This window comes from Pipistrellus hanaki (genome assembly GCF_964339955.1).
Source record: "Pipistrellus hanaki genome assembly, chromosome: 10".
In the NCBI taxonomy this organism is placed as follows: domain Eukaryota; kingdom Metazoa; phylum Chordata; class Mammalia; order Chiroptera; family Vespertilionidae; genus Pipistrellus; species Pipistrellus hanaki.
The window spans coordinates 55,499,229-55,773,385 of record NC_140512.1 but is presented as its reverse complement, the minus strand read 5'-3'; the positions used below and the strand labels follow the sequence as shown (position 1 = coordinate 55,773,385).

Here is a 274,157-nt window from a genome sequence, read left to right as displayed (position 1 = left end):
GGAGCCCAGGAAAGACTGGAGAGAATCCCCACGGCGCTGGGAGGCAGCGCTCTCCCCGCCCCCAGTCTCTCCCCGGCGAGCCTGCTGCTCCTGGGAGGGCGCCTTTCCAGCAGCCGCCCGGGGCCCCAGCCAACATTTCGTTCCAGCTAGTAACAGAACGGAAAGAAGAAAAAAAAAACAAAATCATCACAAATAAAAAATTAAAAGCAAGGGCCTTTTATTCTGGGAGAGAGGAGTTTAAAAGCACGCTTTCTTAGTAAGTCTCCAGAGACGTGCGTTTTATACTTTTTCTTCTTTTGGTGACGCAGACCCAGAAATCCGTGCTTCGGGTTAGGGGTTGGAGTGATACATCTTCCCGTTCACTGCCTTTGGATGAGCTCACCTGACAGGAGGGTCTTTTAGGGCCTCTTGAAGATAGAGACCAAAAACAAACAAACAAACAAAAACAAAAACAAAAAACGGGCTCACAGCTGGCTGGTGTGGCACCAGGAGGTGGTCCATTTGATTCCCAGGTCAGGGCACATGCAGATTGATGTCTCTCAATGTTTCTATCTCCCTCTCCTTCTGCCTTCCTTTCTCTGAAATCAATAAATACATATTTTTGATGGTTGGGAGGAAGGGAGTGGGGGAGTGAGATAGAGAAGGAGGGAGGGGAGAAAGAAAAGGGAAAAGGAAAAGAAAAACAGTGGTCCATAGAACCAGGATTCAAATCCAGGTTTCTTAAATTCCAAGCTGCATTTTTACTTAAGTCTCCACTGTCTCTCAGTATCTAGGCTTCTGGGCTTGGACAAAAGGTTGGCCATTTCTGCCCAAGCCCAGATCTTAAAACAATCTGAGCAAATGTTCAGAAGCTGGTAGTGTGGTTCAGTGTTTCTAGCTAGATTTGTTCCTCAGTGTCTCTGGTATCAGTATCTCTCTAGCTTTCTCTTTGGCCTGATGCTGGAGGGGGGGAAATTGCCCCAATTTAAAAAAAAAAAAATTTTATTGTTATTTCATGTTTCAACTTAATTTGCTCCCTGAACTTCTGTGTTTCTAATAACCGTGTGTGAGGTTAACGTTAGTATTTTAGAATAGCTATTAAGTCTAGGTTCAAAGAAGATTGTTGGGGTAGTGAATATCAGGCTGGATGGGCAGAAATGGAGAGAAAAGAAAGTAGCGATTTCCAACTGGTGGTCTGCGGACCACTGGTGGTCCGTGAGGTCCGAAAGGTTGGTGACTGCTGACTTAAAGGATGGTGAAATTTGGCTGGAGTGACATGGCAAGAAAGGTACCACTAGGTTCTTTTAGGGCCTCAAACCCTACAATTTAAGCAACGATGAGTCCAGAAGTGCCAGTTTTGCAGAACGTTCAATGAAATTCTGATTCTCTCTGTATTTGTTTTCTGTAGCTGCTGTAACAAATTACCACAAATTTAGTGGCTTCAAATCCATTTTGAATTTTGACTTCCCAGAAATTTTTTATCTTAACAGTTCCGGAAGTCAATTCCAAATAGGTTTGTCTGGGCTAAAGCAACATATGAGCAGAACTAAGTACCTTCTGAGGGCTCTAGAGGATCCATTTTTCAACTTCTAGAAGCCACTTGCATTCCTGGCCCCCTTTTCCATCTTTCAAAGCACATCACTCCAACTCTGCTTCCATGGTCACATCCCCTTTTTCTCTCCGACTCTCCCTTGTGCCCGATAGGATCGTGATGATTATATTGGGCCTACCCAGATTATCCAGACTAATCTTCCCATTTTAAGATTATTATTTTAACCACATTGATAGTCCCTTTTACCACGCAAGGAAATGTACCCAGGAGGTTTTAGGGATTAGGACATGGACATTTGGGTGGCCATTATTTAGCCTACCACATCCCTTTCTCGCTCGAATGCATGACTTAAGGGGGGAGAGGTAGGAATGAGCAATTGTTAGATGCTAGCAGAGTTTGAGGTAGGTATTATCTGGCCTTTGTTCTGAAAATTACTTAATATTTATTGAGTGTTTACTCGCTTGTCCCATCCCTAAGACCAGATATGTTACAATGTCAGGGACTAGTTTCAAAAAGGGAACACAGGAAGGGCACGCTGTCTCCCACCAGAAGAGTTCTCCTGATCCATTCATCTGAATGGTTAGAAACATCATTGTGTAAGCCCCACCCCCTAAAAGTAAATTGAGTAATTAGATGGTTCATCCATAGACAGAACACTTAGAGGAGGGAATGAAGCAAGGGATAATCATGCTCTAGAACTCAGGTTGGAAGTTAAGTCCCTCTCACCACCATGCCAGGAATCTGGTAAATAAATTAGATGAATGGAATAACATAGAGATTCCAGAAATGTTTTCAATTATCAGTACACCAATATACAGGTGTATTATCAGTACACCAATACACAGGGCAAGGGGATTACGCTAATTATGCTATGGAAAAGAAGTAACTTAGATTCATATCTCACCTCATACACGGAAATGCTTTCCAGAGGGTAAAATAATTAAATATTTTCATGCAAAACAAAGGGGGAAAAGAGAGAGAGAGAGAAAGAGAGAGAGAGAGAGAGAGAGAGAGAGAGAGAGAGAGAGAGAGAGAGAGAATATCATATTTGTCCTAGCCGTAGTGGACAGTTTTCAGTGCATTTGCCTAGCTCACAATGATTCTTCCTTTTTTGGAAACTGGCACCCTACTCCTCAAGCCAGAGGGGTGAGTCTTGAGGAGCCATATCTGTACTACAAGACAGGGTCTCCTAAACAGAGCTGACTGGATCAAGCTTGGGCACTCTATTAGTTTCCTAGAGCTACTGTAACAAAGTACTGGGTGGCTTAAAACAACAGAAACCATTATCTCACAGTTCTGGAGCCCAGAAGTCCAAAATTAAGGCATTGGTAGGGCCATGCTCCTTCTGGTGTTTCCAGTGGCGGGTTCTTCCTTACCTCTTTCAGCTTCTGGTAGCCCCAGGCGTTCCTTGGGTTATGGAAGCTATCTGCGATCTCTGCCTTTATCTTCACTCCTGGCTATCTTACCTCTGTGTCTGTGTCCTAATTTCTTCTTATAAAGACACAAGTTGTACAGAAACTAGATGCCCAGTACACAAATTTGTGCACCTTGAAAGGAACTGTGGGCCCCAAGGCTGCAGTGGGCACAGGGGCGGGTCTTGGCCCATCCTCCGAGCCCCCACCCAACCCCTCCCACCGCAGCCCCCAGTCCCCTGTCTGCTGGCAGTTCCACTCCTGCTGCCACCACTCCCACACACTGACAGTCCCAGCCCCATTCGCTCCCACTGATGGTGTGGAGTGATTGGAGCTGGCACCAGCAGCCAGATGCATCAGTGGGTGTGAGCAGCGGCTGCTGCCCTGATCACCCCTCAGGAGCAGGGGGAGGTGAAGAAGCCGCAGGGGCAATTGGGGCTGGCAGCCACCACTTGCACCTGCTCATGGCATCGAGCGATTGGGACCGGCAATAGGCACCAGCAGTGGGTGCAGGTGGTAGCTTTGGCGCCAGCTGTGGTGTGAACGGGGCCTGTGCCAGCAGTGGGTATGAGCGCTGGGCAGGATCACGGCACACAGCAGCAAAGAATTTTCAATAACCACCAGAGGCTTGTCCCGATGAGTGACCAGCACCCCACCTTGGTGTGGTGCCCCCACTCATCTGCTCCACCATGTTCTGTGATCTACCGCCTGCTGTCTACACCCATGTTCCACAAGCACCTCCTGGTGGTTAGCGCATGTCATAACTACCGGTTGTTCCATTGTTCTGCCATTTGGTCTATTTGCATATTAGGGTTTTATATATATAAAGATAAGGGCCCTCTCTACTCTAGTATGACCTCATCTTAATTCATTACATCTGTGATGACCCTATTTCCAAATAAGGTCACATTCTGAGGTCCTGAGGATTAGGGGTTCAACATATCTTCTTTTTTGGTGGGGAGGGGGTGGGACAGAACAATTCAACCCATAATGGGTATCTAGCCCATACACCAAAGAGTTCCTTTTCTGGAACTTCAGAATTGAGAATGAGATTCTAGTCACAACCTGGGCTGACTGGTCTGATGAAGAAAGAGGGGACAAGGGGAGGCTGAGGCTCAGCCTTCTTACACCTATAAACTAAGTAGCAGAGAAGGTCTGTTTACAGCAAGGAGAAGGGAACAGCGTGTTGGGAGGCAGAGACAAAAGGGATAGAAAAAGGGTAGTTCTGGTGGCAGTTTTCACTATGGTCCTACCTTTCTGCAGTTGTACAGCTGTCCTTACTTGGGCTCCCTGAGACACTGCTTACAGAAAAGCTTGCTTTGTTTGCTGAAGAAGCTCGACTTGGTTTCTGTGGCTTACAAGCACAGTTAATAGAAAATCTATAAACAGAGTAAGATACTATATTAGTTTCCCATTGCTGCTGTAACAACTCACCACAAATTTAGTACTTAGTACTAAACACAAATTTACTATTATACAGTTCTATAAGTCAGAAGATTGCTAAAATCAAGGTTGGCCCTAGCCAGTTTGGCTCAGTAGCTAGAGCCTCAGCTGGTGGGCTGAAGGGTCATGGGTTCCATTCCTGACAAGGGCTTGCATCTCGGTTGCAGGCTTCAACCCAGGCCCCAATTGGGGTGTGGCAACCAATCCATGTGTCTCTCACATCAGACACATTGATGTTTTTCTCTGTGTCTTTCCCTCCCTTCCAGTCTCTAAAATATCAATGGAAAAATATCTCAGGTGATGATTAACAAAATAAATAATCCTGTCATAATTGGTTTGGCTCATTGGATAGAGCGTTGGCCTGACTCAAGGGTCCCAGGTTTGATTCCGGTCAAGGGCATCTACCTTGGTTGCGGGCACATCTCCAGTGATGGTGTGCAGGAGGCAGCTGATCGATGTTTCTCTCTCATCCATCGATGTTTCTAACTCTCTATCCCTCTCCCTTCCTCACTGTAAAAAATCAATAAAATATATTTAAAAAATAAATAATCCTATATAATAAAAGCCTAATATGCAAAGTTCCAACCCTTCTTTTGACCAGTTGACCAGTTGCTATGACATGCACTGACCACCAGAGGCCAGACACTTCAACCAGTAGATTAGCTTGCTGCTGGGGTCTGGCTGATCGGGACTGGGCCAAATGGGCTAGACACACCCTGGATGAATCTGTGCACCAGGCCGATTTTGGCCTGATTCCTACAGGCCAGTCCAAGGGAGCCCACCGATACACGAATTCATGCACCAGGTCTCTAGTAAATAAATAAAATCAAGATGTTGGTTGGGCTGCATTCCTTTATGGAGTTTCCAGGAGAGAGTCTATTTCCTTGAATTTTCCAGCTTCTTCAAGCCCCTTCCTTCCATCTTTGAAGACAGCAACACAGGTCAAGTCCTTCTCACAACAGCATCTCTAGTTCTCTACAGACAGAAAAGGTTTGCTGTTTGTAAAGACTCCTATGATTAGATTGGGTCCCTCTGTATATTCCAGGCTGATTTCCCCATTTCAAGATCCTTAATCTTTTTTTTTTCTTCTTCTTTATGGAAGAGCATTCCAGGCCAATAAACAAACAAACAAATGGGGAACAGTATTATGAGGAATCACTACAGTGACTTATGTTTTACCAGCATTTGAGCAGGGTATTATTTTAATCAATTGTAAGGAGTGAGAAAAGATATGCCATGATGTCCAATATTCTTGGTATATGAGCATTATAATGTAGATACTGGACTAAATGGAATCATGACTTTTTTAGGAGATTAGTGGGAAAGGTTAATTACAGATGGGGTATAAAATACAGAGAATATTATTCAAGATCCTTAATCTTAATCACATCCATCTGCAAAGTCCCTTGTGCAATGTGAGGTCTCATATTCACAGGTCCTGGGAATTAGGACATGGACATCTTTAGGACCTATTGTTTTGCCTCCCCCAGATGCACAATAAAATATATCATGACCATTTGTAATAAGATAGGTGGCTGAGAGTTTAATGAGCTTTCTTTGCACTGTTTCTTTTTCTTATAAAGTTGTTTCATTCTATTTGAACTATTCACCCTGAAGCCTTGGCCTCCTAAAGGTCTTTATGAAGAACACAAGGTCAACTCTGTCAGATTCAAGGACCTTTATTTTGCTGCCTTCTTATAGTTGAAGGTTTAACTATCCCAGAAAGACACTAAATGAGGACATATTCCCAAAGGCCTGCTTGGATCCGGGAAGGAAGGAATAGAATGAGATAAATTCCCTGCTAGAGAATTGCATGTATAAAATGTTCTTACTGAAAAAAGGCAATTGAAATTCTTCTGAATAGAGAGACTGGGGTAGATTCCTTGATAAAGGTATTGTTTCTGGCAAGCTATGAATCTCGTTTATGTATATACACAATAAACAAAATGTACATCTATAGGAAGGCAGTTCACGTGTTCACTCAACAAGGTGCCATCCTACAGTGGAGAACACAACTTCCTGTCTTCCTAAGTGTCCTGGAGGAGACAGATTTATGCAAAAGATGTCATAGTTTATACATATATTATTTTGTCAGGTGGAAATAAAGTCTTTGAAGAAAAATAAAGCAAGCTATGAGAGTAGAGAGTGACAGAAGAGGTGCTATTTTGGGTAAGGCAGTTTTTTTTTTTAATGCCTTAAATTAAAAAAATAATTTTAAAATAATTTTAGACTCCCAGGAGATTGCAAACAAGTACACAGGGAAGCCCCACACATTTTTCCTAATATCCCCCAAGGTTAAACATTTTTTTGCAATTATAATAAGATATCAAAATCAAGGAATTGACATCACCAGTTATAAATGCACTTATTTGAGTATGTGTGCATAGCTCTATGTAATTTTATCATACGTATAGCCTTGTGTAATCATCACTACAATCAAGGAACTGAACGGCATCTATGAATTATACTCAATGAAGCTATGACAAAAAAAAAATACTCAAATGTATCAACACAAGAAATGTCATTGTTACCTCTTTATAGCCATATCCATCCCTCCTCACCATCACTAGCCCCTGGCAACCACTTATCTGTACCTCCATAATTAGGTTATTTCATAAACATCATATCAATAGAATCATACAGATCAGCTTTTTTCACTCAGCATAATTCCCTTACAATCCATCCAAGTTAGGTGAACCAATGGTTTGTTACTATGTATTTCTCAGTAATATTCCATGGTGTGGATGTACCACAGTTTGCTTAACCATTCACCTATGAAACAATATTTGATGAGTTTCAAGTTTTGAGCTATGACAAATAAAACTGCTATGAATATTTGTGTACAAGTTCCTACATGAAAATAAGTCCTCATTTATCTTGGCTAAATGCCCAGAAGAGTGATTGCTGGGTTTTGTGGTAAGTGTATGTATGGTTTGGTTTTGTTGTTTTGTTTCAGAAACTAACAAACTTTTCCAAAATAACTGTAATTTACACTCTCCAGTGATGTATAAGTGATTCAGTTTCTCCATAGCCTTGCCAACATTTGGTATTAATCACTGTTTTTCATTTCAACCATTTTGATAAGTGTGTTAGGATATCTCACTGTGGTTTAACTTACATTTCTCTAATGACTAATGATGTTGAATATATTTTCATGTATTACTTGCCACCTATATAGTCTCTTTGGTGAAGTGTCTGCCTGTTTTTGCCCATTTTCTAATTGTACTGTTTGTTTTCATGTTGCTGGTTTTGAGAGTTCTTTATATGTTCCAGATACTAGACCTTTGTCAGATATATGCTTTGTAAATACTTTCCCCCGGTCTGTAATTTATCTTTTCATTTTCGTAATAGTGACTTTTGCAGACCTAAAAAAAAAATGTAAAATTCTGATGAGGTACAATTTATCAATTTTTCCTCTTGTAGGTCATTCTTTTGGTGTCAAGTCTAAGAACTCTTTGTCTAGTCATATAGGTTCTGAAATTTTTCTCCGATATTCTTTCCTGAAAGTTTTATAGTTTTTGTTTACATGTAAGTCCAATGATTCATTTTGAGTTAATTTTTGTATAAGGTCTCACATTTAGGTTGAGTTTCACAGTTTTTTTTTAAAATATATTTTTTATTGATTTTTTACAGAGAGGAAGGGAGAGAGATAGAGAGCTAGAAATGTCTATGAGAGAGAAACACTTACCAGCTGCCTTTTGCACAACCCCTACTGGGGATGTGCCCACAACCAATGTACATGCCCTTGACCGGAATCGAACCTGGGACCTTTCAGTCCGCAGACCGACGCTCTACCACTGAGCCAAAATGGTTTTGGCGAGTTTCACAGTTTTGCTTACGTATGTCTAATTGCTCCAACACCATTTATTGAAAAGGTTATCTCTCCATTGAATTTCTTTTGCTGCTCTGTCAAGAGAAATTAGGCATATGTGTGGTCACATTTCTAGGGTTCCTATTCTGTCCCACTGATCAATGTGTGGATCTTTCTGCCAGCACCACACTGTCTCGATTACTGTAGCTATTAGTAAGCCTTAATATTGAGAAGTGATTTCCCCCACTTTATTCCTTTTCCAAAAATTATGTTGTCTATACTAGTGCCTTTCACTTTCCAAATAAATTTTAGCATAAACTTGTCTATGTCTACAGAGAAACTTGCTGAGATTTTGACAGGAATTCTGTTAAACTGAGAGTTTTAGAGAATCAATTTATAGGAAATTGACATCTTTAGTACAGTGAATCTTTCAATCCATGAACACAGTGTGTCTCTCCAAGGATTTAGGTTGTCTTTTATTACTTTCATCAGCATTTAATAAATTTTTAAAATATATTTTATTGATTTTTTTACATAGAGGAAGAGAGAGGGATAGAGTTAGAAACATCTATGAGAGAGAGAATCATTGATCAGCTGCCTCTTGCACACCCCCTACTGGGGATGTGCCCGCAATGAAGGTACATGCCCTTGACCAGAATCAAACCTGGGACCTTTCAGTCCGCAGGCCGACGCTCTATCCACTGAGCCAAACCAGTGTTGGCTAATAATTTTCATCATATAGATCATGTTTATATTTTTGTTAGATTTAAACTTAGATATTTAGTTTTCTTTGGAGCAATTTGTAAAGAATGCCTTCTTGAGGAGAGATAGTTGAACCGAGATTTTAGTTAACTTGAGAACATGAGTGCAAAGGTCCTAAGGCATGAGCTTGTTGGTGTGTGTAAGAATCAGCAAAAAGAACTGCATGTCTGAGATGGAATGAGATAGAAAAAGAGTAGCACCAAATGGGATCCAGGAGGTTACTAGGGGTTGTCAGGGCCTTTGTAGGGTCATGATGAGATCTTGAAGATTTACTCTAAGTGTTATGAGATACCATCAGAGAGTTTTGAGTGTAGGAATGATGTGATATGTCATTTTAAAAGGATCACCCCGGCACCTGACTGGAGAAGGATAAGGGGGAAAAGAGAACTCTGTTAGGAAGCTCTTGGGGTGGCCCAGGTGACAGATGATAGTAACTCTGCCCAGGTTGGTAACTGTGGAGGTGATAAGGAATAGTTGGAGTGACAGGGTTAGCAGATGGATTGAGTGTGAGATGTTAGAAAAAGAGAGGAATCAAAGATGACTCCAAGATTCTTAGCCAGTCGACTGGGTAAAGGAAATGATAGTGCCATTTATTGAGAAGAGGAAAACTGTGCTCTGCAGTACAAAAAAGGAACCAGAAAGACCTAAAATCTGATATCACAGACTGGAATGGGGTAAGACTACTTTTTCTTAAACCAGACACATTTTTACAATGTTGGCTACTAGTTGGGCTTCTAGGAATTATTAACATGGCACCATGGGAAAGATGGAGAGATAAAATAAGGGAAATGAAATTGACAGTTATTAAGCATTTAAGGACCAAGATTTCTCACGTTAATATTAATCCTCATTAGGTTCCTTTAAGCTAAGTAGTAATATTAATCCTCACCTGAGGATGTGTTTTTATAGATTTTTAGAGGGGGGGGGGAGGGAAAGAGAAAGGGATGAAGAGAGAGAGAGAGAGAGAGAGAGAGAGAGAGAGAGAGAGAGAGAGAGGAAGAGAGAGGAAGAGAGAGAGAGCGAAACATCCATGTGAGAGGGAAATATTGATTCATTGCTTCCTGCCTGCACCTTGGCTGGGGATTGAACCAGCCAAGGCCTCAAGGACACACATGGATATCCCACAAATAGTTTCATGTTCATTCTTTTTGAGTGGAAGTCTGCAACCTAGGTACATATGTGCCCTGACCAGGTATTGAATCTGGAAGTACCAGAAACCTAGGTACATATGTGCCCTGACCAGGTATTGAATCAGCTACCTTTTGGTGTATGAGATGATGCTCCAATCAGCTGAGTTACCTGGCCAAGGTTCTCTCTCTCTCTCTTTCTCTCTCTCTCTCTCTCTCTCTCTCTCTCTCTCTCTCTCTCTCTCTCTCTCTTAATGCAGAAAAGTATACATAACATATAACATGCTAGTTATTATTTTAACTATTTGTGAATCTGCAGTTTGGTAGCATTAAATATATTTACAGTGTTGTGTAACCATCACTACTATCTAGACCCTAAACTTTTTCATCTCCCCAACAAAAGCTCTAAACCATTAAACAACAACCCTTTCTTCCCTCCCATTTACCCCTAGTGAACTATATTCTATTTTCAGTATCTATGGATTTGCCTATTCTAGGTAGCTCATAGAAGAAGAATCATTCAATATTTGTCCTTTAGTATTTAGCTTATGTTACTAAGCATAATGTTTTCAAGGTCCATCATATTGTACACCATATCAAAATGCTGAATAATATTCCCTTGTATGTATAGTCTACATTTTATTAACCCATTCATCTATTGATGGACACTTAGGTGGTTTCTACCTTTTGGCAATTATGAATAGTGCTGCTGTGAACATTATTGTACAACTTTGTGAATTCCTGCTGTCAGTTCTTTTGGGCATACACCTGAAAGTGGAATTGCTGGGTCATATGGTAGTTCTGCATTTAGACTTTTGAGAAACCACGAAAAATTTCCACAAAGTTGCACCCTTTTGCATTTCTACTAGCAATGCACAGAGTTCCAGTTTCTTTTTTTCTTTCTTTTTTTTTTCTTTCTTTCTTTTTTTTTTTAGTTCCAGTTTCTTCACATCAATGCTAACACTTATTTTTCATGTGTTTGTTTTTTTTTAAATAGCCACCCTAGGAATTGTGAAGTTGTATCTCATAGTGGTTTTGATTGCATTTCCCTAATGACTTATGATGTTGAGGATTTTTTTCATGTGTCTATTGGCCATTTGTATATCTTCTTAGAGAAATATCTGTTCAAGTCTTTGCTTATTTATTTATTTATTTATTTATTGTTATTCCTCACCCAAGGATATTTTTTCCATTAATTTTTAGAGAGAATGGGAGGGCGGGAATCAAACCTGCAAGCCTGCAGTGTGTGGGCCAACATTCTAGCCATTTAGCAATATTAGCCAGGATAAGTCTTTGCCCCTTTTAAATTGGGTTGTTTGTTTTGTTGTTGAGTTGTTGGAGTTCTTTATGTAGTCTGGATATTAATTCCTTATAAGACATAGGATTTGCAAATATTTTTCTCCCATTTTATTGGTTGTCTTTTTTAATAGTATTCTTTAATGCACAAAAGTTCTTAATTTTGAGTAAGCCTAATTAATCTGTTTAATTGCCTATGCTTCTGGTGTCAAAGCCATGAAATTGTTGTCAAACCCAATGCTATGCATATTTTCCCTGAACGTTTTCTTCTAAGAATTTTATAGTATTAGCTCTTAAACTTAGGTCTTTGATCCACTTTGAGTTAATTTTTGTATATTGGGTAAGGTAAGTGTACAGCTTCATTCTTTTACATACAATATCTAGTTTTTCCTATCACTATTTGTTTAAAAGACTTTCCAATTGAATGGTATTAGCACCTTGTAAAAAGTCAATTAAGGGTTTATTTTTAGGCTTCCTGTTCTATTCTGTTGGCTTATATGTCGGTCTTTATGCCAGTATCATAGTTTTAATTACTGCAGCTTTATAGTAAGATTCAAAATCAAGAAGTGTGGTCTTCCTATTTTATTAGTCTTTTTCAAGATTGTTTTGGCTATGCCCTGGCCCATGTGGCTTGGTAGTTGAGTGTCAACACATGAACCAAGAAGTCACTGGTTTGATTCCCTGCCAGGGCATATGCCCTGTTTGCAGGTTTGATCCTGTAGGGGTTGTGCAGGAGGAAGCCAACCAATGATGTTTCTTTCTTTTCAGTGTTTCTATCTATCCTCCTCCCTTCCTCTCCTTCTAAAAAATCAATAAAAACATATATTTTTTAAAAAGATTGTTTTGGCTATTCAGGGTCCCTTGCAGTTCTATGTGTGTTTGAGATCAACTTTTCCATTTCTGTGAAAAAGGCTGTTGGAATTTTAATAGAAATTGAGGTGGCTCTACAGGTCACTTTGGGTAGTATTGATGTCTTAACAATGTTTAGTTTTCCATCCACGAACACAGAATGCCTTTCGACTTATTTAGGTATTTTAAATTTTCCTTCAGCAATGTTTTGCAGTTTTAGGTGTATAAGTTTTCATTTCCTTGATTAGATTTTTCCCCTAAGGATTTAATTCTCTTGTATGCCTTATAAATGGAATTTCCACCTTAATTACCTTTTCAGATTGCTCATTGCTGGTATACAAGAACACAATTGGTAACATCTAATTTTTGTAAAGGAAGAAGAAATAGGGACTTAGAATAAGTTGCTCAAAGGGTCTTGGCTAGTAAGGCCCAACTTATATCTAACTCCAGATCTATCGTGCTGCCCCTCTGGAGAGGCAGCTTGTCTAGTCCCTTTCCCATTTTTCCTATTCCTTCTGACTTGATGCTCTTAGTTGCAAAATAAGAAACATCAGAAAAAGAAAAAACTGCCAAAACCGGTTTGGCTCAGTGGATCGAGCATTGGCTTGCAGACTGAAAGGGCCCAGGTTCGATTCCGGTCAAGGGCATGTACCTTAGTTGTGGACACATCCCCAGTAGGGAGTGTGCAAGAGGCAGCTGATTGATGTTTCTAATTCTCTATCCCTCTCTCTCCCTTTCTGTAAAAAATTGATAAAATATATTTTTTAAAAAAGAAAAAAAGAACAAGAAATAACTGGCAACAATTATGCTCCAAATTCTAACCAGTGTGACAACTGAACCATAAGGCCTCAAGGACACACATGGATATCCCACAAATAGTTTCATGTTCATTCTTTTTGAGTGGAAGTTCCAGAGGCAAATCACAAAGACTCAACATTGAATGTGTGACTTCAAAATGCCAACATATTTTATGAGAATGACTCAGAAATCAAGAAGCTACTTGTAGCAAATCAAATACTGTAATACCTTGTCAATACAGGACAGCTTCTCCTGGCCCTGACAAAAGGACCGTGTTATGACATGTGCTAAGACTCTTGAGGAACTGGGTAGGGAGGTGGCTCAGGATCAGGAGAGAGGCCCTTTGCAGCCTTCCATGATTTTGAAGACTAGGAGTGCATCAAATCACGTTGAAGAGTCTCTAAAATACACTGGCAGTCTTGTTATGCCTGCAGGGGGGATCAGCTTTCTCCAGGACTCTGAGTGTCATTCAGGAACCACCAAGAAATTCTCTCTGGCCTGGTTCCTGTTGAACACTTTCCTTCCTTCCCAAAACTAAAACTGCTTCCTTCTATTCCTGGGGAAACAGACATTTCAAATGTGCAGCCATGGCTATTGCAGCTGCCATTGATGGAAACCTGGCCCAGTAGCTATAGACAGTACTATGAGAATGTTCTCAATCTGCCTTCCTGCTGCCCTTTGCCTAGGCCAGCAAGAAGCCTAGAGTACAGAAGTGTATGTACACACACACACACACACATACACACACACACACACACAGAGAGAGAGAGAGAGAGAGAGAGAGAGAGAGAGAGAGAGAGAGAGAGAGAAGCATTTAGGATACCTTCTTTCTTTTGAAGTGAAGAACATTTTGGCCATAAGATACCATCTTAGGATCTTCTCACTTCACTTTCTTTTTTATTTCCAGTGTAAAGATACTATATTACAATTATGTGGTTATTCCTCATACCTCCCAAGAAATCCCAGACAAGGAATGGTAGAGCCTTCATACTTGAAGAATTTTTAGGCAGAGAGGTAAGCACTTATGTATCAATAGGTTCCTCCTGAGAATCCTGAGAAAATTTCACAGGGCTTTAAAGCTGCCACAGTAACAACCACATTGAAAAATAAACGGAGAAAGTTCACAAAGCAAAACATCAGTGTGATATCAGACGACTTTCTCTGTGGCTCAGACCTTGGACAAGTTATAAAAGTCATTTCATTTACATCACAGGAAAAATTAATGGAAGTAGGTCATAATGTTTCAAATTATTTTTCCAGTGGGAATATTATGCCCCGATGACAGAGTCTATTCCAAAAATCACCAGCAGCTTCCTTCAAAATGGCCCACCCTTTCACCTTCATACCATCCTCACGTCACCTGACGAATGTCCTTAAACATACCAGTCTGATAAAAACTTTGAAGCTTTCTTCTAATATTTAAAAAATTTTTTTATTGATTTCAGAGAAAGGAAGAGAGAGGGAGAGATAGAAACATCAATGATGAGAATCATTGATTGGCTGCCTCCTGCATGCCCCCCACTGGGGATGGAGCATGTTGCCCTGACCTGGAATCCAAACTTGGTTTCCCGGTTCACAAGTGGACACTCTACCTCTGAGCCACACCAGCCGGCCTTGCACTGTTTTGTTATTGCCAACATAATTAAACCTTAATTCCTCTATATATTATTCAAGTTTCCTTGCCAATCAGTTTCTCTGTTTATCTCTTACTATGTCCTGATTGCCAGGCCAGTCATGCTCTGAGCCGTAGTCATAGTTTCCTCCGCTTATAATGCCAGCTCCACTCGCCTACACTTTTCTAACTCCTCCTACTCACATTTCAGGGCTGGATTCAAATCCCACCTCCTCGACTTCTACCCACTCTCCCTGCTACACATTCCTACAGCATACTCACTTCCCTGTGCACTTCACGTAGGCAGCTTATTGTTGAGTGATTAATATGCATGTCCTACTGCACTGGATGCTTTGTGGATACAGAGAATAGAATAAGGTCCCTGCCCTGGAGCAGGAGACTTTGGTGTAATGTCATATTACCATTTCTTTTCTTTTTTAAAAATATATTTTATTGATTTTTTACAGAGAGGAAGGAAGAGGGATAGAGAGCTAGAAACACCAATGAGAGAGGAACATCGACCAGCTGCCTCTTGCACACACACACACACACACACACACACACCACTGATTGAGGATGTGCCCGCAACCAATGTACATGCCCCTGACCAGAATCGAACCTGGGACCTCTCAGTCCACAGACCGATGCTCTATCCACTGAGCCAAACCAGTTTCGGCCATATTACCATTTCTTGAGGGCAAGCTTGTCACCACAGTCACATGCACAAGTTCTGCGAGGAAGTCATGCTTATCACAGTGCTATGTACATCCTTGGATTTCAGAAGGACTTGCTAAATTGAACTAAAGTCAGTCCCTCTCTTTCTCTCTCTCAATTGAGAATGATAGCTGAAGTGCAATTGCTAATTTGCTTATAGATGGCCAGACCTAACAGAACTAGTCCATTTCAGCTAGGCTGAAGACCAGGGTAGGGAGTAAGACAGGAAAAGCCACCCACACTAATATGTTGCCCCATCAGCAACTCAGAAAAGTTGCTCAATGCAAGTCCACTCTTCCTGGCTGGACCCCTGGCTCTAGGTGTAAATTGAAATCAAGTGCAGTGACTTGCAGAGGAAAAGGAGCTGGAAAAGCAAAATGAGCAAAGTGAGGAAGGAGAGCAGCGGAAGAAGCGTCCTCTGCCAGCCTGTGAGCAGCAGGGGCCATCGGAGATGGACTGGCTTCCTTTGGACCTAAACAAAGACACACCAGGGCTAGTCGTCGGGAACCACAATTCAGGTTTCACACACTTGTAGCAATGAAGGCTTGACGTTGGCACGTTTGGTTTCCACGCTCCTGCATCCACAGTTAACAGCAGTGGGGCAGCTGCCCGAGGGACTCTGAGGTCCTTTCTCACACAGGCCCCGAGCTGGAAGGATTTGGACAAGCGGGAACCCCAAATCCTGGTTTTTCTCCATGGGGCTACGGGACAAGCTGAAAGATCGAACCCAAAGCAGAAAAGACTGGCGAGTTGGGGATGGGGAGTGAGTGAGGTGGAGGTTTCCGCTAACTCCAGGCATCCCCTGTTTCTCCATAAACCAGAAGAGTTACTCTCTGCAAACTAGAAGAGTCCCTGCGCTGCAGAAGACCTAGTGGAACGATCCTCGGGTTAATCCAGGCGCCCGCTGAGTTTCGGTGCGGCTCCGGACACGATTCCCACCTCTCTCCAGCTCCGGGCGGCAGGCCGGGTCAGAGCCCCCAGCCCGGGCCCAGCGGCGCGCCCGGGTCCCTGAAGCTGGTGCTCCTCCTCTCCCTTCTCCCCTCCTCTTCCCTCTCTCTCCGCCAGTCCCTCCCCCGGCCGCGGCGGAGGGGGGGCCGGGCTTGGCTCGGGGAGGCCCGTGCATTCCAGAAAGCCTAGCGAGCTAGAGCGGCAACAAAGGAGCCGGGCGGTCGGCGGGGAGGAGTCGGGGGGCTGCGGCGCGCTTCGGCCGAGGTGGCTGCGGGGCCCCCGGCCGGTGCAGGGGCGGCGCCGGGGACCCGGTCCCTCACCCCCGGCCCGCGCCTGGCCTCCATCGCGGCGCCCGGAGGTGGTTTTTGATGGTGGGAGAGGGGATGGGGCTGGAGGCTGGAGGCCCTGGGGGCTCCCGGGGCTGAAGACCACTTGGGTCGCCAGGGAAAGGGCGAGGGAGCGGTGCATCCCATCCCGGGCCTCCGCCGCCCAGCATGGGCCCCCGGTTCCAAAGTTTGCGAAGTTGGGCGCCGAGGGCCCGCGGCGCGCGGAGCACCCGGGGGGGCCCGGCCCCGGGCTCGCGGGGCGCACAGGTCGCCTGAGTCGCCCCCACAGCCCCGAGGGTGGCGCGGGGCCCCCGGGGAGCGGGCGGGGGCGCGGGGCTCCCGCTGAGTTGGCGGGTTGGGTCATGGCCGCTGCTCGCCTCGCACGGGGGTCGGAGTTCTGGCTTTGGGGGCCGCTGCTGTGGCTGCTGTGGCTGCTGCTGCTGCCGGGGGGCCCGGGCCGGGGGATGGCCTTGAGCGGGAACGCGACCGGGCCCGGGCCTCGGGGCGCGGGCGGGGGCGCCCGGAGGAGCGCGGCGGGGACGGGGGCTCCGCCGCCGCTGAGCCACTGCGGCCGGGCCGCCCCCTGCGAGCCGCTGCGCTACAACGTGTGCCTGGGCTCGGCGCTGCCCTACGCCGCCACCTCCACGCTGCTCGCCGGCGACTCGGAGTCCCAGGAGGAGGCGCACGGCAAGCTGGTGCTGTGGTCCGGTAAGCGCGGGAGCCGCGGCGGGGCTGCGGCGCTGGGATGCTGGGGCCCCGGGAAAGAAAAGGCTCAGGCCCGAGTTTTGCAAAGGGCGGGACCTGCACCCGAGAGAGTTGGAGGAACAAAGTCTGAAACTTTGGGGCAGACCGAATGCAGGATGGGACGGATCCTCGGTGATGAGGAAGGAGCCGGCCTTTATGGCCTGAGCAGGGTGGGTGAGCAAAGGATGGTCAGGAAGGGGCTGTGAGCCACAGGGAAGGACATTTATTTTTTTAAATTTTTTATTAAATTATTATCTGTGTACATATACCATTACCCCCCCCCCCCCCATACATTCCCTCCCTCCTCAGAGTTTTGGGTCCATTGGTTGTACTTATATGTATGTATACAAGTCCTTCGGTTGATCTCTTATACAGGGAAGGACATTTAAAAATATATATAGTTGATTTATTTTAGAGAGGAAGGGGAAGGGATAGAGAGTTAGAAACATCAATCAGTTGCCTCCTGCACACCTCCTACTGGGGATGTGCCCGCAACCAAGGTACATGCCCTTAACTGGAATCGAACCTGGGACCCTTGAGTCCGCAGGCAGACGCTCTATCCACTGAGCCAAACCAATTAGGGCTGGAAAGGACATTTAAAAAAAAAAAAAAAAAAAAAGAGGAGATGCTCCACCTAAGTGCCACTCTGGAAGCTGGGTTCTCAGAGATTCAAGATATTTAGACCTTGGAGAAGAGACCGGGAAATGGAGTTGGAAAGGAGAAAGGAGGAGGATGTGGGTACGATTTAGGCATGGGGGTGGAGAGTGAGGACTGAGTGAAATTTATGAAGGCTAAGAAACCCCGATGATGAGTAATTAAAAGGCAACCAGAAAGTTCCAGAAATAATGTTTCGGGAGACAGGAAGTCCAGAGAACCCTGGTCTTGTTTTGCTTCCACAGGAGATTGCACGGTTTCCTCACCTGGAAAATGGGGACTCTGATTTTTGCTTGAAATGGTGAAGGAATGAGACTATTGGAAAGATTATTTGTGTGTTCTCTGGAAGTTTGGTTCCTCAAGCTGGTCAGGGCTGCGGACGGACATGTAAGCCTGGGATGTTGAGAGTCCGTGGAAACTTCCATAGTGATCTAAGGTCCCAGAGCCCTCACCTCAGGGTGGCATTAAGGTCGGCCTGAAAATCTGCAGACGGAACCCACACAGGTCCTTCCTTAGTAGTGTGGAGTGAATTATGTCCCCACCTGCCACTCGTCTGAGCCCAGGGCTTGAAGAAGTGCTCAGGACGGTGGCTGGCTGGCCTTGTCATCCCTTGTTTCTAGCCAGTGTGGTTCAAAATTGACTTGAAAAAGAAAAGAAAACCAAAAGCTAGGAGCATACCTGGCTGCCCCCTTGGATAGAGCTCGATGCCCCACATCTCCCATCTCCATTCTGCCCTGGCTGCTGCTGGTAATGATCCCGAGGAGGGAAGCGGGTCGAGGTTGCCTGTCATTGTCCACTCGGCCATAGCGTTCTCAGAGTGTTTGCGGGATGTTGGACAAAGCCATATGGATATATTCCTGGCTTGGCGCAGATGCCAAGTGAGGAACTTGGAGGATGGTGCCCATGTGGCGCTTCATGGTTTGTGGGTATCAGATCAGCATATTGGCAAAAACCATGTGTAATCAGTAGCTTTGAAAATCCATAAATTACCATAACATAAGAGCTGTGTAATTCTGCATATACACTACACCCACTTTATGGTAATATGTTTGTATAAATGTGTCACAAAGAGTAATGTACAGAATGTAAAAGGGGGCGTAGGTAGAAATTATCATTTTAATCTTTAAATTATATAAATGTAAAGCAGAAGACTGAAGGAATAAAAAAAACATAAAAGGTATAAACACTATTTCTTTTATTTTTTAAAAATATATTTTATTGATTTTTTACAGAGAGGAAGGGAGAGTGATAGAAAGCTAGAAACATTGATGAGAGAGAAACATCAACCAGCTGCCTCCTGCACACCCCTCACTGGGGATGTGCCCGCAACCAATGTACATGCCCATAACCAGAATCGAACCTGGGACCCTTCAGTTCGCAAATGGACGCTCTATCCACTGAGCCATACCGATTTTAGCAACACTATTTCTTTAAGCACTACCTGAAATAAGGCTGGAATTTAGGAGCCAGCTGTATGGACAATCCAAATACATCTCTCAGCACTAGAATCTTGCTCACACTGTGAAAGGATATTCTGTTTCTCTCTCCTTAAGTGTTTTGCAAGGGCCGGTGGTAGAATTCTCTTAAGTTAGATACATGTGTGATGCTGCCCTTCTGTTGTTACCATCAAGCCAAGGAGGAAGAGTATGAACCTCTTTCCAGCCCCTACTCCTGAGAGCAGCTGCTGAGTAGGCAGAAGTGGTTTTGGCAGGAACGTTTAGCAGTTAGAAACATCTGCTGGGTATGCAGGTTCAAACCTCACTCGCTGCGCCTCTGGTGGGGTAGGTTCCTGCAGAGGTGCCAGCGCTGAGCCCAGATCCTCAGTTCACTCTGAGCTCTTCTCTGTTGCCACCCATCATCCCTCAGCTCAGTCCCATTCCTATGTGTTTTGGTTGTTCTCTTTCTGCTTTGGGTCCTTCTGTGGGATGTTCTATGAAGTAGAGCCAGAAGCAGGTGTTGGTATGAGCTGAGTCAGTGGGAGACGGGGGGTTGGGGAGGGAAGGGGGGGGGGGGGAAAGGGGGGTAGAACAGGGTAGAGTGAACCTGAACCAAGAGAGAATCAGAGACAGGCCATCAGCTAGGAATTGCAGCTAGGGGCAAGTGATTGGTCCTATCCTGACTTAGTGGCCTGGGTTTGGCATTAGACACGGCCAGTGTCACCTAGCTCTTGTGGGTATTTTTGTGGGTAAAGAATGGAGATGATCTAGGTTGTCTTTCTCTGTAAACTTTTGGAAGCAGAGACTTGTTCTTCACTTTTTTTTCTGAAAGCCCAAGTTCTGAGTACACCCACCCACCCAGTCATTTATTCGTTTAGGTACTGGGTGCTTGCTACATCCTGGATCAGGTCCTGGGGAATATAACAATGAAGAACGCAGGCATGAATCCTGCTATCAAGGGGCAGACAGACCATTAAACAGGCTTTTGCAGTATTTGTGATAAAGTGGGTGCTGAAGGAACACAAAGGACTCTGCGGAGCAAGAGAAGACTTACCCCTCTCCCCGAGGAGAACGGACATTTTACCCCATGATCTGAGAAATAAATAGGACTTACCTGGCCAAGGATGGGTTGGATAGGAAGGGATAGGAAGAGGAAATGACAGGCACAAAAGTGAAGAGGTGAGAGGGATTGGTGCTTTTGAGAAAGTGTAAGAATTTCAGTAGAGCTGGATCAAAGCATGTGAGAGAGAATTATAAGAGATAAGACCTAGAAAATTAGAAAATAAAGGGATTCACTTCCCCTCCCGCATATTAAATTTGTATGTTGTCCTAAAGATAATAAAGCGTAATTGAAGGTTTTTAAGCAAGGGAGAGGTGTAATCATATTTGCATTTTAGAAAGACCTTGAGTGCTGTGTGAAGAAGCCATGGCTGGAGGAAAGACCTACAGGCTGGTTGCTTGTTCGGAGGACGGTTGAAGGAGTCCAGGTGCGAGAGGATGGTGGTCAGGACTGTAACCGGCTGTAGGAAGTAGATATCCCGGAGTTTTAGAGCTAGAACCAGTGGGTCTTGCCCATGAGTTGGATGGAGGGCTTGAATGGAAAGTGGTACCTTCCCTTTCACTAAGCCAGAGAATGCTAGAGGAGGAGGAGGTTTAGAAGAAAGCCTGGGTTTAGGTTTGGCCATGTGACCTAGACACACTTCCTGGACATCTATGTGGACAGACCAGCAGATCTGGACTAGTAGTTGCTAAAGAGAGGTGGCCACCATGTGCTTCTTTGGCCCAGACCACTGAGCCTTTGGAAGTAGGCCACTGAGTGAGGACGTTCATGGACTCAAGTTGGATAAATTTCTAGATTTGAATAGAACTCGGGTCTCTCCTGTGTCTTTTAACTTTCTGGACTTGGGATTTTTTTTTTTTTAAGATATATTTTATTGATTTTTTACAGAGAGGAAGGGAGAGGAATAGAGAGTTAGAAACATCGATGAGAGAAACATCAATCAGCTGCCTTTTGCATACTCCCTACTGGGGATGTGCCCGCAACCAAGGTACATGCCCCTGACCGGAATCGAACCTGGGACCCTTCAGTCCGCAGGCCGACGCTCCATCCACTGAGCCAAACCGGTTAGGGCATGGACTTGAGATATTTTAGGCACTCAGAATCTTCCACATTATAGCTTGAAACACCTCCTCTCAGGCATTCAGGTTGACCAGACAAATATAATATCCAGGTCATGGTCCATCTTTGGCCAAATCTGGTTTGGTAAATGGGGCAAGAAAGCAGAGAGGCCAGAGACTGGCGAGGGAAACAGGTCCCTGAGAGCCAGCACGTAGCCTCTTTGACCACTGCTCTGCTCTGTGTGTGCACAGGGTATGTGGCCCTGTCACCCCGCCAGGGCAGCCAGTAGGAAAGAGCCAAGTGAGAGGTGAGAGGAGGGATGTTGTTGGTGATGGTGAGTTATTTGCAGGGTCAGATCAGGAAGAATCTCCTTAGAGCTGTTCCCCAACCTGGCTGGCTCATGATCAGAATTAGTTTTTAAAGTATATATTTTGGGAAAGTAAAAAAATTGGGAACCATTTCCACAGGCTTATGTTTTTAATTTGGTTCAGATTTTTAACTTTTTAATTGTGAAATGTAGCATATATACCGAAAGTGCATTGAACACAGAATCACTAAATAACAGATAATTATAAAGTGCTATTTGAATCAAGAACTAGACTATGGTGGTGAGGGTACAGAGTGGGGGTGGGGGAAGTTAATGGGGGGGGGAAGGAGGGGACATATGTAATACTTTCCACAATAAAGAACTATGTTTAAAAAATAGTAAATAAAAAAGAAACAAAAACAAAATGTGCAGTTAAATTTCAACTTTAGATAAACAACAAATACATTTTTATACAAGTATGGCCCATGTAATTGTGGGATATACTTATCCAAAAAATTATTAATTGCCTAGAGCTGGGTGTGTGTGTGTGTGTGTGTGTGTGTGTGTGTGAAAGTGGCTGCTAATTAATATAGTTTCTTTTTGATGTGATGAATATTTTCTAAAGTTGATTGTGGTGATAGTTGCCCAATTCTATGACTATACTATAAACCCTCAGAAGCTCCCCCTTTGTCTTTTCCAATCTTCCCTCCCATTTTTAAAAAAGAGGTTTTTTTTATTGATTTTTAGAGAAAGAGGGAGAGAGTGAAATATCTATATGTAAGACAAACACTGATTGTACGCCTCCTGCACACCCCATATCGGAGAATGGAGCCCCAAACCCAGGCATGCACCCTGACGAGGAATGAAGCCAACAACCCTTCGTTGCACTGGGCGATGCCCAATCAGCTGAGCCATACTACTGGCCAGGGCGTCCCTTCCTCCTCTTTTGGAAGTAACCACTATCCTGATGTTTTTATAATCAATTCCTCTTTCCTCTATAGTTTTGCCATCTAGCTTTAGATCCCTAAACAGTATATTTCAAATTTCATGTTTTTGAATTTTATAAAATGTAATCATGCTGTGTGTATTATATGTCTTGTTTCTGTTGTTCTACATTATTTTGTAAGATTCGTGCTATCATAGCTCATTTGTTTCATTGCTGATCAGTTTGCCATTGTAGAATATACCTCAGTTTTATTACCCATCTTATTTTGTTGTTACATATCTTAGTTGTCCTCAGTTTGGGGCCACTGGGAATACCATTGCTGTGGATGTTCTTTTATGTACGTCCTGGTGCGCTTGGGTCAGGATTCTCCAGGAACATACTTAGAGATAAAAGGAAATGTATGAACTTTTAGCTTTACTAGAGAATGCCAGTTTTTCAAAGTGGTTGCACAAACTTACACTCCCAGTAGCTCAGTAGAATAGTCACTATTGCTCCACATGATTCCTGACCCTTGGTATTGTCTACCTTTAAAATTTTGCCAAACTAGTGGATATGTTGTGGTGTGTTTGTGGTTTTAATGTGCATTTTCCTGATAACTAGTGAGGTTAAGCACCATGTGAAATGTTTCCTGGCCGTTGGAGTTTTCCTTTTGTGTCTTGTCTGTCCAGATCTTTGGCCCATTTTTCTATGGGCCTAGCTGTCATTTTTATAAGATTTGTAGATCTTCATGGATGAATCCTTTATTGGTTGTATGCATTGAAAATTCTCTGTGTCCTTCATTGAACAGAAGTTCTGAACTTTAAGAGTCATTTATCAAACTTTTTATGTGTAATGTTTATTGTGCTATTTATTTATTTATTTATTTTTAGTTAATCCTCACTCACGGATATTTTCCCATTGATTTTAGAGAGAGTAGAAGGAAAAGGAAGAGACAGAGATAAACATTGATTGGTTGCCTCCCGCATGTAACCCAACCAGGGCCGGGGCTTGAGCCTGGCACTCCTCAGTCCGCTGGCCAATGTTCGGTCCACTGAGTCAGCTACAGCTATTGTGTCTTACTTTAAAATGTCCTTTCAGACCACAAAGTAATAAATTTATTTTCTTATATTATTTTCTCAAGACTTCATAGATTTTCATTCCATTTTAGGCATATAAATCACCTGGAGTTGATTTTTCTTTTTTTTTTAGAACTTCAATTTTATAGTCTCAATATAATTTGTGTTTTTATTTTTTATTTTAAAAATTATATATTTTATTGATTTTCTACAGAGAGGAAGGGAGAGGGATAGAAAGTTAGAAACATCGATGAGAGAGAAACATTTATCAGCTGCCTCCTGCACACTCCCCACTGGGTATGTGCCCACAACCAAGGTACATGCCCTTGACTGGAATCAAACCCAGAACCCTTGAGTCCATAGGGCGATGCTCTATCCACTGAGCCAAACCGGTCAGGGCTCAATATAATTTGCTAAATACAATATCTCAGCTCTGTCATAAATCAAGTGTTGAAATATATATTTATTTCTGGAATATTTACTCTATTCTGTAGATCTATTTGTCCATCCCTTGTCAATACCACACCATCTTAATTATCATATCTTTATAGCATGGTTCTTCAATTCTTTGAGTTATGAACCTATGTGGCAATCTGATAAAACCTATGGGCCCTTTTTTCAGTATAATATTTTTAAATTTTAAAGTAAAACACATAGAATTGAAAAGAGCATTTAGGATTATAAAGGAAATGAATTCTATTGAAATATAGTTATCAAATATTTAAAAGTTTGTGATCTAATGTATATGTGCTTCTTTAGTAATACATTATAAGATCTAGTATGGGTTTAATAACCGTTATAATACCGGTATCAAGGTGATGATGAGCAGTGACAATATTTTGAGATATCTGCAACAAAAATACAATATCCGATTTCCATTTGTGACAAAGCCACGGGTATTGCTAACAGTACTGTGGTATGTTGTTTACATTTACGATGGAAGGAAATGCTGAATTTCAGTTCGATGTAATTTTTCCCTATCCAAGTTCATGGATCTCTAAAGTCTCTCCAAGAATCCTTTGTGAACTTGAGGCTAGGAGCCTCTACTTCATAGTACAGCAGAAAATAATAGAGTCTGGACTATTATTGATCCTTTGAGCTTTAATATAAAAATATTTGTGGGTGGATTTGGAAAAAAAAAGACATCTTTACATTATTGAGTATTGTAATAATTTCATTATACTATATTTCTATTTAGATCTTTTATTTTCTCAATATTTTTACAGTTTTTCTGCAGAGAGTTCTTAAATAACATTTGTTAGATTTATTCCTAGATACTTGATAATTTTTTACACTACTTTAAATGATTCCTTTAACATTTAATAAATATTCAGCTGAAACCGGTTTGGCTCAGTGGATAGAGCGTCGGCTTAGGGACTGAAAGGTCCTGGGTTCGATTCCGGTCAAGGGCATGTACCTTCGTTGCGGGCACATTCCCAGTAGCGGGTGTGCAAGAGGCAGCTGACCAATGATTCTCTCTCATCGATGTTTCTAACTCTCTATTTCTCTCTCTTCCTCTCTGCATAAAATCAATAAAACATATTTAAAAAAAAATAAAATAAAAAATAAAATGTTGCCAAAACCAGTTTGGCTCAGTGGGTAGAGCGTCGGTCTGTGGACTGAAGGGTCCCGGGTTCAATTCCATTCAAGGGCATGTACATTGGTTGCGGGCACATCCCCAGTAGGGGGTGTGCAAGAGGCAGCTGGCCGATGTTTCTCTCTCATCGATGTTTCTAACTCTATCCCTCTCTGTAAAAAAATCAATAAAATATATTTTTTTAAAAATACAATTGATTTTGAATCTAGTAAACTAGCTAAATTTACTTTACACACGTAATTATCTCATTTATGGATAATGAGTTTCTTTCTCCCTTTAAAAAAAAAAACTCACCAGAGGATATTTTTTTCAATTGATTTCTAGAGAGAGTGGAAAGGAGGGAGGAGAGAGAAATGGAAGGGAGGGAGGAGGGAGGAGAGAGAAACATAGATGTGAGAGAGACACATTGATTGGTTGCCTCCTGCATGCACCCCCACAGGAGCAGGGAACCTACAACTGAGGAATCAAACCCTCAACCCTTCCGTCTATTGGCCCAAGCTCTAACCACTAAGCAAGCTGGCCAGGGCTGTTTCTTCCTTTTATAAACCATATATTTGTTAATGTTTATTGCCTTGTTGCATTGCTTAACACCTTCAATACATTGTTAAATAGAAGTGGTAATAGTAGCAGCATCCTTTATCCTTGACTTTTTCTGTGTTCTAAACAGAAAGCTTTTTCTACCTTTCACTCCTAAATGTGGTGTTTGGTGTAGTTTTCTTGTAGTTACATTTTATCAGGTTAAGGAAGTTGTCTTCTATTTCCTAATCTGCCAGTTATCTTTTTGTGATAGACCAGGAGCAGGCCAGAAGCCCTCAGGGGAGGTGACCTGGCAATCAGGGGAAGGAGACGCCCATTACACCTCTGCTGATGCCACTGCCAGTAGTGCTAGCTTCAGTGGCCCTGGTTACCCTGGGAGGCTGGAGGGCTGAGAGGACTGGGGGACTCCAGAGGTAGGCACTCTGGCAGGGCTGAGGGGACTGGGAGCCTCCATCTTGTGGCTGTGGGTGCTGCCATCTTTGAGGGTGGGACAGCAATTAGCATATTCCCTCCTTATTGGCTGTGGGTGCTGCTATCTTTGCAATGGTGTGAGGGTCAATTAGCATATTCCGTCTTTATTAGATAGGATGGATATTGATTTTATCAACTACTTCTGCATCTATTGAGATGATTATGTTTTTTTCTTCTTTAATCTATGAATATAGATTCATTGATTAAATTTTCTAATTTTAACCCAACCTTAGACCAACGGTTTTCAATTTGACTACTCATCAGAATCACACAAACAAAAAGCCTTTTTCAAAGTTTAAATTGTGGCAGTGTTATTTTAAATTTCTATGAATATTAAAAATGTGTCCCTATTTTTTTGTTTCATATGTTGTTAAAATAAAAAATAATGCAGATAAAGTTGATGTCCCCTTGCTTCCTGTTATCAATCTCATTCCCTGCTCTTCTTTGGGAAGCTTTTCTCACCTCAGTAATTTGCATATTTTTTAAACTTAATTACTTTAAAAAAATATGTAGTATATGCACATAGTACAAAATTCAAAAGCAACAAAAGTTAAATCTCTCCACTTGTGTTCTCAGCTTCCCATTTTCCCTTCTCAGAGGCAACCATCAACACTGGCTTTTGTGTGTCCTTCTAGACGTTGCCAGCATATGTACAAATGGAGGCGAACCCTTTGTTTATTTCTTCCCACAAACAGTAGTAGCATGCTCTTCGGGCTGTTCGCCACTCAACTACATCCACTTAACAAGATCTATTGGAGATAGTTCCATTTCAATGCAAATACAACAGTGTAACCCTGATTAATGTCCTATTATACTGATGTATGATATTTTTTTAGCTGCTCCTAATGATGGATATACATTCAGGTTGTTTCTACTCATTTGCTATTACAAGCAATGCTGCAATGAATACTCTTATAAATTGTCAGTGTGAACATGTATAGTGGAATTGCCAGTATAATGTTTTGATAGATAATGCCAGATAGCCTCTACAAGTATTTAGTATTCCTACTAAAAATATATAAAAGTGCCACTTTCTCCCACACTCTTGCCACTATAGCATTTTCAAATATTTTTGTCTTTCTCACCCTCAAGTTAAAAAAATTATATATCATTACAGCTTTATTTCACATTTAGAGCATCTCTTTATGCATTTAAAGGCCATTTTTGTATTTTCTCTGATCTGTTCTGTTTGCCTTTTGCCCCTTTCCTAGAGGCTTATGAATTTCTTATTGATTTGGAAAAGCTTTGTGCATATAGGAAAATTAGCTCTTTACCTGTAATATGTATGAAATATTTTCTCAGGATGTTGCTTATTTTAGGATTTTGTTTAAATCTTTTGTTTCATAGCTTCTGAGTTTTGTGTCATACATCAAAAAATCCTCTCCACTCCAAGGTTTCAAAAAGCATTTCTCACCTTTTCTTTTATTACTTTAATTTTTTTAAATAATGTAATTATTAGCACTGGCCAGGTAGCTCAGTTGATTAGAGCATTGTCCTAATACATCAAAGTTGTGGATTCCATTCTCAGTCAGGGCATACTGGTATATACAAGAATGAACTAATGAACGCATAAATAAGTGGAACAACAAATTAATATTTCTCTCCTTTCCTCTCTTTCAAAATCAATAAGTAAAAATTAAATATTTTTAAAAATAATGTAATTATTTTGATTCATCAGGCACTTATTTTTTAAAATATTTTTTACTTATTTCAAAGAGGAAGGAAGAGGGATAGAAACATTAATAATGAGAAAGAATCATTGATTGGTTGCCTCCTGCATGCCCCCCACTGGAGGTGGGTCCCATAACCCAGTCATGTGCCCTGACTAAGACTGAACCATGATCTCCTGGTTCATAGGTTGAAGCTCAAGCACTTAGCCACGCATCCGGGCAGGAACTTATTTTTAAGTAAGACACAAGATAAGGGTCCAACTTATTTTTTCGCTAGATGGCTCTTCCATTGTCATTTAAGATTTATGTAATAATCTATCTTATCCTTGGAAGTTTATTTTTGAAGAATAAAACAATGTTTAAAATGAGAAAAACTGAGAACAACAAATTACATATTTTTGAAAGAACCACAAATTCCTGAGGGGGGAAAAAAAACACACCCAGTATTTTATTAATTGCCTGATGCTTCTCTAGAATACATTTTACTCTAGTGAGCCCCCTCCCCCATTTTTAATAAACATCCGGTAAAATTCACCTTTTCTTTGTTGTGCAGTTCTGTGAGTTTAGACAAGCACACAGAGTGTATAATCAGCCACTACGTTCAAGACAGAGAACAATCCCATTACCCCGAATAGTCCTTCTGGCACTCCCTGCTGTGTGCTCCACCCATACCCATTCAGGCAATTTCTGGGGTTCTCCAGCCAGAGTGATAAGAGTTCCCCAAAGGATTCGAATTTGAGTCAGGTCTGGGTACCATTGCCCAAGATCATTGGCTTTTTTTTTCTTTCTAATTGATTTGAGAGGGAGAGAGAAACAACACACCTACACATGGTTCTCCTTATTTGTGCATTCACTGGTTGACACTTGTGTGTGCCCTGATCAGGGATCAAACCCTCAACCTTAGTGTACCTGGACGATGTTCTAACCAACTGAGCTACCTGGCCGGGGTAAACCATTGCTTCTTACGTGACAGGAACCTGCTCTGTGCCCTGAGAGAGGCTGTGTCACAGTGAGAGCAGCTGAGTTGTCAAAGGCCCGGAGAGCTAATAGTAATAGCTGACATTTTCTGAGTGCTTATTATATAACAAGTACCATGCTAAGCAGTTAACTTGCTGTCTCATTCTTCTCAACAGTTCCACACGGTAAATGTATTGCTCCCATTTCACAGACCAGGAAACTGAGGCTTGAGATAAAGTAATTTGCCCAGGATCACACAGCAAGGACATGGTAGAGTCAGGATGTGGGCCCAGACAGGCTAGTTGCAGTGTCCATGCTCCCTACCTCTCTACTATATTACTTCCCCCCAAAGAAGAGCAGTTACCTACCTACCCCCATTTCCCCCAGCCCAGCAGTGTGGCCAGCACCCATGTCCTCAAAAGTTTCTCCTAATTCAACTTCTTGTTTGGGAAATAGGTGTTCCTGAAGCAAGGAGGATTCAGGAGGGGCGAAGCAGGCAGAATGCTGAGTGAGCCCAGCCACTGGGGCAGCTGTTTCTGTCTTGCTGGCACCTCCTTACCTCTCTCTGCACTGGACACAGCCTCCTCTGTTTCTCTCCACCTGATTTCCTGTTTCCTCTTCTGGCCTTGGAGTACCTGGCTCCCCTGACTACCTCTTCCTAGCTCCTACCTGTTCTCTATCTCACCTCAGCTCGGTAAGAAGACCCAGGGTCTTGGGATCTCGGCAAGGGAAATGGTTTCGGGCTCTGGAGCATGGCCTGAGGGGGGCGTGCGGGGAGGGGTGGCACCCCACCACTCTCCTTCCCGCTGGAAGAGGCCCTGAAGCAGGGGTTTTAAATGCCCCAGAAAAGGTAAAATGTGAATCCACTCAGGGTTCTCAGCCAGAGGTGTTATCCTCCCTCGCAGGGCATTTGGAAATGGAGGCTGTTTTATAAAACTTTAATTGAATTATAATGTACATATAGAGAAGCCCGCAGACCATAAACTTAATGCCCACAAGGTGAATGTACCCAGGAATCCAGCACCAGATCAAGAAGGAGAGCGTGAGTGGCCTTCCAGAACGGTCCTCAGGCACTCCGCCAGTCACCGCCCCTGGAATGGTGCTTGGTAGGAGCAGTTTTGGGTTGTCACAATGACTCAGAGGTTCTATTGGCATTTAATTTATTTTATTTTATTTTTTGTTAATCCTCACCTGAGGATGTTTTTTCCATTGGATTTTAGAGAGAGTGGAAATGGGGGTCAGAGAAAGAGAACAGTGATTGGTTGCCTCCCGCTTGGGCTCCAGGGCCCGGGATGGAGCCTGCAAATGAGACACATACCCTTGACCTGGAATCGGGCCCTCAACCCTTCAGTCGGTGGGCCAGTGCTGTAATGGTGAGAGCTAACCACAAAACCAAACCTGCTAGGGCCTATTGGCATTTAGTGGGCAGGGTCCTGGGATGCTACATGTCCTGCCATGCATGGACCGTCCTGCAGCACAGAGTCGTCCTGCCCAAATGCCCTGTTGAGGAACACCTTGCTCCACGGCTCTGAGCAATAATGGCCTCTGTTGAGGCAAAGAGAGGCGCCTTGGGCCTGGGGAACCGGGGGTGCTGCTGTGTTTGTGGGTACGAAGGAAGACGGGTCCTCATTGCAATGTGTCCACACTGTCTTCACCCCGCAGGCCTCCGGAACGCCCCCCGCTGCTGGGCAGTGATCCAGCCCCTGCTGTGTGCCGTGTACATGCCCAAGTGTGAGAACGACCGGGTGGAGCTGCCCAGCCGCACCCTCTGCCAGGCCACGCGGGGCCCCTGTGCCATCGTGGAGAGAGAGCGCGGCTGGCCCGACTTCCTGCGCTGCACCCCCGACCACTTCCCCGAGGGCTGCCCGGTGAGTGTCTGTGGGGAGGCCCCTGCTCGCAGGCTGGTCAGCACCAGGCCCAGGGCAGGAGGGGGAGCAGGGGAGCCCAGAGCCTTCTCCCTGGGCAGCCCGAGCCTGCAGCCTTGGTGTCAATAGGCCAACACCCCAAACTGAAGTTTGTTGGCTGGGCCCATCTACCAGGGACTATCCTTTATTTACTTATTGATTAATTATTATTTTATAACTATTTATAACAATTATTATTTTCTAATAATAGTATAACATCATTATTATTATTTTTAATATATTTTATTGATTTTTTTATAGAGGGGAAGAGAGAGGGATAGAGGTCAGAAACATCGATGAGCGAGAATCATCGATCAGCTGCTTCTTGCACACCCCCTACTGGGGATGTGCCCGCAACCAAGTACATGCCCTTGATCGGAATCGAACCCGGGATCTTTCAGTCCGCAAGCCGATGCTCTATCCACTGAGCCAAACCAGTTTCGGCCTAAAATCATTATTTATAATAATAATTAATTATTATTTTATCCTCACCCAAGGAGTGAGGATATTTTTTACAGTGATTTTTAGAGGTAGTGGAAGGGGGTGGAGGTGGGGATGGGGAGAGAGAGAAACAGAAACATCTATGTGAGAGAGATACATGGATTGGTTATCTCCCACACTTGCCCTGATGAGGGGAAGGGGTTGGATTGGACCTGCAATCCAGGTATGTGCTCTTGAACGGGAATCAAACCCGTGACCCTCCAGTGCCCAGGCCAACACTCTAACCATTGAGCAATGCAACCAGGGCAACTCCCCCTTTCTATTTTAATAAAAGATAATTGTTCATCAAGTCCTTTTTTAGCACTAGCTCTGTCAGGTGTTAGGGGTTAACAGGAGTCACATGGAATCAAGACACATGTAAAACAGCTGGAAACCCCAAGACGGGATGTGCTCCAGTTCTGGGTGGTGAAGGAGAGCTCATAAGTGATAATAATTATAGTCCTCCTATATAATAAAAGCCTAATATGCTAAGTCCAACCATTCATTCGACCGTTTGATCAGTCACTGACCACCAGGGGGCAGACACTCTGACTGGTAGGTTAGCTTGCTGCTGGGGTCCAGCCCATCAGGACTGGGCGAGATGGGCAGACACACCCTGGAGTTCTCCCACAGTCTCTCCAGTTGTGCACTGGTGGAGTCCCTCAGCTTGACCTGCACCCTCTCGCAACCTGGGACCCCTTGGGGGATGTCGGAGAGCTTGTTTTGGCTAATCCCTGCGGGCTAGGCTGAGGGACCCCGTGGGTGCACAAATCCATGCACCAGGCCTCTAGTGATAATAATGATGGTAATAGCACTACTAGTTATTATTTCCTACCTGCTAAATACTTTTATAGCATTTTACACTTATTCATTCATTTACCCCTTAAATCCCACAATGAAGAGGTGTGTGTGTTAGATGCTGCTGAGTCAGCTCTGACTGGGAATGAGTGATGTCCCAGTCTTTTTTTCTCTGCTCCTGTAGACTCATGCCTATGGCTTCTTTATGGAGTCCGTCTACCCCATGCGTGGTCTTCCCTTTCCTCTGCCTTCTATTTTCCCCGGCATTAATGTCTTTTCCAAAGACCCCTGCCTGAAGTAGGACGGCTTCAGTTTTGTCATTTTTGACTCCAGTGATGTTTCAGGCTTAATTTGCTCTGGAACCCACTTATTCATCTTAATGGTGGTCCAGGGTTGGGGGGCATAGAGCTCCCCCTGAACACCATATTTCAAATGAGCCCATTGTTTCCCGCTATCTTATAGATGGGGAAACGGAGGTAACAGAAAAGTCAAGTCATTTGCCATGGGTTGCCTCCAGCGTCTGTGCCCTCAGCCCCTCTGCCGTGCTGTCCCTGTGCCCTGAGGAAACCAGAGGCTGCCGCTGAGCCTCCTGCCTTCTTTTGTACTGTCTTCTCTTCCTTGCCTTGTGCCAGAACGAGGTGCAGAACATCAAGTTCAACAGCTCGGGCCAGTGTGAGGCTCCTTTGGTTCGGACCGACAACCCCAAGAGCTGGTACGAGGACGTGGAGGGCTGCGGGATCCAGTGCCAGAACCCGCTGTTCACGGAGGCGGAGCACCAGGACATGCACAGCTACATCGCCGCCTTCGGCGCCGTCACGGGCCTCTGCACCTTCTTCACCCTGGTCAGCCGGGGACGGGCCTGCACATCCGGGGTCAGGGGAAGCCGGTGTTCTGAGCACTCAGCTGGCAAAGTGGGAAGGGAGTGGGACTGTCGGGGAGAGCGGCTGGGCTCTGGGTGAAGAGGGACGCGGGGAGAGGACGGCCTGGCGGGGGTCCCCAGGGCGGGGTCCTAAGAAGGGTCCTAAGGGTGTCTACAGCAGCAGAATAACCCAACCCCTCTCTTCTAGGCCACGTTCGTGGCTGACTGGCGGAACTCGAATCGCTACCCTGCAGTCATTCTCTTCTACGTGAATGCGTGTTTCTTTGTGGGCAGCATCGGCTGGCTGGCCCAGTTCATGGACGGTGCCCGCCGGGAGATTGTCTGCCGGGCAGATGGCACCATGAGGCTCGGGGAGCCCACGTAGGTGACTTGGGGACCCGGAGGCGAGGGGAGGAAGGCTGAAATGTGTGTTTGCCACCAAAGGGGCAGATTGGGCTTGAAGCTGAGATTTCGGGGTGAGATTCAGCTCTGCCTTGTTGCATCCAAGGTCTCCAGCATTAGGACCTCGGCTTCGGTGTTAGGACCTTGATGTTTGCATCTGTTCAAAGGGGCATCTTGCGTGACCTCTTCAAATCTGACTGGGTCCTGGGTCCAAGCCCTGACTCCTAGGGGACCTCCAGACCTTAGAGGCGAGGGTCTGGAGACAGGGTGGAGAGAGGGAGTGCAGAATGACCTCCCCAAGTGACACCCCACATGTGTGCGTAGCTCCAACGAGACCCTGTCCTGCGTCATCATCTTTGTCATCGTGTACTACGCCCTCATGGCCGGCGTCGTCTGGTTTGTGGTCCTTACCTATGCCTGGCACACCTCCTTCAAAGCCCTGGGCACCACCTACCAGCCTCTCTCCGGCAAGACCTCCTACTTCCACCTGATCACGTGGTCACTCCCCTTTGTCCTCACGGTGGCTATCCTCGCTGTGGCCCAGGTACTGAACCTGGTAGGGGGCTGGGGTCCCCAGGGGGGGTGGGCTTGGCTGAGGGGCCAGTGACCAAATTCGCCCCTCCCACCCCTTCCTGCTGTAGGTGGATGGGGACTCCGTGAGCGGCATCTGTTTCGTGGGCTACAAGAACTACCGATACCGCGCTGGCTTCGTGCTGGCCCCCATTGGCCTGGTGCTCATCGTGGGAGGTTACTTCCTCATCCGTGGTGAGTGAGGACCGGACCTGGACTACGGCAGCTCGCAGGCTGAGCACCAGCTTTGTGGAAGTAGGAGCTAGACGCAGCCAGCTCTGCTGCCTTCACAGTGGGACCTCAGCCAGGACTAACTGGGGATTGGCGCTAAGTGGAAGGTGCCCCCTTTGGGCAGACACTTGGTGTGGGACAACACCTTCGTGTTGGGCAGATAAGTGCACCCCTTTCCACGGCCTGTTGAGAGGAGCCTGGGCTGGTTCCAACCCTCAGCTCGTGGCCAGGTGCGCTTGTGTGGTGGGTAACCTACTCTGTCCACATGAGCCAGTTTGGGGCCTTCAGCCTAGCGAGCTCACTCTCAAGTTATATATACTCTCAATGTTTTGGAGTTGGTTTGTCATCTCCCTCCTGCCCACAGCACACACTCGCACAGTTTTCACAACATGCACAGATTCTCTGTTCCCTAATTTCCCCGTCTCAATCTGCCACCTCCACCATAAGCCTTCCTATCTTCTTAGCTCGTTTTTGTTGCGTGTTTTTTGTAGGTGTTGTTTCTTTTGGTAAGTTTCCATTTCCTCCCTCTGCAGAAGGTCAGCCTTCTGTGCAGCCCTCCTCCTTTCCCTCTTTTTGGCTGTGTCTGGGCCTCGGATTTACGTTTTGTGTCTATACTGTCCTGTTTGGTAACCACTTGCCACATGTGTTGAAACTAGTCCAAATTGAGATGTGTCACATGTGTAAAAGACACACTGCATTTCAAAGGCATAGCACACTCATTAATAAGCTGCAATTTAAATTACATGTTGAAATGATAATATAAGGAACAGTGGTATACTTTTTGTAAAATATATTGAAATCATTTTCACCTGTGTCCTTTTACTCTTAATGTGGCTTCTGGAAGATTTGAGATTACGTATGCAGCCCATATTATATTTCTATTGGACAGCACTGATCTCAAGTCTTTTTTTTTTAAATGCCTTTTCCAGCAGAACAGTTTGTGGTGGTTTTTTTTTTTGTGTGTGTGTGTTTTTTAATGTATTTTTATTGACTTCAGAGAAGAAGGGAGAGGAAGAGAGAGAAACAGCGAAAATGAGAGAGAATCGATGGTCGGCTGCCTCCTGCACGCCCCCTCCTGGGGGTTGAGCCCACAACCCTGGCATGTGCCCTTGACCAGAAGTGAACCCAGGACCCTTCAGTCCGCAGGCCAAGGCTCTATCCACTGAGCCAAACCAGCTGGGGCTCCAGCAGAGCCGCTTTGACCTGACTGCCTTACGTAGGGGTGGGCAGGCCAGACACAAGGTGATTTCTTTCTCTTCTCTACTGTCCATCGGTGCTCTGACCAGACTTTCACTTACAAATCACATCTGCCACCAGCTGTGCCCCATTTCTCCGGTGTCTCCAGTTCCCCAAGCTTGGTATGGCACAGAAGTAATAGGCCCGGACTGCAGTGCCATGAGAGACTTCCCTGCCACACCCCCTCCTCCCAGGAGAGTGGCCTCGCCCCACTAATATGAGGTGTCCCTTCTGCCCAGGAGTTATGACTCTGTTCTCCATCAAGAGCAACCACCCTGGGCTACTGAGCGAGAAGGCTGCCAGCAAGATCAACGAGACCATGCTGCGCCTAGGTGAGTGGGCCCCTGGGCCCTTGGCCTGTGGTACTATCCAGCCCAACACTGCACCCTCCTGGGGCCGTGGGACCTACAGGATAGGGTCTTGGAGGATGTAGTAAGCCAGTGGCACAAGTGAGCAGCCCTGGGCAAGACAAGGCTGGTGTGTGTGTGTGTGTGTGTGTGTGTGTGTGTGTGTGTGTAGCAGCTCAAAAGAAGTGGACCTGCTTAGGTGGAAGAATTCGAGTTCATGCCAAGTCTGCTTCCTCATGTCCACTCCCTCCCACTGGGCCTCCCACAGTTGCCTCAAGTGCCCTTCATGCCTTATGTTGGAGACTTCTGTTCTTGAACTGAGCCTAGCATGAATTCGCCCCAGACTCAGCTGTCTGTCAGGCCCTGGTGGGTCGAATACCCTCCTCCCCACCGCTGTGCCCACACCTGGGATTGGTAATCCTCTGCCCGCCCCGGCCCTCCACAGGCATTTTTGGCTTCCTGGCCTTCGGCTTTGTGCTCATCACCTTCAGCTGCCACTTCTACGATTTCTTCAACCAGGCGGAGTGGGAGCGCAGCTTCCGGGACTACGTGCTGTGAGTGCAGGGCTGGGGCTTGGGGACTCGGAGGCAGCTGGAGTCGGGACTGCAGGGGCAGCCTTCCTGTGCCATCCAGAAGGGGTCTGCCCGTCTTGTTCTGGGCACACAGATGTCAGTTGCTCGGTAACCTGCCAACATAGCAAACAGCCCTCAACTCTGCGTCCCCATGGTGGTCTGGCTGGTGTATTTGTAACTGCTAAGAAGCCATCTCGTGTTTTGGCTTCTCTGACCGACTCTGTTGTCCACAGAAGTTGCTGTCTCCAATTCTCACGTACTCTTTCACATGACTTATTGGAGAGCCCTGCACAGAAGTGGTTATCTTTTTTTTTTTTTTTTTAATATATTTTATTGATTTTTTTACAGAGAAGAAGGGAGAGGAATAGAGAGTTAGAAACATCAATGAGAGAGAAACATCGATCAGCTGCCTCCTGCACACCCCCCATTGGTATGTGCCAGCAACCAAGGTACATGCCCTTTACCGGAATCAAATCTGGGACCTTTCAGTCCACAGGCCTATGCTCTATCCACAGAGCCAAACCGGTTAGGGCAGAAGGAGTTATAAGCTTGTTAACGCTAATTAGTCTATGCTTTTTGTGTCACGATAAGGACGAATCTGAGAGATTGAGGCATCTCAGTTGTGGAAAGAAATGCAGCAACTACTGACACGAGGAACAGCAGTTCAAATGCCCATTAAAATGAATGCCAGTCCACTTGGACTGCTTCAGACTCCTTCAAGGCTCCAGCTTGCAGTTTGGGAGGCTCTAAACTACACCCGTGCCTGGGTCTCCGCCCCAGAGATCTGATTTCATCGTCTGGGGTGTGGCCCAGACATCAGTAGTTATGGAAAGCTCCCGGTGACTCTAATGAGTACCCAGGGTTGTGAATCAGTGCTGTGGGGCTTAGTGATCGTCTGGGTACGCACCCAGGAGATCCAGAAAATCTCACCCGTCTACCCCCCCTCACCGCAGGTGCCAGGCCAATGTCACCATCGGGCTGCCCACCAAGAAGCCCATCCCTGACTGTGAGATCAAGAATCGCCCCAGCCTCTTGGTGGAGAAAATCAACCTGTTTGCCATGTTCGGAACCGGCATTGCCATGAGCACATGGGTCTGGACCAAGGCCACGCTGCTCATCTGGAGACGCACCTGGTGCAGGTGGGGAGGGCAGCCAGCCCCATCTTAGTCTCTCATCCTAGGTTTCCCGTGTCTCCCAGCAGAGCCGTGGGCAGGTGTGATTCCTAAGGGTCTGCGGGGGAGCCCTAAAGCTGACTTTTCTGTGGCTCACCACTGCCCCCTGGTGACACCTGTCCTTGGGAGCACCAGCCAGGTGTGAGCCCCCTGCCGGCATCTTTTAAAAGCGCGGTGATTTGAGAACTGGGCACACAGGAGCCCTGCATCCTAGGCCTCCTTCTTCGCAGAGGAGGCCTCTACTGCGCAGAGTCCTTGAGGAACCTGAGCCCCTGCCCTCGAGGGGATGGCTTTGCTGTCTTTCTCAAGATTTGATGGGAAGTGGCTGCTCCACCTTCCCTCCCCACCCCTGCCGCTCTCAGGTTGACGGGACAGAGTGACGATGAGCCCAAACGCATCAAGAAGAGCAAGATGATCGCCAAGGCCTTCTCCAAGCGGCGCGAGCTGCTGCAGAACCCCGGCCAGGAGCTCTCCTTCAGCATGCACACTGTCTCCCATGACGGGCCTGTGGGTGAGCGTTGGCCTCTTTCCTCCCCGGGAGCCACCTAACACCTGCCACATCCGGGCCCATTCCCTGCCAGGCTGGTGTGGGCCTGGGGACTGCGTGGAAGGCTCTGAGGAATACGGTGCTGCCTCCCCTCCGCAGACTCCTTCCCGGCCCATCCCCAGCAACTCTGCCTCTCTGCTTCTGTCCTGGGTTCAGTGCTTGGTTTTGGTTCCCAGAGGACTCGTCTCCCTTCCCCTTCTCCTGTCTTCTCCAGCTGCTCTCCCTGGGCTGGAGCAAGTCAGGCTTTCAGGAGCTGGATTTCTGGCCCTTAGTGAGACCCCGCTTTTGCTCCGGGTGCCCCAGATGTCAACTGCTCTTTAATCGGGGATGGGTGGGGACCGCTGTGATCACCAGGGTGGGTTTTCTGTGCGAGGTGGAGTGGGAGCCATCTCTGGGGGGAAGTGAATGGAGCTGAGTGACGGAGACGTGGTTGGCTGCAAGGGACAGGCAACCACGATTCCTTTTCCTTCCCTTCCGTCCCCGCAGCGGGCCTGGCCTTTGACCTCAACGAGCCCTCCGCCGATGTGTCCTCTGCCTGGGCCCAGCATGTCACCAAGATGGTGGCTCGGAGAGGAGCCATACTGCCTCAGGACGTGTCTGTCACCCCTGTAGCCACTCCAGGTATAGGATTCAGGTCTCCGTAGGAAGGCGGGGGCTGTAGAGGCTGCGGGTTACCGGGGCTGTAGTATCAGGGGCTGCCAGCGGTGAGGAGGAAGGGAAGGCTGTGGAAGAACTAAAGTGTGGGGCTGAGGCCCTCGAGGTCTAGAATTGTGGATCCCAGACCTCAGCGTGGGGGATCCGAGGAGAGAAGGGTGATGTGGACAGAGCCAGGGTCCCGGGCTCATGGTCTCTCTCCCATCATCAGTGCCCCCAGAGGAAAAAGCCAATCTTTGGCTGGTGGAGGCAGAAATCTCCCCAGAGCTGGAGAAGCGCCTGGGCCGGAAGAAGAAGCGGAGGAAGAGGAAGAAGGAGGTGTGTCCGCTGGTGCCACCCCCTGAGCCTCCCCACCCCGCCCCTGCTCCCGCCTCCAGCGCCGTTCCTCGCCTGCCCCAGCTGCCCCGGCAGAAGTGCCTGGTGGCCGCCGGCGCCTGGGGAGCTGGAGAATCCTGCCGGCAGAGAGCCTGGACCCTGGTCTCCAACCCCTTCTGCCCGGAGCCCGGTCCTCTGCAGGACCCGTTTCTGCCCGGCCCCTCGGCCCCCACGGCCTGGGCGCAGGGCCGCCGGCAGGGACTGGGGCCCATCCACTCCCGTACCAACCTGATGGAGGCCGAGCTCATGGATGCAGACTCAGACTTCTGAGCCAGGAGAGCAGGACCTGGGACAGCGAACAGGAACAGGTGGTGTTCCGAGGCTCTTCTTCCTCCCTGAGGTGCTTCCCCGGGATCTCGTCTTCCCGGGAGCCCAAGGGCCCAGCGCCCTCCCAGGAAGGTTCTGTGTCTGGCTTATGACAGGATTGCGGGAAAGAGCCTTGAAAAATCCACGGATGGGCCTCACCCAGAGAACAGCCCTGAGCTTCAGGGCCCTCGTTTCTGCCCCACCAGGTGGAGTCTGGCCGGCAGCCCCGGTCTGCAACAAGGTTAGGGGGTGTGCGGAGATTCTGGTGAGGTCGCAATGGCGAGGGTAGGAGCGGCAGTGCCCGGAACGGGCTGTGGTGTCCAGGGAGACAGCCAAACCTTTGTCTGGCAGATGAGGGCTGATAATGGGTACCAGGAAAGGGCACCCTCAGACCAAAACTGTTTATTGTATCCTTAGCCCTTTGTCTAAGTGGGAACAGGGCTCCCTTCTCCCTCTTCAGGTGGTTGTGGGGCTAGGAGTACCTACTCCTATAAGGGCTATAACCCCTCTTTACAGATGTCCAGCTGGCCCTGCCCCAGGCCAGTAAACCCGCCCCCATGTTCTCCTGCACCCTCCTTCCCTTTCCCATTCCAGTTCAACCAGGCCAACCTCTTCCTGTTCCCTGTTGGTAGATTAGGACCCAGAACTGCAGCCTCACCCCTCACCCCCAAGTCCCACTCGTGTTGCTGGACTCCGTCTCCAAGAAAGGGGCTGGTTCAGCGACAGAAGCAGTGGGTGGTGGGGAGTCCGTGGGTCTCCGAGACACATGTCTTTTCCTGTATCCACCCAGGGAGGGATGGGTCCTCTGAATTGAGGGGCTACCCTGGGAAGCTGCTGGAGCTTCAGGCAGGCGGGAGCGCTTTCTTCCACTCCCACAACTGGTGGGTAGAGAGGTTTCCGACCTCTTATAGGCCTCCTCCATGTCTCCAAGGCCCCAGTTTTAAGACCCAGGCAGCAGGAAGTTGTAGGAGCTGGCTGGGTTCCAGATCGGGGATGGGGTGGGGAGAAGAAAGATAAAAAGTCAATAAAGGGTTTTTTTTTGTATAAACTCTTGGTGTGCTTCTTTCTCATAGGCCCCAGTCTCCACCGAACTGTTTACCTGGTCCTGATCTCACGTGTGTTCCACTCCTTCCTCAGGCTATTCCGAAAGGCCGAGAGCTTGGTGCTAATGAGGTCATGACTGACAGATGTACTGGCGGTCCTTCCTGACTTGCCGGTTCTATGTGGCCCCAGACTCACTGCATACTGATCTCATACTGGTCTTACTTGGTTAAGCACACATCTTGCCCCTGAAATGACAATTGGACTGCTAATGTAGATGAGCATGGCTCCTTGTGGCAATCTGGGCCCCATCTCTGGGGGCCTCTTGCTTTCAAGAGATGTCAGAGGGGCCAAGAGGAAGCTGTGCATCAGTCAAAAGAATTCATATTTCCTTGAGGAAAGCGAGTTAGCCCCACTTCCTCCCCCCAAAAAAATGCCAGTAAAAGACTGGGAACTATTTGGGTTGCAAGGTCTCAAGATCATATGGAAAGGAGATCTGTGGAAGAAAGGGGGTGGCACCCACACACTGGGAAGGTGTGGAATATTGACCAGACTCCTTTGGAGACTAAGCTCACGTGATGGGGAATAAGCATTTTGCCAGAGGAAGGGGAACCAACTATGGATCTGATTGTATTCTAAGTATTTTACAGGTATTTTATTAAAACAATAATAACTAACTTTTTAAATATATATATATATATATATATATATCTTATTGATTTTTTACAGAGAAGAAGGGAGAAGGATAGAGAGTTAGAACCAATGGTGAGAGAGAGACATTGATCAGCTGCCTCCTGCACACCCCCTACTAGGGATGTGCCCACAACCAAGGTACATGCCCTTGACCAGAATCGAACCTGGAACCTTTCAGTCCGATGCTCTATCCACTGAGCCAAACCGGTTTTGGCTAACTAACTCTTTCTTATTGAAGGCTTGCTAGGCTGTCTCCCAAGTACTTCACATGCATTGACTGGAATCTCACAACAGACCTTTGGAGTACTGTTAACACCCCCAAGGTTCTGAGACGCAGAGTTCCAATAGTTTGCCCGAGGCCACACAATAAATAGTAAAGTGTGGATTCCATTCCAACTCTGGCTCCACCGTTGGCTCTTGGGCACTGTGTGCTGCCTCTTGTTTAATTCAGAGGTATCAGAGAAGCTAGTGTTCCCCCCTCCCCCCAGAAAGAAGCTCAGTGAGTCAAAATGACCTGCCCACAACCTCACAGCTACTAAGTGACAGACCCTGGGCCCAGGCTCTTCCTGATGGAATCCAAACTCTTCACTCTCAGTTATGACCGTTGGTTTGTCCTTCTATCCAAGTTCTCTATGTTGTGTTCCCTCTGGCTGCACTGTATTGCTTGTTTACCTTGATCATTCTGGTCATCACTGCTTCTTTCAGCTGTAGGATAGCTAGTTTTTACCCTTTATCAGCAACAGTATTGAAAACAAAATTTATCAGTGTTGTTTAATGATTTTTTCTGAAATAAGAGACGATGTTAACAAATTTCTTCTTTTCATCTCCATGGACATTCTATCCATCCCCTTTTTTCTTTAGTGGGAATACTTATGCAAAGATTAGGAAATGGGATGTAGAAGGAGTTCATTCTAGGCTTTTAAAAGCTGAGAAATGTTACCTTTCTATGTCTAGCTGTGGAGGTGGACAGAGACTCAACCACTAGAGGGCACTGTGAGCTCACCTTTTGTGAATGCAGAGGTTGGGCAGCAGCTGGAGGTCTGGTACCACAGACACTCCCCAAACCAAGAAAACATTGCAGTATTTTTTATAGGAGCACCGGATCTTATGACTGAGCCGCAGAGGCCACTTTCCTACCATAGCTCCTGAATGAGGACCCTCCCTGGAAGAAACACCTCAGGATCCAAGAGGAGCTGGTTTGTGGGCCGCCCTGTGGCCCAGCTGCTGCCCTGAGAAAAGGTCTCCCTGTGTCCACTGCTCTGGCAGGCTCTCACCGCTCATGCTAAGTGCAAGTCAAACTCATTCAGTGTGTATCTTCCAGGATTGTGAGGCCTGCCTCTGCTGATCCCAACTTCTTTTAGCAGTCTCTCCACTGCCTCATCCCTGCCTTTGCCTGAGCTTTATTTATTTTATGGGGGGAGAAAGGAGGAGAGTGCTTTTTAATCTAAGAAGTTAAAAGATATTTAAAAAAAAAAAAAACCCACAAAGAACAACTTAATAAACATTCATATTTCCACTATTCAGAAATAACAACTCATAAAATTATTTTCCTCAGTCCTGGCTGGTGTGGCTCAGTTTGTTGGAGCATCATCCCATACACCAGAAGGTGGAAAGTTCAATTCCCACCAAGGGCACCATACCCAGGTTGTGGGTTTGATTCCTCACGATGGGGCACCTATGAGAGGGTAGCAACTAATGCATGTTTTTCTCTCACATCAATGTGTCTCCTCTAAAATCAATTTTAAAATGATTTTATCATATTGGCTTCTACCCTATTTTTTAAAAAAATATGCTTTTGGAAGAGTAACATGTAAGGTGCTTGGTGTAAATAAAAATAAAAATAAAAAATTTGTTTTTATTGATTTGAGAGAAAGAGAGGGAGAGAGAAACATTGGTTAGCCTCCTGCATGCCCCCTACAGGCGATTGAGCTTGCAACCAGGGCATGTGCCCTGACTGGAACTGGTGGTGACCTCTTAGTGCATAGGAAGATGCTCAGCCAACTGAGCTACACTGGTCAGGGCTCCACCCTATTTTTTCAAAAATAAATAAAGCGTAACAGATTTAGCTCAAGTCCTCTTTGACCCTGTCCCTTTCCCTGTCCCTGGCCCTGTTCCCCCTTCTCCTTCCTTGACAGAAAAACTACTGTTTGAGTTCAGTGGGTTTCCTTCCAGTTCATTATTATGTTTTTATATACAGGGTGGGACAAAAGTAGGCTATGGTTATTCCTATGGAAAATAATATACTCATTAATAAGTAACAATACAAGAATAAACTCTTGCCGAAACCGGTTTGGCTCAATGGATAGAGCGTCGGACTGTGGACTGAAAGGTCCCGGGTTCGATTCCGGTCAAGGGCATGTACCTTGGTTGCGGGCACATCCTCAGTAGGAGGTGTGCAAGAGGCAGCTGATCGATGATTCTCTCTCATCGATGTTTCTAACTCTCTATCCCTCTCTCTTCCTCTCTGTTAAAAATCAATAAAATATATATTTTTTAAAAAGAATAAACTCTTTCTCATACTCACAATTGTAAACTACTCTCCAAAACAGAAAATAAGATCTTAGCTCTTTTTCATTCTTCACCCACAAGGAAGACAAAAAGAGGTAGAGAGGGGAGGCGCTCTTATTGAAAGTTGAAAAGAAAATGATTAGTGGAAATTTAGCAGATTTTCAAATCTACAGTAGAGAAAATGTATATTACAGCACCATCAAAAGGCTCTGAATTGAAGGGAGCAGGTACTTCAGAAGGTGGAAATGAAAACAGGAGGGTAAAAATGAAAACTGATCCCCTACCTAACTCTGCACAGTTAGATGATTGTCCTACCCAATCTTGGCTGACGGTCAGTTTATTCTCCACAGAAGGCAAGTGGAAGGCCTATAATATTTGAAGGCATTATCTTCTAGATTCCAGAACTAATTTTAAGAAGTTCATTATCACCTTGGTTGAGTTGGACTGACTCTCTAATTCTTTCCTTCCTTCCTTCCTTCCTTCCTTCCTTCCTTCCTTCCTTCCTTCCCTCCTTCCTTCCTTCCTTCCTTCCTTCCTTCCTTCCTTCCTTCCTTCCTTCCTTCTTTCTTCCTTCCTTCTTCCTTTCTCTCTCTCCCTTTCAGTCTTTTTGGAAATTGAAAAAAGACTTAATGGACATCTGAAAAAATTTTCCTAAAAGACCAAACTTTTCCAGAAAATTGTAGCTACACAACACATTTCATTTATCATATCATTGCATGAATTAGACAAAAATATAAAAACCAGAAGTCTGGCTGGTGTGGCTCCATGATTGAGTCAGCCTATGAGCTAAGAGATCATGATTCAGTTCCCCATGTGGGCACATGCCTGGGTTTTGGGCTCAATCCCCAGTGTGGGGCATGCAGGAGGCAGCTGATCAATGATTCTCTCTCATCATTGATGTTTCTATCTCTCTCTCCCTTCCTTTCTAAAATCAATAAAAATACACTAAAAAAATAAAAACCATAAAATAAGCTGTCATTCAACAATCTGAGCAAAGATAAAATGCATCTTTCCTATTTTTAATTTTTCTTTTGTTTATTGAGTTTTAATTTTTTTTCCTGCTAGAATGCTTTCATTTTAAAGTTCTCATTTATTTTCTGAATGTTCACTTCTTTTTACAGAGAGGAAGGGAGAGAGATAGAGAGCTAGAAATGTCGATGAGAGAGAAACATCGACCAGCTGCCTCTTGCACACCCCCTACTGGGGATGTGCCCGAAACCAACGTACATGCCCTTGACTGGAATCGGACCTGGGACCTTTCAGTCCACAGACCGATGCTCTACCGCTGAGCCAAACCTGTTTCGGCTGAATGTTCACTTCTTGAAATAGCATATTCTTGCACAAATACAATATCTTCAGTCTCTGGGGATACTAATGATTTTTTTGGTCTTGACTTATTTTTCATGCACAACCTGTTTCCTCCAGGTTATTTATTTATACATATTTTTCTGTTTTCTTATGTTGGGTTTTCATATTAAAAGTTTTCTTCATACATCTGGTGACTTTATCCATCTGCTTGTACTTGAGTATGACATTAATGATTCTCTAGAAACTCTCTTAACATGAGTATGGTCTTTACCAAGGGTGATGCAGCTGGCCCATTTCCTTATGAAACTCTCATGTTAATATCTTCAAGTTTTTCTCTCTTTGATTTATCAGAAACTTCAGAGTTCTTTTAGTTTCCTTCAGGCAAGATACATTCAAGCCTGCTAGATTCTGGAAGCTGAATGAGCCAAGTGAGGGAAAAAGAACCTATGGTCTAAATATTTAATAAACTAAATAGTTAATAAACTTGTGCTTAATTGCCGTGTTTCCAGTATGCTATCTCCATCTTTAACTGTGCTTAATGTCCCTCAGTAACAAAGACGGCAGAAACAGCAACTGGATAAGGATAAAGTTAAGAATGACTAAGAAGTGTGCCTGATGTTTGACCCAACCAGTGGACATTGCCTGAATATTAGTTTCTTTCCAGTCCTCCAACTCCTTATATTTTGTAACCACATCCCACTGAAGAATTAATTCATCCCCTTAGTAATCAATTCTAGTGGTGGGAGTGCAGGTAGGCAGCTGCTGCCTGTGTGTTCCAACATATGCCAGGTGGCTGTGCAGAGCTCCCCTGGGCATTAGAGGGAAGAAAGAAATTAGTTATAGAGCTGATAATCCCTGCCCCGACAGCTGGAAGATGGAGACCTCTGTGCTGGTTCTTTACAACAGGAAGGAAATTCTGAAAGCCAGAATGTGAAGAGGAAGCTTAAGAAGGTCCTTGTGTCTGGTGAACTTGTGGGCTTTGCAGAAACGGCAATGCTCAGATGCCTTCCAATACATAGCATCAGGCACAACTTTGAAGACCAGCATATGAGACTCCATTCAGGGAAGGACAACTCCACAAATGAACAGATTTCCAAGACAGGAGTACCATAGGGAAGATTAAGGCAGGTGAAATTCTGTAGTACAGATGGAGCTTCTCCCCGCATTCTTACCAGGGGAAAAAAGAGTTACTTCAAAGACTAGATGTCTAGTGGCTTTCTGGGATAGTCAGGGCTATCAACCATAAACTATAAGATCCCTTTTACCATAGTTTCTCTGAGAAAACAGAAAAAATAACCTATCCCATAATCTATTACCCAGTGTTACCTGCATTTTAATGTCTTCCCCCCCCCCCCAAGTGTTATTTACATAGTTAAAATCTTACAGAATGTGCAATGTTGTCTTCTGGTTTTTAGTTTACTATGTCATCATAAGCTTTTATTTCTCTTTATCATAAAAAAAAAGTTCTTGGCACCGAACCTGGTTTGGCTCAATGGATAGAGCATCGGTCTGCAGTCTGCAAGGTCCCAGGTTAGATTCCGGTCAAGGGCATGTACATTGGTTGTGGGCACATCCCCGGTGGGAGGTGTGCAGGAGGCGGCCGATCGATGTTTTTCTCATATTGATGTTTCTAACTCTCTATCCCTCTCACTCTTCCTCTCTGTAAAAAAAATCAATTAAAAAATATAAAATTTCATAGCAAACTTAATGTTAAAGGCTGTAACCCTCTATTGTTGGACATTAAAGCAGTTTCACATATCCCTTTCGTTATTAAAAATAAAGCCACCATACATGTCTTTGCTTGTATTCCTTCTAAAATAAATGTCAAATTTAAAATACAGAAAGGTACACAGAAAGTTTTAAAAATCACCCCAAATCCCATCACTTAACAAAGTCAGTGTTTAGAAAGGTGCTGTGGATGGAGCTTTGCTGGTCTCACAATGTTTGCCATTTTCAATTTTCAGAGTCTGGTGACTGCATCTATGCCAGAGGTTCCCAAACTTGTTTATGCCGTAGACCCCTTGCCATGTTTTTCGGTTTTGGGTAGACCCCCTACTTACCTGATATTGATTTTTTTGTAAATTTCTAACGGTAGTGAAGTTTAGTGTTAAAATTTAATAAAAAATAATGTACTTTTCTCCGGCATTCTCAAACAAAATAACACTGATTCACTATAATTTGTATGATAAACTACCAGTTTATATATTTTAAAATATTTTCTCAGCACTTTCCTATTCAAGATTCAGGAAACGAATGAACGTATTTTTCTCACATTCATATTTATAGAGTGACGGATTGAACAAGTCGGTGCAAGTTCGCGAAGCTTTGAGACAAAAATTGGCAAGAATGTTTACTGCGCGTATGCTTGTAACAAGATGATACTGGTATATCATTCTGTGCAGGTTTTTATCCTACAACTTACACAATTTTATAAACATATATAATAAATTTTTTACTTCATAGGTACTTTTATAAATAATTTATATGTTTTTATATTATAAGATAATATGATGTACGATAAGTAAATAGGTACTATCAGTGTATGTTGAGATCCACTATCGTGGACCCCCATTTTCATTTCATGGACCCCCAAATTTTTTTTCCGCTGACGTAGACCCCTTGCAGGTTGTCATAGACCCCTGGGGGTCGGTATAGACCACTTTGGGAATCACTGATCTATGCTGTTTGTAAGTCCCTGCTTATATAAATTTTTGGCACTCAGCCTCCTGGACAAAAATAAAACTGGATTGGTGGGTATATTTTGGAAGTGAGCCAGAATTGGTGAGCTGGAAGAGTCCTTATATTGCAGAATGCTGGAGATGGCCTTCAGCATCCTCTTCACACAGTAACTTGGGAAAATACTTGAATTTAATGGCCATCATATTTCAATATGAAAAGGGGACTTATCTTCAGAAAATTATTGAAAGAATGGTTAACCCTTTTATCTCTGGACATTGGATTTGATAAATTTCCAGCTGCTGTTCTTTATTTTTTGTTATTGGACCAATGTTCTATATAAATAATTAGGATGTGACCATTTAATATTCAGAGTTTGTAACAATCAACCTCAGTAATGTCACTACAATATTACATTCTGCAAATGTCATTCTGTTGTGTCAGATACCAGTTTTTTAAAAAAATATATATTTTATTGATTATTTTTACAGAGAAGAAGAGATAGAGATAGAGAGCTAGAAATATCAACGAGAGAAAATCATCCATCAGCTGCCTCCTGCACACCCCCCGCTGGGGATGTTCCTGCAACCAAGGTACATACTCTTGACCGGAATTGAACCTGGGACCCCTCAGTCCACAGGCCGACGCTCTATCCACTGAGCCAAACCAGTTTCAGCAGACACCAGTTTTTTTTTGTTTGTTTTTTTTAAATATATTTTATTGATTTTTTTTAACAGAGAGGAAGGGAGAGAGATAGAGAGCTAGAAACGTCGATGAGTGAGAAATATCGACCAGCTGCCTCTTGCACACCCCCTACCGGGGATGTGCCCGAAACCAACGTACATGCCCTTGACCGGAATCGAACCTGGGACCTTTCAGTCCGCAGACCGACGCTCTACCACTGAGCCAAACCGGTTTTGGCAGCAGACACCAGTTTTTAAAAATATATATTTTATTGATTTTTTTTTTACAGAGAGGAAAATAGAAGGATAGAGAGTTAGAAACATTGACGAGAGAGAATCATTGATCAGCTGCCTCCTGCACACCCCCTGCTGGGGATGTGCCCGCAACCAAGGCACATGCCCCTGACAGAATCGAACCTGGGATCTTTCAATCTGCAGGCCGAGCTCTATCCACTGAGCCAAACCGGTTTTTGCCAGATACCAGTTTTTAGTTAGGTATCTCTAAGGCACATAGAAAACAAATTTGGTAAATTACTCAAGTTTTTTTCACTGTGATTTGGAAATGCTATTTTTATAAAATGAGTCCTTAAAAAAAAGTTTTCACACTGTAGTTACCATTCCTCTATGCTGAATGATTTACCTTAATTTTAGGTTATTCCTTTAGTAGAATGAATAGGTCAAAAGATTTATCCTCATTTCAAGAAACGCCAAATTCCACTGCCCTGAAATCTCTAATGATACCTTACTTCTTTTGGACCGATTTTAAACTTCCAGGGCCATCAAGTGTCAGGAATGACCACAGCAGGAATATGTTTCCTTTTAAAAACAATGTTATTTAAGTTTGTAAAGGTGTGAAGTATCGATTTCGCAGAATCAGGAAAATGAAGCAACTTTAAGCTTGAGGAAGGCTCTCTTCTCACGTGACGCCTCCACTTTTCCTTTAAATGTCTGCTCACGTGATAACAAATATGCGCGCGCGCACACGCAGGAAATTCACGCAGTCGGGGTTATTCCTCCCCCACCTTCCCAACCCTAGGGTTTCTGCTGTTCACTCCATGAAACCATAACTCTTCTGGAGACTTCCTCTTCCTTATCCCCTTCCTGGTGTCACCTATTTCCACTCCTTTCCTTTCTGTGAGTCACCGGTCCTAGAGCTCCATATAACCTACAGAATCCAACTTGCCGGAGGAAGGGGGACGAAAACTACAACTCCCAGGGGGCGTCGCGGCGCGCAGTGTAGGTCGGGGGCTGAGGTCCCGCGGTCTTTTCACCGCGTGCCTCCGGGAGCAAGCGCACTACAGGTTCCGTGGCGCCTCGCGCGCGAGTGGGACGGACTGGGGCGGGGTGGGGCGGGACCGGGGCGGGAGCGGGAGCCCAGGGCTGGCTGGCGGGCCGGCGGAGGCAGGGGTGGGGGGGAGAGCGGAGGCGATGGAGGGGAGGAGTGGAGGAATGGGGGAGGGAAAGGGCTGGGAGGCGGGAGGCGGGGCCGAGCGGGAGCTGGAGCTGAAGCCGAAGCCTGAGCCGGCGGTTGCAGGGGAGGCGGTGATGTCGGTGCAGGTTGTGTCCGCAGCGGCCGCCGCCAAAGTGCCCGAGGTGGACCTGAAGGACCTGAGCCCCTCCGAGGCGGAGCCGCAACTGGGACTGAGCGCGGCGGCCGTGAGCGCCATGGCCCCCCCGGCGGGCGGCGGCGACCCCGAGGCCCCAGCTCCCGCGGCGGAGCGGCCCCCGGCCCCCGGCCCGGGCTCGGGGCCAGCCGCTGCTCTTAGCCCCGCCGCCGGGAAAGTGCCCCAGGCGTCAGCCATGAAGCGGAGCGACCCTCATCACCAGCACCAGCGGCACCGCGACGGCGGCGAGGCCCTGCTCAGCCCCGACGGCACCGTTACCGAGGCGCCGCGCACAGTCAAGAAGGTATTGGGGCCGGGCGGCCTCTCGTGCAGAGGGAGGGAGGGAGGGGGACCGCACGCAGATCCTGTCGGCACCGCGGCACCATCCTCCACGCCCTCCCTTCCGATCACAAGAGCAGAGAGACCCTTTCCCCCCCTTAAACCCACTCTCAGGGATGCCCTCCACCGGCCCCGGTGCTGGGGAGCGAAGACTCCAGCCGGCACGGTCGTACTTCACTAGGAATAACATGGAGGGAGCGCTTTCCACTCCTACTTGGAATGGGCGAGGAGAAGAGGCACCTAAGAGTGCCCCTCCCTGCACCCCCAACGTACTTCCAGGTTATTTTTCAGCTTCTCCGGGGAGAAGCCCCCGATGGTGCACAAAAACCCTTCCCTCTTATGAGAGATCGCCCAGCCACAGGGGTGGGAAGATCTTTTCTGATTGAAGGCAGGAGTAAGCAGTAGTTACCTAGCATCGACATCCTCGGTGGTCTGGTTTCTGTACAGATGAGTACTTTGTGCCTTTCTGTGGTCAGCAGCTTCCACCGAGCAGGGCTGATGCTGTGCCCTCCACTCTAGACATGCCATAGCCGTGCGTCTTCTCTGAATGTGGACGTGTCATGGAGAGGTTGTCTTCCACTCTTTTCAGAGGTTTGTTCTCCGTTCCGTAGTAGCTGGCCACCAGGATTATTAGACTGTGTGTAGAGAGCATGATGCTTTATTGATTCATTTCATTGTGACCTGAATGTGTTAGGAAGAAATGCTTCTACTTTTGGGAAAAGCTATCGTGGTGGGGCTTTGTGTCTCAGCTGCCAGCTTCTTTCGGATGTAGTTTGGAAGACAGGAGCCTTGGAGCAGCGGGGAGTAAGTGTGCCTCCATGTAGCACACTCCCTATGATCCTTACAATGCTCCTCTCATAAGGCTAACTCGGCACAGAAAAAAGGGGCGCACATTGGAAAAGACAGAGACGGGGATCATGTACAAAAGGACTATGGCTCTAATTTCCTAGATACGTACAATATGGAAACAATGATTTATGTGTGTGTTTTTATTGTTGGAAACGATTTTTAATTCTTTATCAGAACAGCATGCAAGTGTTGTGAAATCGGCATTGGTTTCACTGTAAGGACGCTGTGGAATTGGAACCGGCTTAATTTTAGTTGTAATAATAACCTCATAATTAAGTTATAAAGCAGATAATCCTTTCATTCTACGCACCCTGATACTGGCGATTAACAAGTGATGTCAGAGGCAAGCCTGAAGGAATTTGTTTAGTGATGCTTTAGGACTGTTTCCTTGTCGTTTGCAGTATGAAACTCCTCCGCAGCCGTCTTTACTGCCTATATATGAGTCTGGAAATCTAGAACATGTTTCTGAGTAGTTTAGTTGCTTTATAACTTCAGACAAAATTTTCCTGCGATTAAGGGTGTTTTGTTTTGTTTTTTAAATGTATAATTTGATTAGATCTCTTGAGGGTAAGAGTATTCAACAAACTGTTTTTGGAATGGGATTTTACTGTCAAGAAGACCTGGTTTGAATCCTGGTTACACACACACACACACACACACACACACCCAGAACGAGCTATTTTCAAATTCTCTAAATCTTAGTTTCCTCTTCTATAAGGATACGGTTATGATTGAGGATTAGAAGCATTAATAGAGGGCTTTAGCATTGAACTTGGTACTTATAGTAGTGTCTTAAGAAATAATAGCTATTGTTATTAAGAATTTATTTTATTTCTCTTTCCATTATAGCTTAAGTGCATGCCCTTAGGACCACCTCCGAATTATACCAAATTCTATATATTCTATAAAAATAAGTTTAAAAATCACAGGCCAGCATATCGGTCTTTTTTTTCTTAATTTGAGGTGTGCTTCTTGACCATTTTTTCCTTGTTGCCAAACCACCTTCTTCCTGTTTTTCCAGTATAGAAATGTAGGCTCCATAATTCTAGATTTGCTCAGCACCTCAAGGCTATGGAAGGCAGGACCTAGCTTTCTGTACAGCGTTGTGGCTCAGTTGGTTGGGAATCATCCTGTACACTGAAGGGTTGCTGGTTTGATTCCCGATTGGAAGCTGATCCATGCTTTGCTTCCACATAGATGTTTCTCTCTTTCCTTTTCCCTTCCTCTCTCTCTAAAAATTAATACAAATACTTAGAAAAATTCTCGGCTGGATGTTAAGCAGGTATAACTCTGGGCAAGGATGCAACTGTCTGACATAGCTGAAGGCTAATTTTGGGGGACAGAATCTTTAACTTTCTTGATATTGAATTGGTTAAATTATAAGTGCATGGGACTGCCCTGCTTTCCTCATGATGAAAGTCACCTCACCAAGGTACTACAGTGTGACATTCTGATATGTTGAGCCTTTCTTGATTCTTAGATTGTTTACTTAACCATTCTGACCTTGACTCCTGCTTTTATAGAGTGTAGGGAGAGACTGGGGTACTTGTGGATTGAAATAGCTGCCTTTGGCTGTTGCTTCAGTTTTGTAACTGTCACATATAAGTTTATTTATCTTAATTGACATTTCCATTGATGGTATCCCTTACTCCATTCATGTATCTGTCACCATTTTTCTTAGTTCTGTTACTCAATTCAGCCATACAAGGGAAATACACTTTTTCACAGGAGTGGGAATTCCCAAGTGTGGTAGTTAATAAGAATGAACATATGGTGTGTAGGTTACTTAGTCGCATCTTATCTTTGGCACAAGTTACATCGTGTAATTTGTAATACTCTGAGGACCAGATCTTATCATTGTGGCTCTGACATATTTGTATATAATGTTTTTCTTCATAAGCTCACACCAAGTGAATCCAACAAACCAAAAATCTTTATAAGAAGTGATTGGTGAAATGGAAAGAGTAGTTCTACCGTGAGTGGAGTGGTAGAGTTGAGAGGATTTCTTCCCTATGTTCTTAAAAATTGAGTTATAGGAGTGTCACAGTACTGAAAACAAGGCAGAAGAGGCTGTATTTCAGAAACGTTAAAACTTTATGACAGTAAGACTGTGAGCCAAGAACTGTAACTAGTTTGTGCTTACATCAGTATTGGTAATGACTATGTTCAAGCCGATTATTATTATTTTTTTTGGCAAGGTATCCACCTTGCACTGGCTTTGTTGCTGTCAGCAGAGGATGAGTTGAGCCATGTTAGCACTTTCTTGCCTGAATTCTTTAAGCTCTTGATTTGGTTAATTATGGATTACTAAAATAGAATCTTTAGGATCTAGGCATGGGAATGTGGGAGCAGTGTGACTCTTCTTGCCAGTCAGGAAAGTACAGCCTTGCAAAATGTTCAGTAAGGCAATTGGCATATTGACCCTAATAATAGTTATCATTAATTGGCCTTTTATATGCCAAGAATTGTTATAGGTGTTTTTTCTAATCCTGACAACACATTAAGATATAGGTGGCATTATCTCCATTTTACAAATAAGGAAATGAGGTCCAGAGAGATAAAGTGCCTTGCCCAAGGTTATATTGTCTAGAAAGTGGCAGAGGTAAGACTTAAATCTTGTCTTAAGCCTTTTTCTGTTTCTAAAGCCCCTCTTCTTTCCATTATGTCACACTAATTCTTTCTTTTTTGAGGACATGCTCATTGATTTCAGAGAGATAGAGAGAGGGGGTGGGTGGGAGGAGGGAGAGAAACATGGATGTGAGAGAAACATCCATCACTTGCTGAACCAGCAATCCAGGTCTGTGCCCTGGCCAGGGATGGAACCCACAACTTTTCTGTGTATGGGACAATGCTCCAACCAACTGAGCCACACTGGCTAGGGCCTTTCTAACTTGTTAGATGCTTGGATCTGGTCTTCTCCCAGAAGTCTTGGAGAATACTCTTGAATTCCAAGGTATGTGTGTCTGGTTTAAGGCTTAGGTTATCCCAAAACCAAGTAAGAATCTGAGTCAGAGCTTTAGGAAGAAGAATGAGAAAAAATTGTACAAATGTAGGACTGTGAAGAATTATAAAATTAGGAGAGAGGAAGAAGAGCATCTTATAGAAAAACCATTTAAAGATAAATGGTGCATTTTCATGTTAGTAATTTACTAGTAACCTGAAATTTTATTCTTATTTTAAAAATTATAAATAGATATGGAATACCTAAGGAGTATGCTTCCTCTTCCTGTCTAGCTAACAGTTTTTCCCTGTTCTTTAAGTCCTACCACCTTAGGACTTAGAATCATTCTCTACTTAAACATTTTACAGGTTAGGCTGAAACTGGTTTGGCTCAGTGGATAGAGCGTCAGCCTGCCGACTGAAAGGTCCCAGGTTCTATTCCGGTCAAGGGCATGTACCTTGGTTGCAGGCACATCCCCAGTAAGAGGTGTGCAGGAGACACCTGATCAATGTTTTTAACTCTATTTCTCTCCCTTCCTCTCTATAAGAAATCAATAAAATATATTTAAACAAAACAAAACAAAACAAAAATAACATTTTACAGGTTAGAATGGGAAGCTTATATTATACATTCTTGCTGTGTGCCAGGTATTGTATTAGAGCTTTCATATACTATTTTATTTACTCCTTTTATGAGCTCTCAGCCCTAGCCAGTTGCTTGTTCAGTGGTTAGAGCACTGACCCAAAGGCTGAAGGGTCTCAGGTTTGATTCCAGTCAAGGGCTCCTGCCTCAGTTGCAGGATTGATCCCTGGGTCCCATGGGGAAAGCAGCCAATTGATGTGTCTTACATTGATGTTTCTTCCTCTCTCTCCTCCTCTATAAAAATCAATGGGAAAAATATCCTCGGATGAGTATTAAGAAAAAAAGAGCTCTCAGAGAGCGGTAGTGTTATCCTTATTTTATTGAGGGTTGAAGAGATTAAGGAATTTGTCTCAAGATTACACGTTTAGTAATATGATGGAGCTGACAGAACTCTAATCTGTTTGACTTCAAACTCAGTTGCTTTTCAGTTGAAATATTTCTCTGTTCAAATCTCAGATTGAATCTTAATCTGTGTATTTTTTGTGGATGTTTTTAATTTATTGAGCTTATTTAGTGGTCTTACCATATATTTATGTGAACATTTATGAAACTTCTGAGAAAGCAGCCCTTTTTTTGTATTATAATTTGTGAATTATATTGGGAAAGATTGAACATTAAGAGCTGGTTTAGGTTGTTCAGAGCTGAAGTTGCAGTTGTATATTTGATGTCCTGAGGAAAAACTTAGTTTTCTAATATCCAGTTAATTCAAGAAATATATTGTTCATGAAAAAAGGAGAGTAGGAAAGAAAAAAAAGGTTTGTTGAAATCTTTATTTAGACTCTTGTCAAGTGGATGAGAGAACAATCTGGCAGTTGCCCAGGTTTACTGTCCTGCTATTGTGTTCAGGTGGTATGCACAATCCGGAGCTGAATTCTGTTTACCCAATAAGAGGTTCAGTAAGCTTGATCAGGTTTCTATGGAATTTGTAGGAGCTTTTTATAGTCTGAATGACCTATGACCTGAGATTTGGTGAGGGCTAAGTGAGCAGAGGAGAAAGTGGTGGAGTGAAATTCCTTCTGTAACAGGTCCCCTCTTCCCCAGCTCTATTCTGCAACAATTCAGTTAACCATTTTCTTTCTTGGGCTCTGCATTAATAGCTGGTAATTTCCTGTTCTCTTTTTCAAGTGTAAATATATTTGTTCGGGGCACTTAGTTCTTAGCTCAGGAAGGGTACAGAAGTTTTAGAGCTGCTAGTGGAATTTCTCTGACTATAAATCAGGCTTTTTCTTAAAGCCTTTCTGAAAACTGCAGAACTATCATTGAAAATTAGGTAACCTGAGACTAAAACTGGTTTCACTTCCCTACAAACTTACCTCCTGTAGTGTTCCAATGGTGAACCCTTTTGATCTTTCTAAAAGATTAGATACTGTTGACTGCATTTTCTTGGAAACTCTTCTCTTGGCTTCAGTTATAATTCTTCACTTATGGCTACCATTTACTGAATATTTAGTCTCTGCCAAATATCTGTCTTTCCTTCTCATCTCATTTAATCAGGACAGTTTTATCAGATGAATATTATTATTTTACAGACTAGAAATTTGGCCTCAAAGAGAGTAATTGCCCAAGGCTTTGCCAGTCTGTGATGCCTTTGGGATTAGTGAGAGACAACACCACCCATAGCAACAGTGGGAGGCTACTTCCCTGACCAAAGTCCCACGTGAAATCTGCTTTAGCACTGCACCTAGGCTGCTGCTCAGATCACTCTGTGCAACTATTTATTTATTTATTTATTACAGGTGCCTCCCATTCTCCCCTCCTTCCCCCCTTTACTCCCCTCTACTCAGCTCTCTGTGAAACCTTTTGGATCTCGAGATCTACAACTTGTTCCTCCATTATTAGCAAATTCCCATATAGCATCAGCCTCTAGCAGCATGACCCAGTTACAGGGTCAACAGTGGAATGCTACTAGTGTGTCACCTGGTATCCAGAACTATAATGGTACAGCCTAAGCTGTAGCGTCTCCTGCTTGGCATTAGCAAACACAACTTTCCCAAACCCATTTTTGTATATGGTTTTGGGTGGTGTTTTCAGTTGTGTAGCCCTGAAGCAGGTTCTTCACTCTGAAAGCTACTTCATAGTCTGAAAATTCTTTTTCTGTTTAATTCAGCCATAGTTGCCTTCTGCTGTTTATGGAACTCAGAGTGATGCACTGGTTGAACCTAACCATCTGCCTTTTTAGTTGTCTGCCTCCGTGTAGATGTCAATTGCTGGAGAAAATCAGAAAACCAGGCAGATCAATATTACTACATAATCATCAACCTCATATACATAATCACTATTGCCTAGCAATGCTATACATTTCTCTAGTAAGTTTACTTTCCCACTCACTGGAAATGACTATTTCATACTGTCTCTATTTCTAATCTCACATGTTCTTCTTTTTAAATTATATAAGTTTCAGGTGTACAATTCAATTCAATTCTATACAACATCATCTGTATATTGTATTGTGTGTTCACTACCCATGTGTTCTATTAATTTTTTATTAATATTTTAAAAAATATATTATATTGATTTTCTACAGAGAGGAAGGGAGAGGGATAGAGACCTAGAAACATCGATGAGAGAGAAACATCGACCAACTGCCTACTGCACATCCCCCACGGGGGATGTGCCCGTAACCAATATACATGCCTCTAACAGGAATTGAACCCAGGACCCTTCATTCAGTCCGCAGACCGGTGCTCTATCCACTGATCCAAACCAGTTTCAGCAAGTTTTTTTTTTTAAATATATTTTATTGAATTTTTACAGAGAGGAAGAGAGAGGAACAGAGAGTTTAGAAACATCGATGAGAGAGAATTATCGACCAGCTGCCTCTTGCACATCCCCTACTGGGGATGTGCCTGCAACCAAGGTACATGCCATTGACTGGAATCAAACCTGGGACCTTTCAGTCCACAGGCCGACGCTCTATCCACTGAGCCAAACCAGTTTGGGCTCGGCAAAGATATTTCTTTAAAAAAAAAAAAAAAATGCTGCCTAAGGCACTAACAAACCTGGCTATGTGGATACCAGTGATCTCTCTATCAACCAACACAATCAATGTGCCAGCCCTGCCTACATCAGTATAGTTTTAAAATCTTTTAACTTGCAGCTAAATTATTACCCTGAGTCTCTATGCAAACTTATACCATGAACTACCCAGTAAGAAAAAAAAAACAAAACCAAAATTACATCTCTTTCCAGTTTTAACACAATTTTTCCTCTCCACCCTACATTCTTCAGTTCCCCACACCCACAGAGGACTCAGTATGAGTCCTCCACATAGGTGAGGTGTTTCTGGACCTCCTAATCTTGGGCAGATTTATGTGTGTTCGTTAGTGCCACGGGGATCTAAGCATGGAACTTTGCTTAACCAGAAATCTAGATTCAAAGCTCCTAAAAAATAAGAAGAGACTGACTTTTTATCTAAGCATGATGAGTACATCAAACAGAAAATGATGCCCAGGAACAAGTGGTTCCAGAAACAGGAATTCAAATAAAAACTGGCTTTGTAGCATTCACTGTTCTCCAGATCCAATGGCAACCAGTCTAGTTTTTGTTCTGGCTCAGTTAAAAGTACATTAGAGAATAGCCTTGTCCCTTCTCAAAATAACTATGGAGAACACTGCTCAAGTTCCATAAAAATCTGAGTTTTAAGCATTACCTATTGGGTGCGTCTGCCTCTCTCTCTCTCTCTCTCTCTCTCTCTCTCTCTCTCTCTCTCTCTCTCTCTCTGTCTCTCTGTCTCTCTGTCTCTGTCTCTGTCTCTGTCTCTGTCTCTGTCTCTGTCTCTATGTTTTTGTGAGAGGGATGGGCCTCAGAGTATATATAGGTCTGTGTGGGGTATCTCTGTGGGTACACATAGAAGACTCTGTGGAGTGGAGACGTATGGGTTCTGTGTGTGTCTGTGTGTGTGTGTGTGTGTGTGTGTGTGTGTGTGTGTGCATGGGAAGGATCTTGGTAGAGGTCTTTAGGAGTTCGGTTGCATGTGGGGAATCACTGTGTGTTTGTCTTTGTACATCTGTGCCTGTCTTTGTTTTTCTTAAATATGTTTTTATTGAATTAGAGAGAGAGGCAGGGAGAAGATAGAAACATCAATGAGAAAGAAACATCAACATTGAAGGGCTGCCTCCTGTATGCCCCGACTAGAGATTGAGCCAGAAACCAGGGCATGTGCTCTGATACGAAACTGGTGACCTCATGGTGCATGGGTCGATGCTCAGCCACTGAGTGATACCAGCTGGGCTATCTATGTTTCTATGTCTCTGTGTCCATCAAGTATTTTATTACAAGTCTTATGGTAAGTTTTCTTGTTGTTAATCCTCACTGAGGATATTTTTTCCATTGATTGGTTGCCTCCCATATGTATCTCATACTGGGTTGGGATGGAACCTGCAACCCAGCCAGGTACATGTCCTTGACCAGAAATCAAACCTGAGCCCCTTGGTGTGCTGGCTGACACTCGATAAGCACTGAGCCACATTAGTCATGACTTAATGATAAATTTCTAACCTTCCACAAAACCCCAAAATGATTTTCTTGCCTCTCTACTCTGAGGTTTCACAAAAGAGAAACAAAATAATACCACCTACTAAGCCAACATTATTTAACGATAAGTAAAAAAAATGTTTTTCCATAGCAGCTACACTATTTTACATTTCTCCTAACAATGTACACGTCTTCTAATCCTCAACAACGCTTGTTACTAATTAATTAATTATGGTAGCCATCTTAATGGGTATGAAAAACAGTTCCACTTCCCCCAGAAGTTTCCTTTGCCCATTTATAGTCAGTCCCTGCTCCCATTCTCTGCCCCCAGTAGTCACTGATTTGCTTTTTTTTTCACTATATATTTGCTTTTTTTCTGGAAATTTTATGTAAATGAATTATGCAATATATGGTCTTTTGTGTCAGAGTTGTTCACTTATCACAGTGATTTTCAACCTGTGTGCTCACAAGAATTTTTAAAACATGCAATACCTGACTATTTAGTCAGGGGCACTGACTTCTTTTCCCTTAGATTGTCAAATAAAAAAAATGGCAATAGCTACCCAGCCAGTGTGGATCAGAGGTTGAGCATTGGACTATGTGTCAAGAGGTCACCAGTTGGATTCTCAGTCAGGGCACATGCCCAGGTTTTAGGCTCGATCCCTAGAGGGGCCATGATGTTTCTCTCTCATTGACATTTCCATTTTTCTCTCCCTGCCTCTTTCTCTAAATTCAATAAAAACGTATTTTTAAAAATGATAGCAGCCAACACAACAATGGCCACCCAGTGTGAATGAATCAGAATTATACCTATTTTTTTTTGTCTGATTGGTAAAAAAAAAATATATATATATATATTTTGGGAGTTTATTCCTAAATCTTTTTCTTTGAAGAAGAGTTAGCACTTGTTAGATCTGATTGGTTAATAAGTCCATTCTGATTTTGGCAGCTCATTTGGGTGGTATTGAATAAAGAATTCATAGTTGACTTTTGAGACCTTGTCTCCATTTTCTCTCTGCTTTGTTGGCTAAGACCTTGCTAACATGGAGGACTGTTAGAACTTGCTCTTTAGGAGTTGAGCTGAATTTTTTTTTGGCTCTCAGCCTTATTCTCTGTCCTTGTGCTTCAGTGACCTTATTAGTCCATAATTTATTCATTTGTTTTTCTCTTACTGCTTGATAAGTAGGGGAAGAAAAATACTTTTTCCTGCTACTCTCCTAGGATTGCTGAGTAGGGTCCTGTAAATAGAAATAGAAAGTGCATATCTTCTTAGTAAAATGGCAATTTATTCCTAAATCTTTTTCTTTGAAGAAGAGTCAGCATTTGTTAGTTGTGATTTGTAGATTTATTCAATACAAGTTTTATGTAACAAGGGAGCCTTCATAAGGAAATGAAGACTAAAGAAATGGTTATACTTGGGTGTTTTTATACTAGGTTTGAAGAGGAGTGGAAAGTCATGGGAAAATGTGTTAGGACAAAATGGTATGAGCTAAGGGTAGTAAACTGGGGAGAACTTAGCAAGCCTATTCCCTAGGATTCCTCTTCTTAGGTCCCTTAGTCTTTAGAGATAAGAATGCTCCTCTCCTCCACATGTAAGGAGAACACCTTTCACATGAGGATCTTATGATCTGCTTCAGGGAAAAGAGGAGGTCAGAGAGTTCTTTGTGCCCTTGCCATTTTTTAAATTCCTGTAGCTTAAAATAGTCAGTATGCCAGTGCACCATATTTTGGGTTAGGTATTCTGAACCACATAATTCCCTCATTCGAAACTTTCCCCTAGGAAGTTTCACAGTCCAGAAACTGAGTTGATAGATTGTTCCATAATCCATTGAGCTAATGTCTCAGTCCTAGGAATATGTCAACCTCATTAAACAGTTGTGTCTCAGGAGGCAGAGGGAATAGGGCACACACCTGATTAGGCCTCTAGCTGGTGTGAGCGATCAGGCATTTAATGAAGGACATTTCTATAAAAACAGAAGTTAATGGTTAGTACAAACTATAAACACAGTTTTGTTTTGTTTTGTTTTGTTTTTAGTCCAAAGAGCAGTCAGTCAAGATTTCTAGATGTTAGGCTCAACGCATCTTTTTTAAATGGTGGAGGAAGGATAGGCAGTGGCAATCTAAGGAATTTTCTGGTTTTCAGTTTGAATGTCTCTGGTGATGGCATTGGTTGTTCCAGTCAACTTTTTAGTGGCCCACATAGCAGCAGACACAAAATTGTCCATGCCTGATCTGTTGTGGTGATTTCCTTGAAGTTTATGTCAAGTTTCTCAGTTTAGCTTTCAGAGTCTTAGGAAAAGGGCAGTTTATTTGTTAGTGATACCAAGTTAGGAGGGAGGGGGAAATTGGGAATGTTAGTTTGTAGAGTAGTAGCCAAATATTTGAGGAAACTAGAATTGAGAACCCACAGGTCTATACTAGGGTTTTCTATTGAAACCTAAGAATTTCTCTCTGTAGTCATCTCCCTTGTTGAGCAAAGATAACCAGAGTAAGGTTGACCTAATTATTTACATAAGTGCACCAAGAATGATAATTGACCACACAGGCCTTTTAAAGTTTGCATGATTTTATTTATTTTTAAATATTTTTATACATTTTTAGAGAGAGTAGAAGGGAGAGAAAGAAACATTGATGAGAGAGAAACATCAATTGGCTGGCTTCTGCACACCCCCTATTAAGCTGGGCATTTGTCCTGACTGGGCTTGAACTAGCAGCCTTTTGGTGCATAAGACCATGCCCAATCAACTGAACTACATCAGCCCTGGCAAGGAGAACAGATTCTTATTTCTTTCTTTTTTCTTTTTTTTAAATATATTTTATTGATTTTGTACAGAGAGGAAGGGAGATAGAGAGTTAGAAACATCGATGAGAGAGAGTCATCGATCAGCTGCTTCTTGCACACCCCCTACTGGGGATATGCCCGCAACCAAGGTACATGCCCTTGACCGGAATCAAACCCGGGACCCTTCAGTCCCCAAGCCGACGCTCTATCCATTGAGCCAAACCGGTCCCGGCAGATTCTTATTTCTATTGAGCTTATTAAAATAGCTATATTGCTGACCTGGCCAGTTGGTTGGAGCATACACCAAAAGGTTGCAGGTTTGATTCCTGGACAGAGCGCAAATGGGAGGCAACTGATCAATGTTCCTCTTTCTCTTTCTGCGCCGCACCCCCTCCTCCACTCTCCCTTTTTTCTCACCTCTCCCTTCCCCACTTCCTCTCTCTAAACATATCTTCAGGTAAGGATGAAGTAAAATAAATACATTCCCATGAAAATAAGAACACTTAAGAGCTTCCAAATTTTGGAGGGATCAGGCAGGGAGAAAAGATAAATGTTTCATTTTTGGTTACTAAGGTATAATCTATTGAATTGCTGTAAGATATAGATAGCTTAAAAGAAAAGAGAAAGGAGTTCCTTATAGCGGAAAATAGAACATTAAAAAACCAGGAACGTTTCAAACAAGAAGGCCATAAAAAACTCATAATCCTTCATCAGTTCATTCAGTCTCATAGAATTAATTCTTCTGCTTGATCTTGGGTGGTCAGTTTTAAATATTAACTGAGAAGAATAAGAGTAAAACAAAAACTGAGAGAATCCAAGATGGCTGCTCGGGTAGGCACCTAGCCGCAGCCGCAGCCGCTCGCAACAATTTCAATAAAATACAACTAAAATATAAAATGGACATTACCCAGAACTACAGGAAAGTCGACTGACTGGAAATTCTATAACGAGAAGCAAGGAGGAAACCAGAAGGAAGCGCGGAGGAGCTGTAAAAGCCCAAGGTACGGAGACACGCGGCGCGCGCGGAGAGGACGGAGGGAGAGGAGGGAGGCCGAGTGCCTGGCTGGCGTTCCCTAGCGGGAAGGAGATAAAAGCTCCGACTGTGCTGGGCCCCCAACTGCTCTGAACCCCCGTTCTAGGCCAGACCCCGGTGACCCAGGCTCATCCAGAGGGAGCTGGGCTGTAAGGCGGAACCCGGGGAAGCTGCGAAAGGAGGTCCCAGAGGCGCGCACACTGAGCGCAGAGAAGGGACGGCCGGCTGTGCCGCGGGATTGCCCTGGTGGGAAGGAGACAGGGGCTCCAGACTGCTCTGAACGCCATCTCCAACTCCACTTCCAACTGAACTGAACCCCAGTTTCGGGCCCATTGCTGGAAAGCCTACACTGTTTGGTAGCAGGCGAAAATCGAGGGCACCTTTCTCTCAGAGGTGCTTGCAACAAGTACTGAAGGACCCTGAGTCTCAGGAGTTGCATAGGGCGGGGCTGACGGAAGCCAAGGCTGTAGGCTCCACCCTGAAACTCTGCCCCATCAGAAAAGCTGCCTGCGAAAATGCCTAAACCAAATAGATCACAAACGAAAGAAATGGAGGACAAAAAGTGACTGGATATAGAGTTCAAAACCACACTTATAAGGTTTTTCAAGAGTTTCCTAGAAAAGGCCGATAAAATAAATGAGACCTATGAGGATATGAAAAGGGATCAACAAGAAATAAAGAATACATTGTCTGAAATAAAAAATATTATACAGAGTCCTAAAAACAGAATAGAAGATCGCAAGAATCAAGTCAAAGATTTGGAACATAAAGAGCCAGAAGACACTCCTCTGCAGAAGCTAGAAGGCAAGAGAATCCAGAAAATTGAAGATAATGTAAGAAACCTCTGGGACAACTTCAAACGATCCAACATCAGAATCATGGGGGTCCCAGAAGATGAGAGAGAGCAAGATATCGAAAACATACTGAAAGAAATAGTGACAGAAAACTTCCCCCACCTGGGGAAAGAATTGGACTTACAAGTCCAGGAAGCACACAGAACTCCAAATAAGAGGGATCCAAAGAGGACCACACCAAGACAAATCATAATTAAGATTCCAAGAGCAAAGGACAAAGAGAGAATATTAAAAGCAGCAAGAGCTAAGCAGGTGGTTACCTATAATAGTTAAATAATGAAGGTATTGACAAATTTCTGTGAACTTCATACAGTTTCTGTAATACTTATATTAACATTCTCCCATAAAAATATAACCCTGTTTATTTGACAGTTTTTCCCATGCAATTTAATATACCAAATAAACACCTATAAAGGAGCACCTATATGATTGTCAGCTGATTTCTCAACAGAAACCATGCAGGCCAGACGGGAATGGCAAGAAATATTCAAGGTGATGAATAGCAAGAACCTACAGCCAAAAATACTCTACCCAGCAAAGCTATCATTCAGAATCGAAGGTCAGATAAAGAGCTTCACTAATAAAAAAAAGCTAAAGGAGTTCATCACCACTAAACCAGAATTATATGAATTGCTGAAGGGGGTTCTTTCAGAAGAGAAAGTAAATAAAGATAAAAATTATGAACAACAAATACGTAACTATCAACAAGTGAATCTAAAAACCAAGGAAATTAAAAAAAATCTGATGAACAATATTAACTATTGAATATAATAGAATCAGAGGTATGGAAGGGGAGTGAACTGATGATTCTCGGGGAAAGGGGAGTGGGGAATGTGGGAAGAGACTGAACATAAACTGTGCACCTATGGATGAGGACAATGGGGAGTGGGGAAAGGGCAGAGGGTGAGGTGGGAAGGGGGGGGAAAGGAACACTTGTAATAATATGAACAATAAAAATTTATTAAAAAAAGAGTAAAACAAAAACTATCTGTGGATGACAAAAGACCTAAAACGATTGAGATTCAAGATCTGATGAGTGTTCGTTTGATAAGAAAATTTGGTTATTTCTATAGCACACAAGATTTTAACATAATAGTTAAATAATGAAGGTATTGACAAATTTCTGTGAACTTCATACAGTTTCTGGAATACTTATATTAACATTCTCCCATAAAAATATAACCCTGTTTATTTGACAGTTTTTCCCATGCAATTTAATATACCAAATAAACAGAATTATTACAAACATTTCTTTTTATAAGGTAAAGGAACAAATCCTTTGATCTTTTCTAATGGCCCTCTGGGAAATCTCAAGGAAGCTTGTCAAAAATGAACATTTGATTAAATAGGGTCAGAGGTAACTATGGAACAATACTTAATCATTTAACCAAAGTGAGAGTAAAAAATTTTAAAGACAAATACAAGAAGTAACATAGCTGTAAAAACAAACGACAAAACAACCTTAGCTCCTTCAATACTGGAAAGACTTGGGGTTTTTTAATTTTAATTTTTTAAATAATCAAAGACATGATAAAAACAACATGGAGTATAAGAAATTATTTTGATAAGATACAGTCTTTGTTTCCTAGCAATATTTTTTTTTAGCTTGTAAATAAACTCTTTTAATGTTAGCAGTTTGAACATATGTAAATTCATTTCCCACAAATCTCCAACATTTTAAAATATCCATAGTTCATCTTTCTTATGCTGGAACAATCAGTCATTCTACTTTAAGACAAAATTGCACTTTCCCTAACAAACACATCATTCACCCCTCTATCTTTCCTTCTGAGAAACACATCTTAGGTTTGATCCCCTGTCAGTGGACAGTTATGTCAGGCAACCCATAGATGTTTCTCTCTCCCTCTAAGCATGTCCTTGGATGAGGATTCAAAAGAAAATACATCTTAGTTTGCATACTTTGCATATAGAAGTATTTTTTTTTTATCTCTTGTTATTCTATTAGTTTCATTTACATATATTCATTATAATTTTTAAATATTATAGTGAGGAAACTAGGAAGTAGATAATGGTGACTTGCCTGTTAGATATTAACATTCTGTAACAGATTTGCAAATTTTATGAATATACCATCTCTTTTATATAAGTATATGCTGTTTCCTCACAGTACAATTTTTCACTGTGTAAAGGACATGTTTAGACAATAACAACAAGAAGAGTGTTTAGTATATATTGACATGATTATACTTGGCAATTCTAAAGCAACACTGGTTTTATTCAAGAACATCAGTTAAACCAATTAAGACTTATGGATTAAAGCCTACTTTGTAGAATTTACTTACTCTTTTTCTTCAGAATAGTTTCTTAAATACTAACAGAGTTCCTGGTAGATCTGTATCTCAATTTGAAGACTGAGAGACCCAGTAGGAGGGCTGTTGGCTTAAAAGAGCAAAGGTGGAGAAACCAAGAAATTTAATGAGACCCAACTAGAAATTGAACATAAACTGACTGAAATAAAAAAATAAGCACCTAAGCTGCCGCCTCGCACAACAATTTCAAAACAACAACTAAAAGACAGAACGGACATCATCCAAAACCACAGGAAAGCTGGTGGAGTGGGAAATCTACAACTAGAAAGAAGGAGAGAGGCTCACAGATCAGATTGGGAGCTGCAAAGCGCTGAGGTAGGGAGACGCACCTGCAGAGAGGATGGGCAGCCGAGTGCCTGGCTGGCGGGAGGGGAAGGGAAGTCCCCGATTGCAATGAACCCCAACCCCGGCCAAATCCCCATAGACCCAGGCTCATACAGGTGGAGTCTGGATTGTAGAGAAAGGCACCTGGAGACTCAGAGATTGAGAGACTGGGGGAGCCGGGAGCCACAGCAGGCAGGGTCTACAGTCACGCTCGAGTGAGTGCGCGCAGAGAGATCTGACTGCAGAGGCTGCCACGGCCTATCCATAGCGGAAAGAGTCAGAAGCTCCAGACTACAGAGACCCAACCCAATTCTGGGCAAGCCCCTGGGGCACCCACACTCTTGCACGGGGAATCTGGACAGTCAGGCGGAAACTCAGGCGAGCACACAAGGGCAGGGCTGATAAGAACCCAAGATTGTCACCTCAGCCCTGAGACTTCGCCTCATCCAAGCTGAGCATAGAACCTTTTGCAATTTTGCAAGTCTGATCCTATAAGACTGTCTCCAATACAGAAGGTATCGTTGAGTAGACACAGCTGATACTCACATCCAATGGGCCTGGAGGTCAGTTCCTCCCAGTGATACCAACAACAATCAAGACTTAACTACAACAAGCCTGTTCACACAGTCCACAAAGGGGAGCACCAAAGTGTCTACCTCAGGTAACTGGGGAGGCTGACCCACTGGGCCATATAGGTCACCAAACACACAAAGCCATCCTACCAACTTTGGGAAGCAGCAAAAATCCCAAGACAAGGAAATGGATCTCAAACGAAAAAGATAGAGGAGAACAAAAGACTGGATATAGAGTTCAAAATCACCGTTATAAGGTTTTTCAAGAATTTCCTAGAAAAGGCCGATAAATTTAATGAGACCCAACTAGAAATTGAACGTAAACTGACTGAAATTAAAAAATATTATACAGAGATCCAACAGCAGACTGGAGGAACACAAGAATCAAGTCAAAGATTTGGAATACAAAGAGCAAAAGGACACTCCTCTGGAGAAGCAAGAAGAAAAGAGAATCCAGAAAGTCGAAGATAGTGTAAGGAGCCTCTGGGACAACTTTAAGCATACCAACATCAGAATTATGGGGGTGCCAGAAGAAGAGAGAGTACAAGATACTGAAAACCTATTTGAAGAAATAATGTCAGAAAACTTCCCCCACCTGGTGAAAGAAATAGTTTTACAAGTACAGGAAGTGCACAGAACCCCAAACAAGAGGAATCCAAAGAGGACCAGACCAAGACACATTATAATTAAAATACCAAAGGCAAAAGACAAAGAGAGAATCTTACAAGCAGCAAGAGAAAAGCAGTTGGTTACCTATAAAGGAGCACCCATACGACCGTCAGCTGATTTCTCAACAGAAACTATGCAGGCCAGAAGGGAGTGGCAAGAAATATTTGAAGTGATGAATAGCAAGAACCTACAACCAAGATTAATATATCGAGCAAAGTTATTCAGAATTGAAGGGCAGATAAAGAGCTTCACAGATAAGAAAAAGCTAAAGGAGTTCACCACCACCAAACCAGTATTATATTAAATGCTGAAAGGTATTCTTTAACAAGAGGAAGAAGAAGAAAAAAGATAAAAATTATGATCAACAAATACATATATATCAACAAGTGAATCTAAAAATCAAGTGAATGAAAAATCTGAGGAACAGAATAAATTTGTGGATATAATAGAATCAGGGGCAAAGAAAGGGAGTGGATTGATAATTATCAGGGGGAAAGAGGTGTGGGGGTGCAGGAAAAGACTGGATTAAAATTGTACACCTATGGATGAGACAATGGTGGGGAGGAGGTAAGGGTAGAAGGTGGGGCGGGAACCAGGTGGAAGGGAGCTATGGGGAGAGAAACAATTGTAACTGAGCAATAAAGATTTATTAAAAAAAAAAGGGGGGGGGCAAAGGTGATGGTATTTTTGGGACTCAGACTCCTGAAGCTTCTGTCCTAATCTAGGGAAGAAAAGGAAGGACATCCTAGGAAGGTTGGGTTTTTTCCAAGACATAATAGAGCATTAAAGAATACTCTTTAGAGCAGTTATAAATATGAATCAGTTCTTACAATAACACTGTGGTAAGCAATTATAGTTTACTAACGGAAAAGCCAAAAAGAAATTCATTTAATGTTTGTTAAATGCCATTAAGCACTCTAGTGCTTGTCCAAGGCTCCAGAGCAGACAGCTGTAAATGGAAAAAACAAATGCTGCATTTTTCCAACACAGTATCTCAGTTCTATATCTATAAATATAGATAATTCTAGAGCTATAAGTAGTAAATATTAGAATGCAAGTGTTTAAAAATATACACTTGTTTAGGTTTCTATATTTCATGAAATTTCATAGGAGTAAATAGTCAGATTTAAGAAACAAACTTAGTTTATAGTTTGTTTACATTTCTGCTTAAATATGCTTTGGGCAGATCAAGCAAAAGGTAAAAAATTGAACTTGAATTCATGTTCTGTAAAATTTCAACAAAATGCTTATTTGACTAAATCATATACAAGCACTTGGTTAAAGTATTATAGAATAAGAACTCAGATTTCTATCATGTGTTTGAAATGTTAGTATAACATTTAAATGAAGATGTCTTACAGATAGAACTGGAGTCAGACTGGAAATTAGAGGAAGTCAATAAATAATTTGAAAAGTTACTATAAAGTTCTTAATTAAAATGGCAGCTATATAAAATCACATGTATATGGACAGGTAATTTTCTACAGAGGATCCAGAAACACACAAAGGAGTAAAGATATTCTCTTCAATAAATGGTGCTGGGAAAACTGAAAAGCCACCACATGTAAATGAATGAAACTGGATTACAGTTTGCCCCCATGTGCAAAAATTAATTCAAAATTGAAAAAAAGACCTAAATATAAGGCCTGAAAAATAAGTTACATGGAAGAAAATATAGGTACCAAACTTACGGACCTTGGTCATAGAGAACATTTTATGAACTTGACCCCAAAGGCAAGGGAAGTAAGGCAAACATAAATGAATATGACTGTATCAAATTAAAAAGCTTCTACATAGTAAAAGAAATTGACAACAAAACAAAGAGGCAGCCGACCAGATGGAAGATGATATTAGCAAACAGCAACTCTGACAAAGGTTTAATTTCCAAAATATATAAAGAACTCATAAAACTCAACACCAAACAACCCAATCAAAAAGTGGGCAGAGGACCTGAAAATACACCTCCCCCAAGAAAATATATGAACAGCCAATAGATACATGAAAAGATGTTCAACCTCACTGGCAGTTAGGGAAATGCAAATCAAAACTACACTGAGACACTATCTTATACCTATTAAGGGTGGCCATTATCAATAAGACAGGTAATAACAAGTGTTGGAGAGGTTGTGGGAACCGGGAACCCTCATTCACTGCTGGTGGGAACAAACACAATGGAAAGCAGTCTGGCAATTCCTCAAAAAATTAAGACTAAAGCTACCATACCCTGCAATTCCTCTCTTGGGTATATGCCCGAAAAACTCCAAATCCTGTATTGGCAAAGATATATGTTCATTGCATTATTCACGGTGGCCAAGATATGGAAACAACCAAAATGTCCTGTGATAGAGGACTGGATAAATATGTGGTACATATATTCAATGGAATACTACTCAGCCATAAGAAAGGATGAAATAGCACTATTTACAACAACTTGGATGGACCTCGAGAACATTTTGCTAAGTGAAATAAGTCAGAAAAAGCTAAGAACTATATGATTTCAGTCATGTAGGATATAAAACTGAAACTTGTGAACACAAATAGCAATGTGGTATTTGCCAGAGGAAAGGGGGTGGGTAGAGAAGGGAGTCCTAATGTAAGGTGACAGTAGAAGATTTGACTTTGGGTGGTGGGCACATGGTACAATATACAGATCTTGTAACATAGAAACCCACACCTGAAACCTATTCTATCTAATAAAAGAGTAATATGCAAATTGATTATCACTCCAACACACAAGATGGCTGCCCCCATTAGGTCAAAGATGGCTGCCCCGTGTGGACACAAGATGGCCGCCACAAGATGGCCAGAAGGGGAGGGCAGTTGGGAGGGACCAGGCCTGCAAGAGAGGTCAGTTGTGGGGGACCAGGCTTGCAGGGGAGAGCAGTTGGGGGGGAGGGGGGAACAGGCCTGCAGGGGAGGGCAGTTAGAAGTGACCAGGCCTTCAGGGGAGGGCAGTAAGGGGTGACCAGGCCTGCAGGGGAGGGCAATTAAGGGCAATCAGCTGACAGGGGAGCAGTCCATCAATCAGACTGGCAGGGGAGTGGTTAGGGGGGTGATCAGGCTGTCAGGCAGAAGCAGTTAGGAGCAATCAGAAAGGCAGGCAGGTGAGAATTGGGAGCCAGCAGTTCTGGATTGTGAAAGGGATGTCTGACTGCCGTTTAGGCCCGATCCCTGTAGAATCGGACCTAAACGGGCAGTTGGACATCCCTCGAGGGGTCCCAGATTGGAGAGGGTGCAGGCTGGGCTGAGGGACACTCCCTCCCACCCACCCCTGTGCACAAATTCTGTGCACTGGGCCTCTAGTATGTTCATATTGACCAATGTCACCCCAATCAATTTGATAAATATTTAAAAAATCATCCAAGGGAGGGATAGTAAGGATTTGGACTAGACTGGTGGTAATGTGAAAACAAAATATGTTATACTAATAGTTAACATATCATATAGCAGGCACTTTTCTATACAAAAGGGTAGCATAACACTACACGATTTTGCATCTTACTTTTTCCCCACTTAACTGTATCTTGGAGCTGCTCTGTTGTTTTTAAAGTCTATATAATATTCCATTATATGTATGTACCATAATTTATGTGCAGTAACTGCTTGGCTATTTATGGTTGTTTAAGTTTTTTTTCCAATATTTTGCCATACAAACAGTGCTGTAACGATCTTTGTATAGATATGTTGAACATGTATTTGAATGTCCATAGAATAAATTCTTACAACTGGAATTTCTTGTTCAAAATTTTATGAATATTGCCAAATACAATAGAGGTTATACCTGTTACCACTTTCAGCTAGAATGTGAATAAACTTTTTCTTAAATAGAACCTATTCTCCAAACTGAATCTTCGAGAAGACAAAAGAATTTTTGTTGTGCTATTCTTTGTATTGTGCTGTTCTAATAGAAGAGGAGTAGGTAACTTCTTTTGCCTTGAGATGATTCTCTTGAGCCACTCAGGGAAACCCATAGGTCTCCAGAGTATAGATTGAAAAATGATTATTATCTGATTATCATCTAATTCCCCTTATTTTTTTGTAGAAGAGTTCCAAAGAGATGGAGCTATTCCTCCAAGGCCTCCCAAAAAAGGATAAGAATGGCTATAAAAGTATGCAGAAAGACTTTCTCTTTTTCTTTCTTTCTTTCTTTCTTTCTTTCTTTCTTTCTTTCTTTCTTTCTTTCTTTCTTTCTTTCTTTCTTTCTTTCTTTCTTTTTCTTTTCTTAATCCTCACCTAAGGATGTTGTTTCCCCATTGATTTTTAGAGAATGGAAGGAAGGGAAGGAGGCGAATAGAGAGAGAGTCACATCAATTGGTTGCCTCCTGCATGTGTCTGGCTGGGGCCAGGGATCAAATTGGCAACCCAGGTATGTGCCCTTGACCGGGATTGAACCCAAGACTCCTTGGTGCGAGGGCCAATGCTTCAACCACTGAGCAATACTGGCGAAGGCGCGGAATGAATATCTTAATGCCCTTTGTAATAGGTACACTTCAATGACCTCGAGAATCAAACTTTTTTAAAATAACATTTGCTGTTTGATTTTGTTTTCATAATGCATGGTTAGTAGAGGCCCTGGCAGCCTAAGGCATTGTTGGAGTGAAATAGGGAACTTGATGGCCAGGGAAAAGCAAGGGAGGAACTCCTTGCCTTCACATTTCTGATGAGGTGACAGCTGATATGAAAAGCAAAAGGGACAAAGACTAGCTAAAAAGGATGAGGCGATATAGGAGAAAAAAATCTGAGAAAAAGTGCCCAGTGCCTGGTAGGTGGTTATTCAGTTATAGTAGTTCTTGTTGGAGGAAGTGTAAACTGGGGGGTAAGAGGGAGGTAGTACTTAATTAGATTATACATTAGCTACACCCCTTGATCCAGCAGTTCTTTTCCTAGGTATTTACACTGAGTGGCCTGATTATTATGATCCCTGAACGCATAATAATCTGGGCATTCAGTGTATATCCTATATAATAAAAAGCTAATATGCAAATTGTCCCCTCAATCAGGAGTTCGACCAGCAGGCAGGCTGGCCAACCGCCCATGTCCCCTCCCCCTGGCCAGGCTGGCTGGACCCCACTCATGCATGAATTCATACACTGTGCCTCTAATACAAACACACACACACACACACACACACACACACACACTCTGAATGGCCAGATTATTATGTGTTCAGAGATAATAATAATCTGGCCACTCAGTGTATAGTTGACAGAAATTTTTATATGAGTCCATAGCAATGTTATTTGTACTTGTGGAAAACAATCCGGTTGTCTATACACTTTACCCAACTATCTCAGGTAAATTGTGATAGATTTATATTATATTGCTACTATGTAGCAGTTTGAAACAATGGACTAGATTGCACATGGCACCATGATGGATCTTAATAACAGTGCTGATTAAAAACAGAAAGAAGCAGAATGAGATATGTAACATGATATTTATGTACATTTTAAAGTATATTTAAAACACATTGTACACTACAAAAAAACATGTAAACACATTAAACATATTACAGTGATGGCTTAAATTGAGAAATGATGGGAGTGGGGATAAAAGAATGAAAATAGGTAAATGTGAAACTTTATTTCTCCACTGAGGTGATCTTTAAAGCATGAGGGGGAGAACATCTACAGACCAGTATCCCTATATCTCCCATTGCTGCTACCTGTGGGAGTAAAAATTCTGGAAAAACAATTTTTTTTTTAATCTACACTAATAAAAGAGAAATATGTAAATTGACCATACATCTGAAGCAAGACCACTAACCAATCAGGAATGAGTATGCAAATAAACCCAACAAAGATGGCAAGTTAATTTGCATACGCAGGCACGGAACAGCAGGGTGGGCAGGATGCTTGCTATGAGGAAGAGGGTAGGGTCGGAGGGAGCTACAGGAGCAGCGCTCTGGCCAGACCAAACACTGAAGGCGATGGCCAGAGCGAAGGCCTGGGTCCCAGGTGCCAGAGGAAAACCGGTGCGGGCAGCCAGGGGAAGGAAGGCCTATTCTTGCATGAATCTTCGTGCAATGGGCCTCTACTCTAACTATAAATAGAATGTTTGTTATTCATGCTTCTGAAAGCTTGCTCTTTATTTTATTTTTATTTTTTTTTACCTTTTTAAGTCTTTTTTTGTTACAGAATGTTTTGTTTGGTTGTTGCTTTTATACAGAATATACTAGCCTCATTGTTTATGTCTGGTTTATGTACTAGTATAGCCAGCACTATATGTTTTCATTCTTAGAAGATGATAATGATGAGTAATATAATAGACTTTTCCTTTTTTTATTATTATTTTTCTTTTTTTCTTTTTTTGGATGGGCACAATAAACTTTATTGATGGTGCATAATAAAGTAAGGCTCCCTACTCCCCTCCCCTTCTTCAGGGGCTCTGGGATGGAAACAGTGGTCAGGAGATTCTCCGTGTGTCCGGGGACTGATCTGGGTCAGGACTCCCCAGCAGCGAGGGCCTCTCTTCCTCTTGCTGGGGCTGGTGATCCAGGGGGCTCTTACTCCTTGGAGGCCATGTGGACCATGAGGTCCACCACCCTGTTGTTGTAGCCAAATTCATTGTCATACCAGGAAACGAGCTTGACAAAGTGGTCATTGAGGACAATGCCAGCCCCAGCATCAAAGGTGGAGGAGTGGGTATCACTGTTAAAGTCACAGGAGACAACCTGGTCCTCACTATAGCCCAAGATATCTTGAGGGGGCCCTCTGATGCCTGCTTCACTACCTTCTTGATATCATCGTATTTGGCAGCTTTCTCCAGGCAGCAGGTCAGATCCACAACTGACACATTGGGGGTAGGGACACGGAAGGCCAAGCCAGTAAGCTTCCCAGTCAGCTCAGGGATGACCTTGCCCATAGCCTTGGCAGCACCAGTGGAAGCAGGGATGATGTTCTGGGCAGCCCCTTGGCCATCACACCACAGCTTCCCAGAGGGGCCATCCATGGTCTTTTGGGTGGTGGTGATGGCATGGTCTGTGGTCATGAGTCCCTCCACGATGCCAAAGTTGTCATGGATGACCTTGGCCAGAGGGGCCAAGCAGTTGGTGGTGCAGGAGGCATTGCTGACAATCTTGAGGGAGTTGTAATACTTGTCATGGTTCACACTCATCACAAACATGAGGGCATCCGCAGAAGGGGCAGAGATGATGACCCTCTTGGCTCCACCCTTCAAGTGAGCCCCAGCCTTCTCCATGGTAGTGAAGACACCAGGGGACTCCACAACATATTCAGCACCAGCATCACCCCATTTGATGTTGGTGGGATCTCGCTCCTGGAAGATGGAGATGGACTTTCCATTGATGACAAGTTTCCCGTTCTCGGCCTTGATGGTGCCTTTGAACTTGCCATGGGTAGAATCATACTGGAACATATAGACCATGTAGTTGAGGTCAATGAAAGGGTCATTGATGGCAACAATATCCACTTTGCCAGAGTTAAAAGCAGCCCTGGTGACCAGGCGCCCAATGTGGGCAAATCCTTTCACTCCGACCTTCAACATCTGTGTCTCAGGGTTGTAGCTGCTGGCACAGCGCAGGAGAGGCTGTCGGACGAACAGGAGGAGCAGAGAGCCTGTAAGACTTTTCAGTGTCCTTTTATATAATGTCCTTTTTTTTTTTTTTTTTTTTAATTAGAGTAAGGGGAAATATACTTGGAATAAAGTAATAATTGTTTTGAGCCATTACCCTTTATAAAATTTATGTTATTTAACTTGCTTCTCTTATAAGAATCTCTGTTGGGCAGATAAAAATACTGACTCCTAGAGAGTTCCCTGAGGTAGTGTAAGATCTTGGGTAGAACAGAGTATAGGAAACAAATAGCTCCTACCTTGATGCAATCTTTGTTACTAGAACTAATTAATCTTTTTTTAGATCAATTTTTTTAGTAGCCTAAATTTTGAGTTATCTTTAATTGAGGTTTTTGGTTGTTAACTATACCACCCAGGTGGTGCTTCAGATTAGCTACTGGAGAAAGGAGCTGTAATGCAATTAAAGTAACCTTGGCAACCATTATAATGTAAATGAGTCTCACTGGTAAGGAAATGGAGAGTGTGGGCACTTGTTAGGGCATTCTTTTACAACTAGAGCTGACTAGCATTTTGCTATTTTACAGACCTGGTGTAGCTGCTTCTTGGACACCATCGAGGTCTGTGCTACTCTAGTCTTCTTTTAGTTTGTTCAGAAGCTAACACCACATTTTATTATTTATTTATTTATTTATTAATATATTGTATTGATTTTTCACAGAGAGGAAGAGAGAGGGATAGAGAGTTAGAGACATCAATGAGAGAGAAACATCGGTCAGCTGCCTCCTGCACACCCCCCAATGGGGATGTGCCCCTAGCCAAAGTACATGCCCTTGACTGGAATCGAACCCGGGACCTTCTAGTCTGCAGGCCGATGCTCTATCCACTGAGCCAAACCAGTTTCGGCCTAACACCACATTTTAATTTGTGTATAAAACAAAACTAATCTCCAGACGTGCTTATCATCTTCATACACATAATGGCCTCTTTCATCTTTACTAACATTACTTTTTTCTCACTGCAGCCTTGCCTCAAATCTCTGATGCACAAAGAAAACCACAGGTTTCCGGAGAAACACTGTGGTGTGTGCTTAGTATAACCTGTTGGCCAAGATTTAGCTTATGGTAGAACGGATAGTGCCTCTGCTACTCTTTAAGCAGCATGAAAGAGACAAATCCTTGGTTTCAATTTTTAATTTTTTGTTTTAATTTTTAAGCTTTAAACAATAAACGTTTCCATATGCTTTAGAGTTTCAATGGAGGCTTACTCTTTGTGGATTTAGCAATTGGATAACTGGAGGGGAATAATAAGAGTGAAACCAAATTGGGGCTGTGTACGGTACTTGTTTTTTACCTTCCTAATGAGTTAAGTGATTTTAACAAAGAGCTTGTGAATGAAAAGCTTAAGGTTCTTATCCAGGGTTAACCATTGTCATGTTGTTAGTGCTAAACAAATAGCTTTCATCATCTTCAATTTTCTCTTCGAGAAAACAATGACTTATTTTATTTTTTCTTTATTGATTAAGGTATTACATGTGTCCTTATCCCCCCATTGCTCCCCACCCACTCCCACTTATGCCCTCAACCCCTTAGTGTCTGTGTCCATGGGTTATTGCTTATATTGTTGTGGGCGACCCGTGAATGACGACCACCAGTTTACAGTTGATCTCTTCCCCTTTCTCCAACTCTCTCCTGCCTTCCCTTTGAGGTTTGATGGTCTGATAGATGCTTCTCTGTCTCTGGATCTGTTTTTGTTCATTAGTTTATGTTTATTATATTCCACTGATGAGTGAGATTATGTGATATTTATCTTTCTCTGACTGACTTATTTTGCTTAGCATAATGCTCTCCAGGTCTATCCATGCTGTTGCAAATGGTAGGAGTTCTTTCCTTTTTACCTCAGTGTAGTATTCCATTGTGTAGATGTACCACAGTTTTCTATCCACTCATTTGCTGATGGGCACTTAGGCTATTTCCAACTCTTAGCTATTGCAAATTGTGTTGCTATGAACATTGGGGTACATATATCCTTTCTGATTGGTGTTTTTAGTTTCTTGGGATATATTCCTAGAAGTGGGATCACTGAGTACAATGACTTTCTATTATGGGAAAATATTTACAAAAGAGACTAAAATACCAATATTTGTATGGCCAAGAATATCATCTGATATAAGAAAGAAATTCTAAATTTTAGGGTAATATGTCTCAGATATCCTAAATAGCTTGCTCAGTTAAGGCTTTTAAATGTTTTTACTTTGGTTTTTAAGTTTTCTTCCTCCAAACTTATTACTCATTTGTTGACAAATGATCTATATGACAAATGTCTTTGTTGGCTTAGTCATCAACAAGGGGTTGGTCTTGAGCATTTATTATATGCAAAACTTGGAACTTGCTGAAACCTGTTTGGCTCAGTGGATAGAGGTCCCAAGTTCAATTTTGGTCAAGGGCATGTACATTGGTTGCGGGCACATCCCCAGTAGGGGGTGTGCAGGAGGCAGCTGGTCGATGTTTCTCTCTCATCGATGTTTCTAGCTCTCTATCCCTCTCTCTTCCTCTCTGTGAAAAATCAATAAAATATATTAAAAACAAAAAACAAAAAACTTGGAACTGCGTGCATGGAAAATAAGTATAAAATGTATAAAATTGTAATTTCTGCTCTTCAATATAACAATTGTTCAAATACTTACAAGCACAGCTCTGAGTGTTACTTTTCCTACCTCAGATCTTTGCTCTGTGGAAATCATTTCTGATTCTCTTAGTTGTTCATATGACTTAGTTTGCTCACCCCATTACCACCAACATGGTTGTCTTCTTCTGGATTTATTATATGTGATTAGTGTTACTTGTAAGAGGTCATATGCCAAATTATAATTCTCAAGAGTTGCCTGATCTGTAGCAATTTTCTTCTTTATTCAGGTCACTGTACTGTTATTTTATTACCTGAATTTATGCATTTTAGCTTTATTTAAATTTTTTATTTATTGATTGATTTTAGAGAAAGAGGAAAGGGGAGAGAGAGAGAGAGAGAAACATTGATTTGTTTTCCCATTTATTTATGCATTTATTGGTTGCTTCTTATATGTGCCCTGACCTCTAGCTATCCGGCCAGGGCTAGTAAATTTATGCAAGTTTCTTAAGCTGACACTACACTGAAGGATTATCTTTACCTTACAGCCAACTAAATTCTCAACTAATCAGCTAATATTAAAATTAATTTCTTACTAGTAGTATACTTTTTTTTAAAGAAAATTTTTATTTATTGATATTTAGAGAGAGAAAGAGGGAGAGAGATTTGTTTTATCACTTATTTATGCACTTGTTGCTTGATTGTTGTATGTGCCCTGATTGGTGATCGAACTCATAACCTTGATACATTAGGATGATGCTCTAGCCAAAGAGCTACCAGCCAAGGCAACATTTATTCTTGATAAATTTCATTTTGTATTTTCAGCCCTTTGTTTCTATTTGTTCAGGTATTTTTTATACTATGTCTTCAATGGTATTATCTAATCTTCTCAGGTTTCTACCACCAACAAAATTTATAAGCTACCATTTAAATCTTCAAGGTGTTGATAATATCTATTAAAGTAAGGCAAAAAATACAGAATCTTGTGACAACATAAGAACCTTACACCTAGATTGATATTAAGTCATTGACTAATAATCTGCAGATGGACCTGGCCAGCTAGTTGAGTTGGTTATAGCATCCTCTGTTATGCCAAGGTTGTGGGTTTGATCTCCGGTCAGGGCACATACAGGAAGCAACAATGAATGCATAAATAAATGAAACAACAAATTGATTTTTCTCTCTCTCAAATCAATAAATAAAATTTTTAAAAAATCTAAGGATGTCAACCAATTCTCTATTACCTAACTAGCATAAGATACTATTTCATCTTTTTGTATCCAACTATGCTAGAAAAAGACTCTGTATGTTAGCACTTTTCATAAACATACTGATTCTCTATTATGTGCCAAGCACTGCATTAGATTCTTAGGCTCCAAAAATGAGTAAGACATGTTTTCTCTCAAAGAAGTCACAACCTAGTTGGAGAGATTCACATAAATTTTTGCAGAATAGCAAGATAAAGGCTAATAGAGGATATTAAGAAACCTGTGTACTGAGAAAAGACAACCAATTATGTTTAATGGGCAGGTTTTTATGAGCCTCCACAGAGGAAATTCTATTTAAGTGGATTTTTAAAGAAAGTGTAGATATTTTGAGTGGATTGGGATAGGATTGGAGGCATAACATTCCTTCCTGTTCTTTGAAGAACAGGATGTGCAAATACATGGGAGGTAAAAGCCAACATGGCATGTTAAGAAATTTTAAAATAATCTAGTATGGTTGGAATAATAGAATGTCAAATGGAGTCCCAGGAAATGAGGTTGGAAAGAAAAGGACTATACAGAAGGGGCCATTATACTGGGCTAGAATTTGGACTGTCATGGGCACATGAGTATCGTTAAAGGGTGTAAGAAAAAACCCACAAAAACTTTTGTTGATTTTTAGAGAGGAGGGAGAGGGAGAGAGGGCTGCTTCCTACACCCCACCTGCCAAGGTCGAGTGCGTGTCCCTGTGGGAATTGAACCTGCTACCTTTCAGTACCCAGAATGATGCCCAACCAACTGAGCCACACTAACAGGGCTCATTGAGTGGTTTTAAGCAGGGGATATGATCAAAACCTGACCATTCAGAGTTCTTCCTTAGGATGTACTATTTAAGTCAGACTAGGCTAGGTTACATTGTGATAACAATCTCCCAATTTCAGGGGTTTATAGTAACAAGATTTTATTTTTTGCTCATGCTGCATATCTATCATGTGGCTCTGTTCCAGGACACAGGCTAGAGATGCAGCGCCTATCTGAGACATTCCCCTGGTGCTAGAAGAAAATGAGATATGGTAGAATCTTATCATTGCTCTGAAAGCTTCTGTTCAGAGTGGGATGTCATTTGCCTACATTTCATTGGCTAAAGCAGTGTTTTTCAACCTTTTTTGGGCAAAGGCACACTTGTTTCATGAAAAAAATCACGAGGCACACCACCATTAGAAAATGTTAAAAAATTTAACTCTCTGCCTATATTGACTATATATAAAGTAATTCTCTTGAATAGGAATCAAATAAACACAAAGAAAGTATTTTATAATTACTTTATTATGAAATATTAAGTAAACAAAATAGTGAAAAATTATAAAATTCTTGTCTTGTCTGCACCTACGGCACACCAGGCAACATCTCGCGGCACACTAGTGTGCCGCGGAACAGCGGTTGAAAAACGCTGGGTTAAAGCATGTCACATTGCCAAGCCTGACATCAATTGGGCAGGGATATCTAAACTTTCACCAGGAAGAGGCAGTGAATATTTTTAATAATAAGGAATCTATTTACATGCATCAAATTTTATTTCTTTAGTTTTGTGATTAATCTGAAGCTATTGGTGGCCATGTTTCTAGTGACTCAAAGTAACCTGAGGGAATGAAGCTAGTAGTGTACAGAGAAATGAGAGGCCAGAAAATGTCCGGAAAGCTTAGTCTTTGTACTCCCTTGTGCTGCCCTGGTTCCTAAAAATTTCCTAAGTGAAGAGTGCCATGATTGGATTTGCATTTTAGGTTACTTTGGATGCAGTATGGAGAATGGAGAGAATGCATCAGATTAGAAGCAGAAAGAACAGTTAGTTCCTTATGAAGAAAGAATGGTGAGTGGAAGAACAAATTAGAGGTTTGTAAAGATGTAGATAGATTTTTTTTTAGATACTACAGAAGTAAGATCAGGTCCTGATTATTGTGGGGAGGAATGAAAGAGATGGAAGTGAGTTATGGCTGTTCGAGATATTTGGTTGCATGGTGGTGCCATTCACCAACACAGGAGGTAAAATAGGTGGTGGGAGAAGACATCTTAATATTAGAAATGTTCAACTTGATGTGTCTGTGGAACATCTAAATGGAGGTAACTAGTAGACAAATCAGATATAGTGGTATGGAGCTCAGAGGGTGTTAAAAAGTTATAAAAATGATAAGTCATGAAATGTAAAGATAAAAAGTCATGGATAAGAAGGAAAAGGAATAAAAGGAGTGGGTAGGAGATAAAAGTAAAGAATCAGTGAGCTAAAGTCACTGTGAGATCATATTAGGAGTAAAAAAGAAAGCTAGAAAAAGAAGTCAGAGAGCAGGATACACAAATTTGTTATTTTGGAGATGGAACAGTTTCTAGTGATACCATGTTTCCCTGAAAATAAGACATCCTCCGAAAATAAGACCTAGTACATGGAAAGATAAGACATCCCCTGAAAATAAGACCTAGCGCAACTTTGGGAGAAAAAATTAATATAAGACACTGTCTTATTTTCGGGGAAATAGGGTAATAAGATCTGGGTTGTGGCCTTGGTAGTGGTAAGCAGAGGTAGAATGGAGAACACCATTTGAAATGAGATGAAGAAACTTAAAGCCAGGGTCTTCATGGGTCACCCATATGCATTGTTGAAATCACCCAGTGTTATAGAAATTCTAGTTATATACGCATTATCCAGTTTGTACTTCTTCCTTATTAATATAACCATGGGCAATGTGCACTGGAAAAACTGCATATGACAGTAGCTTCCAATAATAATGGTTTATATGCACATGAGTTTATTTTCTAAAAAAATATGTTCTTTGTTTACATAAATGCATCCTTTTATGTCTTTTATAGCATTTATTGTTTTTAGTGCATTCTGAGTAAGCTATATGCATGATCTACTCAGCTCTACTCAACAGTATTATTTATGTATATAAAAGGCTAAGTGACCATTTGACCATTCGACTGGTAGCTATTAATTGCACTGACCACCAGAGGTCAGATGCTAAACACAAAGGCATGGAATCATGAAACAGACTGATGAATCTCAGAAGGAAGGGGGAGGTTGGGAAGAGATTAACCAAAGATCTTATATGCATACTAGAGGCCCAGTGCACGGATTTGTGTCCCGGTGGGATCCCTTCGCCTGGCTTGCAGGGATTGGGCCAAAACTGGCCCAGTGCACGGATTCTTGCATTGGTGGGGTCCTTCAGCCTGGCCTGCAGGGATCGGGCAGTCTCACATCCTTCAAGGGGTCCCGGATTGAGAGAGGGCTTATAGCATAAATATAAAGAAATACAGAGATAAGCATTACAAGGTTGGTATGATAGTTCCATAAAGATTAGGGACCCAGACTCTCATCATTTTGCTCCATCATTCTTAGTTTGTTGCTTCCATTACTAAGGACACTTTTAATGGTTCAAAGTAACTGCTAGAACTCAAAGCATTATTTCTTTTTTGTTGTTAATTCTTGAGGATATTTTTCCCGTTGTTTTTAGAGTAGAAGGGAGGGAGAGAGACAAAGAGAGAAACATTGATGTGAAAGAGACACACTGATTGGTTGTCTCTTGCATGCACCCTGACCAGGGCAGGGATGGAGCCTGCAACTGAGGTACATGCCTTTGACCGAACTGAACCTGCAACCCTTCAGTCCGAGGGCTGATGCTCTAACCACTGAGTAATAGCTAGGGCTCCAAGCATTATGTGTGAATTATAACCAGCAAGGAGGACGGGCAAAAGGCAAAAAATAATCTTTCTCAGAAGACTTACCCAACAACTTCCACTTTTTTACCTTTCATTTGATAGACCCAGGTTAATGGAATCTAGGGTAACTAAAATCTGAGAAAGAAAAATTTAATAGATGGTAGTAACCAGGAGGGGAAGAAAGTAATAGTTGAATCATATGACCTCAAAGGGGCTGCTTTTTATAAGAGAGTGAAGAAGTGTTCTGGCAAAGAGTATGGTAAGTACAGAGGTTCTGAGAGGGGAGTATACTAGTTGATTTTAAGGTGTATCAAGGAGGCCAGTGTGGCTGGCGTAGAATGAGAGGGGGGGGGGGAGTAGTAGGTAGGAGTTGTAGGCCAGTAGGTAACAGGGAGACAGGTCACATATGGTTTTAATAGCTCATATTAAGGATTTTAGGCCTTGGCTTTTGCTCTAAATAAGATAGGAAACCATTGGAAGGTTTGGAGCAGAGTGACATGAACTGACCTAAATTTTATTTTACTTTTTATTGATTTTTTTAGAGAGAAGAATGGAGAGAAAAAGTGAAACATTGATGTGAGAGAGAAACATTGATCGGTTGCCTCCCACATGTGCCCTGATTGAGGATTGAACCTACAACCTGGGTATATGCCCTAATCGGAATCGAACCCCACCTTTTTGGCATAAGGGTCGATACTCCAACCAACTGAGCTACACTGGCTAGGGCTGACCTAAGTTTTAACAATATCATTCTGGCTCAAGGTTGAGAGTAAACTGAAGAAAGTCAGGTGGGAGCCAGGAGACTGGTTAAAAGATTATTGCAATAACTGGATGAAAGATGACGATAGTTTGGACCAGATAATAGCAACGAAGATAGAGGTGTTTAGAGTCTGCATATATTTTGAAAGTACAGCAAACAGGATATGCTAACTAATTTAATTAATGTTTCAAAGAAAGAGAGAAGTTAAGGATGATTTCAAAGCCTTTAGCCAGAGCAATAGGGAAAGTTGTCCAAAATGAGGATAATTATAATTGGTACAGCAGCCTACTGTGGGTATAATTAATATCTTTCTGTTTCAATGTATTCTTTGTTTCTGTATCCTCTTCTTCCTTCTATTGCTCATTTAACTGTCTTTTAGAGCATTTATATACTATTTTGCTCAATAAGCAAATATCTACTGAGCAGTTACAAATTATTCCAGCTTTTATTAGTTAGGTTTCTTTGGTTGCAAATTGATTTAAGTATAAAAGGAGCCCTACCCAGTTTGGCTCAGTGGATAGAGCGTCGGCCTGTGGACTCGAGGGTCCCAGGTTCTATTCCAGTCAAGGGCATGTACATTGGTTGTAGGCACATACCCAGAGGGGAGTGTGCAGGAGGCAGCTGATCAATGTTTCTTTCTCATTGAAGTTTCTAACTCTCTATCCCTCTCTCTTCCTCTCTGTAAAAAATCAATAAAATATATTTTTAAAAAAGTTTAAAAAAAGGGGGGTATTATATGGATAATAGGAGTAATTCACAGAATCAAAGGAAATGTCAAAGAATCAACCTCGGAACAACCTGAAGTAAAGTGTCATCTCACAGAACTCTAGGTAACATATTGGACATAATTTTATCAGGTTAACCCAATCTTGATAAATCACTCATATAGTTGAGTGTCTAATAATAATACTGAAGTTAAATGCTAGAGTAGGAATGGTGGGGAATGAGGTGCATCCAAAGCTGAATAAAGTATAGTAGATTCTTCAGAGGGTTATAATAGAATAAAATTAATAAATCATGTAATAACTTGGCCTCAAAGTAAACATCTCAAGGATGCAACTGTAAATTCCTTTGTTAAAACTTCAGAAAGATTTATGGCAGTGTTTCATAGAACCCTTTAGATACATAAGAAGATTCCAAAGATCATAAGGGAACACTTCTTAGATCTTATTATTACACCATAGGGCTTTTAAGGATCTTAAATGTGTTTTCTTAGAGTAGCCTCACACAGAACTTTAGAGAAGGTGGGTGTGGCTCTCTCTACGAATAAGCTCTGCTAGACTCATAGGAAATCTAGAAGATTTTTAATAAATTGTACTAACAGAGGCAGCTTTAGCTTGGATTACAAGGAACAGAAACAGTAAAAAATAGAAATAGGTCTTTGGGCTTCTTATCATCTACAGGCAGGAAGCAGACTGAGAAGACTATTCCATTGCAGGTGTTAACCATCTCTTATGTAAAGGGAATGACAACTTTAGAGGGTAGAGCCAAGAGTTTTGGGAAATCACTCTCAGAGAGTAGAACTTGGTTATAATCAAGGAACTGTTGACATGAATCTGATTAAATTTCAGAATTTCTATGGACCAATAACTGCTTTGTGTCTGCTGTTCCTGCCTCCTTTTCCTCATATTTTGAATGAGTGTCTATTATAGTTATCCTGAGTCTGTCTCACTATTATACATTTGTTTGTTGGGTGTGTGGGAGTAGATAATTTGTCTCTTTATTCAGATCAAAAGGAACTGTACTCCAGTAGCAGTACCTGATGAACTCCATCTAAGGAACCTCAGTCACACTTGGACCTGAATTAGATATCAAGATTCTGGACATCAAGCTGATGCCATAATGAGATGAGACTTTTGAAGGTCTTAGGAGAGGGTGAGTGTATTTTGCATGTGGGAGGAACTTGTTGGGACCAAAGGGGTGATATGTGGTAACTTGTCTCCAAAGTGGCTATTCAGAGGTGGAATCTTTTTCTCTCCTCCCTTTGAATCTGGGCTGGCTTTAGTGACCTGCTTGACCAATTGAGTGACTTTCAGGGACTTCTGAGGCTAGGTCATAAGAAGCCTTGCAGCTTCTGCCTGTGCCTCTTGGAATTCTCTTTTGGAATACTCACTCTCAGAACCCAGCCACTATGCTGTGAGAAGCCCAAGCCAGGTGGAGAGGACCCATGTAGGCAATGGTTGATAGCCCCAATGAGCTACCAGCAAATAGCCAGCAGCAACTAACTGTCAGCTATGTGGGTGAAGGAACCATATTCAGCTATAGCAAACACCACCAGGCGAAGAATTGAGGTCTCAGACACATAGCTCCGGTTGAGACATCCTAGTCATCTTCATCTATTCAAGTCATCATCACATTTGTGGTCCTAGGCAATGTGGATCAGACACACAGTGTTTCTGCCCTGCCCTGCTAGAATTTCTGGCCCACAGAATCATGACAATAATAAAATGATCATTGTTTGCCACTAACTTTTGGGGTAATTTTTTCTTTAATCTTCACTGGAGGAGTGAGAATATTTTTTTCCATCGTTTTTGTTTTGTTTTGTTCTCCCCAGAGAGAGTGGAAGGGTGAGGAAAGGGGGAGAGAGAAACATCAGTTGGTTACTTCCCATATTCGGCCCCACTAGAAATGGGTATCGAAACTGCGATTCAGATATGTACATTGACTGGAATTGAACCCAGGATCCCTCGGTCTGCAGGCCAATGCTCTGTCCACTGAGCCAAACCAGTTAGGGCTCTCAACCAACTGAGCCACACTGCCCAGGGTTTGGGTGCTCTTTTAAAAATGCACAATTAATTATAGAACATAGGGGTCTATAATTTGGGATACTTCTGAGTAGTAAACCCCTACCTCCATAATGTAAGGAAACAAAAATACTCTTTCCACAGGCATTCAGTATTATGAAAAACTTTCACAGTATGGTTCACATTTATCAAAGGTAAAATGATTACTAATACATTTAATGGATTATTTTGATCCTCAGTTTCTAAATACAAAATAAATTTCACTTGAGATTTTTATATGTTTGATTTTTCAAAACAAGATACCAAACAAAATGTATTGAACTGGCAGAGTCCATGGGCTAAAGGAAAAGGAATCTGTATGTATGTGTGTGTGTGTGTGTGTGTGTGTGTGTGTGTGTGTGTGTATATATATATATATATATAAAAGCCTAAGCCACCAAATGACCAGTCAACTGGTCACTATGACGCAGAATAACTACCAGGGGCAGATACTCAATGGAGGAGCTGCCTCCTGGTGGTCAGTGTGCTCTCACAGCCAACCTCCTGCGTCCGACCAACCTCCCGTGGTCCCACCCCCTGACCTGGCCAGCCCTGATCAGCCTCGATGGCCACTGGCCAGGCCAAGGGACACCACCATGCATAAATTTGTGCACTGGGCCTCTAGTTAAGTATAAAATGTTTACCAACTTTATACTACTAATTTTATAACAGTTTCAAATATTGAGATCTAATTGGTTTCTTATGTCTAAACATTATGAACATAAATCAATCTTCTATTTAATACTCCTCAGTGTTTTTTGCTTGGGGTTTCACTTTTCAAGGAAGATCATTTTGTCCAACTTCAACCATTTGTTCTTCCCAAGATTTGATTTCATTATAATTTTATTATCTTCAACAAGTTGAATATATACTTTATTTCTGAGACCTAGGGAGATTTTTCCTGTTTTCATTTACAGTCTTCAGCTTTAACTGTACCATCTGTAGCTTCTTGGAAGCCTTCAAATATAAAAATGTTATAAGCCTTTTCAGTTTTTCAATAGTGTTAACTCTTTTTATTATTGTTTTCTTTTTAAAAAAAATATTTTATATATATATTGATTTTTTTTTTTTTTTTTTACAGAGAGGAAGAGAGAGGGATAGAGAGCTAGAAACATCAATGAGAGAGAAACATTGATCAGCTGCCTCCTGCACACCCCCAACTGGGGATGTGCCCACAACCAAGGTACATGCCCTTGACTGGAATTAAACCTGAGACCCTTCAGTCCACAGGCTGATGCTCCATCTACTGAGCCAAATTGGCTAGGGCTAAACAATATTTTTATTGATTTCAGAGGGAGAGACACACAGAGAGAGAAATATAAATGATGAGAAACATTGATTGCTACCTCATGCATGCCCCACACTGGGGATCGAGCCCACAACTTGGGCATGTGCTCTGACCGGAATTGTACCCAGGACCCTTCAATCCACAGTCTGATGCTCTGACCACTGAGTCAAACTGGCTAGGGCATAGCTTTCTTTTTAAACATTTTTTGGATTATTTCTTCTTTCAGATATACCCTCAGACTTGGAGTTAGTTGTTCTTGAATTCTGTTTCTCCCTTTGTATGTCTGCCAGTCTGCTCTGTAAACATCTTCATATATTTTTCTCTCCAGGAAGTTCCCTCCATAGCTCTGTGACTTTTAAAATTTAGTTCTGAATTTCTCACATCTGGGTTCTGAGCTTTAAATATGGATAGCTGTTCTTCAAGAAAATCGAATGTATGAAGTCGTAGGTTTCTTTGGATAACTACTCAAGGCGGATGAAAATCATCTTGGTATATTCACAAAACTAAGGGTGAGGCACATACTTAGATTTTCATTTGGTGTTTCGCTTCTGGCCAAAGGATTTATTTTAACATTTCTGCTAGTGTGGGCCTGCTGGTAATGAATTCTTTTGTGTATCTGAAAATGTCTTTATTTCACCTTTGTTTTTAAAAGATACATTTTTGCTAAGTATAGAATTCTAGGTTAACAGTTTTATTTTTTCTATGACTTTAAAACTTGTTTATATTGTTTCTGACGAGAAATCTGTTGTCATATTTGTCTTTGCTCCTCAATACATAATGTGTCTTTTTTTTCTTTCTGGCTGCTTTTAAGATTGTCCTATAATTAATGATTTGAACAATTTGATTATTATGTTGTTGACATAATTATGCTTGTGTTCTTGTTGTTGGGATTCATTGAGCATCTTGGACCTATGTGTTTACTGTTTTTATCAAATTTGGAAAATCTGCCAAAACCGGTTTGGCTCAGTGGATAGAGCGTTGGTCTGTACACTGAAAGGTCCCAGGTTCAATTCTGGTCAAGGGCATGTACATTGGTTGCGAGCACATCCCCAGTAGGGGGTGTGCAAGAGGCAACTGGTCGATGTTTCTAATTGATGTTTCTAACTCTCTATCCGTCTCCCTTCCTCTCTGTAAAAAATCAACAAAATATATTTTTAAAAAAATGAAATAAAATAACAAATTTGGAAAATCTGACCATTTAAAAAAAATTTTTTCTGCCCCTCTTCCTCCTTAAAGGAACTCAAATTGCATATCTCTTAGGCTGCTTAAAGTATTCCCACAAATCACTGATGGTCCCCCCCATTCCTTTTTTCCTTTGGTTCATTTTGGATAGTTTCTTTTGTTGTGTTTTCAAGTTTGCTCATCTCTTATTTTGTTGTGTCTAATCTGTTGTTCATTCTATTTAGTGTATTTTTCATCTCTGACATTGTATACTTTTTATTTCTAAAACTTTTTTTATATCTCCCTTATTTTTACTTAGTTTTTTGAATATAGAATACATATATAACTGTTTACTGCCCTTGTCTGCTAATTCTAACATATGTGTCAATTCTGTGTTTCAGCTGATTAATTTTTTACTCTTTATATATCATACTAGAGGCCCATTGCACGAAATTCGTCAACAGGGGCTGTGATCCTTAGCCAGGAGGATCAGGCCTAAACGGGCAGTCAGACATCCCTCTTACAATCCAGGACTGCTGGCTCCCAACTGCTTGTCTGCCTGCCTTCCTGATTGCCTCTAACTGCTTCTGCCTGCCAGCCTGATCACCTCCTAACCACTCTCCTGCCAGCCTGACTGATGCCTAACTGCTCCCCTGTAGACCTGATCACCCCTAACTGCTCTCCCCTGAAGGCCTGGTCACCCTAACTGCCCTCCCCTGCAGGCCTGGTACCCCCCAACTGCCCTTCCCTGCAGGCCCTGTTGCACCCAACTTCTCTCCTCTGCCAGCCTGGTCACTCCCAACTGCCCTCCTCTGCTGGGTGGCCATCTTGTGTCCACATGGGGGCAGCCATCTTTGACTACATGGGGGCAGCCATCTTGTGTGTTGGAGTGATGGCCAATTTGTATATTACTCTTTTATTAGATAGGATTTTTCTGCTTCTTTATTTATCTCATAAATTCCAGATATTGTGAATTTTACCTTGTTGTATACTAGATCTTTTCTTCCTCCCCTCTCCTCTTTCTCCTCCTCCTCTCTTCTTTCTCTTCCTCCTTTTCTCCTTTAACCTGCTTCTCCTCCTCCTCCTCCCTTATAGTTAAGTTAGCAATATAATTTGACCCTTTATGGTGTTGGTTTTAAGATTTGTTGTGTGGGGCCAGAAAAGTTTTCCATCTATGGTAATTATTTCCCAAGACCCTTGTGAATATGCTACCCTGTACTCTTTAAATTATGGGTTTTTCCATTCTGGTTGATAAGAATGGACTTTATTTCTGTTCTGTTTAAGTGTTCTTTTTTACCCTTTTTTACCCTTTTAGTGTTCTTTCTTACCCTTTGACTGGTTCCTTACATGCAGTTGCTGATCAGTACTTTGATGAATACTTGAGGGGTGCCTGTCATACATCTCCAGAGTCTTCTATCTGTATAACTCTTTCTCCTCCAGCACTCTGTCCTGCAAACTCTGTCTTGGTCTCCCTGGAGTCTCAGCTCCATCTCCTCCACTAAGAGAGTCTGCTGAGCTCCGTTTTCCTCCTCCCTGAACTGTGCCCTGGAAATGGTCTCAAGGCAGTAGGCAGAGGCATTCATAGAACTTACCTCGTTTCCTGTCTCTCATGGATCACTGTCCTTTATTGCCTATTGAGTAGAGTCCTCAGAACCATTGTTTCATATACAATATTATGTCTGTTTTTTCACTTGTTTGTTTCAGATAGGAAGGTAATCCTATACCTGCTACTCCATATTGGCTGGAAGTGAAAGTCCCTATTTTCCATATTTTTTATGTGCTTAGAATGTTTCATGATAAATACATAAACCAAACAGGTATATTTTTCAAAGGTAGTTATTAGAATCTTCTAGACTTGAAATAAACTTTACCTTTTTCTCAAACATTTTGAGAGACTAAAGTTTTATATTTTGGTTGTTTTTTTTTAAAAGGTAATTCATTTTGCTTTGTTCTAGCAGACTTCAGTGGTTATCTTTAAAACAAAGAGGTTTATTATGTTCTGTGATTGTATGAATAGAACAGTACTTCTTGTACTACATGCTCTGAGACCTGAGCTCTATATCACTATCTTATTTCATAATAGCTTCCAAATAGCATCAGGTGGTCATTTTTAACTTTATAACTAGCCTACTAATCTGGTTTGATTTGATCTTGTGACATCAGGAAAGAAACCTCCCAGGAATAGAATAAAGAAACATTTACTATCCTGAGGCTTTAAAAAACAAAACGAAGATCCAAATATTAAAACCATTTTAATATCTTTAAACACTTACAATGGAGCCATTAAAAAAAAGAAGAAGCCTAGTTAATGAATTATTTAACTTGAATAGTATTTTATTATAAATAATTTATTTGTAAGATTTCCTGGGGGCAGGAAGACTGTGTTCTAGCTGAATAAGGGAAGTGCTAAGGACATGGGTTCTGTTGATGGAAATAATAAAGGAAAAAAGATACAAAATAGGTATTGGTTTTTGAGTAGAGAGTGATTCTGAAGTTAAGATGAAAGAGTTTGTTAGTGTTCTCAGACAAGAAGCAGGGTCATCTGCCATTACTGAAGAACAGGAAAATCCAACCTCTACATGGGGTAGAGGCTTGGAATAGGTGTCTGGGAAGCCATCCTGACGCAATGTGATTCTCACCTTTTTGAGGAGAAGAATCCTCTTTCAGGATTCTAGCTTGTCCCTTTCACTCTTGCTTCTCTTTTCTATGTTCAATATGCAATTGATTACTTAAAAAGGAGCAGGAATGAAATTATTTTAGAGATTTTTTTTCCAAGCAGAAAAGTATATAATAAATGTGAAATTCAGTTAAAAGGCCTTGGAGTATAAAAAATTAGAGGAGCTGAAACCGGTTTGGCTCAGTGGATAAAGCGTCGGCCTGAGGACTGAAAGGTCCCAGGTTCGATTCCGGTCAAGGGCATGTACCTTGGTTGCGGGCACATCCCCAGTGGGGGGTGTGCAAGAGGCAGCTGTTCGATGTTTCTCTCTCATCGACGTTTCTAACTCTTCAATTCCTCTCTGTGTAATATCAATAAAATCTATTTTTATTTATTTTTTTAAATATATATTTTATTGATTTTACACAGAGAGGAATTGAGAGAGATAGAGAGTTAGAAACATCGAACAGCTCCCTCATGCACCACCCCCCACTGGGGATGTGCCCGCAACCAAGGTACGTGCCCTTGACCGGAATCGAACCCGGGACCTTTCAGTCCTCAGGCTGACGCTCTATCCACTGAACCAAACCGGTTTCGGCAATAAAATATATATATTTTTAAAAAGATTAGAGGACATGATACAGAAGGATCCAGTGCTGCTCAGGAGTTAGGATAGGACAACCAACTGTATGTGTTTGCATTTATATGTATGTTTGTAAGTATGTGTTTACTCCTAGCATTAGCTATTTAGGGCTATATTCTCTTCTTTCTCTCCCATCTGTGCCTCCCTGATATATTTCTGTATGTAGCCTCCATGATGTCTCTATGTATGTACAAGTGTTTATAGCTAGCATCAGCTCTGTTTAGGGCTGCATTCTCTTATCTCTGTTCCATCTGTAGCCTCCTTGAGTCATTCCTCTAAGAGCTCACCCCAAGTTTGTTTAACTGAATTAAACTTCAAGTTTGTGTTAGAAGAATTGGGCACAGATCAGTGCATTGAGATTCCTTTGGAGGAAATGAACAGCTCTGTGTCCTGAGATGACCAACTTTCCTACCTTGACCAGGAAGGATTGTTGCCAAAGTCTTCCAATAGTTCCAGGGAACTGGGATCGAGGACTCTAACTTCCAGTATTGGCAAGTCTTAATAAAAAGGCAAAAAGCTCACAAAAGAAAGAACTCGGGTCTTTGAATTTAATTCCAACCTCTCTCCAAAGGGGAAATGCTTTGGACAGGTATGAGCTAGAAGGGGTCAATGGGGGGAAAAGGGGGAGCATCTGCAATACTTTCAACAATAAATATATATTTTAAAACAACAAATGGGAATGCTTCTCCTGATCTTGTAGAATCCATATGAATAAAATGATTTTTATAGCCCGGCTGGTGTGGTTCAGTGGTTTTAACATTGACCGAAGAACCAGGAAGTCACAGTTCAAAACTGAGAAATTAACAAATATATTTTATTTGAAAATATAAATAATGTTTTCATTAAAAATAACTTTTTTCCAAAACAAGAAAACATTTACTGGGAAGAAAGATATTGTATTATAATTTTGCAAATCTTTTGATATCTGGCCTTATTAGAAACAGCTTGGATTTCATATCTACTTTTGCATTCCATTTGGTACATTGCCACACATCCTATATGCCTGGAAAACTCCACTGTACACTGATGAGAGTAAAAAAAAAATGCAGATATCATCTGAGTATTATCATGAACATACTTTGATCCCAAGCACTCCCTGAAAGTGTCTCTTTACCTCCAAAGGATTCTGGACCACTATTTTCAAACTATCTCTGTGTGTGGTATTGGGGGGTTGTGGCGGGGGGCAGAAACACAAGTTTTCACCATTGGGTAAAGCAAAATATTCCATGTGTCTAATCAGTACTGGTTGTTTAGGATAATAATTAAGCAGTATCACACTCAGACACCAGAATTGAAGTGGGTGGTATTGGTGACATCTCCAAGCACTGAACTGGGAGTCAATCCCAGTCCATGTGATTTTTAGCAGTAGTTGTTATTCAGTGTTTTTGTAGTGTTTTGTTAATCAGTGGGAGGATAAAATTGAGCCAGATCCCTGGAGAAGAATCGAAGAATATTAGAGATAAAAATGACCTTTAAAGATAATCTAGTCATGTAATTTTAATTTTAAATTTTCAGACTTGAAAAGTGCCTGTGAGATCATTTTAATATCTTTAAATGCTTTTACAATGGAGCCATTAAAAACGAAACACAAAGTTTTTTTTGTTAATTATTATTAAGCTTTATAATATAACTAGTACTTGTGATGTATAGGCTACATGCTTTTGCATTCTTTCAAAATGATCAAAAGATTATTTCGATCTTTATTGTTTCTTTAAATATTTTTTATAATAGCATGTACCCCATCACCCACCTTCAACAATTAGGAAATAGCCTGGCCGGCGTGGCTCAGTGATTGAGCGTAGACCTATGGACCAGGAAGTCATGGTTTGATTTCCGGTCATGGCACATGCCCAAGTTGTGGGCTCAACCCCCAGTGTGGAGCGTGCAGAAAGCAGCCAATTGATGATTTTCTGTCATCATTGATGTTTCTATCTCTTCCTCTCCCTTCCTCTCTGAAACCAACAAATATATTTTTTTTAAGTTAAGGAAATAGCCGAAACCGGTTTGGCTCAGTGGTGGAGCGTCGGTCTGTGGACTGAAAGGTCCCAGGTTCGATTCCGGTCAGGGGTATGCACATTGGTTGCGGGCACATCCCCAGTAGGGGGTGTGCAGGAGGCAGCTGGTCGATGTTTCTCCCTCATCGACGTTTCTAGCTCTCTAGCTCTCTCCCTTCCTCTCTGTAAAAAAATCAATAAAATATATTTAAAAAGAGAGAAAAAAAAGAAAATGACTTAAAAAAAAAATTAAGGAAATAACCACAATTCTGTTATCACCCTAAAAAAAAGTAACAGTAATTAAAAAAATATTATTTTATTTATTTATTTTAAAAATATATATTTTTATTGATTTTAGAAAGGAGGGAGAGGGAGAGAGAAATAGAAACATCTATGAGAGAGAATCATTGATTAGGTTCCTCCTGTATGTCCCCCACTGGGGATTGACTAGGCATTGAACCCTGACCTCCTGGTTCATAGGTTGACCCTCAACTACTGTGCCACACAGCTAGCTGGGCAATAATTTTTTAATAGCATCAAAAACCCAGTGAGTATATGCATTTCCGTGATTATGTCATTCATACATATAAATGTTGTACAGTGTCGTCAGTTAATTTGTCTCTTAAGATTCTTCATCTCTTTGATTTTTCTCTCTCTCTCCCTCTTCCTCTTTGAAATCAATTTAAAAATATATAAAATTTTAAAAAAGATTTATTTTCGTTATTTTTTGTTGTAGAAACTAAGTCATTTGTCTTGTAGAGTTTCTTTGAGTCTGAATTTTGCTGATTGCATGTCAGTGGTATCTTTTAACATATTCCTTGTTCCTCTGCATTTCCTGTAAATTGATACTTAAGACTTAGAGTTTGTTCAGACAGCTTCATGAGTGGTGTGTACTTTCATCAGGAGGTGTATAGTATCTAACTCTCTCTTTGTGATGTCAGTAGCTATTGACAATTTTTACTTAGATTCATTAAATCATGAAGAGCTGCAAAGTGGTGATATTCCAACCTGTCATTCTTTATTAGATGAAATCCTATATAATAAAAGCCTAATATGCTAAATGTCCAGTCGTCCATAGTCCATTCAACCAATCAAAGCATAAGATGCTAATGATATGCTAAGTTCGGTCAACTGCTCTCTATGATTTGCACTGACTACCAGGGGGTAGACACTCCGACCAGTAGGTTAGCTTGTTGCTGGGGTCCAGCCAATCAGGACTGAGTGAGATGGTCCAGACATGCCTTGGAGCCCTCCCACAGTCCTTCCCTGTCCAACCTCCCTCGTCCCTTTCTGACTCCAGTCATGCACCAGTGGGGTCCCTTGGCTGGCCTGCACCCTCTCACAATTCGGGACCCCTCGGGGGATATCGGAGAGCCGGTTTCGGCCTGATCCTGCAGGCATAAAAGGCTAATGTGCAAGTCAACCAAACGGTGGAATGACCGATCACTATGATATGCACTATCCACCAGGGGGCAGACGCTCAATGCAGGATCTGCCCCCTGGTGTTCAGTGTGCTCCCATAGGGGGAGCACTACTCAGCCAGAAGTCGAGCTCACGGCTGTCGAGCACAGAGGCGGTGGTGGGAGCCTCTCCCACCTTTGCAACAGTGTGAAGGATGTCCCACTGACAGCTTAGGCCCACTCCTCTGCTGTCAGACAGACAGCTCCTGAGCTCTCCCAGACTGCAAGAGGGCACAGGCTGGGCTGAGGGACCCATACCCCCGCCCCCCAAGTACACAGATTTTGTGAACTTGGCCTCTAGTATGTCTGTAAAGAGAAACTTCTTCTTATCTAGTTCTTGATTACCCAGTTGTATGGTTCCAGTAGGAAAATCTGGATGACTGCTTGATTCTTTTCTTTTATTTACCAATTTTCAAAATAATAAATGGGTTCACTAGCATTCTCCACCAACTAGGGTTTTTGTTTTATTTTTGGTATTATTATATTATGAAGTCCTAGATTTAAACACTTAAAAATGTTTCATTTCATTGCTGCTATTATTGTACATTATTCCTTTTCTAGTAATGTTACATAATGTTTTTTCTAATAGACTAAGCTTGAAGATGAGAGCATGTCTTATTCACCTTTATGTTCCTGGTGCCAGGTGCATGGCTTCCAATAAATATTTGTCAAATGAATGAATATTCTGAGCAGCATTTAAAAATATGAATTCATTTAGTGGCATGACAGAGCAACAATGTCAAGCATAGATTCCTTTTTTGATCTGAAAAAAGTTTGATATAACAGTGAAAAATATTCTGGGTGAATGTGAAAGAAAAAGGTGTATATGTATGTATGTATGTATGTATTCATTTTAATCATCATCCAAAGATGTCTTTATTGATTTATAGAGAGAGAGGAAGAGGGGAAGAGAGAGAAACAGAAACATTGATCAGCTGCCTCCTGGATGTGACTCGACCATGGATCGAACCTGAAACCTAGGCATGTGCCCTGACAGGAATCGAACCTGCAATCTTTTTTTGGTGCATAGGCCAATGCTCCAGCCAACTGAGCCACTGGCCAGGGCAAACGGCATTTTAAATGTGAGTGTTACTTAATTGCTATTTGTTGGCAGACATGGAGTGTTTATTCTATTGTTTCCAGTGAATTTTTTCATTACATTTTTGTTTAAAGGAATAAATCTGAATCTTTGGTTTTACTTTTTTTGTATACTCTTCTGAGGCTATTCCCTCCCCTCTTTGTTGTTGTTGTTGATGTTTTGTTTGTTTGCTTGTTTTAGAGAGAATGGAGGGGAGGCAGGAGGGGGAGAGAGAGAAAGAGTGAGAGAGAGAAACATCAGTGTGAGAGATACATCGATTTGTTGCCTCCCACACAATCCTAACAGGAGCCAGGGCTCAAGCCTGCAACTGAGGTATGTGCTCTTGTGTTGGAGGGCTGATGCTCTAACCACTGAGAAAAACCAGCCAGAGCTGTTTTTACTTTTACTATAAAATAAATAACGTGTGAAAGCATCCTCCTAGCAGCCCCCACCTCTGCTCTTTTTTCCTTTAATAAAAATAGCAAGAAACATTTACATTATCACACACATGTTCCCCATGAGTTTATCCATTTATTTTATAAAAATTCAAAAAAGCAAAACTAACTAAGTACCTACAATATGCTAGGCACTGTTCTGAGAATTTTATATGGCTATACACACACACACACGCACACACACACGCACACACACATTCTTACCATAACCTATTAAGAAGGTAGGATCATTATCATCCTTCCCATTTTATAGATGAAATAATTGAGATGCAGAAATTATGTAACTTGCCTAAGGTTTCACAACTAGTGAATGTTAGAGCCAGGATTCAAACTATGCATTCTTTCTCCAGAGCCAGAGCTATTAAATTAGTGACTTTACTACAGACTCTTTGTAGGATGGGATGGGTGTTCATAAAAGGATTTTATGGTCTTAGTATAATAAAAATTATATTCATTTTGTGTCACAAAATCTGTTATTTTAAAATTAATTATGGCTAAGGCAGTTTTTTTCTTTTAAGGAAACTTTATTCCCAGAAAAACGAATCTTGATTTTTGCCCTAGGTCATTTCATTAGTAGATATTAAGGCATATAGTATGTATAAACTACTAAAGAATAAGTTCTTACTATCTTCAGTGTTACTGTAAAAAAAGAATTCATGTAATTTGCAAATGTTAAAATTTTTAGTGGAAGCAGTGTAACAATTTGTTTGCCATCATTTTATTTGATTAGGTAATTATAACTTGTTTTTTGTGTTTACTAGCATGTTCATAGCATTCTCATACATGAGCCTTAAAAAGGAATTTGTACTATTTTCTTCATCTTCCTTACTTCCTTCATTATTATGAATTTATGCATGATAAAGAGAAAATAACTCACAACCAGTATAATAATCAGTAATTGTCACAGCTGAGGTATAGCATATATAATAGAGTCTAATGATTGTGCAAAATTCCTTGCTGACTCACTGTATGTCCCTTCCACTCGTTAAAATTGAAAAATACAGTAGTCCCCCCTTATCTGCAGTTTCGATTTCCATGGTTTCAGTTACCTGTGGACAATATTGAATGGAAATATTAAAATAAAAATAATTCATATGTTTTCAATTGTGTGCCGGGCTGAGTAGCATGATGAAATCTCGAGTTGTCCCACTGCATCCCATCTGGGATATAAATCTTTCCTTTCTCCAGTGTATCAACACTATGCTACCTGCTACCCTTCCATTAGTCACTTAGTTGACAAATTTGCTTATCAGATTGACTGTCACAGTATCACATTGCTTGTGTTCAAGTGACCCTTATTTTAAACTTAATAGTGGCCTGAAAGCTCAAGAGTTACTAGCAATTTGGCTATACCAAAGAGAAGCCGTAAAGTGTATGTATGTATAGGCAAAAACATAGTATAAATAGGATCAGTACTATCTGCTGAATCAGGAGTCCACTGGGAGTCTTGGAATGTATCCCCCACAGATAAAGGGAAACTACTGTTGAGAAGAAAAGTAACATTAATAGGGATTACTTTTAATCTAATTTAATATATTCATAAAAAGGTATTCATGTATTATTAGGAATAAGTTATTTGGGATACAGTTTTACAACTTGTAGTTTGAGGAACATTACTTTTAAAACATATTGCTTAACCACTTCAAACTGATATAGCAAAGACATCTAGTAGTTTTTTGTTTGTTTTTTCATCTTTGAAACTTTAGTTTGGGGAAGCTCAGATTTAACAATTGAGGAAAAGGAATTTTTCAAAAAGGAAACGAAGAAAAGATTCCACCAAAAAACCACTAGATTTAATAAATGAATTTTGCAATGTAGCAGAATACAAAATCAATATGCAAAAATTGATGGCTTTTTAATATACCAATAATGAATTCTCAGAAAGAGAAACTAAACAAACAAGCCCATTTACCATTGCAACAAAAAAAATTAAGATACTTAGGAATAAATTTAACCAAAGAGGCAAAAGACCTGTACTCAGGAAACTATAGGATGTTGAAAAAAGAGAAGAAGATATAAACAAGATATAAACATACATGGACTGGTAGAATCAACATCATTAAAATGATGGGTAATATGGAACTACCCAAGCCAATCTACAGATTCACTGCAATCCTTATTAAAATACCAACAGTAGCCGAGACCGGTTTGGCTCAGTGGATAGAGCGTCAGCCTGCAGACTGAAAGGTCCTAGGTTCGATTCCGGTCAAGGGCATGTACTTTGGTTGCGGGCACATCCCCCAGTGAGGGGTGTACAGGAGGCAGCTGATCGATGATTCTCTCTCATCGATGTTTCTAACTCTCTATCCCTCTCCCTTCCTCTCTGTTAAAAATCAATAAAATATATATTAAAAAAAATTAAAAAAAATACCAACAGTATATTTCATAAAGCTGGAATAAATACTCCAAAAATTTATATGGAATCAAATAAGACCCCGAATAGTTGCAGCAATTTTGAGAAAGAAAAACAAAGTTGGAGGAATCACAATACCAGATTTCAAGTTATACTACAAAGCCACCGCAATCAAAACAGCCTGGTACTAGCACAAGAACAGGCATATAGATCAATGGAGCAGAACAGAGAATTCAGAAGTTGACCCAAGCCATTACACTCAATATTTGACAAAGGAAGCAAGAGCATACAGTGGAGTCAAGAGAATCTCTTGAATAAATGGTGTTGGGAAAATGGATATGGTGGTCTAGTTTCATTTTTGAAACTAGACCACCACCTTACACCATACACAAGAATAAAAATGGATAAAAGACTTAAATGTAAGTTGTGAAACCATTAAAATCCTAGAAGAAACCATACGCAGCAAAATCTCAGACATCTGTCCTAGCAATATGCTTATGGATACATCTATCCTTTTAAAAAAATATATATTTTATTGGCTTTACACAGAGAGGAATTGAGAGGGATAGAGAGTTAGAAACGTCGATGAGAGAGAAACATCGACCAGCTGACTCTTGCACACTCCCCACTGGGGATGTGCTTGCAACCAAGGCACGTGCCCCTGACCAGAAATGAACCTGGGACCTTTTAGTCCACAGGCCGACGCTCTATCCACTGAGCCAAACTGGTTTCAGTAGGATACATCTACCCTAAAGCAAAAGAAACTAAGGAGAAAATAAATAGGACTACATCAATATAAAAGAAACCATCAACAAAGTGAAAAGAGATTCCACTTTATGGGAGAACATATTTGGCAATGATACATCTGATAAAGGATTACTATCCAAAACATGTAAGGAACTCATACAACTTAACAGAAGGAAGACAATCCAATTTAAAAATGGGCGAAGGACCTAAATAGACACTTCTCTAAAGAGGACATACAGATGGCCTAGAGACAAATGAAAAAATGCTCAAAGTCACTGATCATCAGAGAGATGCAAATTAAAATGACAATGAGGTATCACCTCACACCTGTCAAAATGGCTTCCATAAACAAATGACAAGTGCTAGCGAAGATGTGGAGAAAAGGGAACCCTAGTACACTGCTGGTGGGAATGTAGACTGGTGCAACTATTATGGAAACCAGATTTCAAGTTATACTACAAAGTTATATTATGAAGTTCCTTAAAAAATTTAATATGTAACTGCCATTTGACCCAGTGATCCCACTTTACCCCGAAAATAAGACAGTGTCTTATATTAATTTTTTCTCCCAAAGTTGCACTAGGTCTTATTTTCAGGGGATGTCTTATCTTTCCATGCGCTAGGTCTTATTTTCGGAGGATGTCTTATTTTCAGGGAAACACGGTAGGAATATATTCTAAGAAACCCAAAGCACCAGTCAGAATGAATGTATGCACTTCTATGTTCATAACAGCACAATTTACAATAGCTAAGATATGGAAACAGCCTAAGTGCCCATCAGAGGATGAGTGGATAAAGAACTTGTGGTACATTTATACCATGGAATACTATGTGGCAGTAAGAAAGAATAATATTTTACCCTTTGAGATAGCATGGGGGGACCTGGAGAGTATCATGCTAAGTGAAATAAGTCAGTCAGAGAAAGATAAGTATCACATGATCACACTTGTATGGGGAATCTAAGTAACAAAATTGATGAATGGAGTGGATCCAGAGATATGGAAACATGGGACAGATTGTGGAATCTCAGAGAAGGTGGGGAGGGTCGGGGGGTGGGAGGTAATTAACTTTGTATGCATATATGCATAACCCATAGACACAGACAATAGGGTAAAGAGTTATATATAAAAAAAATGGAAACCAAGAAATAAAAAAATAACTGCTAAATTTAGTATAAATTTATATATAGTAATATATGCTTATTTCCCAAGACTGAGAGGTAAAAAATACTCTTGCAGCACATATAATTTATATACAAATATACATATGCCCCTTCATTCAATATCAGTGTCTGGATATGGCCTTGAAAATATTCTAGTAGAAGCCATGGATTGATTATAACCACAGAATTAAAATCTATCTGAAGTGTGCTTAGTGGTTGAGCATCGACCTATGAACCCCAAGATTACTTTTTTATTTCTGGTAAGGGCACATTACTTCCAGTGGTGCAGGAGGTAGTCAATCAGAGATTATCTCACTATTGATGTTTCTGTTTCTCCCTCTCCCTTTCTCTCTGAATCTATTTAAAAAAAAATATTAAAAAAAAACCTATCTGAGGGTCCTGACTGGTTTGGCTCAGTGGATAGAGTGTCAGCCTGCGAACTCAAGGGTCCCAGGTTCGATTTCAGTCAAGGGCATGTACCTTGGCTGTTGGCACATACCCAGTAGAGAGTGTGCAGAAGGCAGCTGATGGATGTCTCTCTCTCATTGATGTTTCTCTCTATCCCTCTCCCTTCCTCTCTGTAAAAAATCAATTTTATATATATATATATATATATATATATATATATATATATATACACACACACACACACACACACACACACACACACACACATATATTTCAACCTATCTGAGGGAACCCAACACACACACACACAAAAAAACTTTTTTCAAACAAAAACAATATAAACAGCAAGAGTAAATTAAATTTCTATAGGCCAGGGGTTTAACATCTTGAATCATTCAAGTATTTATAATAATTGTTTCTTGTCCCAGCTTGTCTTGCTCAGTGGTTAGAGCATTGGACAGCACACCTAAGGTTGCAGGTTCGATTCCGGTCAAGGTTATATATACCAATAATGAATTCTCAGAAAGAGAAACTAAACAAACAAGCCCATTTACCATTGCAACAACAACAACAACAACAACAAAATCAAGATACTTAGGAATAAATTTAACCAAAGAGGCAAAAGACCTGCAGTTTCCTGAGTACAGGTCTTTTGCCAACCTAGGTTGCAGGTTCGGTCCTGGCCCAGGTTGGCACCTGCAGGAGGCAACCAGTTGATGTGTCTTTCTCACATTGATGTTTCTCTTTCCTCCCTTTCACTCTGTAAAAAAAAAATCCATGGAAAAAATATCCTTGGGTGAGGATTACAAAAAATAAAAATAAAAAAATAAAATAGTAATTGTCTTAACTATCTGTTGAAACACCAGGAAAGAGTTGGCTTAGTACTAATTTTTGTATGGTATTGAGAATAAGACTCAGATGTGATTTGTTCTAAACTAAGTAATTAACTTAGAGGCTGTTAATTCACTTTTAGGAACTTATTTCAGCCAACATGGTTATTCATTTATTGTTAAATGTGCTTTATTCCATTTAATGTGTTTGGTAGTAATAAAGAGGATTGTTTAGATTAATGTTCATTTATTCTCTTTGTATGGATCTAACCAGTTATTTTGTAGTTAAAGTAACCTTGATTCAGAGGGATCCAAGATGGCTGCGCCCAGGTGAACACCTAGCCGCAGCCGCACACAACAATTTCAATAAAATACAACTAAAATATAAAACGGACATTGCCCAGAACTACAGGAAGGTTGACTGACTGGAAATTCTACAGCGAGAAGTAAGGAGAAAACCAGAAGGAGGCGCGGAGGAGCTGGAAAAGCCCAAGGTACAGAGACGCGGCGCGCGGAGAGGACGGAGCCGGAGAGGAGGGAGGCCGAGTGCCTGGCGGGCGTTCCCTAGCGGGAAGGAGATAAACACTCCCGACTGTGCTGGGCCCCCGACTGCTCTGAACCCCAGTTCTAGGCCAGACCCCGGGGACTCAGGCTCAGCCATAGGGAGCTGGGCTGTAAGGCAGAACCCCGGGGTAGCGGAGAAAGGAGGTCCCGGAGGCGCGCACTCTGCCCCCAGAGAAGGGACGGTCGGCTGTGCCGCGGGATTGCCCTGACGGGAAGGAGACTGGGGCTCCAGACTGCTGTGAACGCCACTTCCAACTCCACTTCCAACTGAACTGAACCCCAATACCAGGCTCATCGTGGGAGAGCATAGACTGTTTGGCAGCAGGCGAAAATCGAGGGCACCTTTCTCTCAGAGGCGCCGGCAGCGAGCACTGAAGGACCCGCTTAGGGCGGGGCTGACGGAAGCCAAAGCTGCAGGCTCCACCCTGAAACCCCGTCCCATCTGTAACTGCGAAATGCGACAACAAAATAGATCACAAACGAAAGAAATGGAGGACAAAAAGCGTCTGGATATAGAGTTCAAATCTACGCTTATAAGGTTTTTCAAGAATTTCCTAGAAAAGATGGATAAGGTCTATGAGGATATGAAAAGAGATCAACTAGAATTAATAAGGAGTCAACAAGAAATGATAAGGGATCAACAAGAAATAAAGAATACATTGTCTGAAATAAAAAATATTTTACAGAGTCCTAAAAACAGAAGGGAAGATCGCAAGAATCAAGTCAAAGATTTGGAACATAAAGAGCCAGAAGACACTCCTCCACAGAAGCTAGAAGGCAAGAGAATCCAGAAAATTGAAGATAATGTAAGAAACCTCTGGGACAACTTCAAGCGAACCAACATCAGAATTATGGGGGTCCCAGAAGATGAGAGAGAGCAAGATATCGAAAACATACTGAAAGAAATAGTGACAGAAAACTTCCCCCACCTGGTGAAAGAATTAGACTTACAAGTCCAGGAAGCGCACAGAACTCCAAACAAAAGGAATCCAAAGAGGACCACACCGAGACACATCATTATTAAAATTCCAAGAGCAAAAGACAAAGAGAGAATATTAAAAGAAGCAAGAGCAAAGAAGGTAGTAACTTATAAAGGAGCACCTATACGATTGTCAGCTGACTTCTCAACAGAAACCATGCAGGCCAGAAGGGAATGGCAAGAAATATTCAAGGTGATGAATAGCAAGAACCTACAGCCAAAAATAATCTACCCAGCAAAGCTATCACTCAGAATCGAAGGCCAGATAAAGAGCTTCACTAATAAAAAAAAGCTAAAGGAGTTCATCACCACCAAACCAGAATTATATGAATTGCTGAAGGGGGTTCTTTCAGAAGAGAAAGTAAACAAAGATAAAAATTATGAACAACAAATACGTAATTATCAACAAGTGAATCTAAAAACCAAGGAAATTAAAAAAATCTGATGAATAATATTAACTGTTGAATATAATAGAATCAGAGGTATGGAAGGGGAGTGAACTGACGATTCTTGGGGAAAAGGTGAGAGGGGGGCGTGGGAAGAGACTGAACATAAACTGTGCACCTATGGATGAGGACAATGGGGAGAGGGGAAAGGGCAGAGGGTGGGGTGGGAACCTGGTGGAGGAGAGCAATGGTGGGGGGAAAAAAAGGAACATTTGTAATAATATGAAAAATAAAAACTTATTAAAAAATAAAAATAAAAAAAAAAATAAATTAAAAAAAGAAAAAGAAAAAGAAAAAAAAAAAAAAAAAATAAAGTAACCTTGATTCAGCTCTCTTTTAAAAAATATATATTTTTAATGATTTCATAGAGGAAGGGAGAGGGAGACAGAGATAGAAACATCAATAATGAGAGAATCATTGATCAGCTGCACAACCCACATGGGTGGGGATTGAGCTCACAACCCGGGCATGTGCCCTGGTGGGGAATCCAACCATGACTTCCTGGTTCATAGGTCGACGCTCAATCGCTAAGCCACACCAGCTGGGCCAGCTTTTCTTTATTGGCACAGTGAATGGTGTATTACAGTGGTCGGCAAACTCATTAGTCAACAGAGAGGCAAACCGCGGCTCACAAGCCTCACGTGGCTCTTGAGCCAGTTTGCCGACCACTGGACTGTATTATATCTAGCTTTCAAATATATGTTTAGTTGGTAGAACAGTTACTTTGTGTGCTCTTGATAAATATTATGTAGGCCATTGAGCTCAAAGAAATAACATCTGTCAATCACAGTCATTTCTTGGAAGGAAGAAGTGAAAAATGGCACAGCAGTTATTCTCCTTGACCTCTTTCTCTGAAAAGGAATCTGATTAGGCAAGCTGGTTTCATAATAGAGCGGAGCTTCTCTCTTCTCGTCAGGGAATTGAAGCTGAGCAGCCAGAGTTGTTCTGTGAAGTTAGAGCAATCTGGTTTGAATGGATTTAACTAAATTTATTGTGATTAAGGTTTTAGAGGGATGTGGACTGCAGACCAGCAGCTTTAAAAATGTTAGTCTATATCCCTAGGTTGAGACAGGAAACTGCAACTACTCCACACAGTTCATAGGAGGCACACAATAAATAAGTCTGTGAATGTTTAGTAAAAACAATTAAGAATTATGCCTAATTATTGTCTGACAGTGAAGATGAGGGAATGGCCAGAGAAATAATTTGAAATGAGATTCTATCTATAGGCATACCTGGAGAGTTACCTGGTGCCTGGAGGAACTCACATTGTCTCTAACCAGAAGAATCTGGCCAAAGTCAGGATAAAAATAGATTAGGCCATTTTTCTAAAGGCTCTTTACATTCATACTGTTGTTTTTATTGCTGAATTGACTTGGGGAAATTATAGCTGAGTTTAGATCCTGGAATCTTAAAGCCAGCCTCTTGGCTCTGTTGCTTCAATCTTCTCCTTTCCAGTATGTGTTATTTAAAGAAATAGATTGGAAAATAAATAAAGAAATAAAGAAACTGGAGACTTGGAATTGTGGTTGTGAGAGTTTCATTTTGGGGAATTATTTAGGATCACTCAAAACAGATATTTGGTTGAAAATAGAAAATTAAGAAAATAAGAGGAGCAGTAGAGGAGAGGCTACATTAAAGGAGCCAATGAAGAGCCACTTTACCCCTTAATATATAATCAGCCACAGACTTTACTCCCAATTAAGGCCTTTCTCAAAAGATCAGAAACATCTAGGGGGAAAAGATAAAATTATTTTCTGGTGTCATGCTGGCTTTCATTGTATTTAAATAGTTTGGCTTAAAGTGATCCATGTAATCGATAGAGGGTTAATGCCTGGGATTTATTAAAATGAAAAGATTAGGATGCTTACACCTTATATTTCACATAAAATGAAATAAAATAAAAATTTCAGGGGCTTTTGAGTTTTTAAAATAAATGGTTTTTTGAAACAGCCTTTATAAAAGCAATGAATGTGTATTTTTAAAAATATATATTTTATTGATATTTTACAGAGATGAAGAGAGAGGGATAGAGAGTTAGAAACATCGATGAGAAAGAATCATCGATCAGCTGCCTCTTGCACACCCCCTACTGGTGATGTGCCGGCAACCAAGGTACATGCCCTTGACCGGAATCGAACCCGGGACCTTTCAGTCTGCAGGCTGAGCCAAACTGGTTTCGGCTGAATGTGTATTTTTATATTAAATTCATCTTGCTAAATCAGACTTTATCCTGGGTTGGTGAGCTAGAATTTTTAGAGACTTTAGTTTTATGGTCTTTCTAAGATTTAGTGTAAGATAAGCCAACCTTTTTGAAGTAGGTAGACAATTTCTCAAGACTGCACGTGAGTACCTGTGTCCCTAACACTCACTATGTGTGACTAAGTACGGTGGTTGAGGATACAACAGGAAAGATGGTGGAGAGGTGGCTGCTCCAAAGAGAGGAACTTCTGGAAGATAACATTGTTCTTTCATTCCAGTGTGCTGCGTGTATCTCCTGCTAGTGACGGTGGCACAGGTTGCCTGAGTCCTTTGCACTTAGTATGCTTTACCTTGAAATAAGCTTCATCTTAAAACCTGGCTGAGTTGTGCAAACTGCTGAAATTAGAGTTACTGAACAAGTGTAGGATAGAGTATAGACCACCCCAAAGAAAAGCCCCTGGTGGGAGCTTTGGAAAGCTAGTGAACAGCTTCAGGGCACTGAGTGCTTGGGTAGCAGAAGTGTCAGGAGTTAAGATAGGACATTTAGAATTTTATGTATTTATTTTTTTGTTTAAGGCCTAAAAGAAATAGCCTGCTTCATCCCGTATACTGCTAGAAATTGCCTTATAGCCCTAAACTTAGAAATTAGAAGCACAATTCTGTTCCTATAATTTGCAATATATATATGGAAAAAATGTATTTCTTTTTTATAAAATGAGCAATATCTTTGAGAATGATATTTTTTTTTGCAAGTGAAGGTTAGTAGTGTTTGATATGGTGATTTGGAGCATAAAATCTTAGAACATTATCAAAATCATTACCTGCTGAATAATCAGTTATTCCCAGTTTATATAATCAAGTAGTTAGACAGTATTAGAGAAGAAGACCTGAGGTTTGATTTGAGAGGAAAGACCTTACTGAGAGTAAATGATCGGAAAATACTCCTTTTGTATTGGCAAGAGAAAAAAGTCCTTGATGTATTCTGGCTGATAAAAATAGGTTTGTGTTCTATAGGGATTGGAGTTGTGTTCAACAGCCAGCCTTTTTATTTCTGATCCCTTAATGAAATCTGATTTAGGAAATGTGAGGTAGCCTAGTTTTACTGTTGAACTAGGAAAAAAAAATCACGTTGTCCTATCTACTAGTAGTTAACTAAACATTTCAAGATAAGGATCTGAAGATAGTTTAAATTTCCACTTCAACCTGGAATCTAATTTTGCTTCTCTAGTATGGTTAGAAACCATCTCCACCTACTGGCCACAATTCACTTAACATTTCATGAGGACACTTGCTTTTTTGTTTTCCTGAAACATGGAAATGCGACAGCTTTGAAAGATATCTAGGAAGGGTTGCAGTGACTAAAGATTATATCTTTCTATAGCTTTTCCTAAAATTTTTAGAGTTTTGGAGGGTTCTTACTAAAGGTTGTTTGGGGAATGATTAAAGAGATACAGGATAAGGGGCTTACAGTAACTAATCGATGAGTCCTTATAAAGTAGCATATTTGAAATAGTATGTTCAATATCTATCATTCTACTAATTGAATTAAGACTAATTTATTGTTAAACTGTTTAAGCTTTGTTAATTCTAATTGACTTAAAAAGTCATTTTCTAAATTACTCTTGGTTCAAGATCTTGTGACCATTTAGAAATACTGCCATCACTGAATTACACAGTAAAATAAGACTATTTTGAGCCCAACCAATGTGGCTCAGCGGTTGAGTATCAACTTATGAGCCAGGAGATCATGGTTTGATTCCCAGTCAGAGCACATGCCTGGATTGCTGGCTCCATCCCCATTGTGGGACATGCAGAAGGCAGCAGATCAATGATTCCCTGTCATCATTGATGTTTCTATCTCTCTCTCCCTCTCCCTCTCTCTTTCTCAATAAAATCAATTAAAAAAAAAAAAAGACTTGGAGCTGGTCATGGTTTAGCACACTTTTTTATTGTGTCGGATAGTAAGTGTTTTAGTATTGCAGGCCACACAATTTTGTTGCAACTACTAAGCTCTGCTGTTGTAGTATAAAAGTAGTCAGAGACAATACTAAATGAATGTGGCTGTGTTCCAATAAAACTTTATTAATGGAAACTGAAACTTGAATTTTATATACTTTATGTACACCATGAGATAATATTCTTTTAAAGCTTTTTTAAAAAAAATCCTTGCCCAAGACTATGTTTTTCATTGATTTGAGAAAGAGAGGAAAGGAGAGAGAGAGAGAGAGAGACACATCGAGCTCTGTCTCCTGGGGATCCACCCCATAACCTGGGAATGTGCCCTGGCCTGGGAATCAAACCAGCTACCATTTGGTGCACTGGATGACACTCCAACCAACTGAGCCACACCAGCCAGAGCTTTCTAAGGTTTTTGTTTTCTTGCATGTTTTTTTTCTTTTTTTTTTATTATCATTAAAAAAAATTTTAATTGGTGGCTTACATGAAAATAGGCAGTGTACCAAATTTGGTCTGCCGGCCATAGTTAACTGACACCAGCTTTATATCCAGAAACATTTTAAAAATTCACTTATAAGTTCTTATACCTGATGAGGATGATAGTCTAGAAGAGAATTCCCAACTTTTAGGAGTATTTTCATGCTCTTATGACTTGTCAGGTGGGTGTTGTACCCACATAATGTAAATGTATTCAACTTTGTATTTATAGAATACAATGGACTCTGATCTGTCCTGGTTTTATTGTATTTCTACAGTTTAGATAATTTAAATTAAACACACCAGAATGATAATTTTAAAGAATGTTTTAGTGAATAATTATATATATAGGAGATTATGAGTTTAAAAGCTAGAAACATTCAGATAATGAAATTACAGTGGAACTTCAGTTCTCGAACTTACTTTGTTCCAGAAGGCTATTCAAAAACGGAATCATTTTTTCCCATTAGAAATAATGTAAATTGGATTATTCCATTCCACATCCCCAAATGATAGCCTGTTTTTACCTTTCTTTTATACAGTATATGTTTAATATACTGTTTAATCTGTAAATAAACACTTTCAAAACAAAAAGGACGTGAAATGTAAATGAAAATTTAACCAAAAGGAAATGAAATATATAGTTAAAAAAAAAACCAAATTTAATAATAATAAGCAGCAACAAAAGCAGAAAACATGAAAATATTCACAGCACAATTTCCTGAGATGTTAACAACATGAGGTCTAGTGTAAACTGACTCTACTTGTGTGTTCTCTCCTTTGTCACCTGAGAAATGCGGGACTGATCTTACAGCTATCAGCATGAAAGGGGTAAGAAGCAAATTTTCAGGTGGGAGATGTTTGAGAACTGAGGTTTGTTTGTAGACTAAAGTGATTTTTTAAAATCATTATTGTAATGAAGAATAATTTGCTGTGGTGAAGGGCACATGGGCCACATGATATGGGCAGGCTGGTATGAATCATTACAGCCAATTTCAGTGATGTTCTGTGGTCATTGCTATAGAGGTAAGTATTTTAAAGCATTAAATTACAAGTACTGTTATTACAAATGGTTGATCATTTCAGTTAGTCACCTGTAAATACCTTCAACCCCTTAGCTCTTATCCTCTACTAGTCTCCAAATTTTTGGGTTACTCCTGTAATCTGCCTTCTCTCTTTCTGTCTATTCTATGAAATTATAGAATTTCACTACTGTAAATTCATGTATCTAAACTCCAACCTCATTTTTTGCTAATTGGCAAGAGCTAATAGATTGGGACAGTATAAAAGGGTCACGTTTCTGGAGGTATAGTTGAGGCCAAAGAGTCGATATAATGGAAAAAAAATAGAGCAAAAGACTGATAAAAGGATTAGTGTCATTAATTAAGATACCATGATTTGTTGAATTTGGGACTATTGTTTCCCCATTTTAACATCTCTGAAGTTGAGTTGTCACTTTAATTGGTAACACTTTTTTCTTATTGGTATATGAAATAGTGGTGAGTCTTCCAATTAATTAGATTTGATGAAATTAGCTATTTAAATTTTGGATTTCAAAATTGTGGCAGTTACAGGTACTGCCACGGTTGCCAGTGTGAGGTCATTAAAGAAGATAAAAAGGAACTGAGGTCAGGCATCTGACGAGATATGCCATGCCTGTGAACTTTGAAGACCCAGAGTCATGATCTAGCTGTGAGAGTTTTCAGCAAATGACATGAAGTGCCTAGAGATAGCAGGTGACGGCAGCACAGAGAAAGATGGACCAGAACAGCTTCACCTTCAGGTCACCATTCTTACTCATCTTTGCTTCATGTCTCAAATGTCACTTTCTCAAGAGACTGTCTCTTATATTTCCTTCCCTCAAGTCTAAATTAACGTCGCTCATGTTTTCTCATAATACTCTGTATTTTTTTCTTTTATAATTTATTAGTTTTCTAATCATATATTTTATTGTGTGATTATGTCATATCTATCTTCCACCAGATTGTAAACTCATTGACTGTAGTATTATGTACACTCCTAGCACATTCTAGTTACTGGTTTGTATTTGCTGAATAAATGAATTGAAATAGAGACTATGAAGCTGTGACTAGTTAAGGGAGTATACTTAGAATAGTGTTCTAAAACATACATTTGAGAGTACAAAGGACATTTTACTAAATTTGACTTTTTTGTGGTTGGTTTATTTAGTTACATTTTTTAGCTTTGTTTGTTTAATCTGAGCCTCGTATTCCTCATATGTTAGGTTTAAGATGCTAGTATCTACCTGACAGGGTTATGGTAACCATTAAACGAGGTAAAATATGGAAAGCATATAATACGGAACCTTTCAGGTAGTTGATGCTCAGTAAGTAAAAGCCTGAAAATAGCTATCTTAATTTTTTTCCTCCTGAAATTGTTCAAATTTAAAGGCTTTACATCTCACCTGGACTATTACAACTGACACCTGATTGATTTTCTTCCTTCTGTCCCCGCTCCTTTCTTTTTCTTCTGTACTTGTATGTTGAGTTATTCTTCTGAAACACTGGTCATATAGCTTCCCTTTTGTATTTCTTTAACCTGTTCATTGTTTACATGATTAAGCAATAGATTTATTTTTAGTCACAACACCTGCATCTAGTGGGTGATTAGTAAAGGTTTATTGAACTAAAGGAACTACAGAGAGTATACAACCTATTCTGTTTTAATTAAAACCGTTACTAGAAGGAGGACATAGGTTTGAGTGGAGATTTAACAGGGAAAGATCTTAGGTAGGAAAACAAAGGGAAAAACACAATATGAAAATTGTCAGGAAGCAATTTCTAGTATTAATATCAGGCCAAAATATGAACAATATTCATTTGTCTGGGATATTAGCATTAGGACACAATTCTACTCTTATTTCAGAAGCTGAAGGGAGATACAAGTGATCTGATGGGGGAGGGGGATGGGAATGGGGAAGGAGAGAATGAAACCCTAGAGGGCAACTGAGACTTGACAGTAATGACAGATAACAAACTTGGTTTGGGTTTGAAATATGATCTGATAGTCAAAGGAAAGCGGTGCTATTCTAGGCAGCGAACAAAGAAGAATTGTGCCATAGCATAGGGAGTTGGCAAGAGCCCACTGGGAGGGAGTATTACGTTTAGCACAGTGTCAGCAAAACAGAAACAGGAGGTGGTAAGCTCTGTGAGCAACTGTAGTGCTGAAAGGGATAAATAGATGAATTTATGAAGGTCAGTTAAAATTTTTAAGCATGCAGGCTAGACTGAATTCTGGCAACTGTAAGATCCTGGAGAGAAAAAGAGACTCCCAAGTATCTGAAGGGTGTTAACATTAGAACAAGAGAGGAATTATTTAGCCTGGACCAGGGAACTCTGTAAGAAGGTGAAACTAAGGGCAGGCAGATTTATGCCTCTCTAAAAAGAATGTCCTGATACGGGTTTTGGATAATCGAGTTAGACGTGCGTTGACCACCAGGGGGCGGGGTGGAACATGGTGGGTGTTGGGGACATGGCGCTGCCAGCGGGGCAGCAGTGGGGGTGCTGCCACCCGGTGGTCCCTGAGGAAAGTGGGACTGGAGCAGAATGGTGGAGCAGGTGAGCAGGCAGTGCCAGGCCGAGGCAGGTGTGAAGGAAGGCCCTGGCTGGCAGCCGGCAGCCGGCAGCTGGCAGTCAGCAGCCAGCAGCTGCTAGGAACCCTACCCGTGCACAAATTCTGTGCACTGGACCTCTAGTATAGGACCCCTTATGTATTGTTTGAATTTTTAATAAGTACATTGATGAATAACTTCTATATTTTAAGCATACATAGATAAAAAAGAGACTGCAGTTATTAAAATAAGCCATTACTGATTATTTAGTAAATGTGACATAAATCCCAAAATTCATGAAAGCAATACATTTAACTACATAAAAATTAACTTCAAAGCCCTGGCTGGTTTGGCTCAATGGATAGAGCACCGGCCTGCTGACTGAAGGGTCCCAGGTTTGATTCTGGCCAAGGGCACATGCCTGGGTTATAGGCTCAATCCCCAGTAGAGGGCGTGCTGGAGGCAGCCGGTCAATGATTCTCTCTCAATATTGATGTTTCTCTCTCTCTCTCTATCTCCCTTCCTCTCTGAAATCAATAAAAATATATTTTAAAAAAATTAACCTCCAAATAAGGGTAAAACTAAAGCAAGGGAAACTTTTACTTCTAACAGTCCTGAAATGATGGAATTTTCTATCAGAATTTTATAGTTTATAAATCTAAAATACAGGCTTTAAAAATTCATGCATGATACTTTAGGAATATGTTTTAATCTCTATGTGGATGAAAGTGAGGAGATGAATATTTTTATATATAAATTGATATGACTTTTCTGGAAGATACTTTGGCAATAGAAGTGCCTTTTGATTTTGAATTCTACTTTTAAGAATTTAGTTTTTAAAAAATCACAGGTGTAAAGATTTAGATCTAGTGTTTCTTGCATTGCTATTTATAATACAAATTTTGAAACATCTTTATTTTGAAAATAGGGGATTTTTAATAAACTAGAATACATTTATTCAGTGGATACTAGCCACATATTAAAAGGTTATGTTGTTGAGTGCTTATATATACTTGCTTTGTTCATTTATCTATTATCTCATTTAATCCTTAGAATACTATGCCTGTGAGGTAAGCACTTTCTATTTCCATTTTATATATAAAGAAACTCAGGTACTGAGGGAGCTTAAATAATTTGTCTAAAATCATACAGTAAGCCCAGCTGGATTGCAGGCTCCGTCCCCAGTGTGGGCATGCAGGAGGCAGCCAATCAGTGATTCTCTCTCATCATTGATGCTTCTATCTCTCTCTTCTTCTCTGAAATCAATACAAATATGTTTTTTATAAATAATAAAATCATTCAGTAAGTTGAAGAGCTGGGATCCAGTTATGTCTGACTTCAGAATTCATGCTCTCAACTACAGTATTTAATGATGTAATGGACATAAAATATGTAATAAAATTACATTAAAAAGGTTATAACATGATCTTATTCTTTTGCATATAAAATTTACCAGAAAGATATATTCTGAAATGTCAACAGTGATAACAGTTGAAGGTTGAGATTACGTATAGTTGATTTTTGTCTTTTGTTTATTGTTTTCCACAGTGGATATAAACTACTTATTATTAAAGGTTTTTAAAACTTTTTATTGACTTTTAGAGAGGGAGAAAGAAACATCATTGTGAGAACAATACATCTTTTGGCTGCCTCCTGCACGCCCCCTACTGGGGAATCAAGCCAGAAACCTGGGCATAAAGCCCACAATCTGTGTATGTGCCCCAACCAGCAACCCTCCAGTGCACAGGACGATACCAACCAACTGAGCCATGCGGCCAAGGCTCATTAAAGTTTTTAAAAAGATATTCATTTCATAGCAGAGGGCTGGGGTGAATTAAAAAATAATCATTCCCTCTTCCCCTCTGTTTCTAAAGAGAGATATATTTCTAAGTTTGGGTGTGTCCACTCTTAATGTTGCTGTAATTTCCTCTTGGCTGTAGTTTATAAAAACTACAAGGTTGAAACGACAGTGTTATTCTGAGATTTGAACATGAGAACAGTTGAAAGACCTTTAAATGACAACCTTGTAACCATTACTCAGTTTGTTCCCTAGATCTGGGGCCATGGCCACTAGTAACAAGATTCAGAAACCAGAAAAAGCACGGTACCTAGAAATTCAGTTAGCAATTCACAAGGCCCATCCCTTTTGCCTTTCACTTGGAAATCCTTTTTTACCTCTCCTTTTTCTGTTATTTTTTGTTAGTTTAATGTTTTGTTTTGTTTTTTAACCTGGGTGAAAAGAATTTGAACAAATCATAAATAGCTCTCTTTTGTGCCTGACTTTTTGTGCCTTTCCGTTGCCATGTAAACCAAATAAAGCTAGCTTAGTGAGTAAACCAGCTGCTCCCTGAAACCTCCCTCCTTACAGGAAGTGGTGACAGTAATTGAGAACAAGAAGAAAGGGTAGAACCTGAGGGAAGAGAGTATAGTGTTTACAGTCCTAGTCTTGATTCTTGCTCTGATTATAATATGTTACCTGTAGCTATTTGTGTTGGTCCTTAGTCATTTTTTCCAGCAGCTTAAATGTAGCTGATTGATAGCCTTTGTTTTCTATTTGTTTGCATATTGGAAACTGTCACTATTTTGGGGTGGAATTAATAGATTCTAAGCTGTTTGCATGTTGGAAAAACTAGGAAAATAAATGGTTGTAGAGCATGGCATAGGGTTTATGACCTTTGGTTATAAAGTGTTACACTTTCGGAGATTGGCATAAAAAAAAGTCATTCCAGAGCTTCTAATTAAATATGCATAGAGGAAATATGCAAAGACTACATGTAGCGAGCTGGTCAGTAATATACAAACATTTATAATTACAACTGGATAGATGATAACAGCTGAAGCCTAAAACACATAGCACAGAAACCAGGTAAGTACTTGGAATTAGATAGTAAGGTGTTTATTTAAATTATAAATATTGTTTAGGGGTTAGTGAGGTATTATAGGCTGAAACATTATTTGTGGGGAGAGAAAGAGTGAGTGTTACCATTACTCATCTAGTCCAGATATGGAGAAAAAGTCATCTCTTCTCTGATCTGAGATGACTTTGGAAATCAATCAATGTCATAATGCTCCATCCCCACTCTATTGTGGCATATAAAACTAAATTTAACATTACATCTAGATGGTCCAGTTCACCTCTTAGCCAGGAAGGAGCAAAAGTTAGCCCTGACAGGTTTTGCTCAGTAGATCAGAGTGAAGGGTCTCGGTTCGATTTCGGTTAAGGGCATGTACCTCAGTTGCAGGCTCAATCCCTGGTCCCTCAATATGTTTCTCTCACATTGACCTTTCTCTGTCTCTCCCTCTCCCTTCCACTTTCTCTAAAAATCTGTGGAGTCTGGACAGTGTGGCTCAGTGGTTGAGCATTGACTCAAGAACCAAGAGGTCCCCAGTCTGCAAGTTCAAATCTTGGTCAGGGCACGTGCCTGGGTTGCAAGTTCTATCCCCAGTAGGGGCTATGCAGAAGGCAGCCAAACATCTCATTGATTTTTCTATCTCTCTATCCCTCTCCCTGCCTCTCTCTAAAAATCAATAAAAGCATATTTAAATATCAATGGAAAACATATCCTTGGATGAGGATTAGCAAAGAAAAAAGTTAAATAAGTATATGTAAATAGATATCCAGAAACTTTCTTTCATTACTTAGTTTTTATTTTTTGTTTCTTTATGCAAATATAAGTAATACATATATTTATTTTTATCCTCCCTTTCTTACATAAGAGGGACCCATAACATGAACCTCATGTGTGAATACAAAGAAAGCTCCCTCTTTTTACAGATCTATGTTATTCCATTGTTTGAACGTACTTCAGTTTATGTAATCAAAACCAACTCTGTTGCTGGACATTTGAGTGGTTTCAAATAGTTTTAAGCTGAAATTTAGGAACTTTAAGCTCCTCTTATGAGCAATCTTACTTCAAAGCCATGCTATAGAAGTTTATGCATAGAAACCAGTTAAATATAAATGAAAACCTACAAATCCAACTGTAGTTCTAATATAGTTACACTGCTACATTCATGTAGTCTCCTCTTTGCTTTGTTTTTCTTTTTTTATCATCTGTTTCTCCGGTGCTGGTTTGTCTTTTTTTTTTTTTTTTTCCCCTTGGTTCCTTCCTGATCCTATCCGATGCACCAGCCTCCCTTACTGGTATTTAGACCCTTATTAGGAAACTAGAGGCCCAGTGCACGAAATTTGTGCACGAGTGATGGGGGAGGTCCCATCAGCCCAGCCTTCACCCTCTCCAATCTGGGACCTTGACTGGAATCGAACCCAGGATCCTTCAGTCCATGAGCTGACCCTCTATCCACTGAGCCAAACCAGCTAGGGCAACCTATATTTTTAAAAGTGCATTTATTACATATATTTAAAATATATAAATCCACCTTTCCCAAGGCCTACTCACTCCTCGTCCCCACAGATAATCATTATTGTCAACAGCTTCTTGTGCTCCATTCCAGAAAAATGTGTTGTGTATATGTATCTAATATTATACACTAGAGGCCCAATGCATAAAATTTATGCAGGAGTAGGCCTTCCTTCCCCGGCTGCTGGTACTGGCTTCCCTCCAGCTGCCGGCAGATACCCAGGATCCCAGCTTCCTCACAGCCCTGGCTTCATCCAAAAGGTCTTCTGGAAGGACGTCTGGTCTAATTAGCATATTACACTTTTGTTATTATAGGTTATTATGTATTGCATTAAATAAAAACATATCTCAACATATACATAATCTTGACAGTATATTTAAACTACATATCTTAAACCACTTCATTTATATTTTTGCTCAATTATGTAAAATCCTTTCTCTTTGTCTCTGACTTCCGGTTCTCATTTACTCTATATATAGAAGTATACTATGGGAATACAAATTCCAAACACCTATTTTGTTTTTATAACCAGTTTTCTATTTCACTGCATTCACATTTGATTAAAATAGCTTAAGATAGAAAAATAGTTTCCTTTTTATTTTAATTTATTGTTTTAAAAAGAGTGAGGAGAAAAAAATGAAAATAATTTGTCACTATTCAGTATTCCTGTGAATAATTTTTTTTGTTTGTTTTTTTATATATATATTTTGTTGATTTTTTACAGAGAGGAAGAGAGAGAGATAGTTAGAAACATCGATGAGAGAGAATCATCAATCAGCTGCCTCTTGCACACCCCCTACTAGGGATGTGCCCGCAGTCAAGGTACGTGCCCTTGACCAGAATCGAACCTGGGACCTTTCAGTCCACAGGTCAACACTCTATCCACTGAGCCAAACCGGTTTTGGCCCTGTGAACAATGTTTTATTAGCCCATCTCTCTCCATTTGGTATATCCCTACAGTTTATCCCCACTAGAGGGCACTAGGATAGTATTTGTTTTAGGTGAGCTGTTTTAAATTAATTAATTAATTTGTTAATCCTCACTTGAGGATATTTTTTGCATTGATTTTTAGAGAGAGTGGAAGGGAGGGAAGAAGGAAGTTAGAAGACAGTTTGGTAGTTTATTGCAAAACTAAAAATACTCTTACCATACAATCAAGCAATTGCACTTGTTGGTATTTACCCAAATGAGCTAAAAACTTATGTCCAGAAATGAATGTTCATAGCACCTTTACTCATAATTGCAAAAACTTGGAAGCAATAAAGATGTTCTTCAGTAAGTGAATGATAAACTGTAGTACATTTAGACATTGGAATATTATTTGGCTTTGAAAAGAAATGAGTTATCAAGCCATGAAAAGATATGGAAGAACCTTAAATCCATATTACTAAGTGAAAGAAGCCAATCTGAAAAGATCACATACTATGTGATTCCAACCCTATGGCTTTCTGTAAAAGGCAAAACTAAGGTGACAGTGAAAAAATGAAAAGATCAGCGGTTGCCAGGGATGGGGGTGGAGAAGAAGAGATGAATAGGCAGAGGACAGAGGAATTTTAGGGCAGTGAAACTATTCTGTATGATAGTATAATGGTGATGGATACATGTCATTATACATTTGCCAAGTTCATAGAATGCACATCCCCAAGAATGAACCCTAATGTAAACTATGAACTTCGGGTGATAATGATTTGTCAGTGTAACAACTGTACCACTCTCATGCAGGAAGTTGATAGTGGGAGAGGCTATGTGTATTAGGAGGCAGGGAATTTAAGAGAACTGCCTGCACTTTTTGTTCAATTTTGCTGTGAACCTAAAACTGCTCTAAAAACATCTGTAAAGGGAACACCCAGCTGTAATAAGAAACTGCATGGAGACAGGTCAGATAACTCAGGACTACTAGTCCAAACTTGAAATCACTGAGTTAATACTCAAAGGGTATTGGTTTATACTCATGTATACAAAGGATCCTGTAAAACTAAGGTGCAATAATTGTCTAGCTTGTGGCTGGTGGATATGCTATCTTCAATCCTCATTTTTATTGTACATGGACTTTTGGGGGAGGGTAATGGCAAAAGTCATCTTTTCCAAAAAGAATGATAACTAATACTTCTGGATATTTATTCTATAAATCTTCTCCACATGTGTGAGCTAACATATATAGAATAATAGTCATTACAGTATATGGTGATTTACAAATAGCAAAAGATAGGAAGTAATCTAAATGTCCATTGGAAGAGGACTGGTTGAATATATATCGGTACGTCTATAAAATAGAATAATGTGCTCTGGTGGTTTTGTGAGACATAGGTGATATTTCTGTAAAATGTCTTCCTTCTCTTTTTCTTTTTCTTTTTTAATTTCTTTTTTTTTTTTCTAAATGTCTTCCTTCTCAAAGACTTTCCTCTGCTTTGTTTTGCGGATAAGGAAGAAAAGTAGATAAAGATAAAGTGGATATAATAATCTGTGAGTTGTAGTTCTATACTAAGAATTGCTTTGAACATTATTGACCATTACCTGTTACTGGCTGATTTCAAAAATTATAATTATAAACTACTTGTTTGACTTTATTCTGCACACTTTGTCAGAATGAAGTCAGTTATATATGTGATTATTCACACTATTGCACAACCTAGTTTATTCAGAATGATTTATGCCAAATCTATACAGTTCTCAACTGTGTTTACTTTTTAAAATTAAAATATAGAGTTTATGACAAATGTATAATTTTGTTTCCCCACTTTTTCTATTTGTCTGACTACCACTACTACTATGTCCTATCATAACATTCCATACATACTTAAACCAGGCAAAAGGTGGGCTTCCATCTTTAAAAACTGTTTAGGCATTTTGGACAACTCATCCTTGGCAATTGAACCTGGACATTTATCCAACATGCTAAGCAAAGTTCTCATTTTGAACTTAAAAAGGACAGCTGGAAATTTTAACAAACTAAACTATTTTCTTAGAGACTTTCTCTGCTTTCAGAGATCTTGATTAGCCTCCTGGTCAGTCATCTAGAAACAATCCTATCTAATAAAAGACTAATATACAAATTAACCATCATCTAACACACAAGATGGCTGCCCCCATGTGGTCAAAGATGGCTGCCCCCCATGTGGACACAAAATGGCCGGCAGAGGAGGGCAGTTGGAGGGACCAGGCCTACAAGGGAGGGCAGTTGGAGGGACCAGGCCTACAAGGGAGGGCAGTTGGGGGTGATAAGGCCTGCAGGGGAGGGCTGTTGGGGGGGATCAGGCAGGCAAGGGAGGGAAATTTGAGGGGACCAGCCTGACAAGGGAGAGCAGTTGGGAGCGATCAGGCCTGCAGGGAAGGGCAGTTGAGGGGTGGGGAACCCAGGCCTGCAGGGGAGAGCAGTTGGGCGGGGGGGACCAACCTGGCAAGGGAGGGCAGTTGGAGGTTACTGGGCCAGCAGGGGAAGACAGTTAGGGGCGACCAGACTCACAGGGGAGGGCAATTAGGAGTGACTAGGCCGGCAGGGTAGGGCAGTTCGGGGCAATTGGGCTGGCAGGGGAGCAGTTAGGCGTCAATCAGATTAGCAGGGTAGTGGTTAGGGGTGGTCAGGCAGGAAGGCAGGCAGGTGAGCAGTTGGGTTGTGAGAAGGATGTCCTACCAGACCTGATCCAGGCCTAAACAGGCAATAGGACATCCCTTAAGGGGTCCCAGATTGGAGAGGGTGCAGGCTGGGCTGAGGGACACACACCCTGTACATGGATTTTGTGTTCCAGGCCTCTGGTTCTCTACATAATTGATGAACTTTGCTTCCACTTTGGGAAGAGAGCCACCTTTTCTATGCTTGCTTGCATTTTTGCAGTATTCTACAGCACTAGATCCTTGGTGTTTTAGGAGTGGTTTTTTGTTTTTTTTTTTCCTGTTCCTTTTTTGTTTTAGGATTCTTGATCTTTTGATCTTGTTTAATGGTTTTGAATCTTTTCCATTCTGGTTTGGTTTTGTGCATTTTTGGCTGGAGTATTTTGTACAGATTTCTTTACTGGAGCCTTTTCTTCAGCTTTATCAAAATCATCACCTTGCCTTGGTCAGTGTTGCTCAGTTGGTTGGAGCATCTTCCTGTACATGAAAGGTCATGGATTCGATTCCTAGTCAGGGCACATGCAAGGCTTAGGGCTCAGTTCCCCATCGAAGTGCATATGGAGGCAACCAGTCTATATTTCTCTCCCTTTTTCTCTCTCTAAATATTAATTAAAATATGTATTTGGGTGAGGATTAAAAAAAGAAAGAAAGAAAAAAAAACAGCTTCCCTTTCCTACAATGGTTGCCATTACTTAGAATTTTTTTTTAAAGTATCATCATTACCATCATCTTCATCAGCAGCAAGTTTTACATTTTTTCTGTGGAACCTTGCTACCACTTCCAGGGCAGAATGCTTCCCACATATACTTATGAGTTTCACATCCTCCTCTTCATCTTCTGACTCTGCATCTTCCTCCATAGCTACTAAGTGCTGTCCACTAACCACACTTCAACCATAAGACCACAGGTGGTATATTTCAAAGCCACCAAGGGAACTTGTTGGCTGTGCAGACATTTTCAAAGTTGCCAGTGTTACTTTAATTGGACTGCCTTCTTAATTCATTGCCTCTGCTTCAAAAATGTGCAATTTATTATTTGTACCAGCCTCTAAACTGACGTTTGTTTTTTTTTTTTTTAAAGAGAATTGGTTTTGCAGATTTGCTCATTTTCATTATCCACATTAAAATGATGATCTTTGTCAGCCTTCAGTTCACAACTGAAAAGACAGTTCTGAGGCCTCGGGGGGGACTGTAATCGAACCCTGCTTCAGTCCGCAGGCTGATGCTCTGCCAACTGAGCCAAACCATCCAGGGCGTGTGTAACACTTTTAGTACCTCAGCTCCAACCACTCAGAGTCTTGATTATGTTCTTAATCATTTCCTTCAGGTTACCTTAGAATGCTGGATTTAGTTTGTACACACGTTGCATATTTATTTATGTTTGGCTGTAGCTCTCCTGCCTTCCCTCCCTCTCTCCACAAGAGTGAGCTCTTGAGCTGACTTTTCCTCCATAAGTTAGTGAATGAATTTATTATTTTCTTTTTAATTTAGTTTTAAATGTTTTTTAAAATTGATTTTAGAGAGAAATGAAGGGGGTAAGGGAAGAGAGAGAGGGGGAGGGGAGGAGACATCAATGTGAGAGAGAAACATAAATCAGTTGCCTTCTCATATACACCCTGACGGGACCAAACCAAAAAATTTGTCCTTCAGTCTGAAGTCCATTAAATTGAGGTCTGTGCCCTGGACATTGTCTCAGTTGGTTGAGCATCATTCCCAGCACCAAAAGGTTGCTAGTTCAATTCCCAATCAGAGCACGTGCCTGGATTTCAGGCTGGATCACCAGTAGGGGACATGCAGGAGGCAGCCAATCAATGTATGGCCCTCAGATCGATGTTTCTCTTCCTCTCTCTCTAAAAATATATATTTTTTAAATTGAGGTCCACAAAATCAAGCATTTACTGCAATAGTAAATGAAGCCATGAATATCGGAAAAAATGTTTTGAATGAAGAGGAAACAGAGATTAGAACCTTCAAGGGCTCCTATATATATTTTTTTTTTAATTTTTTTAAATTGATTTTTTACAGAGAGGAAGGGAGAGAGATAGAGAGCTAGAAATGTCGATGAGAGAGAAACATCGACCAGCTACCTCTTGCACACCCCCCACCGGGGATGTGCCCACAACCAAGGTACATGCCCTTGACCGAATCGAACCCTGGACCTTTCAGTCCGCAGGACGCTCTACCCCTGAGCCAAACCGGTTTTGGCCAAGGGCTCCTATATTTAAGGGAAAGAAATGTTGGCGGGGGTTGTGGGGGAGGAAGCTATTAAGGAAACTAACAGTGAAGATATTCTGGAAAGCAAAGAAAAGATGGATATAATGTTAGGAAAGCCAAGGGAAGAGAGTCTTTCAAAGAAAGGTTATTAATGGTGTCAAATTCCTGAGAAGTAAGCTGAGAAGTCTCCATTAGATTTAGCAATAAGCACATAGCAACTTTGGCATAAGTAGTTTCAGTGGATTGCAGAAGGCAGACTGTAGTAGATTGAGGAGTGAATGGAAATACAGAATTGAGGATATAGTGAGCTTAGAAAGCCACAGAGTTTCTCTCTGATATAAGTACCGAGAGCAATAGCTGAAAGGGGAAGGTGGCACATTTACTTATTTTTTAGAGATGGGAGAACCTGAACCCATTCTGTACTGATGGGAAGAAGCCAGTAGAGGGTGAAAGGTTGAAGAAACACAAGGGAGAGGGGATTATTGATAGAAACCACTCCCTTAGAAGGTGGAGAGAATTTGACCCGGAGCACTGATTGGAGGGATTAGATTTGATGGTGTGTAAGTCTACTCAGGCTGCCATAACAAAATACCACAGACTGGGTGGCGTAAATAACACTGTGTGTTTTCTGGAGGCCAGAAGTATAAATCAGGAGCTATCAGGCTTCATTTCTGGTGAGGCCTCCCTATCTGGTTTATAGATGGCTGCCTTCTTCCTGTGTCCTCACATAGCCTTTCCTCTGTGTGCCACAGCGACAGTCTTTTCTGGTATCTTTCTCTTCTTTATGAAAATCCCATTTGATTAGGACTCCACCCTTAATGGCTTCATTAGCCTTAATTACTTTCCTATACGCCCTGTTTCTAAGTACAGTCACATTGGGAGTTAGGGTTTCAATATATGAATTTGGGGTGATAACCCTTTAGTCCATAACAGAGGAGAAGAGAGAATCCTCTTCCATTAAAACAGGAGGGAGAGCCATAACTGGTTTGGCTCAGTGGATAGAGCATTGGCCTGCAGACTGAAGGGTCCCAGGTTTGATTCCGGTCAAGGGCATGTACCTTGGTTGTGGGCACACCCTCAGCTAGGGGGTGTGCAGGAGGCAGCTGGTCGATGTTTCTCTCTCATCGATGTTTCTAACGCTATCCCTCTCCTTTCCTCTCTGTAAAAAATCAATAAAATATATTTTTTTAAAATAAAACAGGAGGGAGATAAAAGGAGATCGATATAGGCAAGGTTTTCTCTGTGAAAAAAGGAGTGCAAGCAATGTACTGAGTGTAAAGGATAGATGTTATAGTTGTGTATTTTCGAAGAGTAGAGAACATTTGGCAGCTGATGTGGAGAAGGGGAAGAATGACTGAGGAGGGGAACATGGCAGAATTACTAGATTGGGTTGACCTATCTGTGTACCAGGCTGGGTTTCAGCAGAGCAGCCCAAGCACAAACATGACTATTTGGTAGTGGTAGTCTTCCATGTGTGAATATCGCCTTTTAGAAATCTTCATTGTGTAAGATCTCTCCCAACTAGGGGTAGACTCATGTTAACCCTACAGTGTCAGCACTGCTTTAAGAAGATTGAATTTTCTTCTTTGTTACTGTTAGGTTGGCAAGAGATTTTGACTAGAGCATCTTTACCTAGTAGAAAATTATACTTAGTAAAATCGAGGTGATTATGGACCTCACAAGGTATTTACAGCATCTGTAGGCAAGAATTAACTCATAATCTTTAAAATCAGAGTAAATTTGTCTTGGAATTATTCAGAGCAACTGATGAATAACATAGCTGATTCCCATTATTCTTGGATTCTGTATTTACAAATTTGCCTACTCACTAAAATTTACTTGTAACACCAATATCAATACTTGTAGTCGTTTCCGTAGTCATTCATGGCTATGAGCACAGAGTGGCAGAAATTTGAATCACCTAGCATGTGTATATTCCCTGCTGAGGTCAGATAAGGCAAGTTCTGCCTTCCTGTGGGATCTCTCATCCAAGTGTCCTTTCCATTGTCTAGTGCCACATTTTCGGCCTTTTTGTACTTTTTCTTGGTGATTTTACTGTTTGTTTGGCTTTGTTGTTGTTTTAGTTTAACAGACATTTATTCCTTTATTTGAACAGCCTCTACACACAAAATAAATGATTTGAGATTTTTGAGTGGGAAGGAAGTTAGGTCTTAAGAGATTTTGATTTTGCTACATGTTTTCTAGAAATCATTTAACTGAGCCTTTTAAGGCTGATGATGGCCTTAGCCAAAGGGAAAGGACAGTGATTTCTCTATTTAAAATGTCCCCCAGATGTAGTGCTGAAGTGATGTCTAGTCTTCCAAAGCACAAAGGAGGCTGTAACATGCTTTATGTGTGTGTTAGATAAGATCCGCTTATTTAGTGCCTAAAATGTAAAAAAGACAGACAATACTAAGCACTGGCAAAGATATGAAGTAACTGGAACTGATATTCTGCTGGTAGGAGTATAAATTAGTGCAGGTACTTTGGAAAATTGCTTGATATTACCTACCTGAACATATGTATACCCTATAACCCAGTAGTTCCACTTCTAGATATACATCCAACAGAGATATTTTCACTTCCCTATGGGTAAGACATACACAAGAATTTTCATAGCAACAATATTTTTTATGGCCCCCAAACTGAAAACAACTTTCAACAGAATGTATTCAATAAATTATGCATATTCATGCAAATTTTTATTTCTGGCAATAAAAATTAATGAACTATTGCTAAATGCAACAAACTTGGATAATTCTTAGAAACATATTGAGCTGAGGGGAAAAACAGGTACTTAAGAGGCATCTTTTATGATATTTACATCAGGTTCAAAAACAAACTAAAAAACCAGAGAGGCAAAACTGATCAGTTGAGGGTAATAACTGAGAGGGAGATTCTAGGGTGCTGGTAACGTTAATTTGTTTTCAGAATTATTTATTTATTTTAGAGTGAGAGAGAAACATTCATTTGTTGTTTACTTATGCATTTGTTGATTGATTCTTTTTTTAAAAAAATTTAAATTGACTTAGAGAGAGAGAGAGAGACAGACAGACAGACAGACAGACAGACAGACACAGACAGACATCTATGGGCTGCCTCCTGCATGCCCTCTACTTGGGATCAAGCCTGCAACCTGGGCGTCTGTCCTGACAAGGAATCAAACCAGCAACCTTTCCGTGCATGGGAAGACTGCCCAACCAATTAAGCCACACTTGCTAGGACTCACTGGTTGATTCATGTATGTGCCCTGAGTGGCGATCAAACCCGAAACCTTGGTATTTTGGAGATGAAACTAGGGCTGGTGCTGATAATGTTCTATTTCCTTATCTGGGTGAGTGGTTACATAGGTGTGCTGACTTTTGAAATTCTATCCCTTTGTAACTTTTTTATTGGTGTACTTTTTTTATAGGTAAGTTATGCTTCAACGAAAAGTTTATTTTAATAAAAGAACATATTAAGAAGTTCACATTCTACATTTATTTAATGCCATTATGTTTCATTATTTTACCCCATACTGTCCAATCCTTCCCCCCTAACCCTGAACCTTTGATAAAACTGAGGGCCCTGAATGTAAATTCCTTCTCACTCTTTTTCTGGTTGTTTTAAAGTTCAAAAAGAAGTTTCCAAGTTTAAGCTTGATCTCTGAGAGGACAGTTTTACCTAAAGGTGCTCACTGTGCAGCAGACTGGACTCTGGCCTAAGTGGAGCTCTATTAGCTGTCTCAGGGAAATTGAGGGTTTAAGTCCACACTCCACTCCCAGACTCTAAAGGACTTAACAGGGAGTGGGAAAAGCAGCTGGCTTGGTACCTGCTTTAGTGTACAGTAGTCTCTGTATTGCTTAATTGTTTTTTTAAATATATTTTTATTGATTTCAGAGAGGAAGGGAGAGGGCAAGAGAGATAGAAACATCAAGGATGAGAGAGAATAACTGATTGGCTGTCTCCTGCACACCCCACACTGGTGATGGAGCCCACAACCTGGGCATATGCCCTGACAGGGAATTGACCTGTGACCTCTTGGCTCATAGGTCGATGCTCAACCACTGAGCCACGCCAGCTGGGCTGTATTGCTTAATTGTTTACTTGAGAAACAGTGATTGGATTAATGAGTGCCAAGGATGTACATTTAGCTATACTAAGCAGACTTTTGTTAATAGTCATATTTCTATTTATGGCTTTGTTCTTACTCTAGAGAGAGTGGAAGGAAGGAGGAAGGAGGAGGAGGAGGAGGAGAGAGAGAAAGAGAGAGAGAGAGAGAAACATTGATGTGAGAGTCATTGATTGGTTACCTTCCACAGGTGCCCCTACCTGGGCTGGGGAACCTGTAACTGAGGTACGAGGTACATGCCCTTGACCAGGAATCGAACCCTTGACTCTTCTGTCCATGGGCCAACACCCTAACCACTGAACCAAGCCGATCAGGGCAAGCTAGCTGTTTTTAAGTCATTTTTTTCATTCAGCTCATATTCATTGGTTGTTTACTATGTATTAGGCACTTGGAATGCAGGAATAAGACATATAATCTTTGCCCTCACATAGCTTGTAGTTCTAGTGTAGAAACAGGCAAGTGAACAATTATAGTGTCAAAACTGATACCAGATCTAGCTGGTTTGGCTCAGTGGATAGAGTGTCAGCCTGCAGACTGAAAGGTCCCAGGTTCGATTCCAATCAAGGGCACATACCCAGGTTGTGGTCTCAATCCCCAGTAAGGGGCATGCAGGAGGCAGCCAGAACAATGATTCTCTCTCATTGTTGATGTTTCTATCTCTCTCTCTTCCTCTCCCTTCCTCTCTGAAATCAATAAGAATATATTAAAAAAACAAAAACACTGATACCAGTATGTGCTATGATAGAGATCAATCTTGGTGATTAGTCAGTAACTCATAGAATTGATTCTTAACCTAGACCAGGAGCTGAAAATGTGTACCTAAGAAAGTTAAGCCAAGGTAAATTTTGAAAGAGGGAGCGTGTGTGAGAGAGAGAGCTGTGTGTATGTGTGTCAGAGTGAGGATGGGGAATTCAGAGAGTGATGGCTTAGGAGGTATGTAGATGGTAAGTCATGATTTTTCATTCTAAGGAGTTTGGATTTTGTTTTGAAGATGGTGGGGAGCTGTTGAGCACGGAAGTGATCCAGATTTGAAAATGTGCTGATGATAATCACATAAAAAGAAGTTAAATCAATAAATTGGAGTAGTGTTTTACAAGGATGGAATTCGCTAGGCCCTTGTCAAAGTGTAGTCCCAGGAGTATTGCTATTATTTTGAGAGCTGTTAAAACTAGAATCTTGGGACCTATTCCATACTTACTAAGTCAAAGTCAGCATTTTAATAAGACCTCCAAATAATTTGTAGGCACATTCAAGTTTAAGAAGTATTGATTTAGATGGATATTATGATGGTTAGACTTTAGACAGCTGGTGTGAAGAAAAGACGGATTGAAGAGATGTTATGGATTGAGTACATATTCTTAATCCCTCTCCTTACAAGTACATGCCAAGTACGCTACTCATCCTTTACACTCCAATACACATGATTGCCATATACTCCCAGAGCACCCTGTACTTACCTTATCACTTCCTCATACTTTTCTTGGACTGTAATTCCTTATTTAATTGCCATGTTTCTCCATAGACTCAGTTCTATGAGGTCAGACTGTCTTTCTATGCTGCCCGGCACATGATAGGTCCCCAATAAATATTTGTGGTTTGACTGAATGAGTTCACTGTGTATAAAAAGAGAAGATGGATTTGGGTGTGTTGGGGGATGTACCCGTTATATTTGTTAATAGTAATAGTAAATTTTAAATAGCACTGACATGTTTCAGGCACTGGTCTACGTGCTTTATATGTATTAATTTACTATTTGATCCTCTCAGCAATCCTATAAGGGTAGATATTCTTTTTTTTCTTCCTTTTTGTTAATGTAGTTGTAGTTAGATATTATTTACATTATTAAAATACATTAAATTTTTTGCTTTTTAATTTTTTTAAATTAGAGTTTACATTCAGTATTATTTTTTATTAATTTCAGGTGCACAGCATGGTGGTTAGACAATAATATACTTTACAAAATGTCCCCTGCTAAGAGGTAGATAATCCTAATATCCTCTTTATAGATGAGAAAACAGGCACAAGGAGGATAAGTAATTTACTTCAGGTTATATAGTAAGTGGTAAGACAAGATTCAAACTGTATAATCTGGTACTACTCTGCTACGTCTGGTTTTGGACAAAATAGCTTCCTGGCACTATGCTAAGGGTTTCTATGTATTTCTTTTTTCTCTCTCTCTTTTTTATTTATTGAATTTACTGGGGTGACATCAGTTCACAAAACCATAAAGGTTTCAAGTGTACAACTCAATAACTCAATAAAACATCATCTGCACACTGCATCGTGCGCCCATCGCCCATCGTCCCAAACAAAGTCTCTTTCCTTCCCCATTTACCCGGCTTTGCCCATCTCCACCTGCTCTCCCTTTCCCTCAGGCTATCACTACACTGGTCTGTGTCTAGGTGATATATATGTATTATTTGGCTAATCCCTTTATCTTTCATCCAGTCCCTCCTCCCCTCTGACAGCTGTCAGTCTGTTCCATGCATCCATGAGCAAAGGCAGTTTAAAGAGATCATATCATTCTCAGAACGGGGCATTTCCAGTTGTCAGTCTAGACTCAGGGGTCTTCAAACTACGGCCCGCGGGCCACATGCGGCCCGCAGAGGAGTCTGATCCGGCCCTCCAGGTTTTTTGGGCAGTGAGCGCAGCCGAGGTGTTACAGTAGGAATTAGTAGTTCATATAGTCCGGCCCTCCAGCTCTCTAAGGGACCGTGATCTGGCCCCCACTTTAAAAAGTTTGAGGACCCCTGGTAGGTGCTGGTAATGCAAAGCCCTCGAGGTCACCTGTGGAAGGTAACCAATCAATGACTCACATCAATGTTTCTCTCTCTCTCTCTCTCTCTCTCTCTCTCTCTCTCTCTCTCTCTCCCCCTCCCTCCCTCCCTTCCTCCCTCCCTCCCTCTCCTCCTCCTCCTCCTCCTCCTCCTCCTCCTCCTCCTCCTCCTCCTCCTCCTCTTCCTCCTCCTCCCTCCTCGGACTCTTGCAGCCTTTTGGCTGGACCGCCTCTTGCTTGGCTCTGAGATCTCTCGGTTTCTATGTATTTCTATATGTTTTTTAATCTTTATAACATCACTGTGAGAAATATATTATTATCTTATTTTACATTTAAGGACACAGAGGCTCAAAAAGTCATATAGAGTAATATATGGTAACGGAAAATTTAACTTTTGGGTGGTGAGCACACAGTGCAATACTCAGATCTTGTATCATAGAAAGCTATACCTGAAACCTATATGATCCTGTTAACCAATGTCACCCCAATAAATTTAAGGAAAAAAGTTACATAGCTTTCTTAAAGATACACAGCTAATAAGTGATGGAGCACTTAAAACCCAAGCCTTTAACCCAAGGCTATCCAACTCTTAATCCTGTAGTCTTTACCAGAAATGGTGATGCCTACATGTGGAGTCTAAAATACCTGCGGGATATGAAACTTAAGGTTACTGAGGAACTGACAGGTAGGATGCCTAACATTTAGGTGGGGTAGGGGGGAGACTGAATTCCAGTCGCTCTGGTAGCATTAGCTTTTCAAGCTTGAAGAGGAAAGGGACACTTGAGGCCTGGAGATTCCAGCCAGCCTCCTAATGCCCAGGAGGAACTTTGAACTCGGGAGATTAAGAACCTTAGCCTCTACAGTAAGCTGTAACGTAGGTGACTAAGAAATGGTTATTGCTTTTTCTATGGCCCCAGAGAAACCAGATGGATTAGGAATGTTGAATGGCAGAACTGGAAGGAACCAGTTCTGATCTTCCCCGGTTCACTCTTACTCATTCCCCCTCATTTTATAGTAAGGACAAAGTAATTAGATGACTTGCCAACGTTTAATAAAACCATTAGCAACAGGCCCGGAACAGAGGACAGGATCGCATTCTTGTGTTCTTTGCCCTGTGCCTTATGACTCTCTGGTTGAAGATTTATCACTTCTTGTTTAAAACTGTTCTGCAATTATACTTATTTCTTTACCACTGCCTGTTTCTTCTTGACTTTGATTCCTGGAAATATTAACTTCTTGTCCTTTCCCCTTCAGCTCTAAGCATATATTCCCTGGCAAGTCTGGCTTGCCTTCATTCATAATGATACTGCTATCAAGATACCACTGGTAGGAACACACTGGCACATAGAACTTCAAATTGGTCTTCTTCTTGGGGTGAAAATGTGATTCTTTTGAGCTGTACACACATTGGTTAATTTTTATAAAGCAGAAGACTGCAGGAGTGGGTGCAGTTTGTGTAACCTTTTATGAAGTTGCAAACTCCTCACCTAAATGTTAAGGATGATTATAATAGATAATCATGTGCAGTGGTGTCACCCCTGCCCTTGTACCTTCTAAGGCACCTTATGGAAAAATGAAATTAGACTGGAAACAAGATTATAACTAGCACTTACACCTGTACATTATGCCTCATATAGTCCTGCTCAGTTAATAGACCTTTAGTTCTATAACAGCTAGTTTTTTACTTTGGTTTCAGCATGTGAAGACTGCACGGCATGGCAGCAAAGAGCTGCCAATTCAGTTTTGTTACAGAAAGGTATAGTGAGGCTGAAGTTTTAAAATTAAGTCTATTTTAGTTAAAACCTACATTAAAACAAAATTAAAAAAAATCACAACTAAAATGACATTTAGGCCCTGGGTGGTGTGGCTCAGTTGGTTGTGTATCATCCTTGTACTGAGAGGTTGCCAGTTTGATTCCTAGACAGGGCACAGGCCTGAGTTTCAGGTTCAATCCTCAGTAAGGGGTGTGCAGGAGGCAGCTGATCAATGTTACCCTCTCACTTCAATGTTTCTCTTCCTCTTCTTCCTCTCTCTCTAAAATCAATAATAAAATAATATTTATTGACATTTAGTTTAGTTTGCCAAAGTGATACATATTTTATCTTTTTAAAAAATACTGTATATATTTAGTTGATTTTTTACAGAGAGGAAGGGAGAATGATAGTTAGAAACAGCGATGAGAAACAACGATTAGCTGCCTCCTGCACACCTCCCATTGGGGATATGCCCGCAACCAAGGTACATGCCCTTGACTGGAATTGAACCTGGGACAGTCCAATCTGTAAGCCAACGCTCTATCCACTGAGCAAAACTGGTCAGGGTGATATATATTTTATCTTTATTGTTTAAAGTAATTATAGATGTCTGCTTTGTCCTCCTGGCACCTGCCCCTCACAAACCTTTGCCACAGTATTGTCTGTGTCCATGTACTGTGCATATATGCATATAAGTTCCCTGGTTAATCTCTCCCCCCGCATCCCACCCAACCCACCCCTACCTTCTCTCTGAAATTCATCAGTCTGTTCATGGTTCTATGTGTCTGGGTTTATTTTGTTCACTAGGTTCAAAGTGACATCATGTGATACTTGTCTTTCTCTGACTGGCTTATTTTGCTTAGCATAATACTCTCTAGATCTAATTGAAAATTGACTGTTCTGGTGATTAGGGACAAAGGCAAAATCAATGATGACTTAGGTTTAATATCTGTTTGACTAAGGGAACAGTGGTAGAAAAGTGAGGAAAAGAAGCTTGTTTGGAGGGTGAAGGGAAAGGAAAGATGAAGCAATCATTTTTGATTTAGATATGTTGCATTTAAATTACAGATGAAAGCTATCATTGGAAATTTAGGCAGCAGATGTAACTTCTCATTTTATTAAATTTGGATTAAAAGGAAGATCGAGGGACAATAACTGGAGGTTGCTGAAAGCTAAGGCATTATCAAAATTGACACCCTGGTATCAGAGGGGCCTTATCACTCCTGCATTTCACCAACTTTCTGTATCATATATATATATATATATATATATATATATATATATATATGTGTGTGTGTGTGTGTGTGTGTGTGTGTGTGTGTGTGTGTGTATGTGTGTGTGTGTGTGTGTGTGTATATATATATATATATATATATATATATATATATATAATTTAAAGAGAGGAAAGGAGAGAGAGAAAGAAAGACATCAATGAGAGATAAATATCAACATCACTCAGCTGCCTCATGCCCCTACAGGGGAAGCATGTGCCACAACTGGAATCAAACCTGCGACCTCTTAATACATGGTTCAATGACGCTTAGCCAACTGAGCAATACCAGCCAGGGTGCTATTCTCTATTGTTATTGCATGTGATCTCCACCTGCCCCGGGACCTCTAATCCTTTGACACATTTGCATTCACTTGGCCCAGTAGTCCCCTTCTGTTTTCACTTGACTTTCTTTCTAGTCTAGCCCTCCAAATCAGTTTATTTGAATTCTACCCTCTCTGGCATCTTACAGTATCTTTTTCCCTAGGAGTTACCTTCTTCTTCTCTCCACATCCAAAGGACCATCCTCTTAGCCAGTGAAGGCCCTAAAGTACAATGAACCTTTAATCCTAATTATAGTATTACTAGAGGCCCCATGCACAAAATTCGTGCACTTGGAGTGGGGAGTACCTCAGCCTGGACTGCACCCTCTCACAGTCCGGAGCCCTCAGGGGAATGTCCAGCTGATGGCTTAGGCCCACCCCCCATAGGACATCCTTAGTGCTGCCACGGAGGCGGGAGTGGCTCCCACCTCTGCTGTGTGCTAGCCAGCCATGAGCCTGGCTTCTAGCTGAGTGACACCCCACTGTGGGAGCACACTGACCATAGGGGGACAGCTCCTACATTGAGCATCTTCCCCCTGGTGGTCAGTGAGTGTCATAGCAACCGGTCATTCTGCTGTTCAGTCGATTTGCATATTAACCTTTTATTATATAGGATGACTATTAGCTCCATAGAAACAATTCTCTGTAATGGGAATCGCCACTGTGAAGAGTCCTGATTTTTTTTGTTTTGTTTTTTTTCTTTATTGTTGAAAGTATTACATATGTTCACTTTTTCCCCCATTGATCTCTCCCAGCCCGCTCCCAGCACAGGCCCTCACCCCCTAGTGTCTGTGTCCATTGGTTATGCTTTTATGCATGCATACAAGTCTTTTAGTTGATCTCTTACCCCACCCCCTCCTTCCTTCCACCTTCCCTAAGTCCCTGATTCTTGAAGGGGACTGAAGCAGGCATATCTTGTTGGGCTTCTTTTGTGCCTGAAATCTAAGGTACTTTTATTGGAATGAACTAAGAAGGCAAAATAGGTTAGGTCACCTTTTTGCTAGTTGTGTCTTATTTCCAACATCTGAAATGTACAGAGAGGAGGGAGCTGGTATGGGGCATAAAGAAGAAACTGCTTTTGAGGTCCCTTAAGATTATAGTCTATACAGCTGCTATGTTGGCATCCTGTTTCTTCCTGAAACCAGACCTGTGAGTAAAAACTGGCATTGGATAGGGACTTTGAGGCTGCTCTAGTCTTGACTGGAAAACCTGGCTCCCTCTGAACCTACACGTTGCTAACTCCTGACTAGCCCGGGGGAAGCTGCTAATTTACAATTGGCACTGATGTTGTTGATGCCCCTGAAGGTCTTACCAGTGGTCGGCAAACTGCAGCTGGCAAACCGAGGTTTGCCGCTCTGTTGACTAATGAGTTTGCCAACCACTGTCTTAGACCTTGATGTACATAGCACTGGGAGCCAGCAGAGGGAGTTGTAGTGCCAGAACTTTCTTTAGACCTAATAAATTCTGATTTTGTAAGATCTTCCTTGGCTCCATCTCCTGTGAAAGAAGAATGAGATTTGAGATGTGCCTGAGTTTAGTGTCAGACCCCTGCTGTGAGCAGGTGGGGAGCTTCTGAACAGTTGTTTAAACTTGAAAGTCATAAGGAACTTTTGATTTCAAGGAAACGCCTATTTACTGTGCAGATCCAGTAACTCCTGAGAAATGGGAGTGCCTTCTTGACCTTGAGCCTTATTGATTTTGGTATCAGCACTTCCAGTGACGTGTCCTGAGGGGCAGGAGAAAATTAACAAGTGCCTTACACAGGGAGGAAGGAAGCCTGACTGGTGCTGCAGAAAGTCCCCGTTGGGGTGGAGGCGGTAGAGTGTGTGGGTAGCATTAGACAGTGCATGCCCTGCAGGAAGTTCAGTGGCCGGGTGCAGAACCTTGCATTAGCTCTGATTTTGAATCACAAGCAGAAGCTTTGAAGCTAGCCAGCCAGTAAGGGACGTGTTAGGCAGTTGACGAGTGATCTTGATTTGAATAGGAAGCCTCTGTTAAAGGGGATGCAGCTTCTGCTAGACATTGTGAACTTCTGAATCACCTGGTTTGGTTCTGCTTTTGGCCACTCGGAAAACCCAGCCATTTCCAAACCAGCTTTCCACTTTGCTTCAGGACATATATTCCCCAAGCCTGCACTATGGATAAGTGGGACGGGAATGAGGGCACCTCAGCCTTTCACATGCCTGAGTGGATGGTGAGTTCTCCCATCATTTTCCTTTTCCGTTTCTTGATAATGAGGCCACCACCTCTGACAGATGACAGGGATCACCTGTGAGAAATTCCTACCAAGACCTGCGGTTGGGGAAAAAAAATTATTACTCTAATTTATGATTCGTTCCTCTGTCTTGGGTCGCCCCTGTTTCTTAATTACAAGTGAAGCTGGGAAGTCTTAGAGCTGCCTGGCCAGAGTCAGCTGCTTGCCCGGCTGTGCTTGTGTACTGCATGGGTTGTTATCCTATGAGTGCTTTGTATTTTATACACAAGCTGATATTTTGTTTGTTTCTTTTGTGGATTAAAAAAGAAAATACAGGCACACCTCAGTTTATTGTGCTTCAGAGATGTTGTGTTTTTTACAAACTAAAGGCAAGAGGCCCTCCACCAGCAAAAAGAGCGGACTTGCCTTGTTCACTACTTCACTGTGGTGGTCAGACCAGTGACTTTCAATCTTTTTTATCTCATGGCACACATTAACTACTAAAATTCTGCAGCAAACCAAAAAAAAATTTTTTTACCAATCGGACAGAAAAGGTAGGTATAATTTTGATTCATTCACACCAGAGGCTATTGTTGTATTGGCTTGTTGTCAATTTTAAAAGTTTGACAATCTAAGGGAAAAGAGGTCGGTGGCCCTGACTAAATAGTCAAGTATTGCATGTCTTAAAAATTCTTGCAGCATACTGGTCAAAATTCCTGGTCTAGATCAAATCTGCTATATCTTTGAATTGTGTCTGTAGTGTGAGGAGTGCGGGGTGGGGGTAGGGGGGGGAGAGGGAGAGTGGGTAGTAGGGAGAGACTTTGTAGAAATGGTTTGCTCTCAAGTATCTGAAAACATTTGACCTTTCTCCCCTATCTGCCCAGTTTTCCCCCTCCATCAAAACATTTCCCCAAATATTCTTTATATGTATATTTCTAAGAGGCAGGATCTATAGCTCCTTTAGTGCCATTCTTCAAATGACATATTTGCCTGATAAGTGTTTTTAATATGATGGTAATAAAGACTTATTTGTTAATAAGAACTACCACATAAAACCTAATATTTTAGATCCATCATCAACTTTAGATTTAAAAACAGCAACATTCTTATATTTCTAAATGTGGTTTCTTCTGGGTTTAGTGATTTATTACAGTCTTTACCATCTGTGTTTTATATATATATAAACATATATATATATCTCAGGGGCCCAATGCATGAATTCATGCACTTTTAAAGGAACTGTGGGCCTAGAGGCTGTGGTGGGTACAGGAGTGGGTCTAGGCCCATCCTCCACATGCCCGCTTGCCCCCCACACCCCTCCTGCCACAGACCCTGGTCCTCTGTCTGCTGCAGCCCTGCTCCTACCACCGCTCCCACAAGCTGACAGCACAGGCCCCGCTCAAATCTGCTGACCATGTGAGCAATTGGGGCCCACGCCAGCAATTGGGTGTGAGTGGGGCAGGCGCTGTCAGTGGGTGCGAGCAGTGGCTGCTGCCCCAATTGCCCCTCAGGAGCAGGGGGAGGTGGAAAAGCCCTCAGGGACAATTGGGGCCAACAACGGGTGTGAACAGGTGGGAGCAGGGCTGGCGCCCACAGCAGGTGCACATGCCTGTGAGAGCAAAGAATTTTTAGTAACCACCAGATGCTCGCCTCAATGACAGCAACCTGTATCCCAGCTTGGTCTAGCTCCCCCACTCACCTGCTCCACCATCCTGCCTCTGGCAACACCCGCCATGTTCCGAGCTTCCACCTGCTTCCAACGCCCACCATGTTCTGCCCTGGTGGTCAGCACACATCATAGTGACCAGTTGTTCGGTTGTTCTGCCGTTTAGACTATTTGCATATTAGTCTCTCATTATGTAGGATCTCCTCATGGAAAACTGGTTAGACTATATACAACATATTTCAAATTCTTTTTTGCTTTTATGGAATTATGGACTTAAAGAAATAACCATCAATAATGAGATTGAGCCCTAGCCAGTTTGGCTCAGTGAATAGTGCATTGGTCTGTGGACTGAAGGTTCTTGGGTTCGATTCAGATCAAGGGCACGTACCTGAGTTGTACGCTCCATCCCAGTCCTAGTCGGGCATGTGCAGGAGGCAACTAATGTGTCTCTCTCACATCGATGTTTCTCTTTGTCTCTCCCCATCCCTTCCACTCTCTAAAAATCAATGGAAAAATATCCTTGGGTGAATATTAACAACAAAAATAATGAGATTGAATATATAATAGGTCTAACAAAGGCCCAACTGAGTAGCCCACATTTCACCTTATTGTTAAAACTATTGTTTTTTATTTTTGTTGGGATTATTGCTGTTGTTCTTAATGTTGTTTCATAACCTTGTGCTTAGTTTTTAAAAGTTTGATAAAAAATAATTCTACCCATCCACATCAAATAATGTATTGTTTTAGAATTAATGGAAAGGATTCATACAATTATTCTAGTTGGGTTTTTGTTTCTGAATCTCCAGCCACTTACTAATAACAAGGGGGAGCAAGAAGTCTGTTTTGTATTTTATATTAAGATACTACTAAATTGCCGAGACCGGTTTGGCTCAATGGATAGAGCGTCGGCTTGGGGACTGAAGGGGCCCAGGTTTGATTCCGGTCAAGGGCATGTGCCTTGGCTGCGGGCATATCCCCAGTAGGGGGTGTGCAAGAGGCAGCTGATCGATGACTCTCTCATCGATGTTTCTAGCTCTCTATCTCTCTCCCTTCCTCTCTGTACAAAATCAATAAAATATATTTTAAAAAAAGAAGAAGATACTACTAAATTTTGGTACTTCTCTAAAGGAATATTACAGAAGAATTCCATGGAACATTAGTATGTCAATTCCGAATCAATGAAAGTTTATAGTAATTCTTAATCTCGTAACTTTCTCACCATCTTACCTGCTGAGCACATCCTGAAGAGGACCTCCTGCTGCTTACCTGCTTACCTTCTTTTTATTTACATGAAGAAGGACTGTGTCTTTAAGGTGTTAGTGTGCTATTGCTTAAGGGATATAACCTAGGACTCCCCAGCTTTTAGTAAACATTCTTTAAAATACAGGCCTGCTCTGTTTTCATTATGGCATCTCTCATTTAGCAATTTTTTGGCCCATTTCTCTCAAAAATTAGGAAAATACCTTTAATCAGTAGATTTCATTTTTAAAACAACAATGAAAAAGAATAAGGAGGGGCTTATCTTCAGTAATTCAGTTTTTTCATCTACTATATTTCCTGGCCAAAAGACAACCTTTTGAGGCTTTTTTAAGATAATGCATGTCATTAGTTTCTGACCTGGTTTGAAAGTGCTGCATTAGGCTGAGCACCCTCTATTGTGTTGTCTATAGATTCCCAGACCTTACCTGTAAAAAGGTCAGTGCCCTTGAATCTCCTGAGAGAAAACCCTGGAGCCAGCTCCCATGTTGGGCAGAAATTTCAATTTTAAAAGTTTTAACAAATGTCTGACTCATTTTAACAAATGTTCTAGTTATATATTAATGTAATGAAACTTCCACTGAGACTATCCTAGCCTCCAAAAGAAATATGACAAGACTCTCAAACCTTTCAGGAGGAAAATTTAGCAAAGAAGGTCCATTATAACACCTTCCCTTTTGTTAACCATAGCAGAAAAAGGAGACTTGCATATCCCTCAAAAATAGGACTCAGACCAGACAGCAGCTGAGGGTACTCACATCTCTGATTCCGGGAGGGAAATAGGCCAGGACGAACTTTGAAGAACCCCAATCTCGAGAGTTGACAGGATAGACCTTCAGTTAACATTCCATCAGTCTCTGGAAAACTTCTGCTGGACCCTCTGCTCCTCAGTTGTTGTTTTTGTGAAGGATTTCCTTTGGCTTGTTCAGGCAGTTTTACTGCGAAAAGTTTGGAGAATACATCCTTTTAAAGATTGGTCTTATTGATATGTTTTTACTTTCCCTGAGAAATCTTTAGTTCTTGTCAGTAGGTGAAATACAAATGATTTCTCTTACGTTGTGTGGAGATCAGCAGTGACCTTTTTTTAAGATTCTGCATTTTAATAATCTCCTCCCACCCAGGCTCTCTATAGTACTTGGTACTTTTCCATAGGAAATCTAATGACTTGAGTACTCAGCCAGCTGGTTACCTGGCTTGCTTTTGGCTAGAAGTAATTCCTTTTGTAAGTGAAGAATTTGTCTTAGCAGCTCATTTGGCTTGAAAGGGAGGCATGTTTCTAAGAATGCTTGCGCCATATCTACTTGGAAGTGAGACAGACACCTTTAAGGCACCTATCTGGTGAATTGTGGTAGAGATAGCTCGGCTTTAGCTCTGGGTCAGGGTTGACATTTAAAGCATGGACCAATTTGAAAAACTATGGGCCCTCTCTCCAGGAAAATATACACATATACAAAATTTTGCATTTTTTTCTTTGGACTGTAGATGAAGAACTTTGGACCTAAAAGTACAAAAATGTTCATGTTTTATACTGTGTATTATTATGTACCAGTAGTCTTCAAAACCCTCTCAAATACATTATTTTATCTCTCAGAATACATTTGGGATAAGCAAAGTAGTTGTGATTGTTCCCATATTACAAACAAGGATTACAGATATAAAGTGTGGGAAGTGTTAAGAAATGGAGATACAGAGAGAACCTCTGATTACCGTCCTTTGTGTATTTGAAAAGGAATTAACTGTTTTTTCTTGGCCTGATCCTCTTTAGGTTAAATAGATATTCTGTAGTCCCTCAGGAGTTCTGTTTTTCTTACTGTTTTAACCATCTATTCGTAACAGCCTGAAACTGTGGAAATCAGAATTAGACCCAGTTCTCTTGATCTCTGAGCTGGGTATGAAGATTTACTTCATTCTAATCTCACTTTTCTAGAATCTTTTCTGCCTTTCAATATTCCACCCTGGCATAGCCACAGATAGGATCAAATGGTTGGCCAAGGAAAGAGTCAAGAAAATTAGAGCTGCTTTATCTATGCTTGGAGAAGCGTGGTCCCCAGAGCAGCAGCAGCAGCAGCAGCATCTCCCAGAAACTTGTTACAATGCAAAATCGTGGGCCCCACCCAGATTTACTAAATCAGACACCTTCCAGGTGATTTTGAAGCGTATAAAGTTTGAGAACTTCTTTGTTAGATAAACTCATTAAGTGGTAAGGCTTTTCCCATCAGTAATAGTGTCCTAAAATGTCTTCTGGTTGCGTTTGGTGTAGATCTGCAAATCCTTTTGGTTCAAGTGTGATGACAAGCCATTGGACCAAAGAGTTCCTTTCCACCTGAGTGAGTAAAATGAGGAACCAGCTGAGAGTGTACTAGGGTGAACATCCTTTGTTAGCAAAAGCAGAAGTTTATAGAGATCCAGCCAACAAGCAGGAAACTATCCACCTATCTCATTTCTTGAAATTATGAGTGACAGTTAACATCAATAACGGGATTCAATTTCTGTTTTAATTTCTGGTGGTGGCATTAGGCAAAGTTGCCAGTTAAAAGGCTTTTAAATTAAAAACTCTTGGATTAGCCATTTCAGAATTGTGATTTGATCAGAGCTCCAAGATTATCGGGGATGACGTCATTTCTGAGACCCAATCTGATAAGAAAGTAAATGTAAGGAGTAATTAAATTAAAAATGAAGTAGGGCTAATGCACTGGAGATTAGGACCCAGGGAGCTTTTGGTGTTTGATTGATTGATGTCATTAAGTATGGTATAGGGCCATGGTCGGCAAACTGCAGTTCACGAGCCACATGAAGCTCTTTGGCCCCTTGAGTGTGGCTCTTCCACAAAATACCACGGCCTGGGCGAGTCTATTTTGAAGAAGTGGCGTTAGAAGAAGTTTAAGTTTAGCTTTTTTTCCAGCGAAACACCAAATGGCGGCTGACGCCGGTGCTGCGGGAGGCCCCGGAATAGGAGGCCGCAGTGGCATCCGGGGCTGGGGTCGAGGCCGTGGTCGGGGTAAAGGTTGAGGCCGCGGAGCTCATGGAGGCAAGGCCGAGGACAAGGAGTGGAGCCCTGTCACCAAGCTGGGCTGCCTGGTCAAGGACATGAAGATCAAATCCCTAGAGGAAATCTACCTATTCTCCTTGCCCATCAAGGAGTCTGAGATCATTGACTTTTTCTTGGGGGCATCCCTCAAGGATGAGGAGTTAAAGACCACGCCTGTGCAAAAGCAGACCCGTGCTGGCCAGAGGACCCGTTCAAGGCATTTATCGCCATTGGGGACTACAGTGGACATGTTGGTCTGGGTGTTAAGTGCTCAAAGGAAGTAGCCACTGCCATCCGTGGAGCCATCATCCTGGCCAAGCTCTCTATTGTGCCCGTGCGGAGAGGCTACTGGGGAAACAAGATTCAAGCCCCACACGGCTCCTGGCAAGGTGACTGGCCACTGTGGCTCTGTCCTGGTGCACCTCATCCCTGCCCCCAGGGGTACGGGCATTGTCTCAGCCCCTGTGCCCAAGAATTTGCTGATGATGGCTGGTATTGATGACTGCTACACCTCAGACAGGGGCTGCACTGCCACCCTGGGCAACTTTGCCAAGGCCACCTTTGATACCATCTCTAAGACCTACAGCTATCTCACCCCGATCTCTGGAAAGAGACGGTGTTCACCAAGTCTCCCTATCAGGAATTCACTGACCATCTTGTAAAGACCCACACCAGAGTTTCTGTGCAGAGGACCCAGGCTCCAGCTGTGGCCACCACATAATTTTATACAAGAAAAAAATAAAGTGATGATTTAAACCTGCTTAAAAAAAATTAAAAAATTGGCTCTCAAAAAAAATTTCAATAGTTGTACTGTTGATATTTGGCTCTGTTGACTAATGAGTTTGCCAACCACTCTAGGGGAAAGAACCTCAGCTCTGACATAAACACGGGCTCCCACATTCTAGTCCCATCATTTACTTACTGTGAGACCTCAGGCAAATCATTTGTTCTCGCAGAGCTGCACTTTCCTAATTTGTCAAATGGGGTTAGTAATGCCTACTTTTAAACACTCTTTGCTGATTAATAGAAGTAACATGCACAGGCTGTGTATAGTAGGCACTTAATAAACATTAGCTCTTACCCTTATTCTATTCTTTCAGAGACCTTTTCTCTCAAAGCTTATTCTTTAAAAAAAAAAAAGAATTTACCACTTTATGTTCTTTCTTCTGTTCAATAAGTAGCTCCTTTTTAAGAAGAATTCAAAATACTTTTCTACCCTGTCTCTATAAGATACAGTTGAATATGGATCTTCTATTCACTGGCCCCCTTTCAGAATTCAACAAATAAATAATGATAAATAATGATTCTTTGCCCTTTCATTTGACTGTATTTGATATGTAACAAAGCCATTGTGATTCTGGGGACTCTGAGGCAACTCCCTTTGTCCTTCCTGACCAGTTTGGCTCAGTGAATGGAGCGTCGGGCCTCGGAATGGAAGGTCACAGGTTCAATTCCCATCGAGAGTGTATACCTTGGTTGCAGGCTCCGTACCCAGTGGGAGGCATCCAGGAGGCAGCTAATCACTGTTTCTCTCTCATCAATGTTTCTAACTCTCTATCCCTCTTTTCATAAATATATGAAAAGAAAACTTTCCTTTGTAGTCATACCTTCACAAAACACACAGTTATTGATTTTAGAGAGAGGAAGGGACAGGGAAAGAGAGAGAGAAAAACCCATCTGTTGCCTCCTGCATGCACCCGACGGAGTGGCAAACTTCTGGTGCTCGGTAATACTCCCGGCCAAGGCTGAAAAAAATTTAAATCCTCACCTGATGATATTTTTTCGGTTGATTTTTTTTTTTTTTTTTGAGAGGGTGGGAGGGATGGAGGGAGGGGGATAGAGAGAGAGAAATAACTTGAGAGAGACGCGTTGATTGTTGCTTCCTGCGCCCACCGGTACCTGCCCTTGACCAGGAATTGAACCCACAGCCTTCGGTCAGCAGGCTGATGCTCTAACCAGTGAGCCAGCCTGCCAGGGCTGAAAAAAACATAGTTACTCAGTACCTAATCAGCAACAATCTGGAGATGGGACTAGAAATCAGATGTCAAAACCTGACTAACTCAAGGACACAGAGCGTAGTTAGGGAGTGGGGGCGGGGGGAGGGGGGGCTGCCTGAGCATTTAGCACCATTTTTTTTTCTTGCTATCTTAAATTCCCTCATTGTTTCAGTGGCTTTGTAGTTAATTTTTTTTTTTTTTTCTAATAAGACTGGGCCAACTAAAATCATCTGACATGGAAAAGGAGGAGGTAAGGTTAAAAAGGAACTTAATTAGCAAGGTAATTATAGCAGGCAAAAAAGTGCCCTGGTTATATAAATACTCTATTGTTATGCGCATGCAAGTTGGGCCTTGTCAAGGGACTTGTTAAGGTTTAGAGGTCAGAGGATCGTGTAATTAGGTGTTTAGGAAAAAAATATAATAAAAGCAAAACAGCCACCAGAATTAGGAATGGCTGATGAGCCACTAACAAATGCGTTATTACATTGGGTTCAATTGCTGGAGGGGTTGTTAGAGCAGCTTCAGTGATTCCAGCGAAGGGTAGCACCCCACCTCCCAACCGAGGAGGGAGCGGGGGAAGCTAGCTGGAATCAGAGCCAACAGAATTGCTGGTGCGGAAAGATTAAAGGCCTAACCACAAGGGTCCCTGGCCCAGAGAGGTGGCAGTAGGGCTGGTAATGTCACTATGCTGAGCAACAAGAAGAAATACGTTGTCAGTGGCAAATCTGGGATTAAAGCCCAGGTGAGGCTAAGCTCTTACTTTCCAGTCTTGCTGCTGTGATGACCGTTAATGTGAAAGGCCAGCTGCTTTTTCCCTCCTTTCCTGCTTTCATCCCTCCTTCTGACAAAAGGTGAGCTGCCCCTCTCCTAGCAGTCTCTTTCCTTTCCTTATCTTAATGCTTGTTGAAATTAGGCAGTTCTCTCTGGGGAAAAAAAAGGTGGATTACCTTGAAGGACTCTCTGATTTCAGACACATAGAAAATTAGGGATAGTATCTACCAAAATACGCCTGCCGGGAGTGGACAGACTACTGAGTTACAAGAGGTTGAGTGTTACAAGGTGAGCTGTTGAGTAAGGAATGTATATACTATTTAACTATTAGGGTAGGTGGGCAACAGGGATGACCGACTTAAAACATATGCCCTGGTTATCCGTAAGAGATAAACATTAATTTCTCCAGAAAATGGTATAACATTCTATGTAGTGGTTAGTCTCTAATATTCTGTCCAAAAGAAACTTGAGTTCAGTATCAAACAAGTAAACAACATTTAGTACGCTATGCCTCTGAGTGAAAAAGCCCACATAGTCTTCTGTAGTGCCAAAAACAGCCTAAACTTGACCTAAATGGAAGAAGGAATTACTGCAAATAGAGAAGAATAGAGAAAGGAGCTTAGCTTAGGGAAAATGGTGTGAGATGATGATGCAGCTATGGCTTAGTGTTATTGGGGTAAATGTATGTGTGCCCACCCACCCCTGATCCTAGGGAAGCAGAGTGATTGGCCCCCTCTAGTGGCCTGTGGGATGGGAGGGGGTTGTTAACATACCTCAGGGAGGGTTTATCTGTTACTCTCTTCTTGCTGTTTTAAGAAGGCACTGCTAAAGTTAGTGACTCATTGTGACTTTTGGAAGGACAGTTATTACTCCTTTTCCTAGATGGGCCTCTAAAACAGAATAAAGACAAGTCATTGTCTTAAACAAGGTTGATGAAATGCAAACCAGTTTTGAGCTTGACTGCTATCCTCCTCCCCATTTTCCCACCCACCTTCCTCCCCTTCCCAAATTTTTTTGCCCTTAAAACTTCTTTTAACTATAAGCTTGGTTTATGCTTACCATGTTTACTTAATATTCAACCATGTACGGACAGTGAAGATCGACTAGGCTACTTCAGATTCATTTCAGCACATGACTGCCTACCACGTGTCAGGCATTGGTGTCTGAGAATGAATATAGCTCCTGCCTTTATGGAGCCAGTTGCTCATACAGGGTTCAGTGTGATAAGTGCTATAATTGGAGACGTACGTGGAAGTTCATGTATATCCCATGGGAGTTCATAGAAAGGGCACTTTACCTGTTTAGCAAAATAATCAGTTTTGCCCCTTTTTATTTTGCAAAGAACTTTTAATCCAATGAATTTTCCTATTGCTGAAAATAATTTATAGCTTGGAAATGCTGCATAGGCTTTCTATTTTGCTACAGCTATGAATATGGTATGAATTCCCCTGAAAGACATGCTAATCTAATTAAATTTGTCATTGGTTCCTTTGTCTCAATACTCAAATGACTTACCCTATTTTCCCGAAAATAAGACAGTGTCTTATATTAATTTTTGCCCCCAAAAATGCGCTAGGTCTTATTTTCAGGGGATGTCTTATTTTTCTATGAAGAAGAATACGGTACACATTTATTGTTAAATGAAAATAAAGGAAATTTATTACTTGTATACGGTAGTACGGTAGTTGTCAACACAAACCAGACAAACTGTGAATCCTACAGTATCAAGAATTTACTCATTTATTCAATGACAATCATGTCATCATCATCTGGAACATCATCATAACAATCCAATTCCTGAATTTCCTGGTGAATTTCTTGTGACTCCATTTCTTTCAGAATCAGTAGACCAAATCTCTCATGTTTAGCGATAGCATTCTGAGTCAGAGCCTAGGAGGGGCCTTATTTTCGGGGGGATGCCTTATATTTCACTCAGAAGGAAACCTGTAAGTAGATCTTATTTTCGGAGGATGTCTTATTTTCGGGGAAACACGGTAGTACGGTAGTTACCTCTAGCTGCAGGAAATGGAGGTCAGTTGCTGCTCTCATTTTCATATGCTGTATCTGTGTTCTGCCCATCAAGGAATCATCTTTTTATTATGAAAGGTAGAAGCAGTTGTCAGATCTTAGGTGCTTCCTGCCTCCTTGCCACCTGGGATCCAGAATCATTTAAGCAATTAATGCAAATTTTCAATTAGGGGAAAAGAAAAAATATATTTGTTCAAATTATATGAGCTTTGATTGATAAAGTATTAAAAAATAGCAGCCAGAACCTCCAACAGCAAGAGAAAGAGATAAAAGTGCAAGAAATTCATTTTCAGATAGTGTCCAAAATGCAGTCTCGAGTATTGAGGTTTATACATATTCAGTACACTTATTCACTCCTTTACACCTGTCATATTATAGTTAACTAGAGGCCCAGTGCACAAAATTTGTGTACAGAGGTGAGGTGTCCCACAGCTCAGCCTGAACACTCTCCAACCTGGGACCTCTTACAATCCAGGACTGTGGGCTCCCAACCGCTAGCCTGCCTGCCTGATTACCCCTAACCACTTCTGACTGCCATCCTGATCACCACCTAATCACTCCCCTGCCAGCCTGGTTACCTCTAACTGCCCTTCCCTGCTGGCCTGGTCACTCCTAACTGCCCTCCACTGCAGGCCTGTTCCCTTCCAACTGCCCTCCCCTGCAGGCCTGTTCACCCCCTACTGTCCTCCCCTGCAAGCCCAGTCACCCCTAACTACCCTCCCCTGCTGGCCTGATAGCCCACAGCTGCCCTCCCCCTCTGGCTATCTTTTACCACATAGGGGCGGCCATCTTGGGTGTTGGAGTGATGGTCAATTTGCATATTACCTCTTCATTAGATAGGACAAATGATCACTCTTGTGGCTTTTAGATATTTTATGATAGCAAGCATTAAAAATAATAAATTAATGTTTACTATACTTACTAGTATTAAAAAGCTAATTAATACATCTTTAAAAACTGTAGTGACTATCTGCAAGAGCTATAAGAAGATTTGTAAACTGTAGGGGCTGGAGTGGGGGAGTGGACTTACTGAATCTCCTGCTATGTCTCACAGTTTACCTACAGGCGTACCTCAGAGATGGGGGGGTGGGGGTGTTGTTTCCAGGCTATCACAATAGAATTGTAATCTTTTGCTGGTGGAGAGTCTTGCCTTCAATTTGTATAAATAAACAAACAACCAAAAACAAAAATGCAACATCTGTGAAGCACAATAAAACAAAGTATGCCCATACATTGTTTCTCTAAAATTTGTGAGGCATTTTCATCTTTGCTGTATTTATGAGAAAATGAGGCTAATAGAAACATCTTGACCAACATCACATAGCTAGTGAGTGGTATAGTCATTATTTTTTTTTTTTTAAGTAAATCACGCACGAAGTGATTCCATTTTTATTGATTTTTTTATTGATTCTTACAGAGAGAAATAAAGAGGGATAGAGAGTTAGAAACATCGATGAGAGAAAATCACCAATCAGCTGCCTCTTGCACACCCCCCACTGGGAATAAGCCCGCAACCAAGGTACATGCCCTTGACTGGAATTGAACCCAGGACCTTTCTGTCCACAGGCCAAGGCTCTATCAACTGAGCCAAACCGGTTTCAGCATAGCCATTATTTTTTTTTAAATATATATTTTATTGATTTATTTTTATTTTTATTTATTTATTTTTTTTTACACAGAGGAAGAGAGAGAAAGAGGGACAGAGAGCTAGAAACATCGATGAGAGAGAACATCAACCAGCTGCCTCCTGCACACATAACCCGCCCCCCACCACCACCACCAGGGATGTGCCCTCAACCAAGGTACATGCCCTTGACCAGAATCGAACCTGGGACCTTTCAGTCCACAGACCGATGCTCTATCCACTGAGCCAAACCGGTTTCGGCCATAGCTATTATTTTTAATGCAGTCTCAGGAACGTTCTGTTTGAATGGAAAGCCTATCTATTTTTTCATTATACCAAACCATTTCCTGAGAATCTTAAAACCTTGAAGGCAAGTCACTTTACCTTCCTGTACCTTGCAGTTTCTCATCTAGATAGGTGAAAATTGGAATAGTCTCAAAATTCTTTTCAGCAAGACTATAGAAAGAATTTCTGAATATGACTCAGCTTTCTAAAAATTAATTTTAATCAGAAATCCCATTCTTTCTTCCTCTCCCTTTCTCTCTCCCTTTCTCTCCCCCCCGCCCCCCCCCATCACAATTTTATTGTAAAAAGCATATAGCCCTGGCTGGTTGCTCAGTGGTTAGAGTGTCAGCCCACAGACCAAAGGGTCAAAGGTTTGATTCCTAGTCAAAGGCCACATACCTCGGTTGCAGGTTCAATCCCTGACCCCAGTGGGGACACGTGTAGGAAGCAACCAGCAGATGTTTCTCTCCCTCCTCCCTCCCTACCACTCTCTCAGGTGAGGATTTTAAAAAATAACAATAATCTATGTATATAAAAGCCTAAGTGACCGTCCAGTAGCTATGATGCGCATTGACAACCAGGGGGCAGATGCTCAATGAAGGAGCAGAAACCACAGGCATGGGAACATGGAACAGACTGATGAATCTCAGAGAGAAGGTGGGAGGGGAAGAGTGGGAAGAGATTAACCAAAAATCTTACATGCATACTAGAGACCCAGTGCACCTAGCTTGCGGGGGTCAGGGCGAAGCCAGCTCCTCAACATCCCCGGAGGGGTCCCAGATTGCAAGAGGGCACAGGCCAGGCTGAGGGACCCCACCAGTGTACACATCCAGGCACTGGGCCTCTAGTAATAAAATAAAAGCATATAGTCAGAGAGTGGATTGAATATTTTAAATTTGATAGGAAATATAATAAGTAAAGAATGAAAAATCATTCTTCTCTCCAGAGTGTTAACATTCTCAAGGTGGGTTGGTACAGTTAGATCAACTACCTTGAAATGTTATCTCAAAGCAGAGGTTGTTTTCCTTTATGTAACTAGAGTCCTTTTTCTTAGCAGATCCAGTTTGCTGACCAGAAGCAAGAATTTAACAAACGTCCCACCAAAATTGGACGCCGCTCTCTGTCTCGTTCCATTTCTCAGTCGTCTACTGACAGCTACAGTTCAGGTGAGTACTGAACTTCTGTGGACTCAGCTGGGGAGGTATGACCAATCGACCCCACTGCCTACCCAAGGCTGATTAAGCATGGTCAAGCCCGTGCTTTGGAATAAACACTTGGTCTCTAAGTTGAAATTTAGACCAAAATTCTAGATGGAATTTTTGGATTCCTCTTGGGCAAATATGTCAAAATCAAAGGTTAACGCAGGCCAAATAAACATGGAATGCGACACATGGGCCTCCAGTTTGATATGCTTGCTTTTGGGGATTAAGAGTGGAGTTTAATAGAAGCCTCTTTTTCCAATAAAGGTAGAAGAAGGTGATTAAGGAAATTGAGTTCTGATTTATTCAAAGGGTGGGAAGGAGTATGTTGCTCACTGATGACCTTCACTAAACAACATGTGTTAAGACTTCTTTTTCCTTTCTTTGAAAATAGAAGAGGGGTTCCCTATCCTTCCAGCTGGTACTTGCATATTAATGGGGAAACCTTAATTGCCCCAACAAACACGAAAACGTTGTTGCTAGTTCAAGTGAGCCCTTTGCCTTCTCTTCTAAGCTGTGATATTGTATTGCTTATTATTCCTTTCTTCCTTTGCAGTGGCACTATTTCAAATATATGTGCCCTGAGTTTTATCATTTAATGCCAGATAAGCTGTTACCATGTAAAACCCCTTTAAGGCATTGGCTATTTGTGCAACAGTGCCCAGTATGTATCTGATCTAATATGGAGCTATTTTATTTTGCTCTTATAGTGGAATGTGGTAGGAAACTGAGTTGTCTCTTCACATTAGAAGTAGTAATATTCATTAGAAAGTTTTCATCCTGACCTGAAGTTTTATTTGTTCTTCACACAATTAGGAAAGCAATATTTATTATGTAAACTTGAAGAATGCCTGTTTAGAAAACTAACTTTTAGATTGGTAGATTGTTGTTTACATTTTTACATTCATTTTTTACTTTCTCCCCACAATAAGTGAATGATGTAAAGAACATGAGATAATTTCCTATGGATTTTTGTCTGCAGACACCAAGTGTGGTACCACTCTTACTCGGCTGAAATAACCAGTGTTGAAAATTCATAAACCAGCTAATATAACTCTGGAAACTTTAATAATTGTGAAAATGTGAATTGTAAAACAGAGTATAACATTTTAGACTAGTAGTTTGTGCATGTTTATCTAAAGATTATACTAAATAATAACTATACTAAATTTTAACTCCAACTCAATTTATTCCCTACACACTAGATCCATATTTCTAACTGTGTTTCTGCAGAGAAAAACTAATGCCTGCCTTCCCAATGAAACTCTATATTCAGGGAGTATACCTACAAAATACCTGTTTACCTAGAAGAGTGTGATTGATGCACTTGGTTTCTAAGCGAACACATAGTTGGCTGGTAAACTTATTGGTGTGTCACTAACTGGTGACACTCTGGAAAACATGGACCTTTTAAATTGCCATTTTTAATTAAAAAATTATTAACCACTTCTAGCCATTTAAGGGTATTAAGCTCCAGAGCATTGAAGTCAAAACATTCTGGAGATGAAAAAGAAATTAAAAGTCAGCTCTTCAGCTTTCTACTGGATGCTTGCAATTGCATTGATGGCAACCCTGCATATAGCTATCTGACCTCTTTGGGAGCATTTTAAATTATAGTGTCACCCTTCATTTATCTAGTTATTTAGCTCCTGATAAACTCTTCTAGTTATTGGAATTTATTTTTGTTATTATTATTTATTTATTATTATTATTTTAAATATATTTTTATTGATTTTGTATAGAGAGGAAGGGAGAGAGATAGAGAGTTAGAAACATCGATGAGAGAGAGTCATCGACCAGCTGCCTCTTGCACACCCCCTACCAAGGATGTGCCCGCAACCAAGGTACATGCCCTTGACCGGAATCGAACCCGGGACCCTTCAGTTCCCAAGCCGACGCTCTATCCATTGAGCCAAACCGGTCCCGGCTATTTTTGTTATTATTATTTAATTGGCTTTAAAGAGGGAGGAAGAGAAAGACAGAGGGAAACATCAATATGAGAGAGAAGCATCGATCAGTTGCCTCCCACACCCTCCTCAACCGGGGATCAAACCCAAAACCTGGTATTCCAATTCCTTGAATTTAAAGATTTTACCTAGAATTAGAAATGAAAATCACCATTTTGGGGGCATCCCACAGTCAAGGCTATCCTCATCTGGGAATATTCAAGGTTAAGTTTTTCTTTAAAAATATTATGCCTAAGTATATAATATTCCAGATATGGTCTGAACTAATCAGTAGGAAGTGTTATTTCCATAACTCAGTACTTTTAAAATGAATTCCCAAAATATTTTTATTTGCATCTGTGTCACACATACTGTTACCCCATTTGTTTTTTTGGGTTTTGTTTTGTTTTGTTTTGCATGAACAATTTTCAAGTCCTCTTAAACATATGCCGAATGGATATGCCTGCTGCCTCAAGTCTTGAACTGAGAGTTGGGAGAGAACTAGTTTCTAGTCTTAGTTTCATAGTTTTAAATACCACATAGTGGTGACATATGATTCTCAAATTTTATCCCCAGCTGAAATCTCTCCCATACATACTAGATCTTTGTATTCAATTGCCTATCAGTCCTTTCACTTGGGTGTTTTAGGCATCTCAAATCTCCCATATCTTAAAAGCTGAGTTCCTGAGTTCCAACCTTACCTCTCTTCAGTCTGTTGACAATACTATAGCAAGATTAATTATTTTAAGATAAGTCAGGTTATATCACTTCTCAGCTCAGAATCCCCCATGGCTTCCCATTCTCACTCAGAGTATAGCCTAAAATTCTTACAATGGCCTACAAAGTATACCATTCAGCCTCCTATTACATTTTTAATCACATCTTTACTTTCCCAAACCTCCTGCCTCCCCCAGTTATTCGTTTCACTCCAGTTAGACTAGCCTTCTTACTGTTATTTTGTTATTTTGAAATTCTTCTGCTTTAAGACGTTTGCACTTGCTATTCCCTCTGCCTGGAATGCTCTAAGATACCCTATCTGGGTCATACCTCCAGTTCTTTTTTAAAAAATTTTATTTTAAATATATTTTATTGATTTTTACAGATAGAGAGTTAAAAACATCGATTCAGCTGCCTCCTGCACACTCCCTACTGGGGATGTACCCTCAACCAAGGTACATGCCCTTGACCGGAATCGAACCCGGGACCCTTCAGTCCGCAGGCCGACACTGAGCCAAACCGGTTAAGGCTTACCTCCAGTTCTTGACAAAAGATCCCCTCTCAAAATTGGTCTATCCTGGTTTCTCTTTTAAATTTGTACAAACAGCCCTGGCTCAGTGGATAGAGCATTGGCTTTTGGACTGAAGAGTCTCAGGTTCAATTCCAATTAAGGGCACATGCCAGGGTTGTAAGCTCAGTCCCCAGTAGGGGCTGTGCAGGAGGCAGCTGATTGATGATTCTCTCTCATCATTGATGTTTCTCTCTCTCTCCCTCTCCCTTCCTCTCTGAAATTAATAAAAATATTAAAAAATAAAATTGTACAAACAACCCACCCAACACTCCCTATCAAATTTTTCTCCATAGCACTTACCATATAACATATATTTTTACTAATTTATTGTTATCTGCTTTCCCCTTAAACATGAGATCCTTGAGAGCAGAGATTTCTGCTTGTTTTATATTGCTCTGTTTCCAGCACTTGGAATTGTGTTTGATACATGAGAGATGCTCAATGAGTAAATATTGGTGAAAGGTGTCCAGAGATTTTAATATACTTTACTCCCTTGTTGAGGTCTCTGATCTACTCTGTGCACATAAACAGATAAAAGAAGGTTTATGACATTACAAAATGTTTTTGTTTAGAAACTTCTGCCAGGCTTTCTCAACCAGGTTTCCTCATCTGAATCACAGAATACAGAAAATGGTGAGAGACTGTTTTTCTTAGTTCTTCAAAGGATGAACTAACTAGTACCCTTTGAGATGCATAGAAGAGAAGTTAAGTCCTATATTTAATGGATGCTTCAAGGCTAATGCTAGCTTGAAAAGGGCTACATTAATCCCTAAAGTTATTTTATATATATTAAAAAAAACCTTCTAAAAACTCTCTCCCTAAACACAAAACCTCATAAAAATAAATGAGCAGAAGATGTTTCTTCAAAGCCAGATCATTCTCAGTAATACACTTCTGAAAAAGCTGTCTTTGCAGGGAATTAATTGGTTAAGGATAAGAAGGAAAGACTGCAGTCTCTTAGGTCATAATTGGTTGAAGTATTCTAATATTTTTCAAATAATAACATTTTGTTTATTTGTATTTTGGTTGCTAACATAGCTTTTCACATGTTTCTAGAGTGTTACTCATCAGTGAAATCTGCTGCACATTGACACACAGGTCCCTACTGTTATTTCCATTACCAAATGAATAGATTGGGCCCAAGAGGAATTGCCTGACTTAAAATAGCCTAATAGGACTAATTCAACCAGGAGTCTGACTGCTTCTTCTCCTAGCAATAACCCACAATATCACAGCTGCTAGGAGGTAAGACTTCATCAGGTGTGAGCCCTAGAACATATGTATGCATGTTCTATAGCACATGTGTCAAACACAAGGCCCGCGGGCCAAATCCAGCCCGCCAGGCCTTGCAATGTGGCCCGCACCGCGCTGTCATCACTGCACTCTGCTGTCAGTTTATGACATTGTCAGTTTATGACTGTTCAGTAAACCATTCGGCCCGCGATTTAGGCTGGATTTTAGATTTTGGCCCCTTCTCTGATTGAGTTCGACACCCCTATTCTATAGGATAGATTGTGAATTAGTGATTCCTCAAGTTATGCTTTGATTCTGCGATATCATGAAACAAGACAACATTTCATGGGAACATTATATTGTACTTTATATTAATTTCTATCTAGAGTTAAACCTTTTTTGGTATTATCTCATTTATTCATAAGACTTTTTTGGTTTTAGTAGAGGAAAGGGAGAGAGGACTCTGTTATACAACCTATTTTACAGTTGGATAAATTGAAAACTGATCACATAACTAATTAGAGGTGAAGTAAGAGCCAAGGTCTCAGGCCTGTACTTCAGTAGGTATTGCCTTGGTGATTGCTCATTTATTTTTAATTAAGACTCTGGGCTTCAGAATTCATTTTTAATTAAGACTCTGGGCTTCTAAAGAACAAACACTTTAGAAACTTTTCAAGTGTGTATATACAGATGTGTTGCATTTCTCCATTTTTCCCCAGGAAAATGTTTAAGACTATCTCAGCTATTTTCATGAATGTGGTACTTTAAATATAGTGGCAGAAATGAGTAGGATTTAAAAAATGAATGTTACACTAGTTTAGGAATAATCTTTCCACTGTGCTTGCAGAAGTAACACTCAGTCTGGGCCTGTCAGCCCTTTTACATTCACATACTTTTACAATCTAGACAACTGGTATTTTTCTTTCTAACCTGATAACAGATCTATTGTATATCAAGGGCTCTTTGAAAACAAATTCATTTTGGCCCAAAAAACAAAAACAAAAAAAACACCACCACACATTGGTTGAACTAACTACAACCAATTAACTACTGTTAAGAAATAGAATACTGCCGAAACTGGTTTGGCTCAGTGGATAGAGCGTCGGCCTGAGGACTCAAAGGTCCCGGGTTCGATTCCGGTCAAGGGCATGTACCTTGGTTGTGGGCACATCCCCAGTAGGGGGTGTGATGTAGGCAGCTGATCGATGATTCTCTCTCATCGATGTTTCTAACTCTCTATCCCTCTCCCTTCCTCTCTGTAAAAACTCAATAAAATATAAAAAAAAAAAAAAAAAAGAAATAGAATACTGATTTTGGGGTGTGCTTTTTCTCATTTTAGAATAGGAAGGTGGTATAAATAAACTTTTTTCTTTGAATTGGAAGTAAACAACTCAAGTTAAAAATTAGTGTGCTTCTCTTAAGGGAAAATTTGGGGGTCTTGTCGTAGTTTTTTGTTTGTTTTTTTACTCCCTGACTCACCTTTAGAAGCTGAAAGAGGCAGAGGAGAGGAGAGCCATTCTGGGTAGAGTCAGGACTCCAGCCTCAACCTTTTCAATCACCTGCCAGCCCAACCACCTGCTGCTTGGGTAGATTAGGAAGTGGCAGAGGTAGGAAAAAACCCTGTTAAATAATATTGTATGTATGTTATTCCTTTCCCATTCAAAATCCTAAAGCTGAATAAGGATCCTTGAAGTGTTATGTGTGCTACTGCATTTAAAACATGTATAAAACCTGGTAATATCAGGTATCATTTATTGAGTGCTTTACACCAAGCATTGTACTAAACACTTTACTTACATTATCTTATTTCATCTCTTAATAACTTGACTTTGAAAAGCCATTTCTGCCTATTGTACAGTCTGCTTCATAGTACAAATTATAACCACAAGGAAAGAAAAACTCTAAAATGATTACTTTTATAATTAGTTATTTCATGAAAACTCAATGAAGGTAAAGACAGCCTATATCTGTCCTTATCCCCAGCACTTAGAATGTGCCTGGTACATAGCAGATATGCAGTAAAATTTTGTTGAATTTTTCTGTGTATTTGAATGTGTGAATGACTGAATATATGGATGAATTGTCAACCCTATTAAATAGGTTTTAGAACCATCTCCACTTTATTCAGCTGGAAACAGAAACTGAGACTTCAGCTGAAGTCTGTCTGACGCCAGAACACATAACCACTATATTTAAATGGCCATTGGGGACATAAAAATCATCCTGGCTCTGGAAAAAGGTTTGAAATTTCTGTATTCTGAATGTAAACACTTTCTTCAAAACAATTATCCTGTAAATTGGATCAGGGTTAGGGAAGGCTGTTATTTTCTTCTCTCGGGTGGTAGAAGCATGGTTCCCTCAGCTTCCAACTCATAAGCTATTTCTGAGTATTGATTAGTGAAACAGGTGACTGCCCAGGAAGCTGTTTCTGGGCTCTGTTGCCAAAGGTACTTTGAGCTCTCACTCACCCTAGGAGGGAGAACCACAGACTTTTTGTACAGATTAGCTCCTTTCGAGAACAAAAGTCTCTTTGGGGATTTATTAATTTCCTCACCTCCCTGGTGACTGTGACTCAGGCTCATTCTTGTTGCCTCGTGTTAGGACTTTGCTCTATGGCTGTTTTCCAACTCCAGGAGAGACAGAGGCCCCTGCTGGCCAAACATTTTGTAGTGCCATGCCTGATTAACTGGGCAAGGTCAGACTTGCCTTTTACAGCCCTCCCAGAGATAGACTGTTGGCTAAGAAGTCCCAAAAATGTCTTAATTCTCTGGATATAAGTAGATCAGAGTACTAGAGACCTTAGGGGCTATGAGACTTTGCAGGTTTCTCCTCTTAAATGGAAAAACTTCTTATCTAATTGGAAAATATATAGACCATACTTTATGTTCCCCAACCTTCCTCCCAACCTTGATGACTCCTTAGGAAGAACCTATCCACAGAATCTGAAACATAAATCAAGGAAGGAAACATTCAAATCATCCAGCAAACAACCAGCAACTACAGAATTAAATGAAGACTAGGAAGACCTCAGTTAGTCATGGGAATAGCAGCAGCTGCTACTGCCTATTAGCCACAATCAAAAGTCATACCTTTCACCTTCTAGTGTGTATTGCTAAATGAGTTTGTCATGAGAGCATTTTATTATACCAAAGAGGATTTATCATTTCTCTGGGATTCTAAAATGCCTAATGCAGGACTAACAGAGGCTAGCAATAAGGGAGAGCAGGCTGAATACTTCATTGTCAATGTCTAATTGGGTCTGCAGACGTAGTTCAGCCTCATCAGAGCCAGCCTTGAAAAAGAAAGCTTTGTTATGGCAGACAAACACTTTTTGTGTGGTTCTTAATTATTTTCCCATGGGTTCCTTGTTTTCTAGGTCTTATCTATTTCGTTATTGTACTAAAACACAAATTACATCAGGCATTTAAGCAGCAGACCAAGAAAGGTAGCTAGAATCCCAGAAACCCCTAGGTTCATGACCGTGATCTTGCATTTAGAACTTTAACCTATTGCTACCATGGTGTAATCTCTCTATTTTTGCATATCCAAAGACCTCTGCATGTTCTGAAAATAAAGTCAGCCCTAGATTCCAAGTTAATGCAATCCAGGGGTAATGTCTTGGACAACCTCTCGGCTTCCTCTTTCTGACCTCTGGGTAGCACTTTCCATAGAAGATGATGGGGACAGCTCCACAGTGCCAGTTAGGTGCTTACCAGGTGTGTACACGTGTGTAGTGCTGGGTGACCAGAGGAGCCTCAGTTCCCTCCATATTTTGGAATTTTAAAGGAAGCCATTTTCCCCCTGAGGATTTTTTATTCTGTCCTTTCAGCGGCATCATATACAGATAGCTCTGATGATGAGACATCTCCCAGGGACAAGCAGCAAAAGAACTCTAAGGGAAGCAGTGACTTCTGTGTCAAGAACATCAAACAGGCAGAGTTTGGACGAAGAGAAATTGAAATTGCTGAACAAGGTAAAGAAAGAAAGCACCTTTTCCTCTCAAGCTGCCTGTATCCTTTTGTCCATAGTAATCGCTTTCCTGGTCCTGCGGCCTAGTAGCTTATGAAATTTCATTGTAATGTGGAAGACTACTTATAACAAAAAAACAAAAAACAATCTGAGCTCAGAAAACATTGTGGGGAGGGAGTAAACTCTGGTGGGTCTACAAGGAACTCCTCTACAAGGAAAAGGGAGAGGGACTGGATAAAGAGGCCTGGGATATAGGAAATCAGAACACTGAGCATTTGCCTCTAAAGCCCCTTAAGGGTCAGATTTATTATCTTGATCCCTTAAAAAACCTAATCTCACAGGGAACTTTATCAGGGGAAGGATCTTAAGAGAATAAAATTTTCTCTTTATTCTTTCTTTTTCATTCCCTCCTCTCTAATATTGCTGTGTATATATTTGGTCTTTTCAGAAATGCCGGCCCTGATGGCTTTGAGGAAGAGAGCTCAAGGAGAAAAACCTTTGGCTGGAGCCAAAATTGTGGGCTGCACACACATCACTGCTCAGACTGCCGTAAGTCTTTTTCCTTTCTCCACTTAACAATCTATATGTACTAGAGGCCCGGTGCATGAAACTCATGCATGGGTAGGGCCCCTAGACCTGGCCAGTGATCAGAACTAATCTGTGGGGTGACTGGCGGGGTAATTAGGGGCACCCGCCTTGGCTGGCACCCAGATTGGGGGCAGCTCCTGCATTGAGTGTCTGCCCCCTGGTGGTCAGTGCACATCATAGCAATCAGTCATTCGACCATTCAATCGATTTGCATATTACGATAAGCTTTTATTATATAGGATTATAGAGAATAAAAGCCTAAGTGACCATTCGACTGGCACACTGACCATCAGGGGACAGACACTCCGACAGCTTGCTGCTGGGGCCCTTTTGGCCTGAATCTGGTTCACCCACACCCCAGACCCAGAGAGGAGGGAGGAGGGAGTCTGATTCCTCACCGAATCAGCCCTGGGTTAGCTTGTTGCTGGGGCCTTGTTGGCCCCAAATCGGGTTCACCCACACTAGATTCCCTTTCAATGTGCACAAATCCATGCACCGGGCCACTAGTAGTTAATAATACCCCAACCATTAGATGCTTGGAACTTGCCAAGCACTAGGTTAAGAGTTTAATAAGTATTAGTTTATTAATCCTCATAATGGCCATGTAAAGCAGGTACTCCTAGTTCCAAGTTATAAATGAGAAAGTTGAGGCTCAGAGAGTTGAAGTAATTTGTCCAAGGTAATACAGCTAATTCATTGGAATATTTGAAAATTATTCCAATGCACTAGCTGTGGCATGGCTTCTTGATATAAAAAACTGTTTTTGCACTTTCAAACTGGCCCTGCCCATTAAATGCCAGTAGCACTACCCTCTCAATTATTATGATAACCAAATATGCCCACAGTTTCCCAAAGTTCCTCTGTTGAGAACCACTGATTAACCACCATCAAATATGTAATAGATACTGAGTTGTTCACCATAATGAGATCACATAGGAAATTGGTGTATTGGAAAATGCTCTGGAATCTTTTATAGAATTTATAAGGTCCAGGTCATTAAACACACACACACACACACACACACACACACATTTAGTGATTTCAGAGAGGAAGGGACAGGGAGAGAGACAGAAACATCAATGATGAGAGAATCATTGATTGGCTGCCTCCTGCACACCCCCTATTGGTGATCAAGCCCGAAACCCAGGCATGTACCCTTGACCCATATCCAACCTGGGATTTTTCAGTCCACAGGCTGACACTCTATCCACTGAGCCAAATAAGCTAGGGCAAGATCCAGTCATTTTTTTTAAAAAATATATTTTATTGATTTTTTACAGAGAGGAAGGGAGAGAGATAGAGAGCTAGAAACGTCCATGAGGGAGAAGCATTGACCATCTGCCTCTTGCACACCCCCTACTGGGGATGTGCCCGCAACCCAGGTACATGCCCTTGACCGCAATCGAACCTGGGACCTTTCAGTCCGCAGACCGACGCTCTACCACTGAGCCAAACCGGTTTCGGCAAGATCCAGTAATTTTTATGGCTAGATCAACTTTCAAAAAATTGTCTCCTGAAACTACTACATTTATTTGGCTACATTCCTCATTAAGAACAGCAGAGATTCCTTAAGGCACAGACATTTGCTGTTAGCATCTTCCCTATGACACTTTTCCTGGGTTCCATGTTCTCTGAGGAAAAGAGTACTTTGGCAGCCCAAAATTAATATGATAAATTGAAAAGCTCTCTCTTTTTGGAGCTATAAACTAATGAATTGAGGCAGAAGCGCTCTTAGAACCTTTTTGGGGCTTCCCCAGGCAGGGACATGAGACTTCAGTGTGGTGGCTTAAAATAGTAAGTGCTTCTGTACTGTCTCATGTTGCTAAATTATATCGAAGTTCTTTTTTACCTCCTGGCTCACTGAATATCACCACCCTTTCATCAGAGTTCCTTTCTACTTTTCCTGGAGTAATCAAAATCAGAGTTAACTGGCTGTGGAATCTCAGAGAGAAGGCGGGGGAGGGTGGGTGGGAAGAGATCAACCTCAGAACTTGTATGCATATATGGACACAGACAATGGGGTGGTGAAGGCCTAGGTGGGGGAGGAGGGACTAGAAGAGGTGGGGGGGGGTATATGTAATACTTTCAACAATAAAGATTTTTTTCTAATCGGGTAGTTAAAACCCATTTACCAATTTTAACATTTTAATGTACCCTTCCCACATTTTTTATTTCTCCTTTAAAAATTACAAAGGAATTTTGCTGTTTTATTTTTAGTTTCTATTTTTCTGATTACAAAAGTAATTATGTTTATTTTACAATATGCAAACATCACAATCTATAATGTAGAAAAACAATCTCTCTAGAAAAACAAAACAAAACAGTCTCCTATAATCCAATGCTTCAGAAATATCTATTATAGTTAAGTTTCCTACCCATGTTTCTAGTGGACTTGGATTATTTATAGTTTTAGGTATGTTTCATAGGTCCTTCTAACCAGACTTCCTGTCTACTTCTTCTAAATGGTAATGATTTAAAGTTGGGTTTAAGCTCTGTCTGTCCTCCTCTCACTCCTACCTGCCTTCACTCCTGCTTGTGCCCTAATAGCCAGCAGTCTTGACTCAAAGTTCTTTGAATAGTTTTTATATTCTTGGTTCCAATGACTTTTATAGTTAATTAATTTATTTTATTATCGTTTTGAATCCTCACCCGAAGATATTTTTCCATTGATTTTTAGAGAGAGTGGAAGAGAGAAATATCAATGTGTCTCACATAGATTGGTTGCCTCCTGCAGGAGCCCCGACCAGGGTCTGGGCCAGGGAGGAGCCTGCAACCGAGGTACGTGCCCTTGACTGGAATCGAACCTGGGAACCTTTGGTCCATAGGCAACTGAGCCAAACCATCTAAGACAATATAGTTAATTTATGTTGCTTTGTAGGTAAGTCTCTGTATCATTCTTTTGTTTGAAAAATTCAGAATTCCTAAGTTGTAGGACTTTAGAAATTCTTTAAGGTAAAAAAAGAAAACAAGAGGGGGAAAAATGGAATTAGATACTGAAAGGTAGTATAGACTAGAAATTTAGAGATACGAGTAGTTCTGCTACTAATTTACCATGTGGTCTTGGACAAGTTATATGAGGGGATTAGCCTACGTTAGTGGAGTTGTTTACAAGTGTTGTGTGTGTGGCTTTTTTTTTTTTTTTTTAATTAAAGCTGTTTACAAGTGGTTTTTTTTATATATTAAAGGATATTTTTTATTAGAATTTTCATTTAGTATAGAAATATACTATAGCATAGGATTCTGAAGCATGGGATGATAGGGGACTGTTTTTCTACATTATAGAAATATACTAAATACAAAATTTTAAGCCGAAGTTGGTTTGGCTCAATGGTAGAGCATCAGTCTGCAGACTGAAAGGTCCCAGGTTCGATTCTGGTCAAGGGCATGTACATTGGTTGCAGGCACATCCCCCTTAGGGCATGTGCAAGAGGCAGCTGGTAGATGTTTCTCTCTCATTGACTTTTCTAGCTCTATCTCTCTCCCTTCCTCTCTGTAAAAAATCAATAAAAATAGCCAAAGCCGGTTTGGCTCAGTGGTAGAGCGTCGGTCTGCGGACTGAAAGGTCCCGGGTTCGATTCCGGTCAAGGGCATGTACATTGGTTGCGGGCACATCCCCGGTAGGGGGTGTGCAAGAGGCGGCTGGTCGATGTTTCTCTCTCATCGACGTTTCTAGCTCTCTATCTCTCTCCCTTCCACTCTGTAAAAATTCAATAAAATATTTTTTTTTAAAAAATCAATAAAAATAAATTTAAAAAATATAATAAATACAAAATTTTAAAATGAAAATTAGCAGTACTCAAGAGTTAACCACTGTCAGGAAATTTTAAAACAAGCTTTTAGACCAAAACTTTATCATTGTTAAAATAGCTCTTAATTAAAGCAGTAGGGTGATATACTACCTTCTTTAAAAGATTGCTATCTCTACTTTAAATATTAAAATAAAATAAATCAGGCCGAAACTGGTTTGGCTCAATGGATAGAGTGTCAGCCTGCGGACTGAAAGGTCCTGGGTTCAATTCCGGTCAAGGGCATGTACCTTGATTGAGGGCACATCCCCAGTAGGGGGTGTGCAAGAGGCAGCTGATCGATGATTCTCTCTCGTCGATGTTTCTAACTCTCTATCCCTCTCTCTTTCTCTCTGTAAAAAAATCAATAAAATATATTTAATAAAATATAATAAAATAAATCAGGATCAAATCAGTGGGTTAAATTTTTAAAAATATGTTTAAAACTTGAAATAAACAGATTTATGGAAAAGTTGCTCATCTCCCGCTTTCCCTTTAACATAGGTGCTCATGGAAACTCTGGGTGCCTTGGGAGCTCAGTGCCGATGGGCCGCCTGCAATATCTACTCCACTCTCAATGAAGTGGCTGCTGCTTTAGCAGAAAGTGGTAAGATCTTTGCTTACTCTCTGTGTCTTTGGCTAAACTAAGTCTCCAAAAACTCCCATTATTTCAATATAAACCTTTAAGGAAGGTTGACATTAAAGGAGCTGTCTTGGTAGAAATGAATCCCAATTTTTGATGAGTTTGCTTTCTTTCTGGGTTTTTCTTATTAAATATGAACTAGATTTACCTGGTAACTGGAATTCTCACCATTTTCCAACTACACTTTGATCTTTCTTGCTTCCATACAGAAGATATTTACAGTTGCAAATATCTCCTTAAGTCTAATAACCCTTAACCTAAGTCTAATAACCTTTATTAGTTAATTCTTTGCCTTGACTTGCTAATTATTAAATACCACTCTAAGGTAATATGGATTAGAAAAGGCAATGCTTCACCCATAGTTTTGTGGTCCTGTTGGTATTTCAGCAGCTTGCTCTGATTTAATTTTGGTGCTTCTGCTTCAGCATTTGACCTGAAAGATTAATATTTGATCACAACAGCCACTGGCACTTGAAGGACAAAAGAAATGGGCAAGTTAAACTTTGCTAGTTTTTTCTCCTCACTCCCTGGCAGCACAACACTGATCAGGGAACCAAACCCTTGCTTCAGAGCTCTTGAGAAATGAGGAGGAAGCTGGTTAGTGCATGCATGTCTCTCCTTCTGCTAGCACTTTCAGCATTTCATTTGTTTCTTCATTTACATTCATTCATTCATAAAATTTTTATTTGTGTAAAATATATGTAGAAAAAATATACAAATATTAACCCTTTGCACTCCGAACCATTCTGGACATTGGCTACCAGCTACTCGACGCTACTTTGCGAAACGTGCGTTGAATTAACTCAATTCCCCATAATCACTAATAAACTGCAATGTTCCCTGAGAGGGGACATCCGAGTGATATGCTAGAATTCCGATGTCCCCTGAGAGGGGACAGCGGAGTGCAAAGGGTTAAATATATAGCCTAATGAATTGTGAATTGTACATGCTGTCTTTTTTTTTTTTTTTTTTTAACAAATACTTATTATGCCTTCTATAAGAGATATTAAGGACAAATGAGTCAATGTTTTTGCCCTCAGAATCTTACATTTTCCTTGAGAAGAAAAGACGCATTTGTAGATAATGATAGTATAAGAGCATAGATGATAAATGCCACAACATATCATAAACCCAAATTCAGCGCTCAAACGGAGGGTTTATAAAAGTTCCAATTCCACGAGTTCACTTCCAGCTGAGTTAATCAGGCTTCATTGGGAACATGACACTTAACCGGACCATGAAGTGTGGTAAATAATAAACCTTTTAACAGATGGAGAAAAGTGTAAGGTTTTCCTGATGAAAGATGGGATGACTAAAGTATGGAAGTGAGAAAGATCAAAGTTTGTTTGGGAAATGGTGAGAATTCCAATTGGACTGGATAAACAAGTATTGTTTTTAGTTTCTCCTTTTTCCCCTTAAGTCATATGTTTAGTCTCCATCATACTGTTGTCCCTTTTGTTTATCCTCTTTGGTCTAATGAGCAAAATGGCCACCAGAGGAGTGGATTAGGAACTGAAGTCAATACTAATCAGGGAAGAAAGTCAATCCAAGGAGTACAGAACAGGAGAATGAAAGAGTTCATAATTGAGGAAAACCAGCATCATCTTGCCAGAATTTAGGGTCAGCCCGTAAATTAATGATTTCTCTTTGTTCCTTTTTCTCAGGATTTCCTGTCTTTGCCTGGAAAGGAGAGTCAGAAGATGACTTTTGGTGGTGCATTGATAGATGTGTGAATGTGGAGGGCTGGCAGCCAAACATGGTGGGTTAGATTTCAGCTAACACAGTTCTGTAGGGAGGAGAGAAGGAGAGGTAGAGAGGGAGGCTCTGGCTTAGGAGAGGGTTTCCCAACAGGAAAAAAAGGAAAAGGACTCCTTTTCTATCTAATCTACCTGGGCTTCCAACAGAACTAGATACTTATGCTCAGGGCACCTCAAGAATATTAAATCTCTTTATAACCTCAATGTACTGTAATTGTTAGTGCTAATCTTAGAATCATTCATATTCACTACAACATTAAAATACTGCTCAGCAGCCCTGGCCAAGTGGCTCAAGTTATTGAACATTGCCCCATGTACCAAAAATTTGCAAGTTCGATTCCAGGTCAGGGCACATATGGGAGGCAACTAATTGATATTTCTCTCTGATTCTCTCTCTCTCCCTCTCCCTTCTTCTCTCTCTAAACTCAATAAAAACAAAACAAAAAACATATCCTTGGGTGAGGATTTAAAAAAAACAAAGGTTTTTGGCTCAATAGATAGAGTGTCGGCCTGCAGACTGAAGGGTCCAGGGTTTGATTCCAGTCAAGGGCACATGCTCAGGTTACTGGCTTGATCCCATTAGGGGGAATGCAGGGGACAGCTTATCAGTGATTCTCTCTCAACATTTCTCTTTATATCTTCTCCCTTCCTCTCTCTGAAATTAATAAAAATATTTTTTAAAAAAACAACAAATACTGCTCAGCATTCATACAAAGCTACCATCCCCTAACAACAATAATCTAAACATACACACTCTCACACACACCCCTCCTGTGGTACCTAGCTTTCTCTCTAGAATTATATGCTAGATTTATAGTAAACATGAAGGATTTCCAAGTTCAGATTTTTTGCTTTATTCATTCTACACTGAGAAAGATAACTAGATACGTAAAGTTTAGGTTTTTTATTTTTGCTTTTTAAAATTTTTGTTTCGTTTTTTATTTTTATTTATTTTTTAAATATATTTTATTGATTTTGTACAGAGAAGAAGGGAGAGAGATAGAGAGCTAGAAACATCGATGAGAGAGAGTCATCAATCAGCTGCCTCTTGCACACCCCCTACTGGGGATATGCCCGCAACCAAGGTACATGCCCTTGACTGGAATCGAACCCGGGACTCTTCAGTTCCCAAGTCGATGCTCTATCCATTGAGCCAAACCGGTCTCGGCTGTTTCATTTTTTTAAAGATCAAATTCTTTAAGATTGATAGCATATTAGATTTGCAAAGAAAGAAAAAAAAAACTGCACAAAGTATGAAGCACTCCTACTTTACATACATTTTTTCATTTGAGGGAGAAGAGAAATTCAACTGAAAAAAGAATCCTTGAAGCTGTAGCACAGCTCTTGCTTGCTGCTGAATGCTGCAGAGCAGGCCTCACTGTTTCACAGCAGAAAAAAGCAGCCTATCTTTTTGGATTCTGTGATTCAGGTCATGGGGCACCAAGAGTTGGTTTGAGGAAGCTGCGTTAAAGCCTTCATATCCTGAAAGGGGGGGAGGAGTCGGCTCTTTCCAACAGTTATAGGAGGGAGTATGACTGACAGGCAATAAAGAAGATATGCCAGGGGATTTCTACTGGAAATATAATAGTAATTTAAAGTCATGAACACGAGGAGGACATGAGACTGTTCCCAGAAAGCTTGTATAGACTATAGCGCCAGCATGAACTGCTGAAAAGGATAATGAAGAGATTAATACAAGGATAAAGACAGTTGTCACCCCCAGAAAACAGGACCTATATCTCTTTGAATTCTGTCAAGATCTATTACTTTTCCTTGCTTTCCAACCTCAGGAAGATTCCCTGGTGACAAGAATTTTCTGTAATAGAGTTACATGGTGGGAATGATGGGCTACATTCATTAAGTACATGTTAGAAATAGCATCTACCTACCTATGTTAGATATCTGTGTTAAAAGGGAAAAGTGGATGAGAATAGTGGGACTTAAGACAAAGAGCTTACAATTGCTCCTTTTTTTTCTTTCTTTCTTCAGAAAGGAAGGGAGAGGGAGAGAGAAATAGAAACATCAGTGAGGAGACTCATTGATTGGCTGCCTCCTGCATGTCCCCACTGGGGATCAAGCCCACAACCTGAGCATATGCCCCTGACTGGAATGGAGCCCTGGACCCCTTAGTTCACAGGTCGACACTCTAGCCACTGAGCCGGACCAGTTAGGATGGTCAGTCTTTTTTTTTTTTTGTGTGTGTGTGTGTGTGTGTGTGTGTGTGTGTGTGTGTCTGATCTTTTGTGTGGTTAGGGAATCAGAAGCTGTACAGAAAAACTCCATGAGGGATTTCAAACATGCAGAAAGGGCAAGAGAAACTTAGAGGAGCCTTTCTGTTTCTCACATCTGTTCTGAGGTTCCTTCTGGGAGAAAATGGAGCAAGTGCAGCATTTTAGTGGAAGCTCTATCTTGGATCCCTGCTCTCAAGTAAGGTTTAGTTGAGTCAGATCAATAGCAAGAGCAGAAGCAAAAAAGAGATCATGTGGTAGATGTGAGGTTGGGGATTTTGTGTGCCTGGAAGTCCAGGATGGCATTTTTGGCACTTGCAGTAGAGTTGATAATTGATGAACTGCAAAATGGGTGCATGCCAGTAGAGGGCATCTAGTTCTGTGGGACTTTGCAGGAGGATAGGTGTAACAACTTGAAAACGTCCTGCCAGGCATTTCTAACAGCTAAGCGAAGGGCTGAAATGCCACAGCCTGGTGCCTAATAGAATGCAAAGCTGATCTTTCTTTAGCTTATTTATAATTCATAGACTTTTCCTCTGTGATGAGAGCAGGGGGCACAGCATTGTGTTTCTCTTTAATCCCAACCTGAAATGGTTATGAGCTGTTCAGAGGCCTGCTTGCACACCTACGTGCTGCACAGTTCCCTAGTTATTTTTAATTTGGTTATAGAAAGTGTGAGATTGTGCTAGGCAAAACCTTACAGTACTGCCTAATATTTTGGGTAGGAGAGTGCCTGTACTCTGGAAGAAGTAAAGGAATAATGAATATAGTTTTATGAGCCATTGTTCTGGGAAGAAGACTAATTATCTGACTCTATTTAAACCAAGTTTTGACTGATTATATTTAAAGTACTAACTGTAATTAATAGAAATATTCTCATATCAAATTTAAGCTTTCTGAATATTTACAGTACATTTAAGAACTAGTGAGTCAGGCCCTGGCCAGGTAGCTCAGTTGGTTAGAACATCTTCCCAATACACCAAGGTTGTGGGTTCGATCTCCAGTCAGGGCACCTACAAGAAGCAACCAATGAACACATACACAAATAGAACAACAAACCTCTGTTTCTCTCTCCCCCTTCCTCTCTCTCTAAAATCAATAAATAAAACATTAAAAAATAAGAAGTAATGATTTTGATAACCACTTGAGTTATTAGTACATAAGAAAATCCTCATTATATTGCTGTGTATTTTCTTTTATTAGGTGAAAAGTCATTTGGCTATGAAAATTACAGTTGGTTTTTCATCCCTCATTGTCTTTTACGACAGTCTAATAACTGTTTGGTCACCATTCTGGCTTTAAGTTACCTTACATAACCATGTGGGAAATTTGAAATATCTGTGAATGGACTATTGGAAATTGGGATTCAAGACCCAGAGAAGCACTAGGAACACAGGGACTTCAGCAAAATGAATGACATTATTGATGCTTATTATTGCAGATCTTGGATGATGGAGGGGATCTAACTCACTGGATTTATAAGAAGTATCCCAACATGTTTAAGAAGATCAAGGGCATAGTAGAGGAGAGTGTAACTGGAGTTCATAGGTAAGATTTGGCATGGACATACCTGGTTTTATGCAGCCTAGACATACATTCTTGTAATCACATACCTGTGGAATACATTAGGTTAAAAACTGGAACCCACAATGAGGTAATGAGATCGGAGTCTACACACTTATTTTTTTTTAATTAATAACACAAATAACAAACCTAATTTAGTGAAGGCAGGGATGGGTAGGGAATAAATGTGGTCCTCATATTTTCTAGTCATTATAACACAATGACTGCTTATCTTATTTTGGATGAATTCATTTATGCAATAGATATTTATTGAACTTCTACAGTGAACCAGGAACAGCTCTAAGAACTGTGCTAGGGATCTAGCACTAGGCAGAAGAGACAAAAACCTGGGCCTTAATACATTCTTACGTAGAAAGCAAGGATTTGGGATCCTTTTTCTCAAAGGAGAAATAATTTCCTGAGTAAAATTGAAATCATTTCTAGCTATTATTCACCCAGAAAGAACTGAAAGTATGAAAATAAAAGCTTTAGGGAAGTAAATCCTGAATAACCATCATCACCGCTTCAAAATTTTGTGATCTTTTTGAGCATACAAAACTATAGGCTAGCTGTACTTTCATATTCTTTTGAAAGAGATGAATTTTGAATAAAACATCTGGTTCTGATTCTTAGTTGAATCAGTTTAAATAAAACTTTTATATATATATATAGATATGCATATTTATAAATATGTGTATTGAAATTATAAATTGAGACTGTTTGGAAGTTAAAATTATTGCATTAGAGTAGTGATATTAAAATAGTACTTAAAGTTAGTTGGTCCGAAGGTTGTGGGTTATTGTTAAGCTGATTAAAATAGTACTTAAAGTTAATTTTTCATAATTAAAAAGGTGAATAATATTAATAAGCAATTTTAAAATTTATATTTTAATTCTTATAATGTAGAGGTTGGTTAGAGATTTCCCCCACATGTCTTCTGACTAAAGATATTTATTTTAAGCTATATAGACTCTAGAAAGATACTCTTTATTTCTTTCTATATACTAATAGGATAAACTACTCATGTCTCATGCTGTCATGCCTACCTAGTCAACATATTTCTGGAACTGGATATGAACTGACAGGAGACTGCAGTATCTCATTGTTTCATGTTCTTCTTTGTTCCCCTCGTCCTAGGCTGTACCAGCTATCCAAAGCTGGGAAGCTGTGTGTTCCAGCCATGAATGTGAATGACTCAGTCACCAAACAAAAATTTGACAACCTCTACTGTTGCCGTGAATCTATTCTTGATGGGTAATTTTTTATTATCTTTGTGATGAGCTTGAGTTGTTGAAGTGAGGTCCTCAGTGTTTTAGGTTTGAAAATTATTCATGTAGCACTTCTGAATCACATCACATCACATCACACTCAGGTTTTATAACCCAGAGCTACCATTGCTATAACTATTAGAAGCAAATCTATTTTATATAAATGATCAGATTAGCCCCTGTCTATTGATGGCAGCTTTTAACTTGGTGAAGTCATTGTAAACAAGTAAGTATCTTTGATGGTTTGGGAAAGGTTCCTGATGTTTCTATTTAGGTCATATTGCCAGTTCTTAAGCTCCAACTATCATATAATTCTCTCACCATCTAGAAAATTGTAGTTAGCAAAGAGTCAATTCTCAGAGGCATTTCTAGTTTTTCAAATCTGTAATGATTTCAAGTCTGACAAAATCTACTTAGATATATACCAAATACTCTGTTGTTCCAAAACCCAGTTTCTGTTTCCACACTTGTGTCCTGACATAACTTCATTCTTGCTGGGAAGACTCAGTAATTCCCTGTCTGAAACCATTAAGTTGTTCCCATCATATATACCGTGTTTCCCCGAAGATAAGACATCCCCTGAAAATAAGACCTAGCGCAACTTTGGGAGAAAAAATTAATATAAGGCACTGTCTTATTTTCGGGGAAACAGGGTAGGTTATTGGGAAAGTAAAGAAAGGGCCTGTGGGTCACATTGCCAACAAATCTGGACCCCGGGCAGTCTGCAACATTACAGGCATTGGTGAAAGACTTTGGTTTGACTATTGCTTCTATCATTTATTAACTGAAAGGCTTTGGACTAGTTATTTAACCTCTCTGTTCCTACTTCCTCATCTGTTAAACTGTAACAGTAAGACCAGCTTCATGGAGTTATTTTGAGGATTAAATGAGATAACATATTGTATAAATCCTGATATTCAATGTTAATTCCTTGCTCTTCTTTCTAGAACTCTGTACAGAATTTACTGTACAGGGTTCTATAAATTTTACAATTTATAATTTACTGTACAGTAAGTTAGATTTTAAGGGAAGCTTTTTACTTTGAAATTTTTTTTTAAATATATTTTATTGATTTTTTTTACAGAGAGGAAGGGAGAGGGATAGAGAGTTAGAAACATCGATGAGAGAGAAACATTGACCAGCTGCCTCCTGCACACCTCCTACTGGGGATGTGCCCACAACCAAGGTACATGCCCTTGACCAGAATCGAACCTGGGACCTTTCAGTCTGCAGGCCGACGCTCTATCCACTGAGCCAAACTGGTTTCGGCTGAAACTCTTTTTTTGGTTTGGGGAGTGTTCAATGCAAATTTGAACTATTATTATTACTCCTTTGTGTCAATAGTATTATCAGACACATTGGACATTTAAATGAATTCTCAGTCTATCAGTCTGTTTTAAACTGTCCCTAATTATGTCTACATTTAAGTGTTATTGTAATGTAAGTAGACTTGGGCCTGATAAAATTAATAATAATCTGGCTAAATATACATTAAAATATCTATTTATCCACAGCTAAGTATCTTGTAGATTTTTTTAATTCTCAAATCTGTGAGCCTAAAATCTGTCTATACTGGGTTCAGTAAAAGATACAGAAAGGTACCTACACTAGTTCATAAAAATGAAAGAGTCCCTTCTAAGCAGTGTTTATCTGGTGGGTAAGAAAGATTCTTTAATAGCAGATGTGTATGAGAGTGAAGTAAGAAGCACGCAGTGGAACGGAAGTTAATGTTAAGGAAGAATTAGGAAACCAACTATCTGCCAGAAAACCTGCTGAGTAGTAAGAGCTCATTGGCACCTTCAGGTGATGAGAAACTTCCCAGTTGGGTCATGGGCAGTTGTCCCTGTCAGAGGAGTTGAGTGCAGGAGGAATTAAGGAAAAGGCCGTTATGCTCCAGAGAAGGCTGCAATGGAACAGAGGACATTCAGCCCAAAAGAGAGTTCATATGAGGAAAAGATTAGTGATTGAGCTTCTGTAGTTCTAAGAGCTGGTTGCACACTGCACCATAAGCTAGTATGTGAGAATGGCCCCACTGACTTCTAGAGGACATTTCGGAAACTGGTCTGCAATGCCAAAAAGCAGTGCAAATTTTTTTCCCTGATGCTAAAATTGTGTTTATATTAAACCAAAAATGTCTGAAATACTCATTTATCTTATAACATTTTCAGAGAAAAAGGAAAATAAAACACAGGAGGCAGGAAAGGGTATGGGGTGCCATCATGTCTTTTGACCAGGTCCCTGCAAGGAGCCCATAAGGACTCAGCCATCACTTTTTCATTTAATCTGTCATCCAACTGTCATTTCTTGTCTTCTGGAGACTGAGGTTCCACCTGATAGGAAGACTAAGAATATCTCAGATGTGGTTTCAGGTCATAAAATAGACTGTATTCCAGGAACCCTTCTAGAGGATCCTGGGGCTAGAAGAATTAGAAGTAGGAGGCTTGACGTGACTCATACACCACCAGAGAAGTCACTTCCAGCTCCTTCTAAACCACCACCACCCCCGCCCCGCCCCTCAAAAAGGTCCTTCTTTGACTGAGGTCTTTTCTACCCCTTATCCTCAAACCTTAAGGCAAATGTGGGTCCCTAAGATGACAGAGAAATTGCTACCTAACTGAAATCCATCTAGGTCTGTCAGCTTATCATTTGCAGAGTAGCAGGACTGGTGAAGTTTCCTTCCCACCACACAGTCATTTGTATTCAGGAAAGACTACACATAGTAGTTGGGAAGAGAGGCAGAAAGGCCTGAGGGTAGTCAAAGCAAAGGAGGCTCAGAAATATGATCTATTGATTTTCCTTGCTAGCCCTTCCGGGACCATTCTCTGAAGCTCTGACTTTTGAATATGGTAGTCCAGCCAGACTAGACTTACTCTTTTCACTCAAGAATTGCCTCTTCACTTAATATTATTGTTTTATTTGGGTTTAGGGAGTTATACTGGTTCCTCTTGAGTGGAGCTGTCAAATCATCAGAAAAACAGGATTCCTACTTTGCCTTTGGGGCATTTATAGACTCTTCAACAGCAGAGGTTAACAGATCAGTGAGTAGAAAGACCCACAAATATTTGTAGTAGCTGTCTATCTCAGAATAGGCTGCTTTAGTTGAAAACCTTCTTCTGCATAGCCAAGGATTCCTAGAAAAGGGAGACTGATTGAACCTAAAAAGAAACCAGAAACTGCTCCTACAAGTTCTTCCAAGAGACTCTGAAAACAGGAAGGATCTTTATTCTAGTTCATAGAGAATCAGAGATGAAGTAGAACATGTCTGAGAAGGAATCCGCCCCAGAAAACTCACTATCTCATGTAGTCGGTGTTGGCGTGTTTCAAAGCTCCTCTCCATCTTGTCCTCCCTATTGAATTAAAGTGGGACCTGTTGGCCATTATGATACTGCTAAATGTAGTGCTGATCTATCAGTGTCTAATTCAATAAGCTACCGGTAGTATGTTTTCAGTAAGCCAGATATTCCCAATGTTGTGTAATAAATTCAGGATGCCCCAAAAGAATGTATACACATTTTAACAGCTGATAACTCAATTGATGTTTCTTTCTTTTCAGACTTAACCCATTGGAATTAATAATTATCCAAAGTATGTGTACATTTTTGGGGACACCCTGTGTATATTGCTTTTACAAGTTACTTTGTAGTCTGTAGCTGCTTCCCTTCTGCACTACTTCCAAGACAAGGGAATAAAAAGAAAGAAAGAAAAAACAAAAACTCGCATACAGATGCAATTGATTGGATAGCATGGAGTGAGAAAATACATATCTATTAAACCTTTCCTTTCTAGTTACTAAATATCTTATCTAGGATGAAACCAGGCTTTCTTTCAAAATAGGGGAAAAAACACACACCATGAAACATGAAAACAAGGAACCCAATCTAATCTCAAGGGAGAAATGAAAAGACTTTTCTGATGTGATTTTCCCCCCCACTAGACTTAAAAGGACAACAGACATGATGTTTGGTGGAAAGCAGGTGGTGGTCTGTGGCTATGGAGAGGTAAGGCTTACCCTTTCAGCTATGTACTGGGTGTTTAAATGTATTTTGCTAAAATAAACTAGAATTTCTCATTTGTATGGACATTTATCACTTTATCATTTATCTCTTTAGTGGGGGAGTGGGATAACTTTAGAGACTCTCTGGTTCAATTACAATGTTTCTTTTTCCCTCTTCATTGTTGCCATTTTTTAAGTTGATTTTCTGACTGTTCCAGTGTACTGTTTGTGATGTTCTTTTAGCTTGAGTTTTTATTACGAATCGTGACTGTGGGTGTTTCATATGCACGTGCATGTGCTAAGCAGGCACTAGGAGTTTGTTTATGAACTGCATTCATTTGTTTGTTTTTCTTATTTTTCCCCAAGCATGAATATATTGAGTGAAATTCCTTTGGGGGCGGAAAGTAGGGTACACTTTACCAGAAACTTGGAGAAACTGTTTTCTCGTTGACTCTCCTTAATATGTGTTCTTTCTCCCATTTTCAGGTGGGGAAGGGGTGCTGTGCTGCCTTGAAAGCCATGGGCTCCATTGTGTATGTGACAGAGATTGACCCCATCTGTGCTCTTCAAGCCTGGTAAGCGTACACCGCCATCTAGCATGTGATCTTGTAGCTGCCTCAAAGAATGGCCTGGTTGATACACATTTTAACTTAGAGGGGCCCAGATCCTGAAAGAGACTGCCATTAACTGTTAGCACCTATTTTTCAGAGATCAAGGAGCTCTGCTAAGAGAGAACAAAGACGATCAGAGAAGCTAAAATTTAAAATTCCTATGGCAGTACCCCCTGCCTTGACCTAGAGAACAAGTAGTTCCTTATTTTCTCCATATAATCCTCCTCCCTTTGGAAAAAAAAAAGATCAAAAAAGATTCAGGCTGGTACCAGGTCCCTTCTCATATGATGCACTGAAAAGAGCACTTTCTACAATAGTCCTCCCAAAAATGTATAACCTAAATCTAATTAGAAGGACACAGCAGGCAGATCCAAAGTCAGGATAAAATCTGCTGAGTGAAAGGTGTATTAGAGATGTTTGTAGTATTCTTACAATTCTTAAATTTGAAATTATTCCAAAATTAAAAGTTTAAAAAAGAGTAGTTTCTTTACCATATGTAAAATGTGGGTACTTTTACCTACCTCAAAGGGTTGTGAACATTCAGTAACATAATTATATATTTATTATATAATTTATAGTCATATAATAGTCATGTAATTATAAAAAGTACAGAGCTGCTGCTACATAATAAAGGCTCACTGAATGGTAGTTATTATTAAAATTATCTCTTGCCACCCTCAACAGGATGGAGAAATCACTGTCCCTGAAAACTACTGCAAAGCCCCAGTGTCTATAGCCTGGGTTACCCACCCAGTCTTTACCATTAATCCTCCAGAGGAAAGTGCCCAGGATAGATTGAGGCATGACATAAAGATTTTATCACAACCATTCCTACCTGTCCTGTTCCTCACACATCCTGGCCATAAACCCACAGATTTCCCCAACAGAGTTGTTGGTTTTGGAAATTATCACCATTCTAGTCTTTTCAGGGTTCATTAGAGAAAACTGAACCTGCTTTAATACTCACTGATATACTGATTCAAATTATAGACACAAAATGATCATTTACAATATATCTGGTACTATGCTCTATGCTAAGGATGAATAAGTGAATGAGAGAAGACAGGTACACAGACAAATAACCACTGTTCAATATAGTAAGTGCTATGATGAAGGTAAACAGCACATGCTCCTTTAGGAGCACAAAAGAGAAATATCTAACAAAAGAGCAAGGAAGTAGGGTTCAAAGAGGTGTCAGTACAGTTGAGTCTTGAAACTTGTGTAAATGATTTCTTAGTTTGGAAGTAAATTCCATAGTTTCCAAGGAAGAAGAGAGTATAATATATTTAAGAAGCTTGATGTAGCTGGTCTATAGGGTAAATTTGGGAGGAGTATATCTGAGAGAGGAATCCTATGTTAGGATAATCATATATCAGTATAATTATTTGGGTCTTTTCCTGAGAGCAGGCAATCTCACTGGAGTATTCTAAACAATGAAGTTACATGATCCAAGTTGCATTCTAAACAATGAAGTTACGTGATCCAAGTTACATGATCCACTCTGCAAAATGAATTAGAGAGGCATAAACCTAGAGGTGATGAGATTGGACCAGGAGCTACTGTAGTAATACAGGCAAAAAATAAACCTGAACATAAGGCCAGCATGTATGGCAAGGAAGGGACAGATTCAAGAGGTTTTAAGGAAGTTAGGTAAAAGATTTGGTGACAACCTTAATTAGGAAGAGGCAGTAGGCTCAGACATTTTGTTTATTTGACTTATATAGTTGGGTGAACAAATAATGCTAATAATCAATATAGACAATATAGAAGAAGAAGTAGAGTTAGAGACGTGAAGAGATAATGAGTTTCTTTTTAAATACAGTAAGTTTGAGATCCTTATGGGGCATCTAGGAAGAGCTATCTAGTGGATAATTTGATCCAGGCTCTGAAGTTTTGGAGATATCTAAGCTAAAGATATAGATGTGTAAATCAGCCACCTATGAGGGGTCATTTATAGCCAGGAAAAGTTATGAAGAAGTGCTGAGAGAAAAGAGTACCTTACCGAGTACCAACATTTAAAGACTGATGAGATTGGAGGAGCAATCAGGAAAGTAGGAAAACTAGGATAAAACAGTATGTACTCCAAGCAGTATATAGATTTAAGAAGACAAATAATGTTTAATGTACTAGAGGAAATCAAGTAATATATGACTAAATAAATTTACTTTGGCATTCAGGAGATGATTGATCTTGGAGAGAAGCAGTTTCAGTGGAGAGTAGGTTCAGTGTTAAAATGGCACTTTATAGGAACTTAATTGAGGAATCCCATGCTTAACATTGTCTCCCTATTATCAGGAAGAATTAGGTTCCAGTGATGTGAAAAAATGTTTTATTTCTGTCTTGAATGAACTAAAGAAATGGTTTGAGTTTTTCACTGCTCAGAGTAGTCCAGCTATATCAAGAAATGACAGTGTATGTATCAAAGCAACTTGGTAATGTTGCTTTTGAGGTTCTATAGCAAAAACCTCCCATCTGCCTTTTAGCTTCATTGATCATGCTTTATTTCTACAGTATGGATGGATTTCGACTGGTGAAATTGAATGAGGTCATCCGACAAGTGGATATTGTTATTACCTGTACAGGTACGATTATAACATAAAATGGGTGGCACTTGAGAATGCCTTTATGGAACAAATGAAAAATGACTGAAAATGTTCTGAACAAAACCAAACTTAAAAGCCAGAGATAGCAGTTTACAAAACCAGTCAATCTTTCACGTTCTTCCTATCTCTTTAGCGTGACCAAAAGTATGCCTTTAAGTCATTCATAGAGGAAGGTTTCTTCCCATCGCTTTGTTCTGTATCTCCATGATCTTCAACCACCTACGAGATTGCTAGAGATGAGTTTTGTTTGGGAAGCCAGATCTTACATTTGTACATTTGATTTTTTCTATTTTACCTCCAAAAGTGATGTATGTTTCTCTATAGTCCCTATAATTAAAGCAAGGCTGAGCAAAACTCATAGAGAAATAGGGAAATGTAGTTGTGCTGATTTCCAAAGAGGTAGATTTTGAAATTTAGAGAGGAGTATGAAGATATGGCTGGGTTTCTTAGACTGAGATTTTATCTTTATCTTAGAACCATAAACTGTTGTAACATTGGTTTTCTTTTATAATTGTATCTTAGAGGGGGGAAATCAGAATATTTAAAAACGAAAAAAAAAAAATATATATATATATATAGGATCAAGAAGAGCTGGGGGCAGAGAAGAAGGACCACAAGAAACTGTTCTTGCTTCACATCAATCCATTAATGTATTTTTAAATAAATTTATTGAGATTTAATTCACATATCTTAGATTTCACCCATTTAAGTGTATAGTTCAATGTTTGTTTGTTTTTTAGCAAATTTATAGGCTCATACAACCATTACCACAATCTAATTTTTTCAATGATATATAATTCTCATATGAAAAAATTCACCCTATATACTGTTCAGTGACTTTTTTTTTAATGTTTTTATTGATTTTAGTAAGGAAGGGAGAGGAAGAAAGAGAGAGAAACATAGATGAGAGAGAAACATCGATTGGCTGCCTCCTGCACACCCCCTACTGGGGATTGAGCCTGCAACCCAGGCATGTGTCATTCCCGGCAATCCAACTGGCAACCTCTCAGTGTGTGAGACTACGCTCAACCAACTGAGCCATGTGGGTCAGTATGTTTTCATTACCCCCAAAAGAAACCCTTACTATTAGCAGACATTCCTCATTCTGCCCTCAACCTTTGGCAGCCAGTATTCTCTCTCTCTTCATAGATTTGCCTATTCTAGACATTTCATATAAATGGAATCATACAGTAGGTAGTCTTTTGTGACTGGTTTTTATTTATTTATTTATTTGCTCACCATAATGTCAGTCAGTGTTCATCCATGTTGTGGCATGTATCAATATTTCATTTATTTTTATTGCTAAATTAATATTCCATTTTAAGGATATACCACATTTTACTTATTCATTTATCGTTTAATGTGCTTAGTGGCACATCTTCTTTTGAAAAATGTCTATTCAGATCATTTGCTCATTTTTTAATTCAATTATTAGTATTTGGCATTTTATTATTGAGCTAAGAATGCTTTATAAATTTTGGGTACAAGTTCCTTATCTGTTCTATGATTTGCAAATATTTGTCCTGTTTTGTGCGTTGTCTTTTCACTTTTTTGGTGTTATCATCTGTAGCACAAAAGTTTTAATTTCAACGTAGTTCAGTTTAGTTTTTCTTTTGCTTGCTTGTGCTTTAAGATGTTATATTTAAGAAAGCATGGCTTACTCCAAGGTCAGAAAGATTTATGCCATTTCTGTTGAGAGTTTTATAGTTTTAGCTCTTACATTTAGGTCTCTGATCCATTTCAAGTTAAAATTTAAATATGGTGTGAGGTAGGAGTCCAGCTTCATTCCTTTTTATGTGGCTATCTCTTCTGTTTTTTAGGTAACAAGAATGTGGTAACCAGAGAGCACTTAGACCGGATGAAGAATAGCTGCATTGTTTGTAACATGGGACATTCCAACACAGAGATTGATGTGGTAAGATCAAGCAACTCATCATTGGGGGCTTTTTCTTTCCTCCTTGCCAAGGAACAAACTGGAAGAAGAAAGAGCAGGGTCACCAGCCACCCCAAACATGATTGTCCTGGCAGCGCTGCCCACAGTCTGTTCACTTACTAGCTCTGTGATCTGTGCTTGTAGATAATATGAAGCTTCTTTGTCTCAACTTAACCATTTAAAATGATTGTTTTCTTCCACCCAAGCTTGATATCTGTTTACACTGTAAACCATTTTATCTTACGTTTAAGATTGAGAGCTAAGTAAATTCAGTACTACAAAAAGGATATAGTAAATGTGAGTCAGTTTTTATAAAAGATTGAGAGCTAAGTAAATTCAGTACTACAAAAAGGATATAGTAAATGTGAGCCAGTTTTATAAAATGGTATTCAGTATTCTGGGAATGTTTAATTTTACCATAAAGGTAAGATAGGTTGATTAAGGAAATAAGTCGAGGAAGAGGAATCTATGGGCTGGAATGAGAACATTGCTTAAGTTTGACTGTGTCTGTCAAATACTATGGTTTCTTTTTCTCTCTCCCTTTTTCACTGGGCTAAGTCTGCCCTTAACTGTTTTCTAACTATAGTAATTGGATCTCTAGGTGCCACAATCAACTCAGTAGCACATGTTCCTCAAATTTGATTCTCTAATTTTATTATATTCACCCTAAAATTTTCAAATTCAAAATAACACTTGGTCCAAGTAAGTTGCCCAAGTAAGTTAATAGAAGTGTTATTTATTTCTTTTCAGACTTACCAAAGTATTTCTCAGTGTGACTTTCACTCTGTTTTTAATATTTTCTGGCATTTTTCTGGCACAACTATATTTCTCTTTGGGTAAATGGCTCAGGCAAAGCATGCTTTTATCTCCACTGAGGGCTGCTCTGATTGAGCTTCAGCACTGCCAGGTAAGGACCAGTTGATATACTGAGAACCTGTTGGATAATATCTATTTTAAATGGTTTCTCTTTTTAACTCTGTGCTCTATTTTTTTTATTTATAAAAATAGCTGGACAAACAACCCACCAAAGCCTATTCTACCCTTGATGTTTTTGAGTGGCATGGCTCCATTACTCTGTTTTATAACGATATTTTGCTTATGAATCATTTAGTTAGTTCTTTTTGTTGTGGTTGTGGTTGGGTTAAGTTTCACTTATGTGCCATATTGCCCTTTTATTAAATGGTCTAAGATATTAATATTTCTAAAACTGCCTAGCACATGATTATACTTTTCTGGATTAATCTGCTTAGAGAGCCCCTCAAATGGGAAAAACTTAAGGGAAGTAGTAGTAGTCGTGTTCTGAGCCTTAATGAGACATTTTCTAATTAAGAGAAGGAGAAAGGACTTTTCCCTTCTGAACACTCAATAAGCCAGGGCATAGAGTGCTAACTTACAATTTTAATTAGAGGAGTCAGGTATAAGCCTCTATGAGAAGGTGATGTTTGAGCAGACTTGAAGGAATTAGTCATGGGTTTTTAGGTGAAGAGTAGTTCAAGATGAAAGAAGAGTCAGATAAGTACCGTGAGGCAGGAGGGTGCTTGTCTGTGTGAGGATCAACAATGAGGCCAGAATGGTTGGAGTAGAATGAGTAAGGGGCAGGATGAGGTCAGAGAGGTAATGAGCCAGACCTTATAGGGTCTCATATGCCATTATAACAGCTGATTCTATTCTGAGAGAAATAGGGAGTGCTGGTAATGTTTATAACAGTCTGACTTCTGTTCTCAAGGAATGGCTTTTATTTTTAAAAGATCACCCTGGCTCCTGTGTTCAGAGTAGGCCTAGTTTTACAGGTATTTGCTAGGTAGCCTCAGTATCTTCCAGGTACATCAGTCAAAGGACAACTCTCAGTTCTTTTTGTGCTTTTCTAAACCAAATAGTCTAGAAAGGGAGATGTGCAGAAGGGCTTTAGAAAAATTAAGTTACTCTACCTTGATGGAAGTGTCATAGGGAATGTAAAATGAAATAGCAAAATCAACTAATAATTGAAACCAGAATGTTCATTCACTATTTAGCAAATTTGTATTGAATGCTTCCTCTGCTCTGTGCCAAGGTTTGTCTGAAGAATAGCAGAGAACAACATGCCTGCTCTCCTGGGTTTTATATTCCAATGTGGGAGGCAGACAATAAATAAATAGACAGTCGCCCTAACCGGTTTGGCTCAGTGTGTAGAGCGTAGGTCTGCCTGCGGACTTAAGAGTCCCGCGTTCAATTCTGGTCAGGGTGCATGCCTGGGTTGCAAGCTCAGTCCCCAATAGGGGGCAGGAAGCAGCCAATCAATGATTCTCTCTCATCATTGATGTTTCTGTCTCTCTCTTCCTCTCCCTTCCTCTCTGAAATCAATAAAAATACACTTTTAAAAAAATAGACAGTTATTGTCAGTTAGTGCCAAGAGTTGAGAAAAGAAAAAGAAAAAAAAGCAAGAAGAGCAAGCCTTCTAAGAATTCTATTCAGAGAATGGTGAATAAAAGACCCTAAGGTAGGTTATTGAAGTTGCCTGGATAGCTCTTCAAACCCCATTTTAAAACTGATCCTTGAGTATTTTGCTTGCAGCATAGCCATTTTAAAGTTCCATAATCTCAATCAATAAGTACCAGTGTCACCAAGGAGCATCTCTTGGCTCTATGTTGTTATTGCCTTCCATGGTGATATTTCTAACTTAATTTATATCCTTAACATCTCAAAATTATGTTTGCTTAAATTTCTTTTTAACTCTATTTATAGTACTCATAAAATTTCTTATAAAATTCTAATTTTGAAGTAACATTTGCTAAAAAAAAAAAACTTTTAAAAAGTAATATTTGCTTAGTTTAACATTTCAAACAATATAAATACATTTAAAGTAAGAAATAAAAATTTACATAATTGAGATTATAGTATATTGTTCTTCAACTTGATTTTTTCACTTCATAATGAATGGTTTTCATGTTAACACATATAGATATACTTCTTTTTTAAAACATATAATATTTCATTGTATATAATTATCTTGGTTTACTTAGCCATTTCCTTGTTGATTTAGATTTTGTTATTAGAAACAACACTGGATGAACATTCTTGGGCACTTTTATTGAGCAAGTGTTTGTAGAGGATACAGCCTTCAAAGGGAAATTGATTGGTCAAAGATTATCCTATATAATAAAAGGCTAATATGCAAATTGGCCAAATGGGGGAATGACTGGTCCTATTATGTGCAGTGACCACCAGGGTGCAGACATTCAGTGCAGGAGCTGCCCCCTGGTGATCACTGTGCTCCCACACAGGGAGTGCCTCTCAGCCAGAAGCCAGGCTCATGGAGCCTCTCCAGCCTCCGTGGCAGGGCTAAGGACCCCCAAGGGGTCCCAGACTGCAAGAGGGCACAGGCCGCAAACACCCCCCCCCCCCAGTGCATGAATATCGTGCACTGGGCCTCTAGTGTACATATAAAATTTTGTTAGCCACTGCCAAATTCCCCTCTAGAAAGGTTGAACTTGACATTTCAGTAAATTTATTTCTTTCCCATTTACCTTATAAATGGACCCAGATGACTAATAATATCCTGAATATACTGACATATCATTATGTATCTATCTTTCCCAGTAGGCTAAAAATGTAAAGAAGATACATTCCCTATCCAGAAATAGCTCACATTCTAGTAGAGGAGTCCATAGCCTCACCTATAATAGTGTCCTTTACTTCGGAGTCTAGAATATAGTATGTATTCAATAAATTATTATTGTGTAACTGAAGTGTTTCTCTTTGTCTGAAAACTACTATTTGGCAGAAATACTCAATTTTACCACATGATCCAATAGGTGCTCTTAGAATATGGACTTTCTGTTTTAGGCATTGCCTTTTGGAAGAAGGAAGTTGTCTTCAGTTTAACCTTATTACTGTTATTTGATTGCTGCTGTTAATAAACTTAACATTTCTTCTCTTGTTCTCGGAATATACAATATACAGAAATGGAAGGAGGGTGAGCCCATCGGGAGCTTTATTCTACAATTAAGCATTTCTCTAAAGGCTACTTCACATGTGCACTGAGGTCACAGAGCTTCTGTAACTTTAGGGTGAACCACCATCATTCAGAAGGTGGAACCTGGGACACTGGGACATGAGGGCAGAACTTGGGCCCTAGCATGCTATGTTTAGGATGTTCAGCCTTCTCTAACTAATCTCACTCAGCTCTGAACCTCCTTTTTTGTGTGTCTCTTTGGCACTTATGTATTCAGTTTGCACTGTATTAATTTGCACTTGTTTGCATGTTGCTTTGTAAGTATTTTAAAGGCTTTTCCCCCATCACATATGTATTGTTTTGTGTCCCTAGCCATCATAAGAGCTTTTTGAAGGCAGAAACCACGTCTTTGGTTTCTTTTGTATTTCCCATAGCACCTTTTACTGTGCTCAGCAGAGAGTGGGCGTACTGTATATGTTGTGGAATGACATCCTGAGTGATCCCTCCCTGGCTGGGCCTAAGATTAAATTTCCTGAAATGGAACAGTCCTAACCAACCCAGGACAGGTATTCTCTATCTAGCATGTTGGTTGTTCCTTTCAACTTGCTATTTGAAATGGCTCCCTTCAACACTTTCGTCCACCAAGTGGGTCCTGGCCTAGCTGATGATGTGCTTGCTGTATGTATTTCAGGCGAGTCTGCGGACACCAGAACTGACCTGGGAGCGAGTGAGGTCCCAAGTTGACCATGTAATATGGCCTGATGGCAAGAGGATAGTATTGCTGGCAGAGGTAAGACCTGAGGCTGGTAAGAGAGATTCAGCTCTGACAGGAGAGACTGCAATGCTCAGATCTCCTCCTCCTCATGTTCTCTCATACTTTTCAACTTCTCTTTAGCACAGCTTAACTACTTTACCAATGGATTTTACATCTAACTGTGAAAGGTCTTTTCATTTAGCAATTAAGAAACTATTTTGGTTCCCCACTTTTCACCAATTATCCTGTCTCTTTATGTCACTCTACAGGCTGAGTCAGATAATGACTATTACTGAAAGAAATTAATGGATAGAACCCATGCCACTCTGAGTGATGCTTACAAAGAGGTAGTGTTGATTGTGGGATGATTTAATCAGAAAGCACAAAGTAGATATTTCTGACTATAACTAAGACTATCTTAGGCAAGCTCTGGGTAGGTCATGTCTTTATGATAGATTCCATTTTTGAGTGTCCATGCCCCTGAACTGAGCCAAACATGCAGTATGTACTCAGCTGTATTCTGGTTGTATGATTGATAGTTCCCTCTCCTGGCTTCTTCTAACTCAGACTTTGTCTTGACTTTCATTGGCCTTTTAAGTTTGAGTGTCCTTCCTGTTCTCTTTAACTTTCCTCACCTTATCTCACCTTCTCAGATACTTTACAGCATCTATAAAGGGACTGAATTATTTCTTTACAAGAAAGGACTTGTACAGGGACAGGTTGTTAAATATCCATTAATTGCTTTGATGTGAGCCCACTGTCTGGTGATTTATTTCTCGTTGCCCTGGAAGGTCCATCTAGTCATTCTTGTGACAAAAGCAAGTCACCAATTGTTTTTGGTGCCTGTGGTTGAGCAAAAAGGGTTTTCAAGCTTTCTAGGTAACGAAGTAGGAAAGGATGGCATTGAGGACAGTTTCTAGCTCTTCTAGTGTCAGAATCATCCACTCAAAATACAGGGTAGCCCTTAAATTTAGGGGAACCAAACTGAGAAAGAACACAGAAATCATCACAGCTTCCCAAATAAAAAAAATAAAAAATTTTTCCTCTCAGTCTGGAGAGTTTCCCCTGGATTAGACTACATCATTGGTAAGGACAGTCTTTCAAAAGAATGTCAATACCTTGGAAGGAGAATATTCCGCTGTAGAAAGTAGGAAATTGAAAGGCTGGCCTAATACTCAGTATCTGTGACCATCTTTTTTACCTAATCCAGAGATCTTTTATCTGCTTCCTTCATCAAATTCTCCAGAACTTTTTATGGTTTCATTTAAATGTCAATCAATTAATTTCTGTTTATTGAACACCTGCTTTTTGCCCAGCAATGTTATTGGGAAGTATTTGGAAACTGCAGGCATGCTCTTCCCTCACCCCTCAAAGGCTGCAGACTTGGTTCTAACCAGTTTGTGTCATAATCCTTGCTCTCCAGGGCCGTCTGCTGAACCTGAGCTGCTCTACAGTGCCTACATTTGTGCTCTCAATTACCGCTACTACTCAGGTAAGGCCTCCAGAATGGCCTGGAGAGGATCCTGACACCATCAGGGTTTTACTTGGTATGGGGTTGATGGCTGTGAATGGCACATCAGCTTTCCATCTCTCTGTTTTTCTAGGCTCTTGCCTTGATAGAGCTTTACAATGCTCCTGAGGGTCGCTATAAGCAGGATGTCTACCTGTTGCCCAAGAAAATGGGTAAGTATGTGCTCTTCTATCCCATCCTTACCAAAGTAGTTCAGAATCAGAGGTTAACTGAAGTTTGGGAGCATTATGTTTCTTAAGGACAGGAAAAAGCGAGAGAGCGAGAGCGAGAGCGAGAGAGACAGAGAGCGAGAGAGACAGAGAGAGAGAGAGAGAGAGAGAGAGAGAGAGAGAGAGAGAGGGAGAGAGAGAGAGAGAGAGATGTTTATCATGTAAAGTAGGAGCTAGAATTCCTAGGTTCCATCCTCAGCTGATTGATCCCATGTTCCACATGGGTTGCTCCAGTAAAGACATGACACTTTGCTGTGATTTTGTTTACCTGCCTGCATTTTAAGAGCTTTCTCTCATCAAGTATCTTGTAAGTAAGAATCTCAAAGAAGAACAAGATTTCCCCGAGAGAGAGGAATCATCTCCTACCTTGCAACATCTGACTTATTCCAGTTCTAGGCAGCCCCTACCAAACTCTCAGACCAGGAGCACCTTCATACTACGCCTTCTAACTCTTAGCCCATTGTTTCAGGCCAAAAGAAAGCTTCAGAATAGCTTCTATGACAAGTTTAGTTATGTGGGTGTTTTGTATAAGAGAAACATTAAACTGTCTTAAATTTTTAAAGAACCTGCCTCAAGCACCTGAACTGAAACAGTGTGTTTATAAGCTCCTGACACAAAGATCGGGGAATAAACCAGCTCTGGTTTCATTTTGCTTTAGCTCTAAATGCAAAGCAGCTGTTAGAAGTTGACATGTTTTCCTTGAGTAGACACTTTGGAAGATTATAAAAGAAATAGAGCAGTCCATATTCTGAATATCAGGTGAAGTTAGGGAGACCAAACTAAAAATACATAGGAAATGACATAAAATTTTGAATAAGTTATATGCATTCAGGAAAGGGAATGTAAACAAATCATAAGATAACTAAAAGCACTGAAAATAAGACAGACAGTGTAGTATTATTCTTAGTCATTCCTTTCAGATTTACCAGATATTAGTTTTCTGAGTGATTCGAGGTATAGAGTTTGAGGCAGAACTAAAGTTGGAGCTTCCCATTTCTTAGTCCTCCCACTAGCCCATCCTTGCTTTTAGACCCAAAGGCCAACTTCTTTCATTTCTCCCTGAGGAGAAGGAAAGGTCCAAGACCAAAGCAGCTTGAAGAAAGAAAGGTAATGGCTTTGAAAAGTTTATGGGTTCAAAGTTCAAACAAACATTCCTTAGAACTAAGGGCCAGTGAGAAAAGTTAAGCGTTTTTCATTCAGCTCCAAGAATTGGAAGGTGTCTTTCAACTTTTTAAGGCCTAACATGGAGAGAACAGTCAGACAAGAGGCATGAATGCTTAAGCCAGGGCTTCTGTGCTCTGTTCCAGATGAGTACGTGGCCAGCCTACACCTGCCCACCTTTGATGCCCACCTGACAGAGCTGACAGATGAGCAGGCCAAGTATCTGGGACTCAACAAGAATGGGCCCTTCAAGCCGAATTACTACAGGTGCCTTGGGTTCCCTAGAAAACGGGAGGCTGGGCGGTGAAGACCGAATTGGTCTTTGCATCATCACCATATTTACATGGACTCAGAAAAATAAACCCACCCTCCCTCACTGCCACCCCCAAAAGACTCTTTGAGGGTTTTTCAAGACATTAGTGTTCCCTTCCCTGAATTTGCCTTTATTCATTTCATCTTCTTGATATGATTTTTACCTCTTTATAAAGAAATACTGACTTTTTTTACTGATGTGAAAAAGTACCACAATTATGTACCCTCACCATACACTCCAGAAAAGTCCCTGCCTCCCTAGTACACCTCTAAGCAGGCACTTCATGCCCTAGCATCCCCACAAGCTGATAACATCACAGTCTCATCTTTCTTTTTCCCTCCAGGTATTAAGTTCCTGTAACTCAAGCCAGAAGAAGTTTTAAGGAATAGAACTCCAAGCCTTTTCTCCACTCCTCTACAGGAAGGAACCCAGCAAGCTGCTTCTCTAATCAGCTGCCCGCCGTGCTCACCTTATATGTTAGATTATTTATTTATTAAAATCTAGAATCCTGTGCCTGTCGCCTTGGCCCAGAGTGGTTACTGCCCCGAGGGCTGTGAGAGCCGTGGAGGACAGGCTGAGGAAGGAGAGGAATGGGTAACCATTCCCAGTGCAGCTTTTGCATTATTTCCCATTGACGGAAGCCTTAGCGGTGGTCATTTTTCTCTTGTTCAGGCTCAGGAGTTAGTCCCGGGATTCCGGACTCCTTGTTTCCTAGGATTTTTCTGGGATGCATTTTCAACAGCTGCTTTTCTCAGCTTTGGTTTGTCCCCAGATGAGGCTTTTTGGAAGCCACTGTATTAACATGGCCTGGGTTCCCAGCCATCATCATTGTCACTGCCTTCTTTATAAATTGGTTGGGAAGGATTGTTAGGGCTTTGGCAAGCTGCCCCAAGAACTCAGCTATCCTGTGCTTACTGGAAGTCTCCTGTACCTGGGACTCCTTTCATCTCAAGTACTTCTGTCCATTTTAACGCTTTCTGGTTCCAAGAGGAATGTGCTTCCGTTATTTCCTCAGCATCTCTGATATTTGTCAGACATTTGTTTAGCCATCTTTCTAACCCAACTGCCCTCTCTGCTCGGGAAGTGGGAGGCAGCCCTACTGAGGCCCATGGTTGTACTTCCTTGTCATTTAACTGGATGGTTTCCCAGGAAGCTCTCTCCAAATTGACACTGTCTCAGAAATGCGAAACATTGCTTCCTGAAACTTCCTCTTATTGCCTAAAACTGCTTCTGAAACTGAGCAGGGAAAGGCATACTTCCCAAGGGATTTGGAGTGTATGGCTTTGGAAATGGGACAGGTCTTTCAGGCCCACAGCTTTACACCCTAAAGAAGCAGAATGTATTTATTTGTCTCCTGGGAAGATCTTTGCAGCTTAACTAACTGTATAGAGATGACACTGTGAACTGTGTCCAGATGATAAAAGTCAGTTTGGTTAGGTTGAATTTTATCAGACATTCAGCTATTGATGAAATTGAAATCTGATGTTTATGTAATTTAGTCTTGTATTTCTTCTCTGTTGGGATATCTTACTATGTTCTGGCCTTTTCCATCTTATGGGCCTGTCATTTCTTGAGTAACTCCAACATTACAAACAATTAGTAATGTGAGCAGCCTGAAATTTTATGTCCCACCTAAGAGTTTGATTCCTTTTGGAGACAGACCTATTGGTCTTAGGGTTCCAATGGAACCAGATTGGATCTAAGAGTTAAAAGCCTAGATTTGTACTGGCCCTACAAATCTTGAATGAAGTGAGTCGCCTTCCCCCTCCCCCCCTTCCAACCCTGATTAGACTCTCAGGTTTGTTTAGTTTTCCTGTTTTGTTTTGTTTTCCTATCCTGGTCTGCTTCTAAGTTGAGACCAAGGTGACTCAAGAAAACACCAGACTATCCAGGGTCACTGTAACCTTCCCACTCTAATCTCCTCCCCAACCTCCACCTTCTCCAACTCACCCTGCTCCTCCTGTGTACCCTCTGGAAGCGCTCTTCCTTTTGGAGGCAGGGAGGAGGACCGTAGGTGAATGACTGTTCGCTTCATTAGATTCCATGTAGGCTCAGCCCATACAGTCTGATTACCCAAAGGTCATATGTCTTAGCAAGTACTGGGAAAAAGCCACATACATGGCTATATTCTTTCATGAAGAAGATCATAAAGTATGTCTTAGCAAGTACTGGGAAAAAGCCACATACATGGCTATATTCTTTCATGAAGAAGATCATAAGTGCTGAAAATTCCACGAGGCTATTTAATTTTTTTTCTTGCTTACCAGTTATTTTTGTATTAATTAATTGGATCCCTTTTGCAAAATATTCAGATCTTTGTACTTTTAGATCTAGAGAAAATTCCGTAGGCAGATATCTAAACTCTAGCCTATTATGTTTTTAGGCCAAAAGTCATAACCTGCTGTTTCTCAGCAAAGCCTGGCTCTCCACGGAGCTTTCTCTGAGCTGTTCCTGACAGAACATGCCCTTCCAAATGAAAAAGGAGCCACACTGGGCTTTTGGTCACGTTGCTAGTTTTGCTGTCCATAAGAGGTATTTGCCTCTGAATTCCAGATGACTTGTTCTCTTTCTCTCTGGGGATCCTGTGTTGTCAATCATTGAGAAGAAGGAGGGACAGGCCTCCTGAGAATTTGGGTTCTCTCTTAGTTGGAATTTGGTCATTATTTCCTCTACCCTTGGAATCAGAGCAAATGTGTCTTCTTCCCTCAAGCTCTCACCTAGACGCATCCTAGGTATCTGGAAGCATGGGAAAGAAAACTAATTATCTCTCTATGTGGCCCTGGCCTGTGGGAATACTTACCATTTTGTATGATGAATTTGTGCTACTTTTCAAAGTCTTTTTTGTCTCCTTAATGAAAAAATTGTTTTCTTTCTCTCTTCTTCTTTTTAAAGAAACATATTTGGTACACTCCCTCTGCCCTCCTACCTCCTCATCCTATCCTCCCATCTGAGCACGGCTCCCATGGCCATATACTCCTGCAAAGCTTTTTTGCTGCTTAGCTTTTCTCTGAACAGATCTAAAATTGCTGCTCCTATGGTTTTTTTCAAAATTAACTTTGTCACAGTTAAAAAAAAAAAATTCGAATGCATTGTTGCATTAAGCTTTTTTTAATTAAGGAAAATTATTGAAAGAAAATAGGCAACACCAGCAAATCATATATGGACAAGTTCTAAACTATATATACATACATATATATAAATATATATAAATAACCATCTAGTTCTCATTGTCATCTAACTGAAAGGAAATAAAACCTCTAAGGATCACCATTTCTGAAGAGGCTCTTAGAAATCTTTATGTCTAAGTGATTGTATTAGATCAGCAATAATGAACATGTAATCTGAAGAGATAAATAAAATATTCTTAAATGGATTCCTGTCTTGAGAGTATTCTTTGCTTCTATGAACTAATACAGAGATGAGAGAGGTTTCTGGGCAACAGGCTAAAGAGCTTGCTGTAGGGCAAGGATATGACAAACTGAAGCGGTTACCAATAGGTATCAGCCTTGAAACCCTATTCCATGATGGGTCATTCCACTAATTAACATTCCCCCACCCCACCCCTCCATTGCATGTATAAATATACTGCTTTCTCAGAACTGGGGAGTTGAGAAGAGTAGGCTTAAGGCAGAGAAATTAAAGCATCTTTATAAATTCCCCAAGCCCCCTGTGCACTATCCTTAGCTGGAGAGCAGAGAAGCTAGCATCCAAGGGTTTAGGACCAAACAACCCTGACATCCAGGACCTGACAACATACAACCAAAGGGCAGAAAGAAATTAATCTGGCAGAGGTTTTGCCCGACTCAATCAGTAACTTCCTGTTCTTCCTCAACTACCAGTAGAGCAGCCATTCCTGAGCAGCTTCTGGTAGCCAGCTCCTTTAGTTGGTAGCCTAAACTACAATAGTTCTCGTTCTGAATGCAAGGTGTTTTCTCATTACACCCACACGTGGCTTTTGAGAGAGGAGGGTGTTCTATTCTTTTTCTATACTTTACCTTGGCTGCCTGATATCCTCAAAAATTAGGTATCTTAAGACTTCCTGCATCTTATTTTTAAACTTTCTCCATGTAAGGTGTTACCTATTTAATCATATATCTGACCTCCATGGGTTATAGTGGAGTACTTACATGGAGAAGGATATATTTGGTCCTTGTAATATACCTATTTATACCTCCAGCCCTCTCTCTCCCAGTGGCTCAGGATCCTGCATTTTTGGAAGTTTAAAAATAACAGCATAAGGCCATCTCTGCAAAGATAGAAAAATTTATAGACCAGCCCCTAATTATCTCCCCGGTATATTTATGGTCACCTCTGTGGTTAATTGTAATGATTGCTGCCACTTCATTGTTGACAAAAGAGAGGGAGTGTGTGCCAATTCCATGACTTACGAAGTTTCAAAGTTTTCAGTTAATCTGTTTTTTTGTTACTTCTTCCAGGAGTTGTTTCCAGATAGCTCCCTCTTATGACAAACTCTGAAAGTCTGGACCTATAATGCAGAGATGTCTGACCTTTACTGTCTTCCATTTCACTAGCTGTGAAAAAGATAATGGATTGAGGTCTTATCCTCATGTTGATTCTTTGCAAACACCACAATACCAATTTTTCAAAACCCTCTCTGAAAGTGAAGCCAGGTGGAGCTCTAGACTCAACAAAAAGCTTTACGTAGGGGCCAGAGGGGTCTTGAGAGCAGTCCTCAATCCTACTTTCCACTGAAGGTCACTTTGCTCTCTTTGCCCTAGTGACTGGGCTGGAAAGGAACAAGCCTCAAAAGCGGCCAGTCCTGCCTGCCGCCACCGGAGGGGAGGGGATCCTGCCGTCTGACGAGGCTCGCAACAGAGAACATGAAGTTCTGGGCCTGTCAGTTAGAGCTCTGACTGCTTAGGAGGAGAGGTATTAGGGAGAGGGAAGGTAGGATAATTGATTCTTTTATTAAGAAAGGCTAATGGGCTGTGCTGTGGCAGGTTTACCGTACTGAAGCGTGATGAGCTAGGCGTAGGTTGTGAATTTTAAAGCAGAGTATGAGTCCTTAAGAGTTTAATGAATTATACCCTGAGAAGAATTCCAAAATCAAATGGTTTCAGCCTTGAGCCAGGGACTTTCTTGGAAATTCATATGAATTCAATTCTGCTGAACCAGTGAGTCTCAACCCTCTGGGGACATTTTGCAGGATCTGGAGACCTTTGGTTGTCGTCCTCGGGGGAAGGAACTATTGGCACCTAGTGAGGAGAGGCCTGGGATTCTGCTAAACATCCTACAATGCACAGGACAGCCCCACAACAAATAACTCTGTCACTAGTACATAAACCCTGTGTTAATACATAAACGAGGCATACAAAAATGAATTAAACTTGGCTCTACTCTCCAGCTTTTATCCAGGTTGTAGGTGGAGGGTGAGAGGTGGGGATAAGAAAGGAAAGGGGAAATGGTGAGAGGGTGCAGTAAGAAGATGTTGGGGACCAGGGAGAAAAGGGAATTCAGAATGCTCCAAGGACGGCTCCCTCTCAGCTCTGCCTTACCTATCCCTACTAGCTAGCAGAGGAAAATGAGAAAGATAGGGTTAAGAAAGGGACAGAATTGTCCCTAAGAAGTAAACAGTGGAGTAGCTTCTTCAGGCCCTCCCCTTTGGGGTATAGTGGGAAATAGAAGGATTTTGGAACCCAGCTGACTTGGCTTGAAAGGATTCAGGAGGGTCAAAGGAAGGCTTCCTGGAGGAGGAGGTGATGACTAAATAGAATCTGTAAGGAAGAACTGAAGTTAGCCAAGAGAGGAACAGAAAGTCCCTCCAGAGAGAACAGCACATTTGAAGGCACTGAAACAAGGTAGAATTTGATGCCTTGAGAACTGCAAGGAGTAATTCATCTCTTCGGGTCCCGCCTTCCTCACCAGTGATACTGGATTCGTGAAAAAACCTGTCAGCGGGAGGTGTGATACACCTGAAGGGCCCCTGGTGCAATGCCTGGAAAGAGTGGCAGGTCCCCACTCCCACCCATTCTCCTCGGGCTGCTGCTTCCTTGGGGCTACTATTGCCAACCCAGACTGCCAAAACGTTTCCTGCTTTTAAGATAAATTCCAGGGTGGGCAAGCCACGCAGCCTCATTTGCCCCCAGGAAGGATCTTGGAAGAATGAAGCAAAAGACTGGAGTGAGCCGAAACCGGTTTGGCTCAGTGGATAGAGCGTCGGTCTGCGGACTGAGGGGTCCCGGGTTCCATTCCGGTCAAGGGCATGTGCCTTGGTTGTGGGCACATCCCCGGTGGGGGGTGTACAGGAGCCAGCTGGTCGATGATTATTCTCTCTCATCGACGTTTCTAACTCTATTCCTCTCCATTCCTCTCTGTAAAAAATCAATAAAATATATTAAAAAAAAAAAAAAAAAAAAGACTCGGGGTGAGTGAGGGTGGGGCGGGAGCGCTTGCTCTCCGTACCATCTTAACTCCCTAGATCACAGCGTGAGGTGCCCGCTTCTGCAGAGGAAGGCAGGTGACCGGGAGCAGCCCTGAGAGACACCCGCAATGTCAGTGAAGCGAAACGTCCCCACACCTCACCTGTGCACCCCAGTCTCCCAGCTAAGTCCTCCCTCTGAGTGGATGAGCTCTCTTCAGAAACCTCAGCTTCCAGAGAGGGCGAGTCCCTCGTTTCCTGCGGGGTCCCTGGCCACCCATCCCTCCCCTGCGATGGAAGCGGGTTTGGGACGCAGGTGCAAGTGGGGGCAGAGGTCTGCGGTCACGGGGAAGCAGCCGCAGTGGAGCGGGAGGTGAAGAACAGAGCTCCCCGAAAAGGTCGCTCTTTGGGAGGAGGTGAGTGCTGAGGGGCCCCGAGAGAGAAGCAAAGGGAAACCGCCTTGAGCTCGGGCCCACAAATGGGAAGGCAGAGCTGGGAGCCCACCCGGGAGCCCCCCGCTCCCGGCCGCGCCGCAGGACAGGGAAAAAGACGGGGGCTGTTCCCTGGAAAGAGCCCCCTCCAAGCCCCGCTCCCCGGGGCCGAACAGCCAATGGCGCCGCGGGGCGGGGCTGCGGAGAGCGGCCGCAGCCAATCGCTTGCTCAGGGGGCGGGGCCGGGCCGGCAACGCGCGGCGGCGGGGTCGCCTCGGGCAGAGAGCGCGGAGCAGCTGAGGGGCGCCCGGACCGAGCCGCATGGAGGACCCGGGGGCCCCGGGGGCCGGGAGCCCGCCCGCCAATGGCAACGGCAACGGCGGCGGCAAAGGGAAGCAGGCGGGGGCCAAGGGCCGAGAAGTGTTCCGAAGCCAGCGGCGGGAGTCGGAGGTGAGGAGCCCGGAGAGCTGCTGTTGGGGCCGGGAGGTGCCCGCGGGCGGGGAGCGGCGGCTGAGGGGCTGTGGCCGGGCTCCGCTCCGGCGCCCGGAGTCCCCCCTGAGGGCGGGCGCCTGCGGGGGCGCCGCTGCTGGACTCCGGGCTCTCCAGCCCCGGACCCCTCCCCTCCCCTCTGGCCTCCCCTCCCGAAGATGTAGCGCGATCCCGAGCGGACCGGGTACTTTTCAAATATTTATCACCTCGCTCGCAGCTGCCACCTCCGGAGGTGGGGATTCGAACCTCCCGCTGACAGAGGAGTGAACGGGCGCGGGCGGTGGAGGACCTGCGAGCGGGGCGGGAGGCCGAGCGCCGCCGCGGGGCAGAGGAGCGGGCTGGGGGCGCTGCCCGCCACCCCGGCTCCCGAGCCTTCTGCCCTCCCCGTTCCCACGCCCCGGTGTGGGCGGCTCCACCGGCCTCGGGACCGCTACCTGGAAGGGTTAACGGGATAGGATTCAGGCGGGGCCAGTGAGGGAGAGAGTGGATGGGACTGTCCCAGGATCCAAACCCACACATAGGAGTATGCATGTTTGGGTCGCTTCCTTTTCTAGAAAATTAATAATAATAATAATAATAATAATAATAATAATAATAATAAATCCCTAGCCAGGAGGATGAAAGGATTGGATCATATTATTGACCGCCTCTCCCCCCGTCCTCCTCCAGCCAGTCTCCGTCCACCAGCCCCCAGTAGAACCGGTCTGAGGGGGACCAGGAGAACAGATTGTGGGATGTCAGGTGTGGAAGGGTCTGTAGCGATCACCCGGGTTAGCCCTTGGTTTCACAGACGTGAAAGAGACAGAAGTTAACTTGCCCACCATCATGCTAGTACCTCTGGCTCAGAGGCCAGGAGTACCAAGCTTTGGAGTCAGGCAGACCAGGTTTTGAATCGCAGCCCCGCCATTTATTCTCCGTGTTGACTTTTTGGCAAATTGCCAAACCTCTAGGCGCTCCAGTTTTCTTCATCTGTAAAATGAGGTTAACGCAATGTGCCGTGGGAGGCTGTGATAAAACCAAAGTGAGATAATTGAATGTAAAATGATTAATGCAGTGCAGGTACCCTGCATGCAACGGGTCAGTTCAGAGCAGCTCTTAGCAGTACCGCACACCGCCACATCGAGGGGCAGAGCTGGTTCTGAGTGCCAGGACTTAAGCATCCCAGTCCAGGGTGGACCATTTGAATGCTATCTCACCGTTTCCAAAGGGATTTCAGGTATGCTTTCCATCTTAATACAGACAGGGTAGGAATCCATCCCATTTTTTAAAAGAGAGAAGTAGAGGAGGTGAAAAGACTGGCCCCAGACCACACCACCTTCAGAGGCATAGTTCAGCCCTCCTGCCTTGTTAGATCAGGCAGGGTTCTATCCATCACATCATCTTCCCCCCTCCCCACCCCTCCTACCCCACCTCAGTACCAGTCTGGCCTTTTAGGGGACCCTTTGCTTCCTTCCCCCTTAGAGACGTTGCTCTTACTCAGATGTGGTATATTTGGGGGGAGGGAATAGCCATTCATATGCCCAGTACTAACTTAGGTGCTAGGGATACAGCCGTGAACCAGATAACATCTTTGCTCTTCGGAGCTAGTATTCCAGTGGGAGTGGCGAGATCAAGACCGACAATATGCTAATAAAGAACATAATTTCAGAGTGCTATGCTCTTTGAGGGAATGAAAACTCCTCCTGACGCCGGAAGCCTTGTCCCCTTGTCCCAAGTCTTCCTTTAGGAAAAGGCTCTGTTACTGCTTTACCTTTGCCGGTGAGTTCAGTGTCTCAGTGAGCTCAGTATCCCGAGACTCCGAGCTTTCCACCTGCACTGCAGTTTGCCTCCTGACTCCTGCAGCTGCACTTGTCATGCTTGGGAATGAACAACTGCAGTGATCCTCTCTATCTGGGCTCGCTGCCTGCCAGAAGGCGGGCTGGGCAGATTAGCTTTCCTCTGCCTCCCACTGCAGCAGGAGAGCGCTTCTCCTGTCAGTATCACTACCACACCCGGGTGCCAGACTCAGATGACCGTGGGCTTTCCCTCCCTCCCTCCCTCCCTCCCTCCCTCCGTCCCTCCCTCCCTCCCTCCCTCCCTCCCTCCCTCCCTCCCTCCCTCCCTTCCTCCTTCCTTCCCTCCCTCCCTCCCTCCTCTTGCTCTCCTGTGTAAGCTAGTCCTCAGGAGAGATGGTTTTCTTTTCTCTCTAGGGCTGCTAAAGAATTACTGAGAGACAATTATTTGGCTTAAGTCAAAAGCATCTCCTATGTACATGTCACTGTTTATAGGGCACTGTTGACCTACCCTTTCACAATGGCTTTAGGTATGAACTTTCTCAACCTAAAAAGGAAGTTGCTTAATAAAAAGATTATTAACTTTCCAAAGGATTCACTTCTGGCCTCATTGAGCCAGATCCCCTGGTTTAATTGGTTCCCAAAGTCCTTGACAGAGTTTGTGGCAAAATGAGGAAAATTTGGGCATTGTATGCCCAAACCTCACTGTTTTGTGGTTTTCATATGAAGTTTTATTGCCTAGGCATGGCTGATTAAACCACTGGCCTTGTGATTGAACTCAGTCTCCAGGCTCCTCCTCTCCCTTGAGGTAGGGCCAGCCCCTCCTTTGAAACTCTTTGGGTTCGTGTGAGTCACCTCATTAGCTTAAACACAAGTATGGTTGACAAGAACCCTTATAAATATCAGACACTCCCATCACTCAGGAAATTCCAGAGGTTTTAGGAGATCTGTGCCAGAAATGGGAGGGAGGTGAGGCAAAGACTAAATATATTTTCTTACACCACACTGAGAGGTTAAGTAATTTGCTCAAGATCACATAATATGTGACAGTATGTCAAAGCTGGGATTCAAAATTTAAAAAGCTCAGATAGATTAATACGTATTAGTAGGAAATACCCCAAAGTGCTTAAATTGATTAGGGGATTATATTAAAACTAGAGACCCGTGCATGACATTCATGCAGTGGGGGTAAAGGGGATTCTCAGCCAAACCTACGCCCTCTCACAGTCTGGGACCTCTCGGGGAATGTCCAACTGCCGGCCTAGCGGAGAGTGGGCCTAAGCCAGCAGTCAGACATCCCCCAAGGGGTCCTTAGCACTGCCACGGAGGTGGGAGAATTTCCTGCCACTGTTGCTGCACTCACCATTAGCCCAGCTTCTGGCTGAGCAGTGCTCCCCCTGTGGGAGCACACTGACCACAGGGGCAGCTCCTGCATTGAGCATCTGCCCTATGATGGTCAGTGCGAATCATAGTGACCCATCGTTCTGCAGTTCGACTGATTTGCATACTAGGGTTTTATTATATAGGATAATTTATACATACACCATCATAGGAGATCTAGTCTTTAAAAAAAATTGGAATAGAAATGCTACCTTATTTGACAGTCCTAAAGTTTGGAATATTAAGGCTGAATTATGATCCACAGAATGATATTTGTCCCAAATCATATAGTGGGTTGACAGAGTTGCAATTAGAATACAGTTCACCTCTTGTTTTCGTCCATCACGTTTTTCTGGAGATCAGCTAGATGCTCTCCTGGTCTGGGTTTATGTAGATTAGATATGGGTACAGATTGTAGCTTTCATATCTGTTCACAATCCTGGCCCATTACCCAGAGTTTCTGATTCTATATGAGCCCCTCCCAGCACCGAGCCTCAATTTTGGCTTATGACTACTGGTGGGAAGGTAGACTGGTGTAGCCACTGTGGAGAACAGTGTGGAGTTTCCTCAAAAAAACTAAAAATGGAACTCCCATTTAACCCAGTGATCCCACTTCTAGGAATATATCCCAAGAAACTAGAAACACCAATCAGAAAGGATATATGCACCCCTATGTTCATAGCAGCACAATTTATAATACCATAGCTAAGAGTTGGAAACAGCCTAAGTGCCCATCAGCAGATGAGTAGATTAAAAAACTGTGGTACATCTAACAATGGAATACTACACTGCGGTAAAAAAGAAGGAATTCTTACCATTTGCAAAAGCATGGATGGAACTGGAGAGCATTATGCTAAACAAAATAAGCCAATCAGAGAAATATAAATACCACATGATCTCAATCATTTGTGGAATATAATAAACAACATACACCGATGAACAAAAACAGATTCAGAGACAGAGAAGCATCAATCAGACCGTGAAACCTCAGAGGGAAGGTAGGGGTGGGTAGGAGAGAGGGAGAGAGATCATCCAAAGGATTTGTATGCATGCATATAAGCCTGACCAATGGACACAGACACTAGGGGGGGCGGGTAGGGGAGGCAATGAGGGGATAAGGACACATGTAATAATTTAATCAATAAAGAAAAAAAATTGTAAATAAAAATTTTGACTTGTAGAAGGTTACCTCCTAGATGAAAGGCACAGATGGAACTCTTCTAGCTGCCTCCCTGATCTAACCTTGGCCTCCAAGAGGGGAAGAGGATGAAATTAGGATATAATCTCCTTTGTCAACCCTTTCCCCAGTTACCGCAAAGATTTCTCCATTGCAGGGCTCCGTGGACTGCCCCACTCTGGAATTTGAGTATGGAGATGCAGATGGGCATGCAGCAGAGTTGTCAGGTATGAGGCAGATGGGTCTGAAGAGAGTGGAAGGTGGCCAAGAGGGAGAGGAAGGGGCTTGTCATCTCCCTTGGCAGCTTGTCTGTTCTCAACAAGTGGCTGCAGAACAAAGGCTGTTCTCCGCATTCCCTCTTCTCGCCACCCTTCAGCGGTAAATATCTCTTTGTTCACATTTCTTTCTGTGAATCCTCCCATGGCTATGGTACTCTCCATTCTTTCATTCTGTCACTCTTTCCTGCTTACACCCTTTATTCTTTTTTGGTGCACTCTCTCATCTGTTTTCTCTCCACCTTCTCCTGTTTCTCCTCTCTTTCTCTTCCCATATTCACCCGTATCTTTGCATGACCCCTTCTTTCTGCCACCCTCTCCATCTCTATTCCATTCGATCTCTCTCCTTTTCTCTTCTACCTCCATCTTGCTGCCTTCCCTTAACACTTGCCCCTTAAATAAATCTCAGCAATGGCTGAAGAAAAACTCTATAGATAACTGGCCAGCTGAGCAAGGCTGGCCATTCACCTTAGCCGTCAGGGTGGAGCTGTGTGATCCCACTCTCCTTTCAGTGCTGGGCTGCTTCTCTCTGGGTTTTTAGCTTAGACCAGTGGTCGGCAAACTCATTAGTCAACAGAGCCAAATATCAACAGTACTACGATTGCAATTTCTTTTGAGAGCCAAATTTTTTAAACTTAAACATATAGGTAGGTACATTGTTATTAAGTTAATTAGGGTACTCCTAAGCTGGCCTTTGCTTAAAACCCAAGGGGCCAAAGAGCTGCATGTGGCTCGTGAGCTGCAGTTTGCTGACCACTGGCTTAGGCTAAACATGATGTCCTCATATTAAGGGCCTCCATGTTACCCGTGCTATGAAGGCCAGTTATTAATAAATGAGCTTTGGGTGGAGATGGTGTGAAAGTTAAATATTCCGTCACGTGTAAGTGATACTTTGAGGTATGATTTTTTCCAAAGAAAATAGGCAAATGTTTTTAAAGAAGTTCTTGTGAATAAGCACAGGGAACAAATTTTGAAATAGCTAAGTTTAACTACCAACAAAAATTAGAATACATAGTGTGTGTGTGTGTGTGTGTGTGTGTGTGTATAAGGAGGGAGGGAGAGAGAGAAGAGACATGAAATGGTCAAAGAATGAATAGGAATTTATAGAACAGAAAACTATACAGTCAATAAATACATGAAAAGATGTTCAACTAGCCCTAGCCGGTTTGGCTCAGTGGATAGAGTGTCGACTTGCAGACTGAAGGGTCCCGGGTTTGATTCCAGTCAAGGACATATGCCTGGGTTGTGGGCTCAATACAGTAGAGGATATGCAAAAGGCAGCCGATCAATGATTCTCTCTCATCATTGTTGTTTCTATTTCTCCCTCTCCTTACTTCTTCTCTGAAATCAATCATAATTTTTTTCAAAAGATGTTCAACTACATTAGTAATGGAGAAAAGCAATTAAAATAATGCCATATTATTTTACATTCATCAAATTGCAAAATTTAAAAGCCTAGGTTGGTGAGGGCACAGAGAAATGAGTACTTTTATGCACTGCTTGGCATGAGAGTATAATAAAATTGGAAAGCAGTTTGGTCATATCTAGCAAAGTTGAAAACCTACACATATTATGACCTAGTGATCTAGATGAACACTTTAAAAAAACACACACATATTTTTAATGATTTCAGAGAAGAAGGGAGTGGAAGGGAGAGATAGAAACATCAATGATGAGGGAATCATTGATTGGCTGCCTCCTGCAAGTTGGACTGAGCCTTCAACCCAGGCATGTGCCATTGACCAGAATCGCACCTTGGACCCTTTGGTCAGCAGGCCAATGCCCTATCCACTGAGCAAAACCGACTAGGACAAGATGTACACTTTTTAAAAATACTTGGGCATAAGAAAACATGTACAAAGATGTTTATTGCGGCCATTGTGGAAAATGGAAAACAACTTAGTAGGAGAATGGATAAACTGTAGTATATCAATAAATAGCCATTAAAATAATCGATCTATATCAATATGTTTCAGTATTAATAAATATTCAAAACAATGTTGAGGGAGGAAAGAAACAATGACAAAATAATTTAAACATGCATCAAACTGCAAAACATGAGTCTAAAAGGTGTTTCTAGGCAGTGCAGTTGCACACTTGTTTGAAAGCAGTATCCATAAAGTGAAAGGATGTGTTCATCATGCTGTTTTTTTATACAAAAAACTATTGAAAGGCACATAATAAAAAAGGTTACTAAGAAAAAATAATGTATACAATATGATAGATACTACTTGAATAAAAACTTTTAAAGCAGAACAATATCATGTGTTTACAGGCACATACATAGGTAATAAAAGAATAAAGATAGGCATGTGCAGCATACACGCCGATTTTATTGTTGTGGTTACATTGAGAGAGGGACATAAAATAGACTGGAGAGGAAGAGCGGACTTTAGATGGCTAAAGCAAATATGACAAAGTGTTAATATTTGTTTAATCTGGGTAGATGATACACATGTGTCATAGGTATTCTATATTTATCTGTATGTAAGTTCAGGATCTAAAATTTAAAAATAAAAACAAAAAAGTTTAGTACCTAAGAAACTGCTCTCTTTTCTGATTGGGTTTGTGCTCTACTCTTACACACACACACACACACACTCCAATAATGACTGAAGAATTTAAGATTCAGAGATGGGACTTGCTTCTGGTCACTCCAGGATTCTGGAACTCAGGACTCAAAAGCCCTGGCTCCCAGCCCAGCCTGGTTCAGTTGATTGGAGCATCTTCCCATTCTTCCCATATACCAAAAGGTGGTGGAGTTTCATTTCTGGTCAGGGCACATACCCAAGTTGCTGGTTCCAATCCCTGGGTTGAAGGCTCAGTCCAACTTGCAGGAGGAGGCCAATCAATGATTCCCTCATCATTGATGTTTCTATCTCTCCCTTCCACTCCCTTCTTCTCTGAAATCATTAAAAATATGTTTGTTTGTTTTTAAAGTGTTCATCTAGATCACTAGGTCATAATATGTGTAGGTTTTCAACTTTGCTAGATGTGACCAAACTGCTTTCTAATTTTATTATACTCTCATGTCAAGCAGTGCATAAAAGTACTCATTTCTCTGTGCCCTCACCAACCTAGGCTTTTAAATTTTGCAATTTGATGAATGTAAAATAATATGGCATTATTTTAATTGCTTTTCTCCATTACTAATGTAGTTGAACATCTTTTGAAAAAAATTATGATTGATTGACATGTAGGAAGCAACCAATCTCTCTCTCTCTCTCTCTCTCTCTCTCTCTCTCTCTCTCTCTCTCTCTCTCTCTCTCTCTCTTCTCTCTCTGTCTCTGTCTCTGTCTCTCTCTCTTCCCCTCCCTCTCTTCCTCCCCCCCTCCCTCTCCCCATCCCCTCTTCCTTTCTCTAAATTTTTTTTTTAAATCTCTGGTTCCAAGACAAAGTATTTCTCAACCATAAGACAACTGGCTGGAACATAAGTGAATTTCTCTTGTTTTGTGACCTAATTAAATCTCCAGCTATGGTCTCATTTAGGGAACAGGGTTTTGATGAAATCTATTTTATCACCTATTGATTTTTCAACTTCAGTTCTTCATCCTCCGTAAGATGAGGGTACTGGTATAATTTTCGGGCGTGTGTGTGTGTGTGTGTGTGTGTGTGTGTGTGTGTGTGTGAAAGGGCATTTATATTCTTGTAAACATTTTGGATTGAGAGACTACTGTCAGCAAAGTTAGGTTTTCCTGGGCACAGGCTGCCCTTGGGCAACCATAGCTGCTCGATATGGTCTCTTTCCAGGTGGCAGTGAGCAGGAACCTAAACTTCTATACCCTTCGAGGAAACTTAGCAGGGAGAGAATGAGTTGGCTCCAACCCCAAACAGCCATCTCTAATGCATATTCTTCAGCCCTCACCCTCGCCTCTAAATGTCAGGGTGTGTAGTGCCCTCCTCTTTCCTAGAGACTGAGTAACCCCAGGCTGGGTTGACAAACAGAAGGGGTTGCAGTCCTAAGAAACGGGAGTGATAACATTATGCCCTCTCAGCTCCAACCCTCCTCCTGGCCCTCACCAAATGTTGAAGCCTGCCTTCTCTGCTGTGTCAGCCAGCTGGCAGGAGGAGGACAGGTTTGATGGTTTAATCACCCAGGGACACAAGTGGCTATTTTTAACTGCTCCAAAAAGGAGGAAGCAGACTCTGGGTTGAATTGGACACAGGAATGTATTGGAAGCTTTAGCTCTTTCATGCTACCCTCTCTACTCCAGACCCCTTCGGTAAGGGTCTACTAAATGTTTGTGACTCTGTCCTCTCTTTTCCGGCACAGAATTGTACAGCTACACTGAGAACCTGGAATTCACCACGAACAGGAGGTGCTTTGAAGAAGATTTCAACACTCAAGGTGATCCCAGACCCTTATTCAGAGACCTGCTTTTTTTTCCCTTCATGATATCTCCGCCTGATCTAGAAAAATACCTCAAACAAAGTATGATCCTTCTTCATCTGCTCCATAACTGTGTAACTTCGCTATCCCTTCTTGCTTATGGGACAGTTTCCTGTATCTCAGGTGGAGAGACCTTGGAGTGGCCTGAGCTGAATCCCCTTCCCTGATGTAAAGGGCAAAGAGGGCAGAGGGATGGGGAGGTGGGGCTGGGCTGGTGCCCTGCTGCCTGATACAACCCTGTGCTTAGCCTAGTCCTTAACTTTAATGTTCAACCCTTGCTTCCAACTCTGCCTCACTGTCAATAGCATACTATATATTAAAAGGCTAATATGCAAATTGTCCTCTCGGGTGGGAGTTCGATCAGGTGTCGGCCAGGGGGTGGGGCCATCCAACTGCCTGCAGCCTCTCCCCCCCACCAGCCCTGTCCCTGTTTGGCCCCCACCCTGATCAGGGACAGGGATGGCCAGCCAACCTCTCATGTCCCCTCCTTGCACCTCCTCCAAACCCTCCCCACAGCCAGCCCAGGCTGGCCTGACCCCACCCATGCACTAATTTGTGCACTGGGCCTCTAGTCTAATAATAATTTCATGTGTCCACACTGATTCTCTCAGACCTCCGTTCCCTTATTTGGTCAATGGCAATTCAATTTTCAACTCAACAAGTGTGTGGTGAATACCCTGTTCCATGCTAGAGATGCAGGAGGCAGGGGTGAAGGTGAATTTGCAGTGTCTTCAAAGAGATTATAGTTAGATAGCAAAAAGGAGATGTGTATACCACAAAACCAGCTCAGGCCAAGAGGAACTGGTAAGTGTCAAAAGAGAAGTAAAAAGTATCTTTAAGGATAGAACTTCTTCCCGGAGCATTTGTGGGAAAGAAGTAATTTTGTGTTTGATCTGTAATGATGAATAGGAATTGCATATGTAGGAATGCAGAGGGAACACTTTGAAGAAGACAGAGAAATAGAACAGTATAAGCTGTGTGTGGAGGCTGGAGGGGATGTGCAAAAAGATGAGGCAGCAGAGTGGGTTCAGGCAAGAACTTTTGGGTCATTTACCTTTCCCACCCCTATTTTTTTCTCAGCCAAATAAAGCTTTTGAGGAGAAGAATTTCTAGGGAGCTGAGATCAGAGGTGCTATGCTGTCAGGAGCTTTTCCAGGAAGGGAAGGCAGTAGTTGACACTGGACCTATATGGCCTGTCCCCAGTACAGGGCAAGGAGTGGCTGGAGCTGGAGGAAGACGCCCAGAAGACCTATGTGATGGGGCTCCTGGACCGCCTGGAGGTGGTCAGTAGAGAGCGGCGGCTGAAGGTGGCCCGAGCTGTTCTCTACCTGGCCCAAGGTGAGTGACCACCTTTGCCAACTTTAGAGGGTGGAGACCAGGAATAAAAATGGTGTTCTCAGGAGTAGGATAGGGCAAGTGATGCTGGAGAAGCAGGTCCCTGCCTTTCAAGGACAGATCTTGTCACATGCTAGGAGTAACCTGGTGCTTATGAAGATGAGATGGTAGTAGGTACTGTTCTGGATCCCTTGGAATTACCCTTTATTTTACCAGGCGTATCAGGATTTCTCATGGCTTCTCTTTTCCTTAACCTGGGCTATAGTCATATCTGGAGACTAGCAAGAGTGTCAGTATGGCCAGAGCTGACAAAGTACTACCAGCTGAGGACGGAGGCTTCTTTTGTCATCTGTGACCTGGCCCTGACACAGAGGGAAGGCAGGGTGTGCTACAGATGCACAATGGACCCTCTGCATAGTTTCTTGTTAGTAGTTAGAAGGTTCAAGCCAAAATAGCAGCAAGAGTGGATGCTGTGAGTAATTTGGAGATAATCAGAACTCAATAAGATTGAGGAAATTTTTCTAGAAAAGGACTATTACCAGGTGTTGGAAAGAGAAATAAAATAGCTTAATTGGAATAGTAAAATTAACCCTGAAATTATAAATAAGAGGACTGTTGGCAGAAGTGACTAGTTGTAAGCTAAAAACTATAAAAGTCATACATGGAGAGGAAAGAGAGTGGACATTAATAAGGGGAAGGGAAGACTATAGCATGCAAATGCCCAACCATATCTATTGGGTCTGGTACTATGACCAACTCCCAGGTGCCTCTGTCTTCACCGTTTTGCCTGAGGGTTTCTGGGCAGCACACATAGGGAAGCCGGGAGTGCTGGGGAATCCGTGTGCTCCCCTGGTCCAGCAGCACTCCTCAGTGACTGACAGGAGAGAGTGAGTAGCCTGACTACCTCACCCTTCTTGAGTAAGATGATTTTTGAGTTGTGTGTTTTATATTGTTTCCCAGAGCTTCTCCATACCTGGGATTGAGCTCTTAACTGCCTTCTCTCCCTTACCTCTCTGCTGATGTTTCCTGGGATCACCTAAATAAAATGCTTGCAGTTGAATTTTCATCTCTGGATCTACTTCTCAGAGAACTCAAACTTACAATCGGCCATTGATGAGCACATTGGACCTAACTCTGGAGTCTGCCTTTCCTCTCCACTGCCTCTTTCTGGGATGTCTGCAGGGCCCTTGCCCTACTCTTGTCAGCCAAATTATTGGACAGGATGTTGAAAGATGGTCCTAAAATCATGGGGCAGAGTGGAAAGAACTGGGATAGTCCCTCCCACCCCCCCAACCCCTGTGGCATTGTCTGGTCCTTTAGGCACCTTTGGGGAATGTGATTCAGAGGTCGATGTGCTACACTGGTCCAGATACAACTGCTTCCTGCTCTACCAGATGGGGACCTTCTCAGCCTTCCTGGAGCTCCTCCACATGGAAATCGAGTAAGAAGCCTTAGGGCAGGGCTGGCTGAGACAACCCCCTTCCCTGAAGGCTGCTTCATGTCCTATGCTGAGTCCCTTACCATAGAGACCCCTCTGTGGAGCTGGGTCTATTCACATGTTGGTCCAAAGCTTACACCAACAGTTCCCCTTCTTTCAGCCATATTCTCTGATATTCTGTTCTCCTCCCCCAGGTTGGCTCATCAGCTGCTTCTGCCCCACTTACAGCTTCAATCCTGGGCTTCAGAGGCCTATCTTGGGTGTATTGCCTTTTTATCCAAACCTTCTCAGCTCATCCTAATTCTGGAATCCATGAAGAAAACTCTTTTGGTGAAAACATGACCCAAGAGGGACAGGGCCAGTTCCTATCATGTGCCCAATTCTTTCCCTCATGGGTTATAGCTCTAGAGGTGGCCTTATCTTCTCTAGACACTGTAATGAAGCCTCATTTTATCTCATGTCTATCACCCAGGGGTTTTATAGGATGCAATCTGTTTATTATTCATCAAGTGTCATTTAACATCTATTTGGTGTCCAGCACAGTACTAGCCACAGTGGATGGGCCCTTTGCATAGATGTCCTATGCTGAGGTGACGGAGGAATTCTATGGGCTTCTTTACCTTAGACCAATTTATTTTTTTAAAATATACTTTTATTTATTTATTTCAAAGAGGAAGGGAGAGGAAGAGATAACTAGAAATATTAATGATGAGAGAGAATCGTTGATGGGCTGCCTGCTGTACGCCCCATATGGATATATAGCCAGGGAGTAGCAGGTACTCGTATTTGTGTGTATGGTCAGTGGGAACACAGTGAGTAAAGAGGCCGTATGGGTTCTCATTTTCTCCCTCCTTCCCATGGCAGCAACAGCCAGGCATGTAGCACTGCTGTTCGAAAACCAGCCATCTCCATTGCTGATAGCACGGAGCTCCGGTGAGTGGGGCTAGCCATGGGATTGGAATGGGATGGTTAGCAATGGGTTGTTACTCTTGACTCAAATTCCAGATGCTCCCAGACCACTAGAAGTTGCTAATTCCACTGGGTTGGGCTCCCACAAAGACCATCACTGAGGTCTCTGACTATAGGCTGGGATCTGCCTCAGGCACCTCTCGTGATCCTTCTGTAACCCCAGGGTGCTGCTGAGTGTCCTGTACCTACTGGTGGAAAATATCCGCCTGGAGCGAGAAACAGACTCCTGTGGGTGGAGGACTGCCAGGGAGACCTTCCGCACTGAACTGAGTAAGAAGTGGCCCTAAGGAAGGGTGAGGATGGGGCTGGCGCTGGAGGGGAAGCCTAGCATCTGCCCAAGAGAGACAGGCAGCCTTTCTTTTTTTGTTTTTCATTAACATCCTTTTAGGACAGAGATACGGCACGGCAGGCATGAGGGCCTGCCTTAATTGCCCCTGTGTCTGAGCTCAGACCAAATGTCCTCTCTACACCATAATCTTTTTGGTTGTAAATGGGGATAGGTATCCCTCTTCCATTCTATCACGAATCCCACATGAAAAAATGAGTCGAATCACCTTAAAACTGAACTGTGTAGAAATATAAGTTGGTGTCATAGGAGAGGGATAAGATATGAAAGCCAACAGGATTTTTAAAATATATTCATTGATGTGGGAAAGTGACTCAAATGCATTGAGTCCTTCAGCCAGAAAGTAACATCTCTATTACTGTTACTTTTACCCCAAGCTTTGGGAGGTAAGCCATGTTACCTACAGGGCTTCTCTTCCTGCCCTTGAGGAGCTTCCCTCTGGGGACTCTCTAAGCCTCCTTCTCAGGACCAAGGACTCAAATTAAAAATAATAATAATTTATAAATAAATAAATATATATATATATACACACACACACACACACACACACACACACACACACATATATATATATATATATATATATATATATATATATGTTTATTTCAGAGAGAAAGGGAGAGGGAGAGAGAGATAGAAACATCAATGCTGAGAGAGAATCATTGATCAGCTGCCTCCTGCATGCCCTCCCCACTGGGGATCAAGCCTGTAGCCCCGGCATGTGCCTTGATTGGGAATCGAACCATGGTCTCCTGGTTCATAGGTTGACCCTCCACCACTGAGCCATGCGGTCTCCTGTCGGGCAGTACTCAAATTCTTTAGGGGTGGTGAGAGTGTCCAGAATCAGGACTACTGGGGCATGTTTTCCGTTACCTCGTTCTCACTTCCCATTTGCCTCTCTCCACACCCTTCAGGCTTCTCCATGCATAATGAGGAGCCTTTTGCCCTTCTGCTTTTCTCCATGGTTACCAAGTTCTGTAGTGGCCTGGCTCCCCACTTCCCCATAAAGAAGGTCCTGCTTCTGCTCTGGAAGGTGGTCATGGTGAGTGGCTCATTCTCCTCCCTCCTAACTCAGCAGTGCCCTCTGTACCTCAGTTTCTTCTCTTCTGATTCTGCAGGCAGGAGCTAGGCTGAAGACTAGGGCAGCTGTTAGCCAATGGAGGGGCAACTAGGCTATCCTAGAGAAATCAGATGTTCTCTGAGAGAGCAGGTTATCTGTGTCTGTTGGACTGACAAGATTTGCCACTCTGTGAACTGGGGTATCATTGCATCCCCCCCTGATAGAACTGATGATTTGTGGAAAGAACACTGGCTAAGAGTTGGGAGATCTGGCCTCTGCTCATACTGACAACCTTGGGCAACTCTCTGTGCCTCAATTTCTCTAGCTGCCCTCCGTCCAGATAAAAATGAAGTCCTTATAAATGTATGTTGTAGTTTTGTTACTAATTATTCAACCTGATCCTTCAGCTATGGCTCCCACCCCACAGGACTGGCTTCATAAGGGTAACTGCCTCTTAAAGTTCCCCAACTTCAAGAGGCAGTTCCCCCCCAACTGCAGAGGAAATTGAGTGAGGACTGGGGTTAGCATCTGGATGTGTTTCTTAAAGAAGGAGATACATTTTCCTGTTTGTTTGTGTGTTTTTTGGTTTTGTGGTTTTTTGTTTTTTTGGGGTTTTTTTTAGTGGAGGCCCCTAGGAGTCCCTTTCCTAATTTCTGGCAATATGTCCAACCCTGAGTCTGTAAATAATGCTTTATCCTGATGCCTGAGTTCCTCAGACTGGGCTAGTAACCACATTTGCCCCTTCCTGTTTTATTACTAATTAATCCGGGATCTGAGGGGGCCTGGAGGTGGTGGTTGTTCCTCTTCACCCATGCTTTCCTGACTTTGCTCTCTCTGACTTCCCTCCCTTCCCCTCTCTTCTCTGCCCCCTTTTTTTTACCCCTTAGTTCACCCTCGGTGGATTTGAGCATCTACAGGCTCTCAAAGTACAGAAGCGGGCAGAACTGGGCCTGCCGCCACTGGCAGAGGACAGTATCCAGGTGGTGAAGAGCATGCGTGCTGCCTCCCCGCCCTCTTACACTCTGGACCTGGGGGAGTCTCAGCTGGCACCACCACCTTCCAAGTTGCGAGGCCGCCGTGGTTCTAGAAGGGTATGCACTAAAGCAGACAGTGGGACACTAGCTGACCAAAAATCCAGATTCTGAGCTACTCTGGATGTGGGAGGAAAGGGCAGTAAATGACCCAGCTCATCCTGCCCCTGGCTGGCCCTGTGACCAACCTGAAACCTTGCAGTCTGTACTTTGGCTTCTATCCCCCAGTCCTGACAGATGCCTGCACTATCATGATATGACATTGTGATATTGCCTTACAGATCCAGGTCTTGCCACAGGGTCACTGACCTGGATCTCAGCACCTGTAGTTCTTTAGCACCCAGAACAAGAGTTAGGGTAGGGTATAAGGACCCAAAGCACCTGAACAGATGTCCTAGAAAATCCCTGTACTGGATGTGTGGCACTTTCCTATTTTCTCAGCAGCAAGAAGGCTTACTCTGAGTCAACCATACTTTTGTCTGGCCCCAGAACGAAAGGCTTACATTTGGGAGAGAACAGGTTAGGATTTTAGGTATAGTCTCCATCTCTGGAAGGTCAAAATGACAAGGTGCACTGAGACCATGTTCCCATGAACTCATTTGTGTGATCTGCCTGAGTTCACCAACTATAGGTGTCTGGACCAGACACACTCAGTTATCTAGCCTATTATCTTCAGTGAGATTTTTTTTTAACCTTGATTTTTTTTTTTATAAAGTAATGTTTACTCATTATAGAAAATTTGGAACAAATATAAAATGAGAAGAAGGGATAAAAAAAATCACTCACAGTCTTAACAACCAGAGGCAGTAACTGTTAACTTTTTGGCCTATTTCTGTCCACTCTTTTTCTTTGTGTGACAAAATTTAAAATTCCAAACTCGCTTTCCTCTGCCTAGCAGCAAGCTTCTGTTTTTCTTCTTCCTCAGTCAGCCAGCTGGTGTATGCCCACAGAAGGCAAACTAATTGAATGTTCACTTAAGCAAAGCATAATTAGGAAGGAAAGTGCTGGTAAAAAAAAAATTTTTTTTAAAAATGGCATCAGTTCTTTCTGAAAGCTAAGTAGCTATGACTTGGGGGTTATCTGTGCTCTGTGCCCTGTCCGTTGGCTTGATTGTCTGAGAGTTGCTTGTCCTGGGATCGGGCCTGGTCGGGACAGTAGGGTTGAAGTTGGAAGTGGATCTTCTCACAAGAGCTGGGTGCTTACTCCATGTTTCCTGAATTCTAACAGCCTGTGAGGAGGGGGTGACCTCAGACAAGGATGCCCAGGGTGAGATCTCTGCATACTTTCCTTCCCCCACCCAGCAACTCCTTACTAAGCAGGACAGCCTGGACATTTACAATGAAAGAGATCTCTTTAAGACTGAGGAACCCGCCACAGAAGAGGAAGAGGAGTCTGCTGGCGATGGAGAACGAACCTTGGACGGAGAGTTAGACCTGCTAGAACAGGACCCTCTGGTACCACCTCCACTTTCACAGGCACCCCTCTCCGCTGAGCGGGTGGCTTTTCCCAAGGGCCTACCCTGGGCCCCAAAGGTCAGGTAGGTTTGAAAGATAGGGACCCTGAACTTTGGGGTTTCGGTCATTGAAGACCCAGGGTGGAGGGGTCTTTGTGTGAAAGGCACAATAAGCTGGTCTGAGAGTCAGAACGCCTAGGTTCTCTGTTGGCTACTCTCTTCCCCCACTGCCCCAGTCCTCCAATTGGAGGGGCAGGAGCCCAGAAAGGTTCTCTCTCTCAAGGTTTGCTTTTCTTCCCTTCTTTGGGCTTCATCTCCACCGTCCTCTCAGACAGAAGGACATTGAGCACTTCTTGGAGCTAAGCAGGAACAAGTTCATCGGATTCACTCTGGGGCAGTAAGTGACCAAATCATCAGAATGGCTATAGAGTGGTTCTTATGGGGCCGGAGTGGTGGCTTGGAATGAGAAATGTTGCTGGGTCGTCACGATACAATAGGCATGGGCAGCTCCCAGTGATTACTTTGGGTTCTTTCCATGGATTTTTTCCTTCTAGTTTCTTAGGAGAACTGTTACACTTTTGGCCAGTGTAGGGCCTTGAGCAACAAGTCATGTCCCTCTTGGGATTCAATTTCCTCATAAGAGTGTTGGATTACGAGTCTCTAGCGGCCCTACCTACTCCAATGAGCCAGGATTCTGTGAAGAAGAGACACGGTCAGAACAGATTTAGTCTTTCTCCCCATCTCCCTACCCTCATGAATCCTTCCCACTGGCCTCTACAAAACCTGAGAAGGCATGGTTATTGGTATTTCAGTCAAAAGTGACATTGGGCTATCTGCAAAGTGAGTCCTTAAAGGACCAGACAGAAATCCTAATTTTCAAAAAGTTTCTGTAATTCTCTGTGTCCTAAAAGCAATCACAGGGGACCTGGAAGCTGAAAGTGGCATGGTCTATGTGACTCCAGGGGGAATGAGCAGTTCTTTATACTTCTGAAGCTTATCTAGTGTGTCTTGCATTTCACAGGGACACAGATACCTTGGTTGGATTACCCAGGCCCATCCATGAGAGTGTGAAGACCCTAAAGCAGGTGACCAGGGTGGGCACTCAGTCTTCAGGGATAGTGAGCCATCAAGGCAAGTTGGATTAGTGGGGTCCTCGTACTGGGTAGTACTCTTCTACCAGAAACATTCTGAATCTATTCTACATTTCCCTGAAGGCGTTTTGGCCAAAGAGGAAGAAATCGGGCCTCTCCCTACTTACCAGTTTTCTATATTCAGATAGATGAGAAAGTTATTCTTCCTTCCTCTCATTCCTTTTCCCTCCTTCCACCTTTCTCTCTCTCTTCTCATTTTTTCCTTCCTTTCCTCTCACTTCTCTCTCCCTCTAGACGACTAACTTCCAAAGGTTCAGGATCGAGTAGCAGGTTACTACTCTGCATCTAAAGTGTGTGAGCACAAAGACTAAGATACACAGACCTTGAATCATCCCCTACCCCATCATCATCATCACTCCATGTACACGTACACATGTAGCAGAAACCTCTGGGCAGTGGTCCAGGGGCAAGGGCCAGTTTCTGGCTGGTTGAAGGTAAATGCTTAGATTTTTGCTGCTCTTCAACAATTTGGAAACACGGAACAAACAAACACTCTATATGAAATACTTTGCTCAGTGTTAATGGTGCAAATCAGACTCCTGCCTTCAAATAGCTCATGGCCTACTTGGGATGAAAGATCCATAAATAGGACATGTTCCTTGTCGTTGAGGAAGTGAAAGCAAGAGACTGGTACACATGAGACCAAGGCCCTCAGCCCCTTGTTGATGTCTTATCTTCCCCAGCACAAATACATCTCCATCGCAGATGTTCAGATCAAGAATGAGGAGGAGCTGGAGAAGTGCCCCATGTCTCTGGTGAGTTAGAGCCCTGCACAGGAAGAGGGCAGGAGGAATGTGTTTGCAGTGCTGTCACAGAGCATGTGTGCATGTTTTGAGGATCTTACTATGTGCCAGGCAAGACAAGGTCCCTAATTTCACAACATGTTAAAGAAAATTTAAGTAGAATTATACTAGTATGACAGACTACTTTAGATTGGATAGTCAAGGTAGGTAGAACTCTTAGAAGGTGACAGTTACGCAAGATATGAGGTACAAGAAGGAGTGACCATAGAAACATCAAGGGAAAGCATTCCAAGCATAGGGAACAGCTTTTAACTATGTGAGAGCGAAGCTCGGGGCATTAGATATCCTATATAATAAAAGGGTAATATGCAATTGAACTGAAAGGCAGAATGACCAGTCACTACGAAGTACACTGACCAGGGGGGGGGGGGGGGCGCCGCCTGACGTTCAATGTAGGAGCTGCCCTCAGCCTGTAGGCCCTGATCGCCTGATTGGGGCCTACCAATGAACTTCTTGATCCCTTTCCTCCCCCCCACTGCCCCTCCCCCCAACTGGCAGGCTCCAATTGCCCGATGGCTAACTGAGACCCGGGGGTGGGTGGCAGGGCCACCTGGGAAGATAGCCCTGATCTCAGGTCAGGCCTAGGGACTGTAGCTGCGCACGAATTTCGTGTGCCAGGCCTCTAGTGGTGAATAAAAGGCCTTTCAGGTGGTGGGCCCACTGGAGCATGGGAGGGGTGGGCTTGTTGGAGATGGTTTGGATCAATTTTATGCAGGACCTGTAACAAAATAGGGAGCTTAAAGTTGATTCCCAATACAAAGGGAAACCTTTGGAGATGTTAAATAGGGGATAAAAAAATATAAATCTGATTTGTCTTTTAAGAAACCATTGGCTGCTGTGTAAAGAGTGGAAGTGGGAAGGTCAGTTAGGAAGCTATTACAATAGTCAAGGTGAGAGGTGGTGACTTGTGCTGGAGTAGAGAAAAGTGAATGAATTTGAGTTGTATTTTGGAGGTATAACTGACAAGCGTTGCAGTTCAATTGGATGTGGATAGAGACAAAAAGAGGAATTGAAAATAAGTACCATTTGCCAAGATGGGAGTTCTGTTTTATCAACGGTTCTATTTTGGTCATAGTAAGTTTTAAATATCCTCAGACACTCATGCAGAGCAACCGAGTGATTAGATATATGGGTCTAGAGTTCTGGAGAGCGGTCTGGCCTAGAGAAGTAAATTTGGAAACTGTTGATGTGGACAGTGTTAACAGCCATAGAACTGGCTGAGATGACCAAGGGAGGGGGTAGATATAGAAAAGAGGACTAAACTCAGGACAAAACGCTGGGACACACCAAAATGTTGAAGGTGGGATGAGCCAGGAAAGGTGCCGACAAAGAAGAGTAAGAAAAACACTCAGGGATGTGGGAGGAAATCCAGGATGTTGTGATACCATAAAAGCTAAGAAAACAAAATATTTCAAGAAGGAGTGGCCTGGCCAGCATGGCTCAGTGGTTGAGCTTCAGTCTATGAACCAGGAGGTCATGGTTCGATTCCCCGTCAGGGCACATGCCCAGGTTGTGAACTCGATTCCCATGCAGGAGGCAGCCAATGAATGATTCTCATCATTGATGTTTCTATCTCTCCTTCTCCCTTCCTTTCTGAAATCAATAAAAATATGGTTGTTTTTGTTTTGTTTTTTTAAAGAATGGAGTGATCTTCTATGTCAAATATTGCTGATAAATGGCACGTAATAAGAACAAGGTGTCCATTGAATTTGGCAACATGAAGAAAACTGATAACCTTGAAAAGAGCGACCTCCAGTGAAGTGGTGGGGCTAGAAGCCTACTTGGTGTGTTGGAAAATGAATGTAACAAAAGGAAGCAAACAATTGACATATACAACACACGAGTTTTATTGTGAGAAGGATACCGTGTTTCCCCGAAAATAAGACATCCTCCGAAAATAAGACCTAGGCCAACTTTGGTAGAAAAAATTAATATAAGACACTGTCTTATTTTCAGGGAAACAGGGTAATAGAACAAGTGTGGCAGCTGAAGGAGGATGTGTAGTCAAGGGAAAATGTTTTATAGCTAGGTGACACTAGAGTGTGTTTACATCCCAAAGAGATGATCCAGGAGGGAGGGGATACATACAGAACTGCTATGTTTGACAAAGGAAAAGAGTGTGAGATTCTAAGCACAAGTGGAGGGCTGGCCTGTCATGGGAGCACAGGTGGTTTGGTAGATTTGGCAAAGAGAAGATGAGAGTGTGCCTGTCTGGTTGCTTCTGTTTTCTCCATGAAGTATGAGGCAGGGTGAGCAACTCTGGAGGGACTGTGGGGCAAGGGGGTTGATTTGAGAAAGAGGTGATGTGAAATAGGCCTTTTGGGTAGCACAAGGCAAGCACACAGGATTTCCAGGCTTCACTGAATGCCCATTTAAGACTTTTGCTTATGTGAGCATAGTTGAGTTTTGTGAGATGAAAGGGGCTTAGTTACCTACCTCGGGTTCTCATGGCAGTGACCCTTGCCCTGTAATAGACAGGCCTTGGGTGAGGAAGGACTGCATTACCCAAAGATGACAGTGGCCTTGAGTAGCCTCTCAAGCACTGGAGGTCTCTGTCTCCATTCTCTGCTAAAAGGCTTAGAGAGTTGTGCATGAGGGGGCTGGTCAGAAAGGAGAAAGGGATACTGTAGGGGCTAATAGAGGATAAAAATAGTTTATACCTAAAAGCCTATCAGCCAGTAGTCCTTCCTGCTTCTCCAGGCCATAGGCTACCCATCTCCCTTATTAACCCCCTCTGTTGAGTCACCTACCTTTCCCTTCTGGCTTCAAAGCATTAGTGCTCTCAGGTGGCCTCAGATTGACACCGTGGGAAGTGGCTCTGTGTGGGCTGTCTGTTCCCAGTGTCCCAGGCATACCTGCAGCCTGAATGAAGTCCACATGTGTTCAGCAAAGCAGTGTCTGAGCCATCTCCTAGCTGGGAGTTTGACTACTGATCCAGCTGGGACATGGAAAAAAGAATTCGGATCGACTCCAGATAATGTGAAAACCAGAATTATAGCTCGTTAGGGCTGGAAGAGCCCTCAGAGTTCATCCAGCCCAGCCCACTGATCGATAGAAGGGGGAATTAGGACCCAGATAGGGAAAGTAACTTACCCAAGGTCATATAATGAAACATCAACACAGCGAGGGTAGAACCTAGGACTCCTAGCTCAGTGCTTTTTTCATGCCACACTTCACATAGCCTCTGGGCAACTGGGACATGGCCTGTGTAACTGTGTGTTTCCTGACACAGGGGGAAGAGGTCGTACCAGAGACGCCATGTGAAATCCTCTACCAGGGCATGCTGTACAGCCTCCCCCAGTACATGGTAAGAGATGGTGGGGTAAGGACATGGTAAGAGATGGTGGGGTAAGGACATGGTAAGAAGTTGCCCTTCTTTGCTTCAAGGAACAGACAGCTGAGAGTCATTTCAACAGCTGACACCCATCGTTTCAGCTAGTTTCCTGAGCTTTGACTCCTCAGTCAAGGCTTTCTCTAACTCTTTAGACATCTGAGCTTTCCTCGGGACTCCTGCAGTCCTTCCTCACCCAAGGCCTGTCTATTACAGGGCAAGGGTCACTGCCATGAGAACCCGAGGTAGGTAACTAAGCCCCTTTCATCTCACAAAACTCAACTATGCTCACATAAGCAAAAGTCTTAAATGGGCATTCAGTGAAGCCTGGCAATCCTGTGTGCTTGCCTTGTGCTACCCAAAAGGCCTATTTCACATCACCTCTTTCTCAAATCAACCCCCTTTCCCCACCGGAGGGCTTGGTGAAGGGATAGAGATTGAGATGGGAATCTGTGCAGGGTGTATTGGGGGCCCTAGTCCCTCTGAGGTCGCTATGGTCTCATGTTCTAGATAGCCTCAGGCCAAAAATGGTGATGATGCTAATGGTCCGGGCGAGAGGAAGGAAAGGGTAGAGGAAGAGAAGTCTTGCTTGTACCTCCCATTTTATTTCTAGGCATTGTCCCCCTCACTTTACCTTTTCCATCTTCCTCTTTGGAAAGAGCAGTTTTGAAGCACAGCAGCCTGTCAACTCCCTTCTGGCTCCTGAGTCTCACAGGCAGGCCTCTCAGGACTGGGCCCCTGCTTGGCCCTCTGGAGGCTGGGGAGATTTGGTCATTGAGGGAAGGACTTAGAGGAAGACTTTAAAACACTTCTCATAGGACTGTGGAGGTATTGGAAACTAGCCTTGTAGAATGGGATGGATTCCTCCTTTTCTACTTTCCAGATTGCTCTGCTTAAGATTCTGCTGGCTGCAGCTCCCACCTCCAAGGCTAAGACAGACTCTATCAATATTCTGGCAGATGTCCTGCCTGAGGAGATGCCGTGAGTGCTTCCACTGTGGCAGCTGCTGGGTACTAGCTGTCTTATCTGCGAGGTGTCTCTAGTCCCCACCCCGCCTGGTTAACACAGGGATCATCTCCAAAGAGATCCCCTTCCCCCACCAGCAGCCCCTTTCCACTGTCGCGCTCTCCGCTGTGCTCTTTTTAGCTCAGCATGGAGGGTCTGGAGGGCAGTATGCGTGCCAGTGACGGGCTGCACAGGCTTGTGGGTGGACATTACCAAGGGATGAGCTCACCAAAGGAGAGGGAGAAACAGGGATCAGAGGAGCTTTTCTACAAACAGGATTATCAGCAGGAACTGGAGGTTTCCCTAGCACAGGAATTGGGGTTTCCTAAGCTCTGGCTCTCCTGTGCACATTGTATCCGACCCAGATATGTATGTATATAGACGCGCTCTCCGGCCACCCTCGGCATTGACCCCTCCTATCCCTATCGTAGCGTCACTGTTCTCCAGAGCATGAAGCTGGGCATCGACGTGAACAGGCACAAGGAGATCATTGTGAAGAGTATTTCCGCCCTGCTGCTGCTCCTCCTCAAGCACTTCAAACTGAACCACATCTACCAGGTGAGCAGCTGGGAGCGCTTCTCCACGGTCTTGGTGTCCCCTAGGCGCTGTCTCCTAAAGGGCCACGGGGGACCTTGTAATCCAGCTGAGGATCTTTCAGCCTTTTCTTTGTCTCACTCAGGGAATCAAAATACTGGTAGCTGTTGTACAAGCTTGGGGTGGAGATATGGTGTGGGGTGTGGGGAGCTGTTCTAGAAAGGTGTTGATGTCTATGTCCTTTGAACATTATCTGAGGGTTGTGGGTAGGAATCTCTGCCCTGCCAGCTTTAAAACAATGGATGATAGGATTCAAGCATTCTACAAAAATGAGGGAGGGGTTGGGAGGAGTGAGGAACATGTTGAGAATAGTTTTCTATGTGTGAAGCACCTTTCTAACATTTGAGATATAATTCTGAATAAGGCACAGTTCTGGCTCTTAAGGGCTTAGAGGTCTTGTAAAGGATACAGATACATAAATGTCCAATCGTAGAGTGGTAAGTACAGTTAAACATTGGCTGGTAGGAAAATGCCTAATCCAGCTGAGGTGAAGTGACTTCAACCGGAGTCCTAAAGAGAGATTAGCTACAATGTTGAGCAATTAGCTACAGTGTTGTTGAGGAAAGAGCACAGGAAGCACTTCAAGCAGAAAAGCTAATTTGTGAAAGTCCCTAAGGCTGGAGGGAACAACAGGGAGCACCAAATAAAACACCTGAGAGTGCACAGCTATTAAGTACCTGTTTCCTCATCAGCGTGTTGTTTGCCATGCTAAGGAGTTTAGACTTGGTTCTTCTGTAGCTTTGCCAAGGTGAGGGGGAAGGTGGAAGCAGTGAGTGGATGGTCGCTGTGGTGAGACCACCGGGGAGAGGAGGTTGTCATTCCTGCAGAGGCTCTGCTCTATTTTCCTCCTCTTTTTTTTTTTAATTTTTTAATATATTTTATTGATTTTTAACAGAGAGAAAGGGAGAGAGATAGAGAGCCAGAAACGACGATGAGAGAGAAACATCGACCAGCTGCCTCCTGCACACCCCCCACCGGGGATGTGCCCACAACCAAGGTACATGCCCCTGACCGGAATCGAACCCAGGACCCTTCAGTCCGCAGACCGACGCTCTACCACTGAGCCAAACCGGCTTCGGCTATTTTCCTCCTCTTAAGTCAAACCCAAGCTTGCTGGTGGGAGAGTAGGTTCTCAGAGTGCAGGGGAGGCCCTGCAGGGTCTGTGTCCGTGGCGGGTTTAGTACATTCAGAGACATCTGTAGGTGTGTTAGCGTGTCCTGGGTGGTGGAGCAGCAGCAGGGCTGGGAGGAGCTGGGCTTGGTGGGAAATAGCGGTCCTAGTAGAGAGGATTGAGGATGTGTGCTTGTTTGCTTTTCATGGTGGCAGTAGGTGGATCAACAGACAGACAGGTAGGTGGCTTATGGGTTTTGCCAGTGTGTGTCAGTGTCAGTAAATCTTGACAAGGCACGTCTAAAACTGGAAAAAGTTTTCCATCACTTGGTAGCTTGCTACCAAGGCTACTTTTTGGTAATCATGAACAAATAGAGGATATAAAACAGCACAGTTTTCTGCTTTTTCAACCCATTTTCTGCACTGTCCTAGCAGTCTAGATTCTGGATCTGGAGAAAATTGTGTCTGATGCTCTTCAGTGTATCTTGGGCAAAATCCTAGTGGCAGCTGTCTCCACTAAGTCTTCCTGGACACAAACCCCATCCAGATTCAGGAGAGCAAAGTGAAGCCCCTGGGCTGTGTGGTTAAGCTCATCAAAGAGATCCTCGACTTATTTTCCATGCAGTATCTGTTGACTGAAGGGCTCTTGTTGATTCGTCCATTACAATATGATATTCTAAGTACAGGGAACCATACAGACTGGCACCGGAGCCCACATTCCAGTGGTCCATTTGGTTAAGTGTTGTCTCCATGCCGGCTGAGTGATGCCAGCAGTTGCTGGGTGAGTTGCACCTGTCCTGGCTGTATCAGTCACAGTTGAAACACTGTGAGCCAGGGCTTTGGTGTGGAAGACAGCTCCCTCGGGGTTGCCTTCCTTTCCTGTTGAGCTTAGAGCAAATCTCACCACAATTCTGCTGATCTGTAATAGGGCTTTCTTTCCGGTTTATGTTGTGTGCTTTTGGTTAAGAGTTTGCAGCCTATATGACACTGCAGATTGTCCCCCTCCATGCAGGATGGATGGCGAGCTGGAGACGACTCCCCCCTTCCCAGGCAGAAAGACTGGTAACACAGGCGACCAGTGGATATCGTTAGGGATGGATATTAGATTTATATTAGCTTATTTTTCATACAGATCCTTTCTTCTACCCCAAATAAGCAGCCCTTTCCACTTTGATCTTTTAATTCAGTTTGAATATGTATCACAACATTTGGTATTTGCCAACTGCATTCCATTGATCCTGAAATTCTTCAATCAAAATATTTTGTCCTACATCACTGCTAAAAACAGGTATGGACTCTGGACCATTTTACTTCAAAGGGGCTAGTTTGGGATGATTGAGAAAAATTACATTGTTTCTGAGCCTGTCAGTTCTGGTGTCCCAAGTTCCTTCTATTTTAGAGCTATTACTATTTAATTTCCTTGAAGTGTTAACTGCTGGGGTATATGATTTGGCCTCGTCACAAAGATATATGTATTTTTAAAATTTTAAAAACTGAAAAATGTCATGACTCAAAGTAATAAAACTACAACGGTGAAATTTCAGCTTTATAGCTTGTCTGGCCAGTCCCAATCTTAGTATAAATCATAAGTTGGATTAGTTACACGACTTTGTAAACTGTAAAGTGTTATAGAGGATTTGTAACTGAAAAATAATAGATAGATCAATTAGTAATTTTTAAAATTAGATTATTTTTCTATCCATTATTTCATTTACTCTCCAAAGCAGTTTTAAGTGGTATTACAACAAGTTTTATTTCTCATTTCACCAATTAGGAAACAACTTAGGCTAATTGACTTGCTCAAGATTAACATGCTAGTGAGACTTGTTAAGTAAGCAGCAAAGACAGGATCGGATCAGAACACAAATTGCTTTCTGATCACAATTGTGAATACAAATTGCTTTCCACTCCTCCAGCCACGTGGGGACATGGCAGAAAGGGAAGGTCACGGAACAGATCCTTGTTCCTTACTTTGCTGTTGCCATGAGAACTGGAAGCCTGTGAATCGGTAGAGTCTACCAAAAGTGCTTTAACAGAGGCAAAGTTTCTAAAGTAGAAGGCGGATTACTTGGACTGACTGGGGAGGGGATAGGAGATGGTGCCTCACCAGTATGTCTGTACTGCCTGAAATTCCTCCATGAGAGGCAGCTTACTTATATATAGTTTAAAACACACACACACTCACACACACACACACACACACACACACACACACACACTCACACAGAACCTGAAGTCATGAGGCCTCCATTCCTGGCCTGGATCTGCCATTTGCTAGTTATGTAATCTCAAGTAAGACACTTTGTTTCTCTGAGCCACAGTATTTCATTCTTTAAAATGAAAATAATACCTCTTCTGACTGAATCATAGAGCTTTTATAAGCATTAGTTAAGATAAATATATATTAGAGTGATTTAAATACTTTTTCTTAGTTGAAGGAAGCATTGGAGAATTCAGGGGTTGTTGTTTTTTTGTTGTTGTTGTTTGTTTTGTTTTAACTACAGGAGACTTATGCACTGGCCACCTTAAAAATAACACTAAGCACTAGTTGATTTGACTCAGTGGATAGAGCATTGGCCTGCAGACTGAAAGGTCCCAGGTTCGATATCGGTCAAGGGCATGAACCTCAGTTGCAGGCTCAATCCTCAGCCCTGGTTGGGGCATGTGCAGGAAGCAATTAATCAATGTGTCCCTCTCATGTGGATATTTCTCTCTGTATTTCCCCCTCACTAACACTCTCTATAAAAGTCAATGGAAAAATATTCTTCAGCCGAAACCAGTTTGGCTCAGTGGATAGAGCATTGGCCTGTGGACTGAAAGATCCCAGGTTCGATTCCGGTCAAGGGCATGTACCTTGGTTGTGGGCACATCCCCGGTGAGGGGTGTGCAGGAGGCTACTGATCGATGTTTCTCCCTCATCGATGTTTCTAGCTCTCTGTCCCTCTCCCTTCCTCTCTGTATAAAATCAATAAAATATATTTTTTTAAAAAGAAAAATATCCTTCCATGAGGATTAACAAAAAATAAAACCAACACTAAGACTTGCTAGTTGAATTACCAGGAAAAATGGAAGTGTAGGTTGGGCTAGGTAGGGGCCACAGCTTCATGAAGGCACCTCTGTGTATCAGTCAGCCTTTTTACTTGTAAGTAAGTAAAGCCAGCTAGACCTGGTTCACACATAGGAGGTAAACTGTTAGAAGGAAATGGGAGGTAGATCATCTTGAGGAACCTAGGACAGGGATGCAGCTCTGAGCCCCAGGGTTGGTTGGTGTATAGTATGGAGAGCCCAGGAAGTCCTCCACCTCTCTCTATAACACCAAGCCCCTGGTGTCATCTCTCCACTCCAGTGTCTTCTCTCACTTGCAGATACCCTGTTTCCCCGAAAATAAGACAGTGTCTTATATTAATTTTTTCTCCCAAAGTTGCGCTAGGGGATGTCTTATCTTTCCATGCTCTAGGTCTTATTTTCGGAGAAACACGGTAGTAGTGTCTGTTTCCCAGTGAAATATGCCCACACGAGCTCAACATGCCCTGCCCCATGCCACTCAGACTGAATCGGCTCTCAATCCTTGTTCCACATTCCCAGGTTAGAGGTCTGCCCCTGGATCAATCAGCTGAGGCTGGGAAGTTGGGTTCAGGAGCCAAATGCACTCCTGGGCCTAGAAGAGGAGGGGCCAACAATCCAATATGCGCCCATCGAGATCATTTGGAGTTGAAAGAGTGATAGAGCCAGACTATGCCATTTGCTAAGGTTGGCCTGGATAACATGGTGTTCCTGTTTACCACCCATGGTATACTTCACTATTGCATAATCCCTGAGAAACGTGGAGCACCCACAGCTCATTATTGCAGTTTCTTGTGGCTCTTACACTCTAGATATTGTAGGAACTTGTAACTTTCTTTTATTCCCCTTTAGGCTAGAATTCAATTCACTGAGATTAGAATAAATCCATCTTTGATTTCCTGCCCCCATTTCCTGGTCACCAGCACCTACTTTGCCGTGGGGCTTTGTCAGTGGGAGGTGGATAGCTGAGTGGGTAAACCAGCCCAGAATGTTCTTTCTAAAGGAGCAGCAGAGAACTGGCAACCCTGGGAAAATCTAATAGAGTGAATTAAGATGATGAGTAACATTGAAGAGAGAGCCATTGACCCCTCCTCTCCTCCCTTTGTTTCCTAGGCTATCTTGGTGTGTTTCCTGGACAAAGGCAAACATTTCTAGTGGGATAAATTGTTGCCTTTTGTTTAGATAGAGTTTGACTTTCGAAATAGAGACAGGTCCAAGAAACCCCATTCTCTTCTTTGTAGCCCCTGCTTGCAACGTCTTTTATGTATTTCCAACTGCATTAGTTCAGATAGATTGGTAGTTTTTCAATTTTGTTTTGTTTTGGTTAATCCTTACCTAAAGATATTTTTTTTTCCTATTGATTTTTAAAGAGTGGAAGGGAGAGGAGGAGGGAGGGAAAGAGACATTGATGTGAGATGTCTGGGGCTGGGGATCGAACCTGCAACCCAGGTAAGTGCCCTTCACCGGGAATCAAACCTGTGACCCTTTGGTCCCCAGGGCAACACTCTTGAGCAACCACTGAGCAACACGGGCTAGTGCAAGATTGGTGTATAAACCTCATGGAGTGTCCCAACCAGAAGTATCAGAGATTACCTAATTCTGCCTTGTACTAATGAAGAAGGGAGAAGAGAAAGGAAAGAGCTGTCATTTTAAGGGACTTCCTATCATCATGTAGTGCCTTATTTCTCCTGCTTCCCTGGGTTCACCTCAGAGCCTCCAGCTCCTGTGGAGGCAGATGCTGTTACCATTCTTGGGCTACTAGACTGGCCCTGCTGTAGGACGCTGCCTGTCTCAAGCTTCCTATAGGGGTAGCTTATGTTATTATTCCCTAGAGCTCCTGGCTTTCAGAAAGAGACACAGAGTCTGCGTTGCATCTTCACGTTCACAATTTGTTAAGTGCAATAAGTTTCAGCAGCATCTCTAAAAGCACCATTACATTCACACATATACACAAGCATATACTTAAATACAGAAACTCAAATCCGACCAGTTTACATATCCCCTTAAAGAAGGAAGGAGAGAGATGGCTATCCCGAGCTCTCTTTCTGCTCTCTTTTGCCTCTGCCAGATGGGGGCCAGCTGGAAGCACTCTGTTAGTTCCTCTCTGTTAGTTCCTCTCCATGAGGAGAGGAGACTGGAGCTGGAGTTGCCTGGCACCAAAGCCCTCAGTTTCAGCTAAGGTCTCTAAGCAATTTGGGAAATAGATAGGGCCTGCTGGAGAGAAATAACCCCTGCCCTTTATCATACAGCTGTTTCCTGCCATTGCCATTTACCTAAAGCCTGTCCTTATCTCTGCATCTTGCAGCATCTCGGTCCTGGATTACCCTTGCTGTACCATCCAGGATTTGCCAGAACTGACTACGGAGAGTCTGGTAAGCAGATACGGATTCGGTAGCCTTTGAAATGCCAAGTAGCAGAGGCTGGCACTTGCTCTTCCATTGCTTCTCTAACTCCATATGCCCTGGTTTGGGAGTCTCAGGTTTATAAAGGCATATTAGCAATAGCACAGCGCCAGGAGGGGTTTAGAGCTGCTGACCCAGTTGAGAATAGTTTGGAAAAGCTGTACGTAGCATTTTGTCAAGAAAAGCGTCAGTGAAGAACACTAAAGAGGAGAGGAAATTTTAGGACAATAATTAGGATGAAACTGAATGTGAACATCTGCGCAGAATGGCAGGAGAATCTCTTCTGGTCATCCCAAATAATTATCTGCCTTTCTGCTGTGCCACAGGCCATTCACTTTTCATTTCCATACGGGTTATAAAACCCAGGAGTGGTGCTTCGGAAAATACCTGCCTACGTCTCTGAGGCAAAAGTCAATATAGCCACAGACGGATGACCCAGAAAATTCTTCATCCTGGAAACAGCTCTAGGCAAGCCAGAAAAGTCCCTCAGAGTTATTCTTTTTAAAAATATACATGTTTAAATTGATTTTTAGAGAGAAAGTAAGGGAGGAGGGGGAGAGAGAGAGAAACATTGATGTGACAGTGTAACATCGATAGGCTGCCTCTTGCATGCCCCCTAGTAGGGATGGAGGCCACAACCGGACATATGCCCTGACTGGGAATCAAACCAGGGGCCTTTTGGTGCATGGGACGATACCTAACCTACTGAGCCAATCGGGCCAAGGCCCTCAGAGTTATTCTTAATTCCAGGAAACTGACTGATGAATAGCATATTGAAGACCAAGTGTCTATCTCACCATGTATTGCCACAGCTCCTTAAATATTCCTCAGTCCTTACCCTCACCCCGTTGCATTGGAATTTGTATCAGTTTCTCCATTTGACTGAAAAGTCCTTGAAGTAAGAGATAGAATTATCATCATTTTTATATCACCAGAGTCTAGCACCACGTTTGGTATATAGAAGGAGCTCAACAAGTGCTGAGTGGTCAGATGACAGCACACATGTGTGCCACAACCCCAATTTTAACACCTGCAAAATGTTGCATCAAAAGTCTATTTTGGTCCTCACTGGTTTGGCTCAGTGGATAGAGCATTGGCCTGTGGACTGAAGGGTCCCAGGTTCAATTCAAGGGCACATGCCCAGGTTGCAGGCTCGATCCCCAGTGAGGGGAGAGGGGGAGTGGCGGTAGGGGGAAGCTGATCAATGATTCTCTCTCATCATTGATGTTTCTATTTCTCCCTTTCCCTTCCTCTCTGAAGTCAATAAATATATTTTTTAAAAGTCTATTATGTAAAAACAGAATGATACCTTCCGTGGTACAGGTTTTATAGATTTTTAGCTTGGAGGGGACCTGAGAGCTTATTTGGCCCAAGCCTCTATTTCAAAGATGAGAAATGTCCATTGAATAAAATGACTTTTCATGGTTCATGGTTCATGCTTCATTCATGACAGACCCTGAATTAGAGAAAAACCCATGTCCTGAGACACTAAGTCTAGCACCCTTTTAGCACCAAGGCAGAAATTCTGTCTTATTTAGATGTGGTCTCAGCAGCCAAGAGGCGCTCCTTACCCTTGCAGAGAGAGGTAATAAGTTGTCTAACCTTGTTTATGGTCATGACATTATTCAACCTTTAAAACAACTATGAGATTGGTATTACTGTTTTATGGATAGAGAGTTAAGTAACGGCCAAAATTTTACAGTTGAATGTAGCAGAGCAAAGATAGAGACCTGCTTCCCTGCCATTCAAAGTTGAAATGAGAAAGTGGAACATGGATAGCATTAAAATTCTGTTAGTAGGATATTTGAAAATAGTCAGCTTTTATGACCTAAATCTATTTTTTTTTTAATGGATGTGAGAGAGAAACACTGATCAGTTGTGTCCAATACATGTCCCCACCAGGGATTAAACCCACCCAGGTATGTGCCCTGACTGGGAATCGAACATGCCACCTTTTGGTGTACAGTACAATACTCCAAACAACTGAGCCACAACTGCCAGGACCTGAATCTGTTTCTTGGTACAATGTGTTCTCTGTATCTCTTCAGAATGATCTTTTAGGATATAAGCATAAAATTATTTAACTAATTGTAATGCTTCTGAGAAGACTTCATTTTTATGCAAGAGTGGATGAAAGCATTGTCTAGTCTTAATAATAATACAAGTTCATGTTAGGTATTTCATCTCCTTTCTATGAAGCAACAGTGGCACCTGGTGGTTCAGTTGGTAACCACAGTTTGTTTTGTATTTGTGTGAACCTATGTAAACAGGCTTAAGTAACCAGCAAGTTTACACCACATAGGTGCTCAATGTAATGGTTTATTTGTCTAAACTAATGGCTTCTATACTCAGAAAAGACTAATATTTATATGAGTAAGATTTATATCTTTTTTTAGGCTCAATTAATTAAATTCTTGACTAGGAATGGAACCAGGGACCTTTGGGTTCATAGAACAATGCTCAACCAACTGAGCCACACCGACTAGGGCTCCCTAAAATTTTTTTTAATTAAATCTTTATTGTTGAAAGTATTACATATATCCTCTTCTCCCCACATTGACCCTTCCCTGAAACTTTTTGTTCCGTAGTTTTATGTACATCTTAGATGAGCCTAATACACTCAAAAATCTTGGATGTTCAGTCCACATTACGTGTATTACATTTGTTTGCTTCAAATCAGTTTGGGGGAGGAAAGGTAATTTCCCATTCACCAGACAACAGTTCATGTCTATAATCTTCTACTCCTGCATTATGTTATCACTTCGCAGACATGAGGAATTTCCAAGATGTTAGTTTGGCCATCATGCATACTCATTAATTTATATAGCTTCTGTCAGCAGTATATATTTAAAGCCCTCCAAATCCATAAGGACTCTATTTTTGTCCCTGAATGATGTTTCTATGAGTATATACCTGTTTCTAATCTGACATCCATCTGTTACTTCTTGTTGGGTGCTCACAAGATATTAAGAAACATGCAAGAGAAATACCTGGTTAGCATTAACCATCTGCCATTTTTTTTTTTCCATGCTGGAGAATTAAGCAATTTGCTGCAATATGGTTTAATAAAGGAGGGTGAGTTGATATTTAGAACCCAACCACAATGAATACCAGACCCATCCAACATACTTTGAAATCTACCAGAATAAGTCTGGCAGTTACAAACATAGCTTATATAAGTGCACAGTGTATGGGGTAAAAAGGAACTCTTCTATGATCCTAAATTAGAAAGCTACACAAGAAAGCTTGCTTGAATGAAGTTCCTGTGTTTGTGTATAATGTTTCTAACCAGATGAAAGACATTACATGTTTTGGCCTCAGTGTGTGAAAAGCAGGATAGTGAGGAGGTAGCATTTTATATGGAAGGCCTCATCTAAATCGACCAACAGTGACTTCCAGGCTTGTGGGTGTTGAGTGAAATAAGTCTTATGGGTGTTGAGATTATGGTGGGCATGCCTTATTACAGGAAGCTGGAGACAACAACCAGTTCTGCTGGAGGAACCTCTTTTCCTGCATCAACCTTCTGAGGCTGCTCAATAAACTGACCAAATGGAAGCATTCCAGAACCATGGTGAGTGGGACTTCTGATCATGGAGGTGTCCATCTCACAGAGTTTTTTGAAATCTTCAGTTAATTTGTATGGACTTTCTGCTTTGTAAGCTCTATAGATAGACACTGAATGCTATGTAAGATTTAGCCCCTCCTTCCCAGCCAGTGTTGCTCAGTGGTTGAGTATTGACCTATGAACTAGGAGGTTCTATTGCTGGTCAGGGCACATGCCCAGGTTGCAGGCTCTATCCCTAGTAGGGGATGTGCAGGAGGCAGCCGATCAATGATTCTCTCTCATCACTGATGTTTCCATCTCTCCCTCCCTCTCCCTTCTCTGAAATCAATAAAAATATATTTTAAAAAAAAAGATTTGGCCCCCCCAATTCTGGTAATTTATTCTATATGAGAGAAGTATTTACATTTATTTTTAGAGAGCTGGATGTGGGTCCTCCCTCAGGGCAGCTCTGGTAGGGAAGTTAGCATTATATTTGAGTTATAGTCACAAATCGCAAACGATGCAGCTCTATGGTTATTCATTGCAGCATTGTTTGTAATTATGAAAGATTAGAAACAACCTAAATGCTCGTTAATACAGGACCAACTGGCTAAATAATTATATCCTTATAATAGAATATTATATAACAAAAAAGAATGAGGCAGATACCAGAAACTTTCCGTTGTGAACTATAAATGGAGTGACCTCCTTGGTGGAGCCTGGACTATAGATTTCCAAAAGCTCCCCCGGGTAATCTCAGGTCAGCAGTATATATTTATAGCCCTCCAAATGAAGGAGGGTTAGCTTAATTTGTCTCTGAGTTGGAAACTCCAAGTTAACTTTATATTTTTATCTGTCTGTCTTCACTCTCATTCCTCTTCAAACGAGCAGATGCTGGTGGTGTTTAAATCTGCTCCAATCTTAAAGAGGGCCCTCAAGGTCAAGCAGGCCATGCTGCAACTCTATGTCCTGAAGCTGCTAAAAATACAGACCAAGTACCTGGGGCGCCAGTGGAGGAAAAGCAACATGAAGACCATGTCGGCCATTTACCAGAAAGTGCGCCACCGCATGAACGACGACTGGGCTTACGGGAACGGTGAGTACTCTCAGCGCTCTCGACAGCCAGGCGTTGCCTGATGTTTAAATAAAACTAAACGTTTACTCTATTCTCGTGGCATTTATTGTTGCATATTTTGAGTGAGAAAATATGTGATTATAGGTTAGGTGCTGATGTAACAAACTTTAAGGCAATCCTCCAATCCAGCATATACCCCATCCTATGAAAATCCATTTTATTAAATAAACTGAGAGATAATTACCCCCTTTCCAAAACATCCCTTTCTTTTTTTAAAATATATTTTTATTGATTTCAGAGAGGAAGGGAGAGGGATAGAGATAGATAGAAACAAAAATGATGAGAGAAAATCATTGGTTGGCTGCTTCCTGCACCCCCCTTATTGGGGATTGAGCCTGCAACCAGGGCATGTGTCCTGAACCAGAATCAAACCTGGGACCCTCCAGTCTGGAGGCCGAAGCTCTATCCCCTGAGCCAAACCAGCTAGGGCCAAAACATTGCATGTTTTAAAAATTTACAGAAAAGGAAATTCTGAACAGTTCCATTGTTGGTGTCCTTAGACCATGCTCTGGGGTGAGGGGAGCAGCGTCCTAAGTTATATACATCTTCCTCCTCTCCTCCCACCAGACATCGATGCCAGGCCCTGGGACTTCCAAGCAGAAGAATGCACCTTAAGGGCCAACATCGAGGCTTTTAACAGCCGCCGATACGACAGACCTCAGGACTCCGAGTTTTCACCTGTGGATAACTGCCTGCAGAGTGTGCTGGGCCAGAGGCTGGATCTGCCCGAGGATTTCCACTGTTCATATGAGATCTGGCTGGAAAGAGAGGTGTTTTCACAGCCCATCTGTTGGGAAGAGCTGCTCCAGAATCACTAAGCTCTTGTCAACAAAGCATCTGCTCGGTGGGGGTTGGCTCCAATAAATGGTGCTCTGCCTACCCTGCTCATTCAGCCTTCATTTCCAGCTTGTCCAGGGGAGAGCTGGCCCAGGCCAAGGACAGCAGGGTAGTTCAGGGCGACCTGTGGGCTATGGTGCTTGTAGACAGTGCAAGGCTAGGATCCTAAATCACAAAAAATTGATGAACTTATACTGGGGTCATTTGGATGCCCAGTGACCTTGGAAATCTCCTGTTGGATCCGTCCTTCACATGCTCTTTTGTGGGACTGCTCTCTGCTTTAGTTTTACCTAGAACCAGCCTGGCCCCTGCTGGCCCCAAGTGTGCAGATAAGATTATGATGGCCTCTGGACCATGGCATTCGTCATGGTCATGAGAGGTGCATGTCATAAAAGAGGGAGAATATTTTCTTCTTGCTCACCCTGTACTCCTAGGACTTACCAGAGGTTTGGCAAAACTAACTTTGAAGTTAAGTTGTTTTTGTTTTTTTTTTAATTTAAAATTTTGACACTAGTCCTGGCCGGTGTGGCTCAGTTGGTTAGTGTCAACCCATGCATCAAGGGGTCTCGGGCTCAATTTCCCATCAGGGCACATACCAAGGTTGCTGGTACAATCCCTGGTCAGGGCACATACAGGAGGCAACCAATCAAGGAAAAACATATCCTTGGATGAGAATTAATATTTTGACACCTCTTTCTAAAGTCATTAACTCTTAAGATAATTTTGGAGCGCCTGCACCTTCTTTGTAAAGGATGATGATTTACAATTACCTAAATACTGCATGTTATTGAAAGGTATATTGTGTAAAGTGTTTTCCCTTGATTTTCTAAGAGATCTATAGTCAATGTGAATATTATTTTCTTGTGAACTCTGTATAGGGCATGGAGTGCTCTGTCACAACCAGTGCGAACAGGCCTCCTCTAGGGATGTTCCATGTTTTTTCTGAAACTACCTTAGTCTTAAAATGTCTGAGTACACTGCAGAAATTCATTTTCATCTAATTCATTTTTAAATGACCAATTAACTACAGATTTTATTTATTGATATGGCATGTCCATTTGCATGATCAATTATTGAACAGCAAGACAGCTTACCATTTTTCTTCTATGTTGATTAATGATTATTTTATTTTCTGTTTTTCCTGTTAGTGGTTTCAAAGTGTCATGTGGAGATTTAGCAATACTGTTTCTACCTAAAAGTATTGCACATTTCTTTGAAATATAAGGGTTTTTGTACCAACCGCTTTAAACTTCTCTTACAGCAGAATCACATACTTCCCACAGAAACAAGGTTTTTTAGGAAAGTCTGATTCAATCAGGATTATTTTATTTCTCTTCTAGCCCCATAATTGCCATCTATATTTTCAAGCTTTTTTACTTTAAATCCTCTTTCTCCTAACGTAGATATTACTGAGTCTGTTTAATAACAACACCAGGCCATTTAATTGTGCCAGGAGACCTAATCAAAATTGGCTTATTTATACTCTGTCCTTTGTCAGCCACAGCCTCTCTGGAAGTCATGATGGCATTTCAAACCATATCCAAAGGAACCATACCAAAACTAACCAGAGCTTGGGCCTCACCTCCTTGTGCTGTTAGGCAGTGGGATTTCTGTTTTTATGGATAGGTCCTGTGAATGTGTGATGCATGGCATTGCTTTAAATACTTTGTACATTTTGCCCGAAGAGGATGGCAGTCCTCATTGCAATCAAAATAATTTACCGAGCATATCATTGTGAACCCTATTAAACTATAATTTTAATGTAATTTCAGTAAAAAGATAATTTTCAAAGAAAGAGCAGTCATTTATTTCGTTTAAAGCCATATAGTATTAATTTGTGTAAAGTACAAATAAGTTGCCCTTTTAAAAATATGCACATTGCCCTAGCCGGTTTGGCTCAGTAGATAGAGTGTCCCCGCTGCTGACTAAAGGGTCCCAGGTTTGATTTTGGTCAAGGGCACATGCCTGGGTTGTGGGCTCCATCACCAGGAGAGGGCGTGCAGAAGGCAGCTAACCAATGATTTCCTTTCATCATTAATGTTTCTATCTCTCCCTTCCCCTCTGAAATATATATTATATAAATTTAAAATATGCATGTGAATGCTTTCTGAGGCTTAGAAGTATGGTCTTAACATTTTACCTTCTTACAAATCTTCTCCAAGGGAAGATTAATTCTCAGTGCAGATGGAGAAATTGTGGCACCAAGGATAAATGATTAGTTTCAAATCACATCATTTTTCCACTGATTTGCTGGGACTAGTATTCAGGTATTGACAGCCAGCCCCATATGTTAAGGTAACCAGGATGATTGAATATCCTAATTTGAGAATCAATGTGTGTGGTTAAGAATAAATTCAGATTAATTAGCTTCCAATCATGATTACTATTACTTCATAGAACATCTTTTGAGTGATTCATTAAGTAGAGGATTTTAAAATATTTTCTAATTGATTTCAGAGAGGAAGGGAGAAAGGGAGAGATATAGAAACATCAATGATGAGAGAGAATCATCAATTGGCTGCCTCTTGCACACCCCCTACTAGGGATTGAGCCCGAAACCAGCATATGTGACCTGACCGGGAATCGAACCGTGACTTCCTGGTTCCTAAGTCGATGCTCACTGAGTCACGCTGGCAGGACAAATAGAGGATTTTTATTTGTGCATATTTCAGTAAAGCTTGTCTTGATTGTTAACACTTTATTTACTGATGCACTTTAATAAAAAAAATTCAACTGGAGTTAGAAACTTGGTCTTCTTCTTTTTAAATATATTTTATTGATTTTTTACAGAGAGGAAGGGAGAGGGATAGAGAGCTAGAAACATCTATGAGAGTGAAACATGGATCAGCTGCCTCCTGCACACCCCTCACTGGGATGTGCCTGCAACCAAAATACATGCCCTTGACCTATGCCACATCCAAGCAGGAACTTTAAATGAGCTTGCATGGTATGGTTTGGTCTCTTGCTCCTGCCTTTCACTACAAGAAAAGTGTATCCCAGAAAGGGGCTGTTCTACCAGCCTAAGGCCAGAAGAAGATGCATGGAACAGAGTCAATCTACCAGAGTTAAACCAGGAATCGAACCTGGGACCCTCCAGTCCACAGGCTGACACTCTATCCACTGAGCCAAACCTATTTTGGCAGAAACTTGGTCTTTAAATTAATACTGGAGAATATTAAAGATATATAATAGATAATTTCTATATCTATTAGATATAGAAAGGAAGGGTATAATTAAAGAGAATGAATATATAAAATCTTATTTTAGTATTCCCTGGGAGTAGACTAAAATAAGCAACTGCAAAATCTTAGTGATTTATGACAAACCTTAATTTCTTGTTCATGGGTCTACAAATCAGTTGCAGCTCTGCTCAACTCCGATTGAACTCTGCTAGCCTGACTCTGTTCCATGCGTCTTCTTCTGGCCCTAGGCTGATAGGACAGCCCCTGTCTGGGACACACTTTTCTCGTAGTGAAGGGCAGGAGCAAGAGACCAAACCATACCATGCAAGCACATTTAAAGTTCCTGCTTGGATGTGGCATAGGTCAAACTGTTCCTATTCCATTGACTTAAAGCAATTAGCAGACAAGCAAACCACTGGGCCAGAGAAGCACACTTCACCTACAGGGAAACAGTTGCAACCAGACTGCCAGAGACACTTAGTCACGGCTGCTTCCCAGTGAGCGCTTGAGGTTGGTAGTGAGACTTCCTTAGTGATTCTTGAGAATTTTGACATTTCCAGCGAGCATTTGAAACCATCCATTTTAGTGCTTTATGCTGATATTTTTAGTTGTGCTTTCTTGTCTTTCCTTATTCATAGTCCCCCCAGCTCTTCATTCTAACAACAATCATTGTTATGTAAAAATTAGCGGCCTGGTGCATGAAATTTGTGCATGGGTTTGGGGAGGGGTGGTCCCTCAGCCCAGCCTGCACCCTCTCCAATCTGGGACCCCTCGAGGGATGTCCGACTGCCTGGATTGTGAGAGGGATGCAGTCGGACATCCCTCTCACAATCCAGGACTGCTGGCTCCCAACTGCTCTCCTGCCTGCCTTCTTGATTGCCCCTAACCACTTCTGCCTGCCAGCCTGATCACCCCCTAACCACTCCCATGCCAGCCTGATTGATGTCTTAACTGCTCCCCTGCCAGCCTGTTTGCCCCCAACTCCCCTCCTCTGCCAGCCTGGTCACCCCTAACTGCCCTCCCCTGCAGGGTTGATCACTTCCTACTGCCCTCCTTTGCAGGCCTGGTACCTCCCAACCGCCCTCCCCTTCTGGCCATCTTGTGGTGGCCATCTTGTGTCTACATAGGGGCAGGATCTTTGACCACATGGGGGCAGCTATCTTGATCTTGTGTGTTGGAGTGATGGTCAATCTGCATATTACTCTTATTAGATAAGATAGAGCCTTGGTGCATGGGTGGGGCCAGCTGGTTTTCCCTGAAGGGTGTACCAGATCAGGGTGTGGGGTTCCCTTGGGCTGTGGGGCAGCCTGAGCAAGGGGCCTCTGGTGATTTGCATGCCGGCCATGCCCCCTGGTGACCCAAGCAGAGGCCCTGGTATCTGGAATTTATTTATCTTCTACAATTGAAACTTTGTAGCCTGGAGTGGAGCTAAGCCTTCTGCTTGCTCTGGGGGCCAGCAGCCATTTCTGTTTGAATTTGCTTACCTTCTATAATTGAAACTTTGTAGCCTTGAGTGGAGGCTTAGGCCTGCAAGGGCAGGCGGAAAACTTGGCTTCCTCCATTGCCTGGGAAACCCAAGCCTCTGCTTTCTGTGGCTGTAGCCATCTTGGTTGGGTTTATTTGCATACTCACTCTGATTGGATGGTGGGCATGGCTTGTGGGTATAGCAGAGTAGTGGTTAATTTGCATATAACTCTTTTATTATGTAGGATAATCCTATAGACAAGTGTTTTAATGGTTTCTGTTTCTGTTTCTGTTTCTCTCCCAAGTAATGGTGGTGCATTTTGAATTTTTCTTTCTAGTCCTTCTGGAGATGACCCATATTTACAATAAAACTAGCTGAGATTAGCCGAAACCGGTTTGGCTCAGTGGTAGAGCGTCGGTCTGCGGACTGAAGGGTCCCGGGTTCGATTCCTGTCAGGGGCATGTACATTGGTTGCGGGCACATCCCCAGTGGGGGGTGTGCAGGAGGCAGATGGTCGATGTTTCTCTCTCATCGACGTTTCTAGCTCTCTATTTCTCTCCCTTCCTCTCTGTAAAAAATCAATAAAAAATATTAAAAAAAAAAAAAAAAAAAAAAAACTAGCTGAGATTAGGAATGCATCTGAGGTTCTGGAATAATGCTCTAATTAATGAGCTAAGTAACTATCTTAACATCCAGGCTAGGTCAAGTATGAACTTTGCAATTCTGGGAAGCTAGGTGATAAGTGTGTTTAGGATGATTTTCTGGTGCTAAGAAAGTCCTGCAATTATCTCAAAAATACTGGGCATGGCTAATTAGCATCTACTCTACCTATAATTCCAGGCCAGACTTTTCTGTATTGATGTGATAAGAATGTTTCCCGTAATAAAGCAACATTTTACAAAATATAGAACTTAGACATAAACATTTCTAAAACACTCAGTAGGTTCCATAGCAGCTAGTAGTATCTTACATGTTTAACATTACTGCATATTTAAATACAAATTTTATATGATGCTTTAAATAAGAGAAAATTTTAAAAATTAGAGTAAATATGGCTACAGAATGATTTTATTTATACACTAGAGGCCCTGTGCACAGATTCTTGTACTGGTGGGGTCCTTCAGCCTGTGGGGGTCGGGCCGAAACCGAAACCAGCTCTCCGACATCCCCCGAGGGGTCCCGGATTGCAAGAGGGCGCAGGCTGGGCTGAGTGACCCCACTGGTGCACAATCAGGCTGGAGAGTTCCAATCGCTGGACCCCATAACCTACCATTTGGAGTGTCTTCCCCCTGGTGGTCAGTGCACATCATAGCAACTAGTCCAAATGCCAAAGAAAAGGTCAGATACTTATATAATAAAAGCATATCAGGCTTTTATTATATAAGATTATAACCTTTGTCTTCCTCTTGGCCTCCTGATTACTCATTTTCTCTCCACACACACGCACGCGCGCGCACACACACACACACACACACACACACACAAAAGATTATAGTGCCTTTTCACGCTACCCAGAGAGTGCCATATGATGGTGTTCTTGGTTCCTATGTAACTTAAAGGGAAACTTGCACAATGTCCGGAGCCCTTGATGTCCTGCAAATGAAGGAGGAAGATGTCCTTAAATTCCTTGCAGCAGGAACCCACTTAGGAGGCACCAACCTTGACTTCCAAATGGAACAGCACATCTACAGAAGGGAGAGTGATGGCACCTACATCATCAATCTGAGGAGAACCTGGAGGAGTTTCTGCTGGCAGCTCATGCCATTGTTGCCATTGGAAACCCTGCTGATATCAGTCATATTGTCCAGGAATACTGGCCAGCGAGCTGCTGAAGTTTGCTGCTGCCACTGGGACCACTCATATTGCTGCTGCTTCTCTCCTGGAGCCTTCATCAACCAGATCGGGCAGCTTTCTGGGAGCCAAGACTTCTGGTGGTTACTGACCCCAAGGCTGACTACCAGCTTCTCACAGAGGCGTCTTATGTTAACCTGCCCACCACTGCTCTGTGTGACAGAGTCCTCTGCACTATGCCGACATTGCCAACCCTTGCCACAACAAGAGGACTCGCTCAGTGGGTCTGATGTGTTGGATGCTGGCCTGGGAAGTGCTGCCCATGGATGGCAACATCTCCCATGAACTATCACAGGAGGTCATGCCTGATCTCCACTTCCTCAGAGATCCCTGAGTGAAAAGGAAGTGCAGGCTGCTGCTGCTGAAAAGGCTGTGACCAAGGAGGAATTCTTCAGGGTCAATGGACAGCTCCAGCTCCTGAGGTCACTGCTCCTTAACCTGAGGTCGAAAACTATTCTGAAGTTGTGCAGGTGCCCTCCACCTACGCAGTCGTTTCCTATGGAAGCCTGGAGAGCTCAGCATCCACTGAAGATTGGTCTGCAACCCCCACTGTGCAGGCTACTGACTGGATAGGAACAGCCGCTGAGTGGTCTCCAGTTCTTCCACAAGCTCTTAAACAGAATGGAAATAAGGTTGATGAAAACTAAAGTTCCTAAACGTTGTGTGCCTTAAAAAGAAACAAAAGATAATAGTGATAGTGAAAATAATAATTTACCTCCCCTATCATATCAACACTGAGCTATTATTGTGGTGGTGATTTAACAATATAAGGAAATGTGTAATCTCAAAAATAGGGTAGAACAAAGGGAGAGATCAAAGCTCTGTTTATATTGGCGGCAACATGCAAATACTTTTGGAAATGTTGGCATGAGTAAGTTCCAATTGGTCATTTTTGGAAAACTTGAGTTATCTTATTTTACCTATTTTTCCACTAGTGAAATTTCAGTATTCCTTCAGGATTCTTGGTCTGGAAAGTTTATAGAAGATAAGTCCTAAGTAGCGTATACCTTCAAACACCTTTTCCAGGTGAAGGTATTTGCTAAATGTTTGACTATTTTAATATCCTTAAAATATTAAGCTTCAATATTTATAAGCAAATTTTTATTTGGTTATTGCCAGTGTGGCTCAGTGGTTGAGCACTGATCTATGAATCAGGATGTCATGGTTCGATTCCTGGTCAGGAGACATGCCAGGGCTTGGGGCTCAATCCCCAACAAGGAGGCATGGAGGAGGCAGCCGATCAATGATTCTCATCATTGATGTTTCTATCTCTCTCCCTCTTCCTTCCTCTCTGAAATCAATAAATATATATATATTTTTTAAAAGTTGTTTTTCTTTGGAAATATATTCTTCAGTTGAAAGGGATCCAAGATGATCTAGGCCAGTGGTCGGTAAACTCATTAGTCAACAGAGCCAAATATCAACAGTACAATGATTGAAATTTCTTTTGAGAGCCAAATTTTTTAAACTTAAACTTCTTCTAATGCCATTTCTTCACAATAGACTTACCCAGGCTGTGGTATTTTGTGGAAGAGCCACACTCAAGGGGCCAAAGAGCCACATGTGGCTCGAGAACCATAGTTTGCTGACAATAGATCTAGGCCAACCCCCACCCAGCACAAGAATTCCTTTTTTTTTTTTTTTTAAGTTAAGATTTCCTTCTTTTTTTATGTGTGTTTTGTTGATTTCAGAGAGGAAGGGAGAGGAAGAGATATATAGAAACATCAGTGACGAGAGAGACTCATTGGTTGGCTGCCTCCTGCATGCTCCACACTAAGGATTGAGCCCACAGCCCAGGCATATGCCCTGACCGGGAACGGAACCGGTAAACTCTTGGTTCCTGGGTCGACACTCAACTGCTGAGCCACACCTAGCTGGGCAAGAATTCCTTTAATAGCACCGCCAGGTGCTCATCTAGCCTCCAATATTTTCACTGATAAGAACCTCACTACTTCATAGTTTCTATAGTAACAACTAAAGTGCCTACAACAGCATTAAGTACCTCAATACAGTCAGCTTATGGTATTATTTAGGCCAGAAGCACCATAAACATTTATAGAATCCAAAATCCTAACATAAGCTATTAATTGTACCTTTTTTTTCCACTATTAATTTCCACGGGCTACTATAACAAGTTACCAGAAGCTGAATGGCTTACAACACACACAAAATATGTTTTTCCACGGACTGGAGGCCAGAAGTCTGAAATCAAGGTGTCAGGACTACCGTCTTGCCAAGGGCTCTGGGAGAATCCATTCCTTGCCTCTTCTAGCTGCTGAGGCTCCAGGCACTCCTTGGCTTACAGCACTTCACTCCAATGTCCGCCCTCATGGTCACATTGCTTCCCCTTCTCTCCCAAAACTCAGTTGCCTCTCTCATAAGAATACAGCTGATTGAATTTAGGGCCCACCAGGGTAAGCTCCTCCCCTGGAGAGCCTTAGCCTTTTACCATATGGTAATATTCACAGGATCCAAGGATGAAGCTGGCATAAAGAAGTATTTTGGGGGACCACCATTCAATCCACTAATGTACTCACCAAACACCTAATAAATAGCAATATTGATGTACTTACTCTCCCTCTATCGTTATTAGAGGTATAAGGCAAGACCCAGAGGAAGTGATTTTTATTTGTAAAATATGTCTGGTTGTTGATGTAATCAAAAGAGAGTAATAAAGAAAGAGTTTTCAGGCTTGGGTAGATTTTGTGACATAAGAAAGTGTAAAATTGAATATTATATGTATATATGGGTATTTTGGACAAAAATTCAATGTAAAAATTCAAATAATTTTTCAGAGTACACAATGAAAAATGCAACCTCCCACCCCAGATCCCTTTCTCATTATTCAGAAATCAACACTATCAATATTTTTTCCTATTTTCTGTCCTTCCAGCAAATTCCCATGATAATACCCATTGCCACACCAATTTCTTTTACACAAGTGAGAGCACAATATATTGTATACTTTTAAAAATCACTTATCCTAGCCGAAACCGGTTTGGCTCAATGGATAGAGCGTCGGCTTGGGGACTGAGGGGACCCGGATTCGATTCCGGTCAAGGGCATGTACCTTGGTTGCGGGCATATCCCCAGTAGGGGGTGTGCAAGAGGCAGCTGATCGATGACTCTCTCTCATCGATGTTTCTAACTCTCTATCTCTCTCCCGTCCTCTCTGTACAAAATCAATAAAATATATTTAAAAAAAAAATCACTTATCCTAGAGATCTATCTATATCAGTATTCTCTTAATGATCATACATTTAATATATTAAATCAAACAATTCTTTCCTAATATGTTTGCAAATGTTTGTCAGATAGGAAGAAAGATTAGAAGAAAAGATATAGGTGGAAGGAATGGGATGTGTGTAAGTTATGATGGTATGAGGTTAAGGGAGATTCATTCAATTCTCATAGCAATAAGGCAAAGCAATCTGAAATACAGTCTGCCAGCAGCTCTGGCCTTTCAGACTGCCAGATCCCGTGAATGTAATAAGATTGTGCCTGAGTGGGCTATGGGGAGGTGTTCAAACTGTTTACTCCTTTAAAATTAGATTTAAATATCAAAAAGCAGGAATTTAAAATTTTTACTTTTATACGAAATAACCCAAATCTTTCTAAGGAACTGCAGAAAATGCGAAAGTCATGCCACCTCTGCTCAGACACCTTTGATGACAGTGACTTCCTTACTAAATAAGACAGTGCCATCTGTCCCCTTGCCTTCAAATGGAAACACTGCTTTGAACATTCTGTAACTTTTTGTTCAAATGCTTAACAGGGCTGATGACACAGATCCTCCATGTGGATGCCTGTGAAAATATGTCTTCCCAACAAGATGTGAGGTAGCTTACCCAGAAAGCCCATCATGGGTCAGATTGAGTGTGGATGCTGGACCCAACTTGGCGAGTTATTCTTTCAAGGCTGACTCCATTTGCTGTGAGATAAGTGACAAGTTGTTTAATTTCTTAGATTCCCCATCTGTAAAATGGGATCATACTACCTACCTCCTAGAATTGTGAGGATTAAATGAGTCACTATGCGTACAGTGCTTAGAATAATGCTTGCTAATCATGAGTGTTCAATTGTAGCTTCCCACCTCATCCCCCTCCCTTTCATGGAATCCCCCAGCAAGAATAATAAATAGGATTTTAATTCTCTGGATCAGGGATCAGCAAACTACAACCCATGGTCTGAATCTGGCCCACCAACACTTTTATACAGTCCATGAGCTAAGAATGATTTTTACATTCTTATGTAGTTGAGGAAAAATCCATTGAAGAAAAGATTTTGTATGACACATGAAAATTTGATGAAATTCAAATGTGAGTTTCCATAATAGTATTAGTGGAACACAGCATGCTCATTCATTTACATGTTGTCTATAAATGTTTTCATTCTACAACAGCAGAATTGAGTATTTGCAAAAGAGGACATAAGGCCTGCAAAGCCTAAAATATTGACTGAATTTGCTGACCACACCTGCTCTAGATAATGTCTTCCAAGTCTGCCCCAACTGGTCTCACTGCACCCCAAGGTTCTCAATTGCAGGGACCCTAATGGCCAACAAAGGAAATTACCTTCAAAGAACATTTGTGTGTGTGTGTGTGTGTGTGTGTGTGTGTGTGTGATTCCCTTTTCAATATTAGGACTGTAATGGGTAAAGTGAATGCAATGCTATACTGTTGAACTTAAGGAGTGAAAATAAAAGGGGAAGAAAGAAAGAAAAAAAAAAGGAGGGAAGGAGGTGTTGGGGAGCACGGAGACTTGATTGAAAAGTTGTAAGGAGGGCATTCTGATAAAAGGGAAGTGTGTGGAAGGCCGCCTGCCCTGATTATCGGAATTCCAACTTAAGGGAGTGTCAAAGGCAGAGCCCCTAAATATCCCTTGACCTTTCCAAACAAGCCTGTGATATGCAGACCCTGGGTGTTTACTGGAATCCTTATGCTTAATCCCTGGATGCCCTTGCCTAGAGGACAATGTAAACCTCCCAAGATTACTCACCCTACTGAATGTATTGTATCTAAAGATAAAAACTCCAGCCGAAACCGGTTTTGCTCAATGGATAGAGCGTCGGCTTGGGGACTGAAGGGACCCGGGTTCGATTCCGGTCAAGGGCATGTACCTTGGTTGCGGGCACATCCCCAGTAGGGGGTGTGCAAGAGGCAGCTGATCGATGACTCTCTCATCGATGTTTCTATAATAGCTCTCTATCTCTCTCCCTTCCTCTCTGTACAAAATCAATAAAATATATTTTAAAGATAAAAACTCCAGCCGAAGCTGGTTTGGCTCAGAGGTAGAGTGTAGGCCTGCGGACTGAAGGGTCCTGGGTTCGATTCCGGTCAAGGGCATGTACCTTGGTTGTGGGCACATCCCCAGTAGGGGATGTGCAAGAGGCAGCTGGTCGGTGTTTCTCTCTCATTGACGTTTCTAGCTCTCTATCTCTCTCCCTTCCTCTCTGTAAAAAAATCAGAAATAAATAAATAAATAGATAAATAAATAAATAAATAAATAAAATAAAAAGATAAAAACTCCAATAAAGGCCTAATGAGGCAGGCAATAGAGGCTGCCCTGGCCACTAGAGGGGGGTGGGGTAGAAGGGCGGGGGCTTAGCCCTCTCTTTCACAGTCAAACTGTGTCTGAGTAACCTGTTCATTCATCGTTCAGGGGCTGATCAGCCCTGGCAAGGAGGGAGAGAGGAGGAAGGCACTACTAGAGTAGAAAGTAGGAAACAGGAATTTTTAAATGTAACTTCTAAGAAAGATAGTGAAGAATATTCTAAGTTTGATGTTCTAAGAATGTATGCTTCAATTCTGGTAATATATTTTTTAAAAGATCAGCATAGTTAATGTTACTATTAATAAAGAAGACATAAGGTTGTGCATTTATAAAAAGATAAATTTAACTAGTGCTATTAGGATGTGAATTTGAATAGTTATCTAAATTTAACATCATCTTCCAGCTTACACAGGAAGATTTGTTCAGTTCTTGTAGAATAAGATCTTAAGTCTAAATATGAAGTGATTCTCAAGTGAACTGGTACTTAAGAAAAATGTATATGTTGTCAATGATATATATATATATATATATATATATATATATATACACACACACACACACACACACACACACACACACATATCTTGATTTCAGAGAGGAAGAGATAGGGAGAGAAAGATGGAAACATCAATGATGAGACAGAGTCATTGATCAGCTGCCTCCTGCATGCCCCACACTGGGAATCAAACCATGACCTCCTGGTTCATAGGTCGATGCTCAATTACTGAGCCACATCGTCCAGGCTATATAATTTTTAATCCTCACCTGAGGTTATGTTTCTTGATTTTCGAGAGGAAGAGGGGGGAAGAGAAAAAGAGAGAGACATCAATGGGAGAGAGTAACTTTGATGGTTGCCTCCCCTTAGCACGGACTGGGGACCGAATCCGCAACCTAGGTATGTGCCCTGACTGGAAACGAACCCACAACCTTTTGGTGAATGGGAGGGCACTCCAACCAACGGAGCCACCCTGCCACGTGGTCATTGATATTTTGATCCTAATAGTAACTGTGCTCTGGGTTATAACAAAAACTGCCTTTCAGCCACACACCTCGACAGCCCTCCTCACTCACTCACCTCCCTGTAAGGCATTCTTTCTCCGGTGCAAAGTCTGAAGAGCCATTTGGTCAATGGAAGATGGTGCCACCATTGAGGCTGTTTCAATCATCACCAGACCATTCCCTTTATGTCCCACCTGTCCACTGACAAATCATGCTTTCTTACGCTTTATATCTTTTTTTCAGCTTTATGGAAGTTTAATGGACAAAATTGTAATATATTTAAAGTGTTCAACATGATGATTTGGCATTCACATACATTTTGAAAGTATTCCCACAATTGAGTTAACATATCCATTACCTCATTTATTTATTTGTTTATTTTTCAGTTTTAGATTTAAGTTACACTCTTAGCAAATTTCAATCATGCAATATAGTACTATCAGCTATAGTCACCATGTTATATTTTAGATTCTCAGACCTTATTCATCTTATAACTAAAAATTTGTACCTCTTCCCATTCCATTTCCTACCCACCCCAATTTTATATATATTTAAAATTAATTTTAGAGAGGAAGAGAGAGGGAGAGAGAGCGAAACATCCTCTATAATAAAACCCTAATATGCAAATCAACCAGTTGCTATGATGTGCATTAACCACCAGGGGGAACACACTCAATACAAGAGCTGCCCCCTGGTGGTCAGTGTGCTCCCACAGGGGGAGCACTGCTCAGCCAGAAGCTGGGCTCAAGGCTGGTGAGCGCAGCAGCAGTGGCAGGAGCCTCTCTCTTGCCTCTGCAGCGCTAAGGATTCCTCGGGTGTCCCAGATTGCAAGAGGGTGCAGGCTGGGCTGAGTCCCCCTACACCCCCAAGTACACGAATGTTGTGCACCGGGCCTCTAGTCAATGATAAGAGAGAATCGTTGATCACTGTCTCCTGCATGCTCCACCCTGGGAATCGAGCCTGCAACTAGGCATTTGCCCTGACCAGGAATCAAACCATGATTTCCTAGTTCATATGTTTGATGCTCAACCACTGAGCCATTCCGGCTGGGCCAATTTTATATATTTTACGCAAGACATAGAAACAATTTGAATTCACAAAGCACTTTCACATGCACTCTAATTATCTTTATAGCAACCCAAGGGAAGAAAGTGAAGCTTAAATAATTGCTCAGAATTGCTTAATTAATAAGTAGTGAGGTCAATACTTGAACCCACATTCCTGGCCTCAAGTCCAGGGCACCTTCCTGAATAATTCTGGTGTTTAACATCACAGGTTGGACAGATGGATAGAGCTGGCTTTGACTGATTGTGTGAAATAGGGCAAGTTACTTACTCTCTCTGACCTCCTGAGCAAATTGGAGAACTTAACAGAAACTACCACATCTGCTGTGGTGAAGTGATAGTGCGTGAGGCTCAGCAAGGTGCTGACATCAGTGCTCCTTCAATGTTAACTATTACTTGTCCAAGGGCAGAAGGCTGGGAGAGCCATTTTGCCTCTGACAGGGGAAACTAAGAGAGGCTCCGTCCAGGGAATAATGGAGCCTGAGGACTGGCGTGCAGGTGAAGGCCATTCTTCCATGACAGACTGTCATCCCAAGAGAGGTAGTCACTGACATTATTAGATAAGCCACCATGCGAGGAGACACCGAGGAGGAGTGGCAGAGGGCTGAGGCTGGGCTCTGAGATCAGCCAACACTTGAATTGCAGGAGAGGTAGTTAGGCATTGGGTGACTAAGTGAGCAAGCATAACGCATGTCCGTCTCAGAAACAAGAGGGCAGAGAGCAGGAGGGGAGCAGCATCAGCTTCCTTCAGAGGTCAATGAGAATGGAGAAGTTGCTGGGTTTGGCAGAGTTAAGGTGCTAATACTTCCTACTGAATCAAGATGATGATTCCATTATGGCTGTTATTACTGCTGTGGCATACAAAGATGAGCCTGAGAGAGGTTGCCCACTGTGCAGAAGAGGAGACAAGTCCACGTATTTCTGTGCAGAGGATTTGGCTGACTTTATGGGGCACAAAGTGTCGGTAGTGATTTATGAGCTCACAGAGATGGTACTGTTTGTATTGGGCCTTGAAATTTGAATAGGCCTTTGAAAGACGGGGAGAAGGCATTCCAGGTAAAATAGATAGTGTAAAGAAAAGGCTGGGAGGTGTGAAAATGCAAATCCCAGAGACTGAGAAGTGTGACTAAAATAAGGCATGTAGGCCCTAACCGGTTTGGCTCAGTGGATAGAGCGTCAGCCTGCAGACTGAAGGGTCCCAGGTTTGATTCCGGTCAAGGGCATGTACCTTGGTTGTGGGTACATCCCCAGCAAGAGGTGTGCAGGAGGCAGCTGATCGATGTTTCTCTCCCATCGATGTTTCTAGCTCTCTATCCCTCTCCCTTCCTCTCTGTAAAAAATCAATAAATAAAATAAAATAAGGCATGTAGGACCATGTGGGTAAATAAAAGCAGATCGAGGTAATATTTTGAAAGTCCATCAATACCATACCAAGGAGTTAACTTTCTAGGAAATAGTCATTAAAAGTTTTTGAAATGGGTGAGACATGATGATATCTGTTCTAGATGGAGTGCAGGAAGCCTGAGAGACGGCGGGACCAGTACAGACCTGAAGATGGGTGGTCTGAGGAACTGGGCAGTCAGGAGAAAGGGCAGTCTTCAGAAGGTGGTCTGAGGAACTGGGCAGTCAGGAGAAAGGGCAGTCTTCAGAGAGAGGGGGCTTGACAAGGAGTGAAGGGGGCACACAGGCAGGTTTGAGCTGGGTGATTAGGCAGAGGTGGCACCACACACAGGCCAAAGGTCATTAGATGGCTGAGTGAGCCAGCATAATGCAGGAGGTGGCTCCAGTAGGTGTGGGAGGGAGTGAGCTCTGGATAGAAGGAGTGAGGGATGGTCAATTTATAGTTGGGTCCTAGATGGCTCCTGATGCCATTACCCAAAATATTTGGATATGAGACGTGTTTGATTTTAACTGTGGCATGGTTTAGGTTCCTGAGAGCTAAAGTTTAAAAACCAAACTCACTGAAGTATAGTTAATGTATAACAAACTGCACTCTTGAATATAATGAATTTTTACAAATATACACACCTGTGCAGGCTCAGCTTCCTGGGCATGTGACCAAGGATCACACAGGTGCTACTCTCGGAAGGTCCCTGTGCTTGAGTTTTAATACTCTTGAGTTCACAATCTTGAAATTCTTATCTTTGAATTTGTGTTTTGTAAGTGAAGTTCAGTGGGACAGTGGACTGTGCTGGGTGGAGGAGCTTGGAGCATGAACTCCTATTGAGTCTCATCTGTCAGCCCCCACTCCTTAACCCTGATGCCCACCCATTCCACCTCCACCCCCAACCTCAGGGGCAGGCTGGTACCCAGGTCTCAGGGCAGAGCATGCTGCCCCCCAGCACATTCAGAGAATGACATGTGAGCATCTCACTCATCAGGTCCCAGGTATCAGGTACAACCCAGCACAGAAGTTGCACTTCCCACACCGAAACTGGTTTGGCTCAGTGGATAGAGTCGGCCTGCAGACTGGAAGATCCCGGGTTCAATTCCAATCAAGGGTATATACCTTGGCTGCGGGCACATCCCCAGTGGGGGGGGGGGGGGTGTGCAGGAGGCAGCTGACCGATGTTTCTCTCTCTCCCATCGATGTCTCTTACTCTCTATCCCTCTCTTCCTCTCTGCAAAAAATCAATAAAATATATTTTAAAAAAAAGTTGCACTTCCTTGGAGGTCACCCATAGTGGGTGGCAGCCCATGGGTAGGGAAGGTACCTAAAAAGGGGAGTGAGTGTTCCTGTTCCCTGAGGAAATACAACATTAAATAGCAATCAATCAATAAATAAACAGTCTGATAGGTTGGTAGAGACCGCAGAAAAAAAGGAAGGGTTTCATAATTTAGTACCTTTAGTGGCATTTTTCTCCTGCTTCCCTACATTTTCATGTTGTACTGGGCCAGGCCAACTAGGTAGCCAGCCCTGCACTGGTATAACTACCGCTACAGTCAAGATACAGACCTTTCCATCACTCCCAAACTTTCCTCCTAACCCTCTGCAGAGTCAACCCCTCTCCCGCCGCTGGATGTGCACACACACACATACATACATACATACAAATGCGTGCATGCACACGCGCTCGCGCACACACACACACACACACACACACACACACTCGCGTGCACACACCACACACTCTGTGCCATTCCCAACCACTGCATTTTAAAACGTGGAGCAGGGCCTGGCCCTCCTCTCAGGAATCGAGGAAAGCAGGGCCAAAACAGATCCGGAGTGACCCCAAAAGGGGTGAACCTGAGAGAGCTGTGATGATCCAAAGAAATGTGGGGAGTGTGCCCCCACCCAGGGATTACGAGGGGCCAGCAGAGGAGGAAGCCACGGCAGAGGACAGGAGAACGTGCCTTATGAAGGGCGCAGGGACTCGTGGAAAAACTACTAGGCAAATTGAAGGTAGTTGGAACGTGGCTGTGTGGGTGAACCATTAGGGAAAGGATTGTGAGAGCATAAATACTGGCACATGCACTTCCCCAGGGGAAGCCAGGCCATCAACCACAGAAGGCAAACAAAACCCCCCATCCTTGGATGCAGGGCCTTTCAGGGCCCGCCTGCTTCCTGGTCCAGTTTTCTTTCCCTGCCTTCGTCTGCCATGCCCTCACCCTGACCTTGGCATAGTCGACTGCTCCTGATCATCCAAATCTCAGTTTAAACACAACCTCCTCAGACCATCCCAATCACCAATGTAAAATGGCACATCAATATAATGCACCCAATATAATACCCTCTGTCACATCTATTATCTTTATCTTTAATGTCTGCCCTGTCTTCCATTTCAATACCCCCCCCCCAAAAAAAAAAAATACCCTTAAGAACAAGCACTTTGACTCATGCAGGGAAGCATTCCCAGGGCCTAGAACTCAGTGTCTGACAAGTGGAGGATGATCGATAACTGTTGAGTAAAAAGAAGTATAATAAGCCAGGCCCTGGCCCTGTAGTTCAGTGGGTAGAGCATCATCCCAATAAGCCAAGGTGTGGGGTTTGATCAGTTTGATCCCTGGTCAGGGCCCATACAAGAACCAACCAGCCCAGCGGGTGTGGCTACATTGACCAATGAACCAGGAGGTCTCGGTTCTATGCCCGGGTTGTGGGTTCGATGTCCAGTGTGGGGCATGCAGGAGGTAGCCAAACAATGATTCTCTCTCATCATTGATGTTTCTATCACTCTCCTTCTCCCTTCCTCTCTGAAATCAATAAAAAATATATTTATATTTATTTTTTAAAATCAACCAATGAATGCATAACTAAATGGAACAACAAATCCAAGTTCCCCCCCTTCCTCCCCTTCCCCTCTCTCTAAAACCAATCAATATTTTTAAAAGGATAACGTCATTTAAAAAGAAGAATGACGGCACTGCTCCCAAACTGTAGCCTTCCCCTCAGAGAGGAGGATGAACTCCAGAGGGTGAGAGCGGACTGCACCTCCTCTACCCCTTCTTGCCTAAACCCACGCAGATTATAAGAACTTTCAGGCTCTTACTCATCGGGGGCCTGTATCGGGTTCTTTCACAAACATTTCCCCACGCTATTCTCACTTCACCTCTCAACAGCTTTCTCTCACTTCCCAGGAGGTCGTGGAGTCTCCTGGGACTTTTCCAAAGTCGGCCAGCTGAGTGGCCAGGCTCAGACTCACTCCCGAGTGGGCCCACTCCGACACCAGAACCATCGACACCTCATCACCGCCTTGGCGGTACGGAGCTTGGTCCAGCCGCCCAGGTCCAGCCGCCCCACGCCGGGCCGGGTTCTGGTCGCCACCGCGCGAGTACAATGGGCCCTGCCAGGCCGGCCGGCCCGCAGGGCACAGGGTTTCGCTAAAAGGAAGGCGGCGCGGGTTCCAGGACGCGCGCTGGGCTGGACACTTGAACGCAGACTTCGGTATCCTGGCAACGAGTAAACAATCGCGGGCCCGCCCCGCAGCGCCCCCTGGCGTTCGTTCTCCGGCCGCCGGCGGCCGCCGCGTGTCCCTCGCGCTCGGCGCTCGCTGAAGCCCGTGGTCTGCAGCCCGTGACCTCGGCGCCTCCCGAGGCGGTGCTCGTGGCTCGCAGCCCACAAGCCTCGCCGGGGCAGCCGGGTTAGAGGCCTGGGCAGGTCCCGGAGGGCGAAGGAGAAAGCCGGGTGCGCGGCAGGAATGGGCGCGGGGACGCCTCCCCTAGGTGACACGGAACACTGGGGGCGCTCCCTTCGTTTCAGGATTGGGGATACATGCCACACTCACCTGCTCAACTGAGAAAGGAGATACCATGGTAACACACGCCTTTTCTTAACAATAAGAGGTCCCGAGGCAATCGCTAAATGAGTTTCACACCGTCTGTCCGCCTTGTAGAGTCAGCCTTTTAGAGAGATCTGTCTGTCCCGCCGCGAGGCTGGACACCCCCTCGCGCTGGGGCGGTGTCCAGCCCAGGGATCTGAATGAACTTGGGGTGAAGGGGGGCGGGTTCCCTAGGGAGAGAGAGGACTGCAGCATCCGAACCAGGCCGAGCCCGCTCCGAGTTGGTTGGTTTTCACTTCTTCGTTCTGTTGAGCCACTTATTGCACCCAGAAGATGGGTTATGTGTCAAAGAGAGGCTGGCCACGTGGTGTGGAACCCCTCGTCGCCAGCAGGGACTGGCCAGGCACTTAGCTGCCGCTGCCCTGGTCCTGTGCGGGGTTCTTATCTGTGGATTTTAAAAATGAGCCCAGCCTGAGCCAGTGCAGCTCAGTGGTTCTGCCTTGACCCACGCACCAAGAGGTCGCAGGTTGGATTGGCCCTCAGGACACATGCCCGGCTGGTGGCTCAATCTCCAGCAGGGGGCATGCAGGAGGCAGCGGGTTGATGTCTTTCTCATTGATGTTTCTATCTCTCCCTTTCCCTTCCTCTAATAAAATCAATAAGAATATATTTTAATTAATTAATTAGCTAATTAATTAATTAAAAATGAGCCCGGGGCAGCCTGTACTGCTGGCTAATTTTAAGGAATTCCAGTTTAAGGAAAGGCTTTGGAGGAGACGTTTTATGTAAAATATTTTTGCATTTTTTAAAAATATATTTTACTGATTTTTTATTTTTTTTTTATTTTTTATTTTTTTACAGGGAGGAAGGGAGAGTGATAGAGAGTTAGAAACATTGATCAGCTGCCTCTTGCACACCCCTTACTGGGGATATGCTTGCAACCAACGTACATGCCCTTGACCAGAATCAAACCCGAAAACTTGCAACATCCTTCATCTCACTTCATGTCATTGGCTCACACGTTAAACCTCAAACTTCAAACCTCCATTTCAACCTCCAGCTGGATCTCGCCCCCAGAGAGCCTTTTCAAATTGCGTTAAAAATCCAGCTCTTTTAAACACTGCCCTCTCTGGCCTCATTGGCTTGCTCCAATAGCACGGTCTTCCTCTGGCCTCAAACACAAGCATTCCTACTTCTCAGCCTTCATCCACTCTCCTGCAGCTGCTTCCCCTCCTAACTGCCATTGGTTGTCAGCCCTCTGCCATCTGCCGGGATTCTGGCAGCAGCCTATGTCCAGGCGTCACCCAGGGGTTCTCCATCTCCTTTGTCCTCGCTCTTCTGAGCTGGTTTCCATATTAGACCAGTAACCCAGGCCGATGAGTGCCCACCCAGGGCCAGGCCCCGAGGGAGGCAGCCAGAGGACTGGGGTCCTGCCCTTGGGTTGTGGGCTCGAGCCCAGTGTGGGACATGCAGGAGGTAGCCAATCAATGATTCTCTCTCAGTGATGATGTTTCTATCTTCCCCTCTGAAATCAATAAAGAAATACTAAAAAAAAATAAAATGTATTAGTTGACCTAAAAAAGGTTTAAAAAGAAATATCTTAACAGTTTATTTTTTAAAAGAAGAACATTGATTTGTATATCTTTTATTATTTTTCTTCTTTATATATTTTTATTGATGTCAGAGAGAAGAAGGGAGAGGGAGAGAGAGAAACATCAATGATGAGAGAGAATCATTGATTGGCTGCCTCCTGCGTGCTCCATACTGGGGATTAAGCCTACAACTGAGGTATGTGCCCTTGACCAGAATTGAACCCGCAACCCTTCTGCAGGCCAACGTTCTATCCACTGAGCCAAACCAGCTAGAGGCAACAATTTATTATTATTTTTAATATGTTTTTATTGATTTTTAAAGAGAGGAAGGGAGAGGAAGAGGGAGATAGAAAACTCATGTGAGAAACATCAATCGACTGCTTCCCGCCCCTACTGGGGATCCAGCCCGAAACCTGGGTATGTGCCCTGACTGGAATCGAACCGATGACCTCTTGGTGTATGGGACGATGCTCAGTCCACTGAGCCACACTGGCAGAGCTGAAGAATTTATCAGTTTGTTCTTTTACAGTTGTGCTTTCCATGTCATATCAAAGAAATCTTTGCCTAACCCAAGATCACAAAGGTTTTCTCCTCTATTTTCTTCCAGAGGTTTTTTAGTTTCTGTTTTTTATGTAGCTCTATGAGCCATTTTGAGTTAACTTTTGTATATGGTGCAAGTATGGATTGAGGTTCATTTTTTTCCAAATTGATATCTATTGTTCCATCTACATTCACTAGAAAGTTACCCTCACTCCACTGAATTGCTTTGGCACTTTTGTTGAAAATCAGTTGTTCCTATATGTGTGGATCTACTTCCGGGCTCCATTCTGTCCCACTGATCTCTTTGTCTCTTCACACCAATACCGTACTGTCTGGATACTGTAGCTTTATAACCATTCTTGAAATAAAGTATGAGCCCTTTAACTTTGATCTTCTATTTCAAAGTCCTTTGAATTTCCATATGAATTTTAGATCGACTCTCAACCACTAAGCCACGTGGGCCAGAAAGGGAATTTTAGAATCTTCTACAAAAAGATGAGAACTCTGAATAAAAGTATCAGCCCTCTATCTTATGTCCTTTGAATTTCCATATGAATTTTAGAATCAGTTTGCCAATTTCTACAAGATGAAAACTGTGAATAAAAATGGCAAAATTTTGTGTGAATTTTAGTTCTCAAACTTTTTAGATATCAAAATGCATTTTTTTTTTTTTGCAGTGATTCCAGGTATGTCAAGTATGGTTGACATACAAGAGAAGTAGTATAAAGTCATTTAAAAAAGCCCAGTTCCCAAATCTTTAAGAGCTTATGGGCATACATTCATTCCCAGGGGCAGATTTTCTCAGGAGGAGCAGTTATTTTCCGGTTTTCAGATCCTTTCTTTCCATTTGGTTTTCATCACACAAGGCAGGCCTCTGTGTTACAAGATGCTTCTCATCTTTATTTCTGGGTTTTGTGTTTAGGAATGCACTCTATTTCACCCAACAAAAGTGTGTTTTAGTGTTTTTAACACATCAACAATGTTTCTCCTTGTTTAGCTCGGGACATTTTTAAGATGCCATGCTCTGAACAGAGCATCTATTTTACCCGAATATTTGGCCATCGCAGGTGTCCTTAATAATGTAGCCATTCCTCCGCTTCCCCTTGCCCAGAACACACACTTTCTAAGTAATGCACTTCCAGCTGTTGTATTCTGGGTGGAGGGTCATAGGACACAGAGAAGTCGCCTCAGCTCTGCAGCTCCAGCAGGACTCCGGGCATTGTCTACTCCAGGTTCGGGTAGTAACCTTCCTTTTCCAGCGCACACTGGCCTGGCAGTGCCGTTGTGGCAAAAACACAGGCACTGAGCCCGGTGGATGTCGCTTTGCCATGACTTTGCTGAGCTGAATAATACCTACTTCCCTTGGTATCCGTCTCTGAGAATGAGCTGTGGTAAAGTGATGGCATTAGTCATTTACTGAGTGCTTGCTTACGCGGTGCTAAGTACCTTATATTCATGTCTTAGTCCTCACGGCTGCTTAGTCCTCATGGCTGGAGGTTCCCACATATGTAAAGCCAAAATATGTCTTTACATCCTGATTATCAAATGTTTTTTGTTTAACTTTTAATATGAAAGTTTCCATACATACACAAAAATATAATAGTAAAATGAGTACTTACAAATGATTAGGGTTTTGCCACACTTGCTTCATCTGTCTTTTAGGGGTGGAAGCTGCAGTATTTTAAAGCAAATCTTGCCCTAACCAGTTTGGCTTAGTGGATAGAGTGTCGGCCTGCGGACCGAAGGGTCCCGGGTTCGATTCTAGTTAAGGGCATATACCTTGATTGCAGGCTTCTCCCCGGTCCAGGCCCTGGTCCAGATGCATGCAGGAGGCAACCACTCAATATGTTTCTCTCACAGAGAAGTTATTTCTCTGTCTTTCCCTCTCTCTTCTACTCTCACTAAAAATCAATGGGAAAATATCCTGGGGTGAGGATTAAAAAAAAAAAAAAAGCAAATCTCACCCTGCCAGTACAGCTCAGTGGTTGAGTGTCAACCTATGAACCAGGAGGTCACAGTTTGATTCCAGGTCAGGGTACATGCCCAGGGGTCGTGGGCTCAATCCCCAGCGTTGGGTGTGCAGGAGGCGGCTGGTCAATGATTCTCTCTCGTCATTAATGATTCTCTCTCTCCCTCTCCCTTCCTCTCTGAAATCAATAAAAATAATTTTTTAAATAAAATAAAGCAAACCCTAGGCCTCCTTTTATTTCATGCCTACTGATGTTCATGTCCCCCTCTGAAATGTGTAAACATTTTTTTCATGACCCAGTGCCAATATCAGACCTAATAGAATTAATAATTTTTCAATATTATCAAATTTCCCAAGTTTGTTCCAAACAAAATGCACACAAGAGCCTCGGCTGGGTAGCCCAGTTGGTTAAAGGGTTCTGATAAGTCAAGGTCACAGGTTCCATCTCCCATTAGGGCACATAAAGAAGTAATCAAATGAATGCACAAATGAGTGGAACAACAAATAGGTCTCTCTCTCTCTCTCTTTCTCTCTGTCTTTCAAAAATAAAAATAAAAATAATAGAATGGCAACAAGATCCCCACATGCATTAGGCTGGGTTTCTCTTAACCTAGAGGTGCTTCGCATATGTTTGGTGACTGCCATGGCCTGTGTCCCCCCCCCCCCCCCCTTCCCCCAGGCCATGCACCACTTTTGGTTCTCACCATTTTTCCTTTTAGGAATGTATTTTTTCTTACGTTCCATAGGCTATGTTGAACGTTATGTCAAGGTGATGAGAGCTAATGTTGCGCCGTCTGTCTCCTTGTCTTTGAAGCCAGGGAAAGGGAAGCGAGGAAAAGGCCGGGGCAAGCGCGGGAAGAAGCAGAAGAAGCAGGAGGTGGACATCCTGAGCCCCGCGGCGATGCTGAACCTCTACTACATCGCCCACCACGCGGCCGACTGCCTGCACATGCGGGGCTTCCGCTGGCCGGGCGACCCCAAGGCGAAGAAAGGGAAAAACAAGACTTAGGGGACAGCGCTCCGCGGCCTCCTCTCTCCCTCAGAGCAGGATCGGGGGAGGAGGAGGCAGCTACACACCCACTGCAAGCAGCGCGGACTTGCTAACGGCAACTGGAGAGGGCAGCGTTCTGCGGCGGGGAGTGGTACAGAGGTGCATTTCACTTCCTCCGCTCAACCGGGTATGGCTAGCCAGTCTGGTTCTTCAGAAGTTAGGGGGGCAAGACTGAGTAGGACTTAAAAAAGTCACTACAATCCTGGATCCGAATTAAACCTTGCTCTCAAAAGGCAGTTCTCACCCGCGTGCGTTTTCTTCCGACAACGCGGCTTTGTCGTTTAGAGAAGACGGCGAAAAGCCCAGGATCTGCTCGAGAGCGTGCTGCTTGTGGGCACTGTTTCCTGTCCCTGGCTTTTTCGGGGGAAATGATACGTATTTTTTATTATTATTATTATTATTAATTTTTTTTTTTTTTACAAAGAGGAAGAGGGTCAGAGAGTCAGAAACATCGATGAAAGAGAAACATCCATCAGCTGCCTCCTGCACACCCCGCAATGGGGATGTGCCTGCAACCAACATGCCCTTGCCTGGAATCGAACCTGGGACCCTTGAGTCTGCAGGCCGACGCTCTATCCACTGAGCCAAACTGGTTTCGTCCCCATCACTATTCTTACCCTCCCTCTCTGGACGTCCCTTTTCAGGGGAAAGCGTCCCTACCCCACACGTTTCTGAGTCTTGCTCCTCCTCTGTAAGGGCACAGGGAGAGTTCAAAAAGAACCAGTTTCAGCCCTAGCCGGTTTGGCTCAGCAGATAGAGCTTCGACCTGCAGACGGAAGGGTCCCGGGTTTGATTCCAGTCAAGGGCACATGCCTGGGTTTCGGGCTCGATTCCCAGTAGGGGGCGTGCAGGAGGCAGCCGATCAATGATTCTCTCTCATCATTGATGTTTCTTTCTCCCTCTCCTTCTCCCTTCCTCTCTGAAATAAAAAAATAAAAAAATAAAAAATTCTTTTAAATATTCAAAACAGAACGAGTTTGGAAGTCTCCTCTCTGTGGAAGGTTCTTCCTTAGTCCAGTCCCCCAGCCCTACAGGCTCCCAGGGGGCATTTCACCACAGTGACCACCCCTGAGCCGGCACCTTCATTCCTCCAGCCCCGTGGGGTGACCACCAAGGCATTTAACCCCGGACCGTACTCAGCGATGCGCCCGCTCTGCAAGCACAGACACAGCACAGAGCTGCCCGGCCCTCCTGCCCCGCGGAAAGTGAGGCCATAACCAAGGAAGCAGAGAAACCATGCAGGGGTCTTCAAACTACGGCCCGCGGGCCACATGCGGCCAGCAGAGGAGTCTGATCCGGCCCGCCAGGTTTTTTGGGCAGTGAGCGCAGCCGAGGTGTTACAGTAGGAATTAGTAGTTCATATAGTCCGGCCCTCCAGCTCTCTGAGGGACCGTGATCTGGCCCCCACTTTAAAAAGTTTGAGGACCCCTGGGCCTTAGAGGGTGTAGTCACTAGTGATAAGATAATATATACTAGCCGCTGTCCAACAGAACTTTCTGAGACGATGGGAATGTTCTGTATTTGTGCTGCCCAACACGATAGCCACAAAGCACATGTGACCAGTGAAGCCTGAAGGGCTGGGATATTTTATTTGATTTAATTGCAATCCATTTAAATGTAAATAGCCACACGTAGCTAGTGGCTGTTGTTTGGGACTGCACAGCACTGACCATGGAGGGAGGGAGCCCAGCTGGGACGGGGAGAGGGCAGGTAGGTGTGACCGAGACAGTGGTGCTGAAGAGCAGTAGACATCGGACGCATTCCCTGGGCTGTGAAGCCCTAGTGACTTTGTATTCTTTTTCCTAAAAAAAAAAAATAGATTTTATTGATTTTTTTACAGAGAGGAAGAGAGAAGGATAGAGAGTTAGAAACATCGATGAGAGAGAAACACTGATCAGCTGCCTCCTGCACACTCCCCACTGGGGATGTGCTCGCAACCAAGGTACATGCCCTCGACTGGAATCCGACCTGGGACTCTTGAATCCACAGCCTGACGCTCTATCCACTGAGCCAAACTGGTTTCAGTGTGACTGTATTCTTGCTGTTGTTTTCTTAAAGAGGATGCCAAAGCGTTGGGCTCTACAAAAGCTGGACCTGCCCCGGGAAGGCACTAACTAGGACTCATTTAGGCAGGGAGCAGAGCATGTGCCATCAAAGGGAATGACAGGAGGCAGAGCATGTGCCGTCAAAGAGAATGACCAGGATCCAAGGCGGTGCCAGGGAGCCCAGCAGCCCAGCAGCCCAGCAGCCCAGCGGCGGCGAGGACTCTTCACTCCGGGGCCACTAGTGAGGCGCCAATCCTGCCAGCTGCTGACTCTGCCTCCTTCTGTGCCAATTCTCTCCACTCCTGAGTCCTGCCTACCCCAGGTTTCTGCTTTTCCACAGCTTCAGCTTGTCGTGACCCCTGTGACCCCTCTCTGTGTTTCCTTCGAGTGTCAGCTTCTTACAGCCTTGTTCTCTGGTCTGTACAGGAGAGAGGATCTGACACACCCGCCTTGTCTGACCCTGGAGCAGGCTCTGCGGTGGCAGCCAGTGGGTGAGCGGCGGGGTCAGGGGTCTCCTGCTGGTCTGATCAGCTATGCCTGTGGCAGGGTACAGGTATGACTGGTCAGGAATTGTGATTCTGCATGGGGACAGGGGTGGTAGCGTGGTTGACACGATGCTTTCTTTCTCTGTCGCTGTTATTCCTCCCTTTATAAGCAAGATCCTGGAAAGAATGTGCTTATATGTTCTTCTTCACTTCCTCATCTTTCTGTCACACAAATTATTCCTGTCACTTTTTTTCATACCTACTTTGCATTTAGAATTTCAAGCCCACATAGAAGTTGAAAGAAAGAACAATGGCCGAAACCAGTTTGGCTCAGTGGTAGAGCGTCGGTCTGTGGACTGAAAGGTCCCGGGTTCGATTCCGGTCAAGGGCATGTACCTTGGTTGCGGGCACATCCTTGGTAGGGGGTGTGCAAAAGGCAACTGGTCAATGTTTCTCTCTCATCAACGTTTCTAGCTCTCTATCTCTCTCCCTTCCTCTCTGTAAAAAATCAATAAAATATATTTAAAAAGAAAATAAAGAAAAAAAGAAACTCTGAGCTGTCTGGCAGCAGACAATCCTATAAAAAAAGAAAGAAAGAAAGAAAGAAAGAAAGAAAGAAAGAAAGAAAGAAAGAAAGAAAGAAAGGAAGGAAGAAAGGAAGGAAGAGAAAAAATGACTCCCCAGACCTTTTACACGACCAGAGTTCTTAACCTCGCCACTATTACAACAGTTAGGGCTGGACATTCATCGTGTGGGCCCTGTCCTGTGCATTGTGGGCTGTTTAGCAGCACTCCTGACCTCTGCCCACTCGATGCTGGTAGCTTCAACTGAGACAACCAAGACTGTCTCCAGACATCACCAAAAGTCCCCTGGGGGTCAAAAATCACCCCCAGTTAAGAACCATTGGCCCAGATGTTTTTTCACATTTGCATATACACACACTCTCTGTGTATAAATATATCCATAGGTAATACAAGTATATATTATATACACATGTAATACAAATACATACATGCATATACACGTATAGCAGACATATATTATCTATATATTTTTTATGTACATACTAGAGGCCCAGTGTACAAATTCGTGCACCATTGGGGTCTCTCGGCCTGGCCTGTGGGATCAGGCTGAAACTGGCTCTCCGACATCCCCTGAGGGGTCCTGCATATCAAGAGGGAGCAGGCCAGACCAAAGGACCCCACCAGTGCATGATCGGGGCCAGGGAGGGATGTAGGACGTTGGCCAGCTGTGGAGGAACCATGGGAGAGCTCTAGGGCATGTCCAGCCTGACTTGCTCAGTCCTGATGGATCAGACCCCGGCAGCAAGCTAACCTACCAGTCGGAGCACCTGCCCCCTGATGGTCAGTGCATGTCATAGTAAGTGGTTGAGCTGCCTTAGCATATCATTAGCATATTATGCTTTGATTGGTTGACTGGACAAGACACCTAGCATATTAGGCTTTTATTATATAGGATAATCATAGATAGTGATCACTTGTGGAAAAAAATAACTTTGTGCGACTAAAAAGGAAGGGGAAAGACCCACCACCAATGCCATCAGTTGTACGACACATGGTGTTCAAATGAATGGAATTTGGTAATTGCTGACACAATGCCCAGTTTGTGCTCATGCCCTTCTCAAGACCCCCTGCTGCGTTGGCCTCTTTGCCAGGTCTCTCCTGGGTCCCCTCCTCTCTCTGGTACATCTGTTTGCGCTTCTCCTCTTCCTGTCTGCAGGGTTCTCCCCATGCAGCCCATCTGGGCTACGCTCTGTACCACTGAGGAGGAAACTGGTCTTGCAAGGTGTGTCAGGCCATAAAACTGTGAACAATGCACTGCCCTGGAGGAGGGGGGGTGGGGGGGGAGAAAGGACCCTTATCGCTGGCCCCGGGACAGATCATCGGATATGGCCTGGGGACCCCCAACACCTGGAGGCCTTCCTGTAAGACCACGAAAAGGGTTGGGGCTATATCTGCAAGACAAAGACCCCAGAAGGTTATAAAAAGTGAAGCCCTCTGTGTGTTTCTTCACTCTGATTTGGAAATTATCCCCGGAGTCCACTAGAATTAATAAACGGGGTCCCTCCCTTTCTCTAGGAAGCGTGCTTGGTATTTCTTCGGTCTTCTGTAACACTGCGTCTCCCCTCCCTCCAACCCCCACCTCAGCCGGCTGCCCAGGGGTGGGCACCTGGCTGTAACACAAGCCAGGTGACTCAGACCTTCTTCCTGGAAGACGTGAGGTGGCCATGGAACGTTCAGGGCGGTGCCATTTGGGGGATTTGGGGTTAGGGCTCCTAAGAGAGATGCCCAGGAGGTGGGTTTGAACATATTGAATGCAAACTCATGGTTGGAACCAAGGACTGGTCAGGATGGTGTAGTAGAGGATAAGAAAGGAGCACCACGGTAGGGACCTTGGGAACAATCCCTTCCTTAAGGGCAGAAGGAAGAAAAGGAACTTCCCTGCTGGAAGAGGAGGAGAGGGTGAAGAGACTGGAAGAGAAGGGGCGTCTGTGGGGCTGCACGCTGCAGAGACGTCAGGGAGGATGAGGGAATGGAAACAGGGACCGTGGTCCTATGCTGGCCCAGGGTCCCCCTTGTCTCCATCTCCTTATAAAAAGGAGATGAGAGTAAAGGTAGACGGAAGTAAGAGAGGCTTCAGCTGGTGCACAACCAAAACTGCCCTCAGACTCTGGCCTGCACCCCACCCAGCAGGCAGTGCCTAATGCCTCTGTATCTCCCCCTGGTGGTGGGAGGAGCAGCATGCGTCCCTGAGTTGCAGCGAGAGCCCAGAGATGCTGCTGGCTTGAAGTAGGGTCCAGACACTCCAGAAGGCTGGGCAGGCAGAGCTACTAGCCCCTGAGTTAGTGCCCGTGTTTGGTGGTGAAGGTCAGAGCCAACTTGAGGTTGATTTCCTCCTCACTTGCCATCCCTTTCCACACACAAACACAGATGGGAGCACATTGCTCGTCTGCCTCAAACATGCCCCGGGCCAACTGTTGCTCTTGGGATAAGATCAAACTTCCCGTCAGGCCCTGCCCACCGCCCTGCCTCCCAGCACTGGAAGCAGCCCTTCCCCCAAGCTGGTCTCCTTCTCTCAGCCTTCCCCTTTCATCTTCCTTTTATTATTATTGTTATCATTATTTTTAATTTCTTTATTGATTTCAGAGAGGAAGGGAGGAGAGAGAGAAAAACATCAATGATGAGAATCATTGATCGGCTGCTTCTTGCACACCCACTACTGGGGATCAAGCCCGAAACCCAGGCATGTGCCCTTGACCAGAATCGAACCCGGGACCCTTCAATATGCAGGCTGGCGCTGTAATAACAGCTAGGGCTGTTATTGTTATTGTAGAGTTGCGGTTGACATGTAATAGTACATTAGGTTTAGGTAGACAGCGGGCTGATTGGATATTTTGTGACATGAGAGGCCCAGGAAACACAGTGAACATCTGTCCCCACTCATCCTCACACGTTGTGTTTCTCTTGCGATGAGGATTCTGGAGGCAGCGGTTCCTTCGACTACCTTTTCCTCGACACGAGCCCTCTTGGTCACCCCCTCTGGTTGCCCCCAGTTCACCACGGCACCCATATTCACAGCCAGGGAAGCTCTTGCCTCTTGAAATCTGGATGTCGGAATATCCTTCCAGGCCAAACGGACGCGAGGCTTTCAATGAGATCGCTCAAGGGAAGTGTGGCCACTGTGGAAAGGAATCTCATGGTTCCTAAAGAAGTTAAATATAGAATTACCACAGGACCCAGCAATCCCACTTCTAGGTATGAACCCCAAAAGAAGTGGAAGCAGGGAGCCAGACAGATCCCTGGGCACCAATGTGCAGCCTAGGGGCGGAGTGACACCAGTGTCCACCAGCAGGAGGAGGGGCAAAGAAAGGATCCTGACAGACAGTGGACTATTGGCCTGGAAAAGGCAGGGAATCCTAACATCTGTTGCAACAGGGATGAAGCTTCAAAACATTATGCCGCCCTGACTGGTTTGGCTCAGTGGATAGAGTGTCGGCCTGTGGACTGAAGGGTCCCAGGTTCAATCCCAGTCAAGGGCATGTACCTTGGTTGCCGGCACATCCCTGGTGGGAAGTATGTAGGAGGCAGCTGACCAATGTTTCTCTCTCATTGATCTTTCTAACTCTCTATCACTCTCTCTTTCTGTTAAAAAAAAAAAAAAAAAAATCAATAAAATATATTTTAAAAACCACACACACAAAAAAAACTCCAAAACATTATGCTAAGTGAAATAAGCCAGACACAAAAGGACAAATGTTGTATGATTCGTTGATATAAGTTATCTAGAATAGATAAATTCCGGGAGATGGCATGTAGGAGAGTGGTTCCCAGAGGCTGAGGAGAGGGCGGACTGGGGAGTTGTTTAATGGGTACAGAGGTTCTACTTTGTTTCTGTTTTTAAAAATATATATATTTTATTGATTTTTTACAGAGAGGAAGGGAGAGAGATAGAGAGCTAGAAATGTCGATGAGAAACATCGACCAGCTGCCTCTTGCACACCCCCTACCGGGGATGTGCCTGCAACCAACGTACACGCCCCTGACCGGAATCGAACTTGGGACATTTCAGTCCACAGACCGATGCTCTACCGCTGAGCCAAACTGGCTTCGGCAAGAGGTTCTACTTTGGATGATGAAAATGTTCTAAATGGATAATTGTGAATGTGCTTAATGCCGTGAAACTGTACACTTAAAGTAGTTAAAATGGTAAGTTTTATATTTATATTTCAAAATACGTCTTTATTTCAGAGAGAAAGGGAGAGGGAGAGAGAGATAGAAACATCAACGATGGGAGAGAATCATTGATTGGCTGCCTCCTGCACACCCATCCCCTCCTGGGGATTGAGCCCAAAACTCAGGCATGTGCCCTGAGCTGGAACTGAACTCATTCATGGTTCGATGCTCAACCAATGAGCCACACTTATATTTATATTTTATTTTTTATGACAGTATGTAATGCCATGGAATTATACACTTAAAATGGTAACTTTTATTTTATTTATATTTTACCATAATAAAATAATACAAAACAAGCAGTGGATCCACCAGGGCTTTTCCCTCTTCGTTCTAGATCTCCAGTAGAGATGGGGGGGGGAGGGCAGCGCGTGAGGGCAGCCCTCCCATGAGGTGGGAGGAGGAGATGAAGGAAGGACTTTCTCATAAAGCAGGATCCCGCTCAGTACTCCTCCCTCTGCACACAGCCTTAGTCCTCATTTTTTCCTGGTGCCGTGGGGAAAACAGTGGTCCCTCTATCCTCCTGCACAAACCGCCCTCCAGGCCCCCGGGCCCCAACCCCCACCATACAGCCCTCCCCCTGTGCCCTCCACCGCCTCCACCCACTTCCTACAGAAACACCGTGGGCCTGGTTCGCCCTCCCTGGCTCCGAGTCTGCGCTTCCTGCCCACCACTTTGCCCCTTGGATCTGTCACCCTGTGAACCGTCTGCCCCAATGATCTCAACCTGTGTTTCTCTCCTGGACTAGGATGTAAAGTACATTCATGACAAATGAGGCAGAGAAGCTGTGAATCAGAGGTCAGGCTCACGGCCATCTCAGCGCCAGGAGAGCGTGGGGCTGGGAGGTCTGCCGCCTCCAGGGCTTCAGGGCGCCTCCCCGGCCGCTGTCCCTCAGACTTCGTCTTCCTGGGCCGCCTGCTCCCTGGCTCCTGGGTCACCAGTCACTGCTGTGCCCTGGCACCGTCCTATTTGCCACAAGAAGGTCCCCAGGAGAGCTGTAAACCCCAGTGTCCGTGATGCAGGCCCACCGGCGGCTGTGCTGGTTGAATTGCTCAGCTCCATTGGTCCCCTCTCTGCCTCTCTCTGTCCGTCCTCCTTGGCCCCTTCGGCGGTCTGCGCCAGGTGTGTGGGGCAATGGGCTTCTCTCTCTCCGCAGGGCAGCCTCCGGGAGCCCACCCACCAAGGCAACAACCTGCTACTGCGTGTGTGTGTGTGTGTGTGTGTGTATGTGTGTGTGTGAGCGCGCGTGCGCGCACGCGCGTGTGCAAGGTGCGGTGAGGATTATATGAGATAATATACATACATGTCATGTATGTGGCCCAGTGCCTAGCACGTGGTAAGTGCACAAAGGAAGTTAGTTATGGAAGAACTAATGGAAGAATGTGTCATAACACAGCGTGCTATTCAGACTGTAAGGTTGGTTTCTTTAAACCTTCAAGTTTGTTCCCACACACAAACCCTCTGACATGAACTATTGAGGTTTCTCAGTGGAAACTTCCGTACATCCAAATGGGAAGTTTAAGTCCAAATCAATTGACAAATAGGACAATTCTGAAAATTCCGAAGAAGCGCGTGTTATGTGTCCCTGAACTTGAGGAGCTCACATTTTTCAGACATTCAGGGACTAAATGCAGGGACCGTGGCCTGGATTCGGGGAATGCCTGGTCAGCAGGCACTGTCCCGTCCCTCGTGGGTCCCCGGGTCGGGCTGGGGGAGCAGAGAGAAGCATGGCTCAGGAAAGGATTATAATTGGGAGGCAGGGGTGACAAATTTGTCTTTAAGGCTGAAGGTAGGACCATGCATTTAAAACTAATCTATTCACCAGTGACAACAAAGCAAGTGTATCTTAAAAAAAAAAATTATATATATATGTCTTTTCTCCAAAATAAAATTCAGAGGACAAATAAGTGAACGTCTGGTTTCTAGGCCCCATTGGACGGAGACCTCACAGTCCGTTGTGAGGTTCCCTGTGCTTGGCTGAGGCTGTCCCTGTGGACGTGGGCTTTGTTTTCCAAAGACACAGAGATCAGCAGCACAAGATTCCCCGCGTTTAAAACCACTCTGTTCTCATGGAAACTGGTGGTCCACCAGCACCCAGACACAGAAAGGCCCGGGCCGCCTGAGCAAGTTACTACGACAACTGGAACGGAGAGTGTAGCTTTGGAAGGAGCGTGGGAGGCCTTCGTTTCCCTTCCCTTTCTTCAGGAACGCCGGCGGGGGGGGGGGGGGGGGGGGCGGGTGTTGCTGAGGCAGGCATTATCAGCACACAGGGCTGCCCTGGGCTCCCCCACCACAGGCCGGCCGGGAGTCGGGGGGCAGGGGTGCCGGCTGCAGGATCATGTGAAATCACATCCTGAAATGCTGCTCTCTCGTCAGAAATCACACAAAGGTATCTTTGTGTCAGGAGCAGGCAGGATGAAGGGGTGCATATGAAGGGAGAGGAACTCAAGGTTTTATAGCCTTCATGGAATTCGTCGATAAAAGAAGACCAAGAGAAACCAGCTTGCGTTAAAAGTATTCATTCATAGCCAAAACCGGTTTGGCTCAGTAGATAGAGTGTCAACCTGTAGACTAAAAGGTCCCGGGTTCGATTCTGGTCAAGGGCATGTTGAGGGCACATCCCCAGTAGGGGATGTGCAAGAGGTAGCTGATCGATGATTCTCTCTCATCGATGTTTCTAACTCTCTATCCTTCTCCCTTCCTCTCTGTAAAAAAATCAATTATATATATATATATATATATATATATATATATATATATATATGTATATATATATATATTTTTTAAAGTGTTCATTCATAAATAAACAAGTAAATAGTCCGCAGTTTGGAGTGTACAGGCACTACCAGGAACTTGAAAAGAATACAACATTTTCATTCTCCTCTGAGGATGTGAATTTATTTCTCATCCGGGGCCTAACAGAGCTGAAAGTAGTGCCTGCCATGTGTTGACGGAACACCTCTAACGTCAGCATTGGGGCTGCACAGGAGCGGACCCGCTGAAGGGTGCCAGCCCCGTGTGTGGCACCGGAAGGAGCTCCCACGCCGGGCAGCACCTGCGCCTGCGCCGTCCCAGTTCAGTGGCGGAGGCCCAGCCAGCCCGGCCAGGCTTCCCGGCCGTGGCGCTGGTTGATTCCGAATTGCCTCACACTAGTAGCCTCCCTACTGTTACCGGAGATCTAAGACAGACACTTCTCTTGGCCTCGCTCTCTCTCTCCAGTTCACAGTGTCCAGGCCCAGGCACCAGCCCCATGCAGGTGTGGACGAAAGGGGCCACACGCAGACCTGGCAGGCTCAGGGGAGGCCTGCGTGGCGGTCTCGCAAACTCAGAGACCTAAAGGATGGTCTGAAGTTAAACTTTAACTAAACACGGTTATGGTGGGCAGTGACGTCCTAGGCCAGTATCTTCACTGACGAGGTCAACCTTTACCTTAACTGAGCCTATCTGTCTGTTTGCATCTCTGATAACATACCCTTGAAATGTCTGGGTAATTGTAACTTCCCCTTTTCTGGACCCCTTGGGGCCTGGACAGAGACCACAAGTCCCTTCATTATTATCAAGTTAATTGTTCCTACACCACCTAAGCATGTGTCTATCATTTTACTTTTTATCCAACCCCAGAGGTTTCCCCTCCCTGCTTTGCTTTCTCCCGCTTCTCCAGTCTGTCACCAATGGGTTTCATGTAACCCACCTTCCTCCCTCCTTGGATTGCAATGTATAAATACAAATGTAACCTGCCATTCTCCGGAGCATTTATTCAATTCGTTGAGGTTCTGCTTCCCAGCAATTGTCGACAGATTGGCTCAAATAAACTCACAGACATTCTTTTCAGGTTTGAATGTGTTTTTTACATTAACAAAAGTCTGGGTGGAGCCAGGAAATCCACATTTTGCCAGCCCGCACGGAGGAGTCTCTGAGGCAGGAGGACTGCAGCTCACAGCGATGCCTAAGTAGATAAGCTTCTATAAACAGATCCGCTACATTCCCCCAGTTATCTCTCAGGCTCGGAGGAGCGAAGGAACTTCCCCGTCGTCACACAGCCGTAACCGGCCGGGTGAAGTTCAGGCTCTAGTCCACCCTGCACTGGGCCCTGGGGGCAGAGGGAGGCTGATGACTGAGGGCGGCTGTGAGGGAACCTGGGGAATCCGGCTTCCACATGTCTGGTGGCTCTCCTGTCCCACCTCACTGGGTGGGGTTTGTGGGGAAGTTACAGTCCCCCCAAAACTCCCTGCTGCTCTGGCCCTTCTGACATCCTCCCTTTTGTTTTCTGTTTTGACATCTTTGGGGTCTGCAGGGAGGGACTGCCCACTTTCTGGAGAGAGCAACCAGCTTGCCCATGTGCACAACTGTGATATGCAAATGATTGCGGTCCGTATGGATGCTGCCCTCTTCCCTAAGTCACCCCAGGGCCGACAACCAGGGACAGGGGACAAGGTCCAGGAATATGACGGGGCTCCACTGCTGGTCCGTTACCCACTGCCGCCTAGCTCTCCAGGCCTCCGTGGGGGAGCGGGCAGCCTCTCAGCCCACGGGCACCGGGCGCCAGCTGGCCCCTGCCCTCCCTTCTGCTCTTTCCTGTACAATTAATTCTGTAACGTGGATGATGAAATATGGTAGCAATCATACTTGGGTAAAAACTGCTGTTTGAATTTTAACCTTGCTATCTGACTTCGACCTTCGATTACTTGCTTAAACAATAGGGTAGTTACAGGAGATTGACTCCCACTGACTCAGTAGCTTCAGGGGTAGAAACTATAGATAACCTTTAGTTCTGCTTTTGTATTATGGGCAAGATAGGGCCACATTCCAATGTATAGCAGGGTGTGACTGGGAACTAAACCTGCGGGCTGTCCCCAGTCTTTAGAATTTAGTCTTTAGGATTTAGGAACAGATAACTGATTGGCCAGTTCTTTGTCCTGAGGGGCCAATCAGGGTTAGCGGAGGCAGTGACATCATCACCGACCTGAGTAAAACCCCTGGACTGGGCGAAATTCGCTCTCTTCCGCCATGCTGCCGGCGTGAGAGGGACAGCCCATGCTAGCATGGAGAAGGCTCTTTTGTTTATTGCATCGGACTCAGCTCCCTGGTGGTCCTTGGGGATCATGAATTCATCTGGGATCCCCAGCCAGAACCATGAGGGACCCCCAATCCGGAGAGCCTGACTGGCCGCGGTAGGTGTGTGTTTGTCTGTGTTTTTGTGTGAGCGCTCTGGAGGGACTGCCCCTCCATCGGGGCTCTCACCTGGGTGTTTGCCGGCTGCTGCGTCAGCCAAGGTTTGAGCCCGGATTCGAATCTGTAATAAACTCTAGCATGCTTAATCAAATTGGCTCCGGTGGTCCATCTCTTGGGGACTCGCTTCGTAACAGATGACAGCTCCACTTTCAGCATGTCTTGGCCTTTCTTTTCTTAGCTGACCACTTGCCGTTTGGAATGTTAGTAAGAACAACAATATGATGACACAGGGTGATGGCACCACTGACCAAAATGACAGAGCATGTGACACGGGCTGTTTTTTCAATGTTGGAGCCAGGGCACGGGTTTTTCAATGTTGGCTGGAGCAGGAGAGGCGGTGAGAAGGAGAAGGTTGGAGTGGAAGGGAAGGCTGGAGGAAGGCTGGAGGCCGGGTGAGGGCTCCGAGAACTCGGCTGAGCCTGCAACCTGCAGGGCGTGGCTCACTCCCCAGGGGCTGAGCAGGGTGTAGCCAGATGTGTTTGAGGATCTACGTGATGGAGGCCCGGAGGCTGTTTGCACAGCAGCAGAACCGGAGGAAATGGGAGGAGTAGCTGCCGGAGCCCAGGAGGAGATGGGCCCCTGAATTGGGGCCGGTGGGACCTGCAGACAGCACAGAGGGGAGAAGCCTGCCGGGTGAGGGCACCTCTCGCTGGGCGGAAGGGCTGCAGGCACAGTGGTGGACGCTGCTGTTTGGATTCCTGTGGGGCTTTGCAGCGCCTTCTCCCGTGTCCCTGACAGCAGCCCTGCTTCCTGGGTGGAGACCCTGTCGCAGCTGCCGGATGGAGGTCACGGACTTCGGGAAACGGTCACACGCTTGACTACCTTGTGAACGCCCAGAGGCCCCTGCTTTATCCGGATGATTTGGGGTGCAAACAGGAAGGTGGTGTCAATCCGATTGCTGATTTTGAGCCCACGTAACAGGGAGGTTGAAGGCTTAACTGTGGACCACCCAAGTGATCACATTTACGTGAACATTTGAAAAGCAGCAGCTGAGCACAAGAGCTGCTCTCAGGAGGGAAATGGGGGAGCTGGCAAACTCCCTACAAATAAAGTCCGAGTTACTTTCTGGGATAAAAATTAAGGATCACAATGAGCCCTAGCTGGTTTGGCTCAGTGGACAGAGCATCAGCCTGTGGACTGAAAGGTCCCAGGTTTGAATCTGGTCAAGGGCACATGCCTAGGTTCAAGCTGAATCCCCAGTAGGGGGCATGCAGGAGGCAGCAGATCAATGATTCTCTCTCATCACTGATGTTTCTATCTCTCTCTCCCTGCCTCTCTGAAATCAATAAAACTGTATTTTATAAAAAGAATCAAAATGTGATAAAAGACATGGCTAACCAGAGAAGAGAGATATGGGTGTGGCATTTGTGCAAGAGGAATGGAAGGCTGAGCACACCAAGAAGCCGTTGAGGCGGCTGAACCGGAACCTCGGGGTGGTATGGGGTGGGCCCTGCCCTGGGAGAGGAGAAACTTGGGGTTCTCCCCTTCTCTGCCTGGGGATCTGTGCTCCTCTGACACCGGCCAGCCGCCCAGGATGAAGGCTTCCTGGCAGCTTCCTGCCCGTCCACCCCCAACCCAACCCGCCCGGCCTCCCAGGCCCCACCCAGGAGGACCTGGTCTTTGACCTGACAGATTCCTCCACAGACTGATGCTTCTCCTCCAACCTCTCTGTGCCCTCTCCTGTTTTATTTCTCCCCTTCTCTCAATTTATTCGTAATCGTTCATTTTCATTTAGACTTTTTCATTTACTTATTTTTAAAAGTATATATATATATTTAAAAGTGTATATATATATTTAAAACCAATAAAGACATATATTTCATATATATATATATGTATGTATATATATATACATATATATATATATATATATATATATATATATATATATCTTTATTTCAGAGAGGAAGGGAGTGGGAGAGAGAGAAACATCAATAATGAGAGAGAGAATCACTGATCGGCTGCCTCCTGTACGCCCCCTACTGGGGATCGAGCCCGCAACCTGTGCACGTGCGCTTGGCCAGAATCAAACATCGGACCCTTCACCGGCCAACGCTCTAGCCACTGAGCCAAACCGGCTAGCGCTTCATTTACGTCTTCATTTTTGCATTTACTGTCACCTGATCCTACAAAAGCCCTGTGAGTCTGGCAGACGGGGAGTAGTCGTTTCTGTTTCCAGGTGCAGGGACTGAGCCCCAGGGCTGGGGTCACACAAGTCAGGAGCCATATTTGAGCGTAGGTCTTCTGCCCCCTTTTCAGCGCTTGGCTCCAACATCCATAAGTAAAATCAATGGCCTCTTACCTGGCTCAGAGTGTCTTCACACTTTGCCACATTAGGCATGCCTGCCACCCACCCAGCCTCCCAATCCGCACAGCTCACTCCTGCAGCCTCCCAACCTGCTGACTCTGCACATCCCTCAGGGCCTCGCGTACACACCGCCCCTCAGCGAGGGCCTCCCTCCTGGCCCAGGGAGGAGCGCTCGTGTCCTCACCACAGGCTGGGCAGAGCATCTGCCGCGTGCATGTCTAGAACACGAGTCCAAACCTGGCTACAAGGGAGCACTTTCAGCTCCTGTTCTGGGAGACAGGCTCTGCCGGCTGCTGAGACCAGTACAACGGGGAATACCCACAACCCCGAGAGGGAGAGCGCTCAGGAGCCAGGCAGTGAGAGGCGTGAAAGATAACCCGACTCCCCCCCGCACACATACACACTGGTCCCAGGGCCTGGAGCCCTCCTTAGGCTGAAAATGCTGCCGCCAACGCAAGGACTCTGTTCTGTGAGTAATCAAGAGTGAGTGCATCTCCCTGGGGAAGGAACGCAACCCAGAGTCTTATCCCTCAGTGCCTCCTCCACGTCTGGGCTAGGACTGCCCGGGGGGCCACCCTCTGCTAGGTCCCGTCCTAGGTCCTCTAACCCAGTGGTTCGCAATCCTCCTCCATCCTAAGGCTTCTTTGTAAAACAAACGTGTTTTTAAAAAAATATATTTTATTGATATTTTACAGAGAGGAAGGGAGAGGGATAGAGAGTCAGAAACATCAATGAGAGAGAAACACCAATCTGCTGCCTCCTGCACACCCCCCTCTGGGGATGTGCCCGCAGCCAAGGTACATGCCCCCTACAGGAATTGAACCTGGGATCCTCAGTCTGCAGGTTGACGCTCTATCCACTGAGCCAAACCAGTTTTGGCAAAACAAACATTTTGTAACAACCCCTTTACCATCCTAAAAATTAAATTCAGGATATATACCCAAAGATCTATAATATTCCTGTTTAATAAAGGGGAAATAATTTATAAAAAAATAAAATAAAGTTTATTTAAATAAGTAAAAGCTCAGGCACAATCTGGTTCCATGAGAAAGAAGCCAGATGCTTGCCGCTACAAGAGTCCAGTCCATCTGTGGCCAGGCGGCTGGCACCCCCCGTCCGCCCCCCACTCAGTCCCGTCGGACGGGGACTCCGGCCACGGAGCTGCTGAGGGCGCCAGTGCTCCCCTTCCTCGTGGGGTCCCAGGTGCCTGGGCGCCTTCTCCTCAGCTCTGCACCCGCAGGGTCCGCATCCCTGTGGAGCTTGTTAGAAACACAGACACTCGGACCCGACCTCACACCTATGACATTCACGCCTACACTTTAATGAGATCCCCCGGATAAGTGTGTGATTTAGAGGCCGAGAAGCACTGGGCACTCCTGGGAGACATGGTCGGGGAGAGGGTGAGCCAATTGCACATAAATCTTCTTCAGTATTCCCTTCTCGAGGACTACCACACGGGGACTGCCCTAGACCGAGGAGGCATTAATTAGTTCAGGATCCAACCAAGAAGAGAGCAACCCGTTAAAGAGCTTCTCGTAGAGAGAGCTTAATGTGGGGGGTTAAACACGTGTGACAGAGGATGTGGGGGGCCGAACAAGGGGCGTCAAGCCAAGCAAGCAAGAAGTCGGCAATGACAGGCAGCCAGTGCGCCTACCATAAAGGGGGCAAGGAGAGGAGGTGGGTAACGGGAGGCTGACACCAGGGAGGACATTCATTTGCTGCAGAGACAGCAGAGAGGGCAGCGGAGAAACACTCTGACTTCTCCTGCCTCCGGGCTCCCGGGCTCCCGGCAGTGCCTCCCAGTGGCTCAGCCCGGCCTGGATTTAGGGGAGATGGAGGCTTGGGAACGCAGCCGCAGGGAGCAGCCCTTGGTATTACAGAGCCCAAAGGGAGAAGAGCAAGAAAGGCATCCAGCCCTAACCGGTTTGGCTCAGTGGAAAGAGCATGGGCCTGCGGACTGAAGGGTCCCAGGTTCGAGGGCATGTACGTTGGTTGCGGGCACATCCCCAGTAGGGGGTGTGCAGGAGGCAGCTGGTCGATGTTTCTCTCTCATCGATGTTTCTAACTCTATCCCTCTCCCCTCCTCTCCATAAAAAAAAAATCAATAAAATATATTTTAAAAAGGAAAGAAAAGAAAGGCATCAGGGACAAGCAGGCCCAGCATGAACAGCAGCCAAGAGCGATTTTCTAAAGGAGAAGAACTGCCTGTCAAAAGAGACGCCCTTTTCTCCAGACCCGCCAGCGTGCCATCACTACTGGTGCCATTGGGTTCCATGAAGTGTCCCAGTCTTAGAAACGTCAAGAAATGTATTGGTTAATGTATTTATAATGTATGATTTAGTCAGAAAACATAAATATTTTTTAAAAAATTAAAAAAGGAAGTATATTGGGCCCCAGCTGATTTGGCTCAGTGGATACAGCGTCGGCCCCCAGACTGAAGGGTCCCGGGTTCCATTCTGGTCAAAGGCACATATCCTGGTTGCAGGCTCGATCCCTGGCCCTGGTGAGAGCGTGTGTGGGAGGCAACCAATTGATGTGTCTTTCTTACATTGATGTTTCTCTCTGTCTCTCCCCCTCCCTTCCACTCTCTCTAAAAATCAATGGGAAAATATCCTCAAGTGAGGATTAACTAAAAAACAAACAACAACAAAAGTATAGCCAGTTTGGCCCAGTGGATGGAGCCTCGGCCTGTGGACTGAGGAGTCCTGGTTTAGTTCCGGCCCAGGGCACGTACCCAGGTTGCCGGCTTGATTCCCAGTAGGGAGCGTGCAGGGGGCAGCCAATCAATGATTCTCTCATCACTAATGTTTCTCTCTCTCCCTCTCCCTTCCTCTCTGAAATCAATAAAAATATATTTTTTTTAAATCAATGGAAAATATCCTCGGGTGAGGATTAACAAAAAAGAAGAGAAAGAGAAGTATATTGGATCCATAGGGTCATATGGGTCAAGTGACAGGGTCGCTTTCCCTGTGGCCACCGCCCCTGTGACCCCAACCCAGTCAGTGTCTGGAGACCACACAAGTCCTTTCAGCATGTGTGGTGCTTACCTTCCCTCCCCCTCTCTCCCCCTCCCCCGCTGTGCTACCAGGACCCTGCAGCACCTCCGCTGATCCTCCAATTCCTAAGACAGCCCGTCACTGACCACCGGGGCCCTTCCCTGGCGGCGGCAGGTGCGCTCACCTTCACACCACGCTCTGGCCCTTTGGAATCCCACTCTCTCTGCCAGAAGACTCTCTCCCCCTTTGGTATCGGCCTCTCCTTTTTCCTCTTGCAATTTTCTCAGAAAAGCCAAGTGAAGAAACCATCTTCTGTCCTTATCTGTCCCCTGGCAATTAGGAAAGTGTCCTGAGGTGGCCACGAACGCTGGGCCATCATGCCACCCAGTGCGGGGACCAGCAGCCGATGGTAGGAGCACGTGGCCGGCCACAGCTGCTGGGATTTACAAGCTGCCACGCACCTTCTGCAGACCTGCTCCATGCCTTTTTCTGATTATAAAAATAACAAGGCTCATTTAGAAAGTAGGGGAAGGTAGATGCAGAAAAAAGCCACCTATAATCCTGCCACCCAGAGGCAGTCCCTAATAACTTTGTGATATATTTCCTCCCTGGATTTTACATGCATTTTTCTGTAGCTGAGATCATTCTGCATACATAACTTTATGTTCTGATTTTTCTCACTTTTTACAATATTTTCCCATAACATTAAAATTTTCCACATAAGTTTTTTATTTTTATTATTTTTTTAACCTCACCTAAGGATAGGTTTATTAATTTTTAGAGAAAAGGAGAGAGGGAGAGAGAGAGAGAGAGAGAGAGAGAGAGAGAGAGAGAGAGATCAATTGAATGCCTCCTGGACATCCCCAATGAGGAATCACATACCTGAAACCTAGGTATGTGCCCCGACCGGGAATTGAACCTGAAACTTCTTGGTGTATGGGATTATGTGCCAACCAACCGAGCCACCTGGCAAGGTAACACATAATTTCTTTTAACTTATAAAAGTAATACACACTCTCTGTAAAGAACCTTTAAAATTCAGAAATATATAAAGGGAAAAGGAAAAATTTCCCTTCGCTACTTTCCCCCCATGCCTCAGAGGTAAACCACTTTTTGTTGCTGTTGTTAATCCTCACCTGAAGATTTTATATATATATATATATATATATATATATATATATATATATGCAACTTTATTATTTATTTATTTATTTTACCTACATCTGCTTCTAGGTGAAATTTTTTGTTTATTTGTTAATCCTCACCTGAGGATATTTTCCCATTGATCTTTTAGAGAGAGAGGAAGAGAGAGGGAAAGACATAGAAACGTCGATGTGAGAGAAACATATCCATTAGTTGCTTTCTGCACGAGTCTGGGCCAGGCACGGAGGAGCCTGCAACCAAGGTATGAGACCTTGATTGGAATCAAACCCGGGACCCTTTGGTCTGCAGGCTGACGCTCTATCCACCGAGCCAAACCTGCTAGGAATCATTTCTGGGAATCTTTGTGTGCAAATTGAAAAATGAAGAATGGTATGATTTGCAAAATTTGTTCTGAAATTCTAACTGTTTCACTGTTTTCTGAAGATGCTGATACAATGGTCAGTCAAAACACCAAAAGTTAAGAGGAAATACATGTCCATCAGACCCTTAGGAACATTTAAAGTAAACATTAACTGCGACTTAAAAACAAGTCCACACAATTTGAACCCAGGTATCCCAAAGAGGTTGAACTGGCGTACATAGACTTGTAAAAAGCTAAGGCACATGCCTAAAAGCTAAGGCTCATATTCTTACGTTATAGGTCACTTGACTACTGAACAATTAGATGGGTTCTAATTTCCAAGTCTTTTTTTGAGAAAGCAAGATTAATACAATGTAAATCAAAATGTCTAAGTAATAAGATTAACAAACCAATGTTACTTTGTTATGTAAATTAACTCATTTATGACAGGCGAGCAATGTTTCAAACTGTGGCGCTTCTACTGGTCTTTCCACTCATCCAGAGTGTGGTGTGGCGGCAGAAGTGGAGTTGCAGGTCCAAGCCACACCAGCTCCTGCTTTCATGCAGGAACTACCGTGCCAGACCCCCACGGCTCGTCCCTTCTTCTAGGTTTTGCCACAGAAGGAGCAAGTGTCCTTGGCATGCTGGCTCATTTCAGTTTTCTTCACCGTTTTCTGAGGGAGGCCTTATGGGTCCCAAGGATTTTTTTACCAAGGATTCCAATCTTCTTGGTGCATTT

At 42.6% G+C, this 274,157-nt stretch overlaps 4 protein-coding genes and 4 pseudogenes across 12 annotated transcripts; 6 read left to right on the top strand and 2 right to left on the bottom strand.

Moving 5' to 3' along the window:
* The first annotated feature begins 16,454 nt into the window (after nucleotides 1-16,454).
* Nucleotides 16,455-40,613, top strand: SMO (smoothened, frizzled class receptor). Its single transcript, XM_084897635.1, has 12 exons — nucleotides 16,455-17,337; nucleotides 30,785-30,990; nucleotides 32,937-33,146; nucleotides 33,372-33,544; nucleotides 33,890-34,109; nucleotides 34,207-34,330; nucleotides 35,842-35,934; nucleotides 36,395-36,503; nucleotides 37,475-37,660; nucleotides 38,056-38,204; nucleotides 38,727-38,861; nucleotides 39,106-40,613. The coding sequence occupies exons 1-12, from the start codon at nucleotides 16,992-16,994 to the stop codon at nucleotides 39,537-39,539; spliced, it is 2,385 nt and encodes a 794-aa protein (XP_084753761.1). The 5' UTR covers nucleotides 16,455-16,991; the 3' UTR covers nucleotides 39,540-40,613.
* A 9,346-nt stretch (nucleotides 40,614-49,959) lies between these two features.
* Nucleotides 49,960-190,085, top strand: AHCYL2 (adenosylhomocysteinase like 2). Of its 3 annotated transcripts, XR_014796214.1 has the most exons (18): nucleotides 49,960-50,392; nucleotides 149,260-149,371; nucleotides 157,701-157,844; nucleotides 158,289-158,389; nucleotides 162,718-162,820; nucleotides 164,521-164,615; nucleotides 168,283-168,389; nucleotides 169,542-169,658; nucleotides 173,607-173,670; nucleotides 174,153-174,241; nucleotides 176,789-176,859; nucleotides 178,701-178,795; nucleotides 183,436-183,534; nucleotides 184,922-184,990; nucleotides 185,103-185,181; nucleotides 186,546-186,666; nucleotides 187,056-188,863; nucleotides 188,933-190,085. XR_014796214.1 is itself a non-coding variant. In XM_084897641.1 (17 exons), the coding sequence occupies exons 1-17, from the start codon at nucleotides 50,030-50,032 to the stop codon at nucleotides 187,060-187,062; spliced, it is 1,833 nt and encodes a 610-aa protein (XP_084753767.1). In that variant the 5' UTR covers nucleotides 49,960-50,029; the 3' UTR covers nucleotides 187,063-190,085. The 3 variants fall into 3 exon arrangements, 2 of the variants coding, with proteins under 2 accessions (XP_084753767.1, XP_084753766.1); XM_084897641.1 differs by having other exon boundaries at nucleotides 149,263-149,371; nucleotides 187,056-190,085; XM_084897640.1 differs by having other exon boundaries at nucleotides 187,056-190,085.
* LOC311629514 (glyceraldehyde-3-phosphate dehydrogenase-like) lies at nucleotides 74,228-75,402 on the bottom strand (annotated as a pseudogene). The gene has a single exon. The product of its transcript is annotated as a glyceraldehyde-3-phosphate dehydrogenase-like (transcript).
* On the bottom strand, nucleotides 120,927-137,260 carry LOC311629302 (nucleophosmin-like; annotated as a pseudogene). Its single transcript has 4 exons — nucleotides 137,249-137,260; nucleotides 121,601-122,096; nucleotides 121,028-121,349; nucleotides 120,927-120,946 (listed from the first exon to the last, which is right to left on the bottom strand). The product of its transcript is annotated as a nucleophosmin-like (transcript).
* Nucleotides 140,499-142,244, top strand: LOC311629301 (small ribosomal subunit protein uS5-like; annotated as a pseudogene). The gene is made up of 3 exons: nucleotides 140,499-140,615; nucleotides 140,733-140,799; nucleotides 141,483-142,244. The product of its transcript is annotated as a small ribosomal subunit protein uS5-like (transcript).
* A 3,708-nt stretch (nucleotides 190,086-193,793) lies between the features above and the next one.
* On the top strand, nucleotides 193,794-231,407 carry STRIP2 (striatin interacting protein 2). Of its 3 annotated transcripts, none has more exons than XM_084897198.1 (21): nucleotides 193,794-193,972; nucleotides 198,498-198,567; nucleotides 202,889-202,963; nucleotides 204,214-204,343; nucleotides 205,661-205,781; nucleotides 206,643-206,711; nucleotides 206,911-207,017; nucleotides 208,008-208,135; nucleotides 209,041-209,244; nucleotides 210,486-210,721; nucleotides 210,969-211,034; nucleotides 211,659-211,722; nucleotides 212,472-212,543; nucleotides 215,824-215,898; nucleotides 216,806-216,903; nucleotides 217,359-217,485; nucleotides 219,819-219,919; nucleotides 224,000-224,066; nucleotides 227,563-227,667; nucleotides 228,532-228,736; nucleotides 229,343-231,407. In XM_084897198.1, exons 1-21 carry the CDS (start codon nucleotides 193,887-193,889, stop codon nucleotides 229,591-229,593), a joined length of 2,457 nt encoding a protein of 818 aa, XP_084753324.1. In that variant the 5' UTR covers nucleotides 193,794-193,886; the 3' UTR covers nucleotides 229,594-231,407. The 3 variants fall into 3 exon arrangements, with proteins under 3 accessions (XP_084753324.1, XP_084753323.1, XP_084753325.1); XM_084897197.1 differs by having other exon boundaries at nucleotides 204,209-204,343; XM_084897199.1 differs by lacking the exons at nucleotides 210,486-210,721; nucleotides 210,969-211,034; nucleotides 211,659-211,722 and having other exon boundaries at nucleotides 204,209-204,343.
* Nucleotides 231,408-235,831: 4,424 nt separating this feature from the next.
* On the top strand, nucleotides 235,832-236,757 carry LOC311629370 (small ribosomal subunit protein uS2-like; annotated as a pseudogene). The gene has a single exon. The product of its transcript is annotated as a small ribosomal subunit protein uS2-like (transcript).
* A 12,089-nt stretch (nucleotides 236,758-248,846) lies between these two features.
* On the top strand, nucleotides 248,847-254,053 carry SMKR1 (small lysine rich protein 1). Its single transcript, XM_084896301.1, has 2 exons — nucleotides 248,847-248,976; nucleotides 253,858-254,053. The coding sequence occupies exons 1-2, from the start codon at nucleotides 248,974-248,976 to the stop codon at nucleotides 254,050-254,052; spliced, it is 198 nt and encodes a 65-aa protein (XP_084752427.1). The 5' UTR covers nucleotides 248,847-248,973; the 3' UTR covers nucleotide 254,053.
* Nucleotides 254,054-274,157: the final 20,104 nt, after the last annotated feature.

Coding starts and splice junctions, on each gene's coding strand:
- SMO (XM_084897635.1), top strand. CDS start 16,992: ATGGCCGCTGCTCGCCTCGCACGGGGGTCGGAGTTCTGGCTTTGGGGG. Junction 17,338..30,784: donor CAAGCTGGTGCTGTGGTCCG/GTAAGCGCGGGA, acceptor TTCACCCCGCAG/GCCTCCGGAACGCCCCCCGC. Junction 33,545..33,889: donor ATGAGGCTCGGGGAGCCCAC/GTAGGTGACTTG, acceptor ATGTGTGCGTAG/CTCCAACGAGACCCTGTCCT.
- STRIP2 (XM_084897197.1), top strand. CDS start 193,844: ATGGAGGACCCGGGGGCCCCGGGGGCCGGGAGCCCGCCCGCCAATGGC. Junction 206,712..206,910: donor GCTGATAGCACGGAGCTCCG/GTGAGTGGGGCT, acceptor CTGTAACCCCAG/GGTGCTGCTGAGTGTCCTGT. Junction 212,544..215,823: donor AGAAGTGCCCCATGTCTCTG/GTGAGTTAGAGC, acceptor TTCCTGACACAG/GGGGAAGAGGTCGTACCAGA.
- AHCYL2 (XM_084897640.1), top strand. CDS start 50,030: ATGTCGGTGCAGGTTGTGTCCGCAGCGGCCGCCGCCAAAGTGCCCGAG. Junction 157,845..158,288: donor AATTGAAATTGCTGAACAAG/GTAAAGAAAGAA, acceptor TGGTCTTTTCAG/AAATGCCGGCCCTGATGGCT. Junction 173,671..174,152: donor TGGTCTGTGGCTATGGAGAG/GTAAGGCTTACC, acceptor TCCCATTTTCAG/GTGGGGAAGGGGTGCTGTGC.